Consider the following 244,097-nt stretch of genomic DNA (forward strand, 5'->3'; position numbering starts at 1 on the left):
CCATCAGTATGCACTCATCTGTAGAGGCTAACATCCTGTAAACAGAGACATGGAGAGAGAAGTTGAAGAGATGGACTGGGATCTGAGGGTTAGAGATATCCCGCCATCAGTATGCACTCATCTGTAGAGGCTAACATCCTGTAAACAGAGACATGGGGAGAGAAGTTGAAGAGATGGACTGGGATCTGTGGGATTAGAGATATCCCGCCATCAGTATGCACTCATCTGTAGAGCCTAACATCCTGTAAACAGAGACATGGAGAGAGAAGTTGAAGAGATGGACTGGGATCTGAGGGTTAGAGATATCCCGCCATCAGTATGCACTCATCTGTAGAGCCTAACATCCTGTAAACAGAGACATGAGGAGAGAAGTTGAAGAGATGGACTGGGATCTGAGGGTTAGAGATATCCCGCCATCAGTATGCACTCATCTGTAGAGCCTAACATCCTGTAAACAGAGACATGAGGAGAGAAGTTGAAGAGATGGACTGGGATCTGAGGGTTAGAGATATCCCGCCATCAGTATGCACTCATCTGTAGAGGCTAACATCCTGTAAACAGAGACATGGAGAGAGAAGTTGAAGAGATGGACTGGGATCTGAGGGTTAGAGATATCCCGCCATCAGTATGTACTCATCTGTAGAGCCTAACATCCTGTAAACAGAGACATGGAGAGAGAAGTTGAAGAGATGGACTGGGATCTGAGGGTTAGAGATATCCCGCCATCAGTATGCACTCATCTGTAGAGGCTAACATCCTGTAAACAGAGACATGGAGAGAGAAGTTGAAGAGATGGACTGGGATCTGAGGGTTAGAGATATCCCGCCATCAGTATGTACTCATCTGTAGAGGCTAACATCCTGTAAACAGAGACATGGAGAGAGAAGTTGAAGAGATGGACTGGGATCTGAGGGTTAGAGATATCCCGCCATCAGTATGCACTCATCTGTAGAGCCTAACATCCTGTAAACAGAGACATGGAGAGAGAAGTTGAAGAGATGGACTGGGATCTGAGGGTTAGAGATATCCCGCCATCAGTATGTACTCATCTGTAGAGGCTAACATCCTGTAAACAGAGACATGGAGAGAGAAGTTGAAGAGATGGACTGGGATCTGAGGGTTAGAGATATCCCGCCATCAGTATGTACTCATCTGTAGAGCCTAACATCCTGTAAACAGAGACATGGAGAGAGAAGTTGAAGAGATGGACTGGGATCTGAGGGTTAGAGATATCCCGCCATCAGTATGTACTCATCTGTAGAGGCTAACATCCTGTAAACAGAGACATGGAGAGAGAAGTTGAAGAGATGGACTGGGATCTGAGGGTTAGAGATATCCCGCCATCAGTATGCACTCATCTGTAGAGGCTAACATCCTGTAAACAGAGACATGGGGAGAGAAGTTGAAGAGATGGACTGGGATCTGAGGGTTAGAGATATCCCGCCATCAGTATGTACTCATCTGTAGAGCCTAACATCCTGTAAACAGAGACATGGAGAGAGAAGTTGAAGAGATGGACTGGGATCTGAGGGTTAGAGATATCCCGCCATCAGTATGTACTCATCTGTAGAGCCTAACATCCTGTAAACAGAGACATGGAGAGAGAAGTTGAAGAGATGGACTGGGATCTGAGGGTTAGAGATATCCCGCCATCAGTATGTACTCATCTGTAGAGGCTAACATCCTGTAAACAGAGACATGGGGAGAGAAGTTGAAGAGATGGACTGGGATCTGAGGGTTAGAAATATCCCGCCATCAGTATGCACTCATCTGTAGAGGCTAACATCCTGTAAACAGAGACATGGAGAGAGAAGTTGAAGAGATGGACTGGGATCTGAGGGTTAGAGATATCCCGCCATCAGTATGTACTCATCTGTAGAGCCTAACATCCTGTAAACAGAGACATGGAGAGAGAAGTTGAAGAGATGGACTGGGATCTGAGGGTTAGAGATATCCCGCCATCAGTATGTACTCATCTGTAGAGCCTAACATCCTGTAAACAGAGACATGGAGAGAGAAGTTGAAGAGATGGACTGGGATCTGAGGGTTAGAGATATCCCGCCATCAGTATGTACTCATCTGTAGAGGCTAACATCCTGTAAACAGAGACATGGAGAGAGAAGTTGAAGAGATGGACTGGGATCTGAGGGTTAGAGATATCCCTCCATCAGTATGTACTCATCTGTAGAGGCTAACATCCTGTAAACAGAGACATGGGAGAGAAGTTGAAGAGATGGACTGGGATCTGAGGGTTAGAGATATCCCGCCATCAGTATGTACTCATCTGTAGAGGCTAACATCCTGTAAACAGAGACATGGAGAGAGAAGTTGAAGAGATGGACTGGGATCTGAGGGTTAGAGATATCCCGCCATCAGTATGCACTCATCTGTAGAGCCTAACATCCTGTAAACAGAGACATGAGGAGAGAAGTTGAAGAGATGGACTGGGATCTGAGGGTTAGAGATATCCCGCCATCAGTATGCACTCATCTGTAGAGGCTAACATCCTGTAAACAGAGACATGGAGAGAGAAGTTGAAGAGATGGACTGGGATCTGAGGGTTAGAGATATCCCGCCATCAGTATGCACTCATATGTAGAGGCTAACATCCTGTAAACAGAGACATGGAGAGAGAAGTTGAAGAGATGGACTGGGATCTGAGGGTTAGAGATATCCCGCCATCAGTATGTACTCATCTGTAGAGGCTAACATCCTGTAAACAGCGACATGGGGAGAGAAGTTGAAGAGATGGACTGGGATCTGAGGGTTAGAGATATCCCGCCATCAGTATGCACTCATCTGTAGAGCCTAACATCCTGTAAACAGAGACATGGAGAGAGAAGTTGAAGAGATGGACTGGGATCTGAGGGTTAGAGATATCCCGCCATCAGTATGCACTCATCTGTAGAGCCTAACATCCTGTAAACAGAGACATGGAGAGAGAAGTTGACGAGATGGACTGGGATCTGAGGGTTAGAGATATCCCGCCATCAGTATGTACGCTATTTTTAGCGCAGGTACTAGTAACTTGTGACGTGAGGCACTCATTATCAATATTTATGGAACAAAGATTAAGACAGAGTAATGATACGCAATCCTCTTAGGACCCATCCACCCATAATAGTTGTCGTTACAGGCAACGAAGGAAAATACTGATGGACAAATAAAATGTAGGCGGGCACTTTACAAACTAAAACCTTAGTATGAGACGAGAGAATCCTGGATAGAGAGCCTACAGGTAGTTAGTTGATGATGCTGCAGGTGAAGAGTTGCTCACCCCCTGCAGAAACAGACTGGCCATAGGGCAGTTAGTGCAAATGCCATATGGTCTGGTCCATCTTTAGCAGTGGGCAGGTCTAAATAGGGGGGTTTGTACAGAATTATCATTACTTGGCTAATAATGAGCCTCGAGGGAAAAAAATGAGCCAGTGTGTTAGAAATCCCTGGGACGATTTCAGGTCCCAGTCCGTCCCTGACCCCATGAAGAATGCATAATGGTGGGACCTGTGAGTACTTCTCACAGGAGTAGGTCTAGTTTCTGTTCGTTGAGGATTCAGGAATTGGAAATGTATCCTATCAATGTGTTGACTCGTAACAAATTCTCATATGTTTGTTACAATGTATTTTGCTCATACTGAGTTTTTGTGCTGACTGAAACTGAGTTCCCTTTTGTGTGCATAGTGAACATGCTGTAATGAAACATAGCCTGGTCTGTTTTAATTGCTTTGGGACTTTTGTTTCAAGAATGCTAAATGTACGGTCCCTGCTGTTTACTGACCTGTTTTGCTTTAAAGATGAAGTTCTTGGTACATGGCCCCATTGTAGGAATCACTTCCTGGAATGGTCTTGGTGTTGATCAGTCTTGGATCTGTCCAATCACAGCTTGGAAAGATAAGAGAACATTCCTGTAGAGAACCAGTTCATCTACAACACTTAAAGTCATGTGCATGTTTTGTAGACAGGAGGTGACTGATATTGTTGGGGAGGACACATGGCATAGGGGAGAATGGCATGCCAACTAACATGCAGTCCAGCAATCAGGTGATCAATTGGTGACCTCGGAGTGAGCCATAAGATATTGTGGTGCAGAGTGCGGGGGAGGGCATGGATAGTGGAAAAGGGGCGAGCATGAGTCAGTGGAAGAGTGTGTGAAAGCTGTGGGAGCAGAAGAAGCGTTAACAACATAACAAGTAGATGTAAGTCAAGTTGCCATGTTATGAGGAGGACTAAGGAGGACAGAGTAGGATGACGGTAGAAGACAGAGGTGACGGGTGAAGTACATTCTAATGTACCACCTTCTAGAGAGCTATGCTATGTGCTTGTGGGAGGGCTACTACTAATCAAACTTAGTGATCTAATAATGTGTGGTTCATTCACAGTTTGCCTTAATTTAGCACGGAGTTGATCAGCGTCTAAAGTAAGTGAGAATTAAAAAGGAAAATGTAGTATCCATTGCCATGGAGGGAGACTTATTTTTGGGTGCTGTTATTTTTGCCAAACAAAAACAGTCTTAGGAAATAGCCTTGCTGTAGAACAGGTATGGAAACTACATCCACATTTAATTGATATGTGATGAGCTATGTAAAAAATACATTTTCTGTAAAAAGAATAGGCTATCTGATTGTGCACAAGTGATGTTTTTGAAGGTATCGAGTTGATTCCAGGGACTTCATGGTCTTGCATAGCCCTCTTGACTTCCATAACCCACCCCAAAAACACACACACACACACACACACACACACACACACACACTCACACACACACACACACACACACACACACACACACACACACACACACAGGTTGATGGAGTTTATGGATGTGTACCTGGGGAATGCTATCTCTCTTTACCATAGAAGTGGCCCCTTGGACTGAAAGTTAAAATAGACATACAGTATGTACAGAATTAGACTTAGGGGAGGGTTACCATGCATGCAAGTGTCAGTGACATCGTGTTTTCAGGTACAGCCATCTGATTGAGTAGTGTGTTACATTGTTAAACCTAGTTGTCTAATTAGTCCCGACAGTCCACGAAGCCTATTTGTTGTGTGTGTTCATGTGCTAGAGATTTAATGTAGCCATAGGCTACCATTCCTACAGTATTTGCCATGAGCGACGAATTATTAATACCATTCTGTTTCACTAACAATTCCCTAGATAGTTCGAATCCTGGTTCAAAGTTGGGCAAATATCTCCTATTACTCATGTTACTTACCAGTACATTTGTAGCGCATATACGAGTGTCACAGGTGTGACGAATACCCCAAGCATAGCGCTTCGTCACTGCATAACAATTAGATGGCTGAGTGTTCGCCGTGCAACTGACGGAATTTTACTGAAAACAGATATCGCGTTTGAACTTGGAATTAATGATTGTAAACTGAAACATTTAGGATTTAAACCATTGAGTTGTGGGCTACAGTAAAATACCTAAACATATCTAGAAGTTTAGGACATAGCCTAGGCTACTTGAAGACGTGGATTCACTTCTGATTTTTCTAGGCATTTGAAAACGAAGCAAATAACAGTATATTGCAAATGTAAGTATATGAGTCTGGCTCTGTTTCGTCCTCAACGCTAGTTTTATTTTTAGCAGCAACAAGTTCTCAAAGAACATAATCTCACAAGCGAGAGGGACGATAAACGGTTGAAAATTGTTTGTCTTATCGGATATCACCCCACCTCTGATTGTAAAAAATCGAAATCTTAAAAGTTGTGCCGGTTTTGCGTAATATTGTGGTAACAATAGATAGGCAGCAAAAGATATAACCTAGGCTACTTCGTGCATATGTCTTATATTGTACAACTGTTAGGGGGCTCAATATTATTGTGCAAACATAGCCTAATTTAAAGAACTGAGATTGTATTCATTGAGTGGTCATTTGGGGTCCCTCATAAACTTGACTGCCTTCGCTTATTTCAATCACGTAAGACCTCTAATGGCGTTGTCCGGGAGAGGGTATTGCGTATATCTGTCTTTCTATCTACACAGGCTTTTGTGAAAATCGCGGCTGGTTGTTGTTTGTCCTGACTGTAGAGCCACCAAGGTGTTACAGAGTTTAAACACGCGGAGATTGCAAAGGGTTATTAGATTGATAAATCACCGAAGTGGTGGGCGATCTACTGAGCACAGCAGAAGTTCTCATATGATGACTTCAAACAAGACACATTACCTACCAGCATCTGTTGGAGTGAGTGGATATTAAGACACTTCTATATCTCCAGGACAGCGTAGAGGAAAATGGTAAGTAAAACATGGAAATACAATCGAAACAGGAATGGTATCCAAGAAATAGCAATGCTTGCGATTTAATCCGGGAATTAATTTAGGCTAGCTATATAGCTGGATCATAGGATGGACTCTGTGGGCTACTTAAGAAACTCTCAACAGAAACCCATGAGTTTGTTAAGAAGGATGATATTGGCAAAGCTTCTGTAAAAAGATGGGAAGTCATTTCTAAACTCAAGAAATGCAGGTAAATGATGTATTGGGATATATTGTATCATCTGTGCGCGAAATGTGCGAGTGTGCTGTATTGTCTTTGACGGCTTTAATGTTGTGTATATTGCTAACCAGGGTTTTATGGTATGTATTGAATATCATTTTTTCAAGTGTGGTGCCAATGAAAGCAACATGTGTGTGTACCTGTCGTCCTGCCCTATACATGACTTGAAGAGTGCGACAAAAACCCAGCAGGATCAGCATTGTTAGGTGTACAGCTATTTGGAGATGCTATTTGATTGAGCCTTTGTGGTGACTAGAGGCTTTTGGTACAGGTGCTGCTTTTCTTAAGGTCCGGCCAACATGTGATCAAATATTAACAGGACGGGCTTGGGGAGAAAAACGTTCACGTGACGAGGCTTTGGGAAGCAGTAGAGTAAAGCAGTATCAAATGGTACTTAAGAAAACTATAGATTTTTTTGCCCCCTTAGTTACCCTCGCTGTGTTATGCTTTCAGCACGTTGGACAGAGGCACCGGAGTCGTTGCATGGACTAAAACACCAAGTGGACATCAACTCTCTTTTGCTGTTCCCTTACCAAAGCTGGGGAATTTTTTTCAACTTTTGGTAAGCGTATGCTGAGGGAGCCTTGTGATCTAAAACGGAAAACAGGAGAAAAGCGCGTGTCAATGAAGGTCTTGCGCTTTGAGATTTGTCTCGCCACTTAGAGCATGTGAAAGTTGAAATCTTAGAGCCGCTGTATAGGGCGTGCGTTCTTTTCAAGCTCCAGTCTTGGTATACAGCGTTAACTTTGGGAAATGCAAGTCTTGGTCTTGGAGATCTAACCACTGATAGTGGTTGTCAGCCCTTAAAAAGGTAAGAGTTCCCTCCATTGTGATTCATTGTTATTCATCCGCCATCCTTGTCATTATCGCTTATATTGTTTTGTGGTTTCAAATTGAAACTTGGATCCTATCAAATGCACCGTCATGGTATTGTGCATTGATTTGCGTGAAATTATATCCAGCTAATTATTTTCCAATTTACTATTTTGATTTGATTTGATTGACAACAGTCAGCGTTTATGGATTTATGCAAGGTGCTATTTCATCTCATGAAAGTTTCGTTTGAATGATGTATATTTTTATACAGATTACAATATTTCTCAGTACTATGAGTGCATGACGGAGCCTTAAATTAAACACGCAAAGCACACGTTTAGGTTTATGCTGTAGACATTTAGCAAACGCTCTTGTTCAGAGCGACTTACCAAGGCTATGCATGAAGGGAAGCTTGATACAACTCGTAAACAAAACCTTTAGAATCACTCAAATATATATTTTTACATTTACTGCAACACAATCTAGGCTACGGGATCCCGTCTCCCAATCGAAATGGAACTTTGGAATGCGCAATTCATGAATCATTCTACCCGACACTAAGCAGAATAATGGTGCATGTCCTAAATAAAATATTAGCCTCAACCCCGGCTACCTACCTCAGTCTCACTGATTCGCTTCATATCTATCTATCTATCTATCTATCTATCTATCTATCTATCTATCTATCTATCTATCTATCTATCTATCTATCTATTTTTGTTTGTCTCGCTTATCAAACTATTGTATTCCTCTCTCAGCCCTAAGCGACAAAAAATAGCCTACTCTTATCTGTTTAACATCTTACCATCCTCCGTCATCGCGATCAAATCACTTGTGTTTTTACTACAGCCGCTTCTCGGTTTCATTCATACTGCGCTTTCACTCTAGCACTAGCATCACCTGCTACCCCTCTTTGTCCGCGCGCAAGTCTGTGTAGCCCACGTTCGACCTGTCGGAGACAACTTCCACGTTTACAATAAATTGCAAAACCACAAATTACACAATGATTTAATGAAATATGAAGAACAAAAACATTACCGAGAAATCACCTAATAGAAATCAGAGGAATTTCAAAGATGCAATCAAAGATATGGAATTACAAGAAAGATAGGCGTGGTCAAACTGCCTATTGACAGATGTTAGGCTATGGCTGGCTAAAGGTGGTGCGAGATAAGATGGCTTGATAAGAAATTGCCCGAAAGCAGTGGGTTTTTAAGACAGTAGAAAACCAGGCATGCAAGATTGCGTTGATCCTCAAATTGATTAGTCCGCGACAATGTTTTTGCTGATTTAACAGCCAACGGACTTTAGAAATTCGTCTTGCGTGCCAGCGAAGAAACTGTGGATATTGTTGGTATTCAATCTATCTCTTTGTACGGCTTCAGTTCAAAGATTCTGATTTCAGGACGATGCTATTGAATGGCACACAGCTGCAAGAAAAACCCTAAGATATCAACGCCCACAAGCGCTCGCAGCCCTGTTTTAATCAAGAAGCTTCCAGTGGGGTTACATTTCAATGCATTATTGAGCCTATCCTCATTTATAGGCTACGTCTGAATTATTACAGCTTCATTGTGTTTTTAAATGACATGTTTAAGTTCAATTCTAGCTTGCCTTAGAAAACCAAATAAGGCTCTTTAAAACATAGTCCATGCGTGACTCATTATTTAATGAAATACTTTACTTTATAATTGAACGAAATGAGTATACTTATTAGGCTATTGCCTATAGGAAAGCAGGAGACCCGTTAGTTAGGATGACGCTGTGTGTTGTAACATATATCACAGCTGTAATAATAAGAACAAGAGAAATCATGTTAATACTATGAATAAAATGATTTATATAATAGGCCTTATAATAAGATGATACTTACTAGAGCTATGCTTAACGAATCGATCGCCTAAGCGTTTTCGTTTTATTTGTTGCAGTGGGTTTATGAATTAATAGACCAGCGACAATATGACAAATTGGCTGCATACAAAGCAACATGTATATTGTTATTTGTTAGATTTCTTAATTTGGTCAGGTTTTTATTTTAATAATTTTCTCAGGAATAACGTATTTTCTTCAGGAAAGTCGTAGCGAGAGGAGAAGTGGGTTTATGAGTAGGCGTGCGGAGGGAGGGAAGAGCGGAGGCGGGGTAGGGGGGGGTCTGCGGGGTGGCACGACACACTTTGTATGTATGAAGGTTTTTTTTAGAACTTTCTGCAATGTACGTCATCGGATCAGTCCATAAATGGGGTTGTGTTATCTTACTGAGAATCTCCCTCAACCCGCCCCCCCTCTCCGCACTCTTAGCGCTGCAGAGTTGGGGTGGGCGTCAGTAACAAATCTGAGGATGGTAGGTTTCATTCCAAATAACATTAAATGCTATTGTGGCATCATATTTGACAGAATATGCGTGTTTCATTCTTTATAGATGACTCACAGGGGCGATGAGAGATATTTCTGTTTGCGTTACTATAACGGTGTTTAGTTTTCCGAGTCAACCTTTCATGAACTTTAAATGGTGAGGTCTATGAACATGTATAGCTATAGCCTATAGCTCTCTGAAGTATTTTATTATTTTACATGGTAGAATCTGAAGTAGGCTAACAGTTGATAACACTCCACTTTTCGTGCGTAATTGATTAGGGGATAGTTTGACATTTACGTAACAGTAAAAAACAAAACCAACAAAAGGATAATGATTATCATAATATGAATAGGCTAATGAAAATAATATTAGAATAATCGGATTATAATCAGCGGCTGCCTCGTCATGATTTTCATCATCTGCACCTCCATCCATCTAGTTATCATGTCATCATAATGAGTTATGGCGGGTTGAAACGTTTGAACCCAGCTATTTATCTATTCAACGATGCCGAGACACATCTTGGTTAGTTTAAATCATGGGAATACATGATTACAAAAGCTGATCCAACACAATATGTCGAGGTTGTTGTTTCCAAAACCAATACCTTGCTGTGCCGCTTGTCTGGTAATTGTAACCAACGAGACAAGAGTCTGACTGGCTGCTGGCATGACGCCACTGCAGGACAATTGTGTGTGTGTGTGTGTGTGTGTGTGTGTGTGTGTGTCTTTGTGTGTGTGTGTGTGTGTGTGTGTGCGTCTGTTGAAAATGTATGTGTGTGTGTGTGTGTGTGTGTGTGTGTGTGTGTGTAACAATGAGGTCCGATGAATTGTGTCTGTACAGAAAACAGAAAAGAGGCGTAAGGGAATTGTCATATTTACAATAAACTCAATTCCGTTATTACATGTAATTGATTCAAGGGGAGTGCATTGTACTGAATGTGCTCAGAAAAATATATGTAATTGTAAAAGCATTTTGGTGTGCATGCATATTGCGCATATGTGTCTGCACAGTAGCCTAATTAATATCTTTGTTCAGCATAACTTTGAGATGTCTTACGCGGTAGAGTTGGACTCAGGATACCTGCCATGAGTGTTTGAATATGGAATGGGGTGCTGAGCTCTACCTCTGGTTGGCTTTTCACACTCTTTTGATATTGACATCAAGTTGCATGCCTGTGTTATGGACAGGGGTGAGCGACTCATTTACCTTACCTATTGACTCATTTACCTTACCTACCTATTTTTGTTCTGTTGTTGTGGAGCGAGAGAGAGAGAGCGAGAGAGAGAGAGCGAGAGAGAGAGAGAGAGAGAGAGAGAGAGAGAGAGTTCTTAATAACACTATAGTCGGATATTCATTATGTTTCATGGGAAGCAGAGAAAGGGTTAATTGTACCCTGAAGTGTGAATTTTGGTATAGAGTAGCTAATTCTCAGCAGATATGCTTATGATGCCCAATTTGATGCTGCTACAGAGCCTTGTTATTCTATTGTCTGATTACTTCCAAGAGGTATCTTCTGAAGGTGTCTTAATTGAATGTTCATGTCTCAATGTGGATCTTGGCATCGCTGACTTGTCAGAATTATGTCACAGTTGGCAAGAGAAGATGTGAAAAGATGTATACCTGTGTGTAGTGTCATCAGTGTTGTTTTGGGCATCTGGTCAGTGAAGAGCAGGTATAGGGTGCCACAGTGTGTGTGTGCTTCTTGTGTGAGAGAAGACTATCATGTTGTGTGAACCACACTTCAAAACGGTATTCAATATTTCGAAATGATTTGTTTATGGACTTCAGAGCCATCTGTTTAAAAGTTGATGTCTGTTTTAGTTTTTAAAGGTTTAGTTCACCCAAAATACAAAATTAAGTTAAATGTTTGCTTACATTGAAAATGGTGTAAAAGCTGGAGAGAGTGTATATTCCATGCTTCAGATTTCTGGTTACTGCCACCAACCCCTAAGAGAACCCATGGGAGTGAACAGGGCTCCATCACCATGCTCTAAATTGCATGCTCAAACCACCTCATAGTACCCTTCAAGTAGCGTAACTTTATGTGTTTATATGAAAAATCAAATTCATCAACCTGCCCTTTTCTGAGTAGAAAATGGTTCAATGGGTAAAATAAAGCATGGGGATGCCGCTTCTGTCAAAGGGTTGTAATGTTATGAAAGACGTGAAACAAGGAAATGTTGGTTTGCCACACCATTCATGGTAAAGCGCCCATCACTCTTGAGAACTCTTTTCGCATAGAAATGACACTTTTTGACAAAGATAATCGTAGTGGGAGATGTCCCACAGTTAACTTAAAGAATTATGTCTATTTTCTGAAAAAGGATTGGTGATTGTCTGAAATTAACTTTTATTCTGAGTGAGTGTGTCTGAGTTTCAGTTTAGGGGCAGTACGTTCTGATTAGGCACCCAATGTAACCTTCATCAGACACAGAGTGTACTGTAGGTGCAAGGGCTGATAATTAGCCCTTGACACGTATAGTATATTATAGGATAGCATTGCATAGCATAGCACAGCATGGTACTCGGTATTGGCTAGCTCTTTCTGACTTTGCTTAAGCTTGACCCAACTATGCATTTTAAATTCAGTTGCGATGCACTTTATTTCAGACACGCTAAACTTAATTTTGAAGTTCTACACAAAATGCTAAATAATCTCCTCAAACTCTTAGGTAACAAGTCTCCTGAACTTTCCACTACTTAGAACGCCACCTTGCATTGTGCTGTATTTGCAGATATGAGAGAGACCATGTTGTTGTTCTTCTAATGAGATGCCAAGTGATTTATTTATGAATTACCTTGTTGGAACAGCCCCCGTGCAAGCTTCTTTTTTGTTGGAGTCATGTCGCTCAGCGATTGCTGATGCAACCCTTTGTCATCCAGAGTTTGCCCTCGCGTACTGTGATCCTTCGGGGAGGGCTATATTCATCTTGGCATGTCCCCGGGTGTGTTGGAGGTGGAGTGAATCACAAAGCAGGTGTGAGCATTCAATCCCATCCTGCTATATGCCAAGTAAGAACCATCCACCTCATTAACTTGTACAGAGAAGAATCACGATGGCCATATAGCAAACAGATCACAGTAAATCTTTCATTGGAGGAGGTCCAAGCCACAAGGACAATGAGCTGTTTCCTTCATTTGACTTAGGTTGAGCCCAGAAACTTTTCTTTTCATAACTTGACTTCTCTAAACACCCACTGGATGGTTAAGTCAAAAGCTTTATTAATTTAAGTGAGACATTTTTTTTTCCTTTTCCAAGTTTATTGATTCAAGCCTTATTGAACACTGCTGGGATCTTCAGAATAACGTGTACATTTTATTGAGTATATATCTTTAATATTGAGAAGCCTTGTATTTAATGATAAGACTTTTGCTTTCTTATGATTAAGTTACGTTTTATGAGAAGTTTACCATTTTATGTTAGGGGAAAAGGGAATGGAGACAATTGGTATCATGGCAAAAAGTGTCTACCAGTAGGCTTTCCGCCTGCATAGATCCCAACAACTAGGGCATGGAATCTTCTCATTATATAGGTTGCCTGGAAGCGGCGCTGTTCCGTAGCTCTGGTTCTCAATCAGCGATCAGGCCCTCACCTCGCGCAAATCGTGGTGCTGTCTGCGGTTCTAAATGTTTAGTATGCGAAGTGTTAATAGAGGCGCTGTTCACGGTGCTGAATGTTTAGTTCGTGGGCGCGCTGACCACAACACTGACAATGGTGCTGTTTTTTTCTCGCGCTGATCGCGGCGCTGTGCATGTTGCTGACTATTTCTGCGCTGGTATAATAGTACAACGAGGGATTACCACATATAAATGATATGTGCACGCATGATTGCATATCACATTGGATAAAAGCGTCTGGTAAATGGCTATTTTTGTATTGAATCTGCGGCTTCTTCAATTTAAGTTACAACAATTTCAAGAGCTAGCCTATTCGAATGTCTCTTTGTCTTAACTTGGGACATTCCCTGAGATGGTTATATCTACTTGTAACCCATAGTTTTGGTTGGTATAACATACATGGCATAGCCTACCTATGGGATCTGACGATGAACCATTTCAAAGGCTTAGGAAAACGAGGTCTAGCTAGACAGGCTTACCTTTTGCATTTATAACACATCTTCTGGTTTATACAGGAACATTTCAATGTATCCACTGCTAGTCGTAAGTCTTCTGTAGACGTAATCAATCCGATACAGAATATACACTAAGTTATAACACGTTAATTACATAATTATGTAGCAGTGAATGTGTGTTTCTGTCCAATTCCACAATTGAAGTAACAGTGTTCTCTAAAGAAATGCCATATTTCTGGTCAAATGCATGGAATAAGAATATCTTTTTGGGTAGGGTATTGGTTTTCTTATTTCCATGATTTATTTGGGATTTTGTAAAACCAGGTTCTAAGTAGTAGTCATAATATATATATCAGATCTAATCACATCTTATCATTACACGCAATGTAGCCACATGGCACACAATCAAATGCGTTATTATTTTTTATGTACAGTACAGCTACAAAAATATCACATCTGATGTCAGTGAAACACGGAAGAAAGATCCATTGCCAATCCCTTCTTTATCCCACTCCCATCTGTTGACCAAAGGCGTATAAAAAGCATGATGAGAGCTAGGCCTGCTTTAGGACTCTGGTAACCGTGTGTGGTGGCAAGCAACCAGTCAGCCAGTGGCGAGTCACATGTTGCGACGTCATTATGTAGTAAGTTACTGTAGTTGCAAGGGATACAGGCGTCATTTCAAGCTCAAGAGGTCTCTCATCGCGTAGTGCCGTCGCGGTGCGGCGTATAGCATGCAACCCCTTCGGTTTTAAGCGATCTCCAAAGGAGCCGTGCAGCCATGGGAGTCCATTACCTCAACCATGCAATTTCCACCATCAATAATTTAATCTATTTGCTCCAAAGCTGAAGAGATATCCTGAAGCTATCGGACAGTACAGGGAAAATATATCTTAAGTAATTACACAGGGGGTTGTCCAAAACATCCCAGATGACACTGTCCTGTTGAATGGTCTCCTTTACGACTGGGCAGTAAAAGGTATGTTTTTCTTAACTTGTTTGATCATTTTCGCTCTGCTGTGTCGATGCTCGCTCGTTTTGTGACTGGGGAGATGTTTAAAAGTATTGTAATCAAGTTGGGGATCATGCATGCGCACCGACTCGGTCGCAGTTTGAGAGAGGATACGTGTAACTCTATCCTCTTGTTCATTAATTTTAAAAAACGGCGTTATTATGCTGATTGAATTTCTAATAGCGACCTCGAAAGGGGTCAGTGGAGGTAATCATTTCGTTTTCTGATGTATTTAGCTGATTAATTAATGCGACTAGTTGTACATTTAGCCGTGTTGGCTATTGCCACTGTAAGAAATAGGAGAGTAGACTACATTGCCTACCCACATAGGCTGTAGGCCTATTGTAGCCTATTCATTTTAACCCATAACCCATGAATAAAATGCATCTAAATGTTATGTTAAATAATATAGCATCGTAATTCAGATAATATTTTTTTTCAAATCTCTGTAAATGGACTTTCTTTTCTCAAAAACCAGAAAGGTTTGTAAGCAAATTATTTTTTAAAGTTTGATGCACCCCATTAAGACTTTATAGGAAACAGCTATACCCTGCAAGGTTGGTCTAGCGCTCTCTTAAACCGGATAACCTCACAAGGCGAGGATGAATATTACAGATTATTAAACGGATTCCTACATGGAGCAGTCGTGCAATTTATCAAGGAGCGCGCGGAAAATACGTTTTATGCGCTCTCGTTCGAGAACAACCCAGCGGTGCCGCGATACTGCTGTTTACCAAGTAAACCTTGTTAATGTTTGGTGTAGAGATTTTTTAAATGTAATTCAGTCTGAGATTATTGCTGTATTTTAGTGTAGGCTAGTTTGTCTCGGGACATTGCATCAAATAGCTCTGAAAATAGGATCCAATTTGGCACAGACTTGGAAAACTAGCTATAAATGCATTAATGACATTCCGTTAAACACGATTTTCTTTTTGTTCAGTAACCTTTTGCTTTTTCAGTCTACAAGTTTTCATGTTTTCGAATTTGACTTTGTGTGTGTATGTGTGCGTGCGTGTGCGTGTGTGTGCGTGTGTGTGTAGGCCTGTGTGTGTGTTCGTGAGAGAGAGCGAGAGAGGATTTGGGTTTTAAGAACATTTCGTGGTCTAATACGCCATCTAGCGCAACTATATGGAAACTGCTTGACACCCGTTTTAAATTAGGACTTGCTCTTGGTCTAATGTGCTGCTGTTGAGCCTTTATCTTATTATTGTTCGTATAGACCATTTGCAGTCAACTTGCAATCAACATCGTTTTAAGATACGATTGATTTATTCAGATATAAATATGTGCAGTAGACTAATAAGCTACCTTGAGCACTGTCGATGAAAGTCATTATCTTCAAGACATGCCTTTCATCACATTGCTAAATGTAATTATCCTAAGGGTTTATAAGGGCTATTTAAGGGTTGTAAAAATCCAAAAGAGAGCACAGAGTACTGGGCTTGTCGACCTATGTGGGGACACTGTCTGACAGTGTGAATAGATTAATTCACATGTAATGCAGACCTTATGTTTATTTATTAATTAAGATGGCTTACACTGGTATAGCAATTGGAAACTTGTAAGGCTAGCAATTGGAAACTTGTAAGGCTAGCAATTGGAAACTTGTAAGGCTAGCAATTGGAAACTTGTAATTTGAACAGCCAATTTACACATAAAAAAATATTGTTAGGCTGTAGTTTTGAAGTAGTTATCATTTTACCTGTGTTGCCTGGTTTGCAGTCACGTTGACAGGTTAACATGTTGCACCACTAATTAGTTGTAAGTGCAACTTGCGGATAGACATACAGGAAATGTTGCACTTATTAGAGTACTACGTTTATCAGGAGGTGGCTTAAGTATGAAGTGGGTAACCTTTAAATATTATGATATTGTTATATATAGGCTATTGGACCTGTCTTTTGCAAACTGGCACATTAATGACACTCACTGGTTCTTTCCAGAGGAGGTGGTGGAGGACAACGCCCACAGTGTCTGTCAATGGAAAATATGCAATTAGGGCCTTCAAGATCTACTGGAACATATTCCAACAGTCTTAACATGTCTTGTTTTAAGTGGTCATTACATTTATTTTATATCAGAGTTTGCCTGGAGGAAAAGCTACAGTAAAGGTTGCTTATCCATTTCAAGATGCTATTTGCGAGTGTCAGATGGGGAGCAGATCTCTCAAAACAGGCTTCCATGTTGTTTCTTGCTTGCATCTGTTAGCTATTACGGAAAAAAAGGGTAATGGCCTTACATTTGTATATTGTGACTGAGTCCTCTAGTATGTTTCCAAAATATATAGTTCATATAAATTAAGCATTATCTTTTAGGTAGATTTATTTGGAGCACATCCAAATGTCATATTTTAATAGTCTGGATAGGAAAAGTTGTTGATTGGTATAGCCATAGCACAAGCTGATGTACAGGGATCTTGGATCATGTGGAGAAAGGGTATTTCCCCCCTCGTAGTGACTTACTTGACAATGTGTTTTCAAAGTGAAAACATGTGCTAACCTTTCACTGGAAAAGAGAGGAGTGTTAAGACAAGAATGTTGAGAAAATGTGTCTTTGAAAAAGAAAGTTAGTATGTATTGCCACAGAAATGTTACCCACATACATGACTGTGTAAGTTAAGTGTAAGTGAAACATGAAGTCATAATGTGCTGAGTTGTGTACATGGTTGAAACACCATTGTGTTTGTGAATCCACTCCAGCATCTGTCAAAGGGAGATTTTTCATTATAATCCCCACCTGACACGAAGAGCAAACACTGCAAGGCACCATGCTTTCTCTAAACACAACCGTATAGCTGTGCCTGCCTCTCTCACAACAATTGAACAGGTGCTCATCTGAATGTGTCATCGCAAAGCCCTGCCACTATGTGGAAATCCATCAACTTTTATCTATGAACGTTCTGAATGCACCAAATGCAACTGTAAAGGACTGATTTTATTGATGCAAATCTTGATTTGACGGAATATATGTTATGGCTGGACAGAGTGTGGAAGTTTGCTTGTTCTATTCCACACCATACTGTACATATTCAGTACATGATCATTAAATAACAGTGTACTGATTACCTGGAGATTTTTTAAAAATTGGACCGTCAAATCCAATTCAGAGCTGAAGATATTGTCAAATCTAATATAGTAAATGAGAACATACCAGCCATGGTGAGAATCACTTTTACTTTGGTTTGAATTAGATAGGTCTCAGAGAGTACTGTTATTCTGAGCCAGTCCCACAGCAATGAAGTGATTCATCGCCTAGATTGCATTTTAACAGGATGTTGATTGAGAGCATAAGCCATATTGATTTTCCTGATGGAAACAGGAAATAGCTGAGTTAGAAATAAAATTATTTGTTGTTCCCGGTGTGAGGAGGCCCAGAGGACTGGCAGGCAATTGCACACTGATGAGTGGCACTGCCCCCAAAACACATCCCCTCTATCCTGTCCCCTACGGAGACCTGGGAGAGACGTCATCTGTGGTTGTTATGCCGCGAAATGACGCCTGCACTGACTCCCCACCCCCTGTTACTGCAACTTAGCCCCAGTGATCCATCAGGGAAGAAGGACTACTACATCTGCTGCAGCAGCTTCTACATGAAGATGGACCCCCAATCAGTTCATGTATCAGTAAGCAGTGTGATGGGATTTCAGTCCATGTATTTGTTTTCCTAGATCATTGGGGCAGCCTAATGACGGGATTTGACAGGTCACAGGAACACTTTATAGGATGATAAAGGATTACCTCTTATGAATAATTATTTTCACATTACAATATTGAGAAAATGTTGGAACGATTTCCTGCTCATCTATGTTTGCTTGGCTATGTTTTGTCTCCAAGGTTGTCTTGTCGGTAGGAGGAAAGATGTCCCCATCCCCCTGCAAACACGTACAAACCAAGCCCTCCTTTCCTCTCCTCCTCCATCCCCTCCCTTCCCTCTAACACACACTCACACTCTGGAGAAACACGTCACTGAGCTTGGGGACTCAGCGGCTCATTAAGGAGAAGGATGTGATATTCTCAATCGAGACTGTGAGACTCCCAGCACGCCTATTTATAGATGCAATATCTCTATGGCAGTCACCGTAGCGTTGGCTAATCGCAGCCGTGGCCCCAGACGCCAATTAAGAATGAAACAAATGCTTTTTAGGTGGGGTCTGCCCCTCCCTTCTGCTAAGGTCCTTCCGTCCGCCACACTGCCTGGTGGGGGAGCGGATCTGCTTGGAGCGTATTCCTGCATCAGGTCGGGATACAAGGAGGGCGGCATGCAGAGTGCAGTCAAAGCCCTGCCATGGCTATTTTTAAATGCCCCCCTCTGGAGAGCAAGAGCTAGGTTTCTTATATTGTGGTTGTTTTCATATGTTTGACTCTGGGTCTGGGATGTCCGTGGATATGTTGAATTGCTGTGACTCATAGGGCATAAAGGTAAGAGATGCTATTGTGAGCTAGGGGGGAGGATGAGGATGTGGGTGTGTGTGTATATTGATACATTTTGGCTCTGTTGGGCACTTGTGACATTCTTTCCCTTGCAATGTCTGTTCACCAAATTTATGCGAGCAGCTGTACAGAGAAAGCATCTGATGGAAGGGGTACGTGAGTGTGTCAGGATGCAAGCACATTACCTCTCTTCACTTCTCTAACCAGTACTTTACTGACTCTCTCTCAGTCTTTGCTAGCGCTACTGCTCACTCTCAGCATTCCTTTATTTAAACATCTCTATGTCCCTTAATAAATCCTGCTCCCAATTTGACCCTATCAAGTTTAGCATATTAATGGTAATATTACATCAAATATTGGTTGCCTTTTGCAAAATCACACAAAATAAACAGTCACTTATCTGAACCTAGTCAGAAACACTCATGTATTCTACCAATCAATCGATCAATAAGTCTCTATTAACCCTGTGGGAAATGTAGTGTGAAGTCAGGATAACACATGAAACGTGTTCAGCTACAATATATGGTATTAGATTGGAAACATGATATATTTTGCCTGTTCTATAGCTACACTGAAAAAAAGTATTCAGGCCCTTAGCGTTTATGATATTGTACATGCCAACCTTGGATAACAACATCAAATATAAGAAAGATAATGATGATGATAATGATGATGATTATGATGAAGACATACTGTAGTTTCATTATCAGTTTAACATAATTGTTTAAAAAGTTGTTGTTGTTTGTTGTTGTTGAAGAAGAGAAAATAATGATATATTGGGTTGCACTTTATAGTAGGATAGCCCATTAGGAGATAATTAGCAATATAATTCTTTGACATTTAAAGCATATGATGCCTAGCCACATCCACTCCCAGTCTGAAAAAACTCGGCCTCAGTTGAAAACGCTGGTGTCAGAGGCCCTTAATGTTGCTTCTGGGGCCTTTGTGGGAAATATTGTATGGGAAATATTGTATGGGAAATATTGTAATGTTGTATGAGGAAACAGAAAAAATGGAATTCACAAGAATGTATGGTAATTACTTATACTGTTATTTGCAAGTTGGCCAAGTAGTAGTCGGCACTCATGATGGTGTCAGACTGTTGGCTTTCTTTGCAGCTGGAGGAGAAATGTGATACTCTGGTAGTAATGGGTGGAGATGGTAGGCGTGCATCATCTAATGGTGCTTAGTAATAACTGAAAGGAACACAATTAGATTGTGATCCAACCTTGAGATATTATGGAATACTGTGATAATGAGTGTATTATGAACAGTATATTGTATAAGCAGACAACTCTGATAACTCAATGGAAGAAAACTGTTGATATATTATATAATACATAATATAGCTACATAAGATTATATACATATGAATTGCACTTAATTTCATCCTCTCTCCCCTCTCATCCTTCTCCCTGCTCTCTCTTTCTCTCTCTCTCTAGTTCCACCAGGTTAGAAGAGTGATGACCATCCTGTTCCTTACTATGGTTATTTCGTACTTCAGTTGCATGAGAGCTGCTCCCATGAGAGACGCCCCAGGTATGCGGGGCCACCGAACGGAAGGCTACTTGGGTGCTGCAGTGACAGCCGGCCGGGGCCACGGGACTCCACAGAGCAGGGGTGGGCCGGGCCAGCATGGGGGACTGCCCTCGCTCACAGACACGTTTGAGCAGGTGATTGAGGAGCTCTTGGAGGTGGAAGGAGAAGCATCTCAGCTGGGGCCTGGAGCTGACAAGGGCCAGGGAGGAGGGGGTCCTTCCTCTGTGGTCACCACGGAGACCAAGGATGTCGACCTGTATGCATCGCGGGTGATGATCAGCAACCAAGTGCCTTTAGAGCCACCGCTGCTTTTTCTCCTGGAGGAATACAAAAACTACCTGGACGCCGCTAACATGTCCATGAGGGTACGGCGGCATTCTGACCCGTCGCGGCGTGGCGAGCTGAGTGTGTGTGATAGTATTAGCCAGTGGGTGACAGCTGTGGACAAAAAGACAGCAATAGACATGTCTGGGCAGACCGTTACCGTCCTGGAAAAGGTCCCTGTCCCCAATGGCCAACTGAAGCAATACTTTTATGAGACCAAATGTAACCCTATGGGGTACACAAAGGAGGGCTGCCGTGGAATAGACAAGAGGCATTATAACTCCCAATGCAGGACAACCCAGTCCTACGTGCGAGCGCTCACCATGGATAGCAAAAAGAAGATTGGCTGGCGGTTTATAAGGATAGACACATCATGTGTATGCACATTGACCATTAAAAGAGGAAGATAGTGTATATAATGTATAGATTTTATTGAAAGTTTAAAAAAGAGAGTAAAGAGAAAATATCTATTTGTATATATACATAACAGGGTAAATTATTCCGTCAAATGAAAATTTTATGGACTGCATGTAAAAAAAGATGACGTTTATACAGTAAAAGTGATACTACAGTCTATTTATTGAACATATTCATGACCTTGTAAACAATTAAAAAAAGATCTGATCAGTCATTTGCGCCCAGTTTAAATTACTATATCACATTCCTCAAGACAGTGTGGTTTGTTTACGTTGCCAAGAATGTGAGAAAGAAGGAAAAGAGCGACGAGGATGAGGGACAGGGTGAGGACGAGTTCCATTAAAAAAACTTGCATGCTGCTTCAATTGTGAATTGAGAATTTGTCCACCTAAGAAAAAAGGATATGATACCGACCAAAACATTCCGTTTACATACTCAACAGTAAAAGGGTTTTCCTCCTCAGTACTTTATCTGTTTACTGTTCTAAACTTCTCAAGGTAATGTTGGAATTACATACTATGTCAAGGTGCTGTTGTCAAAGCTTTGCTGTTTATTTTTTTATCCCCACCAGAGGACAAAATATAAGAATATATATATATATATATAAAATTTATTCATTGACATATGTTTCTGGATTAATATAATTCATTTTGTATGTTGTGAAGTTGTTTGCAATATTAAATTGAAATATTTAAAGAAATAAAAATGACTATAGGCAACTGAAAAACAAAACCAATGTCAATAAAGTTTGAACCCTACATTTCTAGTTACACTGCATAAAGATTAGATGAAAACATGGACGGATGGACGGCCAGACAGATACATAAATACCTACCTTCCTACATGCATACCTACCATCCTACCTACCGACCTACCTGCCTGCCTGTCTGCCTGCATGCATGCAGTCCAGATGAGGCTGGTGGGAAGAGCTATAGGAGGACATGCACATTGTAATGGCTGGAATGGAATAAATGGAATGGTATCAAAACATATGGAAACCACATGTTTGACTTTGTTCCATTTATACCATTACAGCCATTACAATGAGCCCGTCCTCCTAAAGCAGGCAGACAGACAGACAGACAGACAGACAGACAGACAGACAGACAGACAGACAGACAGACAGACAGACAGATGTTATTTTCATCAGCATTGGCTTGGTTATAAAAGCCTCAATATATACTCAATCAACAACACAAAGAATCAGAACATATAGAAGGCCCATAAGTCTACGTCGTATAGCCTAGGCTACAAGCTGATCCTTGATGGCCTCTGAGAGCTTGATGAGGAGTACATTCAAAGTTTTTAACCCTGAAGACAGGATCCTTGACTGGTGAATTCCTTGGATGGGCCATCTCAACCCTATCCAATCGACACAGGTAGGTGTCCCATTCCTAGAAATGGATGGTCAACATTCTCTCACAAAGGATACCAAAATATGCCTAATTGTGATAATAAAATATAACAATAAAAGTGCATTCAAGGTATATTCCGTCAGATTTTCACACACAAATAGCACTCAAATTCTTGTATATATCTATAGTACTCAGGAAATTGTATTTTATGAGAGAGAAATCACTTTTCTACATTTACATTTAAGTCATTTAGCAGACGCTCTTATCCAGAGCGACTTACAAATTGGATTTGAGGGATCCTACCAACGTATAGGCCTACATAATGTGTTTACAAGTCTCCTATCACAACAAAAACATAAACATTGGGTCAGCAGTCTATGTCCTCAGTTTTGCCGTTATGATAAGGTAACACAGTTTAATGCATAGTAATGAGTAATAGGCCTATGTAGTATTTCAGCTCTCAGAAAGCAAATTCCCTATTTCTGTGAGAAGTGGAAATTAATCAATAGAAATGCATACATAATGCAAGAACTGACAGAGATCAAAATTATGGTTTTAAACATATTGAAGCAACATTGTAGGTTTACAAAGACATTTACAAACAATTCAATTTGGGTTATGAATAATGATCAGATAAAATATTTTAATAACTATACATTAATATCTATAATTTAAATAACCATTGAAAAGATGTAAATGTTGCAGGTTATACATTTAGGATACCACATTTTCTAAAATATCAAACAAAACTTTAGTGATATATGACTTCTCAGTTTTTCCCCCATCTTGGATTTGGCACATCGACCGTATATTGCGCCGATTGCGTGTCCTTGACGCAACAACATTCCCCGTCAATACAGCTCAAATCTGTTTATCGCCGAGTGGATATTTTGCTCGCCTGATAATTTCTCCCGAACAGTGCCGGATTTAGGCTATTATGGCGTCTTTGGGGGAACCTGTTCGACTGGAAAGAGGTAAAACGTCAAAACTACACAGATTGCTTGATCAATAATAATAGTTAAAATGATGAAAATACACACGAGTTTAACAGATGGCTAGCTGGTTAACGGTAGCTAATCTGGAATTTAATTTAGTTAGCTAACTAACGTTAGGGCAAGTCAATTAATTTTGAAATAACTAGCCCATGAACAATCATCTCTCAAAATTCGAAAGAAAAATAGATTATTCCAATATAATCCGCTTTAGTTTTCAGAAAGATAGATGGGCTGAGTTGCTAATGTAGCCAGCTAAGGTTAGCTAATTTAGCTAACAAGATAGCCATCCTCAAATCTGGTAACGTTACTAGGTTGTTTGCAGTGGTGTGTGGTACTTAAATACAAATACTTTAAAGTATTACTTTAAAGTCTTTTAAGTAGTTTTTGGGGCTATCTGCACTTTACTAATTATATTTATGCCAATTGTTTTACTTCACTACATTCCTAAAGAAAATGATGTACCTTTTACTCCATACATTTTCCCTGACACCCAAAAGTACTGGTTGCATTTTGACAGGAAAAGGTCAAATTCACACGCTTATCAAGAGAACATTGCCTGGTCATCCCTACTGCCTCTAATCTGGCGCACTCACTAAACACATGCTTTGTTTGTTTGTTTGTTTGTAAGTCAATGTGTTGTTGTGAGCCCCTGGCTATCCATAAATACACAAATTGTGTCATCTGGTTTGCGTAATGTAAGGCATTTGAAATTATAAATACTTTTACTTTTGATACGTATATTTTAGAAATTCCATTTACTTTTTATACTTAAGTATAGTTAAAACCAAATACTTTCAGACTTTTACTTTAGCACTATTTTACTGGGTGACTTTTACTTGTCGTTTTCTATTAAGGTATTTTTTTACTTTTACTCAAGTATGACAAATGGGTACTTTTTCCACCACTGGTAGTTTGTAGCTTCCTAGTAATGTTAGCAGTTGCACCCAAACAAAAGTTCAGCGTCTAGTATGTAGCTCAGTAGCTTGCTAGGTTCATTTGAAAATGTTGCGTTGAATTCTACCATGTGTTTACAAGCAGTGTGATGAAGATTTGGTAATGATCAGCTTTGCCTGTGCATGGACAGATTTACTTAATCAATCTACAAAATCAAAACCATCAGACTCCATTACTCTTGTGCTGTAATGTTAGATCCTCTGCCTCAAACAATTATTTCCCAAACCAAAGTCTTTAAATCAATGTAAATTATTGGTAAGATCTCTCTCTGATGGTGGGTGGTCTCCATGTTTTAAATATATATTTAAAACATGGAGACCACCCACCATCATAGATCTTACCAATAATTTACATTGATTTAAAGACTTTGGTTTGGGAAATAATTATAATACTATAAATAATAATGTTTTCTCCCCACAGACATTTCTCGAGCCATTGAATTGCTTGACAAGCTCCAGAGGACGGGGGAAGTGCCACCCCAGAAACTGCAGGCACTGCAAAGGGTCTTGCAGAGCGAGTTCTGTAATGCTGTGCGAGAGGTGAGCTGAGACTGTGCCATTAAATGCCCATCACACCCTTCAAAATTCAACTCAATTTATGTGGTCAAATCTGGACCTCAAGGCCAGAAGTACTGCGGATTTTCATTCTTCCCCTCCAATCAGGGTGATTGATTCAGACCTGGGGCACCAGGTGAGTGGAAAAAAAATAACCAGCAGTACTCTGGACCTCCAGGCTCTGATTTGTGAACTTGTATGAGATGGGGCTGACACAGACAGGCCTATAAAACATGAAATGTTTGATTTCTGCCTATGAACTACTTATTTGACTTCTGATGTAAGATTTGTCATTCCTTCAGTGTATCATTCCTTCAGTGTACATTCCTTCAGTGTATCATTCCTTCAGTGTATCATTCCTTCAGGGTATCAAGTGTTTTTTTTTTTTTTTAATTCAATGTCGTGTTGTGATTACAAAATGAGCTATCCAGTTTGAGGATTAGTTACTAGCTTGGAACCCTGGACAGCAAGAACTACCATTTTTGACATGCCAGACTTTTTGAAGGAAGTCATTTAGCTTAGCAGTTTGTATTTGACTAACCTTCTTTCTGTGTTTTCTAAACAACTCCTTAGGTGTATGAACATGTGTATGAGACAGTGGACATTAATAGTAGCCCTGAAGTCAGGGCCAATGCCACAGCCAAGGTATGTCACAACAACAACAACCCATATTAAACAACAACTCTGTATGCAACTCTGGGTTAACAACTTTCTCCTCTCTTGCCCTGTAGGCCACTGTTGCAGCGTTTGCGGCCAGTGAGGGGCACTCACACCCTCGCGTGGTGGAGCTGCCTAAGACTGAGGAAGGACTTGGCTTCAATATAATGGGAGGGAAGGAACAGAACTCTCCTATTTACATCTCACGCATCATTCCTGGGGGAATCGCCGACCGCCACGGGGGCCTCAAGAGAGGCGACCAGCTTCTTTCTGTCAATGGGGTGGTACGTGTTGTTTATGCAGTCTCTGGCTGTGTCCATATACCTGTACTTGCATTCTAAATAGTAGGCATTTTGGGAAGGCAGATGCTTTTTTTGTGGGGTTTTTTTTTTGTGGTATGTGAAATTTTGAAGATTGAGTATGCTTTAAAAATTCCAGGATGTCCTAGTCATTTTGGATTTTTATCTAGTAGAATTTGCTGCACCCTTGAGGAAGAGAATTGTATTTCGAGGCCCACGTGTGTCTGACAACAGCTGATAAACAGTTGAGACGAGCTGTACCTGAATGAATGTAGGGAATCAAAGCATTTGCGCATTAGATGATGTAGGATGAGCCTAGTATACTGTTATATTTTGCTTACTGCATTTGTTTTTACTAAACCCAACGTTCTAAGTAGTATGATTAGTACACAGTATGCACTTTAAGTAAATAGCAGGCAAACCAGATTTCGGACACGGCCACTAACAATATACATTTATCATATTCAGTCACCTAATTTTGTTTGTTATTTAAATTAATCCTCCATTTAACTCTTTCTTTCCAGAGTGTGGAGGGGGAGCACCATGAGAAAGCTGTGGAGCTTCTCAAAGCTGCCCAGGGCACTGTGAAGCTGGTGGTCAGGTACACTCCTAAAGTCCTTGAGGAAATGGAGTCCCGCTTTGAGAAGATGAGGTCTGCAAAGCGCCGGCAACAGAACAGCTATCCCCAATAGTGTTTTTCATCACTGGCATGCAATGCCCTCATCTTTCACCCTCTTCCAGCCATCTGTCCCAGTCACAATTTTAACCTTCATCTAAAACTTAGCTCACTACGTTTAGTTTGTATGCACATATATTATATTTCTACCTTTTCTACAACCTACCCCTTCAACTTCTGACACTATCCTCCACACCACGACTCAAGGCAAACACTAGATTTATCATATTTCTACAAGTAGTTGGTCATTCACGCTTTACATATGCATTACATTTTGGACTGACATATTGGATGCCGTTTGAGGACCTGTGAGACCCACCACAGAGGTTCATTGATTGAAGAGATGGTATTTTTTTATTTTAGTACAGCCTTTATAAAGTGCCTCAGGGCAATACAAATGTATTTGAACTTGTACTGTCATTCAAATTACAAAACTAAGCTCAGATGATTCAACACTTCAATGTCAGGTTTACCAAGCATTTGCAGGAATGCAAACGTCACACCTGCTATTTTTGAGAGCGAAAAGAAACTGGTACTAATAGAATATGTTTAGGATATAAGGGTTATAGAATAAATATTATTGAAGGAATTGGGTATTGTGTGTAAATTGATATAGACATTTTGTGTTTACTAGTATATGAAGGCTAAATGGAGACCGTTATGTTTTACCATTGTCTCTGTTTAGTTTTTTTCCTCCTGAAAATAACCGGTATGATCATTTTGGTAGATCTGTGTTTAGTATTCTTATCTAAATTCTAAATTGTTAAGGAATTAAATAATACATTCTCTGAATTTATTTTTAACCTCGTGCTGATGTTTTCACTGTCTTACAAACTTAAAAAAAAGATTTTGCTGACTCATAAATTATTCAACAACTTCTAGCTTTTGCATCCCATGAATGATTTAGAGCCTTCAAATGTGTAGGTTTTCAGTGGGCTGGGAGAAGGCTTTCTAAGATGCTGTGCTCTCTTTTAAAATTCAGATAACCTTTTCCCCTTATGACAGTAAGGGGGGACAGTATACAATTTTGAGACCTGAGGCAAACCTGACATTTTAAATATTTCAAAAGAGCAATAAGTCAGAACCTTTTGAAACCAGAGGGGTATTTCACAAACGGGGTCAGTGGATTTTGAGATTCCCCAAGAAAGCTGCTTGCCCATAGTCATTTTAGTTTTTAATTTCTTTGAGTTACTTTGCTCTATTCACACTTCAACGGTGTGGCCGACTCATTCAAGGTGGGTGTACAGTAAGTTGGCCAACTTGTCGCAGCGATGACAAACATGCCATTGTTGTCCAACATCAACTGATGTTTCCAAAAAGCATAAATGAGAAAAAGACAGTATTGCACTACCACTAGCATGGTTGTTTGAAATAGGGTGCTACCTGCTATCTTTCAATGTGAGTAAACTCATTATTGAATGGCATTCATTAAAAAATGCATGAAATCTACTGGTATATGAAACCCACCTTCATTAATACAGTTCATAATAAAGACCAATAATGTTGCTATGCTGTGGTTTAGTTAACAAAGCCATATTTTTGGTTGCTGACTTACAGGTTCAAATAATTACTTGTTGAGCTATAAAATTGGATACATGTCCCATTTGGGTGAACTATCCCTTGAAGATGTGAACATAATTTGGCATCACTGATTTCAATTCCAGATATTATGTTAATTTTCACCTGAATAGCATAGTTTGTATTTTATCTTATGATGGTCACTCGTGAATGTACTGTGTAATTCCAGTTATATTGATCAAATTAGATTTTAATGTTTTTTTTTGGCTGAATTGAATAAAATGTATTCTTCTAAATCATGAAACATTTTGTAATTCCTTCACTAAAGTTTTCTTAACTTCATAAAGAAATGATTCTATGTTCTATTCATTCTTTTAAAAATATGTGTAAAGTAAGCAAAGGCTTAACAGATTTGGCACCCCATAGCAAGTTGGTTACATGTCAGCTTGCCCCTTAGTATGATTACTGAAATGTCCTTGTGACTGACATGAATGGTTTCAACAGAATGTTCAGGACAGTTACCTTGCCAATTCCTAGAGCTTTGTGAAACACCCCTCAGGTTTCTACCCTCTTATATTTTGGAAGGGTCAATAGAATATTTTTCTAAGTGTTTTCTTTTGATATTTTTATTTTTTACAAGGGATTTTCATGAGAGAAAAAAAATCCTGAAATGATTTGTATTCCTTTTCTGACTGTTATATTCTTGTTTTGAGTACCAAGACCAAACTTGCAATATTTATGAGAACTATTTGATATCATATTGAATGTTTGCTTGTTTTGGACTGTTTAGGTCTACTTACAAAATGTGCTGCTCTCAGTTAATTCTGTCCATTTGTGTTGTATATTGTGTTACAAAAACTGCACAAAATAAATTATACCATGAAAGATGTTTTAATTTGCTTATTTTTATTCTAAACTTAAATAATATTACCATACATTTTATTGTGTAATTCCTTAACACATGTAGTTTTAACATCCTTTTTGTTTAGGAGCCCCACATTTTTTGTTAACTTTTGAAGATTCCATATGTCATATTGCCAGAGGCAAGAATGGTACTATAGTAAGGGTTATTGCACCATTTCATAGAGAATGGTACTAATGTAGTCCAAATTAGGTGTCTGTTCTAAGGTCACAGCACAGTCAGTCCCAGCTCCGTCTGTCCAGTTATTGACCACTGAGAGTCAATGGCACTTTGCTGGACTGAACAGTGGCCCAATCACTTACATGGGGCGTATCATTATCATTATGTTGTGATTCCAGTTTCCCTAAATTATTATTTTTTTCTGACATTTTTTCATTGTGTTGACGCCGCCTGGCCTCCGGACCATCTCCTCACTTCGTCCTGCAAATCAAGTCAGCAGCATACCACCCTGTATACCACTGCTGGCTTGCTTCTGAAGCTAAGCAGGGTTGGTCCTGGTCAGTTCCTGGATGGGAGACCAGATGCTGCTGGAAGTGGTGTTGGAGGGCCAGTAGGAGGCACTGGTCTAAAAAAATCCCAATTCCCCAGGGCAGTGATTGGGGACACTGCCCTGTGTAGGGTGCCGTCTTTCAGATGGGATGTTAAACGAGCATCCTGACTCTCTGAGGTCATTAAAGATCCCATGGCACTTATCCTAAGAGTAACCCCAGTGTCCTGGTTAAATTCCCATTCTGGCCCTCAAACCATCATGGTCACCTAATAATCCCCAGTTTACAATTGGCTCATTAATCCCCCTCCTCTCCCCTGTAACTATTCCCCATGTCGTTGCTGCAAATGAGAATTCTCAGTCAACTTACCTTGTAAAAGAACGGATAATTACAAATAAAAAGTCCACCCTGTTGTGAAATTTCTCCTCCAATCAAAATTCATTCGATTTCCCCGCCCATCATGCGTTTTTCCGTTTCCCCCCTGCCTTGGAACTTCCTTTCCGCCTGTGCAAATCTCGTCGTGAACACGCATCTGCCTTCTCTGTGTCAAGTGAGTGTCTTCTAAAGGAAATGTAGTGTATATACACTCTGTGAAAATTAGTCCAATACGGCACCATAACGTAGACATTCCCTTCAAATATTTGTCTTACCCCTAACCTAAACCTGGACAGCAAATAATGTATTGGAGAGGAGCATGCTAACCAGTTAGCTTGCTACCTAACAGCCATGACATGTCACCATGTGTACTCGCTCTCACGGTTGCCTCAAAGAAACAAGGCCCAAAACTGTAGCTCGTTGATGGGTAACATTATTTGCGAGGGAGTTTTTCAATGCCACATCTTCATATTCTGATTGAATAAATAACAGTTATCAGTGACAACCTCACCAACTGGAACTTTGTGGACATTGCGCTAGCAAGCTAATTTGCTGACCTCCGTTATCTAGCTAACGTTACCTAGTTAGCTAATCAATCAGATGTTTTGAGTAAGGCAGTGAGTCCTAGTGTTTGGTAAAGATACCCAACCAACATTTTTTTCTCTCACTTAGATTATGGAGAAGGTGTCTAAATATCACTCTTGAAACAAATGTATAATAGATGTTTGTAGGCCTAGCTACTTGATGCTCTGTGGGTATGACATGGAGAAGTTGTAATTGTTTCTATGTTATAGGGTTATACTGCGAAGTTCCCTTTGAGACGCATGTGTACTATTATTTGTTTTAAGTAACATAACTGTATTGGTTATTTTTTTTTTATGCCCCGTTTGTTTGTCATGATAACTGCATCGTGATCTGTATTGCAGAATGCGTTACGTTGCTGCATACCTGCTCTCTGCCCTTGGTGGTAATGCCAGCCCACAGGCTGCTGACATAAAGAAGATCCTGGAAAGTGTTGGCATTGAGGCTGACAACACACGCATGGAGAAAGTATGTTTAATATCACATGTGTATACCTTATCTCAGTGTTGAGTAAAATAAACGCAGATTTGTGTGTTCTGAAAGTTGCGCTCAATCAGAAAACATGCTTGCAATCTCTGGGCCACTAATTTCTGACCCCTTTTTCTCTTCCCCTTCAGGTTGTCACTGAACTTGGTGGCAAAAATGTGGAAGAGGTGATTGCCCAAGGTGAGTTGCAGAACTGTCAATGCATAATGAAAAGTCACTGAAGAGAACACATCTACTTAAAATTAGAACCTGAAATAGTCCGTCTGGACTAAGAACAATAGAGTTGTAATTAAATCGGTTAACTGTAATTTCTCACAGGCTATGGTAAACTGGCCAGTATGCCAGCAGGTGGTGCTGTGGCAGTGGCCAGCTCAGGTGGAGCTGCTGCTTCTGGGGCAGCTGCCCCCACTGCAGGTGAGCATACATCAGAGCCCACATGAGTGTTCGAGATCCTTGTCAATTTGACCTTTTGGAGGTCCATCATTCTTCATGCCAAACTGGGCGCAATGGGGTGTTAAATTTATAGATATTGATGTGCGGGTCAGCTCGATATCGATGGGGCACTTGGTCAGGCAAGCTAAAGCTTATTTGCCTTTGCTAAATACTTGGGAATTTAGACCAGAACAGTCTCAATGTAAACAGCATTAAAAGAGTTTCATTGCTAAATGCATGGATTATGTTACTTTCACTAGAGCTAGCTGTGTTTTCAGACAATGTATATGGTAAATAGTATATGGTTAATTGATTACTTATCTCTTTACAGCTGAGGAGAAGAAGGAAGAGAAGGAGGAGTCTGAAGAGGGATCTGATGACGACATGGGATTCGGCCTGTTCGACTAAACTTGTTCAAAATCTGAAATAAACTTTGTAAAAAAGGAAAAGGCTAAATATTCTGTATTTTCTTTTGGTATTTTGCTTAATAAAACCTTTTTTTTGTTTCAATCTGGACACAGCCACTGAAGCAGTTGGGTGCTGCATTGCCCTTGATGATGACTATTACATTACACAAGTCATTGGACGAGGGCGCCTTCTGTACTGGGGGATTTTGGTAAGAGCCATGGATGCTCAGTTTGATCATTAACACGCATTACTTGCGGTAGTGTTTTGGAAGCAAAAGGCCCTTTCAAATGAGATAAATGTAATAAAAAAGGGATGAAACGAGAGACCCAATGACCCTCAGGCAATAATCCAAGAGAAGAGGGTCTGCGTCAGTCTGAAAAGAAATGTTATGCTAGAAGTATAATAACTACATGGATGATTGCATGTTTTATGTGATCTAAATAGCTATTACTGTGTTCAGTAGTGTTCCCACACGAACATACAGTATCTCCGTGTTACAGCGTGTGTTTACGGAAAACAGATTGAAGTTGGTCTACTTACTACCTGTGCTAATTGGCCATCTGAGTCTCCTAACGTGTGTAAATGGGTGCTACAAACAGGTTGTCAATGGAAAAATACTATTTGCTGCAACTTAAATGTACAGCTAGTGTATTTTGCATGTGTGAAATTATTTTAGGATATGAAAGTAGGGATTTATGTTCAGAATTGTACCACAATTGAGAATCGGTTTAGGTGAAGTATTTGGCTGTTTAGGCTTTCAGAGCCTTGAAACAACATGTAAGGTCCTTGGACTATAAGGAGCAATGTTAGCCACCTTTAGTCAATGTTTGGACTTGGTGCTGCAGTGCAGCCATGTAGGGGTGTAAGTAGTAATTTGCTTGCTACTGTACATTTCCTTGAATCTAATTCTATTTGGGGAATTATAGTCAAGGTGTGTGACGGTGGTATTGATTGTCGACTAATTTGACTGCTACGACAATGTTTTCGGTAGTTACTAGTGCGGTAGTAGGAAAAAGGTTAAATTCATGGATAAAACAGCAGATAGCGCCATTTACCCTTCTGCTACTGGCCCTGTCCAGAAACAACCCCAGTCTCCCTAGACACGTCTGAACGTTTTGAATGGGTACTATAAGAAATGTTGAGCTCATGAGTCTGCAGCTCCTCTTCCTAAGGTCCACATAAAATGACAGGCTAATACATAACATTAATAGACCAGGACAGAACTATGTACACACATTTCAAATCCCATTATTTGTCACATCCCGAATACATGTGTAGACCTTACAGTGAAATGCTTACAAGCCCTTAACAATGCAGTTAAGGGAAAAAAAGAGAAGAATAACAAATTGAAGAGCAGCAGTAAATAACAATAGGAGGGCTATAGACTGGGTACCGGTGTCGAGGTAATAAGTACAGTCGTGGCCAAAAGTTGAGAATGACACTTAATTTTCAAAGTTTGCTGCCACAGTTTATATGATGGCAAGGATATTGCTGCCAGTAAGATTGCACCTAAATCAACCATTTATCGGATCATCAAGAAATTCAAGGAGAGCGGTTCAATTGTTGTGAAGAAGGCTTCAGGGCGCACAAGAAAGTCCAGCAAGCACCAGGACCGTATCCTGAAGTTGTTTCAGCTGCGGGATCGGGGCACCACCAGTACAGAGCTTGCTCAGGAATGGCAGCAGGCAGGTCTGAGTGCTTCTGCATGCACAGTGAAGCAAAGACTTTTGGAGGATGGCCTGGTGTCAAGAAGGGCAGCAAAGAAGCCACTTCTCTCTAGGAAAAACATCAGGGACAGACTGATATTCTGCAAAAGGTACAGCGATTGGACTGCTGAGGACTGGGGTAAAGTCATTTTCTCTGATGAATCCCCTTTCCAATTGTTTGGGGCATCCGGAAAAAAGCTTGTCTGGAGAAGACGAGGTGAGCGCTATCATCAGTCCTGTGTCATGCAAACAGTAAAGCATCCTGAGACCATTCATGTGTGGGGTTGCTTCTCAGCCAAGGGAGTGGGCTCACTCACAATTTTGCCTAAGAACACAGCCATGAATAAAGAATGATACCAACACATCCTCCGAGAGCAACTTCTCCCAACCATCCAGGAACAGTTTGGTGACGAACAATGCCTTTTCCAGCATAATGGAGCACCTTGCCATAAGGCAAAAGTGATAACTAAGTGGCTCGGGGAACAAAACATCAATATTTTGGGTCCATGGCCAGGAAACTCCCCAGACCTAAATCCCATTGATAACTTGTGGTCAATCCTCAAGAGGCGGGTGGACAAACAAAAACCCACAAATTCTGACAAACTCCAAGCATTGATTACGCAAGAATGGGTTGCCATCGGTCAGGATGTGGCCCAGAAGTTAATTGACAGCATGCCAGGGCGGATTGCAGATATATTTTGTCAGATGTTACTATGGAATAATGAAGTATAATTTTACAATTATGAAATGCTTGTAATTATACTTCAGTATTCCATAGTAACATCTGACACAAATATCTAAAGACAACGAAGCAGCAAACTTTGTGGAAATTAATATTTGTGTAATTCTCAAAACTTTTGGCCATGACTGTACATGTAGGTAGTGTTATTAAAGTGACTATGCATAGATACTAACAGAGAGTAGCAGCAGTGTAGAAGGGAGAGGGGGGCAATGCAAATAGTCTGGGTAGCCATTTGATTAGGTGTTCAGGAGTCTTATGACTTGAGGGTGGAAGCTGTTAAGAAGCCTCTTGGACCTAGACTTGGCAATCCAGTACCGCTTGCCATTCGGTAGCACAGAGAACAGTCCGACTAGGGTGGCTGAAGTCTGACAATTATTAGGGCCTTCCTCTGACATTGCCTGGTATAGAGGTCCTGGATGGCAGGAAGCTTGGCCCCGGTGATGTACTGGGCCGTATGCACTATCCACTGTAGTGCCTTGCAGTCAGAGGCCGAGCAATTGTCATACCAGGCACTGATGCAACCCGTCTGGATGCTCTCTGGTGCAGCTGCAAAACCTTTTGAGGATCTGAGGACCCATGCCAAATCTTTTCAGTCTCCCGAAGGAGAATAGGTTTTGTCGTGCCCTATTCACTACTGTCTTGGTGTGCTTGGACCATGTTAGTTTGTTGATGATGTGGACCCCAAGGAACTTGGAGCTCTCAACCTGCTCCACTGCAGCCCCGTCGATGAGAATGGGGGCGTGCTTGGTCCTCTTTTTCCTGTAGTCCACAATCATCTCATTTGTCTTGATCACGTTGAGGGAGAGGTTGTTGTCCTTGCACCACACGGTCAGGTCTCTGACCTCCCTATAGGCTGTCTCATTGTTGGTGATCAAGCCTACCGTTTTTGTCATCAGCAAACTTAATGATGGTGTTGGAGTCGTGCCTGGCTGTGTGGTCATGAGTGAACAGAGAGTACAGGAGGGGACTGAGTACGCACCCCTGAGGGGCCTCCGTGTTGAGGATCAGCGTGGCATATGTGTTGTTGGGGGTGGCCCGTCAGGAATTCCAGGATCCAGTTGCAGAGGGAGGTGTTTAGTCCCAGGGTCCTTAGCTTAGTGATGAGCGTTGAGGGCACTATGGTGTTGAACGCTGAGCTGTAGTCAATCAAATCAAATGTATTTCTATAGCCCTTCTTACATCAGCTGATATATCAAAGTGCTGTACAGAAACCCAGCCTAAAACCCTAAACAGCAAGCAATGCAGGTGTAGAAGCACGGTGGCTAGGAAAAACTCCCTAGAAAGGCTTAAACCTAGGAAGAAACCTAGAGAGGATCCAGGCTATGAGGGGTGGCCAGTCCTCTTCTGGCTGTGTCAGGTGGAGATTATAACAGAACATGGCCAAGATGTTCAAATGTACAAAAATGACCAGCATGGTCAAATAATAGTAATCACAGTGAACGGGTCAGGGTTCCATAGCCGCAGGCAGAACAGTTGAAACTGGAGCAGCAGCATGGCCAGGTGGACTGGGGACAGCAATGAGTTTGGTCCTAGGGGCATGGTCCTAGGGCTCAGGTCCTCCGAGAGAGAGAAAGAAAGAAAGAGAATTAGAGAGAACATACTTAAATTCACACAGGACACCGGATAAGACAGGAGAAATACTCCAGATATAAGAGACTGACCCTAGCCCCCTGACACATAAGAGATATCTTCAACCACCTACTTACCATCCTGAGACAAGGCCGAGTATAGCCCACAAAGATCCCCGCCACAGCACAGGGTGGGCGCCAACCTACGTCAGTGACTCAACCCACTCAAGTGACGCAACCCCTCCTAAGGACAGCATGGAAGAGCACCAGTAAGCCAGTGACTCAGCCTCTGTAATAGGGTTAGAGGCAGAGAATCCCAGTGGAGAGAGGGGAACTGGCCAGGCAGAGACAGCAAGGGCAGTTCATTGCTCCAGTGCCTTTCTGTTCACCTTCACACTCCTGGGCCAGACTACACTCAATCGTAAGACCTACTGAAAGAGATGAGTCTTCAATAAAGACTTAAAGGTTGAGACCGAGTCTGTGTCTCTCACATGGGTAGGCAAACCATTCCATAAAAATTTAGCTCTATAGGAGAAAGCCCTGCCTCCAGCTGTTTGCTTAGAAATTCTAGTTACAATTAGGAGGCCTGCGTGAATGAATAGTATTCTCACATAGGTGTTCCTTTTGTCCATTAAATGTAAGTATACACGCTTTCATACATTTATGCCTTCATAACCATGTGATTCATAGACTACTGAATGCAAGTGAAGTACACAAAAATCTAAATACAAAAACGAGATGTGTTGCAAATAGGCAGCTGGCACTGCTAAATTCCCCCGATGTAAATAATTCTACCATGTTCCTATAGTTACCGCCCTTAATGGGTATCCTGGGTATAGACTTTTTACAGTTACCACCCTCAAGTAGTTTCCTGAGGTAAGATGTAATCTCTTAAAGGTCCAATGCAGCCGTTATCTCAATATCAAATAAGTTCTGGCTAACAATGAAATACCTTACTGTGATTGTTTTCAATTGAAATGGTCCAAAAGAAACATATCTTAAGAGCAATTCCTCAAGCAATAATTTTGCTTGGACTGTCTGGGAGATGTCTGAGTGGGGAGGGGAAAACAGAAAGCTTGCTGTTATTGGCAGAGCGGTTTGGAACGCAAACTTATTGGTCTATTAACTAATTTGTCAACAGGCAAGCCAAAACTCCATCTCACCAAAACAGGCAGAAATTTCACGTGTATTTCAAACAACTCTTACACTTAAAGGGCATTATTATAATTTTCTACAATTTCACAGTATTATTCCTACCTCACAGTGTGGAAATATATTAAACACAGAAAACCACGTTTTTGACTGCACTGGGCCTTTACATTTGTAGGACTTTTGTTACCGCTACCACCCGCTATGGGTTTCATTAGGTCAAATACAACAGTGGCACCTCCTCCACACTGACGAAAGGCGTCTGTATGCTTCCCAGACGAAACAGTTCGTGCATATATTATGACGACATTTTGGTTCGTTTTGGACTTCGGCAAAGGTTTTTTCGGTTGTTCAGGCACACAAAAAAAATCTCCAGGCAAACCGAAGTCGGTAGCCGACTCGTCTGCAGTAGGGATTCTACAATGAAGTGCCTGTTGTCATTCAAAGGGAGACGACTCTTTCTCGTGCGAATTTTGTTCACTTGAGAAATACTGCACCAAACATTCTCCTCGGCAAAAAAATGGCAAAATTAATGTCTTATGTTATCTTAGATTAATTCGGACTATTTGAGGAAGTGTATACTGGCTACAGCGTTGACAAATAGTACGATTGCCGCTTTTTAAAAAGGGTTGGCTGAGGTGTAGTGTGTTACAGTCTAACACCCATGAAGGGTTAGCTGAGGTATAGTGTAGTGTGTTACAGTCTACCACCCATTAAGGGTTTGCTGAGGTATTGTGCTGGGCTTTGGACCTGCTCATAAAATGAACACGGTCCCTGTGAATCAGTTGTTGTTACGCTTCTGCTCATATAAAATTAACCAGAAGTAGATGGGAGTTTCACCTTAGGACCTTGGCTCCGCTGAGGCTTTCAACTCAGCCACCGTGATCAGACTTAAAGGACGTGAAAGCAGCAACCTTGAATCATGTGGAGTTTACTCCCTCTCAAGTTAACTTAATGATTTCCACCTTCATTCCCCTACACCACATTCACACCCAGCAGCATCCACCAGTCACACACATATCAGCACATACTTTAGTATCATGGACAGAACTAGATTTAAAATAAGAATACACACTTTATACACTTATGCTTAACATTCCATACATCAATAATACTTTTCTCTACTGCGACAGACCCTGATATCCTAAAGGCACCTCACCAATGTTCTTTAAATATCTTGAGAGATTCTCACAACAGCAGTTGTGGGCACAGACTTCAATTACATTTCTATTCAACATTGGTTCAACATAATTTAATCGAAATGACATGGAAACAACGTTTATTCAACTAGTGTGTGCCCAGTGAGTAGTCAGAGTGCTGAACAGAGTATCATATCATATGCAGCTGTCAGCATTGATGTACTTTGTCAGCAGCTACTGGTTGTTGGGCAGGTGGTAAATTGGCTGTGCCAAATAATCATTGAAGATGTTTGTGCTTGCACTAGCCCCTGTAAACACAATTTGCTGAGTCCGAACAATGCAATGTTTCTATCTAGGACACAGGAAGGAATGAAACATAAAATGGATTTTACACCCAATTACATTTTATAACCTATGTTGCAATGCCCCCATTTACTGTTAGCCTATGACATCAATATACCCTGAGTGTACAAAAAATGTGTGTGTTGACACATGGTCATGAGTGTGTGCTTCAATACCACCGGTGACAGTTGGGAGTGTCACCACATGACATTGTGGCCTCATTGAAAAGAATGTGTGCGTTAGTGGTGCACTTCACCCGCAATTGCTGATAACCCGACTGTATGTGATAAAGTGAAAACCTGAGGCCCGCCACCGACCCCTTATGCTTGATCCAAGTATGTGGTCATAGGCGTTGTATGGAGGGTGTGACGCAATTGCGGAGGCCAAATCAAAATCCATACCGCATTGTCGTGCGCCTCTCAAATTTTGTAACAATGCGTAGTGTTCCGTATAGCTCCGCATTGACATGATTGGTTGACCGTAGGTGGAGGTCCAGTATAAACACAAACTCACTTCCTTGACAACTTCCTTCACAATAGCTCTGCTCCGCTAAGCGCAAGAAGAATGAAAGTCCTGACGTCTGCGGCTGCTGCATCGCAGTAAATGCTGTACGGCCACTTCAGATGGCGAATTGACCATGCAGAACCTATAACCCGCAAATATACACAGAGTGTACAAAACAACACCTGCTTTTTCCATGACATAGACTGACCAGGTGAATCCAGGTGAAAGCTATGATCCCTTATTGATGTCACCTTTAAATGTAAAGTCCCTGGTTCTGGTACCGGTTCCGACCGACATTTTAGCAAAAAAATCGATCTGTGGACACTATAGATCGAAATGGCTTACATTGAGTGATATCCTACACTGTCCATGGGAACCAGGGCTATTTATTGAGCCTGTATGACATAGGATGTGAAATCTGAAACCACTTAAAACTCTGACAGTCCAGCAACTCCTGGCTGAACCCTACCTCAGCCACTGACAAAGCATATGTCTGCATCTTACAGGGCTTTACATGGTCCATCCAGTGTCTGCAGTGGCCATACTGCGTTTATACTTCTTTGCTGAGCAGACCAGAGCTGTTGTCAAGGAAGTTGTTTTAAACAAAAAACACTTTCTGTTTGTCATTAATGGACAAGATTTAACGAGTTCAGGAAGCCAAGCTAAATGAGACCAAACGTTTTGATCAAGAGAGACCTTTAGAAAATAGGCACATTTTCTCTAACACTAACAATACAAATCTGTATTTTACAATTATAAAGAAGGTGAAATCTTATAATTATCTGTTTTATTTGATTATGCAACGTGTAACGTCTGCTTCCAACTCGCACTCTCAAACACGGAGATCCCCTGAATGCAGCTCACTCTCCAGATCCCAATCACCTGAATTCTGATCACCTGGTTCACACACCTGTATGTCATTATAACACACTATTTAGTTCAGTTCTCTGCACCCCATCACTGTGAGTTATTGTTTGTTTTGTGACACGCTTCTTGTCAGAGGTCTGGTGGTGCTGTAATGTATGCCGCCCTGTGTATGATCGTGTTTGCCTACCTCACTAACGATGACTATTCCCTGCCTGTACCTTAGCCTATTGGATTTCCTGTTATCAACCTATTGCCTGATCTCCAGGACGACATTACTAGCCGTTGCCCTATTGGACCCCCTGTGTATGACCTTCTGCCTGCCCCTGGACCCAGCTACCTGCCTCCTCCTGTGGTCCCTTACAATAAACACCTGCTGCGCTCTCCGCTTCAAACCAACTGTCTCCCATCGTGTTCATTATACAAAGCATATAAGTCCAGCCTTATTCTTTTTTAAAAATAGGAAATATGTTAAATATTTTATATTTTTATCATATTTCTACTGTTTACTTGAGCTTGTGTCTTCAAAAGTGACTACACCTCAGCAATTTACAATTATTTTTTACCAGAAAGTTGAGATTTTAACCTTTCTTGGAGTATGTAGCATTACTAGTTATTGTTTATGGCCCTCTCATGATAAACAATTACTTTGGGGGATTACATAGATTACATTTTGATACCTTTAACTGGTTAAATCCGCTTGAACCAGTGTAGATGAAGGGAAGGAGACAGATTAAATGATTGTAAAGTCTTGAGACAATTGAGACATGGATTGTTTGGACAAGATTTGTGCCATTCATTGGGTGAATGGGCCAGACTAAAGATTTAAGTGCCTTTGAGCAGGGTATGGTAGTAGGTGCCAGGCATGCCGGTTTGAGTGTGTCAAGAACTGCAACGCTGCTGGGTTTTTCACACACAACAGTTTCTCGTGTATCAAGAATTGTCCACCACCCAAAGGACATCCAACCGACATCCCACAACTGTGGAAAGCATTGGAGTCAACATGGGCCAACATCCCTGTGGAATGTTTTTGACACCTTGTAGAGTGCAAAAGGGGGTGCAACTCAATATTAGGAAGGTGTCCCTAATGTTTTGAACACTCAGTGTATGGGGAGACATGCTGCTGCGCCATCAACTGTCATCCATATGCTGCACCAAAATATGCTTCACTTCTTTGTAACAATGTATATCAGATGTGGGTGACGCAGCAGATTGCCAGTTCCTCTAAATCTTCAAATAATTTTAATTGTATCTATGCCTTAATTCATCAATCCTGTATAAAAAAAACAAGTGGAGATGAAAGGCATATCTTAATTATTACTAATTAATTATTACTAATTAAGGTAACCAGACTCCAGACTAATATATAGCACATTATGTTTCCTAGCATTGGGAGGAAGTGTCTGATGAATGAGATTACTTGGAAGGTGGAAATGAGAGATTGTGATACCTAGTGGCAAAGGAAACGAGACAGTTTTATTCATGGGTTGGATTTTCAACCAGTGTCTATGGCATTATGTTGCAGCATTTTCTGGTGTGATTATATGATACACTGTATGACAATGACCCAGCAGTCCTCTGCTCTTGCTGGCTGACTCTGGTACACACAGTGGTTATTAACTGTGTGTAGCATACCAGACAGACAGAGAGAACTGTGGTGATGATAGTACTGTTTATCTGCTACAGCTGTTCAGTGTCATGTAGTGTCAGTATTTAGTCACATAGTGATGGTTCTTCCCATTATTTAAAATCAAGTCTAGCCTGAAACTTATAGCCACACAACTGTAATCAAATAATTCATAATGGTTTTGTATACTTGTCTGAATTTGCCCTATTTTTCCACCATGATAATGCCAATCAACTAAGTAGACTACGCCATAAATAAGTCATTTCACTGATGGTATCTCATTCATGTGGCCACAGTTAGACTCTCAGAACTTATTTTAATGCGTGGCACCCATTGTGCTTGGGATTTTGAGATATTTTGTGTCGATCAGACTATCACATCTGTTCTGCTGTTGTCACTTCTGGGAAATTCAATTCCCCCTTCAAAAATACCCGTTACGCAATATCATGAATTTTCAGCATCTCTGCTCAGAAAATGTGGTCTACGTGACTGTTTAGTGTATTGTTAAGTTCCTTATTCGATTCATCCTGTTTATTGTGTAAGGCCAGCAGTTTTTGAAGTGTGACCTGACCAGGGAAAAACTCTGGGTCCATCATTGGGAGCCTTAGCCTAGTATTTTTTTTGGTAATGACTGGTGGTCTGGAAAAACTCTAGACCAGGGATCATCAACTAGATTTAGCCGCGGGCCGATTTCTTCTTGAGCGGGGGCCGAAACATAGACTGCAAATTGACTGGAAGAAGCCCAAACATATATAATATTTGACTAATACAAAATAATTTCAAACTTTGCTTGAATATGATCTCTCAATTATGCTTGAAAATACATTTGACATTTTAGTCATTCAGCAGACACTCTCATCTAGAGCAACTTACAGGAGTAATTAGAGTTAAGTGCCTTGCTCAAGGGCACAGACAGAATTTTCACCTAGTTGGCTCAGGGATTCAAACCAGTAACCTTTCAGTTACTGACCCAGTGGTTAATGGCCCAGCACTATTAACTGCTAGGATACCCGCCACCCAGATTCCTCAAATAAAAATCACTAAGAGCTGATTTCCTGGTGTTTTTAGAGTTTTTTATGTCCAACAATGAAAACTCAACATAAAACCTGGGGGAACAAATAAACCACCATTTGCCCCTAGGGAACCCTGCTCTAGGCTCTACTCATGTGATACAATTTCCATCTGTTTGCTATGTCTCATTGAGTAAAAAGGGATTTCAAACAAGTGTCGTGCTTTACCATATAGTTTTCAAAAGATTGACCAAATAGAGTAGTAGTATTTTATATAAATGAAAAAACGATGTGCTTTTGACAGTCCCTCCTTGCGCCAGTCCCCTCCCCTTACTGCTTTTGACGACGTCATTCCCTATTTAAGCACTGCGCAACCCTCACCACTCACACATATCAGTTTGCAGACGAGAGTAAAGGTTACCTGCTTCAACAGTGCTTGAACGGCAACCTTCTACTCTTTTGAAGCAATTTCTTTTTGATTGAATTCATCCCTTTTGAAAACCAAATTAGATCAAGCTATCCATAACATCGTAGAAACGAACAATTCGAATCACTCACATCACCTCTTCGGACCAGAAAAAAACACAAGGTAAGACAAATAACATATCTAAGAATAAATAAGTTATTAAACTAGCTGGTTGGCATAATAGTTGGATGTAACTTAACGTAACTAGCTAGCCACTACCGCCCAAGGCCGTATTACTGAGGGTGGCTAGCTACCTACGTTATGTAACAAAACGCTACCTACTGTAGCCAGCTAGCTAACGTTAACAAGCTTGCGACGATGTCAAATGCGTTGCAACGTTAGCATTGTCAAATAACTCAGCGTTATTACGCTAGCTACTAATAACAATCGTTAATGTTATAATTGCAGTGTTTTTCGATATCGTGGTGGTTTACTAAATATGTCCTTGTTTTGCCAAATAATGGCGTCTGGCGTTCAGTGCTGGCAACATTTTTTTTTTCAGTGATCGGCTCCATGATTTTCAGTTACGTCGACGTCACAGCACCAATTTTACTTGCTGCGGTCCCAGACGTAGCCTTTTTTGTCCGCTCTCTTACGCACACCGCGCCCTTTGTTCTTATCTGCCTGTATGCGCGACGTTGCGACATTAAGTGGGGAAAGTCGTTAAACGCTATAAACTAAACACGTTTGGGGAGGAGTCAGAACTCTGTAAATATAAATTGGCAACACTGATGGCCTTGGTCGGTGAGGTGCGAGGATCTATTATTATATTGACAAGAGTCGATTAACAATGGAAGTACATGCCTACAAAGGCGGGATATATCTAGCCAATCAATCTATTGTAGAATAGAGCAATTCCCTTGTAACAAACATTGCGTTTGATCAAATAAACTTCACTTATCAAAGTAGCAATTAAGTTTTTTTTTTTACCCTTTTTTTAAGTCAGTTAAAAGGCAAAACCCGTCGATGCTGGGCCAATTGTTCACCACTCTAGAGGACTCCTGATCACTGGCAAAGAATGGACCTCTAACTAAATTGTAGAAATGTAAACTGTGTATTGAAAGCATTTCATGAACTAAAAGGTGTGAAATGAAAATATTCTCCCCACTTGAATTAATTTATTGACGGTCCTGAAGTAGCCCCAGAGGCTTATCTGAAAGCCAACCAGATTTGGTTTGGTCGAACACCAATTGGCAGTTGTGAATTCGCCTAATTATTTTGCCAACTCTTCCCACCTATATCAAACCATTTGTTTGAGTTCAGTCAAACCCGCTAGCATTTCTTAATGAACCATATCTAAAACAAGGCTATATCAAGAAGTGCAGTCGCCCTTAACACACCGTCTGTTTATCTGTGTAGACATGTTTTGGGCGGTGTCGACTCTTGCTACCTCTGGATGCGATGTACATGGATAAGGTTAGAGTATCTAGCTAAATAGAAGAATATCTAACTATTTGGTGGCAGCTGGATTTGCAATGACAACGTCCTGCCCATCGCGTTTAAATGCTTCACTGTGGTGTTTTGGGTCATATTTTGATGACACTGCGTGGAGATATGCACTTCATAAAGTCCAAATACTTTTGAGACTCATGCTCTACTAGCCAACTAAAGGGCTAAAGTGATTCATCTCTCATAACCAAACAAACCCATTATCTATAGAATGGAATGACTGGGTAGCACCAACCTTCTGTAAAGGTAGACTGAGTTATTGAAAAGTCAGAATCTTCCCTTTGGCATCGGGGCTCCATGCTGTTTTAAAAGTGCCTTAATTCATTGAACCAAAGTGTGCCCTTTCCTTTTGACAGTTAATACATTTCCATTTCAGAAACATGTCTCCTCCAGTGAGACAGAACTTCCATCAGGACTGTGAGGCTGCCATCAACCGGCAGATCAACCTGGAGCTGTACGCTTCCTATGTTTATCTGTCCATGGTAAGACTGGAAGGGGAAGGGTTTGGCAAGTGTAGTCTCGGATACTAGTATGACTGATTAGATTACAGGAACACTGAGTCATGAGGTGTAAGAAGGTTACACCCCATGACAGTGCAGATGAGTGTTTTCAACACTGGCCTCTTGGCATCCCATTTAATACTAGGGCTCGGCGGTATGGCCTAAATTGTCATTAAGTGCTTTTTTTTGCAGCATTTGCTGTTAACAGGAGGCTACCATGTTTATGCCTCAACTTTCTCACTAATTAACATTTCATTCAGCACTGTCTGTGATCATGGGAGCATCCACATTAATGTAGTGTTTAATTTAATTTCTTATTTAGTGACTCCCAAATTATGCATTTACCATTTCTATTGGATGGAAATTTATCCCAACAAATTTGGAGTCACAAGCTTGATGTAGTCATTGCGTGTTAGGCATATGGGACCACATATGTTTACTTTAATATACTGAAGTAAATTTGTCCCATTACTTTTATTCCCCTAAAATGGTTGGACTGTATAAAAGTGCTGTACTTTCTAAACGGTTGACCCGACATGGATGAAAATACACTCAAATTAAAGCTGTCTGTAATTGAACCTCATAGTCATTGTATCATTTCAAGTGCTGGATACAGATCCAAAACAACAATAAAATGTCACTGTCCCAACACTTGTGGAGCTCATTTTATCTGCATACTGATAGTAGTGATCATTGTAGATACACATTGATTCTACTGATCGCTACTTATGTCAAGATGGTAGAACTGGAACCCGCCAGGTATCTTTGAATTCACCTTTACCTTCTCTGTCTCAGGCGTATTACTTCGATCGTGATGACCAGGCCCTGCACAACTTTGCTAAGTTTTTCAAGAACCAGTCCCACGAAGAACGTGAGCACGCTGAGAAGCTGATGAAAGTTCAGAACCAGAGGGGAGGGAGAATCTTCCTGCAGGACGTCAAGGTGTGTGCTAAGTGCTTGTGTGCATGTCCATGTTTCGCCTGTGTGCAAATGCATGCTATCAGCGGCAGTTTATTGTGGGGATATAATAGTTCCCATCTAGGGAGGACTGACAGAGGGAGATTGAGGGTGTGGACCACTTATCTTTCAGACATTTAAACCGCTGCGTGTGTCATTGACACTCTCAGAGATAAATGTATTGTTGCAATGGGCATGGAGAGAATGTTAAACAGCAGCCATACTGAATCCTAGAGAAAGACTGACTTTGCTTACAGAGTAAAGCAATGGGGGGTTAAGAAAACAGGCAACAGGTGATATTTAAACTTGACTAAATGGTTATTAAGCAGCTAGGTAGCCAATGTGTGTTTCTGTTTGTCTGACATAAGCCAGTGGGGGGCAATAGTGGCTTGTGAAGAGGCACTACGGCTGCTCTTTCTAACACCATATGTATGGCTTGTTCCAGAAACCAGAGAAGGATGAGTGGGGTAGTGGTGTGGAAGCCCTTGAGAGTGCCCTGCAGCTGGAGAAGAGTGTAAACCAGTCCCTGCTGGACCTGCACAAGGTCTGCGCTGATCACAACGACCCACACGTGAGTATATGGAGTCATGAACTATACAAAGGCAAAACGCTATGTTATTTTAACTGCAAGATGTTTATAAGAATCTCTGAAGATTTAAGATCAGAATCTAATCCACCCATATTTATCATGTAATTCAGGAAATCATAAACAGGGTGCCAAATCTGAAGTTTGTCAGGTTTTTCATGCAGTGTACATTTTAATCAGTGCCAAGTCCAGAGGGTCACATGATGGGTTTTAAAAACCCTTTTCCTTCAGGGTCTAGAAGAACACTAGAGATGATTCATCCCTGTTCTGTTTGAGGCATCACTCCACTGAGTTTTGCTTACCTGTTGGTCCTTTCTCTCATTTGGTCCTTTTTGCTCAGATGTGTGACTTCATTGAGACGCACTACCTGGACGAGCAGGTGAAGTCCATTAAGGAGCTGGGTGACTGGGTGACCAACCTCCGCCGGATGGGTGCCCCCCAGAACGGCATGGCCGAGTACCTGTTTGACAAACACACTTTGGGCAAAGAGAGCACATAGACCCTCCATTTTCTTGCTATATCCTATAGCTGTGTTTCTTTCTTGCTTGATATATCTATAGGTTTGGCATCGATCAAGTTCATCCTTGAATCCTTAGTTTGTGCTATGCTATTCCCTCCCGTTCCTATAAGCCAGTAGCCCTTTCCCCTCCAATTGCCTGTCTCGCCCGCTTGTTTTGACTGCAGTTGTCAATAAATGAAACCCTCTGGATTCTGATGGGCCTCTTTGTTATAATTCTGCATAGGTGTGTGTATATAAAGATTAGTCTAAATTGTCTCATTCAGACATGGTTAAACACTGAACAAAACTGGTCTGATATAAAATGGATAGAATAAAGAGAATTCAACAAGTTAGAAGATATAGTGGAAGCTAGAGAAATGAGACTGACTATAAAATAGCGCACTTTCTTTTTTCACCTTAATTTAACCAGGTAGGCAAGTGTAGAATAAGTTATTTACAATTGCGACCTGGCCAAGAAAGCAAAGCAGTTCGACCCAATGGTTACAGATGGAGTAAAACAAATATACAGAAGTCTATATGCGATGTGAGCAAATGAGGTGAGATGGGAGGTAAAAGCAAAAAGGCCATGGTGAAGTAAATACAATCTAGCAAGTAAAAGAATAAACACTGGAATGGTAGATTTGCAGTGGAAGAATGTGCAAGTAGAGATAATTGGGTGCAAAGGAGAAATACAGTAGGGGAAGAGGTAGTTTGGGATAAATTATATATGGGCTATGTACAGTAATCTGTGAGCTGCTCTGACAGTTAATGCTTAAAAAGCTAGTGAGGGAGAAGTGTTTCAGAGATTATTGTAGTCTGTTCCAGTCATTGGCAGCAGAGAACTGGAAGGAGAGGCAGCCAAAGTAAGAATTGGTTTTGGGGGTGACCAGAGCTACCTGCTGGAGCGCGTGCTGCTATGGTGACCAGCGAGCTGAGCTAAGGGGTGACTTTACCTAGATGTTTGAAAGGCTTAAGTGACAGTATTGATTTAATAAATATATCGAAGTCATCTTTCAGTCACAAGATGACGTGTGGTCCTCCCCCCCTCCGATTTTGGAAAGTTTGTAGCCTGAACTGTATGCTAACTTCACAGCATGGTGAAATTGCGAAGTGATGAGCTTGATGCTCCTTTCCCAAAAATATCGAGGGTCTTATTCTGGTGACAAAATTAACACCCAATGTGTGGCTGCCATTTGACAATTAAAAATGCTCTCACAGTCATGAACTCATTCTGATTTGTTGTGGCCCCCACAATCATTTAAGTTGCCCATCCCTGATGTAGGCTATACCCACACTGCATCTACGAGCTGTTGGCTAGAGTGCGTGTGCCAATACCAGAGTGGGCACATCCGCTATATTAACTCCATTTTTTTTTTGTAACAAAACCATCAGTTGAAAGTGTAATGAAAACAAATTTAACATTTAACAGAGTTTTTTTTTAACGTGCACTACCTCGTACACAGAATTTTATCTGCAAAAAGTCTGATGGGAGTAGGCTCAGATATTAATGCGGATTTGAATATTTGGATAAATTACGTGCAAATTTGATGGAAACCTCGCTATGGATTCAGATTTGAGATGTATATTAAAAGGTTTTGTGGCAAAACGCTATATCCATTTAGCTGGAATGGAATGTTTTTATCCTGCAGTTTAGACATAGATACATTACTTTATATGTATTTTTTATATTGTCGTAGACATCACTAGACAGGAATTCAAATTATATCTAGTTTATGTAAGCTAGTGCGGACGACTCATTATTCGCTTTAATGGAGTAAATTGAACGGTACCCTTTTTGCCCTCAGAACAGGCTTAATTTGTTCGGGGCACGGGCTCTACAAGGTGTTACAGGGATGCTGGCCCATGTTGACACCAATGCTTCCCTCAGTTGTTTCAAGTTGGTTGGATGTCCTTTGGGTGGTGGAGCATTCTTGATACACATGGGAAAGGGTTAAGCTTGAAAAACCCAGCAGCGTTGTAGTTCTTGACACAACGGTGTGCCTGGCACCTTTCATACCCTGTTAAAATGCACTTAAATCTTTTCTTGTTTCAATTGTCTCAAGGCTTAAAAATACTTTAATTAACCGGTTTCCTCGTATTCATCTACACTGATTGAGGTGGATTTAACAAGTGATATCAATGAGGGTTCATGTATTTTACCTGGTCAGTCTATGTCACGGAAAGAGCAGGTATTCATTTAAGTGATAATGCCCTCGAAACGGGTGTGATAGATTACATGTAATCTGTTACTACCCAACCCTGCCCTTAGTGTAGTGGGTCTATGACATCATCCTATCTAGGGTTCTATATCTATGATCACCAATGTGTCATTTGTACAGTTCATATATATATATACACACACGACAGTTCAAAAGTTTGGGGTCACTTAGAAAAGTCCTTGTTTTTGAAAGAAAAGCAATTTTTTTGTCCGTTAAAATAACATCTTATTGATCAGAAATACAGTGTAGACATTGTTAATGTTGTAATTGACTATTGTAGCTGGAAACGGCTGATCTTTTTATGGAATATCTAGATAGGTGTACAGAGGCCTATTATCAGCAACCATCACTCCGGTGTTCCAATGGCATGTTGTGTTAACTAATCCAAGTTTATCAATTTAAAAGGCTAATTGATCATTAGAAAAACCTTTTGCAATTATGTTAGCACAGCAGAAAACTGTTGTTCTGATAAAAGTAGCAATAAAACTGGCCTTCTTTGGACTAGTTGAGTATCTGGAGCATCGGCATTTGTGAGTTTGATTACAGGCTCAAAATGGCCAGAAACAATTAACTTTCTTCTGAAACTCGTCAGTCTATTCTTGTTCTGAGAAATTAAGGCTTTCCATGCAAGAAATTGCCAAGAAACTGAAGATCTCATACAACGCTGTGTACTACCTTCACAGAACAGCGCAAACTGGTTCTAACCAGAATAGAACGAGTGGGAGGCCCCAGTGCAAAACTGAGCAAGAGGACAAGTACATTAGAGTGTCTAGTTTGAGAAACAGACACCTCACAAGTCCTCAACTGGCAGCTTCATTAAATAGTACCCGCAAAAACACCAGTCTCAACTTCAACAGTGAAGAGGCGACTCCGGGATGCTGGCCTTCTAGGCAGAGTACCTCCATCCAGTGGCTGTGTTCTTTTGCACATCTTAATCTTTTATTTTTATTGGCCAGTCTGAGAATATGGCTTTTTCTCTGCAGCTTTGCAAAAACTGCAAAATTGGAGTCATGAGAAGGGCAAACCTTGCCTATGACCTGACTCATCACCTTATATATTACTGCCCCCTAGTTATGACAAGTTCAGGGAGTGAGTGTTTTAATAAATCAAACAATGAACACTTAACACACCAACATGAAAACAGAGTCAATAACACCTGAGGAAAGAACCAAGGGGAGTGACAGACAGATACAGGGAAGATAATCAAGGAGGTGATGGAGTCCAGGTCAAATCAAATCAAATTGTATTTGTCACATACACATGGTTAGCAGATGTTAATGCGAGTGTAGCAAAATGCTTGTGCTTCTAGTTCCGACAATGCAGTAATGAGGCGCAGGTGCGCGAGACAGGTGTGCGGGACACTCAGCAGCCTGATGACCTAGAGGCCAGAGAGGGAGTATATGTGACACCAATGTAAAATTGGAGTCATGAGAAGGACTAACCTATGACCTGACCCATCACCTTATATATTACTGCCCCCCAGTTGTGGCATCCCAAAAAACACACAACTCTACAACCCATATTTCTTCTAGCCTCCCACAAATTCTTTATCTTCTTAACACTAAAACTGAACCTAAATAATATAAAAATGAAATGTATATATTTTATACAACTTAAACTAAATAGAAACTAATACGGATGTACAAAACAAACAGAAATAAAAACAAATATAAAAATACATAACCTTGCTGTGCTGTCTCCATACTGACATGTCATTATGCAACCGACATGACGTCATCATGATGGCACTGGCCATAACAGTTTAAAACTAGTTAAAAACATATTTTTTCTTTTTTTTGTCACCTTTAGAATTTCTAGTATTCGTTAGCACTTTACACTAAGGTACTATTTGAAGTGTGTTTTATGTACAGGTAACTGCCAAAATAAAGGAAACACTTGAGATTTGATTTGATTTGATTTAAGTAAAGGAGGGATACAAAGTATTTTTAAAGCAGGTGCTTCCAAACAGGTGTGGTTCCTGAGTTAATTAAGCAGTTAACATCCCATCATGCTTAGGGTCATGTATAAAAATGCTGGGCAGGTCATTATTTTGGCTATCATGGCTTTGGCCCGCAGGATGACAATGCCCCCGTCCACTGGGAAGGGGTGGTCACTGATCTGGTTGGCTGAGCATGAAAATGATGTTAACCATATGCCATGGCTGTTTCAGTGACGAGATCTCAACCCAATTGAACACCTATGGGAGATTCTGGAGCAGTGCCTGAGACAGTGTTTTACACCACATTACAATGATTTGCAATTGAGGACAAAAGCTAAATAGGTCAGTACAGTAAAAGCATTAAAAACTATCGTTTGTTTTCTGATGTGTTGTTGCTGACTAGAAGAGGCAGTGTCAGTCAGCCATTCTCAAGAGGCCAGACAGGGGTTATATCCAGAAACTGGTAGGCCTCACGAGATGCGAAGAGGCCTATGTACTTTAAACTGTCCATATACATTTTTGTTGTTGTTGCAGTATGCCCCATAAAAGCTCACTAGGTCTTTGTTATTAAATCTTTGCTATATGTAGTTTACTGTAGTCTAGTCAATGCCATCCATTTCAACTATTGCTGTATATATATGATTCTATCCCGTGGATTTTTTATTTGATTCATTTTATTTCACCTTTATTTAACCAGGTAGGCCAGTTGAGAACAAGTTCTCATTTACAACTGCGACCTGGCCAAGATAAAGCAAAGCAGTGTGACACAAACATCAACACAAATAAACAAACGTACAGTCAATAATAGAAAAGAAAAATCAATGTCCATTGTGTGCAAATGTAGAAAATTAGGGAGGTAAGGCAATAAATAGGCCACAGAGGCAAAAATAATTACAATTTAGCATTAACACTGGAGTGATAGATGTGCAGATGATGGTGTGCAAATAGAGATATTGGGGTTCAAAAGAGCAAAAAGATAAATAACAATATGGGGATGAGGTAGTTGGGTGTGCTATTTACAGATTGGCTGTATACAGGTACAGTGATCGGTAAGCTGATCTGACAGCTGATGTTTAAAGTTAGAGAGGGAGATATGTCTCCAGCTTCAGTGATTTTTGCAATTTGTTCCAGTCATTGGCAGCAGAGAACTGTAAGGAAAGGCGGCCAAAGGAAGTCTTAGCTTTGGGGATGAACAGTAAAATATACCTGCTTGAGCGCGTGCTACGGTTGGGGGTTGCTATGGTGACCAGTGAGCTAAGGCAGGGCTTTACCTAGCAAAGACTTATAGATGACCTGGAGCCAGTGGGTTTGGCGACAAATATGGAGCGAGGGCCAGCCAACGAGAGCATACAGGTCGCAGTGGTGGGTAGTATATGGGGCTTTGGTGACAAAACGGATGGTACTGTGATAGACTACATCCAATTTGCTGAGTAGAGTGTTGGAGGCTATTTTAGAAATTACATCGTGTAGTCAAGGATCGGTGTGATAGTCAGTTTTACAAGGGTATGTTTGCCAGCATGAATGAAGGAGGCTTTGTTGCGAAATAGTAAGCCAATTCTAGATTTAATATTGGATTGGAGATGTTTGATGTGACTCTGGAAGGAGAGTGAACCAGGCGAGGCAGTCATTTGAGAAACCAAGGCCATTGAATCTGCCGATAAGAATGCGGTGATTGACAGAGTCAAAAGTCTTGGCCAGGTCGATGAAGACGGCTGCACAGTACTGTCTTTTATCAATGGCGGTTATGATATTGTTTAGGACGTTGAGCGTGGCTGAGGTGCACCCATGACTAGCTCGGAAACCAGATTGCATAGTGGCAAAGGTACGGTGGGATTTGAAATGGTTGGTGATCTGTTTTGTTAATTTGGCTTTTGAAGATTTTAGAAAGGCAGGGTAGGATGGATATAGGTTTATAACAGTTTGGGTCTAGAGGGTCTCCCCCTTTGAAGAGGGGGATGACCGGGGCAGCTTTCCAATCTTTGGGGATCTCAGACGATACGAAAGAGAGGTTGAACATCCTAGTAATAGGGGTTGCAACATTTTCAGCTGATCATTTTAGAGGGAGAGTCCCATCACACACAGATATATATATTTACACTATGGACTCATTGCTTGTCGTATAATTTTTATATTTCTTAATTCCATTCTTTTACTTTTAGATCTGTGTGTATTGTTGTAAATTGTTAGATATTACTGCACTGCTGGAGCTATTAACACAAGCATTTCGCTACACCCGCAAAACATCTGCTAAATATGTGTATGCAACCAATAAAAATAGATTTTATTTGTAAACAAGAGTAATTGTGACCAGTAGCAGGATGAATAATGTTGAAGTCAAAAGTTTACATACACCTTAGTCAAATACATTTAAACTCAGTTTTTCACAATTCCTGACCTTTAATCCTAGTAAAAATGTCCTGTTTTAGGTCAGTTAGGATCACCACTTTATTTTAAGAATGTGAAATGTCAGAATAATAGTAGAATGATTTATTTACGATTTTATTTCTTTCATCACATTCCCAGTGGGTCAGAAGTTTACATACACTCAATTCGTTTTTGGTAGCATTGCCTTTAAATTGATTCACTTGGGTCAAACATTCCAGGTAGCCTTCCACAAGCTTCCCACAATAAGTTGGGTGAATTTTGGCCCATTCCTCCTGACAGAGCTGGTGTAACTGAGTCAGGTTTGCAGGCCTCCCTTGCTCGTGCACGCTTTTTCAGTTCTGCCCACACATTTTCTATGGGATTGAGGTTAGGGCTTTGTGACGGCCACTCCAATACCTTGACTTTGTTGTCCTTAAGCTATTTTGCCACAACTTTGGAAGTATGCTTGGGGTCATTTTCCATTTGGAAGAGCCATTTGCGACCAAGCTTTAACTTCCTGATTGATGTCTTGAGATCTTCAAAATACCCACATAATTTTCCATCCTCATGATGCCAACTATTTTGTGAAATGCACCGTCCCTCCTGCAACAAAGCATCCCCACAACATGATGCTGCCACCCCTGTGCTTCACGTTTGGGATGGTGTTCTTCGGGCTTGCAAACCTTCCCCTTTTACCTCCAAACATAACAATGGTCATTAAGGCCAACAGTTCTATTTTTGTTTCATCAGACCAGAGGACATTTCTTCAAAAAGTACGATCTTTGTCCCCATGTGCAGTTACAAACCGTAGTCTTGCTTTTTTATGGCGGTTTTGGAGCAGTGGCTTCTTCCTTGCTGAGCGGCCTTTCAGGTTATGTCGATATATATGACTTGTTTTACTGTGGATATAGATACTTTTGTACCTGTTTCCTCCAGCATCTTCACAAGGTCTTTTGCTGTTGTTCTGGGATTGATTTTCACTTTTCACAACAAAGTACGTTCATCTAGGAGACAGAATGCGTCTCCTTCCTGAGCGGTATGACGTCTGCGTGGTCCCATGGTGTGTATACTTGTGTACCATTGTTTGTACAGATGAATGTGGTACCTTCATTCGTTTGGACATTCCTCCCAAGGATGAACAAGACTTGTGGAGGTCTACAATTTGTTTTCTGAGGTCTTGGCTGATTTCTTTTGATTTTCCCACGATGTCAAGCAAAGAGGCACTGAGTTTGAAGGTAGGCCTTGAAATACATCCACAGGTACACCTCCAATTGACTAAAGCCATGATATCATTTTCTGGAATTTTCCAAGTTGTTTAAAAGACACAGTCAACTTAGTGTATAGAAACTTCTGACCCACTGGAATTGTGCTACAGTTAATTACAAGTGAAATAATCTGTCTGTAAACAATTGTTGGAAAATGATGTCCTAATCAACTTGTCAAAACTATAGTTTATTAACAAGAAATTTGTGGAGTGGTTGAAAAACTAATTTTAATGACTCCAACCTAAGTGTATGTAAACTTCCTTCTTCAACTGTAAATAGATACTAATGGTAATGGAAATCAATAATCAATGAACAGCAGCATAGGTGTGAGGGGGAGCAGTAATTGTGTAACCCTTAAGATAAAGGTGCCAACTGTAAGATGTGGACATGCAAATTGCCTTTCATGTCTATGTCTATTAAATACCTGTATTCTACCCTACTATAGTAGTCTATAATGAATCATACCATAAGGAATCATTCTCTCATATTAGGTGAGAGGCAAACTTTTGGAACCTCAACCATCATGACAATTACGACATTAAAAGCAGAAAAACAAACTGCTCCCCCATTAGTCTTATTAATACAGACGCATCACATTTTGATGCCTTGTTTTTCTAAGCTGTAGGCCTAGTTACACAATTGTGGAGTATCCTCCTTATTGCCCAAGACTTCAGAGCACGTCCTCTAATTCATCTTGTCATGACCTGGAAATTTCTCATCTTGTGTTCCCGGGCATACACTTCTGATCGTAATAGCTTGGGAGGACGAAGTTAGGGAATTCCAGCTTTTGGAAAAACAGAACTCCTCCCTGGTCTGAGTGGAATATAAGAACAAGCTGCAGACCACAAACCAACACAAAACACAAGGGAGTTCAAACTGCCTGACTGACTAACTAACTAAGGAGCTAGAAGGTAAGCGATAACTCTCTTATATGAGGCAGTCTGAGTTTAAGTTGAATAAATGATCTGTAAATATGTTAGCAATTCATATAGTGGCCTATGCTCTCTCTCACCCTCGTGTTTCCTTCAGTTTGTCGCATCTGCAAGTATGAAGCTGCTTCTAGCTGGACTTGTTCTGACCCTCGTTGTAGGAGCTCAAGCTCAGTGGTACCGCTTCCCTGGTGAAGCTGCTCGAGGTCCGTTTATACACTTTAGTCATTGTTTCTTCATTGTTGACAGAAATAGATACAGAAACCAGTAGCAACAAATCTATCAAGAGCAACATGTACTGTATTTGAGGACTCCTTTAAAGTCATTGTTATTTCTTGAGGCTAGTGGTTTGAAAAGTTGTTAAGTTCATTGTAAGTGTCAAACTCAACATCTGTGTCCTCCTGACCCTGCAGGTGCTAAAGACATGTGGCGTGCATATGGCGACATGAAGGACGCCAACTGGAAAAACTCAGACAAGTACTTTCACGCTCGGGGCAACTATGATGCTGCCAGGAGAGGACCAGGGGGCAGGTGGGCAGCAACAGTCATCAGGTGGGTGATTCTCAAATATCTGTGTGATGCTTATAATGTGGTTCAGTTGGTCATCAAATTATCTCATAAAAACATTCTCCTTTCTCTAATTAGATCTTTTTGCCACTTTTTGTAAAAAAAAATTAAAAAATGTCTGGTCAGAAAGACAATTTTACCATTATTGGTTTACTGTGGTTGGCGAGTTACTTATGTAATATTTCTCCTCTCTCAGTAATGGCCGGGAGATGGTTCAGGGTTCCAGTGGTCGAGGACACGAGGACTCAGCAGCTGACCAGGAGGCTAACCGCTGGGGACGTAATGGAGGGGACCCCAATCGATTCAGACCCCAAGGACTCCCCAAGAACTACTGAACCTACAAAAAGGAGGTTACTAGCCAAACTGAAGGACCAAATTCCAAACAAACATATTGCACTTAATTACTGCTTTTGGTAAAAATGTCATATTCTCAAAAAATATTTCTGCTAATAGACAGGTACATGGTACTGAAACTTAGTATACAATGTATTTCAAAAGTGTTGCGAAAATAAAGTGATTACACAACCAGAGACTGGGAAGGCTGGAAAGAAATGTTGAAATCATGAAATGTACACTCAAATGATCTGGTGTTGGCATTTTCCCAGCCTTCACCTGGCAACCGGTCAGCCCTTTACAACTAGAAAGAGGAACTTTTGGACAGTGGGGTAGCCGTACATAGTACATGTTTTTCATAGGGTAGACATAGAAGAAGCTGAGAAAAACATAGGAGACATAGAAGAAGCTGAGAAACACATAGGAGACATAGAAGAAGCTGAGAAACATAGGAGACATAGAAGAAGCTGAGAAAAACATAGGAGACATAGAAGAAGCTGAGAAACATAGGAGACAAGAGGCTAAGATTAATGCAGATGACGAGGTGATGTGAACTTTGAGGGTGCAACAACAATTCTTTGCCTCTGCACATCCCCATGCTCATCCCTAAGCTCCCTCTCTCCAACACAACACACACCGTGTCCTCCCCTTCTCACTAACCAATAGATGCTGGTTAAACTGACCACTGATGCACCAGGCCAATTTGTTGAGTGTAACAATATAACATCGAATCCAGTTATTAGTGGTGCAGGGGAAGGCAGGGTAGCCTAGTGGTTAGAGCGTTGGATTAGTAACTGAAAGGTTGCAAGTTCAAATCCCCGAGTTGACAAGGTACAAATCTGTCGTTCTACCCCTGAACAGACAGTTAACCCTCTGTTCCTAGGTCGTCATTTAAAATAAGAATTTGTTCTTAACTGACTTGCCTAGTTAAATAAAGGTACCATATAGGCTTGAACAGCTGGTCCAGGAGGATAAAAAGTGGTAGGTCAGTTCATGACAAATTATAATATTGGTATCTGTCACATCCATTTCAGTGTATTTGTTAATCATTGAGGGTCACTGATGAAATCTTTGTGAAAATAGAGACATGCTCTGGAACAAATCTGGTGCCAGGCTATCCTTGTTGTGACATCACAAGAGAAGCATACGACGAGTAGACTATGTATAAGTTAACACAGATAGATAATATGCATAAAATTAGCATACAGCTAGGCTTTTGAACATAACCACTCATTATTACAGAATGCAGAATTACAGGCGTACTGTAAAATATGCACAGACATACAATGTTTTGATGAGCCTGACCACACCTCCACACAAGCAACCAATGAGAGTATGGTTCAAAGTACTGTACCAGCTTCTTGGTACAGACTTTGAACAGAGTGAGTGAGAGAGAGAGAGGGGTCAATAGCAATAGATTTCCCTATATCATTATTAACTTTACCTGAGATGTGAAATGGGTAACAACAGGGTTCTGCTTCACCAAGTGGAAATAAGTAGCCTCAGCAGTTGCACTCAGCATCTATGTGATGAGCCCTGAAATGCAGCAAGGAAAACATAAGCATCATGTATTGAATACCCGATCTGTGTATACATTTATGTGGAAGATTCACCGGGTGAGCAATGATGTGTAGTTAACGGGGGTGAATTATGTTAAGTCAGGTTTACCTGACAATCATAACACTCAAATCTGAATGTGCAAGGCAGGTAGGTGGTGGAATGGGTATAGTGTTATGTGGAAGTATGGAGAGACACACACGCGCACACGCACGCGCACGCGCACACAGTAGATCCTTTTATAAAGACAACAAAGTGAAATATTCGGTCAAAGATATATTGTTACATGCCTGCAAAGAGAGAAGGAGTGCTATGAGCTGACAGACTAGACCTCAAACAGATATACACCCATATTTCTAATCACAGTATTGGATGTCCCATCTCTCTTTCTCTGCTTTCTCTTGCTCCATTCAAATACAATGCACACACACACACAAATCAGGAGAGATCTGGGAGGAGTAGGAGTAGGAGTAGAGGAAATAGAAGAGTTTGGGATAGAATTAGGGTTGAGAGAGGAGTGGAGAGGAAGGATTGATGTGATTGGTCCAGAAGGAGGGTGGCTGTACAGTCATATACTTCTGAAAGCATGGCTCAATGAATGAACACTCTTCATTTCAGGTAGCCAGCCAACATTGAGGTAAATGCTACTATGCCCAGGGATAAGCCAAGTACTTTCCACACACAGATGTTTCTCAAAGCTAATTCCTCCACCATTTTCCAGCTCTCTCATTCTTGTTTTTAACTTTTGTTATTGATTGGTCATTGTCACCTTTCGATCCCTTCTCACCCTTCTCTCTTTCTCTCCCTCTCAGTTTACCTGCCAAATTGATCAACGGGGGAATTGCTGGACTGATTGGTGTGACATGTGTATTTCCTATTGACCTAGCCAAGACCCGTCTCCAGAACCAGCAAAATGGTTCCCGTCTCTACACCAGCATGTATGTACAATGTTGTTCAACACACACATTTAACCATTCTCATTTAGAAATTATAAAACAAACTTGCAGTTTGCTTGTAGTATCTGCTTACCTCTGGTTGATTCTCTGAGGTCTTTGCACAGTAATCCTTTGTGTTCACAACACAGGTCAGATTGCCTTATCAAGACCATCCAATCAGAGGGGTACTTTGGCATGTACAGAGGTAGGACAAAATTGTGTGTGTGCGTGTGTGCGTGTGCGCGTGTGCGCGTGTGCGTGTGTGTGTGTGTGTGTGTGTGTGTGTGTGTGTGTGTGTGTGTGTGTGTGTGTGTGTGTGTGTGTGTGTGTGTGTGTGTGTGTGTGTGTGTGTGTGTGTGTGTGTGTGTGTGTGTGTGTGTGTGTGTGTGTGTGTGCGCTGTTGTGGAAATAATCAGAATTTGTTGGTAACATAGGTAAGATGTTTTATATTCATCATATGTTTGTAAGTTACTTCTCATCAGAATGGTATTTTTGTATAATACTGTGGCAGGGTTGCAGTATCTGTTCTATGTCAAGACTAAGTTGCAAGGGCCGCAGAGAGGGGAGAGGTCAAAGTGTCATCAAGCGTGTATCTCTTGGCTCCACAATGTCTGTGTGCCAGTCAGTGTGTCTCTGTGATCTTGTCAAGATAGGATGGATTTGATATATGCCTGTTGATATGGAGGATTGGTTTATGGTTCTGGGGTTTGAGTAAGGAGACAAAGCTGAACGATTTATTATGTCTATGCTGTCTGACTATGTGTGTTCTTTGCTATTAAAGGATCGCAGTCGCAATGCAGAAGGGGGCTCTCAGAGAATTCACTGAGAGACACTGAATTACCTGAGAGTCACAGGATTGTGATAGAGCTCATATAATTAAAGATGGACTTTGATAACTAACTCTGACTTGTGTGTGTGGTTTGCTCCCATGATTTGGTAAATAGAGGAAATTTCCACGACAGCGTGCGTGCGTGTGCGTGCATGCGTGTGTGTGTGTGTGTGTGCGTGTATGCATGCGTGTGTGCACACAGGTTTGAGCATGTTCTTTGTTTATGACTCTGTGTATCTCTATTTCTTTAACCATTAGGTGCTGCTGTGAACCTGACTCTGGTCACTCCAGAGAAGGCCATCAAACTAGCTGCCAATGACTTCTTTAGACAGCACCTGTCCAAGGATGGGTGAGTAGTGCTCAGAGGCGTCTTTCAAACACCTACCTGTCAAATACAATCCTACACCAGTCGTAACCGACTGGTAAACCAACCTCTTGCCCACTCTGATCTCTTTGAATAGATGTACTTGAAAGATGTATTATATACTATATCAGCTTTAACTAACTTCTTGTTTGGATTTGATATACACAACACAAATAGGATTGTAATAATATCTCACTATGTGCTGGGATCTAGTAGTAATACGTTAGAGGTATAAATATTTTGTAAACACACAGCATGGTTGATAGGACCAATCCCACAGGCCCCTGCAGCATTATCCGCATGACATACCTGGGCTATCTTTAGCATCCCTCAACATTTCCATGGGGACCAACAACATGGCTGATAAATTATTGAGTGACCTGTGCTAGTGAACTGGTGAATTATTAACATGTCTCTAAGACTGTGTGAGTGCTTGTGTGTGTGTGTTTGTGCTTGTATATGCATGTTTCTTTATGTGTATCACTAATGGTATGTGTATTGTTTTATGTGTGTTTATGGTCATGGCCTATGTGTATAGAAACAGATAGTTTTATGTTGTATGCCTTTTGTTTAATGTAGGGAAATCACTTAAGATAACACCAGAACATCCAGGGAAATGAGCAAAGTCATTGAACCAAAATAATTATGACATTTGTTCTCTCTCTAAGTCAGAAGCTTAGCCTGCTGAGGGAGATGCTGGCGGGTTGTGGTGCTGGTACATGTCAGGTAAGATCAGTTTGGGTATCAGCCTCAGACAGCTTTCTACTACCATCTTGTGGCTCAACAGTAATTATGCACAATAGTTTTGTGTCTGCCTGGGTATTTGAACTCTTCTGAAACACAGTCACACTGTCTCTCCATCTCTCTGTCTCTCCATCTCTTTGTCTCTCCATCTCTCTGTCTATCCATCTCTTTGTCTTTCCATGTCTCTGTCTCTCCATTTCTCTGTCTCTCCATCTCTTTGTCTCTCTATCTCTTTGTCTCTCCATCTCTCTGTCTCTCCATCTCTCTGTCTCTCCATCTCTTTGTCTCTCTATCTCTTTGTCTCTCCATCTCTTTGTCTCTCCATCTCTCTGTCTCTCCATCTCTCTGTCTCTCCATCTCTGTCTCTCCATCTCTCTGTGTCTCCATCTCTTTGTCTCTCCATCTCTCTGTGTCTCCATCTCTTTGTCTCTCCATCTCTTTGTCTCTCCATCTCTCTGTGTCTCCATCTCTTTGTCTCTCCATCTCTTTGTCTCTCCATCTCTCTGTGTCTCCATCTCTTTGTCTCTCCATCTCTCTGTGTCTCCATCTCTCTGTCTCCATCTCTCTGTCTCCATCTCTGTCTCTCCATCTCTCTGTGTCTCCATCTCTTTGTCTCTCCATCTCTCTGTGTCTCCATCTCTTTGTCTCTCCATCTCTCTGTCTCTCCATCTCTTTGTCTCTCCATCTCTCTGTCTCTCCATCTCTCTGTCTCCATCTCTCTGTCTCCATCTCTGTCTCTCCATCTCTCTGTGTCTCCACCTCTTTGTCTCTCCATCTCTCTGTGTCTCCATCTCTTTGTCTCTCCATCTCTCTGTGTCTCCATCTCTTTGTCTCTCCATCTCTCTCTGTCTCTCCATCTCTTTGTCTCTCCATCTCTCTCTCTCCATCTCTTTGTCTCTCCATCTCTTTGTCTCTCCATCTCTCTGTCTCTCCATCTCTTTGTCTCTCCATCTCTTTGTCTCTCCATCTCTTTGTCTCTCCATCTCTTTGTCTCTCCATCTCTCTGTGTCTCCATCTCTTTGTCTCTCCATCTCTTTGTCTCTCCATCTCTTTGTCTCTCCATCTCTTTGTCTCTCCATCTCTTTGTCTCTCCATCTCTTTGTCTCTCCATCTCTATGTCTCTCCATCTCTCCGTCTCCATCTCTTTGTCTCTCCATCTCTTTGTCTCTCCATCTCTTTGTCTCTCCATCTCTTTGTCTCTCCATCTCTATGTCTCTCCATCTCTCCGTCTCCATCTCTTTGTCTCTCCATCTCTCTGTCTCTCCATCTCTCTGTCTCTCCATCTCTTTGTCTCTCCATCTCAATTCAATTCAATTCAATTCAAGGGCTTTATTGGCATGGGAAACATGTGTTAACATTTGCAAAGCAAGTGAGGTTGATAATATATGAAGTAAATATATAAAGTGAAATAAACAATCAAAATTAACGGTAGACATTACACATACAGAAGTTTCAAAACAATAAAGACATTACAAATGTCATATTATATATATATACAGTGTTTTAACAATGTACAAATGGTAAAGAACACAAGATAAAATAAATAAGCATAAATATGGGTTGTATTTACAATGGTGTGTGTTCTTCACTGGTTGCCCTTTTCTCGTGGCAGCAGGTCACAAATCTTGCTGCTGTGATGGCACACTGTGGAATTTCACCCAGAAGATATGGGAGTTTTTCAAAATTGGATTTGTTTTCAAATTCTTTGTGGATCTCTGTAATCTGAGGGAAATATCTCTCTGTCTCTCCATCTCTGTCTCTCCATCTCTGTGTCGCCATCTCTCTGTGTCTCCATCTCTGTGTCTCCATCTCTCTGTGTCTCCATCTCTTTGTCTCTCCATCTCTTTGTCTCTCCATTTCTCTGTGTCTCCATCTCTTTGTCTCTCCATCTCTCTGTCTCTCCATCTCTTTGTCTCTCCATCTCTTTGTCTCTCCATCTCTCTGTGTCTCCATCTCTCTGTGTCTCCATCTCTCTGTGTCTCCATCTCTCTGTGTCTCCATCTCACTGTCTCTCCATCTCTCTGTGTCTCCATCTCTCTGTGTCTCCATCTCTCTGTGTCTCCATCTCTCTGTGTCTCCATCTCTCTGTGTCTCCATCTCTCTGTGTCTCCATCTCACTGTCTCTCCATCTCTCTGTGTCTCCATCTCTCTGTGTCTCCATCTCTCTGTGTCTCCATCTCTTTGTCTCTCCATCTCTTTGTCTCTCCATTTCTCTGTGTTTCCATCTCTTTGTCTCTCCATCTCTTTGTCTCTCCATCTCTTTGTCTCTCCATCTCTTTGTCTCTCCATCTCTCTGTGTCTCCATCTCTCTGTATCTCCATTTCTCTGTCCATCTCTTTGTCTCTCCATCTCTTTGTCTCTCCATCTCTTTTTCTCTCCATCTCTTTGTCTCTCCATCTCTTTGTCTCTCCATCTCTCTGTCTCTCCATCTCTTTGTCTCTCCATCTCTTTGTCTCTCCATCTCTTTGTCTCTCCATCTCTCTGTGTCTCCATCTCTTTGTCTCTCCATCTCTTTGTCTCTCCATCTCTTTGTCTCTCCATCTCTCTGTCTCTCCATCTCTTTGTCTCTCCATCTCTTTGTCTCTCCATCTCAATTCAATTCAATTCAATTCAAGGGCTTTATTGGCATGGGAAACATGTGTTAACATTTGCAAAGCAAGTGAGGTTGATAATATATGAAGTAAATATATAAAGTGAAATAAACAATCAAAATTAACGGTAGACATTACACATACAGAAGTTTCAAAACAATAAAGACATTACAAATGTCATATTATATATATATACAGTGTTTTAACAATGTACAAATGGTAAAGAACACAACACTCTCTGTCTCTCCATCTCTCTGTCTCTCCATCTCTCTGTCTCTCCATCTCTCTGTCTCTCCATCTCTCTGTCTCTCCATCTCTCTGTGTCTCCATCTCTCTGTCTCTCCATCTCTCTGTCTCTCCATCTCTCTGTCTCTCCATCTCTCTGTCTCTCCATCTCTCTGTGTCTCCATCTCTCTGTCTCTCCATCTCTCTGTCTATCCATCTCTTTGTCTCTCCATCTCTCTGTGTCTCCATCTCTCTGTCTCTCCATCTCTCTGTCTCTCCATCTCTCTGTGTCTCCATCTCTCTGTCTCTCCATCTCTCTGTCTATCCATCTCTTTGTCTCTCCATCTCTCTGTGTCTCCATCTCTCTCTCTCTCCATTTCTCTGTGTCTCCATCTCTCTGTCTCTCCATCTCTCTGTCTCTCCATCTCTCTGTCTCCATCGCTTTGTCTCTCCATTTCTCTGTGTCTCCATCTCTCTGTGTCTCCATCTCTCTGTGTCTCCATTTCTCTGTGTCTCCATCTCTCTGTGTCTCCATCTCTCTGTGTCTCCATCTCTTTGTCTCTCCATCTCTTGGTGCAGGTCATCATCACCACTCCCATGGAGATGCTAAAGATTCAGTTACAGGATGCAGGGCGGATAGGTGAGAGATGGTTAGAAGAAGGAGAGAGGAGGTTGTATGTTCCCCTGTTCCCAGTCAACGTTTCATGACTAACCAATATCTTGTCAGCCAAACAAACACAAACAGATCACAGAGATCTGATCAGTTAGAACCCATAACAACCAGCATTGTTATTGTATCAATGTAAAATAGTTATTCTCCCCACATACTCCCCACATTTAATTTTGTTTGCCAACTACTCCTGAGGCATTTCTGCTTCTCTGTCCCTGGTTAATGATGTCACATTGATGATATTGATGATGTTTTGTGTGTTATGACACATGTAGAGGATCAGAGGAAGCTGATGTCCCAGGCTGCAGTTGGGGACCCTGGGGGCCCAGTGGAGTTGAGGTCCCATACAGCAATGCAGCTCACCCGGGAGACGGTAAGAACATCTCTGTACAGCAATGCAGCTTACAGGTGCATGGTAAGGACAGTTGCAGTTGTGTGTGTATACATGTATGAGTGTGAATACAGTTGTGTGGTTTTTCCGTGCATCGGCAAAACAGAACAGCTGCCTCCGGTAAGACAAGGGGTGGAGGTCTGTGTCTATTTGTCAATAAAAGCAGGTGCGCAAATTCAAATATTAAGGAAGTCTCGAGGTTTTGCTTGCCTGAAGTACAGTATCTCATGATAAGCTGTAGAGTACACTATTTACCAAGAGTGTTCATCTATATTTTTCGCAACTGTCTATTTATACCACTACAAACCGATGCTGGCACTAAGACCGCACTCAACGAGCTCTATAAAGCTATAAGCAAACAAGAAAATGCTCATTCAGTGACGGTGCCCCTAGTGGCCAAGGACTTTAATACAGAGAAACTCAAATCTGTTTTACCTGTTACATGTGCAAGAAGAGAGGAAAGAAACTCTAGACTACCTTTACTCCAAACACAAAAATGTGTACAAAGCTCTCCCTCGCCCTCCATTTGGCAAATCTGACCATCATTTGCCCTCCTGATTCCTGCTTACAAACAAAAACTAAAGCAGGAAGTACCAGTGACTCACTCAATATGGAGGTAGTCAGATTACGCAGATTAGAGGTCGACCGATTGTGATTTATCAACTTCCTCTACTGTATTTATTTATTTTGCTCCTTTGCACCCAATTATTTATATTTCTACCGTGCCAATATTTCAAACCGTGCCAATATATCCTCTAACCAACAGCTTTGAGGGATTGTCAATTTTATTCAACGGGTTACCAACATATTCAACATATTTTAATAAAAATGTCATTTTGATGACATTTTTCTTACTATTAAATCCTTCACGAGATATATCCTGTCTTGTTTTGCACGCTTTGTACAAAATAATAAAATTCTGTACTACAGGATATTTCTTAACATAGCTCTTCATTAGCTAGCTACAACTTGCATGTTCACGTATCTCCAACCATGATCAACTGACCATGACCTAACCATCTGGGTGGTCTTAACCAATCATAGCACAGTATGATACGGCGGTAAAATGCATCCAATTATAATTCAGTATGTTTACACATATGATAATTACATATCCCAACACAAATCTAAAGTTGCTCCCCAAGCTGCCTGGTCGTTCGTTCTATGGGTTCGGTTGCCAGTGATACGACTCTGTCGTTGTCTTTTTTTTTGTATCTATGGATGGACCTAGTCGTTAGTATGGAAATGGAACATTTAGTATGAACTGGCAACATTCTTATCCCTTGCTTTCTAGCTAGCTAATTTCACAGTCACATCAAACAGTGCAGCCAGAATAAAAGCAAACTAGCTGCATTTGCGTTTGTTTAAGCTGTTTTCTAGTGACATTTATTTGGATACATCCATAACAACAAGCAAATGATGCGCAATTTCCCCTGGCATAGCTCTCTCATCAGGGCACTGGATATTCAGAGGAGCTAGCCAACAACACAGCTAACACAATCACTTCAAACTGTAGCCTAAAAAAGCCTATTTCTGCTCTTTTCCCACGATGCATCAAACACATTTGGTGTGTCGTCATAGTCAGACTTGCTCGTGTGGAACCACCTTAAATTTGCACCTTTTTTCAAGGCTGATTTTAATGTCACTGAGAAAACAGCGAAGTGTCAAAGATGTATTTTTCGCAAAACTCCTTTCTGAATTTAAAAGTAATCCTCGAAGTAATAATCTAGCTTTTCAAAAGTATCTGTAATCTGATTACAATATTTTTGCTGCTAACAAAATGGATTTACAGGTACCGTTTTTTTGTAATCCTTTACATGTAACGGGTTAGATGTAATCCGTTACTCCCCAACCCTGCCCTTAGTGTACAGGGGGGTGTCTATGACATCATCCCATCTAATGTTCTATATCTATGATCACCAATGTATCATTTGTACAGGTCAAATATATATATACTTGTCACATTTGACTGTAAAACCTTGCAGTGCTACTGTTTTCTCTGTGAGTGGGGTGGATATATGGCATTTTGCAACAACATGATAGTCTCTCTGAAATGAAACAATCTACTGATAGATTTCAAACAAATACATTTAATATCCATGTGTAGCCGATGTGAAATGGCTAGCTAGTTAGCGGTGGTGCGCGCTAGTGGCGTTTCAATCGGTGACGTCACTTGCTCTGAGACCTTGAAGTAGAGGTTCCCCTTGCAATTTTTGTGGAGCGATGGGTAACGATGCTTCGAGGGTGACTCTTGACGTGTGCAGAGCGTCCCTGGTTCGCACCCAGGTCGGGGCGAGGGGACGGACTTAAGTCTATACTGTTACACATGCCCTGATAAGATGGGGGAAAACACACCCATCTCTGTCGATATTTCATCATGTCAACTGCTCTATTTGGGGCTACTGTTTGTTTTGCACAGGACCATAGTAACACTGTCAAAAGCAGGATGTGATGCTGAGGAAATTCCGAAGTTTCATTTCCAGTCAGAACTGTTTCTATTAGTCAGGAACGGCATCTGGCATCTCAGCTCGCTTTCACCACCAACAAAACATTACTGGTAATGTGTCCATATTACTGGTAATAGTTTTTAGTGTTTTAGTGTTTTTTTTCCCCAAACTTTGGGCAAATGTCACATGTGGTTTTCAGGCTTTTGGGAGGGTTTCAAGCTGCTGAATCTGGCAGGTAAATGCATCCTGGAGATAAAAAAAGGTGTACTTTAAGTATCACTTTCACTAGCTAGGGGGGCTAGATAGCTTACTTGTACTACTAAATTTGAAAAGCATTGGATTGGTGTAAACATGGGTGAAAGAGTTTACTTCCACCATATTTTTTACACCAGTCTGGACACTATTCCTTTTAATTCCAAGTCAGATTGAGATTGACTTCATAATTTAAACCTAACCTAACTTTAGCTCTTGAGAACCCAAGGCCATTCAGCCATTGGTTCTCATTTGAACAATAACAGTGGGGTCAATGTTTTGTGTAACTGTTAATAATCACAATACAGTTTCGGAAACCTCAGGAATTCTATTTTCAGATCACCCCAAAATGATTTTACAAATACAAAAAAGACACAGATTTCCACTGAGGTGTTTTGCATTGCACTTCCTGAACTAATGGAAACTCAGGAGGGAACAAAAAAAACGTTGGCTTGAAGCTGTTACACAGAACACCTCAGTGGAGATCTGTGGTAAAATAGTACATTTATCTTTTGTATTTGTAAAGTTATTTATGGATAAGTTGAGTATTCAAGGTTTCCAAAACCATATTGCAATCAGGGATAAAATTATTTATAGATAGAGGGTTTCATACTAGACCAAATAACTTAATACCTAATAAAAAGGGACATGGAATGACTCCAATTGTTACGAGTGTGCTGAGAGTCATTAAGCAAGTTCAATGAAAGAGTGATTTAATAAATAAAAGGAACAATGATCACGCAACCCACAGACAAGAAAAAATAGTCAATAACACCTGGGGAAAGAACCAAGGGGAGTGACAGGTACAGGGAAGAATCAAGGAGGTGATGGAGTCCAGGTGAATGTCATGAGGCGCAGGTGCGCGAGACGATAGTGACAGGTGTGCGGGATACATTAGAGTGTCTAGTTTGAGAAACAGACACCTCACAAGTCCTCAACTGGCAGCTTCATTAAATAGTACCCGCAAAAACACCAGTCTCAACTTCAACAGTGAAGAGGCGACTCCGGGATGCTGGCCTTCTAGGCAGAGTACCTCCATCCAGTGGCTGTGTTCTTTTGCACATCTTAATCTTTTCTTTTTATTGGCCAGTCTGAGAATATGGCTTTTTCTCTGCAGCTTTGCAAAAACTGTAAAATTGGAGTCATGAGAAGGGCAAACCTTGCCTATGACCTGACTCATCACCTTATATATTAATGCCCCCTAGTTATGACAAGTTCAGGGAGTGAGTGTTTTAATAAATCAAACAATGAACACTTAACACACCAACATGAAAACAGAGTCAATAACACCTGAGGAAAGAACCAAGGGGAGTGACAGATACAGGGAAGATAATCAAGGAGGTGATGGAGTCCAGGTGAGTGTCATGAGGCGCAGGTGCGCGAGACGATGGTGACAGGTGTGCGGGACACTCAGCAGCCTAATGACCTAGAGGCCAGAGAGGGAGTATATGTGACACCAATGTAAAATTGGAGTCATGAGAAGGGCTAACCTATGACCTGACCCATCACCAAATCAAATCAAATTTATTTATATAGCCCTTCGTACATCAGCTGATATCTCAAAGTGCTGTACAGAAACCCAGCCTAAAACCCCAAACAGCAAGCAGTGCAGGTGTAGAAGCACGGTGGCTAGGAAAAACTCCCTAGAAAGGCCAAAACCTAGGAAGAAACCTAGAGAGGAACCAGGCTATGTGGGGTAGCCAGTCCTCTTCTGGCTGTGCCGGGTGGAGATTATAACAGAACATGGCCAAGATGTTCAAATGTTCATAAATGACCAGCATGGTCGTATAATAATAAGGCAGAACAGTTGAAACTGGAGCAGCAGCACGGTCAGGTGGACTGGGGACAGCAAGGAGTCATCATGTCAGGTAGTCCTGGGGCATGGTCCTAAGAGCATATGTGGGGTGGCCAGTCCTCTTCTGGCTGTGCTGGGTGGAGATTATAACAGGCTGGCCAAGAGGTCCTGACCAGCAGAGCAGAACAGAAAGAAAGACTGGGGAGAATTCAGGTAGTCCTGGGGCATGGAGGCATATGCATATGGGGTGGCCAGTCCTCTTCTGGCTGTGCTGGGTGGAGATTATAACAGAACATGGCCAAGATGTTAAAATGTTCATAAATGACCAGCATGGTCGAATAATAATAAGGCAGAACAGTTGAAACTGGAGCAGCAGCACGGCCAGGTGGACTGGGGACAGCAAGGAGTTATCATGTCAGGTAGTCCTGGGGCATGGTCCTAGGGCTCAGGTCCTCCGAGAGAGAGAAAGAAAGAGAGAAGGAGAGAATTAGAGAACGCACACTTAGATTCACACAGGACACCGAATAGGACAGTGAGAAGTACTCCAGATATAACAAACTGACCCTAGCCCCCCGACACATAAACTACTGCAGCATAAATACTGGAGGCTGAGACAGGAGGGGTCAGGAGACACTGTGGCCCCATCCGAGGACACCCCCTGACAGGGCCAAACAGGAAGGATATAACCCCACCCATTTTGCCAAAGCACAGCCCCCACACCACTAGAGAGATATCTTCAACCACCAACTTACCATCCTGAGACAAGGCTGAGTATAGCCCACAAAGATCTCCGCCATGGCACAACCCAAGGGGGGGCGCCAACCCAGACAGGATGACCACATCAGTGAATCAACCCACTCAGGTGACGCACCCCTTTCAGGGACGGCATGAGAGAGCCCCAGTAAGCCAGTGACTTAGCCCCTGTAATAGGGTTAGAGGCAGAGAATCCCAGTGGAAAGAGGGGAACCGGCCAGGCAGAGACAGCAAGGGTGGTTCGTTGCTCCAGAGCCTTTCCGTTCACCTTCCCACTCCTGGGCCAGACTACACTCAATCATATGACCCACTGAAGAGATGAGTCTTCAGTAAAGACTTAAAGGTTGAGACCGAGTTTGCGTCTCTGACATGGGTAGGCAGACCGTTCCATAAAAATTGAGCTCTATAGGAGAAAGCCCTGCCTCCAGCTGTTTGCTTAGAAATTCTAGGGACAATTAGGAGGCCTGCGTCTTGTGACCGTAGCGTACGTGTAGGTATGTACGGCAGGACCAAATCAGAGAGATAGGTAGGAGCAAGCCCATGTAATGCTTTGTAGGTTAGCAGTAAAACCTTGAAATCAGCCCTTGCTTTGACAGGAAGCCAGTGTAGAGAGGCTAGCACTGGAGTAATATGATATATATTACTGCCCCCCCAGTTGTGACATCCCAAAAAACACACAAAAACTCTAAAACCCATATTTCTTCTAGCCTCCCACAAATGCTTTATCTTCTTAACACTAAAACTGAACCTAAATAATATAAAAATTAAATATATTTTTTTTCATACAACTTAAACTAAATATAAACTAATACGGATGTACAAAACAAACAGAAATAAAAACAAATATAGAAACACATAACCTTGCTGTGCTGTCTCCATACTGACATGTCATTATGCAACCGACATGACGTCATCATGATGTCACTGGCCATAACAGTTTAAAACTAGTTAAAAACTTATTTTTTCTTTTTTTTGTTCCCTTTCAAAATTGGATAATTTGGTAACACTACACGAAGGTACTGTTTTAAGTACAGGTATTTGCCAAAATAAAGGAAACACTTGAGGGATACAAAGTATTTTTAAAGCAGGTGCTTCCACACAGGTGGGGTTCCTGAGTTAATTAAGCAGTTAACATCCCATCATACTTAGGGTCATGTATAAAAATGCTGGGCAGGTCATTATTTTGGCTATCATGGCTTTGGCCCGCAGGATGACAATGCCCCCGTCCACTGGGAAGGGGTGGTCACTGATCTGGTTGGCTGAGCATGAAAATGATGTAAACCATATGCCATGGCTGTTTCAGTGACTAGATCTCAACCCAATTGAACACCTATGGGAGATTCTGGAGCAGCGCCCGAGACAGTGTTTTACACCAAAATACAATTATTTGCAATTGAGGACTAAAGCTAAATAGGTCAGTACAGTAAAGCATTAAAATCTATCGTTTGTTTTCTGATGTGTTGTTGCTGACTAGAAGAGGCAGTGTTAGGGGCTTCCCGGGTGGCGCAGTGGTTAAGGGCGCTGTACTGCAGCGCCAGCTGTGCCACCAGAGACTCTGGGCGCCCAGGCTCTGTCGTAATCGGCCGCAACCGGGAGGTCCGTGGGGCGACGCACAATTGGCCTAGCGTCGTCCGGGTTAGGGAGGGGTTGGCCGGTAGTGATATCCTTGTCTCATCGCGCACCAGCGACTCCTGTGGCGGACCGGGCTCAGGGTTGCCAGGTGCACGGTGTTTCCTCTGACACATTGGTGCGGCTGGCTTCCGGGTTGGATACGCGCTGTGTTAAGAAGCAGTGGTTGGGTTGTGTATCGCAGGACGCATGACTTTCAGCCTTCGTCTCTCCCAAGCCTGTGCGGGAGTTGTAGCGATGAGACAAGATAGTAGCTACTAAACAATTACCACGAAATTGGGGATTGATACCAATCCCTAATTAATACCACGAAAATGGATACCACGAAATTTGGGAGAAAACAGGGTAAAAAAATAAAAAAAGAGGCAGTGTCAGTCAGCCATTCTCAAGACACCAGACAGGGGTTATATCCAGAAACTGGTAGGCCTCACGTGATGCTAAGAGGCCTATGTACTTTAAACTGTCCATGTAGTTTTTGTTGTTGTTGCAGTATGCCCCTAATGCCTTCTTTGTAAGGCATTGGAAAACCTCCCTGGTCTTTGTTAATCTTTGTTTGAAATTCACTGCTTGACTAAGAGACCTTACAGATAATTGTATGTGTATGGTCCAGAGATTAAGTAGTCAAAAATCATGTTAAACAGTACTATTGCACACAGAGTGAGTCCATGGAACTTATGTGACTTGTTAAGCACATTTTTACTCCTGAACACATTTAGGCTTGCCATAACAAATGGATGGAATACTTATTGACTCAAGATTTCTGATTTCTGATTTTCATTTTTATTAATTTGTAAAAGTTTCTAAAACCAAAATTCCACTTTGACATTATGGGGTAATGTGTCGAGGCCAGTGACACAACATCTCAATTAAAATATTTAAATTCAAGCTGTAACACAACAAAATGTGGAAAAAGTCAATGGATGTGGATACTTTCTGAAGGTGCTGTACATGTCGACAGCAGAGGGAACACACCCCAATCCACATCGACGGGGCCGCAGTGGAGAAGGTGAAAAGCTCCAAGTTCTCCGGCTTGGCCCCTAAGACCCACACAAACTTTTACAGATGCACCATTGAGAGCATCCTGTTGGGCTGTATCACTCCCTGGTACGGCAACTGCACCACCCGCAGAGCTCTCCAGAGGGTGCTATGGTCTGCCCAATGCATCACCCAATGCATCACCGGGGACACAATGCCTGCCCTCCAGGACACCTAGAGTACCCGATGTCAGGACACCTAGAGCACCCGATGTCAAGGTCATCAACCACCCGAGCCACAGCCTGTTCACCTTGCTATCATCCAGAAGGCAAGGTCAGTACAGGTGCATCAAAGCTGGGACCGAGAGACTGAAAAACAGCTTCTATCTCAAGGCCATCACACTGTTAAATAGCCATCACTTGCCAGTCTCCATGCAGTACCCTTCCCTGAAATTAGTCATTGTCACTTGCCGGGTACCACTCGGTTAGTCAACCCTACACCTTAGAGGCTGCTAACCTATGCACATAGACATGGAATCACTAATTACTTTAATAATGGAACACTGGTCACTTTAATAATGTTGAAATACTGTTTTACTAATTTCATATATACAGTATATATTGCATTCTTAATGCCATTTCATTCAACTATTGCTGTATATATACTATTCTATCCTACGTATTCTACAGATACCCTAAATATTCTATCCACATACCGTCCATAACGTCTATACATCCCATCACACATATATATATATATATATATATATATATATATATATATATATACTTCAGTCTCTGACATTGCTTGTAAAATGTATATATTTCTTAATTCCATTATTTTACTTTTAGATCTGTGTGTATTGTTGTAAATTGTTAGATATTACTGCACTGCTGGAGCTAAGAGCACAAGCATTTCTCTACACCCGCAAAACATTTGCTAAATAGGTGTATGCGACCAATACATTTAGATTTGATTTGTAAAAAAGAGCCATTGTGACCAGTAGTAGGATACTAATGGTAATGGAAATCAATAATCAATGAACAGCAGCATAGGTGTGAGGGGGAGCAGTAATTGTGTAACCTTTAAGATAAAGGTGCCAACTGTAAGATGTGGACATGCAAATTGCCTTTCATGTCTATGTCTATTAAATACCTGTATTCTACCCTACTATAGTAGTCTATAATGAATCATATCATAAGGAATCATTCTCTCATATTAGGTGAGAGGCAAACTTTTGGAACCTCAACCATCATGACAATTACGACATTAAAAGCAGAAAAACAAACTGCTCCCCCATTAGTCTTATTAATACAGACGCATCACATTTTGATGCCTTGTTTTTCTAAGCTGTAGGCCTAGTTACACAATTGTGGAGTATCCTCCTTATTGCCCAAGGCTTCAGAGCACGTCCTCTAATTCATCTTGTCATGACCTGGAAATTTCTCATCTTGTGTTCCCGGGCATACACTTCTGATCGTAATAGCTTGGGAGGACGAAGTTAGGGAATTCCAGCTTTTGGAAAAACAGAACTCCTCCCTGGTCTGAGTGGAATATAAGAACAAGCTGCAGACCACAAACCAACACAAAACACAAGGGAGTTCAAACTGCCTGACTGACTAACTAACTAAGGAGCTAGAAGGTAAGCGATAACTCTCTTATATGAGGCAGTCTGAGTTTAAGTTGAATAAATGATCTGTAAATATGTTAGCAATTCATATAGTGGCCTATGCTCTCTCTCACCCTCGTGTTTCCTTCAGTTTGTCGCATCTGCAAGTATGAAGCTGCTTCTAGCTGGACTTGTTCTGACCCTCGTTGTAGGAGCTCAAGCTCAGTGGTACCGCTTCCCTGGTGAAGCTGCTCGAGGTCCGTTTATACACTTTAGTCATTGTTTCTTCATTGTTGACAGAAATAGATACAGAAACCAGTAGCAACAAATCTATCAAGAGCAACATGTACTGTATTTGAGGACTCCTTTAAAGTCATTGTTATTTCTTGAGGCTAGTGGTTTGAAAAGTTGTTAAGTTCATTGTAAGTGTCAAACTCAACATCTGTGTCCTCCTGACCCTGCAGGTGCTAAAGACATGTGGCGTGCATATGGCGACATGAAGGACGCCAACTGGAAAAACTCAGACAAGTACTTTCACGCTCGGGGCAACTATGATGCTGCCAGGAGAGGACCAGGGGGCAGGTGGGCAGCAACAGTCATCAGGTGGGTGATTCTCAAATATCTGTGTGATGCTTATAATGTGGTTCAGTTGGTCATCAAATTATCTCGTAAAAACATTCTCTTTTTTCTAATTAGATCTTTATGCCACTTTTTGTAAAAAAAAAAAAAAGTCTGGTCAGAAAGACAATTTTACCATTATTGGTTTACTGTGGTTGGCGAGTTACTTATGTAATATTTCTCCTCTCTCAGTAATGGCCGGGAGATGGTTCAGGGTTCCAGTGGTCGAGGACACGAGGACTCAGCAGCTGACCAGGAGGCTAACCGCTGGGGACGTAATGGAGGGGACCCCAATCGATTCAGACCCCAAGGACTCCCCAAGAACTACTGAACCTACAAAAAGGAGGTTACTAGCCAAACTGAAGGACCAAATTCCAAACAAACATATTGCACTTAATTACTGCTTTTGGTAAAAATGTCATATTCTCAAAAATTATTTCTGCTAATAGACAGGTACATGGTACTGAAACTTAGTATTCAATGTATTTCAAAAGTGTTGCGAAAATAAAGTGATTACACAACCAGAGACCAAAAGTCTTTCTGTATTCAGTATGATATGACTGGGAAGGCTGGAAAGAAATGTTGAAATCATGAAATGTACACTCAAATGATCTGGTGTTGGCATTTTCCCAGCCTTCACCTGGCAACCGGTCAGCCCTTTACAACTAGAAAGAGGAACTTTTGGACAGTGGGGTAGCCGTACATAGTACATGTTTTTCATAGGGTAGACATAGAAGAAGCTGAGAAAAACATAGGAGACATAGAAGAAGCTGAGAAAAACATAGGAGACATAGAAGAAGCTGAGAAACACATAGGAGACATAGAAGAAGCTGAGAAACATAGGAGACAAGAGGCTAAGATTAATGCAGATGACGAGGTGATGTGAACTTTGAGGGTGCAACAACAATTCTTTGCCTCTGCACATCCCCATGCTCATCCCTAAGCTCCCTCTCTCCAACACAACACACACCGTGTCCTCCCCTTCTCACTTACATCCAATAGATGCTGGTTTAACTGAACACCGATCCACCAAGCCAATTTGTTGAGTGGAACGATATAGCAGGGAATCCACTTAGTGGTGCAGGGGAAGTAAGGAGGCCTGCAGGTACCTTATAGGCTTGAACAGCTGGCCCAGGAGGATAAAAAGTGGTAGGTCAGTTCATGATAAATTACAATTATAGTATTGGTATCTGCCATGTCCATTTCAGTGTATTTGTTAATCATTGAGGGTCACTGATGAAATCTTTGTGAAAATAGAGACATGCTCTGGAACAAATCTGGTGCCAGGCTATCCTTGTTGTGACATCACAAGAGAAGCATGGGGAGAGAGGCCAAAGAGGAGAGGATGGATGCCCCTGCTGTTAATCAATGGAACATGACAGTTTGAATGAGGATTCAATTCAACATACTATGCAACACTATTGAGACCGGAGGTGAGATGAGTAGGCTATGTATAAGTTAACACAGATAGATAATATGCATACAGCTAGGCTTTTGAACATAACCACTCATTATTACAGAATGCAGAATTACAGGCGTACTGTAAAATATGCACAGACATACAATGTTTTGATGAGCCTGACCACACCTCCACACAAGCAACCAATGAGAGTATGGTTCAAAGTACTGTACCAGCTTCTTGGTACAGACTTTGAACAGAGTGAGTGAGTGAGACAGACAGACAGACAGACAGACAGACAGACAGACAGACAGACAGACAGACAGACAGACAGACAGACAGACAGACAGACAGAGACAGACAGACAGAGACAGAGACAGAGACAGAGAGATGAGCTAAGAAATTGTAACACAGAGGAATTGTAACTCAGGTATTTGAGTGATTTTGCTTTCCTAGATTTTCTCTGTTTTGGCACTCTTAATTTGAAAATATGAACTTTAGGGCTCAAAGTGAGGTCAATAGCAATAGATTTTGCAATTTCAAATATAATAGATTTTGCTATATCATTATTAACTTTACCTGAGATGTGAAATGGGTAACAACAGGGTTCTGCTTCACCAAGTGGAAATAAGTAGCCTCAGCAGTTGCACTCAGCATCTATGTGATGAGCCCTGAAATGCAGCAAGGAAAACATAAGCATCATGTATTGAATACCCGATCTGTGTATACATTTATGTGGAAGATTCACCGGGTGAGCAATGATGTGTAGTTAACGGGGGTGAATTATGTTAAGTCAGGTTTACCTGACAATCATAACACTCAAATCTGAATGTGCAAGGCAGGTAGGTGGTGGAATGGGTATAGTGTTATGTGGAAGTATTTATTTGTGATGTATTAACAAACTAGATGTGGTAAGTCTCTCCATTACCACATGTAATCCATTCCTGGCAATGAAAAATACATGAGCTCATACTGTACATATAAATGAAAAGCAGACATTGAGTAGACAGACCACTCCTGTGCCTTCTCTTAGGTACTATTCTATGACCAAGCCCCCCCACACACACAGTAGATCCTTTTATAAAGACAACAAAGCGAAATATTCGGTCAAAGATATATTGTTACATGCCTGCAAAGAGAGAAGGAGTGCTGTGAGCTGACAGACTAGACCTCAAACAGATATACACCCATATTTCTAATCACAGTATTGGATGTCCCATCTCTCTTTCTCTGCTTTCTCTTGCTCCATTCAAATACAATGCACACACACACAAATCAGGAGAGATCTGGGAGGAGTAGGAGTAGGAGTAGAGGAAATAGAAGAGTTTGGGATAGAATTAGGGTTGAGAGAGGAGTGGAGAGGAAGGATTGATGTGATTGGTCCAGAATGAGGGTGGCTGTACAGTCATATTCTTCTGAAAGCATGGCTCAATGAATGAACACTCTTCATTTCAGGTAGCCAGGCAACACAACATTGAGGTAAATGCTACTATGCCCAGGGATAAGCCAAGTACTCTCCACACACAGATGTTTCTCAAAGCTTTAACTGATTGTCAGACTACTGTTCTGATGTGGATTTGTACTCTGTTCTTTTCCAGTTCTCCTCCACAGCTGACTGAAACTGACAGTTGAACATTGGCTGGTTGACTGAGGTATTCTCCATCCATCTTCCACTAATCCATTGTTTTCCTTGCAGATCACGCTTACAGATACACAGACAGAGAAACTGCTAAGATAACTGTGTCTCAGATAGATGGCTGACAAGCAGATCAGGTAAGTGCGGATAAGAATATTGATGGAAACAGATGAATCTGAGAAGATTTTATCAAATGTTTTAGTTGATGTTCCAGTTTGAGTCTTGAACTAATTCCTCCACCATTTTCCAGCTCTCTCATTCTTGTTTTTAACTTTTGTTATTGATTGGTCATTGTCACCTTTTGATCCCTTCTCACCCTTCTCTCTTTCTCTCCCTCTCAGTTTACCTGCCAAATTGATCAACGGGGGAATTGCTGGACTGATTGGTGTGACATGTGTATTTCCTATTGACCTAGCCAAGACCCGTCTCCAGAACCAGCAAAATGGTTCCCGTCTCTACACCAGCATGTATGTACAATGTTGTTCAACACACACATTTAACCATTCTCATTTAGAAATTATAAAACAAACTTGCAGTTTGCTTGTAGTATCTGCTTACCTCTGGTTGATTCTCTGAGGTCTTTGCACAGTAATCCTTTGTGTTCACAACACAGGTCAGATTGCCTTATCAAGACCATCCAATCAGAGGGGTACTTTGGCATGTACAGAGGTAGGACAAAATTGTGTGTGTGCATGCGTGTGTGTGTGTGTGTGTGTGTGTGTGTGTGTGTGTGTGTGTGTGTGTGTGTGTGTGTGTGTGTGTGTGTGTGTGTGTGTGTGTGTGTGTGTGTGTGTGTGTGTGTGTGTGTGTGTGTGTGTGCGTGTGTGCGCGTGTATGCATGTGTGTGTGCACACAGGTTTGATCATGTTCTTTGTTTATGACTCTGTGTATCTCTATTTCTTTAACCATTAGGTGCTGCTGTGAACCTGACTCTGGTCACTCCAGAGAAGGCGATCAAACTAGCTGCCAATGACTTCTTTAGACAGCACCTGTCCAAGGATGGGTGAGTAGTGCTCAGAGGCGTCTTTCAAACACCTACCTGTCAAATACAATCCTACACCAGTCGTAACCGACTGGTAAACCAACCTCTTGCCCACTCTGATCTCTTTGAATAGATGTACTTGAAAGATGTATTATATACTATATCAGCTTTAACTAACTTCTTGTTTGGATTTGATATACACAACACAAATAGGATTGTAATAATATCTCACTATGTGCTGGGATCTAGTAGTAATACGTTAGAGGTATAAATATTTTGTAAACACACAGCATGGTTGATAGGACCAATCCCACAGGCCCCTGCAGCATTATCCACATGACATACCTGGGCTATCTTTAGCATCCCTCAACATTTCCATGGGGACCAACAACATGGCTGATAAATTATTGAGTGACCTGTGCTAGTGAACTGGTGAATTATTAACATGTCTCTAAGACTGTGTGAGTGCTTGTGTGTGTGTGTTTGTGCTTGTATATGCATGTTTCTTTATGTGTATCACTAATGGTATGTGTATTGTTTTATGTGTGTTTATGGTCATGGCCTATGTGTATAGAAACAGAGAGTTTTATGTTGTATGCCTTTTGTTTAATGTAGGGAAATCACTTAAGATAACACCAGAACATCCAGGGAAATGAGCAAAGTCATTGAACCAAAATAATTATGACATTTGTTCTCTCTCTAAGTCAGAAGCTTAGCCTGCTGAGGGAGATGCTGGCGGGTTGTGGTGCTGGTACATGTCAGGTAAGATCAGTTTGGGTATCAGCCTCAGACAGCTTTCTACTACCATCTTGTGGCTCAACAGTAATTATGCACAATAGTTTTGTGTCTGCCTGGGTATTTGAACTCTTCTGAAACACAGTCACACTGTCTCTCCATCCATCTCTGTCTCTCCATCTCTCTGTCTCTCCATCTCTCTGTCTCCATCTCTTTGTCTCTCTATCTCTCTGTCTCTCCATCTCTCTGTCTCCATCTCTTTGTCTCTCTATCTCTTTGTCTCTCCATCTCTCTGTCTCTCCATCTCTCTGTCTCTCCATCTCTCCATCTCTTTGTCTCTCCATCTCTTTGTCTCTCCATCTCTCTGTCTCTCCATCGCTCTGTCTCTCCATCGCTCTGTGTCTCCATCTCTTTGTCTCTCCATTTCTCTGTGTCTCCATCTCTCTGTCTCCATCTCTTTGTCTCTCTATCTCTTTGTCTCTCTATCTCTTTGTCTCTCTGTCTCTCCATCTCTCTCTCTCCATCTCTCTGTCTCTCTATCTCTTTGTCTCTCCATCTCTCTGTCTCTCCATCGCTCTGTCTCTCCATCTCTCTGTCTCCATCGCTTTGTCTCTCCATTTCTCTGTCTCTCCATCTCTCTGTGTCTCCATCTCTTTGTCTCTCCATCTCTCTGTGTCGCCATCTCTCTGTCTCTCCATCTCTCCATCTCTCTGTGTCGCCATCTCTCTGTCTCTCCATCTCTCTGTCTCCATCTCTCTGTGTCTCCATCTCTCTGTCTCTCCATCTCTCTGTGTCTCCATCTCTTTGTCTCTCCATCTCTCTGTGTCGCCATCTCTCTGTCTCTCCATCTCTCCGTCTCTCCATCTCTCTGTGTCTCCATCTCTCTGTGTCTCCATCTCTCTGTCTCTCCATCTCTCTGTCTCTCCATCTCTCTGTGTCTCCATCTCTCTGTGTCTCCATCTCTCTGTGTCGCCATCTCTCTGTGTCTCCATCTCTCTGTGTCTCCATCTCTCTGTCTCCATCTCTCTGTGTCGCCATCTCTCTGTCTCTCCATCTCTCTGTGTCTCCATCTCTCTGTGTCTCCATCTCTCTGTCTCCATCTCTCTGTGTCTCCATCTCTCTGTCTCTCCATCTCTCTGTGTCTCCATCTCTCTGTCTCTCCATCTCTCTGTGTCTCCATCTCTTTGTCTCTCCATCTCTCTGTGTCGCCATCTCTCTGTCTCTCCATCTCTCCGTCTCTCCATCTCTCTGTGTCGCCATCTCTCTGTCTCTCCATCTCTCTGTGTCTCCATCTCTCTGTGTCTCCATCTCTCTGTCTCTCCATCTATCTGTGTCTCCATCTCTTTGTCTCTCCATCTCTCTGTGTCGCCATCTCTCTGTCTCTCCATCTCTCCGTCTCTCCATCTCTCTGTGTCGCCATCTCTCTGTCTCTCCATCTCTCTGTGTCGCCATCTCTCTGTCTCTCCATCTCTCTGTCTCTCCATCTCTCTGTGTCTCCATCTCTCTGTCTCTCCATCTCTCTGTCTCTCCATCTCTCTGTCTCTCCATCTCTCTGTGTCTCCATCTCTCTGTCTCTCCATCTCTTTGTCTCTCCATCTCTTGGTGCAGGTCATCATCACCACTCCCATGGAGATGCTAAAGATTCAGTTACAGGATGCAGGGCGGATAGGTGAGAGATGGTTAGAAGAAGGAGAGAGGAGGTTGTATGTTCCCCTGTTCCCAGTCAATGTTTCATGACTAACCAATATCTTGTCAGCCAAACAAACACAAACAGATCACAGAGATCTGATCAGTTAGAACCCGTAACAACCAGCATTGTTATTGTTATTGTATCAATGTAAAATAGTTATTTTATTACTTGACTGATGATGTCACACTGATGATCCTGACGATGTTGTGTGTGTTATGACACATGTAGAGGCTCAGAGGAAGCTGATGTCCCAGGCTGCAGTTAGGGCCCCTGGGGGCCCAGTGGAGTTGAGGTCCCATACAGCAATGCAGCTCACCCGGGAGCTGCTGAGGAGCCAGGGCATTGCAGGGCTCTACAAGGGCCTGGGGGCCACACTCCTGAGGTACATCTGCAAGAAGACACAATGGAAACCTTGCAAGAACACACACAAATAAAGATGATTCACATTTGATGGCCCATTCTTCTGTTCTCTTAGGGACGTGCCATTCTCCATAATCTACTTCCCCCTGTTTGCCAATCTGAACAGTCTTGGTGGCCGTGGGGCTGATGGCCCCGCTCCCTTTTATGTGTCCTTTGCATCAGGCTGCATCGCTGGCAGTACAGCTGCTGTGGCAGTTAATCCTGTGGATGGTAAGGACAGTCGTGTGTGTGTATACAGGTATGAGTGTGTATACAGTTGTGTGGTTTTTCCGTGCATCGGCAAGACAGAACAGCTGCCTCTAGTAAGACAAGGGGTGGAGGTCTGTGTCTATTTGTCAATAACAGCTGGTGCACAAAATCAAATATTAAGGAAGTCTCAAGGTTTTGCCCACCTGAGGTAGAGTATCTCATGATAAGCTGTAGACCCCACTATTTTCCAAGAGAGTTTTCATCTATATTTTTCGTAGCTGTCTATTTATACCACCACAAACCGATGCTGGCACTAAGACTGCACTCAATGAGCCGTATAAAGCCATTAGCAAACAAGAAAATGCTCATCCAGAGGCGGTGCTCCTAGTGACCGGGGACTTTAATGCAGAGAAACTCAAATCAGTTTTTCCTGTTACATGTGCAAAAAGAGGGGAGAAAACTCTAGACTACCTTTACTCCAAACACAAAGACGCATACAGAGCTCTCCCTCATCCTCCATTTGGCAAATCTGACTATAATTCTATCCCCCTGATTCCTGCTTACAAGCAAAAACTAAAGCAGGAAGTACCAGTGACTCTCTCAATACAGAGGTGGTCAGATGACACAGATGCTAAGCTACAGGACTATTTTGCTAGCAAAGACTGGAATATGTTCCGGGACTCATACAGTTTCATTGAGGAATATTACGTACCCCAACCAGAAGCCATGGATTGCAGGCAACATCCGCACTGAGCTAAAGGGTAGGGCAAGGAGCGAGACTCTAACCCGGACGCAAATAAGAAATCCTGCTATGCCCTCAGATGAACCATCAAACAGGCCATGTGTTAATACAGTACTAAGATTGAGTCCTATTACACCGGCTCCAACGCTCGTTGGATGTGGCAAGGCTTGCATACTATTACGGACTTCAAAGGGAAGTCCAGCCGTGAGCTGACCAGTGACACAAGCCTACCAGAAGAACAAAATGACTTCTATGCGTGCTTCAAGGCAAGCAACACTGAAGCATAGATGAGAGTACCAGCAGTCGATGTGACTAAGACCTTTAAAAAAAAAATGTTTACCCCCTTTTTGTCCCCCATTTCGATCTTGTCTCATCGGTGCAACTCCCCTACTGGCTCGGGAGGTGAAGGTCGAGTCATGCATCCTTTGAAACATGACCCACCAAACCGTGCTTCTTAACACCCACCCACTTAACCCGGAAGCCATCCGCACCAATGTGTTGGAGGAAACCTCGCCAATTGTGCGCCGCCCTTTGGGAAGAACATGGCCAGTTCTGATACAGCCCGGGATTGAACATGGGTCCATAATGATGACTCTAGCACTGCGATGCAGTGCCTTAGACCACTGTGCCACTCGGGAGGCCCATGAGTAGGATCTTTAAACAGGTAAACATTCACAAGGCCGCAGGGCCAGATGGTTACCAGGACGTGTACTCCGGGCATGCACTGACCAACTGGCAAGTGCCTTCACTGATATTTTCAAACTGTCCCTGGCCGAGTCTGTAATACCAACATGTTTCAAGCAGACCACCATAGTGCCTGTGCCAAAGAACACCAAGGTAACCTGCCTAAACGATTACCGACCCGTAGCATGTCTGTAGCCATGAAGTGCTTTGAAAGGCTGGTCATGGCTCACATCAACACCATCAGCTCAGAAACCCCAGATCCACTACAATTTGCATACCGCCCCAACATATCCACAGATGATGCCATTTCTACTGCACTCAACACTGCCCTTTCCATCCTGTACAAAATGAACAATTACGTGAGAATGCTGTTCATTGACTACAGCTCAGCGTTCAACACCATAGTGCCCTCAAAGCTCATTACTAAGCTAAGGCCCTTGGGACTAAACACCTCCCTCTGCAACTGGATCCTGGACTTCCTCACTAGCCGCCCCCAGGTGTTAAGGGTAGGCAACAACACATCTGCTACGCTGATCCTCAACACTGGGCATATACTTAGTCCCCTCCTGTACTCCCTGCTCACCCATGACTGTGTGGCCATGCACGACTCCAACACAATCATTAAGTTTTCAGACGACACGGCGGTGGTAGGCCTGATCACCGACAACGATGAGACAGCCTATAGGGAGGAGGTCAGAGACCTGAAAGTGTGGTGCCAGGGCAACAAGGAAAAGGAGGGTCGAGCAGGAAAAGGAGGGTCGAGCATTTCCCCATTCTCATCGACGGGGCTGTACTGGAGCAGACTGAGAGCTTCAAGTTCCATGGTGTCCACATCACCAACACACTATCATGGTCCAAACACACCAAGACAGCCGTGAAGAGGGCAGGACAATGCCTATTCCCCCAAAGATTTGGCATGGGTCCTCAGATCCTCAAAAAGTTCTACAGCTGCACCATCGAGAGCATCTTGACTGGTTACATCACCGCCTGGTATTGCAACGACTCGGCCTCCGATTGCAAAGTGCTACAGAGGCTAGTGCGTACGGCCCAGTACATCACTGGGGCCAAGCTTCCTGTCATTCAGGACCTATGTACCAGTCAGTGTCAGAGAAAGGCCCTAAGTCTTATTTTTCTTAAAACTGCATTGTTGGTTAAGGGCTAGTAAGTAAGCATTTCATGGTAAGGTCTACCTGTTGTATTCAGCGCATGTGACAAATAAAATGTGATTTGATTATGCCTGCCATGTGCCCTGTAAGCCTATTGATACAGTATGTGTGTCATAGTGATTAAGACCAGAATTCAGACCATGACACGGGGAAGTCAGGAGGACACCTACGGCGGAGTGACAGACTGCATCAGGTAACCTCTCCTTCTCACTCTAACTCTTCCACTGCTTCCCTCCTGGTTTTGACAGGCCTTTTCTGATCGATTATATCCATATTATCTGATGGTAGAACATTACAACATCTACTGGTACTATGAAATAAACGGAGAAGGCCTTTTAGGCTGGAATATACAGTACCAGTCAAAAGTTTGGATTCACCTACTCATTCAAGGTTTTTTCTTTATTTTTTTACTATTTTCTACATTATAGAATAATGGTGAAGACATCAACACTATGAAATAACACTGTTTCACCTGTCTTTGTGATTGTCTCCACCCCCTCCAGGTGTCACCCATCTTCCCCATTATCCCCTGTGAATTTATACCTGTGTTCTCTGTGTATTTGTTGCCAGTTCATTTTGTTTCGTCAAGCCTACCAGCGTTTTTCTTTCGGAGCCTGTCTCTCGATTGTTCCTGTTCCCTAATTTTCCCGGTGTTTCCTAGTTTTCCCGCTGCTCTGACCCTGAGCCTGCCTGCCGTTCTGTACCTTTGCCCCACCTATCTGGATTACTGACCTCTGCCTGCCCTTGACCTGCCTTTTGCCTGCCCCTGTTTGAATTAATAAACTGTTGTTGCTTCGACATTGTCTGCATCTGGGTCTTACCTGAAACGTGATACCTATGGAATCATGTAATAAACAAAAAAGTGTTAAACAAATTAAAATATGTTTTATATATTTGATTCTTCAAAGTAGCCACCCTTTGCTTGACCTCAACCCAATTGAGATGGTTTGGAATGAGTTGGACTGCAGAGTGAAGGAAAAGTAACCAACAGGTGCACAGTGTATGTGGGAACTCCTTCAAAAAAGCATTCCAGGTGAAGCTGGTTGAGAGAATGCCAAGCGTGTGCAAAGCTGTCATAAAGGCAAAGGGTGGCTACTTTTTTCAAATATAAAATATATTTTCATTTGTTTAACACTTTTCTGGATACTACATGATTACATGTGATATTTCATAGTTTTGATGTCTTCACTATTATTTTACAATTAAGAGTAAGAATAAAGAAAACCCTTGAATGAGTAGGTGTATCCAAACTTTTGACTGGTACTGTAGATACACCCCTATATCACGACCCTTTTGTTTAACAGGAAGATTCTGCGCCAAGAGGGTCCCTCTGCTTTCCTGAAGGGGGCGTACTGCCGTGCTCTGGTCATTGCTCCCCTCTTTGGCATCGCACAGGTGGTCTACTTCCTGGGAGTGGGAGAGTTCCTTCTCAGCTTCCTGCCTCAACAGAACAACTAGTATTGCACTCTCACACACAGCCCACATTGGAGCCAGGTAATCTGTCACTTTCCTTTCAGACACAGCCCACATTAGCCTAAGGAGCCCTAAGGAGTTAGTCAGAGAGAGACAGAACGGTGTGTGTGTTCTAGACCAAAGTTTGTTCTCTGCACCTGTTGAGGGTGTTCTGATAGGTCATCATTTATTATATCCCCTACCTGAGATGAATTACAGTAAATATTTACATTTAGGTCTTTTTTATAACTATATGATAATAATTCAATATCATTTCAAGTGTACTTTTAGTTGTGCTTTATCAAGGTTTTGTCATGGAATTCTCTTTATTGTTTTTACTAAGATGATGAAATCATGATATATAAATCTGTCAAACATGACTGTACTGTAATATCTTCTGTCTGTATTGATGCTATTTTTTGTTGTGGTTTTGTGGCTGTTTTGCACAGCTTCTGTACCTCTTTCCAAATGGTGTTTCCCTCTTCATCCATAAAGAAGCTTTAGAATTGCATTCTTCTTCCAAGAATGCATTGAGTATTTCATCACAGTGATACTAAGATCTGATCTGAGGTGTATTCACTATTCAGGATTACCAAAGATAACATAAGATGTTGGCAGATGTTGGAAACGATGTACTGAAGCTGTGGGCCTTGAAAGAGTCAACATTGCCTGCAGAAAACGTCACTGGTTGGTGACATTGGTGACTACACACCAAACACAATTAGTTCCCCAGCCACCATGTTGGCACCATTTTGTAACTAGATGTCAGTTCAGGGACCTGCCTGAATTTGTCCGATAGAGGACAAATGCACGTCCAAGCACCTCTTCCCTCCCCTGTAGATATGGTGGGTGTTGGGTTATCAGTTTGGAGTTGTGAATATGGATGTGCACTGAAGGTGTAAAACAGACTGACAGCTATTGTATTATTCATTTGAGGTAAAATAAGAACAGAAAAAAATGTATTCCTCTCGTATATATTGCTGTCTGAAAAAAATGAATGGGATTGTGCTACCTGTGTTGCCTTATGATTCTTTCTCTCTATTTGTGTGACAGCCTTTGGTGTGTGGTTGGTCCTCATTCTACCGTAACAAGTCTCAAGGAAATCTGAACATTTCCCCTACTGTGGTAACCAAGGAAACAATGGAGGGATTGTTTGATGCATTTGCTTCACCAAATTAATCTATCTCAGTATCTCGCTGTCTCTGTCGGCCTGTCTCATTCCTACGGAACCATGTGTCCATCTAATAGCCAGATTCTCTAGTTCACATGGGCATGGCTATCCTTGTGTCCTGTTGCTTTCTTGGCATTGTCTCCTTTGGAGGAGATCCATTTCCCACCTGCAGTGTTTGTCTTTCTCTACTCCCATGGATACCACTCAGATCCCATTTCAAAACAAGCAAGCAGAGACACTGTGTACAGAGGACACATTATTTACACCTTCCGTTGTTATGTGGTTATTACGGTGTTAGCATCTGTCCAGTAGATGGAGCAGCTGCAAGCCGGCATGCATTTAATGTATACTACATTTCATAGAATTTAATACAATTACAAGAAGGATATGTTATGTTTGTACTATGATTATTATTGATATGATTAATTATTATTATCTAATATGTTATTATTATGTACTTTGTATGCTGCACAGGAAAATATGGCTAATACAGGGTGGAGTCAAGGAACAGGGTAAACCGATAAGAAATCGGAAGAAGGGAAGGGAGGGGAAGAGGGAGAGATGAGAGATGGGGAGATCGAGGCACTCAACCAAATCAGGGCATTGATTACAAAAGAAGTGAGTGCCTGGAGGGTGAGAATCTACTGCCAAGGCCTGTCAAACACACACAGACCAGAGGGGATGTAGATGCCCCGCCATCATTTAGATCAATTTCATCATATCAATCTAGATCCAATTTATCGTAGGCCTACTGTTACAGGCAGTGCCATACATTTCACTTTCATAAGACTTAAATTGCCTTCCTAGTGATCAATTAGCTTATTTACTCTGACATTTCATGTGTTGAGAAATTACATTCTCAAGGGGCATTGCAATAGCTATATTATTCACTCTGTTCCAGGGGAATAGGAGAGTATGGTGTGTAAATGGCTCGTGAAATGACCTCTACCTTCTTTGATGGTGTATACCGAGCAGGAATTGTGTCTCAGGGCTATGAAAGTGGAAGAAATTTTACCAGCAAGTGTGGCTGAAATGTGTAGGAATATCTACTGTAAGCGATCTAAATCTGTTATGGTTCTGTAGTCATTATTTGCAATCTACAGTACAGTAAATGACACTGGTCACCAACAATTAATTTACTGTAAAATGTACATAACATTTTAGAAAACTGCACTTTATAGGTCTACATCAGCTTATTGCCCCATGCAGATTGGTACTGGGGCAAGCTGGCGGCTGCAAAATGACATAATGTCAATGAAAACCCTTGATGATCAAAGCATTGTTGAAGTTGCGTTGATGAAAGAGTTGCCTTGAGTTCAGAGGCGACAGTGTGACAGGTTAATTAATATTCATGCCAGAGATGATGATGATGGGAGAGAGAGGGGGGGGGGAGCAAGTGCTACGAGAGATGCAGTCAGGGGTATTGGAGTATTTGTTTGAGATCCAGTGTGTAGCTCTGAGTGGGCTGTAACCTACACTCCAAAAAATGCTGGGTTAAAAGCAACCCAATTTGGGTTATTTGGTAACCCTGCGCTGGGTAAATATTGGACAGACCACATGCTGGGTTATTTTGACCCAGCCAGTTGGGTTGCGTTAATAACCCAACATGTTGGGTTGTTTGGATTAGCAAATATGGGTTAATTCAACCATCAATAGTATTTTTATTCACTTTTATGCTGGGTCTTTTTTAATGTAATTCTAGGTTATGTTAAGGAGCCTTGGCCTATTATGGGTGTGGCTTTAATATAGTTATTTTTGGCCATCCATGAGAGTAAATATCACTCCTGTTCATCATTTTAAGTTTGTATATTGCAAAATAAAATGTTTCTTGAATATTGTTGCAAATTACACATTTTAATCTAAAATGAATAACATTATAATGGCAGCAGGTAGCCTAGAGGTTAAGAGCGATGGGCCAATAACCGAAAGGAGTTGGCGAGGTGGAAAAATGTGGTGTTCTGCCCTTGAGCAAGGCTGTTAATCCCCAACAACAATTGCTCCCTGGGCCCTGATGACATGGATGTAGATTAAGGCAGCCCCCTGCACCTCTCTGATTCACATTTCAGTTGAATGTATTCAGTTGTGCAACTGACTAGGTATCCCCTTTCCCTAAAGTGGTAACTATCCCAACATTGGGATATACATAGGCTCTTGAGGTACTCATACATATGTGTAAGCCTCATTAAAGCAACACACGTGCCGGTGTTCAACCTTAACATTTGCTCACAATACAACAGAGCAAATGAACCAGAATGACATATACTGGGTGGCTTAAAAACAAAATCTGAAAGCCAGTGTGTTCAGTGTCTCAAGAACTGCAACATTGCTGGCTTTTTCATGCTCAACAGTTTCTCGTGTGTCTCAAGAATGGTCCATCACCCAAAGGGCATCTGTCCCGACTTCCGCCGAAGTCGGCCCCTCTCCTTGTTCGGGTGGCATTCGGCGGTCGACGTCACCGGCTTTCTAGCCATCGCCGCTACATTTATCCATTTGTTTTGTCTTGTTCCCTGCACATCTGGTTTTCATTCCCCAATCACACTACATGTATTTATTCCTCTGTTCCCCCCCATGTCTTTGTGTGAGATTGTTTCGTGTTACGTGTCTATGTTGACACGCTTTACTGGTATGCGCTTATTCCGTGTTTTATTTCACGAGGTATGTCATTGTGTTTATACAATATTATTGTGACTGTTTGCGCATTTGCACTTTTGAATTGGCTGGAGGTTTCGACGCATTGGCTGTTGGTTTCTCCTGCCTTAATAAAGTGTGCGCCTGTTCACAACTCTCTGCTCTCCTGCACCTGACTCCGCTCCCAGTATGCACGCCATTGACAGCATCCAGTCAACTTGACACAACTGTGGAAAGCGTTGGAGTCAACATGGGCCAGCATCACAGTGGAACGATTTTGACACCTTGCAAAGTCAATGCCCCACGAATTGAGGCTGTTCTGAGGGCAGAAGTGTGCAACTCAATAATGTTAATGTTTTGTACACTCAGTGTCAGTGAGAGAGATGCCAGACAGACAACTGAGTTCTGGGACAGAGAAAGCATTATCTTGCAGCCAAAAGGCTCACAATGAGACAGGAAGAGGCACATGGCCAGCATCGCTCCAAGGGCCAGCATATCAACTCCAATCTCATGGAGGTGTCATTGGCCTCAGTTATTATTGAGCACTCAAGGTTAAGGAATGGAAGATGGGTGAGACAAAAGTAGATGCTTCTGCATAAACCATCTTGTATGCATACCACCCAGTCTCTTTCACACATTTTGTTTAAAACATTTAAAATGTAAAATTAGAGTAAAAATGTTTCTCAATTTTATATGGGCTAGCCTACTTATCAATATCAATTAAATGCGTAATTGATAGTCCACGTCATTAAATATTTGGCATGTGGTCAAATGAAGATGCGGAAATAAGATTAGGCTACACCAAGCTTTAATAGGCCTTCATAAAATAACAATTATTCGATGTTCTACAACACTAGGGCCCGCTGGTGAGCCATGTCAGTCATGTTGCTACGGGTGGACGTGAGCGGTGAGTAAATCAACTTTTCGTATTGGCTATAACAGTCCTATGGCGAATACAGATTGAGTGTTAAAATTAACAGGCTCAAATAATCGGGGATGAACCAACGTTAATCACACAAAAATGTGAAGGTGGTAGGCTACAGCATGTGCGCGCGAGAAAAGGTCAACGTTTCTCAATCACGACCCCCAATTAATTTTCCACATGCAGTTGGGAGTCACTGACAACCTGTCGCCCATAGACTACCAACCAGACCAGGCTGAGACTACACATCTACAGACACCTATTCGCACATTTCCAGTTTGGTTAATTATGGAGGCCACAAAGGCACACACATTTCCAGGTCTCTTTTTGTGGTGAATCAATCCCTCTCTCGACCCCTCTATATTAGCCATCTGAGACGGTTTCTGTAATTCTCAAAGGTCATGCTTATGAAATGAAGGGATAATAGTGATTGAGGTGAGGATAAGGATGGTGATTGTAGACTAACATCTAACTTGGTCGAACGAGGAACGTACAATTTGGTGACGATGAAATACCTTTAAAAAATTGGCAACATTAAAGTGTACGGTTCCATCAACTGGCGGGAACCATAGCCCGAACACGGATTTTGACTCCAGCTCGAGTACTTTGCACGGACTGCTGTCACGTCACCCCGCCCGTCTCCTCCCTGCAATCTTATTGCGACCATCCCTTTTGAGCGCATCTGAACTGGAGAGAGAGCGAGAGAAAAAAAGGAGAGAGCGAGAGAGATCCTAAATAGATTCAGTCACCAACATTACCTACCTGCTCGAGTGAAATACGGGGAGGACGCTCAAATACGCGCGCGTACACGCGCACTCGCTGAGTAGCAAGACAATATAAGGCAGAAATAAAAAGCACAATTGGAATTGGAGTTTTCAACACGAAGGCTATTCCTTAAAAATTCAAATAGAAGAATACAGCTTGACTGAAAAAAGCAACAGCCATGCATCTAAACAGAGAAGAAGGGAACAGCAAAGGTGAGATAATGACCTCAATTTATATATTCCATGCCAGACTGTCTGTCTCCCTTTTAGGCTAGTTTGAGGCTCTTGTGTTGGTTCAAAAACGCCCTTGAGTATGATTTGTTGGTCTCAAGTAATGATGCTGGGAGTCATCGCCATAACACAAGCAGCATGTTATTGCTGATTTGACTAGTGTCATCTCTATCAGCATGCATAGCCCATGATGTTGTTTACTCGTAACATTCCTTGTCATGTGCCTGGATGACATTCAACGGCTACATCATCGTTCATAGACCGCACCAAAGGCAATTGTGTAGATGGAATGCATAAATGCAATAATGCAATAAAGGCTGGCAGCATGGAGACTCGGGTGTAAGATAAAGATGCTTGTGCACTTGTTGTTCTCGCAGTATTGTTAACGTTAGCCTACATGCCGGAGTGTCACCGGTTTTCACGTCAGGTAAACTGAGCGGCAAAGCACACAAGGTCACCTCAACTCCTATCATGTCAACGGGTGTTTGTGCCCCTGTCTGAGAGAAAGAGGGAGAGAAGAGCATAGTGTGGGTGTGTGTGTGTGTGTGGGGGAGGGGGGCACCTATTTAAGAAATGTATCCCACGTGCATCGGGGGTGACATGGGGAAGTAGTGGCCCTCTTCCCGCCCCTAAGTGTCACCCCTGGTGGCCAGCAGTAGGCTGCACACCTTGACAGCAAACACCTGCTGCACAGGGAGAGAAATGTGTGAACTGAATGATCCTCTGTGAAGACTGTCAGTGAAACGAGAAATGGCTGAAAACAGCTTTATTCATTCATGGACTCATTATGGCAGTGAAAAATGCACTTCCAATAAATCACCCAGTTCCAATAAATATTACTGGCTGTATTCTGAATATATAAGAAGGCCTAGTTCTATAAACACTGTGTCCCTTTGAACATCCCTTTTGTGACAGATCACTTGCAAAATAGGCCTATATATTGAGGGTCATTTGTTGAGAGGATGGTGTCTGGAACAAGTGGGTTTCTGAACACTATACTCTATAAAATGACCTAAATTTGTTCATTTTCCATCATCCACTCTAGAATTACTGGCTTATTTACTTTTTCACCAAGTCTTCCAAAAAGTTCCTACACTACATGGTCAAAAATATGTGGACACCTGTTTGTCAAACATGTCATTCCAAAGTCGTGGGAATAAATCTGGATTTGGTCCCCCCTTTTTCTGCCCTAACAGCCTTCACTCTTCTGGGAAGGCTTTTCACTAGATGTTGGAACATTGCTGTAGGAACTTGCTTCCTTTCAGACACACGAGCATTAGTGTGGTCGGCACTGATGTTGGGCGATTAGGCCTGGCTCGCAGTCTGCGTTCCAATTCATCCCGAAGGTGTTCGATGGGGATGATTTCAGGGTACTGGGCAGGCCAGTCAAGTTCTTCCATACCGATCTCGACAAACCATTTCTGTATGGACCTCGCTTTGTGACGGGGGCATTTTCATTCTGAAACAGGAAAGGTCCTTCCCCAAACTGTTGCCACAAAGTTGGAAGCACAAAATCATCTAGAATGTCATTGTATGTTGTACCGTTAAGATTTCCCTTCACTGGAACTAAGGTGCCTAGCCCGATCCATGAAAAACAGTCCCAGACCATTATTCCTCCTCCACCAAACTTTACAGCTGGCACTATGCATTGGGGCAGAATTGGGGAGAATGCGTTTCCACTGCTCCAGAGTCCAATGGTGGAGAGCTTTACACCCCTCCAACTGACGCTTGACATTGCGCATGGTGATCTTAGACTTGTGTGCAGCTGCTCGGCCATGGAAACCCATTTCATGAAGCTCCCGATAAACAGCCTTGTGCTGACATTGCTTCCAGAGGCAGTTTGGAACTCAGTAGTGAGTGTTGTAACTGAGGACAGACAATTGTTATGCGCTACGCGCTTCAGCACTCGGCGGTCCTGTTCTGTGAGCTTGTGTGGCCTATTATTAGTGTATGAATTATGATGCCATGATATGTGCCTGTATTAGAGGTCGACCGATTAATCGGAATCGCCGATTAATTCGGGCCGATTTCAAGTTTTCATAACAATCGGAAATTCTGTATTTTTGGACGCCGATTTGGCCGATTTGTATTTTTTAGCACCTTTATTTAATCTTTATTTAACTAGGCAAGTCAGTTAAGAACACATTCTTATTGTTGTTCCAATGTGTACCTAACCATAAACATCAATGCCTTTCTTAAAATCAATACACAGAAGTATATATTTTTAAACCTGCATATTTAGCTAAAATAAATCCAGGTTAGCAGGCAATATTAACCAGGTGAAATTGTGTCACTCTCTTGCGTTCATTGCACGCAGAGTCAGGGTATATGCAACAGTTTAGGCCGCCTAATTTGCCAGAATTTTACGTAATTATGACATAACATTGAAGGTTGTGCAATGTAACAGCAATATTTAGACTTATGGATGCCACCCGTTAGATAAAATATGGAACGGTTCCGTATTTCACTGAAAGAATAAACGTCTTGTTTTCAAGATGATAATTTCCGGATTCAACCATATTAATGACCTAAGGCTCATATTTCTGTGTGTTATCATGTTATAACTAAGTCTATGATTTGATAGAGCAGTCTGACTGAGCGATGGTAGGCAGCAGCAGGCTCGTAAGCATTCATTCAAACAGCACTTCCGTGCCTATCAACTCCCGAGATTAGGCTGGTGTAACCGATGTGAAATGGCTAGCTAGTTAGCGGGGTGCACGCTAATAGCGTTTCAAACGTCACTCGCTCTGAGACTTGGAGTGGTTGTTCCCCTTGCTCTGCAAGGGCCGCGGCTTTTGTGGAGCGATGGGTAACGCTGCTTCGAGGGTGGCTGTTGTCGTTGTGTTCCTGGTTCAAGCCCAGGTAGGAGCGAGGAGAGGGACGGAAGCTATACTGTTACGCTGGCAATACTAAAGTGCCTATAAGAACATCCAATAGTCAAAGGTATATGAAATACAAATTGTATAGAGAGAAATAGTCCTATAATTCCTATAATAACTACAACCTAAAACTTCTTACCTGGGAATATTGAACACTCATGTTAAAAGGAACCACCAGCTTTCATATGTTCTCATGTTGTGAGAACGGAACTTAAACATTAGCTTTCTTACATGGCACATATTTCACTTTTACTTTCTTCTCCAACACTTTGTTTTTGCATTATTTAAACCAAATTGAACATGTTTCATTTTATTTGAGGCTGAATTGACATTTATTGATTGTATATTAAGTTAAAATAAGTGTTCATTCATTATTGTTGTAATTGTCATTATTACAACAAAAAAATTAAAAAATTGTCCGATTAATCGGCATCGGCCTTTTTGGCCCTCCAATAATCGGTATCGGTATCGGCGGTGAAAAAAAATCATAATCGGCCGACCTCTAGCCTGTATCCCGTGTACTGTGTTGTAAGTTTTATGTCCGAGGCATGTAAGTACAGTATATTGAGATGTGTGATTTACAACAGTAAAAATGACACCCTCAATTAAAATGACAATTGAACAGGTAAAGGGGTATGCTAGATAACCTATGCAGAAAAATATACATATTTTTTTATTTAGAAGTAGGCAAAATGATTAAGACTCAGATTGTGTGAAAAAGCTTTGTCAGGTATTTGAAATACTTTGTGCCCCTGGCAGCTTTGGGCAGAATCTAACTATTTCATTACAGGGATAAGTGTAGGCAGCTTTTCCTCTCCTCACAAGGCCACTGGCACTGCAGAGGATGTGTGAAAATACACATAGTCATGGAATGCTCTGTCTCCCTTTCCCTGTCTCGGGTGGGGCGAAAGGTCTATATTAGACAAGTGTTTTACTGGCAGGTTTCATGGATGGTTGTTGGCATAATTCATGTTTGCCTATAGATGTATCATAATATATTTTCTAATCGTATGATTCTATCTATAACAAGTGGGGAAAAGAACAACATGACACAGGTAGGCCTGAATATCATGAACAGTCAAATAATATTTTTTTAAGCTGATTAATTTTAGCACAATTATGTCAAATTGCACCACACACTGAATGGCCAATGTGACAGTTAGATGATGGTGTGTTTATTACACAGCAATCCTTTCCAATACAGATGTCTGTCCCTCCGTTTTTAGTACTACAAGGCTGTGGAATCCAGAATGTCCAGCATGTCTTAATTCCACTCTGGAATGGTTTCCACCAATCCATCTCCCAGCAGGGAATCTATTTCCCATCAGGAATGGTTCCCTGATAGGCAGCCTGTGCTGTGCTGTGGGGGGATCCCTGCAGTGGCAGGTCATCTGACATCGGCACACACTGGAGCTATTGACTCTGGTTAATCTCAGCCCTAGGTAAAGATTAGACAACATCTGAGCCCTAACTCGCTTATCAGACAACAGCAATAACTACATGTAGTCTTGAATTCTTCAACCGCCACTACCAATGGCCTTTCAGTGGAAAAGCAGTTTTAGGGGGTTGTAGGTTTTGGTCAGTGGGGTTAGGTGGAAGCTCAACACGGTGATAAATATTTTCTGATGAAATTCCTACCATTATTTATAGAGGTCACAAAGCCAAGGAAAAAAGTATAGAAGGTTTCTCAGTGATTTCAGAATCTTGAGCCTGCTTGCGGCCAAAATCTAAACATACCATTAACAATGCTATGATAAATGTCATATTAATGGTATACAGTTCAAGTCGGAAGTTTACATACACCTTAGCCAAATACATTTAAACTAAATTTTTCACAATTCCTGACATTTAATCCTAGTAACGAAATCCCTGGCTTAGGTCAGTTATAATTACCACTTCATTTTAAGAATGTGAAATGTCAGAATAATAATAGAAAGTGATTTATTTCAGCTTTTATTTCTTTCATCACATTCCCAGTAGGTCAGGAGTTTACATACATTCAATTAATATTTGGTAGCATTGCCTTTAAATTGTTTAACTTTGGTCAAATGTTTTGGGTAGCCTTCCACAAGCTTCCCACAATAAGTTGGGTGAATTTTAGCCCATTCCATCTGACAGAGCTGGTGTAACTGAGTCAGGTTTGTAGGCCTCAATGCTCGCACACACTTTTTCAGTTCTGCCCTGTCACGTTCGTTATAGCGATGAGACCAAGGCGCAGCATGATGAGAATACATCTTCTTTAATGGAACGAAGAAACTTAAACAAACTTACAAAAACAACAAAACGAACGTGAAGCTATAATAATAGTGCTGACACAGGCAACTAAACATAGACATACAAATCACCTAGACTAGTAAACAACCCCATAAACATACAAAAACCCTAGACAGGACAAAAACACAACAAACCACCCCTTGACACACCCTGACCTAACCAAAATAATAAAGAAAACAAAGATAACTAAGGTCAGGGTGTGACATGCCCACACATTTTCTATAGGATTGAGGTAAGTGCTTTGTGATGGCCACTCCAATAGCTTGAATTTGTCCTTAAGCCATTTTGCCACAACTTTGGAAGTATGCTTGGGGTCATTGTCCATTTGGAAGACCCATTTGTGACCAAGCTTTAACTTCCTGACAGATGTCTTGAGATGTTGCTTCAATATATACACATACTTTTCCTCCCTCATGATACCATCTATTTTGGGAAGAGCACCAGTCCCTCCTGCAGCAAAGCACCCCCACAATATGATGCTGCCACCCCATGCTTCACGGTTGGGATGTTGTTCTTCGGCTTGCAAGCATCCCCCTTTTTCCTCCAACATAGCGATGGTCATTAAGGCCAAACAGTTCTATTTTTGTTTCATTAGACCAGAGGATATTTCTCTAAAAAGTAAGATCTTTGTCCCCATGTGCAGTTGCAAACCATAGTCTGGCTTTTTTATGGCGGTTTTGGAGCAGTGGCTTCTTCCTTGCTGAGCGGCCTTTCAGGTTATGTCGATATAGGACTCGTTTTACTGTGGATATAGATATTTTTGTATCTGTTTCCTCCAGCATCTTCACAAGGTCCTTTACTGTTGTTCTGGTGTTGATTTGCACTTTTCGCACCAAAGTATATTAATCTCAAGGAGACAGAACGCGTCTCCTTCCTGAGCGGTATGACGGCTGCATGGTCCCATGCTGTTTCATACTATTGTTTGTACAGATGAACGTGGTACCTTCCGGCATTTGGAAATTGCTCCCAAGGGTGAACCAGACTTGTGGAGGTCTACAATTTATTTTCTGAGGTCTTGGCTGATTTCTTTTGATTTTCCCATGATATCAAACAAAGAGGCACTGAGTGCGAAGGTAGGCCTTGAAATACATCCACAGGTACACCTCCAATTGACTCAAATGATGTCAATTAGCTTATCAGAAGCTTCTAAAGCCATGCCATCATTTTCTGGAATTTTCCAAGCTGTGTAAAGGCACAGTCAACTTAGTGTATGTAAACTTCTGACCCACTGGAATTGTGATACAGTGAATTATAAGTGAAATAATCTGTCTGTAAACAATTGTTGGAAAAATTACTTGTGTCATGCACAAAGTAGATGTCCTAACCGACTTGCTAAAACTCTAGTTTGTTTATAAGACATGGAGTGGAGTGGATGAAAAAAAGGTTTTAATGACTCCAACATAAGTGTATGTAAACATCCGACTTCAACTGTATGTAAAATGTTATGTAATTGATGGAGGCTTTACCACCTTTATCCATCCTGTTTATTAGTATTCCTGCAGGGTGGCTCTGTCATAGCAGAGCAATAATCCAAACACTGGAAGAAGGTCAGAGGTATTGTGTTAGATGTCAGGACGTTTATCTAACGTGTTCAGGTCTCCCATGTTAGATAACTTAGATCAGGGTAATATTTCTTCACTGGAAAACAAACTGCCATTCCTTTCAAAGCATTGTGGTCATTATGCATATACAATACATTAATTATCAGCTTAGATCTAGCTACCTTCACAAAGTCTGTGTGTTTTTGGACATGGACTACTCACATAACCGCCTGTACTGCAGATACACTCCATGCCCTTTTTATGACCTTTACCTGATGTGTTCTAGTGTGGATGGAATCTGTGATAGCTTGGCTGCAGGGTGTCTGTAATGTCTGTCTCATGTGGGCTGGATCGTTGATAGTGGAGGACAGTGAAATGGTTTCACTCTACTGTGTCTTTAGTGATCTGGGAGTTTGCCATGGCATCGCTCTAGTTCTATCATCTGTTCTGTGGATAAGAGATGTTCTGGCAGATTGTAGCACCATGACTCTGTCAGGGCCAGACACAGAGGAGAGATGGTGAGGGAGGGAGACAGTAGGCATGGAGGGAGGGAGGGAGACAGTAGGCATGGAGGGAGGGAGGGAGACAGTAGGCATGGAGGGAGGGAGGGAGACAGTATGCATGGAGGGAGGGAGACAGTAGGGAAGGAGGGAGGGAGACAGTAGGCATGGAGGGAGGGAGACAGTAGGCATGGATGGAGGGAGACAGTAGGCATGGATGGAGGGAGGGAGGGAGACAGTAGGGAAGGAGGGAGGGAGACAGTAGGCATGGAGGGAGGGAGACAGTAGGCATGGATGGAGGGAGGGAGGGAGACAGTAGGGAAGGAGGGAGGGAGGGAGACAGTAGGCATGGAGGGAGGGAGACAGTAGGGAAGGAGGGAGGGAGGGAGGGGACAAACGGGGAGAAGGATGCACACACATTGGTCAGTCATGCTGAGGAGCTTTTTCCATCCCAGCAGTTTGTAAACGTCTGAGGTAATTGCCTATTAATACCAGTATCCAGATCCATTGTCAAATGTCTTGTTAATATTACATTTCTTAAAAGGAGAAATAATGAGCTCCAATCATCTGACTTATCAGTGTTTTATATGAGGAGAGGGAGGAGGAGCTGAAAAGAGGGAGAGTAGAGAGAGAGATGGAGGGAGGGAGGAAAAAGCAGCTATTAATCAGGTGCTGGCAATAATAGCCATCTGAAATGAATGTATTTTTATCCAGTGGTGGTATAACTCTGGTGTGTAATGGGGGAAGGCACAGAGATCAGTTCCTTTCACTATCATACAGACTCAGGAAGTACAGAGACTGGAAGGCAGGATTGGAGAAGATGTGGTTCTGTTTGTTTTTACACAAAAGGCGAAGATGAGACAGAAAGATGGGAAATCAGACTGGTAAATATATAAAGAAAGTGAGACTTGTGATACTAGGGCAATGTGATTTGAGAGAGACAGAAAGTGAGAAAAGCATGGATGGGAAGCAGGGCATGGAATGGTGTTTTGCCTGGGTCAGACATTGTCCCACACAGCCTCAGTAAACCATCACATTGATTAACCAAGACGGAGCCTGACTTGGATTGAAGGGAATTTAGATTAAAGAGGAAAGGAGAGAGGTATGCGTGTGTGTTCGTGCGCGCGTGTAAGTGGGTAAATTAGGATGGGCGTATGCTTACACATGTGTCTCTACTATTACATAACACTCTCTGGTTCACTAGAGACGGTGGTGTCTCTACTTTTACATAACACTCTGGTTCACTAGAGACCGTGATGTCTCTACTGTTACATAACACTCTGGTTCACTAGAGACTGTGGTGTCTCTACTGTTACATAACACTCTGGTTCACTAGAGACGGTGGTGTCTCTACTGTTACATAACACTCTGGTTCACTAGAGACGGTGGTGTCTCTACTGTTACATAACACTCTGGTTCACTAGAGACGGTGGTGTCTCTACTTTTACATAACACTCTGGTTCACTAGAGACCGTGATGTCTCTACTGTTGCATAACACTCTGGTTCACTAGAGACCGTGATGTCTCTACTTTTACATAACACTCTGGTTCACTAGAGACCGTGATGTCTCTACTGTTGCATAACACTTTCTGGTTCACTAGAGACGGTGGTGTCTCTACTGTTACATAACACTCTGGTTCACTAGAGACGGTGGTGTCTCTACTGTTACATAACACTCTGGTTCACTAGAGACGGTGGTGTCTCTACTGTTACATAACACTCTGGTTCACTAGAGACCGTGATGTCTCTACTGTTGCATAACACTCTGGTTCACTAGAGACTGTGATGTCTCTACTTTTACATAACACTCTGGTTCACTAGAGACCGTGATGTCTCTACTGTTGCATAACACTCTGGTTCACTAGAGACGGTGGTGTCTCTACTGTTACATAACACTCTGGTTCACTAGAGATGGTGTGTCTCTACTGTTACATAACACTCTGGTTCACGAGAGACGGTGGTGTCTCTACTGTTACATAACACTCTGGTTCACTAGAGACGGTGGTGTCTCTACTGTTGCATAACACTCTGGTTCACTAGAGACGGTGGTGTCTCTACTGTTACATAACACTCTGGTTCACGAGAGACGGTGGTGTCTCTACTGTTGCATAACACTCTGGTTCACTAGAGACGGTGGTGTCTCTACTGTTACATAACACTCTGGTTCACTCAAGACCGTGATGTCTCTACTGTTACATAACACTCTGGTTCACTAGAGATGGTGGTGTCTCTACTGTTACATAACACTCTGGTTCACTAGAGACTGTGATGTCTCTACTGTTACATAACACTCTGGTTCACTAGAGACTGTGATGTCTCTACTGTTACATAACACTCTGGTTCACTAGAGACTGTGATGTCTCTACTGTTACATAACACTCTGGTTCACTAGAGATGGTGTGTCTCTACTGTTACATAACACTCTGGTTCACGAGAGACGGTGGTGTCTCTACTTTTACATAACACTCTGGTTCACTAGAGACTGTGATGTCTCTACTTTTACATAACACTCTGGTTCACTAGAGACTGTGATGTCTCTACTGTTACATAACACTCTGGTTCACTAGAGACCGTGATGTCTCTACTGTTGCATAACACTCTGGTTCACTAGAGACTGTGATGTCTCTACTGTTACATAACACTCTGGTTCACTAGAGACCGTGATGTCTCTACTGTTGCATAACACTCTGGTTCACTAGAGACGGTGGTGTCTCTACTGTTACATAACACTCTGGTTCACTAGAGACGGTGGTGTCTCTACTGTTGCATAACACTCTGGTTCACTAGAGACGGTGGTGTCTCTACTGTTACATAACACTCTGGTTCACTAGAGACTGTGATGTCTCTACTGTTACATAACACTCTGGTTCACTAGAGACCGTGATGTCTCTACTGTTGCATAACACTCTGGTTCACTAGAGACGGTGGTGTCTCTACTGTTGCATAACACTCTGGTTCACTAGAGACGGTGGTGTCTCTACTGTTACATAACACTCTGGTTCACGAGAGACGGTGGTGTCTCTACTGTTGCATAACACTCTGGTTCACTAGAGACGGTGGTGTCTCTACTGTTACATAACACTCTGGTTCACTCAAGACCGTGATGTCTCTACTGTTACATAACACTCTGGTTCACTAGAGATGGTGGTGTCTCTACTGTTACATAACACTCTGGTTCACTAGAGACTGTGATGTCTCTACTGTTACATAACACTCTGGTTCACTAGAGACTGTGATGTCTCTACTGTTACATAACACTCTGGTTCACTAGAGACTGTGATGTCTCTACTGTTACATAACACTCTGGTTCACTAGAGATGGTGTGTCTCTACTGTTACATAACACTCTGGTTCACGAGAGACGGTGGTGTCTCTACTTTTACATAACACTCTGGTTCACTAGAGACTGTGATGTCTCTACTTTTACATAACACTCTGGTTCACTAGAGACTGTGATGTCTCTACTGTTACATAACACTCTGGTTCACTAGAGACCGTGATGTCTCTACTGTTGCATAACACTCTGGTTCACTAGAGACTGTGATGTCTCTACTGTTACATAACACTCTGGTTCACTAGAGACCGTGATGTCTCTACTGTTGCATAACACTCTGGTTCACTAGAGACGGTGGAGTCTCTACTGTTACATAACACTCTGGTTCACTAGAGACGGTGGTGTCTCTACTGTTGCATAACACTCTGGTTCACTAGAGACGGTGGTGTCTCTACTGTTACATAACACTCTGGTTCACTAGAGACTGTGATGTCTCTACTGTTACATAACACTCTGGTTCACTAGAGACGGTGGTGTCTCTACTGTTGCATAACACTCTGGTTCACTAGAGACTGTGATGTCTCTACTGTTACATATCACTCTGGTTCACTAGAGACGGTGGTGTCTCTACTGTTGCATAACACTCTGGTTCACTAGAGACGGTGGTGTCTCTACTGTTACATAACACTCTGGTTCACTAGAGACCGTGATGTCTCTACTGTTGCATAACACTCTGGTTCACTAGAGACCGTGATGTCTCTACTTTTACATAACACTCTGGTTCACTAGAGACTGTGATGTCTCTACTGTTACATAACACTCTGGTTCACTAGAGACCGTGATGTCTCTACTGTTGCATAACACTCTGGTTCACTAGAGACTGTGATGTCTCTACTGTTACATAACACTCTGGTTCACTAGAGACCGTGATGTCTCTACTGTTGCATAACACTCTGGTTCACTAGAGACGGTGGTGTCTCTACTGTTACATAACACTCTGGTTCACTAGAGACGGTGGTGTCTCTACTGTTGCATAACACTCTGGTTCACTAGAGACGGTGGTGTCTCTACTGTTACATAACACTCTGGTTCACTAGAGACTGTGATGTCTCTACTGTTACATAACACTCTGGTTCACTAGAGACCGTGATGTCTCTACTGTTGCATAACACTCTGGTTCACTAGAGACGGTGGTGTCTCTACTGTTGCATAACACTCTGGTTCACTAGAGACTGTGATGTCTCTACTGTTACATATCACTCTGGTTCACTAGAGACGGTGGTGTCTCTACTGTTGCATAACACTCTGGTTCACTAGAGACGGTGGTGTCTCTACTGTTACATAACACTCTGGTTCACTAGAGACGGTGGTGTCTCTACTGTTACATAACACTCTGGTTCACTAGAGATGGTGGTGTCTCTACTGTTGCATAACACTCTGGTTCACTAGAGACGGTGGTGTCTCTTATGTGCACGACTCAAGTCACCATCTCTCCTCTCTTCCCCCAGTGACCCTCTTGTCCTCAGCTCGGGCTCTCCTGCTTGCTCTTCCCCTTGCCACCACTGCCTCCCTGTCTTCTTGTCGAATGATTATCCACAAGTAGATGCATACATTCAGGCAGAGCACCAGGAAGGGAAAAGGTAATGATGGAATCTGGTGAGGCGCAGGCGAGAAACTCTCTCAGCAGCAAGTGTTTGTTGAGAATGATATAAGTGGAAAAAAAGGTTTATGGAGAAAGATGGAAAATGAGAATTGGAGATAGAGGGAGGGAGAGGGGGTCAGTACCTCTCAGAAGTGAGTGCTTTTAAAAAGGCAGAAAAGAGAGAGAATGTATGCCTTTTAATCAGTGAGCTCATTGAAGGCGTGTTGGTTCCCAGAGGCTCTACATGGACAGTAAAATAGAGAGAGAGGAAGGGAATGAGGGAGGGAAACGGGAGGGGTGATGCATTGTTTTGTTTCTATTCATAAAAGTTCTTAGCTCCATTTGTTTTGGATGTTGATAATGGTAATGGACTGCATTTATGTGTATTTTACTGTATCAGACCAAATCAAAATGTATTGGTTGAGTACACAGATTTTAAGTTGTTATTGCAGGTGCAGCGAAATGCTTATGTTTCTAGCTCCAACAGTACAGTAATATCTAGCAATACAATAATAAAGACATAATCCCCAAAGTAAAAAAAAAAAAATATGATTCAGAAATATCAGACAAGCAATGTTACTGTCCGGAATATACAGTTGAAGTTGGAAGTTTTCATACACCTTAGCCAAATACATTTAAACTCAGTTTTTCACAATTCCTGACATTTAATCCAAGAACAAAATACCCTGTTTTATGTCAGTTAGATCACCACTTTATTATAAGAATTTGAAATGTCAGAATAATAGTAGAGAGAATGATTTATTTACATTTTTCTTTCTTCACATTCCCAGTGGGTCAGAAGTTTACATACACTCAATTAGTATTGGTAGCATTGCCTTTAAATTGTTTAACTTAGGTCAAACATTTCAGGTAGCCTTCCACAAGCTTCCCGCAATAAGTTGGGTAAATTTTGGCCCATTCCTTCTGTCAGAGCTGGTGAAACTGAGTCAGGTTTGCAGGCCTCCTTGCTCACACACGCTTTTTTAGTCCTGCCCACACATTGTCTATGGGATTGAGGTCAGGGCTTTGTGATGGCCACTCCAATACCTTGACTTTGTTGTCCTTAAGCCATTTTGCCACAACTTTGGAAGTATGCTTGGGGTCATTGTCCATTTGGAAGACCCATTTGCGACCAAACTTTAACTTATTGACTGATGTTTTGAGATGTTGCTTCAATATATCCACCTAATTCACACCATTTTGTGAAGTGCATCTGTCCCTCCTGCAGCAAAGCACCCCACAACATGATGCTGCCATCCCTGTGCTTCACGTTTGGGATGGTGTTCTTCGGCTTGCAAGCCTCCCTTTTTTTCCTCCAAACATAGCGATTGTCATTATGGCCAAACAGCTCTATTTTTGTTTCATCAGACCAGAGGACATTTCTCCAAAAAGTACGATCTTTGTTCCCATGTGCAGTTGCAAACCGTAGTCTGGCTTTTTTTATGGCGGTTTTGGAGCAGTGACTTCTTCTATGCTGAGCAGCCTTTCAAGTTATGTCGATATAGGACTCGTTTTACTGTGGATATAGATCCTTTTGTACCTGTTTCCTCCAGCATCTTCACAAGGTTCTTTGCTGTTGTTTTGGGATTGATTTGCACTTTTTGCACCAAAGTACGTTAATCTCTAGGAGACAGAACGCGTCTCCTTCCTGAGTGGTATGACGGCTGCGTGGTCCGTTGTTTGTACAGATGAACGTAGTACCTTCAGGCGTTTGGAAATGAACCAGACTTGTGGAGGTCTACAATTTTTTTCTGAGGTCTTGGCTGATTTCTTTTGATTTCCCCATGCTGTCAAGCAAAGAGGCACTCAGTTTGAAGGTAGGCCTTGAAATACATCCACAGGTACACCTTCAATAGACTCAAATTATGTCAAATAGCCTTTCAGAAGCTTCTAAAGCCATGACATCATTTTCTGGAATTTTCCAAACTGCTAAAAAGGCACAGTCAACTTAGTGTATGTAAACTTCTGACCCAGTTGAATTGTGATACGGTGAAATAATCTGTCTGTAAACAATTGTTGGAAAAATGACTTGCACAAAGTAGATGTCCTAACCGACTTGTCAAAACGATAGTTTGTTAACAAGAATTTTGTGGAGTGCTTGAAAAATGAGTTTTAATGACTCCAACCTATGTAAACTTCCGAATAGATGGCATCATGAGGGAGGAAAATTATGTGGAGATATTGAAGCAACATCTCAAAGCATCAGTCAGGAAGTCAATGGAAAATGGGTCTTCCAAATGGACAATGACCCCAAACATACTTCCAAAGTTGTGGCAAAATATTTAAAGGACTCAAAGTCAAGGTATTAGAGTAGCCATCACAAAGCCCTGACCTCAATCCTATAGGAAATGTGTGGCCAGAACTGAAATAGTGTATACAAGCAAGGAGGCCAACAAACCTGACTCAGTTACACCAGCTCTGTCAGAAGGAATGGGCTAAAATTCACCCAACTTATTTTGGGAGGCTTATGGAAGCTACCTGAAATGTTTCACCCAAGTTAAACAATTTAAAGGCAATGCCACAATACTAATTGAGTGTCTGTAAACCTCTGACCCACTGGAAATGTGATGAAAGAAATAAAAGCTGAAATAAATCAGGCAGTCTCTATGGGGTACCACAGGGTTTAATTCTCGGGCCGACACTTTTCTCTGTATATATCATCGATGTCGCTCTTGCTGCGGGTGATTCCCTGATCCACCTCTATGCAGACGACACCATTCTGTATACATCTGGCCTTTCTTTGGACACTTTTAACTAACCTCCAAACGAGCTTCAATGCCATACAACACTCCTTCCGTGGCCTCCAACTGCTCTTAAACGCTAGTAAAACCAGATGCATGCTTTTCAACCGTTCGCTGCCCGCACCCACCCGCCCGCCTAGCATCACTACTCTGGACGGTTCTGACTTAGAATATGTGGACAACTGCAAATACCTAGGTGTCTGGCTAGACTGTAAACTCTCCTTCCAAACTCATATTAAACATATTCAATCAAAAATTAAATCTAGAATTGGCTTCCTATTTTGCAAAAAAGCCTCCTTCACTCACACTGCCAAACATACCCTCGTAAAACTGACTGTCCTATCTATCCTCGACTTCGGCGATGTCATTTACAAAATCACTTCCAATACTCTACTCAGCAAACTGGATGCAGTCTATCACAGTGCCATCCGTTTTGTCACCAAAGCCCCATATACCACTGCGACCTGTATGCTCTAGTTGGCTGACCCTCGCTACATATTTATTGCCAGAACCACTGGCTCCAGGTCATCTATAAGTCTTTGCTAGATAAAGCTCCAACCTTATCTCAGCTCACTGGTCACGATAACAACACGCACGTGCTCCAGCAGGTATATCTCACTGGTCATCCCCAAAGCCAACACCTGCTTTGGCCGCCTTTCCTTCCAGTTCTCTGCTGCCAATGACTGGAACGAATAGCAAAAATAGCTGAATCTGGAAACTTATATTTCCCTCACTTACTTTAAACATCAGCTATCTGAGCAACTAACCGATCGCTGCAGCTGTACATAGCCCATCTGTAAATAGCCCACCCAATCTACCTACCTCATCCCCATATTGTTTTTTTTTGGTACTATTCTGCTCTTTTGCACACCAGTATTTCTACTTGCACAACATCATCCGCTCATCTATCACTCCAGTGTTAATTTGCTAAACTGTAATTACTTCGCTACTATAGCCTATTGATTGCCATACCTCCTCAAGCCATTTGCACACACTGTATTTAGACTTTCTTTTTTTCTATTGTGTTATTGACTGACGGTCGCATCGCACTTCGGTCCGCAGGTTGTATAACTTTTTCATTACATTTCATTATAGTACAACGGTTGATTTGTCTAATCTTAGCAATTTCTTCTTAGCTAGCTACATAGCCGTCCTTGTATCAGAGATAATTGCATAATTATCGTATTTCGTCGCCCTAACGTAGCCTTACTGCTATTCGCCCAGGAGCTAGCAAACGCTAGCTAACACCCACAGATTAGCATCACTGTAGTATATAGTGCTATTCACTCAACTGAACGACTTGATTAGTTTAGTGTTAGCTAGCTACATAGCTGTCTTTGTTTCCAAGATAATTGTGTAGTTTAGAGTGTGTAGTCTTGGAGTGATTATCTTAATTCACTGAGGTTCGCTAGCCAGCTATTTGTCGTCCTTAACGTAGGAGACTCTGCTAGCTAGCCAACAGCTAACAGCTAGCCAATGTCACCACACACACGTCTACTGAATCGAATTCAACAACCCGGTCAGGTAGTATCACATTTTCATTTCATTTCATTACAGTACAACGGTTTGATTTGTTTGATCGTAGCTAGCTACATAGCTAGCTACATAGCCGTCTTTGTTTCAAAGATAATTGTGTAGTCTAGAGCGATTTCCTAGGTTAGCTAGCCAGCTATTGTCGTTCTTTTAACGCAACGTAACGTAAACAACACTGCTAGCTAGCCAGCTAGCCCCCGAATAGTAGCACTGTAGAAACTATTACACTCAACGGAACGACTTGATTAGTGTAGTGTCAACAACGCAGCTACTGCCAGCTAGCCTACTTCAGCAGTACTGTATCATTTTAATCATTTTTAGTCAATAAGATTCTTGCTACGTAAGCTTAACTTTCTGAACATTCGAGACGTGTAGTCCACTTGTCATTCCAATCCCCTTGCATTAGCGTAGCCTCCTCTGTAGCCTGTCAACTATGTGTCTGTCTATCCCTGTTCTCTCCTCTCTGCACAGACCATACAAACGCTCCACACCGCGTGGCCGCGGCCACCCTAATCTGGTGGTCCCAGCGCGTACGACCCACGTGGAGTTCCAGGTCTCCGGTAGCCTCTGGAACTGCCGATCTGCGGCCAACAAGGCAGAGTTCATCTCAGCCTATGCCTCCCTCCAGTCCCTCGACTTCTTGGCACTGACGGAAACATGGATCACCACAGATAACACTGCTACTCCTACTGCTCTCTCCTCGTCCGCCCACGTGTTCTCGCACACCCCGAGAGCTTCTGGTCAGCGGGGTGGTGGCACCGGGATCCTCATCTCTCCCAAGTGGTCTTTCTCTCTTTCTCCCCTTACCCATCTGTCTATCGCCTCCTTTGAATTCCATGCTGTCACAGTTACCAGCCCTTTCAAGCTTAACATCCTTATCATTTATCGCCCTCCAGGTTCCCTTGGAGAGTTCATCAATGAGCTTGATGCCTTGATAAGCTCCTTTCCTGAGGACGGCTCACCTCTCACAGTTCTGGGCGACTTTAACCTCCCCACGTCTACCTTTGACTCATTCCTCTCTGCCTCCTTCTTTCCACTCCTCTCCTCTTTTGACCTCATCCTCTCACCTTCCCCCCTACTCACAAGGCAGGCAATACGCTTGACCTCATCTTTACTAGATGCTGTTCTTCCACTAACCTCATTGCAACTCCCCTCCAAGTCTCCGACCACTACCTTGTATCCTTTTCCCTCTCGCTCTCATCCAACACTTCCCACACTGCCCCTACTCGGATGGTATCGCGCCGTCCCAACCTTCGCTCTCTCTCCCCCGCTACTCTCTCCTCTTCCATCCTATCATCTCTTCCCTCTGCTCAAACTTTCTCCAACCTATCTCCTGATTCTGCCTCCTCAACCCTCCTCTCCTCCCTTTCTGCATCCTTTGACTCTCTATGTCCCCTATCCTCCAGGCCGGCTCGGTCCTCCCCTCCCGCTCCGTGGCTCGACGACTCATTGCGAGCTCACAGAACAGGGCTCCGGGCAGCCGAGCGGAAATGGAGGAAAACTCGCCTCCCTGCGGACCTGGCATCCTTTCACTCCCTCCTCTCTACATTTTCCTCCTCTGTCTCTGCTGCTAAAGCCACTTTCTACCATTCTAAATTCCAAGCATCTGCCTCTAACCCTAGGAAGCTCTTTGCCACCTTCTCCTCCCTCCTGAATCCCCCCTCCTCCCTCTCTGCAGATGACTTCGTCAACCATTTTGAAAAGAAGGTCGACGACATCCGATCCTCGTTTGCTAAGTCAAACGACACCGCTGGTTCTGCTCACACTGCCCTACCCTATGCTCTGACCTCTTTCTCCCCTCTCTCTCCAGATGAAATCTTGCGTCTTGTGACGGCCGGCCGCCCAACAACCTGCCCGCTTGACCCTATCCCCTCCTCTCTTCTCCAGACCATTTCCGGAGACCTTCTCCCTTACCTCACCTTGCTCATCAACTCATCCCTGACCGCTGGCTACGTCCCTTCCGTCTTCAAGAGAGCGAGAGTTGCACCCCTTCTGAAAAAACCTACACTCGATCCCTCCGATGTCAACAACTACAGACCAGTATCCCTTCTCTCTTTTCTCTCCAAAACTCTTGAGCGTGCCGTCCTTGGCCAGCTCTACCGCTATCTCTCTCAGAATGACCTTCTTGATCCAAATCAGTCAGGTTTCAAGACTAGTCATTCAACTGAGACTGCTCTTCTCTGTATCACGGAGGCGCTCCGCACTGCTAAAGCTAACTCTCTCTCCTCTGCTCTCATCCTTCTAGACCTATCGGCTGCCTTCGATACTGTGAACCATCAGATCCTCCTCTCCACCCTCTCCGAGTTGGGCATCTCCGGCGCGGCCCACGCTTGGATTGCGTCCTACCTGACAGGTCGCTCCTACCAGGTGGCGTGGCGAGAATCTGTCTCCTCACCACGCGCTCTCACCACTGGTGTCCCCCAGGGCTCTGTTCTAGGCCCTCTCTTATTCTCGCTATACACCAAGTCACTTGGCTCTGTCATAACCTCACATGGTCTCTCCTATCATTGCTATGCAGACGACACACAATTAATCTTCTCCTTTCCCCCTTCTGATGACCAGGTGGCGAATCGCATCTCTGCATGTCTGGCAGACATATCAGTGTGGATGATGGATCACCACCTCAAGCTGAACCTCAGCAAGACGGAGCTCCTCTTCCTCCCGGGGAAGGACTGCCCGTTCCATGATCTCGCCATCACGGTTGACAACTCCATTGTGTCCTCCTCCCAGAGCGCTAAGAACCTTGGCGTGATCCTGGACAACACCCTGTCGTTCTCAACTAACATCAAGGCGGTGTCCCGTTCCTGTAGGTTCATGCTCTACAACATCCGCAGAGTACGACCCTGCCTCACACAGGAAGCGGCGCAGGTCCTAATCCAGGCACTTGTCATCTCCCCGTCTTGATTACTGCAACTCGCTGTTGGCTGGGCTCCCTGCCTGTGCCATTAAACCCCTACAACTCATCCAGAACGCCGCAGCCCGTCTGGTGTTCAACCTTCCCAAGTTCTCTCACGTCACCCCGCTCCTCCGCTCTCTCCACTGGCTTCCAGTTGAAGCTCGCATCCGCTACAAGACCATGGTGCTTGCCTACGGAGCTGTGAGGGGAACGGCACCTCAGTACCTCCAGGCTCTGATCAGGCCCTACACCCAAACAAGGACACTGCGTTCATCCACCTCTGGCCTGCTCGCCTCCCTACCACTGAGGAAGTACAGTTCCCGCTCAGCCCAGTCAAAACTGTTCGCTGCTCTGGCCCCCAATGGTGGAACAAACTCCCTCACGACGCCAGGACAGCGGAGTCAATCACCACCTTCCGGAGACACCTGAAACCCCACCTCTTCAAGGAATACCTAGGATAGGGTAAGTAATCCTTCTCACCCCCCTAAAAAGATTTAGATGCACTATTGTAAAGTGGCTGTTCCACTGGATGTCATAAGGTGTATGCACCAATTTGTAAGTCGCTCTGGATAAGAGCGTCTGCTAAATGACTTAAATGTAAATGTAAATGTATTCCATGTGTAACTCTGTTTTGTTGTTTGTGTCGCACTGCTTTGATTTATCTTGGCCAGGTCGCAGTTGTAAATGAGAACTTGTTCTTGTCACGAACCGACTCGAAGCCCGTAACAAAAAGTGAGACAACGTGGAGATAAGGAATAACAAAATATATTTATTAACTAAGGTAACCTATATACAAAGAAACAACAGTGTGTCTACATGGAGAGAGTCTCCCAATGAATGTGGAAGAGGTCTATTTCTCCTGGGACACCCCCGGGCCCAGGTGTTTCCCATGTCGCTGACGACCCTCCCAGCTCCGCCCACCGGCATCCTAATAAGGAAACAAGAGCAAAGAGAGAGAATACGGCAGACAGAGTGGGAGGGTCGTCACATTCTCAACTAGCTTACCTGGTTAAATAAAGGTGAAATATATATATTTTAAAAATTCTCTCTACTATTTTTCTGACATTTCACATTCTTAAAATAAAGTGGTGATCCTAAGTGACCTAAGACAGGGAATCTTTACTAGGATTAAATGTCAGGAATTGTGTTAAACTGAGTTTGTTGGCTAAAGTGTATGTAAACTTCTGACCTCAACTATATTTTGATTTGTTTAACACTTTTTTTGGTTACTACATGATGCCTTGTGTTATTTCATAGTTTTGATGTCTTCACTCTTATTCTACAATGTAGAACATTTTAAAAATAAAGAAAAACCCTTGAATGAGTAGGTGTGTCCAAACTTTTGACTGGTACTGTATATAAACTCCCAGTAATTTATTGGGATTAACACCAATGTTTCAGCATCCATGTGTCTTCTTAAGGGTAATGTCATGAATGCTTGAACCAGGTTATGTAGACAAACAGTGCAATTAGTGCAACCAATGAGGATAGTGAGGGGTGTGTCATTATTTGGTTGATTAGAATTAATTGAGTGAAACTGTTAAAAGACAAAAGTTTACAGCATATATAATATATTAGGCTAGTGTTATCATATGGAAACATAATTAGATATCATACATAATATTCACATCAAAATACATTATTGTTTCATTTAATATCACATATATATTTACTATATATGTTTTCTTTTTTAATGATTATTTTTTACATGTAATCTTATGGTTCAACCGTAATGCATAATAAGTATCTACAACAGAGGGAACATATTGGGTGTACGCAGATAAGCTGTAGAAAGAATATATTCATTTATAAGACGTGTTCATAAAGAAGAGTGAATAAAGAACATTTGTTCATAAGAAGGGCCTGAGATCAACGTCAATATTCAGACCACTAGGGGTCAATGTTTTTAGAAAGGAAATCCAGTAGGCCTCCCTCTGTAGTAGTAGGATCTCCACGTTACCTCCTCTCCTTGATAGAGCAACATGCTCAATGTCTGTGTATTGCACTGTGTGCATGAGCCACTTTTGTAGTTCCCATTTGGAATAGGTGTCAAGAGTGTCTGAGTGGGCTCAGGGGGCAGGTCAGATCTCACTAAGCTATCCCCAATATTGCAACCACGCTTATAGACCAGACTATGACACTCCAAAAACATCCTTCTTCAGACACCCACATACAGGTCGAAAGATTCCTGTTAGGGGTATCATCTCATCCATTACAAAGGAAGTAATCTATCTCAACCTGTTCATGCGGGAAAGCCTACGTAGGACAAAGGAAAAAACGATTAAAATAACACATAGCTGAACGCCGCAGCTCAATCAGGTGTAAGAATACTGACTATCCAGTAGCAGCTCACTTTGTTGAAGATAACCATCCTCCCTCAAATACACAGGCATTGAGCATGTTACTCTACCAAGTAGAGCATGGGACTATAGCATGCATGGGACTATAGCATGCATGGGACTATAGCATGCATGGGACTATAGCATGCATGGGACTATAGCATGCATGGGACTATAGCATGCATGGGACTATAGCATGCATGGGACTATAGCATGCATGGGACTATAGCATGCATGGGACTATAGCATGCATGGGACTATAGCATGCATGCTCCGTAATTCAGATTGGCATGTAACATGTATGACAACAGTGACTCTAGCTGTTAAGACTTTGAAGTGAGTTTGACACAGGTTAATCCAGTATTGAGTGGAGAAGATCGAGGAAGTCGTCCTCCCTAAAGCATCCTACTAGACTAGAGTTCCTGAGGAGCTCATTATCATTTGTAGAAGACATGAGACATTGTAGCATTTACCATAAGTTCATCATGAGAGAAAGTGAGATCGAGAGAGGGGGGGGGGGTTTATATGAAGGAATAATACAAGGATTTGTGGTTTTTGGTGTGACATTTCTGTCAATCCACAGAATACAGGTGTAACAGTGAGTCATGGTGGCACTCAGGATAGAGGACGAGGAAGGGGAGGACTGTGTGTGTCTCAGGAGAGCAGAATGGACATCAGAGAGAGATGAGGCAGTGGGGGAGTGAGGTCACCACAGACACATGCACCTTCTCACATTTCAAACTTCATCAGTTCTATTAGGCTTGTCCAGATCCCCATATTGTCATACTGTCCTTCTGTCATCCTGGGATTTACAGTATTAGAACTTACAGTATTAGAACTTAAAAAGCAGCTACAAATGTTCAAATTTATTGAAAAACTTCAAATTAATAAAAATCCTGTGGCTTTTTTCCAAATATCTCGGTAGACAGTATATACTGTATACCGCCCCAAGCCTAATTTCTATGTCACCTAACATACTCACACTACACACAGCATTATCACAATCTCCTCTGTGATACCATTGTAACCTTTTTGAGTAATGGAAATACCGGATGGATGGATGGATGGATGGATGGATGGATGGATGGATGGATGGATAGATGAATGTATAGATGGGTAGATGAATGGATAGATGGATAGATTAATGGAGGGATGGATAGATTGATGGATGGATGGATAGATAGATGAATGTATAAATGGATAGATTGATGGATGGATAGATAGATGAATGTATAAATGGGTAGATTAATGGATAGATGGATAGATTAATGGAGGGATGGATAGATTGATGGATGGATGGATAGATAGATGAATGTATAGATGGATAGATTAATGGAGGGATGGATAGATTGATGGATGGATAGATAGATGAATGTATAAATGGGTAGATTAATGGATAGATGGATAGATTAATGGAGGGATGGATAGATTGATGGATGGATGGATAGATAGATGAATGTATAGATGGGTAGATTAATGGATAGATGGATAGATTAATGGAGGGATGGATAGATTGATGGATGGATGGATAGATAGATGAATGTATAGATGGGTAGATTAATGGATAGATGGATAGATTAATGGAGGGATGGATAGATTGATGGATGGATGGATAGATAGATGAATGTATAGATGGGTAGATTAATGGATAGATGGATAGATTAATGGAGGGATGGATAGATTGATGGATGGATGGATAGATAGATGAATGTATAGATGGGTAGATTAATGGATAGATGGATAGATTAATGGAGGGATGGATAGATTGATGGATGGATGGATAGATGAATGTATAAATGGGTAGATTAATGGATAGATGGATAGATTAATGGAGGGATGGATAGATTAATGGATAGATGGATAGATTAATGTATAAATGGATAGATTAATGGATAGATGGATAGATTAATGGAGGGATGGGTAGATTAATGGATAGATGGATAGATTAATGGAGGGATGGATAGATTAATGGATAGATGGGTAGATTAATGGATAGATGGATAGATTAATGGATAGATGGATAGATTAATGGATAGATGGATAGATTAATGTATAAATGGGTAGATTAATGGATAGATGGATAGATTAATGGAGGGATGGATAGATTGATGGATGGATAGATAGATGAATGTATAAATGGGTAGATTAATGGATAGATGGATAGATTAATGGATAGATGGATAGATTAATGGATAGATGGATAGATTAATGGAGGGATGGATAGATTGATGGATGGATGGATAGATGAATGTATAAATGGGTAGATTAATGGATAGATGGATAGATAGATGGATAGATTAATGGAGGGATGGATAGATTGATGGATGGATGGATAGATGAATGTATAAATGGGTAGATTAATGGATAGATGGATAGATTAATGGATAGATGGATAGATTAATGGATAGATGGATAGATTAATGGAGGGATGGATAGATTGATGGATGGATGGATGGATTAATGGATAGATGGATAGATTAATGGATAGATGGATAGATTAATGGATGGATGGATAGATTAATGGATAGATGGATAGATTAATGGATAGATGGATAGATTAATGGATAGATGGATAGATTAATGGATAGATGGATAGATTAATGGAGGGATGGATAGATTGATGGATGGATGGATAGATGAATGTATAAATGGGTAGATTAATGGATAGATGGATAGATTAATGGATAGATGGATAGATTAATGGATAGATGGATAGATTAATGGAGGGATGGATAGATTGATGGATGGATGGATGGATTAATGGATAGATGGATAGATTAATGGATAGATGGATAGATTAATGGATAGATGGATAGATTAATGGATGGATGGATAGATTAATGGATAGATGGATAGATTAATGGATAGATGGATAGATTAATGGATAGATGGATAGATTAATGGATAGATGGATAGATTAATGGAGGGATGGATAGATTGATGGATGGATGGATAGATGAATGTATAAATGGGTAGATTAATGGATAGATGGATAGATTAATGGATAGATGGATAGATTAATGGATAGATGGATAGATTAATGGATAGATGGATAGATTAATGGATAGATGGATAGATTAATGGATAGATGGATAGATTAATGGAGGGATGGATAGATTGATGGATGGATAGATAGATGAATGTATAGATGGATAGATTAATGGATAGATGGATAGATTAATGGAGGGATGGATAGATTGATGGATGGATGGATGGATTTATGGACAGTAAATGGAAATAAAATATTTTTTAACAAAAGAGGTAAAGATGGGCGCATATTTTAAGACTTGGAATGGTAGAGGAGGGCATTTTAAAAACAGCCACAGACATTCATATTGCCAGGAACAGATGGTGGGACAGATCTTCCCACAGACAGACTCAGCCTGCCAATACCAGTCTGACAGAACAAACTCACACCATGCACACACTGTGCCCCCCACCCCTTCACACACACACACACACACACACACGCACGCACGCACGCACGCACACACACACACACACACACACACACACACACACACACACACACACACACACACACACACACACACACACACACACACACACACACACACACACACACACACACACACACACACACACACACACACAGCTATGTCTTACTATACTTGTGAGGACTTTTTGGGGACCAACAATTGATTCCCATTCAAAATCTTATTTTCCCTAACCCTAACCCCTAAACCTAAACCTAACCACTAACCACAATTCTAACCTTGCCCCTAAGCCTAAAATAGCCTTTTTATAAGTGCTGACCGGCAAAAATGTCCTAATTTCCCTGAATTTTAGTTGGTTTAATATTCTTGTGAGGACTTCTGGTACTCACAAGTATAGTAAAACACACACACACACACACACACACACACACACACACACACACACACACACACACACACACACACACACACACACACACACACACACACACACACACACACACACACACACACACACACACACACACACACACACACACACACACAGACTGTCAGTCAAACCCAAGAGTGTCTCAGTAAGTGCTATGCCTTCAAACACTTGGAGATGAAAGAGAATCCTAGACTTTGTCCACCCTCCACAACACCCTCTTTGTTTCTCTCTCTCTCTACCTCTCTCTACCTCTACCTCTACCTCTCTCTCTACCTCTCCCCTCCCCTCTTCTCTTCTCTTCTCTTCTATTTTATTTTCCACCCCCTTCATCAAATACTTCCCACATCTCTTTCCTGTCCATCAAGACTCTCCACCCTCCTCTACTTCTAGATCTTTTCTCTACCTTCCTCATTCCCTCTCTTCCTGTCCTCTTCCCCCCTTCCTGATTATCTCTTCCTCCTCTTCCCCATCTCCTTCCTTCCTGTAGCTCACTCTTCCCTTTGATCTCCTGTCCTACTTCCTCTGTTATCTGGCTGTGTTCTCCCTAGGTTTCTAGTAAACAAACACATTTGTATTTTCTGCTCCCCTCCTTCATCAGTAGTCTGCTCACTCTTGGATGACAACGCTTATCGTCTGTTGTTTGTTTTGCCAGTACTGTAAATTAGTGTGGTCTGGTGAGCTGGGAATCAGACAGCCGTGTGCGTGCATGTGCGTGCGTGTATCTGCCAAATCTGTAATCTGGTGGATGGGCCCAGCAGTCACCTGAGGCCCAGAGCTAGCTACTCTCCACACTCTATCCTACACCACATGTGACCTTTTAGTGGCGCAGATTTGATATATTATGGTCATAATTGCTATTCCATCATTATCAGTTATCCATATCCACTCTGTTGTCCCATGGGATGTGTACGGCTATGAGGAGACGTGACTTTGTTTTCTTGGTGTTTGTGCACGCTAGCCTAATGGATTATTATTTTTATTTTTTTTACATATCTGGTTGTGTGTGTGTGTTGTTATTATCTGTGTGTGTGTGTTGTTATCATCTGTGTGTGTGTGTTGTTATTATCTGTGTGTGTGTGAGGTAATACTCCTCGATGCCTGACAGAGGGTTTGCATGTATCAATGACTGGTTTGCCAGCTGTCATAACACCCTACCTTTTTCTCTTTCTGTCATTCTATTTATCTCCCTCTGTTCTTAAGGGACTGTGTTTGTACCTGTCTCTCAGGCCAATGCACACACAAACAGTCAACGTAATTACAGAGAACCAGAGAAAGGGGGAGGAAGAGGACAAAGAGCAGTGATGGATCTCACTTGAGTGTTTGAGGTTCAGAGGGGAGAGGAGAGAGGGAGAGAGGACCGGTGACTAGGAGGAGTTAGTGGGAGGGTGAGTCTGAGGAGGCTGATAGAGGAGGTACTGAGAGCTATGAGGGTGCAGCAGTTCAGAGAGAAGGGAGCAGCCTGTGTTTATTTATAAGTAAATGCTTTGAATAATTTAGTAGAACTTTTAAGTGGCCATGTGGACTCTGCCCAAGTTTTATGGACAGTCAGGGGATGGACCCAGACACACACTTTTCAGGGAACCACACACTGACACACAGTCAGAGAGACGGACCCAAATACCACAGCTCAGCAGGTGCTTCAAAGGAAACCCAGACAGAGATATGGGGCCTCGGCACAACACATATGCTCAGCAAACACAAACTGACAAAAACTATGAGGACATTCACACTGACACAACATCAGAACACAGTAGTAGAATCACCAAGCCCCTGTCAGTCTCCTCCATGCTGTCCTCACCTCTCCGTGGCCCATTAATCCACTCCAGGTGTTTTCTATTGACGTGTGAAAAGACCACATATCACGGTAAGAAACCCTAGTCCTTCATGCTGTCAGCTGTTCACTGGGTCTTTGTATATCTCTCTCTTCCTAAATCTCTCCTGCTCACACAGGCGCTCCTCATAATGGCCTCTCCGATCTCTTTGGCACCAAGGCCCACGACCATAAAACACTGCATGGATCAGAGGAGCACCAGTCAGAAAGATGGGAGGGAGAGAGATGAAAGAAAGTATAAAAAGAAAGAAAGAGAATGAGAGAAATTAAAAAGAGACAGATGGAGACTGAAGGACAGACTGAAAGTGAGTAAAAGTTGAAAGGGTGAGTGAGGGTGTGCTGTATTTGTTGTCTGTCTAGTTGTTTCAGTGCCATACATACTCATTACCCACTGAGAGTGATGTGGGGTCTTCTGCCAGGACTCTGCCAACTCAACTGCTTTGCTTTCAGGCTAGCTGTCTTTAAGTATTATTGGCTTTCCATGTTATTTATATGCTTAGAAGACATTTTATCCAAATGAGTCAAAGCTGTCCCAAAATGGATGGATACTAAATGGAAGTCAAGATAAAAATGTATTTTAAATCACTTTACAAAGACATACTACTTTGTGAATTTCTTCAAAATAACAAACATGTCAGATGCATTAAAAATAGATATTTTAGAAGCGCCCAAGAAGGAAACATGAGAAAGAGTGTCCTACATTCAAGCAAAGTGTAAAACCTGTTTATACTGGGGTTATATTCAACACGTTCAGATCAGAACTATGCACATCAGATCAGTGATAGTCTGCATTTTCTCTGTCCAGTCTGTACGTTAAGTTTCTGCTGGTTTCATCATCAAGTCTCATTAAAATGATTCACTAGCAACTTGTTCAGCCAAGTGTGTTGTCTTGTTGCGTCTGACTAGTGAACAGTACAAGATGATTGAGGACTACAAACTATGTGAACTGAAGAAGTGTCATAATTCTAGCTTTTGAGTAACAGCTAACTGTCTAGGAGAGGCCGGGGGGCTATTATGTCTCCGAAGTATCGATGGTGTCTCCGTATTACGATGTCTCTGTAGTATCCACGGTGTCTCCGTATTACGATGTCTCTGTAGTATCCACGGTCTTCCGTATTACGATGTCTCTGTAGTATCCATGGTGTCTCCGTATTACGATGTCTCTGTAGTATCCACGGTGTCTCCGTATTACGATGTCTCTGTAGTATCCATGGTGTCTCCGTATTACGATGTCTCTGTAGTATCCACGGTCTTCCGTATTACGATGTCTCTGTAGTATCCATGGTGTCTCCGTATTACGATGTCTCTGTAGTATCCACGGTGTCTCCGTATTACGATGTCTCTGTAGTATCCATGGTGTCTCCGTATTACGATGTCTCTGTAGTATCCACGGTGTCTCCGTATTACGATGTCTCTGTAGTATCCATGGTGTCTCTGTATTACGATGTCTCTGTAGTATCCACGGTGTCTCTGTATTACGATGTCTCTGTAGTATCCATGGTGTCTCTGTATTACGATGTCTCTGTAGTATCCATGGTGTCTCTGTATTACGATGTCTCTGTAGTATCCATGGTGTCTCTGTATTACGATGTCTCTGTAGTATCCATGGTGTCTCTGTATTACGATGTCTCTGTAGTATCCACGGTGTCTCTGTATTACGATGTCTCTGTAGTATCCACGGTCTTCCGTATTACGATGTCTCTGTAGTATCCACGGTGTCTCTGTATTACGATGTCTCTGTAGTATCCACGGTGTCTCCGTATTACGATGTCTCTGTAGTATCCATGGTGTCTCCGTATTACGATGTCTCTGTAGTATCCACGGTCTTCCGTATTACGATGTCTCTGTAGTATCCACGGTGTCTCTGTATTACGATGTCTCTGTAGTATCCATGGTGTCGCCGTATTACGATGTCTCTGTAGTATCCACGGTGTCTCCGTATTACGATGTCTCTGTAGTATCCATGGTGTCTCCGTATTACGATGTCTCTGTAGTATCCACGGTGTCTCCGTATTACGATGTCTCTGTAGTATCCACGGTGTCTCCGTATTACGATGTCTCTGTAGTATCCACGGTCTTCCGTATTACGATGTCTCTGTAGTATCCATGGTGTCGCCGTATTACGATGTCTCTGTAGTATCCACGGTGTCTCCGTATTACGATGTCTCTGTAGTATCCATGGTGTCTCCGTATTACGATGTCTCTGTAGTATCCACGGTCTTCCGTATTACGATGTCTCTGTAGTATCCACGGTGTCTCTGTATTCTCTGTAGTATCCACGGTGTCGCCGTATTACGATGTCTCTGTAGTATCCACGGTGTCTCCGTATTACAATGTCTCTGTAGTATCCACGGTGTCTCCGTATTACGATGTCTCTGTAGTATCCATGGTGTCGCCGTATTACGATGTCTCTGTAGTATCCACGGTGTCTCTGTATTACGATGTCTCTGTAGTATCCACGGTGTCTCCGTATTACGATGTCTCTGTAGTATCCACGGTGTCTCCGTATTACGATGTCTCTGTAGTATCCATGGTGTCTCCGTATTACGATGTCTCTGTAGTATCCACGGTCTTCCGTATTACGATGTCTCTGTAGTATCCACGGTCTTCCGTATTACGATGTCTCTGTAGTATCCACGGTGTCTCCGTATTACGATGTCTCTGTAGTATCCACGGTGTCTCCGTATTACGATGTCTCTGTAGTATCCACGGTCTTCCGTATTACGATGTCTCTGTAGTATCCATGGTGTCTCCGTATTACGATGTCTCTGTAGTATCCACGGTCTTCCGTATTACGATGTCTCTGTAGTATCCACGGTGTCTCCGTATTACGATGTCTCTGTAGTATCCATGGTGTCTCCGTATTACGATGTCTCTGTAGTATCCATGGTGTCTCCGTATTACGATGTCTCTGTAGTATCCACGGTCTTCCGTATTACGATGTCTCTGTAGTATCCACGGTCTTCCGTATTACGATGTCTCTGTAGTATCCATGGTGTCTCCGTATTACGATGTCTTTGTAGTATCCACGGTCTTCCGTATTACGATGTCTCTGTAGTATCCATGGTGTCTCCGTATTACGATGTCTCTGTAGTATCCACGGTGTCTCCGTATTACGATGTCTCTGTAGTATCCACGGTCTTCCGTATTACGATGTCTCTGTAGTATCCACAGTGTCTCTGTATTACGATGTCTCTGTAGTATCCATGGTGTCGCCGTATTACGATGTCTCTGTAGTATCCACGGTGTCTCCGTATTACGATGTCTCTGTAGTATCCACGGTGTCTCTGTATTACGATGTCTCTGTAGTATCCATGGTGTCGCCGTATTACGATGTCTCTGTAGTATCCACGGTGTCTCCGTATTACGATGTCTCTGTAGTATCCAAGGTGTCTCCGTATTACGATGTCTCTGTAGTATCCACGGTGTCTCCGTATTACGATGTCTCTGTAGTATCCATGGTGTCTCCGTATTACGATGTCTCTGTAGTATCCACGGTCTTCCGTATTACGATGTCTCTGTAGTATCCACGGTCTTCCGTATTACGATGTCTCTGTAGTATCCACGGTGTCTCCGTATTACGATGTCTCTGTAGTATCCACGGTGTCTCCGTATTACGATGTCTCTGTAGTATCCATGGTGTTTCCGTATTACGATGTCTCTTTAGTATCCATGGTGTCTCCGTATTACGATGTCTCTGTAGTATCCATGGTGTCTCCGTATTACGATGTCTCTGTCGTATCCATGGTGTTTCCGTATTACGATGTCTCTGTCGTATCCATGGTGTCTCCGTATTACGATGTCTCTGTCGTATCCATGGTGTCTCCGTATTACGATGTCTCTGTAGTATCCACGGTGTCTCCGTATTACGATGTCTCTGTAGTATCCATGGTGTCTCCGTATTACGATGTCTCTGTAGTATCCACGGTCTTCCGTATTACGATGTCTCTGTAGTATCCACGGTCTTCCGTATTACGATGTCTCTGTAGTATCCACGGTGTCTCCGTATTACGATGTCTCTGTAGTATCCACGGTGTCTCCGTATTACGATGTCTCTGTAGTATCCATGGTGTTTCCGTATTACGATGTCTCTTTAGTATCCATGGTGTCTCCGTATTACGATGTCTCTGTAGTATCCATGGTGTCTCCGTATTACGATGTCTCTGTCGTATCCATGGTGTTTCCGTATTACGATGTCTCTGTCGTATCCATGGTGTCTCCGTATTACGATGTCTCTGTCGTATCCATGGTGTCTCCGTATTACGATGTCTCTGTCGTATCCATGGTGTCTCCGTATTACGATGTCTCTGTAGTATCCATGGTGTCTCCGTATTACGATGTCTCTGTAGTATCCACGGTCTTCCGTATTACGATGTCCCTGTAGTATCCATGGTGTCTCCGTATTACGATGTCTCTGTAGTATCCACGGTCTTCCGTATTACGATGTCTCTGTAGTATCCATGGTGTCTCCGTATTACGATGTCTCTGTAGTATCCATGGTGTCTCCGTATTACGATGTCTCTGTAGTATCCACTGTCTTCCGTATTACGATGTCTCTGTAGTATCCATGGTGTCTCCGTATTACGATGTCTCTGTAGTATCCACGGTGTCTCCGTATTACGATGTCTCTGTAGTATCCACGGTGTCTCCGTATTACGATGTCTCTGTAGTATCCACGGTGTCTCTGTATTCTCTGTAGTATCCATGGTGTCTCCGTATTACGATGTCTCTGTAGTATCCATGGTGTCTCCGTATTACGATGTCTCTGTAGTATCCACGGTGTCTCCGTATTACGATGTCTCTGTAGTATCCACGGTCTTCCGTATTACGATGTCTCTGTAGTATCCACGGTGTCTCTGTATTACGATGTCTCTGTAGTATCCACGGTGTCGCCGTATTACGATGTCTCTGTAGTATCCACGGTGTCTCCGTATTACGATGTCTCTGTAGTATCCACGGTGTCTCTGTATTACGATGTCTCTGTAGTATCCATGGTGTCTCCGTATTACGATGTCTCTGTAGTATCCATGGTGTCTCCGTATTACGATGTCTCTGTAGTATCCATGGTGTCTCCGTATTACGATGTCTCTGTAGTATCCACGGTGTCTCCGTATTACGATGTCTCTGTAGTATCCACGGTGTCTCCGTATTACGATGTCTCTGTAGTATCCACGGTCTTCCGTATTACGATGTCTCTGTAGTATCCACGGTCTTCCGTATTACGATGTCTCTGTAGTATCCATGGTGTCTCCGTATTACGATGTCTCTGTAGTATCCACGGTGTCTCCGTATTACGATGTCTCTGTAGTATCCACGGTGTCTCCGTATTACGATGTCTCTGTAGTATCCATGGTGTCTCCGTATTACGATGTCTCTGTAGTATCCACGGTCTTCCGTATTACGATGTCTCTGTAGTATCCACGGTGTCTCCGTATTACGATGTCTCTGTAGTATCCATGGTGTCTCCGTATTACGATGTCTCTGTAGTATCCATGGTGTCTCCGTATTACGATGTCTCTGTAGTATCCACGGTCTTCCGTATTACGATGTCTCTGTAGTATCCACGGTCTTCCGTATTACGATGTCTCTGTAGTATCCATGGTGTCTCCGTATTACGATGTCTTTGTAGTATCCACGGTCTTCCGTATTACGATGTCTCTGTAGTATCCATGGTGTCTCCGTATTACGATGTCTCTGTAGTATCCACGGTGTCTCCGTATTACGATGTCTCTGTAGTATCCACGGTCTTCCGTATTACGATGTCTCTGTAGTATCCACAGTGTCTCTGTATTACGATGTCTCTGTAGTATCCATGGTGTCGCCGTATTACGATGTCTCTGTAGTATCCACGGTGTCTCCGTATTACGATGTCTCTGTAGTATCCATGGTGTCGCCGTATTACGATGTCTCTGTAGTATCCATGGTGTCTCCGTATTACGATGTCTCTGTAGTATCCACGGTGTCTCCGTATTACGATGTCTCTGTAGTATCCAAGGTGTCTCCGTATTACGATGTCTCTGTAGTATCCACGGTGTCTCCGTATTACGATGTCTCTGTAGTATCCATGGTGTCTCCGTATTACGATGTCTCTGTAGTATCCACGGTCTTCCGTATTACGATGTCTCTGTAGTATCCACGGTCTTCCGTATTACGATGTCTCTGTCGTATCCATGGTGTCTCCGTATTACGATGTCTCTGTCGTATCCATGGTGTCTCCGTATTACGATGTCTCTGTAGTATCCATGGTGTCTCCGTATTACGATGTCTCTGTAGTATCCACGGTCTTCCGTATTACGATGTCCCTGTAGTATCCATGGTGTCTCCGTATTACGATGTCTCTGTAGTATCCACGGTCTTCCGTATTACGATGTCTCTGTAGTATCCATGGTGTCTCCGTATTACGATGTCTCTGTAGTATCCATGGTGTCTCCGTATTACGATGTCTCTGTAGTATCCACGGTCTTCCGTATTACGATGTCTCTGTAGTATCCATGGTGTCTCCGTATTACGATGTCTCTGTAGTATCCACGGTGTCTCCGTATTACGATGTCTCTGTAGTATCCACGGTGTCTCCGTATTACGATGTCTCTGTAGTATCCACGGTCTTCCGTATTACGATGTCTCTGTAGTATCCATGGTGTCGCCGTATTACGATGTCTCTGTAGTATCCACGGTGTCTCCGTATTACGATGTCTCTGTAGTATCCATGGTGTCTCCGTATTACGATGTCTCTGTAGTATCCACGGTCTTCCGTATTACGATGTCTCTGTAGTATCCACGGTGTCTCTGTATTACGATGTCTCTGTAGTATCCACGGTGTCTCCGTATTACGATGTCTCTGTAGTATCCACGGTGTCTCCGTATTACGATGTCTCTGTAGTATCCACGGTGTCTCCGTATTACGATGTCTCTGTAGTATCCATGGTGTCGCCGTATTACGATGTCTCTGTAGTATCCACGGTGTCTCCGTATTACGATGTCTCTGTAGTATCCATGGTGTCTCCGTATTACGATGTCTCTGTAGTATCCACGGTGTCTCCGTATTACGATGTCTCTGTAGTATCCATGGTGTCTCCGTATTACGATGTCTCTGTAGTATCCACGGTCTTCCGTATTACGATGTCTCTGTAGTATCCACGGTCTTCCGTATTACGATGTCTCTGTAGTATCCACGGTGTCTCCGTATTACGATGTCTCTGTAGTATCCACGGTGTCTCCGTATTACGATGTCTCTGTAGTATCCACGGTCTTCCGTATTACGATGTCTCTGTAGTATCCATGGTGTCTCCGTATTACGATGTCTCTGTAGTATCCACGGTCTTCCGTATTACGATGTCTCTGTAGTATCCACGGTGTCTCCGTATTACGATGTCTCTGTAGTATCCATGGTGTCTCCGTATTACGATGTCTCTGTAGTATCCATGGTGTCTCCGTATTACGATGTCTCTGTAGTATCCACGGTCTTCCGTATTACGATGTCTCTGTAGTATCCACGGTCTTCCGTATTACGATGTCTCTGTAGTATCCATGGTGTCTCCGTATTACGATGTCTTTGTAGTATCCACGGTCTTCCGTATTACGATGTCTCTGTAGTATCCATGGTGTCTCCGTATTACGATGTCTCTGTAGTATCCACGGTGTCTCCGTATTACGATGTCTCTGTAGTATCCACGGTCTTCCGTATTACGATGTCTCTGTAGTATCCACAGTGTCTCTGTATTACGATGTCTCTGTAGTATCCATGGTGTCTCCGTATTACGATGTCTCTGTAGTATCCACGGTGTCTCCGTATTACGATGTCTCTGTAGTATCCACGGTGTCTCCGTATTACGATGTCTCTGTAGTATCCATGGTGTCGCCGTATTACGATGTCTCTGTAGTATCCACGGTGTCTCCGTATTACGATGTCTCTGTAGTATCCAAGGTGTCTCCGTATTACGATGTCTCTGTAGTATCCACGGTGTCTCCGTATTACGATGTCTCTGTAGTATCCATGGTGTCTCCGTATTACGATGTCTCTGTAGTATCCACGGTCTTCCGTATTACGATGTCTCTGTAGTATCCACGGTCTTCCGTATTACGATGTCTCTGTAGTATCCACGGTGTCTCCGTATTACGATGTCTCTGTAGTATCCACGGTGTCTCCGTATTACGATGTCTCTGTAGTATCCATGGTGTTTCCGTATTACGATGTCTCTTTAGTATCCATGGTGTCTCCGTATTACGATGTCTCTGTAGTATCCATGGTGTCTCCGTATTACGATGTCTCTGTCGTATCCATGGTGTCTCCGTATTACGATGTCTCTGTCGTATCCACGGTGTCTCCGTATTACGATGTCTCTGTAGTATCCATGGTGTCTCCGTATTACGATGTCTCTGTAGTATCCATGGTGTCTCCGTATTACGATGTCTCTGTAGTATCCATGGTGTCTCCGTATTACGATGTCTCTGTAGTATCCACGGTCTTCCGTATTACGATGTCCCTGTAGTATCCATGGTGTCTCCGTATTACGATGTCTCTGTAGTATCCACGGTCTTCCGTATTACGATGTCTCTGTAGTATCCATGGTGTCTCCGTATTACGATGTCTCTGTAGTATCCATGGTGTCTCCGTATTACGATGTCTCTGTAGTATCCACGGTCTTCCGTATTACGATGTCTCTGTCGTATCCATGGTGTCTCCGTATTACGATGTCTCTGTAGTATCCACGGTCTTCCGTATTACGATGTCTCTGTAGTATCCATGGTGTCGCCGTATTACGATGTCTCTGTAGTATCCATGGTGTCTCCGTATTACGATGTCTCTGTAGTATCCACGGTCTTCCGTATTACGATGTCTCTGTCGTATCCATGGTGTCTCCGTATTACGATGTCTCTGTAGTATCCACGGTCTTCCGTATTACGATGTCTCCGTAGTATCCACGGGTCTTCCGTATTACGATGTCTCTGTAGTATCCATGGTGTCTCCGTATTACGATGTCTCTGTAGTATCCATGGTGTCTCCGTATTACGATGTCTCTGTAGTATCCATGGTGTCTCCGTATTACGATGTCTCTGTAGTATCCATGGTGTCTCCGTATTACAATGTCTCTGTAGTATCCATGGTGTCTCCGTATTACGATGTCTCTGTAGTATCCATGGTGTCTCCGTATTACGATGTCTCTGTAGTATCCACGGTGTCTCCGTATTACGATGTCTCTGTAGTATCCATGGTGTCGCCGTATTACGATGTCTCTGTAGTATCCATGGTGTCTCCGTATTACGATGTCTCTGTAGTATCCACGGTCTTCCGTATTACGATGTCTCTGTAGTATCCACGGTGTCTCCGTATTACGATGTCTCTGTAGTATCCACGGTCTTCCGTATTACGATGTCTCTGTAGTATCCACGGTGTCTCCGTATTACGATGTCTCTGTAGTATCCACGGTCTTCCGTATTACGATGTCTCTGTAGTATCCATGGTGTCTCCGTATTACGATGTCTCTGTAGTATCCACGGTCTTCCGTATTACGATGTCTCTGTAGTATCCATGGTGTCTCCGTATTACGATGTCTCTGTAGTATCCACGGTGTCTCCGTATTACGATGTCTCTGTAGTATCCACGGTCTTCCGTATTACGATGTCTCTGTAGTATCCACGGTCTTCCGTATTACGATGTCTCTGTAGTATCCATGGTGTCTCCGTATTACGATGTCTCTGTAGTATCCACGGTCTTCCGTATTACGATGTCTCTGTAGTATCCACGGTGTCTCCGTATTACGATGTCTCTGTAGTATCCACGGTGTCTCCGTATTACGATGTCTCTGTAGTATCCACGGTGTCTCCGTATTACGATGTCTCTGTAGTATCCACGGTCTTCCGTATTACGATGTCTCTGTAGTATCCATGGTGTCTCCGTATTACGATGTCTCTGTAGTATCCACGGTGTCTCCGTATTACGATGTCTCTGTAGTATCCACGGTGTCTCCGTATTACGATGTCTCTGTAGTATCCATGGTGTCTCCGTATTACGATGTCTCTGTAGTATCCACGGTCTTCCGTATTACGATGTCTCCGTAGTATCCATGGTGTCTCCGTATTACGATGTCTCTGTAGTATCCATGGTGTCTCCGTATTACGATGTCTCTGTAGTATCCATGGTGTCTCCGTATTACGATGTCTCTGTAGTATCCATGGTGTCTCCGTATTACGATGTCTCTGTAGTATCCATGGTGTCTCCGTATTACGATGTCTCTGTAGTATCCATGGTGTCTCCGTATTACGATGTCTCTGTAGTATCCACGGTGTCTCCGTATTACGATGTCTCTGTAGTATCCATGGTGTCTCCGTATTACGATGTCTCTGTAGTATCCATGGTGTCTCCGTATTACGATGTCTCTGTAGTATCCACGGTGTCTCCGTATTACGATGTCTCTGTAGTATCCACGGTGTCTCCGTATTACGATGTCTCTGTAGTATCCATGGTGTCTCCGTATTACGATGTCTCTGTAGTATCCACGGTGTCTCCGTATTACGATGTCTCTGTAGTATCCACGGTCTTCCGTATTACGATGTCTCTGTAGTATCCATGGTGTCTCCGTATTACGATGTCTCTGTAGTATCCACGGTCTTCCGTATTACGATGTCTCTGTAGTATCCACGGTCTTCCGTATTACGATGTCTCTGTAGTATCCATGGTGTCTCCGTATTACGATGTCTCTGTAGTATCCACGGTCTTCCGTATTACGATGTCTCTGTCGTATCCATGGTGTCTCCGTATTACGATGTCTCTGTAGTATCCACGGTCTTCCGTATTACGATGTCTCTGTAGTATCCATGGTTTCTCCGTATTACGATGTCTCTGTAGTATCCACGGTGTCTCCGTATTACGATGTCTCTGTAGTATCCATGGTGTCTCCGTATTACGATGTCTCTGTAGTATCCATGGTGTCTCCGTATTACGATGTCTCTGTAGTATCCATGGTGTCTCCGTATTACGATGTCTCTGTAGTATCCACGGTGTCTCCGTATTACGATGTCTCTGTAGTATCCACGGTGTCTCCGTATTACGATGTCTCTGTAGTATCCACGGTGTCTCTGTATTACGATGTCTCTGTAGTATCCATGGTGTCTCCGTATTACGATGTCTCCGTAGTATCCATGGTGTCTCCGTATTACGATGTCTCTGTAGTATCCACGGTCTTCCGTATTACGATGTCTCCGTAGTATCCACGGTGTCTCCGTATTACGATGTCTCTGTAGTATCCACGGTGTCTCCGTATTACGATGTCTCTGTAGTATCCACGGTCTTCCGTATTACGATGTCTCCGTAGTATCCACGGTCTTCCGTATTACGATGTCTCTGTAGTATCCACGGTCTTCCGTATTACGATGTCTCTGTAGTATCCATGGTGTCTCCGTATTACGATGTCTCTGTAGTATCCACGGTCTTCCGTATTACGATGTCTCTGTAGTATCCACGGTGTCTCCGTATTACGATGTCTCTGTAGTATCCACGGTGTCTCCGTATTACGATGTCTCTGTAGTATCCATGGTGTCTCCGTATTACGATGTCTCTGTAGTATCCATGGTGTCTCCGTATTACGATGTCTCTGTAGTATCCACGGTGTCTCCGTATTACGATGTCTCTGTAGTATCCACGGTGTCTCCGTATTACGATGTCTCTGTAGTATCCACGGTGTCTCCGTATTACGATGTCTCTGTAGTATCCATGGTGTCTCCGTATTACGATGTCTCTGTAGTATACACGGTGTCTCCGTATTACGATGTCTCTGTAGTATCCACGGTGTCTCCGTATTACGATGTCTCTGTAGTATCCACGGTCTTCCGTATTACGATGTCTCTGTAGTATCCACGGTGTCTCCGTATTACGATGTCTCTGTAGTATCCACGGTGTCTCCGTATTACGATGTCTCTGTAGTATCCACGGTCTTCCGTATTACGATGTCTCCGTAGTATCCATGGTGTCTCTGTATTACGATGTCTCTGTAGTATCCACGGTGTCTCTGTATTACGATGTCTCTGTAGTATCCATGGTGTCTCCGTATTACGATGTCTCTGTAGTATCCACGGTGTCTCTGTATTACGATGTCTCTGTAGTATCCACGGTCTTCCGTATTACGATGTCTCCGTAGTATCCACGGTGTCTCCGTATTACGATGTCTCTGTAGTATCCACGGTGTCTCCGTATTACGATGTCTCTGTAGTATCCACGGTGTCTCCGTATTACGATGTCTCTGTAGTATCCACGGTGTCTCCGTATTACGATGTCTCTGTAGTATCCACGGTCTTCCGTATTACGATGTCTCTGTAGTATCCACGGTGTCTCCGTATTACGATGTCTCTGTAGTATCCACGGTGTCTCCGTATTACGATGTCTCTGTAGTATCCACGGTCTTCCGTATTACGATGTCTCCGTAGTATCCATGGTGTCTCTGTATTACGATGTCTCTGTAGTATCCACGGTGTCTCTGTATTACGATGTCTGTAGTATCCATGGTGTCTCCGTATTACGATGTCTCTGTAGTATCCACGGTGTCTCTGTAGTATCCACGATGTCTCTGTAGTATCCACGGTGTCTCTGTATTACGATGTCTCCGTAGTATCCACGGTGTCTCCGTATTACGATGTCTCTGTAGTATCCATTTTGTTTACATATCCGCTGACATCTCTAATTTCTCATTCATTTCAAAACGGTCGTTGGCAGACACAAATATAATCACTGTCTGGACAAACAGAATGGAACCTGGCATGTAAGAAATTGTTTTTGGACAGCCAGTCAGAAATGGCAGATCTCAAATCAAATGTGATTCCTTACCCACATCCGCCCTGCACATGTAGCATGTATACCATCAATGTTTGGGACGCTTGTTGAGCAAATAATGGCGACTGACACTACAGTGCTTTCGGAAAGTATTCAGGTCCCTTGACTTTTTCCACATTTTGTTATGTTACACCTTATTATATAGTGGATTTAATCGTTTTTTGGGGGGCAAATTTACAGTACTAGTCAAAAGTTTGGACACCTACTCATTCCAGGGTTTTTCATAATTTTTTAACTATTTTCTACATTGTAGATTAATAACGAAATAACACGTATGGAATCATGTAGTAAGCAAAAAAGTGTTAAACAAATCAAAATATATTTGAGATTTGAGATTCTTCAAAGTAGCCACCCTTTGCCTTGATGACAGCTTTGCACACTTGGCATTCTCTCAACCAGCTTCATGAGGTAGTCACCTGGGATGCATTTCAATTAACAGGTGTGCCTTGTTAAAAGTTAATTTGTGGAATTTCTTTCCTTCTTAATGTGTTTCAGCCAATCAGTTGTGTTGCGACATGGTAAGGGTGGTTACTACTTCCGGCGCCGACAGAGATGGCCGACTCGATTCGTTACTAGGAAACTATGCAAAGATTAGGAGAATTAACAACAAAGGTTAGGAGAATTTACATTGCAGTTTAGGAGAACTAACAACAAAGGTTAGGAGAATTAGGTTAAGGTTAGGGGAAGGGTTAGCTAACATACTACAGTTGTCCCCAACAAGACTCAAGCATGAATCCTTTAGATTGCTATACCCACCCATCATCCCCAACCAACCTCCCTACTTTAGTTTATGTCGTAAGTAACCAGACCATTATTACATTTGTAACATATCGTAACATATACTAAATGGAGGTACACAAATTAATGTTCTAAAGCCGACATCTGTTTAAATGTGGTCAGGCTGAGTCAAAGTATTCAGCTCTCACATTTTGTTGCATAAAATGTTGTGAAAGTGGCATAAAAAAACATTTATAAAATGAATCTGTATTGTTTATCCCCTTGCTATCTTTCCTTACTATGTTCTGTCACCTAGCTATTTGACCATAGCATCAATTCCTTCTATAATCATCACCCCATTCTCCTCATTATTTTGCTCTCCCCCTCTCTTTGCCTCTTGGCCTATGCTGGAATCTTCCAGAACAGCCTGGTCAGTCACTTTCCATTCTCCGAGTAATTATACACACCCAGAGGTGCCAACACACACACACACACACACACACACACACACACACACACACACACACACACACACACACACACACACACACACACACACACACACACACACACACACACACACACACACACACACACACACACACACACACACACACACATACAGAGAGAGAGAAATAAACAAATGCATACATTTAGAATTCACACATGACATATACAGTCAGGTCCATAATTACTGGCACCCTTGATAAAGATGAGAAAAAAAGACTAAAAAAGAGACACAATGAACAGGGTTCACAGGATGACAGAGAGGACACAAGATCAGTTGGATAACAAAGCAAGCACTCTATTATGTAGAGCACTCTATCATATCTTCCTTTATGTGAAATCATGAGTCCAAATACAACATCTGGAGTGAATCTGAGTTATGATTCATGATTTTGAACAGTAGCGTTACATATGCAAAGAGTTAGTTGTTAATACATTGATTTCTGATATGTCAATACCAAACTCAGTGAGGTTCATCTTAGGGATGTCCATGACAGCGGTGACAAGTCTAAGTTGATACGCCACTGTGCAGTGGATTTATGGTGGTTGAAATTGACATGTAAAATCTGATTTTGGATTTACCAGTAACTCAGCCGTCTTTTGAAGAAATCCCTTTGCTTTTCTTCCAAATTTGGTGTCATTTGGTTCACAAGAAGAAGATTTGTGTATGTGCTAATATGCATCTACTGGTATAGTGTGTCCATCTTTGAATGCGTCAACGGTATTTTCTCAAACTCTTTTGGGACTTTTGTGATGAGTCCACAGACCAAATTTGGACTCAATCTGACTTTGATGACCCTACAAAGTTTCAAGCTGATAGGTCATAGTGAACTGGATTTATAAAGGATTTTAATGTACACGTATAATCTCATTTCCTGATTTGTCAATAACAGACATCTCTAAGGATCCAACCCTTTTTTTCAATTTCGCCTAAAATGACATACCCAAATCTGACTACCTGTAGCTCAGGAACTGAAGCAATGATATGCATATTCTTGATATCATTTGAAATGAAACACTTTGAAGTTTGTGGAAATGTAAAATGAATGTAGGAGAATATAACACATTAGATCTGGTAAAAGATAATAGAAAGAAAAAAACGTGTTATTTTTTCATCATCTTTGAAATGCAAGAGAAAGGCCATAATAATTCCAGCCCAGGCACAATTTAGATTTTGGCCACTAGATGGCAGCGGTGTATGTGCAAAGTTTTAGACTGATCCAATGAACCATTGCATATCTGTTCAAAATGGTGTATCAAGACTGCCAAAATGTGCCTAATTGGTTTATTACTACATTTTCAAGTTCATTATTGCGCACTCTCCTCAAACAATAGTATGGTATTATTTCACTGTAATAGCTACTGTAAATTGGACAGTGCAGTTATATGAACAAGAAATGAAGCTTTCTGTCCATATGACCCAAGTCATAGACGGCTCTCCTTGCTACACACGGCAAGCGGTACCTGAGCGCCAAGTCTAGCTCCAAAAGCTTCTACCCCCAAGCCATAAGACTGCTTAATAATTAATCAAATAGCCACATTGCTGCTACTCACTGTTTATTATCTACGCTTAGTCACTTTACCCCTACCTACATGTACAAATTACCTTGATCCCCTGTATATAGCCTCCATTATTGTTATTTTATTGTGTTACGTAAAAAAAATAGTTTAAATTATTTAGTAAATATTTTCTGAACTCTATTTTCTTAAAACTGCGTTGTTGGTTAAGGGCTTGTAAGTAAGCATTTCATGGTAAGGTCTACCTACACCTGTTGTATTCGGTGCATGAAGTATGTGGACACCTGCTCGTCGAACATCTCATTCCAAAATTTCTGCTATAAAAGCCTCCACTCTTCTGGGAAGGCTTTACACTAGATGTTGGAACATTACTGTGGGGACTAATGCAAAAGCATTAGTGAGGTCAGGCACTAATGTTGGGCGATTAGGCCTGGCTCGCAGTCGGCGTTCCAATTCATCCCAAAGGTGTTCGATGGAGTTGAGGTCAGGGCTCTGTGCAGGCCAGTCAAGTGCTTCCACACCGATTTCGACAAAACATTTCTGTATGAACCTCGCTTTGTGCAGGGATGCATTGTCATGCCCAAACTGTTGCCACAAAGTCGGAAACACAGAATCGTCTAGAATGTCATTGCATGCTGTAGCTTTAAGATTTCCCTTCACTGCAACTAAGGTGCCCAGCACAAACAATGAAAAACAACCCAGAACATTATTCCTCCTCCACCAAACTTTACAGTTGACACTATGGATTCAGTTAGATAGCGTTCTCCTGGCATTCACCAAACCCAGATTCATCCATCGGACTGCCAGATGGTGAAGCGTGATTCATCACTCCAGTGAACGCTTTTCCACTGCTCCAGAATCCAATGGTTGCGAGCTTTACACCACATCAGCCGACGCTTGGCACTGCGCATGGTGATCTTAGACTTAGAACAATTCTTGTTCTGACGTTGCTTCCAGAGGCAGTTTGGAACTTGGTATTGAGTGTTGCAACTGAGGACAAACGATTAGCACTCGGCAGTCCCATTCTGTGAGCGTGTGTGGCCTATCACTTCGTTGTTGCTCTTAGACATTTCTACTTCACAGTAACAGCTCTAGCAGGGCAGACGGTGCCACGTTGAAGGTCACTGAGCTCTTCAGTAAGACCATTCTACTGCCAATGTTTGTCTTAAATGTCTGTGTGCTCAATTTTATACACCTGTCAGCAACATGTGTGGCTGAAATAGCTGAATCCACTCATTTGAAGTGGTGTCCACATACGTTTGTATATATAGTGTACCTCATCCCTACTGTATAATACGTTGGAGGATCTTTAATGTTATGGGGCTATTTTTGCTTCCAATGGTCCTAGGGCTCTTGTTAAGGTCAACGGAATCATGAACTTTACCAAATAGCAGGACATTTTATCCTGGATGCCTCTGCCAGGAGGCTGCAACTTGGCCGCAAGGGAATCTTCCAGCAAGACAATAACCCCAAGCAAACATCAAAATCCACATATAAATTGTTAATTGACCACAAAATCAACATTTTGTAATGACCATCTCAGTCTCCGGTCTTGAATCCCAATGAAAAGGTGTGGTTTGAATTGAAGAGGGCAGTCCATACGAAGGCTGTAAAGGATCTGGAAAGAATCTGTATTGAGGAATAGTCCAATAAGTCCTTTGTTCTTATTGGCAGTTTGAAGTGACTCAAAGCCAATTTTCCATATCCGATTTGAATCTGTTGTTTTTCCTGCGGTCTGAACATCTAAAAACCACATTGAATCTGATATTTCAAGCCACATTTCAAACCACCTTCGTAGGTGGTGTGAAGTCGGATACAAATCGGATTCCTGGCCATGTGACTTGTCTGAACGGTCAAATCTGATTGATTTGCTCTTAAGTGGTTTTTAGACTGTTATTTGGAATATCTTGTTGCTTGCTAGCTACTCTGTTGAGTTTGACAAGAACATGTGGTAGCTATGTAAAAAGCTTGTTAAGTCTTTACAAACACATTTGTGAATGTGCTAAAAAGGCAAACACCTACCTAGTTGACTACTGTGGCCAAAAAGGACTTGTTTTGAAAGTTGGATCATCTTATCCTTTGAGGCTTTAGAAGTGTTCTTACACTATGATTTTGACCATTCAAAGCAACTGTGAAACGTACATGGCAGGCATTGTTGTCATCTTAGCTTGCTACATAACTTCACCACCAATCAGCCTACATGACTGCACACACCCGTCGTTACTATGACAAGTAGCATAGCCATGTCAGCAAATGACTGCTGTCTGAACACACACACCCGTCGTTACTATGACAAGTAGCATAGCCATGTCAGCAAATGACTGCTGTCTGAACACACACACCCGTCGTTACTATGTCAAGTAGCATAGCCATGTCAGCAAATGACTGCTGTCTGAACACACACACCCGTCGTTACTATGTCAAGTAGCATAGCCATGTCAGCAAATGACTGCTGTCTGAACACACACACCCGTCGTTACTATGTCAATTAGCATAGCCATGTCAGCAAATGACTGCTGTCTGAACACACACACACGTCATTACTATGTCAAGTAGCATAGCCATGTCAGCAAATGACTGCTGTCTGAACACACACACCCGTCGTTACTATGACAAGTAGCATAGCCATGTCAGCAAATGACTGCTGTCTGAACACACACACCCGTCGCTACTATGTCAAGTAGCATAGCCATGTCAGAAAATGACTGCTGTCTGAACACAGACACCCGTCGCTACTATGTCAAGTAGCATAGCCATGTCAGAAAATGACTGCTGTCTGAACACAGACACCCGTCGCTACTATGTCAAGTAGAATAGCCATGTCAGCAAATGACTGCTGTCTGAACACACACACGTCCGTGTGTGCATCATGCATGTGTGTGTGTGTGTGTGTGTGTGTGTGTGTGTGTGTGTGTGTGTGTGTGTGTGTGTGTGTGTGTGTGTGTGTGTGTGTGTGTGTGTGTGTGTGTGTGTGTGTGTGTGTGTGTGTGTGTGTGTGTGTGTGTGACAGCCCTGACCACGAGTTCAAAAGGTCAGACACTCTGGTTGTGTTAGCAGAACAAGTCATTTTATTAGCATGGCCTATTGTTGAGCTCTTTCTCAGCCGGTGGTGAACTGAGGATTCTGTAAGCTGCTTAGCTGTTCATTGAGGGACCCAATCATTTTTTAACTTGGGTTTTATTTATGGTGGTGGTCAACAGTGCTTTGCATTTGCCCTTAGAGTTTATTTAATGTTTTTGCACATGTTGCAGCTGACTTTGGAAAATGCAAGGTGCTATTCGACATGCTACTAATGGTCTAATTTGGCTCCCTCCATTAGGCTCCACCGCTGTGACAGAAAGTGTGTGTTACAGTAGGACACAGAATTAAACTCTCCGTCTGTTTTGATAAATATATCTCATGTGTACTGTTAGTCACACTGCTTTAATGTGCTGTCAGATGTTTTACATCACTTGGTCACTGTGCCAAGGTATTTTAATAGCAAGTGGAGGGTAGAAAATAATTACAGTAATATAATTCTGGTAATAGAAGAAGTGTTATCTAATTTACCGTTATTCAGAAACATTTGCTGTGTTACAGGAAGAGGGAAAAGCCACCACCCCCAACACAACAGGAGCAGCCAGACTGTAGACTGGACAAATTGGATACACCTGGATAATTAAAGTCATGCACATAAATTAATGACCTCTTTACCTATTTATTGGGTCTCCACACAGTCGAGACTCAGGAGTGCAAAGAGAGGTCCCTCGGCAAGGTGGAATATGAGTATTCTTATTGTTTAAACCCAGAGCTATAGGCCTAGAGGAAATGGTCTTGCCATTAGGCTGGTATTAGGATTCGGATTTTGAAAAGGGGTGAAGGTAAGGGCTATAGGCTTAGGCTTGGATTTGTAAGATTTATGATAAAGCTGGGAATAATTATAATTTCTACACTAGGAATGGGCATGAGTAATCGAGTACTCGAGTACTCAAATGGACGTCAAAGCTCAATCTTTAAACAGAGATAAAAATAAAAGATAAAATACTGTGAAACTATTTGGTGGAATGTGCTTTGTGGCTGCTGGAACAAGCAAGTGAAATCTTGTCTTGAAGATGTTAATTTGTTTGACTCTAGTGTTCCATTTGGTCATGGGCATTTGCTGGGCGCAACAAAAAAGAAGCCAAGCCAAGCATCACACAGTTCTTCTCCCTGTATCCCCTTTCCCCTCCTTGTCTCACTCAATTGCGTTCTGACCGCTCCCTCCACACACACAGGCTGAGTTAGTTCTGACCGCTCCCTCCACACACACAGGCTGAGTTAGTTCTGACCGCTCCCTCCACACACACAGGCTGAGTTAGTTCTGACCGCTCCCTCCACACACACAGGCTGAGTTAGTTCTGACCGCTCCCTCCACACACACAGGCTGAGTTAGTTCTGACCGCTCCCTCCACACACACAGGCTGAGTTAGTTCTGACCGCTCCCTCCACACACACAGGCTGAGTTAGTTCTGACCGCTCCCTCCACACACAGGCTGAGTTAGTTCTGACCGCTCCCTCCCCACACACGGGCTGAGTTAGTTCTGACCGCTCCCTCCCCACACACAGGCTGAGTTAGTTCTGACCGCTCCCTCCACACACAGGCAGAGTTAGTTCTGACCGCTCCCTCCACACACACAGGCTGAGTTAGTTCTGACCGTTCCCTCCACACACATGGGCTGAGTTAGTTCTGACCGCTCCCTCCACACACACAGGCTGAGTTAGTTCTGACCGCTCCCTCCACACACGGGGGCTGAGTTAGTTCTGACCGCTCCCTCTACACACACAGGCTGAGTTAGTTCTGACCGCTCCCTCCACACACAGGCAGAGTTAGTTCTGACCGCTCCCTCCACCCACACAGGCTGAGTTAGTTCTGACCGCTCCCTCCACACACACAGGCTGAGTTAGTTCTGACCACTCCGTCCACACACACAGGCTGAGTTAGTTCTGACCGCTCCCTCCACACACACAGGCTGAGTTAGTTCTGACCGCTCCCTCCACACACACAGGCTGAGTCAGTTCTGACCGCTCCCTCCACACACAGGCTGAGTTAGTTCTGACCGCTCCCTCCCCACACACGGGCTGAGTTGGTTCTGACCGCTCCCTCCCCACACACAGGCTGAGTTAGTTCTGACCGCTCCCTCCACACACAGGCAGAGTTAGTTCTGACCGCTCCCTCCACACACACAGGCTGAGTTAGTTCTGACCGCTCCCTCCACACACACAGGCTGAGTTAGTTCTGACCGCTCCCTCCCCACACACGGGCTGAGTTAGTTCTGACCGCTCCCTCCACACACGGGGGCTGAGTTAGTTCTGACCGCTCCCTCCACACACACAGGCTGAGTTAGTTCTGACCGCTCCCTCCCCACACACGGGCTGAGTTAGTTCTGACCGCTCCCTCCACACACGGGGGCTGAGTTAGTTCTGACCGCTCCCTCCACACACACAGGCTGAGTTAGTTCTGACCGCTCCCTCCACACACACAGGCTGAGTTAGTTCTGACCGCTCCCTCCACACACGGGCTGAGTTAGTTCTGACCGCTCCCTCCCCACACACGGGCTGAGTTAGTTCTGACCGCTCCCTCCACACACGGGGGCTGAGTTAGTTCTGACCGCTCCCTCCCCACACACGGGCTGAGTTAGTTCTGACCGCTCCCTCCCCACACACAGGCTGAGTTAGTTCTGACCGCTCCCTCCCCACACAGGCAGAGTTAGTTCTGACCGCTCCCTCCCCACACACAGGCTGAGTTAGTTCTGACCGCTCCCTCCCCACACAGGCAGAGTTAGTTCTGACCGCTCCCTCCCCACACACAGGCTGAGTTAGTTCTGACCGCTCCCTCCACACACAGGCAGAGTTAGTTCTGACCGATCCCTCCACACACACAGGCTGAGTTAGTTCTGACCGCTCCCTCCACACACACAGGCTGAGTTAGTTCTGACCGCTCCCTCCCCACACACGGGCTGAGTTAGTTCTGACCGCTCCCTCCCCACACACAGGCTGAGTTAGTTCTGACCGCTCCCTCCACACACAGGCAGAGTTAGTTCTGACCGATCCCTCCACACACACAGGCTGAGTTAGTTCTGACCGCTCCCTCCACACACGGGGGCTGAGTTAGTTCTGACCGCTCCCTCCCCACACACGGGCTGAGTTAGTTCTGACCGCTCCCTCCACACACACAGGCTGAGTTAGTTCTGACCGCTCCCTCCACACACACAGGCTGAGTTAGTTCTGACCGCTCCCTCCACACACACGGGGGCTGAGTTAGTTCTGACCGCTCCCTCCACACACACAGGCTGAGTTAGTTCTGACCGCTCCCTCCACACACACGGGGGCTGAGTTAGTTCTGACCGCTCCCTCCACACACACAGGCTGAGTTAGTTCTGACCGCTCCCTCCACACACACAGGCTGAGTTAGTTCTGACCGCTCCCTCCACACACGGGGGCTGAGTTAGTTCTGACCGCTCCCTCTACACACACAGGCTGAGTTAGTTCTGACCGCTCCCTCCACACACACGGGGGCTGAGTTAGTTCTGACCGCTCCCTCCACACACGGGGGCTGAGTTAGTTCTGACCGCTCCCTCCACACAAGGGGGCTGTTAGTTCTGACCGCTCCCTCCACACAAGGGGGCTGTTAGTTCTGACCGCTCCCTCCACACAAGGGGGCTGTTAGTTCTGACCGCTCCCTCCACACAAGGGGGCTGTTAGTTCTGACCGCTCCCTCCACACACGGGGGCTGAGTTAGTTGTGACCACTCCCTCTACACACACAGGCTGAGTTAGTTCTGACCGCTCCCTCCACACACGGGGCTGAGTTAGTTCTGACCGCTCCCTCTACACACACAGGCTGAGTTAGTTCTGACCGCTCCCTCCACACAAGGGGGCTGTTAGTTCTGACCGCTCCCTCCACACAAGGGGGCTGTTAGTTCTGACCGCTCCCTCCACACACGGGGGCTGAGTTAGTTGTGACCACTCCCTCCACACAAGGGGGCTGAGTTAGTTGTGACCACTCCCTCCACACACGGGGGCTGAGTTAGTTGTGACCGCTCCCTCCACACACGGGGGCTGAGTTAGTTCTGACCGCTCCCTCCACACACGGGGGCTGAGTTAGTTGTGACCACTCCCTCTACACACGGGGGCTGAGTTAGTTGTGACCACTCCCTCTACACACGGGGGCTGAGTTAGTTGTGACCACTCCCTCTACACACGGGGGCTGAGTTAGTTGTGACCACTCCCTCCACACACGGGGGCTGAGTTAGTTGTGACCACTCCCTCCACACACGGGGGCTGAGTTAGTTGTGACCACTCCCTCTACACACGGGGGCTGAGTTAGTTGTGACCACTCCCTCCACACACGGGGGCTGAGTGCGCAGTTGTGAACACAAGGTCCTGTTAAGACTACAGAAATAGTGCCTGTAAAAATGGATCTATCTGACGGGATACACAAGCTACATTCCATGCCAAATTATGACAGTTTTATCACAAATTCAAAATTGACTGGTTGATTGAAGTAGGAAGAATGTGTTACAACAATGAGCTGCAGTTTTGGAATAATTGCATCCTGTCTATTTTCTGCTTAGGCTACTTTGCGAACTGCTAGTGCCATTTAGAATTAGCTAGCCGAGGCTACACAGGTTCCACGCTGAAAATATGCAAAAACATTAGTTTGATTAATACAGAGCGTATTTTCATTAGAATCATTGAGCATAAGGCTACTTACCAAACAGATGTCCTGGTCATAATTCATCACCATGCAGTGTTCAATGTGGAATTATTTATCCATTTAGATACTTCCAAAGAACAGGCAGAATAAACAAATTTGAACTTCTGTACAGTATATCGAAAAGAATACCCTGAAAAAAATTGTCTTTCAACTCACCAAATTGAGCGCCGTTTCAAATGATCACTTTTTGAGAATAACTATTCCAGAAGTGAGATGTGCATCACTTCACGCTTGAAACTTTTTTCGTTTGGAAAAAGATTCTGTTATATTTTATTCTGTTATATTACATCATGATTTTACTATAAAATATGTGTGTCTTCACAGTTTTTTTTACCTTTATTTAACCAGGCAAGTCAGTTAAGAACACATTCTTATTTTCAATGACGGCCTGGGAACAGTGGGTTAACTGCCTGTTCAGGGGCAGAACAACAGATGGGTTTGAACTCGCAACTTTCCGGTTACTAGTCCAACACTCTAGCCACTAGGCTACCCTGCCGCCCCAGATGAGGGCTTTGGAAATAAGAGCTTCGTGTCTTCTATATTAACAAAACAATGCTATGCCATATGCTTCTACTAGTAAGCTCCACTGCTGAGGTTACTTCCTTTTTAAAGATTGTGTTCCATGATATAGTATAACCAGTTGATATTACGGTTTCAATAAATTATTATTAAATGGCACTTGCTTTTTTAACCTTTATTTAACTAGGCAAGTCAGTTAAGAATACATTCTTATTCACAATGACAGCCTACTGGGGAACAGTGCCTTGTTCAGGGGCAGAATGACAGATTTTCGCCTTGTCAGCTCAGGTATTCGATCCAGGCCCAACGCGCTAACCACTAAACTACCTGCCACCCCATTGACTACATATTTATATATATGGGGCAATTTAGCTGTTATGATTTGTTATCTGTAGTGGTTATGATAAATGTACATGTATGTTTTTCATGCGAGTACTCAAACAGTAAAAGAATGTCTAATGCCTAAATTAATCTTGTACTATTTTTGTCCCAGACATGAGACTTCCGAGCATGGTGTGGGTCTTGAGGTCTGTAGATTTGTGCAGTGAAGTTCATAATGCCCACGTTAACAAAAGGTTCACATCTCTCCCCCTCGCTGTTTCTGAACATGACCTTGGGAGGCCGAACTCATTCCAGAAATGTTGCCTCTAATAAAGTACTCTTTAAAAGTGCTAGTGCATGTTAATGGGTGGTAACGCTTGTTCAGTATGGAATCCGTTCCCTGTCTGTGATACGACTCTCTCTCTTCCTCTGCCACACAGACACACAGAGTGATGATCTGATGATCCCCAGGCTGTTTCTGTTCTCTCTTTCTGCCTTTCTATCTCTTGTCTCGGTTCGCCCCCTTCTTCTCTCCCCTCCATCTCCCTTGTTCACATCTGTCTCTCTCCACAGAGACACAGAGACGAACCTATTGCCACGCTGATAAGAGGGAGAGAGATGGATATGCAAGATGTTGGCAGAAGGGTTATGTGATGGGCAGGCAGACAGATGGTTGGAGAGATAGTCGACCAGACAGACGAACTGACCAGATGTGAAAGAACAGACAACGAGCAGACACCCGACAGCAGACACCTAAATAGACAGACTCCTGAAAACAGAGAGAGAGAGAGAGAGAGAGAGAGTCAAAGAGAGAGAGAGTGACATATCGCTCCACATACAGGCCCCCAGCCCAACGGCCAGACAGGCTGTGGAAGCAAAAGCAGGGGCCAGAGGAGGTGTGTCCATTTGGGGTTATGTTTAATGGACTCCCCTGTCAAAAGCACTCAGCACTCCAGTCCATCACAGTGTTGTGGGGCAGGGTTAACACTGTTCGCGGGTCTAACTGCCAGTAATGAAGTCATAAAGCACTCCACACAGGGACCTTAAAGTGATGGAGCCAGACGGAGGCACCACCACTGTCTAATTATCTTTGCACTGTGGTTATCAGACCCAGGTGTTTGCATCTGACCACAAAAGACTGGCTTTTCCACATGGCTCCAAAGGCCAGGGTGTCTGTGTGTGTCTGGCTGAGGGACTGAAAAACCGAGTGAGAGATGTGTGTAGGGCCCTATAAAATCCACTATGCGGAGAACACGGACAGAATCACAGAATCCAACAATATTTAAAAAATGATTGAACTTAGTAGGGAATCAAATAAATATATTGGAAATTAATTAATTAGCTCAAGTTGAAATCAATGTTATTGGTCACATATACATACATGGTTAGCAGATGTTATTGCGAGTGTAGCGAGATGCTTGTAAATGCTTGTTTATCATGAGACATTAACAGAATGTATCAGTGATTGTATTTCCTGCCACCAGGCAACGAGAATTCCCCCTGTCTGTGTATGTATGGTGCATGCAGCTACCACTTTGTGTCGCCGTTAGTGATGATGCTAATGAAAATTCTTCTGGTAGATGGAAAATCTTTCCCAAAAACCTTCTCAATTAAATGTTAACTACAAAGTAGCCTATGCTTACCTGGCAGAATGATATAATGAGTATTTGCATCAATCCAGTGGGTATTTGTTTAGCAAACTCTACCATCACGTGTGCTACAAAATTCCTAGGTGTGCACTGGAATTAAATGGTAACTACACCCCAAAATCTAAATGTCCCCAGATATTTCCCAGACTCAAAGGTGGTCTCTTGTTGTAGTTTAAGCACTGTTGTTGTTGACTTAGAACATCCAATTGAGTTGTTTTTCTATTAAAAAAAGTGTGATTTTGAGTTCAAAAATCTGGAAAAAATGGGGAAAGCGGAAACCTGGAAAAATAAAATAAAACGAAATCAGACGAAAAATAAAACACACGTGTGTGTTTCTCTGTAACAGTCATTGCAAGAGAAAATGAGTCCTGTGTCTAGGTATAGTTGAACAGTGCTGCGGTGCTGGAAAGACTCAAACCCCGTAGTAGAAGATGTGTTCACTCACATCAGGTGCACAGATTACGTGATCTGTGTGTGCGAGTGTGACTGATTCACCATGAGACTGGCTGGCACCCTTCGCACAGCCCTGTCACAGAGTCCTGCCTAATGCACCCAGACACCTCTGCCCCCTCTGGGGACCCTCCTATTGAGCAGTAGCAGGACTCTATTCCCATAATCCCTCTCTCGTCTCCAATCATCTCCTCTCTTCTCCTCCCTATGCTCTCATCTCCTCTCCTTTGATGTGCATGTGATGTGGTTCAGAGGGTGTGCATAATGTGCATAATGTATGTGTGAGCATGCTCCTCCATAATGGGTCTGGGGGAAGTTGGGATGCACAGAGCATGTATGTGTCATGTAATGGGTCTGTGTATGTGTAGGTCTGTGTTCTGTTCTGGTGTAAACAGGATTGTCAGTAGTTTATTAAGGGTTAAGGGATTAATGTTTATCCCTATCTCCCTCTCCAACTCCGCTTCACCATCCCTACTCGCCCCATCTGTGTTAGAGAGAGAGACAGCAGCTAGATTAGACAGGAGAAGGAAAGGGAAGGGAAGAGCTGATGGGAGGATGGTAATATCGCAGTAATGGTGTCACATGCAGAACATTGAAATAATATTTTTTGGGTTTCTTTTGGCATTGACTGTAAGGGGACCACGGTTACTATGATGGTTACTGATTGTGTAGATATAGTAAGCGAGATCTAAGTGAATTTATGTGTTGAAGATACTTTTGTATATATACTGTATGTGGACACCCCTTCAAATCAGTGGATTTGGCTATTTCAGCCACACCTGTTGCCGACAGGTGTATAAAATTTAGCACACAGCCATGCAATTTCCATAGACAATCTTTGGCAGTAGAATGGCCTTACTGAAGAGCTCAGTAACTTTCAGCATGGCAACGTCATAGGGTGCCACCTTTCCAGCAAGTCAGTTCGTCAAATTTTTACCATGCTAGAGTTGTCTCGGTCAACTGTAAGTGCTGTTATTGTGAAGTGGAAACGTCTAGGAGCAACAACGGCTCAGCTACGCAGTGGTAGGCCACACAAGCTCACAGAATGGGAGCGCCGAGTTCTGAAGCGCGTAGCACATTAAAATCATCTGTCCTCGGTTGTACCACTCACTACTGAGTTCCAAACTGCCTCTGGAAGCAACGTCCGCACAATAACTGTTCATCGGGAGCTTCATGAAATGGGTTTCTATGGCCAAGCAGCCACACACAAGCCTAAGATCACCATGCGAAATGTCAAGTGTCGGCTGGAGTGGTGTAAAGCTCTCCACCATTGGACTCTGGAGCAGTGGAAATGCGTTCTCTGGAGTGATGAATCATGCTTCACCATCTGGCAGTCCAACGGACAAATCTGGGTTTGGCGGATGCCAGGAGAAAGCTACCTGCCCCAATGTATAGTGCCAATTGTAATGTTTGGTGGAGGAGGAATAATGATCTGGGGCTGATTTTCATGGTCCAGGCTAGGCCCCTTAGTTCCAGTGAATTGAAATCTTAACGCTACAGCATACATTGACATTCTAGATTATTCTGTCCTTCCAATTTTGTGGCAACAGTTTGGGGAAGGCCCTTTCCTGTTTCAGCATGACAATGTCTCCGTGCACAAAGCGAGGTCCATACAGAAATGTTTTGTCGAGATTGGTGTGGATAAACATGACTGGCCTGCCCAGAGCCCTGACCTCAACCCTATGGAACACCTTTGGAATTAATTGGAACGCCGACTCCAAGCCAGGCCCAATCTCCTAACATCAGTGCCCGACTTCACTAATACTCTTGTGGCTGATTGGAAGCAAGTCCCTGCAGCAATGTTCCAACAAGCCTTCCCAGAAGAGTGGATGCTGTTATAGCAGCAAAGGGGGGACCTACTCCATATTAATGCCCATGACTTTGGAATGATATGTTCGAAGAGCAGGTGTCTATATAATTTTGGTCATGTAGTGTAGCTCTGTATAGCTCACTCAGCTGTACATTCTGTTGGTAGTAGGATACTCTCCTGGAGGTGTTGTGGATGTTCTGTGTGGATTTTTATGCGCATTTCTCTTTGTTGCAACTTGCAATCCGCGTGTCATTATACCCTAATAAAGACAGCTTGTCTGTCGAAACATTGGTTATTACATTTTTGCATCTGTGCTCCTAGAGTGAGGCCTCTCCTTTTATTTTTCAAGTGTTCTACTCTGCTAGCCAGCACCTCGCCTCAACAGGTGTGTGCTTCTTTCGCCTCCACAACTTGCAATCCAACTGTTCCTTGGCTCTACCTGCACTTTAGACAGCAGCACCTCTGAGATCTTTAGCAGTGGACTTTCAGAAATGTTTTTGTTTTATTTGGGGGGAAACTCAACTTTACATTCAGAATGTATAAGCCCTCTCCCCCTTCTCAACCCAACCTCTACCCCTCTCTCTCTCTCTCTCTCTCTCTCCTCACCACCCCTAAATATTTTCTTCCTCCTTACTTAGGTGTTATTTTCTTTCTTCCTGATTTAGCATTGTTTTTTGGCTTGGTCATTAAGAAATGCATTGGCCATGACTGAAGCTAAACGAGAGTTGTGTTGGGGTGGAGGGGTGGTTTAATGTGGGTGTCTCTTGTGTGTTCGCACATGGCAAGCGTTTGCACATTGTTTCTGTCAAAACAGTTAGTCATTTACCCTTCTAGATAACTTAACACTCTAACCAGGTCTTGTATCTTGAAGTAACCAATGTCAAACCAACGTTGCTATCTTTGGGGATAGTTAGGGACCGTCAATGAATTACCCAATATTTTCATGTTGCACATCTTTTAGTTGTCTCATTAAATGCTTTCAATATTTGTACATGAATTTCCACAATTTATAGTTGGTTTGAGGTTTTTAAGTCTATTGATATTTGAAGTTATTGATGTTTTTTAAATATTGCCCCATGTAAATTGTGTGATTGACTGATGGTCCCTAACTAGTCTCATAGGGATATCAAATGTCAAACAAAATTGACCATGGTCATTACGATTCGGTCACTGTGCTCCAAATTGATGATTACTTGGTGCTGCCAGCTGCCAGCTGTGGGTATGTGGACAGGATTGAAATAAACCCAACCGAAGGAAAACTGTTACAGTACTCTTCTTTCTGTAACATAACATTTTTTCCTGTCATCTCACAAATCTCAGTTTTGGACAAGACTGACTTTATGACCAGATGTATCCTATTGACACTTTGTAGTACATTTTGACACTAGAATACATCTTTCTGACTCATATCGATGTCACATAGGCTGTTTTTAAAACAAGAAGTTGCTTTTTAGGGGCAGTCGCTCTTTAAAGCAATTCAACACTCATGATCCTTTCTTGTCTTTGACCTTCCACTCCTCTCCCTCAGTTGACCCGTGACACCTGTAACCCTACAGAAAGCTCATGTTTTAATGCAGCTGCTCCTTCTCTCCTCCTCTCAGAATCCCTCTGTCTCTTACCCTGGCTTCTCTGACCTCCACTCCCCCTCTCTCACCTGCAGTCTCTTCACCTCTGTCCCTGAGTTATGATGACTCAACTGCACACACTCATAGATGGCCTTGTCGCTCAAAACAAACCTTTGGATCCTCCTCAGTGAAGGCATGGCTATGAGAAATGGCCTTTGATGGGTCCTGCCTGTGAACTGCTTGGATGTTTTGGCTGGATAAACACACCTGCCAATCAAATAAATTAGGTTTAAGAGTTTTTTGTTGGGACTGCCAGGGCTCCGGATGATAGGCAATGTTGCCTCGTCGTTGAGGGATAGTTTTTCACCTGCTCGGGGGCTACTGAGTAAATAGATGAACGCATTGGTGTAGGGTGACTGTGTAGAAAGCAGCATAGTTCCAGTGATGCTGGCTCACCCTGTAACCCATCTAACATGAGATCTAGTGGCAATATACTGTTACAGGAATGGATCTCAGGTGCTGGTCCTGTATAACGAGAACAGCCAAGGTGTCAGCTATTTTTTTTGTCTGCTGATGGTTGGTCCTAGTGGCGGGTGGCAGGGTCAAGGGTTCCGCTCCCCAGGTGAGGCTCCACTCTGCTCTGCCTTCCCCGATCCCCCGCCCCCTGGGCCAGATAGACATGCTCCTCTGCTGGTCCCCTGTGACTAATAGCCCTGATTCTGTGTCAGCTTGGGCACAAACACCAGGGGCTGAGTGAGCAGAACACAAGCAGATTAGCACAGCAGGTGAAGGAGAGGAGAGAGAGAGAGGGATGACAGGAGGGAGGTAGAGAGGGAAGAAGGGAGGGGGCTCTTCTGACAGCGCACAGGAATCTCACTTAAAGCAGCTATAAATAACTCTGGGTCCTCTCCGCGGTGTACTGAAACAGGTCATCTAGTGAATCATACTGAGTCATTTGTAAATATGAATTTTATCCCTCCAATCGATGCTCTCACAATTGACATGGAGGATAAAATACATTGGTAGTTACTATGTACTGCGATTCTCACGATTCTACAGTATACAATGTAGTTATTGCTATTCGATACTGTGATTGTATTGCTATTTGATGTTCCAAACATATTGCTCACTATATGTTTGCTGCAGAGAGGCAAGAGAGAGCAGGAGAAAACAAGTGTTGCTTTTGATCAGTCAGGGAAATAAAAGAGCTGAAAAAATGTTGGCTCACTGTTTAAAACAAAGATGGAGAACCAACTATAAGATGAAAAATACCAGCGTTTTTGCGCCGGTACAGCTGACTAGCACTAGCTAACACTACCCCCAAAAATGTAAGTTTATATCAATATGACATTGTCCAAAAAGGATATTGCCATATGTAACTGGATCGATTCCCCCCCATCACTCGTAGTTACAGCAGATGACTTAGTGATTATGCTGATGAAATGATGATGCCGTTATGTGTGTGTGTTTTAGAAGTGGGTCAGTGACCTCATTATGATGGATCCTCTTCATCTGTCTGGCGAGGTGGAGAGAGAGGTGCCTGGGGAAGACAGACAGCAGCAACCTTTAGTTCAGAGTGAGAAGGATGAGAGTAGCCAGGTGTAGATGCAGGTATACCTGGGACTTTCAGGTAGAGACTGTTATTGACTGGTTGGCCATTTTGCTTGTGTTTTTATTGATGAGCTTGAACCACTGGCAGTATTTATTAAATGTGTGTTTAACAGTATGAGACATTCCCTATATTTATAATACTGGTAATCTGGATCTGTTGGCAGTCTGACTGAGGAAAACAATAGTTTTGAGCATTGCAGAGAGAAATCAGTGTGTAGACAGTCTAACAGTGCTCTCAGTATTCCTCAGCGATTATTTGAGTCTTATTCATTGCTTAATGACATTTTGAATATGCATGCATGTGGTACACTACCCGTCACAAAGCAGACGTGAATTGCAGTGTAATTTGGTCATCTTTTTATCTATCCGTACAATCCTTAGATACTAGTAAACCAGTGGAGAGGATGGCTGCATGTGGGGGTTAATAGGGTGTTAAAACCCAGAGAGAGTGGGATGGATTGTTATGGAGGCTATTCTTTCTGATGAGTAGTTTTAGTCATGTCAGTAGAAAATCATGTAATTACTTGATGAGGGAAAATAGTGGTGCACCGACAGGGGCTCAGAGTGGGAAGATGAGAGAGAAATATCACAACCGAGAGGAACACTCGCTTTATTGTTTGTAATTTTGTAGTTTGTAGTTTTATGGAAACGCCAAAGCTCATCCAGTATGTGTGCAATAAAAATGAACTTTCAAGAGGGCAGTGATGACATGAGACAATAAGAGCTTGTGCTGTGTGTGTGCTGTGTGTGTGTGTGTGTGTGTGTGTGTGTGTGTGTTGCGTGTGTGTGCTGTGTGTGTGCTGTGTGTGTGTGCTGCGTGTGCGTGCTTGCATGTGCGTGCTTGCATGTGCTGTGAATGTCTGGCGCTGGAATTAGCCACAGGAGGCTCTCTGTGTGACACCCAGCACAGCGCTGCATGGGGCCACTCCTGGGGAGAGAGTCAGTGAGAAGGGCCATCCGTGTGACCATATTGTTTTTGCCAGAGCTGTCTTTGTGTTGTTCTCTGTAATAAATCACCTTACTGGGGCAGAACTCATTAGTCTTTATTGATTCATAGTCTCCATGTAAACTATTTGGACCATACAAATATTAGGGGAGCTGTCCCAGTCCTCTTGAAAACATCCCTACCTGCCGCACCCATCCCTGCCCAACAACCATACACACCACAGCTGTAATACAACAGTCTGATTCAACCCCTTGTTTACACTACCACCACCTTCTGTTAGGCTCGTTGCTATTTTCCACCCTGTTTCCTCAGCTCCATGCAGCCCAGCTGTATCCATCTATCTGTATCCCAGGTTCTTTTACAGCAGCATGGCTGGGCTGGTAGACATATTAAAGCTGCTGTTTAATCATTAAAGGAACTCACCGAGCTAATGACCAGGATGCAATTCTCTGCCCTATCAGAAGCATCTAATGGATGTGCCTCTGGGAGATCAAGATGAGTTTCAATATTAGGGTGGGCCAGCCCACGGTAGTAATTGTGCTGTGTAGCAACCTTACAGCAACCTTACAGAGTCAGGAAGCTAGCTACCTCGGCTTATTTCTCCTCCTGGTTATTATGTATGCTGTACTTAACAGCTCCCCTGTGCCAGGCCAGGTCATTAACCATTTACTGTTAAATCATGTTAGTGTGTTATTTCTTCCTGGTCTAAGCCTATAGGCTATTCCCCATTTACCTTCAGGGATGGTCATAATGGGGGCTGGTGGCTCCGCTACAACTGTGAAAAACGGTGCCCGGGTGAATTCCGATTCTGTTGCTGTCCACACTGTTCGGGTGAATTCCGATTCTGTTGCTGTCCACACTGTTCGGGTGAATTCCGATTCTGTTGCTGTCCACACTGTTCGGGTGAATTCCGATTCTGTCACTGTCCACACTATTCGGGTGAATTCCGATTCTGTTGCTGTCCACACTATTCGGGTGAATTCCGATTCTGTCACTGTCCACACTATTCGGGTGAATTCCGATTCTGTTGCTGTCCACACTATTCGGGTGAATTCCGATTCTGTTGCTGTCCACACTATTCGGGTGAATTCCGATTCTGTCGCTGTCCAGTGGGCTGAATCACTGCTGTTTTTTTAACCTCCATTGGCTGTTCGGTGCTAATAGATTGTTTGTTTATTCAGTCACACCAACTGGCAACATTGGTCTTCCTTCATAAGTTAGCCTACTTTAAACCAAACAATGACCCTTCAGCCATTATGTAGCTTAACAGTGGACTAAATAGGCTAGGAACTGTTTTTCACTGAAACGTATACACTGTAGTCTAATCCACAGCTATGACGAAGGTAAGAGAAGAGGAAAAAAACTCTCTGCAATTAAAAATGCCTTCTATACACAGATCCTATAGCTGTTTTTACTTTTTTTTTTTTTACATTACAGCAGCATACTGTATATGGTAGGCCTCAGGGTCATCCATTTCATCCCTTTAAAAAATACTGAAAAGATGAAAGAGCTCCATGAAACACCTGCCATTATGGCCACTTATCAGCAGCATTATGACATGTTGAATTGCTTTCTGAGTGAGATGACCAGTAATGGATAGTTACAGTATTATTGTCATTGCTCAGGTTCTGTTGAAAACATAATGTCAACTGATTGCTTCCTTTGATGGATGTGTTCTACAAAGGCTACTCGCTGTATTATTTTCCTCACAATAGATAGTAGGAAAATAATTTGAACAACATACTGAGCAAAAGGAGAGCAAGAAAGAATGGAGAAAGGTAGGAGGCCTCGTGGAAATAGAGGAAGGATGACAGGAAATGAAAGTGTGAGGGAAGAGTGATATGTGGATGTTTTTACCAAGCTACTCCTTCTGTTCTCTGCCATGAACAACTTACAAGACCTGGAGTTTTATAGGGAGGGATGGAGAGAGGAATGGAGCGAGAGATGGAGAGAGGAAGGGATGTGAAATTGAGGAATTGTGTAGGCAGAGGGGAGAATGTAACAGAAAGAATGGGAGGATGAGGTGGAATTGAAGTCCATTGTTTATGCACAATGTTGTTTGCCAACACGTCTTTGCCTTTTGAATTGTCTTGGCAGAGGAGGTGGGCTAGATGAATAGCATTCAAGAGGCAGTGATGTAGTGATTTTTATCAGAAATGTGTGAGCGAAAGAGCTTTTATCTGTCAAGCTTGGTCTTGACTTCTTGAAAGATGAACAAAAGACAAGAGGAAAAGCTGCAGTACTGATCATGTACAATGAGACACCAAAGAGGAAGGAAGCTGCAGATTACAAGACTTGTAATTGAACCCTCTTAATGACCATTGTTTTTCTTTTCCTTTGTTTCACCGACTCTGTATTCATTCACCAGCTGTAGATACTGACACAGATGGGGAAAGTAGACATGATATTTATGCCGGTACACTTGCCCTCTTTCCCTGTCTCTTTCCCTTTTTCTCTTGATAGATTGCTCTGTCTGCAGGTTTGTGATGATGGAGTGGGAGAGAGCATATTAAATAAGCTCATTACAGGCTCACACTTCCCTCTCCTCCCACACTTCCCTCTCCTCCCACACTTCCCTCTCCTCCCACACTTCCCTCTCCTCCCACACTTCCCTCTCCTCCCACACTTCCCTCTCCTCCCACACTTCCCTCTCCTCCCACACTTCCCTCTCCTCCCACACTTCCCTCTCCTCCCACACTTCCCTCTCCTCTCACACTTCCCTCTCCTCTCACACTTCCCTCTCCTCCCACACTTCCCTCTCCTCCCACACTTCCCTCTCCTCCCACACTTCCCTCTCCTCTCACACTTCCCTCTCCTCCCACACTTCCCTCTCCTCCCACACTTCCCTCTCCTCCCACACTTCCCTCTCCTCCCACACTTCCCTCTCCTCCCATCATGATCTGCCTCATTTGTGTATTTTTCCTGTATTTGTTTATTAGATTTTACCAACACATTGCCAAAGGGATATGTAGAGATATTCTTTCAACAACATTTTCTCTCGGTCTTGCCCTTTGTCTCCTTCTCCTTCCCCTCTCATGATTGGCATGCATTTTAACAGTAACCTCTATTGCTCTTCCTAATCTCTATCTCTCTCTGTCTCTCTCTTCCTCTCCCGATCTCTCTCCCCTCTCCCCCTCTCTCTCCCCTCCCCCTCTCCATCCCCTCTCCCCCCTCTGTCTCTCTGCAGGGTCTCTATCTATCAGTGTGTTCCTAGTATCTCTGGGGCTGACAGTGTGTGCCGTGTGGCTAGTAGCTCTGTGTGGAGTCTGCACCTGGTGTCAACGCAAACTGGTGAGTGGACTACTAACATTTACCTATAACATTATATCCTATTATTTGGTTTTTAGGACACACTGGCCTTCCCAGAACAACACAGTACAGCAGGCTTCCATCCACTCTTCCATGACTCTAATTTATTTGTATAACTTTAATTCGACTAGCTTGGTCAGTTATCATCGGCAATTATGACCTGTCTGAGAGGTCATTACACGCATGTTCAGGTCATTATACACACCCCAGGATTGACCCACAATATTCCCCAGAGCTAGTAGGGATTTATCCTGAGTTAGGTTAGCTGCCTGGTATGGTTAGCTACCTGGTAAGGTTAGCTTCCTGGTAAGGTTAGCTTCCTGGTAAGGCTAGCTGCCTGGTAAGGTCAGCTGCCTGGTAAGCTTAGCTATCTGTTAATGTTAGCTGCCTGGTAGGGTTAGCTGCCTGGTAAGCTTAGCTATCTGTTAAGGTTAGCTGCCTGGTAAGGTTAGCTGCCTGATAAGGTTAGCTGCCTGGTAAGCTTAGCTATCTGTTAAGGTTAGCAGCCTGGTAGGGTTAGCTGCCTGGTAAGGTTAGCTGCCTGGTAAGGTTAGCTGCCTGGTAGGGTTAGCTGCCTGGTAAGGTTAGCTACCTGGTAGGGTTAGCTGCCTGGTAAGGTTAGCTGCCTGGTAAGGTTAGCTGCCTGGTAAGTTTAGCTACCTGGTAGGGTTAGCTGCCTGGTAAGCTTAGCTATCTGTTAAGGTTAGCAGCCTGGTAGGGTTAGCTGCCTGGTAAGGTTAGCTTCCTGGTAAGGCTAGCTGCCTGGTAAGGTCAGCTGCCTGATAAGGTTAGCTGCCTGGTAAGGTTAGCTGCCTGGTAAGGTTAGCTACCTGGTAGGGTTAGCTGCCTGGTAAGCTTAGCTATCTGTTAAGGTTAGCAGCCTGGTAGGGTTAGCTGCCTGGTAAGGTTAGCTGCCTGGTAAGGTTAGCTTCCTGGTAAGGTTAGCTTCCTGGTAAGGCTAGCTGCCTGGTAAGGTCAGCTGCCTGATAAGGTTAGCTGCCTGGTAAGCTTAGCTATCTGTTAAGGTTAGCTGCCTGGTAAGGTTAGCTACCTGGTAGGGTTAGCTGCCTGGTAAGCTTAGCTATCTGTTAAGGTTAGCAGCCTGGTAGGGTTAGCTGCCTGGTAAGGTTAGCTGCCTGGTAAGGTTAGCTTCCTGGTAAGGTTAGCTTCCTGGTAAGGCTAGCTGCCTGGTAAGGTCAGCTGCCTGATAAGGTTAGCTGCCTGGTAAGGTTAGCTGCCTGGTAGGGTTAGCTGCCTGGTAAGCTTAGCTATCTGTTAATGTTAGCTGCCTGGTAGGGTTAGCTGCCTGGTAAGCTTAGCTATCTGTTAAGGTTAGCTGCCTGGTAGGGTTAGCTGCCTGGTAAGGTTAGCTGCCTGATAAGGTTAGCTGCCTGGTAAGGTTAGCTGCCTGGTAAGGTTAGCTATCTGTTAAGGTTAGCAGCCTGGTAGGGTTAGCTGCCTGGTAAGGTTAGCTGCCTGGTAAGGTTAGCTGCCTGGTAAGGTTAGCTGCCTGGTAGGGTTAGCTGCCTGCTCGGGTTGCACCCCAGAACTGTATACCCACACATTTGCACAGATATGCCCCACATCCTCATAATAGAAGTGCAGGATAGTGAGAGAGAGAGGTGTTAGGCTGTAGGTGTTACATATTGCACAGGAGGAAGACTGTGAGAGACCGAGACATGTGAGAGACCAAGACATGCAAAGACATGCTTTGAGGTTCTGTCTGTAATGAAAAGCGCTATAAAAGTTTTAATCTATTCTCTCCATCTTTTGCTCTCCATATCTCCCTCTCTCTCTCCATGACAATGCACTGTGTCCGTGCCCCTCTCCGTACCCCATGCCATTAAAATGGTACAGTTGGACACCCAGGTAATTAGCTGCGATTAATAATTAGCTATTGGCTGCCTGTTCCGGCCTTTTGGCTATTAGAAGAAAGCAGAAAGATTGTTCATGGATCAGACATTTAGAATGAAAAGATAGTCTCTTTGATTAAATCCTTTCACCATTCTATATCATTGAGTATATCATATTCTATATCATTGAGTATATCATATTCTATTAAGTAAAGAATGATTTCCCCTCCTCTCATTCTTTCATTCTCTCACCTCCCCCACCCGTACATCTGGTCTCAGTGTATGGCAACAAATATGTGTGCATAAACTCTAGGCTACATTCACTACATTAACATAAGCAAAACAGTAATACACACATTCCAGGACACTAAAAGGCAGGCACTGAGGATAGAACATGAGCACATTGCATTATGTATCTAGCAGTTAGTCAATGGCAAAATCACACTTTTGAGTTCATATTTCGGGCTCCCGAGATGGGCAGCGATCTAAGGCACTACATCTCAGTGCAAGAGGTGTCACTACAGTCCCTGGTACGAATCCAGGCTGTGTCAGTGCCCCTCTCCGTACCCCGTACCATTAAAATGGTACAGTTGCACACCCAGATAATTAGCTATGATTAATAATGAGCTATTTGCTGCCTGTAAATAAAACATAAAATACATTTTCAGTCTCTTGCCAACTTTAGTTTCTATGCTGGACGGCACAACTCCAAATTACTATTTTCTGCTATAAAAAACTCCTTGGATAAAAGTTGCAGTGCTTTCTGGTTGTGTTCTATTTTCTGGAGTTTCCTTCTGATTCCATAACTTTGTGTGTGGACTCTTGGTTGTGTGCAAGGGGAATGGTATGGGGAGATGTTGTGTGGCCATGATGGTGAACATGAACAGAATTCTCCATTAGGTTATGTAAACATGGCTTTGTGCCTAGAGCAGTGCGTGTGCCTGCTTGTCGCCGGCTCCTGGTCCCATGCTAATGATTCATATGCTAATGTACACATCACTCTGAGCTATTGGCTGCTGCCTGAGCAACTGTGATTCTGCCCATACGTTTCATCTGGAAATACTCTCCCCTGCTTATGCTCCCTCCCTCTCTACATCGTTCTCCCCCTCTGTCTGTCCTCTCTTGGCTTTTCTCTCTCCGCCTCTTTCAGTTCTCTCTCTGTCCCTATCTTGGCCTTTCTCTCTCTCTTTCTCTCTCTCTCTTTGTCTCTCTCTGTCTCTTTCTCTCCCTCTTTCCCTCTCTCTCTCTTTCTGTCTCTCTCTCTCTGTCTAGGAGCATTTGTGGAGTGAGGACAGCACATAGGTGGGTAAAATATGCCGAGGACTTAATTCAGCTGAGTGATAGAACGGTTCTGAAGTGAAATGGAGATTGTAGAAGCATGCATAAAGCATGAAAATAAGATGTAATATTAGTAACTGGTATTACGCATATTTGTATTGCTGCACATCTATGATATATTACCAGTCTGTCACACCCTGTGTAGATAGAAGACTTTCAGTCTGGTCTTCAAAGATTAATCATATCATACCCTGTCAAATACACAGACACACACACAGTAAAACTACTCAACCCTCACTGTCCATTTCTCTTGTCCTCGCCCTTTCTATTTCTCTATTGACCCTCACACTCTTTATGTCTGTCTTTGCAATAACCATGTCTCCCTCTTTACCAGTGTTTCATAACCGTAATTCAGAGTCCACAGATGCTGAGAGACAGGATAGTCCAGCATCCCATTGTGACATAGCTATGCAGCTCTGAGACCACCGTCCACGGGAGAAGCACAGCCCAACCGCACACCTCCCCCAAATTCCCAACCAACGCGGCTCCGTGTACATGTCCTTTACTCATTTGAATGTGGTGACAGTTGGAGAAATTGCTAGTATGAAAACCAGTGGTTGCTAGTATGAAAACCAGTGGTTGCTAGTATGAAAACCATTGGTTGCTTGTTTGAAAACCAATGGTTGCTAGTATGAAAGCCAACGGTCCAATATTCTAGAAAGGACGCTTACACGTTTGGACTCTGATAAGGGCTTTTATGCGTTTGTCCCTTTGCCACTTTATCGCAATGTCCTTGTCAGTACATCGCTGTCCTTTTTGTTTTTCTATTTATACCTCTACTGTTTCCCCTTCCTAGTCCTTGTCTCTGTGTTATCTTCAGCATCATCTTCCTTCTCTCTCTCTCTATGCTGTCCTTTTTCTCTCTCTCTGTCTGAGTCTATTTATACATAGCAGGGTCATTCCACGGAAAGAGTGCTTTTTGCGTATCTTTGATACAGTATTTTAAGTAGACATTGTGCACCAATATTACATCTTAAAAGCTGGTTATATTGAATTATGTAGAATTCAATAAATCTTATATAATTTTATGTATTTTTATTTTGACATGTCTCTTCGTCATTTGTTGGAAGATTTTAACTCACTTAATCCCAAAATGTCTCCAATTTTAACGATCATTGTAAAGCCTTAGTTACAGTTCATTCGTAAAGCATTCAGATCGCTTGACGTTTTCCACATTTTGTTACGTTACAGCCTTGTTCTAAAACTGAACTAAATAAAACATTTTCCTCATCAATCTACACACAATACCCCATAATGGAAAAGCAAAACAGTTTTATTTTTATTTTTGCAAATGTGTAAAAAAAAAATTAAATACCTCGTTTATATAAGTATTCAGACCCTTTGCTATGAGACTTGAAATTGAGCTCAGGTGCATCTGGTTTCCATTGATCATCCTTGAGACGTTTCTACAACTTGATTGTAGTCCACCTGTGATAAATTGGACATGATTTGGAAAGGCACACACCTGTCTATATAAGGTCCCATAGTTGACAGTGCATGTCAGAGCAAAAACCAAGCCATGAGGTCTCCGAGACAGGATTGTGTCGAGGCACAGATCTGGGAAAGGGTACCACAACAGCATTGAAGGTCCCCAAGAACACAGTGGCCTCCATCATTATTAAAAGGTATAAGTTTGGAACCATCAAGATTCTTCCTAGAGCTGGCCGCCTGGCCAAACTGAGCAATCAGGGGAGAAGGGCCTTGGTCAGGGAGGTGACCAAGAAGCCGATAGTCACTCTGACAGAGGTCCAGAGTTCCTCTTTGGAGATGGGAGAACCTTCCAGAAGGACAACCATCTCTGCAGCACTCCACCAATCAGGCCTTTATGGTAGAGTGGCCAGACGGAAGCCACTCCTCAGGAAAAGGCACATGACACCCCACTTGGAGTTTGCCAAAAGGCACCTAAAGGACCATGACAAACAAGATTCTCTGGTTTGATGAAACCAAGATTGAACTCTTTGGCCTGAATGCCAACCATCACATCTGGAGGAAACCTGGCACCATCCCTACAATGAAGCATGGTGGTGGCAGCATCATGCTGTTGGGATGTTTTTCAGCTGGAGAGTCTGGGAGGCTAGTCAGGATCAAGGAAATGATGAACGGAGCAATGTACAGAGATCCTTGATGAAAACCTGCTCCAGAGCGCTCGTGACCTCAAACTGGGGTCGAAAGGTTCACCTTCCAACAGGACAACAACCCTAAGCACACAGCCAAGACAACGCAGGAGTGGCTTCGGGACAAGTCTCTGAATATCCATTAGTGGCCAAGGCAGAGTCCAGACCCGATCAAACATCTCTGGGGAGACCTGAATAATGCTGTGCAGCAATGCTCCCCATCCAACCTGACAGAGATTGAGAGAATCTGCAGAGAAGAATGAGAGAGCGTTGGACTACTAACCGAAAGGTTGCAAGATCAACTCCCCGAGCTGACAAGGTCAAAATCTGTTGTTCTGCCCCTGAACAAGGCAGTTAACCCACTGTTCCTAGGTGTCATTGAAAATAAGAATTTGTTCTCAACTGACATGCCTAGTTAAATAAAGGTTAAAAAATCTATAATAAATAAATAAAATACACAAGAAGATTCAAGGTGCTTCAACAAAGTACTGAGTAAAGGGTCTGAATACTTATTTTGTCATTATGGGGTATTGTGTGTAGATTGATGAGGGGGATTTGTTTTAAATCCATTTTAGAATAAGGCTGTAATGTAACAAAATGTGAAAAAAGTCAAGGGGTCTGAATACTTTCTGAATGCACTGTATTTCTTTGCCTTGACAGTCATTTCTGAAGAAGATTATTTATTTAATGTGATTAGTGATTCATTTACGTCTGTCCCTCATTTTAAGGTCAACCCTGTTACGTGAACTGAACTCTTGTTTTAATATGGTGAAACTATTCCGGTTTTAAATATTGTTTTCAATAGAGACATTGAACATCTAAAAGTCAAATCATAGAGGCGGGTGAGCAGGTTCTACTCTTTTTGGTCATTTTCTGGTGTTTTTTGGTGGAATACTGAGCCAGTCGAGCATAACACGTCAGCCGTGTTACCCATAGATAGACAGTTTGCATTTCATTGCCCCTCCCTGCTCCTCACAACGAACTTCCATTCCCCCTGTCACAAGGGGATTTATTGCTGATTTAAGAAAAAATCGTGAACCCTGTTACTTGATTTGGCACCTAATAGGCACTTACTAGTAGTCATTCTTTTATTTCATCCCTCTTGAGATGGGAAAACGTGTTTTTATTAAGTTGAACATGTTCTCATTTTGACAATGTTAAAATAAGGTGAAATCAAATGTTGTTGTTTTTAACCAAGTTACACTTCTCAAAAGGCACCGAGTTTGTGGAACGACCCAGCACATTTCCTTAAACTCATAGGACATGAATGACTGGATAAAATTCAACCTTGCATGCTACAATGTGCATAAAACGGGCAACTTACAGTAGTGACATCACCTCTGTATGAAGATAAAACCCCGAATCAGTTACCTGACATGGGAGCTGTGTCACTTCGGTACGCAGTTGATGGCAAATAAAAATAACAATTAAGTAAATACATTGGACAGCTACAGAATTGTGTTTATGAGGAAGTACACAGAGGTAGACACAATTAGATACATACAGTGATATTTAGCTCATGGTAGTTGATAGATGCAGCCCTGTGTAGAGGTGCAGTATATCAGCCCAGCATATGGGTGAGGGAAGATGAAGACGTCAGAAACAGGTCTCATGGGTCGATTATGGCAGGAAGGAGGAGGGACGGAGGAGAGGGTGGAGGGGAGGAGCAGAGAAGGGGAGAGGGAGGAAGCAGGAGGATGGGAGGGAGGAGGGGAAAAAAGAGTTGGATAGAGGATGGGAAGGGGATTAGAAGGGAGATAGGAGTGGTGTTGGCGGCCATTGTGTGTGTTGGACTGTGACAGACATAACGACAGTGGGACTGAGGGCGGAGGACAGATCCTTCACAAGGCTGCAGCATTACGCCGTTCCTAGCGGGGAGACATCCATGATACACTCCACCTCTTCTACCCCACCCTCTCCCCATTCTCCCCACTCTCTCCCACATCCTCTGATGTCTCCTCTCATGTCTCCTCTCTCCATCTCACTTGATTCTGTTTCAACCCCGCTCATCCTCTCTCTCTCTCTCTCTCTCTCTCTCTCTCTCTCTCTCTCTCTCTCTCTCTCTCTCTCTCTCTCTCTCTCTCTCTCTCTCTCTCTCTCTCTCTCTCTCTCTCTCTCTCTCTCTCTCTCTCTCTCTCTCTCTCTCTCTTTCTCTCTCTCTCTCTCTCTCTCTCTCTCTCTCTCTCTCTCTCTCTCTCTCTCTCTCTCTCTCTCTCTCTCTGTGTTGCGTACCCTTCCCACTCAATCCTACATTGCATCTGCCTTTCTCCATTGTCTTTCCCCTTCTCTTCCCTCTCCCTCTCTCTCTCTCTCTCTCTCTCTCTCTCTCTCTCTCTCTCTCTCTCTCTCTCTCTCTCTCTCTCTCTCTCTCTCTCTCTCTCTCTCTCTCTCTCTCTCTCTCTCTCTCTCTCTCTCTCTCTCTCTCTCTCTCTCTCTCTCTCTCTCTCTCTCTCTCTCTCTCTCTCTCTCTCTCTCTCTCTCTCTGTGTTGCGTACCCTTCCCACTCAATCCTACATTGCATCTGCCTTTCTCCATTGTCTTTCCCCTTCTCTTCCCTCTCCCTCTCTCTTGTCCCACTCCCTGTCTTCAGTGTTATCTTCTCTCTCCTTCCCCTACTCTCTAGCCTCCTGAAGATTTGATGATAGTGTTAAATGATAGATGAGCTCCACTTGATAGCATATTCTTGACAGTTTGAAATCGAGACTTTTCGGAGTCCCTAAAACAACTGTGTGAGTGAATGACTGTGTGTTGGTGGATGGGTGGGCAGTGGGGTTAGGTCATTTCCAGAGATCTGCCCTCTATTGATAAGTGTTTATAACAAACAGGCCATGTAATTTGAGACAGAGAATGTGACAGTAAGTCTATAGTAAAACCCTTTCCTGCTCCAAACTGCCTTTTGAAAACCTTTCTTTATAGGGTAAAGGTTTCCTCTACTACATGTGATGTATATGTTTGCAATGGAACCAAAATGAAAGGAAAATCCATCATTATTTGATTTTACAAGAATCACATTGTAAATATTAGGTTTGGTGAGTAACACCTATTAATCAAGTTAGTTTAGAAACTCTTTAGTATTACTTTGATATGAAACTATAAAAGTATGAGTCAAACCATATCAAATGTATGATCAGAAACACAAGTCATTATAAGATGATGTATTTAAGGCCTATTACCCATCACTCATAGTGCGGGGTTGATGTGTCCACTCACTGTGCTCTTACACATTTCAAATGGAATAGCTTTAGCTGAAAATGTAATGAGCATTGAAATGAAAAACAAGATTATGTAGCTGTACTTTGTGACAGTGTGTGTTTAGTGTTTACTGAGTGTTTGGCTTCAGTGTACAAATTGTCACACACCCTGCATTCATTTGATACACAAGGCCAGGCCAATCATGTAGCTGCAGTTCCAAGGTTTATCATATATTTGCAGTCATCAGATTCATCTCAAAATGTTTCATTATAATTCCACTGACTGTTGTGAATTGTGGAAACAGCATCTATTTTAACACCTCTGTTTTATGTATGTTTGGGCATGTACTGTTTCTGAGTGTGTAGTGTTGTTTGTGTGTTGGGAGTGTTGTATGTGTGTGGACGTGTCTAATCCCCACTGTGTCTGATGCTTGATGCTCCCATCCGTTCATTCTGTATGGTTAACAGATGTATGGATTATTGCTGTGGAGAGGGTTTGGATTCACATGTAGATCCTGAGAGCTGGCTGTATGTAGCAACGGTCATCAAAATTGTTAAAAGGTTTAAAATCAATTCTAATAACTGCAACAGTTGGACAATAGATGAAGATACTCCAAAAAAATGTAATGTTTAAAATATTTCAGATATTTACTGAATTATAGCACATAAAACATATTACTGGCACAGACAACTAATGAATGGAGTTCAGGGATTCTGGTGGGAATTCAGGCATTCAATTTATTGTACAATTTCCCTTTTTTATGCACTCATACAGTGCATTCAGAAAGTATTCAGACACCTTGCCCTTTTCTATATTTTGTTACGTTGCAGCCTTATTCTAAAATTGATTAAATCGTTTTTTCCCCTCATCAATCTACACACAATACCCAATAATGACAAAGCAAAATAGCACATTTACATAAGTACCTTTGGCAGCGATTACTGCCTCAAGTTTTCTTGGGTATGACGCTACAAGCTTGGCACACCTGTATTTGGGGAGTTTCTCCCATTCTCCTCTGCTGATCCTGTCAAGTGCTGTCGTGTTGGATGGGGAGCGTCGCTGCACAGCTATTTTCAGGTCTCTCTAGAGATGTTAGATCAGGTTCAAGTCTGGGCTCAAGGACATTCAGAGACTTGTTCCAAAGCCACTACTGCGTTGTCTGGGCTGTATGTTTAGGGTCATTGTCCTATTGGAAGGTGAAACTTCACCCCAGTCTGAGGTCCTGAGCGCTCTGGAACAAGTTTTCATCAAGAATCTCTCTGTACTTTTCTCCTTTCATATCTCCTTCGATCCCGACTAGACTCCCAGTCCTTGCCACTGAAAAACATCCACACAGCATGTTGCTGCCACCACCATGCTTCACCAAAGGGATGCTACCAGGTTTCCTCCAGACATGACGCTTGGCATTCAGGCCAAAGAGTTCAATCTTGGTTTCATTGGAACAAAGAATCTTGTTTCTCATGGTCTGAATGCTTTAGGTGCCTTTTGGCAAACTCAAAGTGGGGTGTCATGTGTCTTTTCCTGAGGAGTGGCTTCCGTCTGGCCACTCTACCATAAAGGCCTGATTGGTGGAGTGCTGCAGAGATGGTTGTCCTTCTGGAAGGTTCTCCCATCTACACAGAGGAACTCTGGAGCTCTGTCAGAGTGACCATCGGGTTGTTGGTCACCAGTTTGGCCAGGCGTCCAGCTCTAGGAAGAGTCTCGATGGTTCCAAACTTCTTCCATTTAAGAATGATGGAGGCCACTGTGTTCTTGGGGACCTATAGTGCTGCAGAACGTTTTTGGTACCCTTTCCCAGATCTGTGACTCAACACAAGTCTGTCTTGGAGCTCTACGGACAATTAATTAGACCTCACAACTTACTTTTTGCTCTGACATGTACTGTCAAATGTGTGACCTTATATAGACTGGTGTGTGCCTTTCCAAATCTTGTTCAATCAATTGAATTTATCACGGGTGGATTATAATCAAGTTGTAGAAACAGCTCAAGGATGATCAATGATCAACCACCAAAAATGTGTCCTGTATATGCCTACCTGCACTCACCTGCGCTGTCTAGACTGGCTCATTAATTACTTGTTGCGTTCTTGTCACGTTCAGTTGCATAATTCATCAAGTATTTTTTTATTTGATTTAACCTTTGTCTAACTAGGCAAGTCAGTTCAGAACTAATTCTTATTTACAATGACGTCCTACCGGGGAACAGTGGGTTAACTTGTTCAAGGGGAGAAGGACAGATTTTTACCTTGTCAGTTCAGGGATTCATTCCAGCATCCTTTCAGTTAATGGCCCTACACTAACCACTAGGTTACCTGTCACCCCAAGTATGTCAATAACAGGATACCCTCAGATTAAAAATCAACACGCTTGGCTCCAGAGTACATACTTTACATTGTTTACAACATCAAACGTAATATCACTATAATCAGTGTTCATTTTCAGAAGAGGCTTTTATTTCATTTGTAAACATTTCAACTGTATTAAATTCAAACTTTTTTCAATTCCTCAAAAAAGGAACACCCATCAAAATAGAGGTCTCTTTGTTCTCTTGTGATGTAAGTGTCTAGACGATGCGTTAAATCCCCGACTAAGCAAGCGTTCTTTTAGATGCACTGGATCGACTGTGTATTCCATTGAGCCCATTTCTGTGGTGTGTTTGACAGGTCATTACAAACATTTCCACGGTCGTAACATTAACGGGGGAAAAACGACAGGCACAAGCAAGAGTATGAAAGAGTCACCGGAGTAAAATGAAAGCAATCAATCCAGCAAAATGGTGGATTTTTCACCCCTCAAACACAGGAAATAGATCCTCAGGTGGGCGGGGCATGCACGTGCTACTGTATGTGCTGGCTCGCATCCAATGTGTTGCTCTTCTGTCTCTGCCTGGGGTCATTTAGCATATTTTTGGCACCTGATGGTATTCTAAAGGCTCTGTAATGAAGGCTCCGCTGGTAAAGAGTTTTCAGATGTTAACGGCAATCAAGACAGCGCACAGAGAGACACAGAGAGACACAAGGCAATGGACACGAAGGAAATGATTTATCTCCTTTATCTCATTCGCTCTCTCATTCTTTCTCTCCCTCTGTCTCTCTATCTCTCTCTCTCCAGGGGAAGAGGAACAAGCCTGGTGTGGAAGCAGCCAGCACCCCAGATTCAGTTCAGATTCGTGGCCGAGGGGAAAACAAAGCCATCAAGTAGGTGATGGGGGGCTACACACTACAGCACAGCTAACTGGGACTGTCAAGAGGCTCAGAGGCAAATACCTGGGTGCGCTCAAATAAAAGGCTAAAACACTGAATCCTGCTGAGATATGGAGGGGAAGGAACATATTTAGCAAAGTAAAAGGCAGTTGTGGTTGTTAAATAAGAGTTTCTTGATAACTCTTCATTTTGAAAACAAAAGGCACAAATTATAGCATATTTCATTTGACAGGCTTCAGATAAAGACCATGTTAAAGTCCAGTAAAATGAGGAACTACATGATGTGTCCCTGAACACTCAATGGAACGGTAATAATGTCTTACTGACAAAGGAAAAAAGGGGACCTAGTCAGTTGTCCAACTGAATGTAATTCTACTGAAATGTGTCTTCCACATTTAACCCTGATAAGCCACTAGTTTACTGTCCAACTGAATGTAATTCTACTGAAATGTGTCTTCCACATTTAACCCTGATAAGCCACTAGTTTACTGTCCAACTGAATGTAATTCTGACGAAATGTGTCTTCCACATTTAACCCCGATAAGCCACTAGTTTACTGTCCAACTGAATGTAATTCTACTGAAATGTGTCTTCCACATTTAACCCCGATAAGCCACTAGTTTACTGTCCAACTGAATGTATTCTACTGAAATGTGTCTTCCACATTTAACCCTGATAAGCCACTAGTTTACTGTCCAACTGAATGTAATTCTACTGAAATGTGTCTTCCACATTTAACCCTGATAAGCCACTAGTTTACTGTCCAACTGAATGTAATTCTACTGAAATGTGTCTTCCACATTTAACCCTGATAAGCCACTAGTTTACTGTCCAACTGAATGTAATTCTACTGAAATGTGTCTTCCACATTTAACCCTGATAAGCCACTAGTTTACTGTCCAACTGAATGTAATTCTACTGAAATGTGTCTTCCACATTTAACCCTGATAAGCCACTAGTTTACTGTCCAACTGAATGTATTCTACTGAAATGTGTCTTCCACATTTAACCCTGATAAGCCACTAGTTTACTGTCCAACTGAATGTAATTCTACTGAAATGTGTCTTCCACATTTAACCTTGATAAGCCACTAGTTTACTGTCCAACTGAATGTAATTCTACTGAAATGTGTCTTCCACATTTAACCCTGATAAGCCACTAGTTTACTGTCCAACTGAATGTAATTCTACTGAAATGTGTCTTCCACATTTAACCCTGATAAGCCACTAGTTTACTGTCCAACTGAATGTAATTCTACTGAAATGTGTCTTCCACATTTAACCCTGATAAGCCACTAGTTTACTGTCCAACAGAATGTATTCTACTGAAATGTGTCTTCCACATTTAACCCTGATAAGCCACTAGTTTACTGTCCAACTGAATGTATTCTACTGAAATGTGTCTTCCACATTTAACCCTGATAAGCCACTAGTTTACTGTCCAACTGAATGTATTCTACTGAAATGTGTCTTCCACATTTAACCCTGATAAGCCACTAGTTTACTGTCCAACTGAATGTAATTCTACTGAAATGTGTCTTCCACATTTAACCCTGATAAGTCACTAGTTTACTGTCCAACTGAATGTAATTCTACTGAAATGTGTCTTCCACATTTAACCCTGATAAGCCACTAGTTTACTGTCCAACTGAATGTATTCTACTGAAATGTGTCTTCCACATTTAACCCTGATAAGCCACTAGTTTACTGTCCAACTGAATGTATTCTACTGAAATGTGTCTTCCACATTTAACCCTGATAAGCCACTAGTTTACTGTCCAACTGAATGTAATTCTACTGAAATGTGTCTTCCACATTTAACCCTGATAAGCCACTAGTTTACTGTCCAACTGAATGTATTCTACTGAAATGTGTCTTCCACATTTAACCCTGATAAGCCACTAGTTTACTGTCCAACTGAATGTATTCTACTGAAATGTGTCTTCCACATTTAACCCTGATAAGCCACTAGTTTACTGTCCAACTGAATGTATTCTACTGAAATGTGTCTTCCACATTTAACCCTGATAAGCCACTAGTTTACTGTCCAACTGAATGTATTCTACTGAAATGTGTCTTCCACATTTAACCTTGATAAGCCACTAGTTTACTGTCCAACTGAATGTAATTCTACTGAAATGTGTCTTCCACATTTAACCCTGATAAGCCACTAGTTTACTGTCCAACTGAATGTATTCTACTGAAATGTGTCTTCCACATTTAACCCTGATAAGCCACTAGTTTACTGTCCAACTGAATGTATTCTACTGAAATGTGTCTTCCACATTTAACCCTGATAAGCCACTAGTTTACTGTCCAACTGAATGTATTCTACTGAAATGTGTCTTCCACATTTAACCCTGATAAGCCACTAGTTTACTGTCCAACTGAATGTATTCCACTGAAATGTGTCTTCCACATTTAACCCTGATAAGCCACTAGTTTACTGTCCAACAGAATGTATTCTACTGAAATGTGTCTTCCACATTTAACCCTGATAAGCCACTAGTTTACTGTCCAACTAAATGTATTCTACTGAAATGTGTCTTCCACATTTAACCCTGATAAGCCACTAGTTTACTGTCCAACTGAATGTAATTCTACTGAAATGTGTCTTCCACATTTAACCCTGATAAGCCACTAGTTTACTGTCCAACTGAATGTAATTCTACTGAAATGTGTCTTCCACATTTAACCCTGATAAGCCACTAGTTTACTGTCCAACTGAATGTATTCTACTGAAATGTGTCTTCCACATTTAACCCTGATAAGCCACTAGTTTACTGTCCAACTGAATGTATTCTACTGAAATGTGTCTTCCACATTTAACCCTGATAAGCCACTAGTTTACTGTCCAACTGAATGTAATTCTACTGAAATGTGTCTTCCACATTTAACCCTGATAAGCCACTAGTTTACTGTCCAACTGAATGTATTCTACTGAAATGTGTCTTCCACATTTAACCCTGATAAGCCACTAGTTTACTGTCCAACTGAATGTATTCTACTGAAATGTGTCTTCCACATTTAACCCTGATAAGCCACTAGTTTACTGTCCAACTGAATGTATTCTACTGAAATGTGTCTTCCACATTTAACCCTGATAAGCCACTAGTTTACTGTCCAACTGAATGTATTCTACTGAAATGTGTCTTCCACATTTAACCCTGATAAGCCACTAGTTTACTGTCCAACTGAATGTAATTCTACTGAAATGTGTCTTCCACATTTAACCCTGATAAGCCACTAGTTTACTGTCCAACTGAATGTATTCTACTGAAATGTGTCTTCCACATTTAACCCTGATAAGCCACTAGTTTACTGTCCAACTGAATGTATTCTACTGAAATGTGTCTTCCACATTTAACCCTGATAAGCCACTAGTTTACTGTCCAACTGAATGTATTCTACTGAAATGTGTCTTCCACATTTAACCCTGATAAGCCACTAGTTTACTGTCCAACTGAATGTATTCTACTGAAATGTGTCTTCCACATTTAACCCTGATAAGCCACTAGTTTACTGTCCAACTGAATGTATTCTACTGAAATGTGTCTTCCACATTTAACCCTGATAAGCCACTAGTTTACTGTCCAACTGAATGTATTCTACTGAAATGTGTCTTCCACATTTAACCCTGATAAGCCACTAGTTTACTGTCCAACTGAATGTATTCTACTGAAATGTGTCTTCCACATTTAACCCTGATAAGCCACTAGTTTACTGTCCAACTGAATGTATTCTACTGAAATGTGTCTTCCACATTTAACCCTGATAAGCCACTAGTTTACTGTCCAACTGAATGTATTCTACTGAAATGTGTCTTCCACATTTAACCCTGATAAGCCACTAGTTTACTGTCCAACAGAATGTAATTCTACTGAAATGTGTCTTCCACATTTAACCCTGATAAGCCACTAGTTTACTGTCCAACAGAATGTAATTCTACTGAAATGTGTCTTCCACATTTAACCCTGATAGGCCACTAGTTTACTGTCCAACAGAATGTATTCTACTGAAATGTGTCTTCCACATTTAACCCTGATAAGCCACTAGTTTACTGTCCAACAGAATGTATTCTACTGAAATGTGTCTTCCACATTTAACCCTGATAAGCCACTAGTTTACTGTCCAACTGAATGTATTCTACTGAAATGTGTCTTCCACATTTAACCCTGATAAGCCACTAGTTTACTGTCCAACTGAATGTATTCTACTGAAATGTGTCTTCCACATTTAACCTTGATAAGCCACTAGTTTACTGTCCAACTGAATGTATTCTACTGAAATGTGTCTTCCACATTTAACCCTGATAAGCCACTAGTTTACTGTCCAACTGAATGTATTCTACTGAAATGTGTCTTCCACATTTAACCCTGATAAGCCACTAGTTTACTGTCCAACTGAATGTATTCTACTGAAATGTGTCTTCCACATTTAACCTTGATAAGCCACTAGTTTACTGTCCAACTGAATGTATTCTACTGAAATGTGTCTTCCACATTTAACCCTGATAAGCCACTAGTTTACTGTCCAACTGAATGTATTCTACTGAAATGTGTCTTCCACATTTAACCCTGATAAGCCACTAGTTTACTGTCCAACTGAATGTATTCTACTGAAATGTGTCTTCCACATTTAACCCTGATAAGCCACTAGTTTACTGTCCAACAGCAGTGTTACTTTATTTTACAGCCTGAAGGTTATTACCTTCGCTGAGTTTCAGTTGAAATTTCCACTACATCCAGAGTTGAAACCTAAAACCAATGTTCTATTTGGATTTCACTAAGGTACCCTTTATCTCAATGCCTTGTAAAGTATAATAGTCAGAATCATTTAAACAAGCACGATACCTAATATTAAGCGTATCATAGTAATAATAATAATAATAATAATATATGCCATTTAGCTGACGCTTTTATAGTACATTTATAACTGTAGCCCAATCCCAATAAAAAATAGTATTTGATGTCCACTTTAACTGCAGCAATGTTTTGATGATATATTCTACTGTATGACTGTTTGTTGTTAACATTGCAGTCCTGACTGACGGTGGTCTCTGTCTCCAGCTAACCCAGCAGTCCTCTCCCTCCTCTGTCACCATACCACCTGTTCTCCCATTCCCCCTTTCATCACTCTCCTCCCTGTTTCATTTCTCTCTTCTCTCTTTCATCACTCTCCTCCCTGTTTCATTTCTCCCATTCTCTCTTTCATCACTCTCCTCCCTGTTTTATTTCTCCCATTCCCCCTTTCATCACTCTCCTCCCTGTTTTCATTTCTCCCATTCCCTGTTTCATTTTCATTCACTTTCTCCTCCCTCCCCTTTTCATTTCTCTTCTCTCTTTCATCACTCTCCTCCCTGTTTCATTTCTCCCTTCTCCCTTTCATCACTCTCCTCCCTGTTTCATTTCTCCCTTCTCCCTTTCATCACTCTCCTCCCTGTTTTATTTCTCCCATTCCCCCTTTCATCACTCTTCTCCCTGTTTCATTTCTCCCATTCCCCCTTTCATCACTCTTCTCCCTGTTTCATTTCTCCCATTCCCCCTTTCATCACTCTTCTCCCTGTTTCATTTCTCCCATTCCCCCTTTCATCACTCTCCTCCCTGTTTTTTCTCCCATTCCCCCTTTCATCACTCTCCTCCCTGTTTCATTTCTCCCATTCCCCTTTCATCACTCTCCTCCCTGTTTTATTTCTCCCATTCCCCCTTTCATCACTCTCCTCCCTGTTTTATTTCTCCCATTCCCCCTTTCATCACTCTCCTCCCTGTTTCATTTCTCCCTTCTCTCTTTCATCACTCTTCTCCCTGTTTCATTTCTCCCATTCCCCCTTTCATCACTCTTCTCCCTGTTTCATTTCTCCCATTCCCCCTTTCATCACTCTTCTCCCTGTTTCATTTCTCCCATTCCCCCTTTCATCACTCTCCTCCCTGTTTTTTCTCCCATTCCCCCTTTCATCACTCTCCTCCCTGTTTCATTTCTCCCATTCCCCCTTTCATCACTCTCCTCCCTGTTTTATTTCTCCCATTCCCCCTTTCATCACTCTCCTCCCTGTTTCATTTCTCCCTTCTCTCTTTCATCACTCTCCTCCCTGTTTCATTTCTCCCTTCTCTCTTTCATCACTCTCCTCCCTGTTTCATGTCTCCCTTCTCTCTTTCATCACTCTCCTCCCTGTTTTATTTCTCCCATTCCCCCTTTCATCACTCTCCTCCCTGTTTTATTTCTCCCTTCTCTCTTTCTTTGTCTCTCCCTTTTTCCAAAACATGTTTTACCTGTGTAACCAACCTTTGTTGTTTCACTTTGACTTATAACATACTGTATATTACTCTGTGATTGACATTGAATATATTTTTAACTCTTTCACTGTTTTCTAATCCCTTGTACAGAGGAAGGTATAATCTATTAATTTGTCCATGAGTCTGGATGCTGTGTAAGCTCACAGAATAGATGACATGCTTTTCCCATAGCCCATCCCCTTTAGACCTATAGACTTTTTACCTTCCTTAATTCACTTGTTTTCCTACTTTCTTTTCAAAGACAAATGTTTTCCTCTGAAACTCTATTAGGAACATTATAATGGAATTACTTTTATAAATGCAGGGCCAGGGCCGATTACCGAACGGGCATGTGCCCCTAGGCCCCTGACCTCCAGGGGGCCCCTAACCCATTTTTTTGTGTTAAATTGGGGGGGCCGCAGATAGCATACGATATCAAAATGTGTGGAATTGCAGGAAATTTGGTTTAAAATTGCAACGTTTTTCTCCGCCTCATGGCAAACTGTATAGAATAACAGGAAATTACCTTGAAAACAGGTAAACCTTCCCTCAGCCTCATGGCAAAATGTGAACAAAAGCATGAGATGAGCTATAAAACAGTACATTCTTCTCTCTGCCTCATGGAAAAAAGTGTAGAATTGCAGGAAATTAGCACACAAAAAATTTGGCAGCTCATTGCATTATTTAATAATCATGATTTTAATGCAGTTTGGGAGTACAAGCTAGACAGATCTGGGCAGACAGGGGGCAGAGACCAGCATCTTACCTCTGTGACACTGCAGAAAAATGGGCAAATGAGATGGCAGTTGACGATTTAATGTAGAATTATGAATCCCTCCAATGGAAATGTTACATTTTTCTCTTGTCGACTTTATATTCACTTTAAAGGACCTGTTCAACAAGGTTCTTGATATAGATGTATTACCCATAGCCCTCGCCGACCACCAAGCCATGCTTTGCAGACCCGCTATCAGAAATGACAAAAACCTTTTAATTAACAGGGCAAATCCTTCTTCTTTTATTTGCAACTTCGCTCTGCCATGCGAGCATATGATGTCCCCTGGGGCAAAACACTACCAACACACCCCCTCCGCAACATTTTGAGAACCGGCCTCAACCCAGGGGACTGTTTTCTGATCTATACTTGCATTTCTTAAAAGCATTTTAGAAGCCCCTGCCAATTGACCTACTATAGAAGAGAGACCTCTTACCTTCATTCACTGAAATTAACTGGTCTGTAATTCTCTGTTCTAGAAATCCTAATTATCAGAATATCCATTTTAATTTTGTCCACAGATCTTATCTTACCCTGCGCAGACTATTCCAAAGGAAAATTAATCCAACCCCGAAATGCTCTCTATGCCTTCAAGGTGCTCCTGGTACCTGTGGGTCGGTGCAACTGTCCTGTGGTGGGAGGTGTGGGTGGGCACATTGGTCCTGTGGGAGAAGGTAAAGGTTTTCTCTCTGCATCATGGAAAAATGTGTTGAAATGTAGTGAGTTAGCTGATTTCAGAAATTGGGGCCCACGGAGGTCGATGCCCCAGGGCCCCTACCCCTAATGTGGTAGTCCGGCCCTGTGCAGGACCCCCTACCCCTAATGTATTTCCCAATTATTTTCTACAAATATTAGAGGTGTATCTCTATTGCCTGGATTGACATTTCTCTCATTCATCTATTAAACTAAGGTTGTTTCCCTATCCTGTCTCTCCAAGAAACATCCTTCACTTTGCTCCACTGTGATTGGCTCTGCTGCTCTGACCTATCTTTCTTTCTGTCCCTGAAACTCCTCCCTCCTACTCCACTGTGATTGGCTGTACTGCTCTTACCTGTCTCTCTCTCTGGCCGCAGTGATCTAGACAGGGACTTTTGGAATAACAATGACAGCAGCAACGTGCAGCAGAGATGGAGCTCCTACCCGCCCAAGGAGTTCCTCTTAAACATGTCCCCCTATGCCCCGTATGGAGACCCTCGCCTCACGCCCAAGTGAGTCTCGGTCGCGGCTGGTAAGGGACCCCTCTCTCTGTGCAGGGCTGTAATGAAGCGGGGGAGCCAAGCCTCTCACAATGAGTTCTATGCCTCCGTACCCCCAACCCTCCACAACCCCCTCAGACTGACTCACTAGAACAACACTACATTCTAGAAACAGACAAACATTGCAGACAAAATATGCATCCAAAGACACAGTACATTGTCTACATAGGAACATGCCACCCTAGTCCACTTACATGCATTTCTCTCTGCTGGACATAGACTAAGAGCTACATGATGCACAAAGTATGTGCTTTATATTCTACACAAGTAGCTCATTTGTCAAACAGTAGCTGAAACTGCACATACTGAAACTTTTACCTAAATGCCAACATTTACCTATATACCAACCAACCAACATTTGAAAAGCCCCCTATTCCTTACAGCCCTGCCAGCCTCACTAACCCTTAACCTCTAACCCTTCACCTCCAGCCCATGGAGTGCTACCATGGAGACGGACAACCCTCAGACCATCTGAGCAGAAACCCTTTATAGATCCCACTCACACAGCCTAATATCCACCTTTCCACTGAAACCAACCAACTAACCAACCATCCCCTAATCTTAAGGGCATTAACCGTAAACCCATTTCCCTCGGTTTAAACCGTCCCCTCAGCTCTGTCATCGAGGGTTGACCGTTGTTTTGGGCTTTTGCTCCTAGTTTTTGCTGTTGTCGTTTTTTTGTCACATTCTATAGGAGTCCTGTGTTGTTCCCTAATCACCTCTCCTCACTCTCATTGTGCCTTGTGGTTTTGTGCCACCACCACCTCCACCAACAGGTGCTATAAGGCTGCCTCTCCTTAGTCAGACCGCCTGAGCCCTCTGGACACACCAGTTACTCTATAGCTGTGCAGTACGGTACATTAATCACTAAAGGCTCTAATGTCATTGATGTTTTTCCTGCGCTGAGAAAGTAGTTTTTTATCTTATTTTATAGCTTACCAGAGAAATGATAAAGAGAGGGTTTATTCTCAATGGGTGTATTGTCTTTAGAGTTCATGAGCTGTGATAAAGTGAACCTGCTAAGATCCATTGATCCCTTTTTGAGATCCAGTCAAATGTTTGCCCTTTTCACCGTCATGTTAGGAGGTCTTGAGCAAAAGGGGTGGGAAGCCCTGTGCATAAGCTACATATAACTTACCTTATATCTCCCTAAATGGTCAACTCCATCCCTACCCCTACCCCATGCTCACTGTAGAACTGTTGCAGGCTGGACGCACATATCCTCTGTCTAAAGTGTTTTCCCTCTCGGCCAGCAGCTGTGTTCTGACTGTGTCTGTGTGTCTCCACTGAGTGTAGTGACCCTGTAGTGAAACTGTGTCTCGTCTGTCTGCTGTTGTCTCTGTGACGTTGTCTAGGTTACGGCTGCTTGTGCTGCTCTGGGTTACGCGGGAGAGGAATGAAGTGTGTACTCAACAGATTCACTGTGCTGATTAACTACTATACACTACAATGTATTACTAGAGGCTTTCGAGCCACTCACTCCAACAATGTCATTACATTACACACCATAATCTTTCAATCAAGCCTATCTGTTTCATTTAACGTTGTAGTTCCTACTGTACATAACAAAGTAGATCAACTGTTTCTTTTAAAATGTAAAGAGGCCATAGATAGCCTACATAATTCAATGATCATGACCCCCTCAGTTTTATTGCAAACACCATGAAGCCCTTGATAGAATAATCCATTTGGTCATGTATATTTAATGTGCAGTATAAAGTACAGCTGCAGAATGGCCAGTCAGTCTAACTGACAGGTACTCAAAACACAGCCAGCATCTGTCTGTCTCAGTCCCACTGCACCCAAACACACACCACTCTGTCACTCTTCCCATCTGGTTCAGACAGACAGACAGACAGATATATACAGTGAATCTCAGCCCACCTCCCTCCTGCTAACCCAGCAGCAGCACAGCATACTGACTTGCTGGATCCTCGCGGCTGGCTGCTACTCCTCTATATTGGAAACCTGTAGCTGGATTGATAACACTACCCCCATCCTAATGCTATTCTGCTGTGTGGTTCACTTTCCGGGTTGTTCTTCCTCACTGATTCTACTGTTACTATCCACCTCTCTCTCTCCTCCTTCTGTCTCTCTCTCTCCTTTATGTCTGTCTGTCTGTCTATCTGGTGCCCCCTGTCTCTCAGTGGGGTGGAGAAGGGGGATGGGGGCGGGGCTGGGTGTGGGAGCGGGGCAGGTCCCAGTCGCAGTGACAGCGTGAGAAGCATAGTGACGGGGCTGGGCCCTGGCAGCAAGGCTGGGCGCTGGCAGACGGTCCAGAGCCACATGCACTCCGGAGGCCTGAGGCCCAGAAAGTGAGTGGCATGAGTGACATGGGTTGGCTGGGCATGAGGTCACGCATGGGGGTTATTGCTGAGCAGCGCAGAGGCATGGAATGGATGGTTTGGGGGACTGCAGTCAGAAGCAGCAAGGCTTATATGTGATATATGCTGCATTCGGAAGTGCAGAGATTTATGAAAGGAAGAATGGATGGAAAGAGGGAAGAAAGTACTGAAGGAAATAATGAGCTGAAAATGTGAGTGCTTGTACTGACATTTTCTGATGCATGGGAATATGTTGTCATGGTAAGGCTCTGTTGACTAAAGAGAACATCCTCTCTCACAAACAAATACCAAAAGTTACACAACGTCTGCCACTGCTTCATCACTGTATTGGACCACAACATATCTACTTTTTGATTGGAATCTTATAGCAGGGCCATTCTTAAGACGCCTGAAACCCCCCTCATGTACACTCTTAGAAAAAATGTGCTATCTAGAACCTAAAACGGTTCTTTGGCTGTCCCCATAGGAGAACCCCTTTGAAGAACCCTTTTGGTTCCAGGTAGAATCCTTTTGGGTTCCATATGCAGTAGAACCCTTTCCGAAGAGGGTTCTACATGGAACTCTAAATGATTCTACGTGGAACCAAAAAGGTTTCTACTTGGAACTAAATGTGTTCTCCTATGGGGACAGCCAAATAACCCTTTTTCTCTAAGAATGTATTACCATTTTAACACTTTCAGTCAAAATCCAATTCCCTTTTTACCTGCCTTCTTCACTCCTCTACTTTTTACCTCCCCCCTCCTCCTAATCAAATCTAACTTTTCCCCCATTTGTGGTCTGTAATTGGTTTCTAATTTAAGGTAGCCATGTGTGTCTATGTTTCTGCTGTAAGAAATGTCTCACTCTCCCCTCTCACTACCTCTGCCCCTCAAGGCTCTTTAATTACAAATCTCTCAAGATTTTTAGTTAGTTTAATTGACTTTTTGGGTAGGGGTTAATCTGAGAAGCCCTCCTTAAGTTAGCAGGGGGAGGTTACAGGCAGCAGATAGAAGGACAAATAGCCTGCTTGTCCATTTGAATGACAGGGTAGGTAAGTCATTCACTATACATGCAGAGAGACAAATGAAATATCTATTTGCAGTTGAATGTATTCAACCTTGGACAATAGAGATATTGAAATAGTAGAGAAATGTACAGTGAAAGAATTAGGTGTTGAGCTGGCTTCGTACGGTATGTGGGTAGGAGCTGTAAAAAGCCTAAGACAACTTTATGACACAGGAGAAATGTATTTCTGTGTGAATTGGACTCCCAGATGTCTGGCTGGCCCTATGCCACGTATTCCATACAGATTTGTTGATTAATCATTCTGTCAGTTATGACAAAAAATATTTGTTGGACTGTAAAATGTAGCGCATACTGCAGCTGATGTGGAGCATACTGCAGCTGATGTGGAGCATACTGCAGCAGATGTGGCACATACTGCAGCTGATGTGGAGCATACTGCAGCAGATGTGGAGCATACTGCCGCTGATGTGGAGCACACTGCAGCTGATGTGGTGCATACTGCAGCTGATGTGGAGCATACTGCCGCTGATGTGGAGCACACTGCAGCTGATGTGGTGCATACTGCAGCTGATGTGGAGCATACTGCAGCTGATGTGGAGCATACTGCAGCAGATGTGGAGCATACTGCAGCTGATGTGGCGCATACTGCAGCTGATGTGGCGCATACTGCAGCTGATGTGGCGCATACTGCAGCTGATGTGGTGCATACTGCAGCTGATGTGGCGCATACTGCAGCTGATGTGGTGCATACTGCAGCTGATGTGGAGCACACTGCAGCTGATGTGGTGCATACTGCAGCTGATGTGGAGCATACTGCAGCTGATGTGGAGCATACTGCAGCAGATGTGGAGCATACTGCAGCTGATGTGGCGCATACTGCAGCTGATGTGGCGCATACTGCAGCTGATGTGGTGCATACTGCAGCTGATGTGGCGCATACTGCAGCTGATGTGGCGCATACTGCAGCTGATGTGGCGCATACTGCAGCTGATGTGGAGCATACTGCAGCTGATGTGGCGCATACTGCAGCTGATGTGGCGCATACTGCAGCTGATGTGGCGCATACTGCAGCTGATGTGGAGCATACTGCAGCTGATGTGGTGCATACTGCAGCTGATGTGGCGCATACTGCAGCTGATGTGGCGCATACTGCAGCTGATGTGGAGCATACTGCAGCTGATGTGGTGCATACTGCAGCTGATGTGGCGCATACTGCAGCTGATGTGGTGCATACTGCAGCTGATGTGGTGCATACTGCAGCTGATGTGGCGCATACTGCAGCTGATGTGGCGCATACTGCAGCTTGGCACTGAATGCATTATTGTTAAAGTTGCAGAGAGGAATTATTTTATTGAAAGACTTTTATGTGATGTTGCTATCTATGACCTGCTGCTTTCGTAGATACATTTCTATCTCTGAATCACATGTATTCTTTATATTGTTCTATGTTTCTCTTGTCACTGATAGCTTGGAAGCTTATACCTGGCTTTCATACTTAATGCATCCATCCATATTATTTCTTCCCTACCTCATTCTTTAGATTCTTTATGCCATATAAAAGGTCCAATGATAATACTTTGGATGAGATGAGTGAGAGGAAGGATTTAGGCAGTGGTGATACAGAGAGAGTGGGAAAGCATGATACTGATGAACTTCAATCAAACCAACCTAATGTCTTATATTATATACAATCCAATCAAATCTGATGGCACTTGTAGATTTTCTGGAATGTTTAAAGCAACGTCCGTACACTCATCAAATTTGCTGTAACCGCTATTAGCACATACCATAAGCCCATCCCAAGACACTTCCATACCCACTGACCATTCATATAATGACTGTAACACTCATTCTCACTAACCACAGCCCATCTTCAGTCAACACATTGTCCTGAGCTGTATGTGAGCTATCTGAAAGGCCGTGGGGTGGGGGGGGCAAAATGCTGAAGTATGACTGGTATTAATCTGGTCCACAAATCCCTCCCCTTGGGGGCCAGCCTCTGGTGCTTTCCAGTAGAATTACTACAGCGCTGTGGAGCTAGCCCAGGGCCCACTGAAGAGCACAGTCAACACAGCCAAAGGCTGTAAATCCTCCAGCGCTGCACTAGCCTAAGACAGAGGCTGTTTAGCCAGAGCTTACAGTACTCATGAAGTGCAGACATCGAAGGGGGAGAGTAGGGAAGCACTATTAAACTAGTGTAAAAGCAGATGGATGATTAGAAAGACAAGAGAGGTTTGAGGGAAGGGAGAGGGTTGTTTGGTCAAATTAATGGGTTGAACTGATGGGTAAGGCAGGCAAGATGAATAGAGCTGACAAATACCAGTTGACCTAAGAGAAGCAGCATAGTGTGAGACGTAGCTAGGAGGCTAGTGTAAAGTCATCATGGGTTAGAGGAGGACAGATGAATGGGATGAAAAAAAATATGGATAAAAGGAGGAGGAAGAGGTCAAGGTAAATCAGGGAGAAAAGTGACATGAAAAGGATAAGAGCAGTGGATGAAGGAAAATAGAGATAAAGGCTGTTAGCTCCTGTTTGGTGTTGGGCTGAGCACTGTCAAAAACACAAGCCTACCCACAGACTGTCAGACACTCACATACAAGCATCTTCTACAACTGTATAACTGCTGCTGAACTGATTTAACCTGACAATGCTCTATTTCCTGTTTTTCATCTCTCCATACCCTCCTTTCTCTATGTTGAACTCTCTGGGCCCGTCCTAATTTTTGTTCCCTCTGGTACTTGTATTGTACTCACACCATCACTCTCCCTCTGTATCTCCTGTTTTCCAATTATGTATCTCTTCTGTCTATCTCTCTGGTTACCACTATCCTTCTCATCTGTCCCTCTCCTTCCCTCGTCTCTCACGTGCAACTCCTGCAAAACCCTTGTTACCCTCTCTTCCCTTGCTGCTCTGTCTGGTCAGTTTTGGGGACCCCTCCCTCTCAGCCGCCTCTACTCTGGAGCACATTCCATCCTCAGCAGCAGCCCGTCCTCGTCCCCTGGTGCGACAGCAGAGTCTCCAGCAGCCTCTCAGCCACCAGCCCCCTCCGGGCCCCAATGACCCCCCAGCCACCTCCCAGAGCCTGGGCCAGCTGCACACAGGGCCCGGGGGCGGGGGGCACCGGGGAGGCCCGCGGGGGGTGCGGGGGAGTCCGGCGGGGACAGGTGCTTCCCGGTACAGAGGAGCAGGAGGAGGACGCTCCAGGTCCAACCCAGGCAGCTGGGACCACATGATGGGACAGATCCGCAACAGAGGACTGGATGTCAAGTCTTTCCTGTGAGTCTGCTGATCTAGGAATGTTCTAGATTCTGCTCTTGGTTGTATTCTGAACCTGTCTGCACTGTCCTCTGTCTATCTCTTTGGGCTTTCTCAACCTCACTGTGTTGTCCTTATTATATAAATTCTCCCCCTTCTCCTCGGGTAATTGTCTTAAAGAGTTTAATATACTGTAAGATTCACTCCCAAAATGCCAAGCCTAAGCCATGTACTGTAGCTGTAATGACATATTTTAACTTCTTGTCTTTTGGCATTACTTTAATATGTTGTGTAATTGATGCATTGTTCTTGGTTATCTGTCTGTATGCCCTTTAGTGTCTGTCATTATCTTTGCATAGGTCACACTTGTCTACCTGAGGGTAGGGGACAAACTATTTGAGCTAATAAGTATGCTGCAGCTGCATTCCATACTCTGAAGTGTGTGTGTGTGTGTGTGTGTGTGTGTGTGTGTGTGTGTGTGTGTGTGTGTGTGTGTGTGTGTGTGTGTGTGTGTGTGTGTGTGTGTGTGTGTGTGTGTGTGTGTGTGTGTGTGTCACATGTATAGCCTGTGTGCATCAACATAGGTGCAGGGGTTAAGCAGCAGCATGTAGAAACTACACTGCATTGATCTTCTTCAGCATCATTACTCCCATGATGGACTGTCACTATTAGATACAGAGAGAGATAAAGCTAGAGAGTAGTGTGTGAAAGACGGAAAGAGAGGGGGTATAGGATGGAGGTGAAACCCAAGGAGACGAGGAGGAGTTGTTGAGGTGGAGAGAGAGTTCAATTCACTGTGTGGATATGGATGAAAAACAACCACTTTCTAATTCAATTTACCTATAACTTTAACAATATTCTATGATAAAGCTAAATGTGCCTAATGTACCACTAAATGTACTTTTCACCATACACTTTATGGTTCCCAGAATAATTAATCAACCACTGTACAAAACAGTAAAATTATTTTTTTTATTACCCTGCAGTTAGCAGTACTTCAGTACTGACCCCTCACAGCATATTGGGGAGAGTAGATCTACTGTAGGTAGGTGGAGGCCAGAATCTCCTGACACATTTGATGCTGTCACCGATTTTCCAATGAATCGGGTATTGAAATGATCGGCTGGGGATGAACCATTTGTTTGGTAAACAAAACATTGATTCCTTCTTCTGTGTGTGTGGATGATGATGGATGTCTGAGGCTGTGTAGGGCAGCCTGCGGACACCCCCGACCCCTCTGCCCTCCACTTGAGTCTCTCTGGCCCATTAACACAGGCCCCAGACAAGTGACTGCCTCACTGAATCATCGCTCAATAAAAGCAGGGCAAATATGTGGAACATGGAGGGAGAGGTGGCCTTGCCCACAGTCCCTGTAAACATGAATCTTTCTGGACTGGGACCAGGCTCTGGGGGATGGTAGGATGGGAAAAGTTGTAAGTCGCTCTGGATAAGAGCTCTGGATAAGAGCGTCTGCTAAATTACTTAAATGTAAATGTAAAAGTTGGAAAGATCTAGGCAATGCTGTAAGGGCTTTCCTGTGGTGAAGGAGAAGCGGACCAAAATGCAGCGTGGTGGTTATTCATGTTCTTTAATAAAGGAACTAGACATGAAATAACTAACAAAACAATAAATGTGCAAAAACCTAAACAGGCCTATCTGGTGCAAACCCAGAGACGGGAACAATCACCCACAAACACACAGTGAAACCCAGGCTACCTAAGTATGATTCTCAATCAGAGACAACTAATGACACCTGCCTCTGATTGAGAACCATACTAGGCCGAAACATAGAAATACCCAAAACCTAGAAAAACAAACATAGACTGCCCACCCAACTCACGCCCTGACCATACTAAATAAATACAAAACAAAGGAAATAAAGGTCAGAACGTGACAAATGCGGACTGTCTAATTATTATGATTTTCTTTATATTGCGGATATGCAGAGATGCAGAGAATGAAGTTGGGTTACTTTTTTCTCCAACATTGTGACCTTCCATTATAGAGCTTTGCTTTTGGTACCAATGAATGAATCCTGCACAAAATGTGCTTTTTTTTCATGAGGAATGATATTTGATTTAATGTGAATGAAATGGTTTGGTGAACTACCACCTTGGATAGTACTTTATTTTGATCATCATGATTTAGTGACTGTAAAGAATGTGTATTGATCTACTTGGATTTTAAAACACAGACAACATTTCTGTTTGTATAAGTATGGTTGCGTTAATCTTTTTGCAGGCGGTCGTGTTCTTTTGATAAAATGAGAGACTGTAGAATGGCAGAAATGGAAATATTTGGGTCAAAGAGAAACTGCTATAAGAGGGAGGAAAAGAACAAGCAGGATGAATGCCAATACATTTTTACATCGTGATGAATAGCTGTATGATGCACAGACTCCATGTGTCATTTAGGTAGCTGGACATGGAGCAAAACATCCTTAGCCTCCTCACAGACTGCACTAAAAGATGATAACTACTACTATTAACTACACACTACGAGTTTGTCCCCCAAAGACAATATGTTGTGATATTGTTGTGCAAGAAGACCGAAGATGATTAGAGAACAATTAAGGTCAGAGTGGGTTTTGTTGAACAGGGGTCAGGAATGTGTTTTGTAAAGGCCCTGTGAGGCAAGGAAGAGAATGATGGAGAGAGTTAGACAGGACAGGATTCAAAGAAACAGTGACTCACAGCTTTACACAAACCGGGGAAGAGGATCCCTTAGGGGAAGCTAAGGGTGTGTGTGTGTGTGTGTGTGTGTGTGTGTGTGTGTGTGTGTGTGTGTGTGTGTGTGTGTGTGTGTGTGTGTGTGCGTGCGTGCGTGCGTGCGTGCGTGCGTGCGTGCGTGCGTGTGAGCAGAGTGTGTGAATGTTTGCTTGTTAAGAGCACTGTGTGCCTGGCCCCTTTCAGATTTCAGCATACGACTAAAACCTGTAACACGGTACGCTTCAAAGCTCACAGAAAATAAACCATCTGTGTCTACAACAGCTTGGGTTCAATTAAATGTTTTAAGGGTGAGGTTTTGTATCAATCCAAGTGATAATATGTAAATGTTTCACCAATCAATATCACATTGACCTTTCTTTCCTCTTTACAGTTTTTTTTAAACTACCTGTCTCTACTCTGTCTCTGTACTCGTTGTGTGTGTGGGTTGTTGTGTGGAGCAGCGAGGGGAAGATGGTTGTTCTGTCTCTAGCCATCGGGCTGGCTGAACAAGATGACTTCGCCAACCTCCCAGATCTACAGGAAGCACCAGCGTGCCAAGAAAACTCAACTCCACCGGACAAATCAAGGTACCAGCCAGGTTACGAACAAAAGAGTGAAAGGAGGAGAAAGAGAGAGAGTGTGAAAGAAAGAAAGAAAGAAAGAAAGAAAGAAAGAAAGAAAGAAAGAAAGAAAGAGAAAAAGAGGAAGAAAGAGTGAGTTGAGAGATAAAGCCCTGGTGAAATGAAATAAGAGAGATTGAGGGAAAATAGTTGGTGTAGACTTCTCAGCAGTGTGTGTGATGTTCAGAGCAGATCCTCGTGGTCCAGTTTTGAAGCTGCTGTGTGATCGGCATGATACACAGTGAGAGGGAGCCAATAACGACCCAATGGGGACGCTGTAATTGGATGTCTGACAGAAGCATCTGATTGGTTGGTTTCAGTGTCTTGCTGCTGTGAGAGTCCGGAGTTAGTACATTAGTATCAGGATTAGATATAGTCACCCTGAGAAGGTAGCAGGAAGTAATGAGCTTTATTACATATTCAACAAGTTTCTGCTCACCTTGTCTCTGATCCCAGGCAATCAACCATTGCCCAATTCCCAGGCAATCAACCATTGCCCAATTCCCAGGCAATCAACCATTGCCCAATTCCCTCTCATGATTGAAATAGGAATTAGCAGGTAATAACACTAGAATGTCCTTTCATCAGGTGTTAACTATGTGTCTATATCCTGTCCCACTTCATTGGTCCTATCCTTACCGCAACATGTTTGTTTACTTTTGCCAGTCTAAGTCAGCTTTGGCTTTGTTTCCTCAGTTTTTCCATCTTTCCTTTTTCATGCTCCCTAGTTCTTTTCATGCTCCCTGGTTCTTTTCATGCTCCCTCTCATCCTGCCTCCCCCTTGTTAGCCTGTTTGCCTCCCGCTCTTCCTCACCAGCTCGAAGAGGGTTTGATCTGCGTGTCTCCGTTCCTCCGCAGGGAGCATGGTGGGGGCGGACTCATTATTCTGGAGTGTGGTCCCCCCGTGTGAAATGCCTGTCTAACCCTTCTTCTGCCACCGACTCCATATGCATTCCCCAACAGCTGTCAGAGACAAACACGTTAACAGGAAATAGGAACCAGAGCAACTCTTGTGGAGAGCTAACAGCTAGATAGGCTGCCGTGTTATCACCTAAAACGTTCTCAGGACTTGAGTGCTCTGCTTGCCTCCTGTCCCTCATGGGTAGTGGACTGTACATAAATCCCTATTATTGGGTAAGGAGTCCTACTGTGTAAGGTGGTGTAGTAGTGAGTGCTTTTTCTTGGTAGCGTTCAGTACATTTCTGTCCCAGATGAGCTCTTACATTCATCAGACGATAGTTCGTTTTCACAGAATTTTTCTGATGTAGACTATTTTGTACTGCATCTTATGATTTCAATACCATTTGTAATGCCTCCTGGAATTTCCACATTTCCTTTCTACTCAGTTCAAAAAGGAACAAAATATGAACGATGGTAGATGGAGTTCTGTGCAGCGGTCAGAATACATACGAATCTTGTTCTGAAGGAACGCTATTGTGCTGTATTGGCCTGTGGGTTTGTCCTGTCGTGGTCATACTAATCGTATTTCACGGTCATGCCACGGTTATGACCTGTTCAACCTTGAAATGCCTACATTGCAGTCACGGTGTGGAGGCACGCCTGCATGCTCATCTTCTCCCTCTTCCTGGCCGGATGCCTGTCCAACACCCGTCTTTAATCAAAGCGATCTGGTGCGAGGCACAGTCGCGTGGGCCAACTTGTCTAGTGTCCTTCCACAATGAATAACCACTTTCAATCATCATCTCTGTCCATCTCCCAGTCTCTCTAGTTACCCCTGTGTGGGTCCCAGTGCCCCTGCCTTGATGGATCCCAGCAGACTGAAGATGATGGAAATGGATGATCCCTGTGTGTGTGTGTGTGTGTGTGTGTGTGTGTGTGTGTGTGTGTGTGTGTGTGTGTGTGTGTGTGTGTGTGTGTGTGTGTGTGTGTGTGTGTGTGTGTGTGTGTGTGTGTGTGTGTGTGTGTGTGTGTGTGTGTGTGTGTGTGTGTGTGTGTGTGTGTGTGTGTGTGTGTGAGAGAGAGCACACATATGCTGTCAGGCAAAAAGAGAAACCTTTGCTCTCAGGTTGCTAGAGAAATGTACACTCACTGCCAAAAAGATAGAAGTATTCACTCAAAGGGAAATGGAACCATTCAGATGCCTAGAAACGTACAGTTCAATGAGATTAATAAATACACATACAGGATCAGATGAAAGGGTGTAAACTGACATTGACAGACAAAGCATATACCCGCTGTCCATACACACACCTTACTGTGTATTAGAATAGGATGTCCTTGCATAGACAGAGAAAGGGTCATTGGCAGAGAGGGAAGGTCAATCATTCTCTCAAATGGAGAATATGTTCTGCTGCATCCGTGAGACTTGTCTTGTTTATCCCTGTAGAACCGAGTACAACGGAATATTATCTATTTCGGGCAGAGAGGGAATCTTTATTCAGATGGATGGAGAATGATATTCCTTGGCTCATTCTCAGGAGACAGGAGTGTGCACTCAGATGCTTAGAAGCAGGTAATCAAAGCTTCGTGAGAAGCATAAACTAGAGGCAGCGTAATCTCTGTTTCTTTTGCTATGGCAGCTCAATTAGAAACGAATCACAGTGTTACAGCACAACTCTAAAGCCATTGATAACCAAGCTCTATCCACAAGGAGATGAGGGAGGAAAACAATGGAATTATCCTGGAAGTCATTTGTATTTATTAGTAGTCTGGAAAAATTTGTGCTGAGAGATTAGTGATGCTCCACAAAGTAGTCTAACCCCAATGTTGTCTGACTCTAAAGCATGCTACTGCAGCTGCTTCTATTGACCATTGTTCTGTTCTCTGACGATATCATTCTTACAGATATGATATCTGATCCAGAAAGTGTTTGTGTTGTAAAAACTCGGTCCAAAGGGTGAGTACAGTATTCTGTAGGCTATACCTTAAAGCTGGTTATTGAAGTTGCGGTCATCGAGTCATGCACTGGTGGCTGAGGTCCATTGTGTCAGAGGCCTTAAGCCTCACGGCTGGTTGGAGTCACTGGACTAACCCTCCCACCAACATGCAGTAGCTACGGAGTTTTATCATGGCAGCTCGATATCATTACCATCTCCGAAATAAACTCTGCTGTAGCATGACAGTGCTAGCCCCCAGACACGCAGACACACAGAGAACACGTAAATAAGGAGCTCAACGCTCCATGCTCTTTGAGCCTGGACCACCAACTCCTTGGAGCCAGAGTTTCTTCATCTGGCCTGTAATCAAACTGAGTCAAGCCTTATAATTACTCTTCTGGCTTGGCAACGGTCTCCATGGCCGCCTCTGGAGCTAGCTCAGGGTAACTTGATTGGCTGGGAACAGCAATATAGGTCAGCACAAAAGAAACATTTTGATAAAATGTCAGCTCTGTCTCAGGAAGTCATTCACCAAGCCTTGCTGAGGCGTTTGAGTCGGAACACAAAGTTGATTAAAGGAAAGCACAGTTATATAATCTGATGGAAAACAGTGAGAAATCCGCTTCGGAAGTCCTGTGTGGAAAAAAGTGCAGCATAAATTCACCTTAATCAATATCTAAGTGAGAAATGACATCACTACCATCTCTTTACTTTATTAGTGTTTGTGCAATAAGAGGGAGTTTAAAGATCAGTTGAAACATCTACCATTCACAGAGGTATCAACCAATCAGGAAAACTCAGAAGTATTCAAACAGCAGTTAGCTGGACAACATATGCTAACATTGAAAGTCAATATATATAAAAAAATATTTTTAAAAATAAAAAGAGTTATTAACAGGGCATGTTTTTTTTTTTACCCTGTAGATGGCTCCATTAGTTGTATTAAGCTGGAGCGGAGGGAAGTGGCCTGCTGATTTGCCCTGAGTGGGCTGACACCAGAGCTCCGGCCTCATCCTTCACAGCTTGGGGACCTGTGCTTGTGTTGCACTGCTCTCCTGGGGTGTTGTATGATCAGCATGCCCATATACTGTATGTTTATGGATACAACTCATCTCTCGTGTTTTCATCACTCCACCCCCTCTCCCATCATTAGAACCCACCCCTCACTCCCACTCCACCTCACCTCTATCTCCTCCCTCCATCATGCTGCCCTCTACAACACCAACCCCACTCCTCTCAATCCATCTCTCCATCTCTCATTCTTTCTCACTGACTCTCTGCCTCTCATGCAGTCTCTCTTCCTCCCTTGATCTGATTGATCTATTAACCCTTTACTTACCTTCCCTCCCTTTGTCAGCCCTTTCTTTCCCTCCCTCTACCTCTCTATCTCTTTATTCATCTAATCGTGCTTCCCCTGGGGGTGTTGACTGGGGCTCTGATGGGATGATGTCAGAGCTCTGGTCCTGTGTCAGGGTGGATGACTGTCTGCCCAGGCAGCCTGGCTGGGATACATCTGCATCACTGCTGAATATCACAACAGGGGAATGAGATTCCCCTGTGGGCAGCAAACACACACACACACACACACACTCTCACACACAGATATGGAGATGTCGAAAAAGGAGCAGGGACACATAGACACTCCAGAGATTCACATACACTGTATGTAATCAAAATGCAAAACGTGTCTTGGGCTCAGCCTGTTTGGGGACCTGTATTTGATACTTAAGCAAGTCAATTGTTTTTGCAGTGAAGCACCACCGTTTCTCTCCAATAATAGTATGAATAGTATGCTCATATCATGCATATCTCATGGAGGCGTGCCTGCTATGAATGGTATTATCAAGAGAACACAGAAAGGTGTTCTGCTCTACCAAACTCATAATTTCCACCTCCATATAACACCATTAACTCTATTTAACTCCATTAACTATCTAACTCCATCTATATCAAGGCACAAGGCGAGACCCAAATGCAGACACATGGGGCGGATGGCAAGAGTATGGTCGTGGACTGGCAAAAAGGTCAAAACCAGATCACAGTCCAGGAGGTACAGAGTGGCAGACAGGCTCGTGGTCAAGGCAGACAGAATGGTCAGGCAGGTGGGTACAGAGTCCAGGAGGTACAGAGTGGCAGACAGGCTCGTGGTCAAGGCAGACAGAATGGTCAGGCAGGTGGGTACAGAGTCCAGGAGGTACAGAGTGGCAGACAGGCTCGTGGTCAAGGCAGACAGAATGGTCATGCAGGGGAGTACAGAGTCCAGGAGGTACAGAGTGGCAGACAGGCTCGTGGTCAAGGCAGACAGAATGGTCAGGCAGGTGGGTACAGAGTCCAGGAGGTACAGAGTGGCAGACAGGCTCGTGGTCAAGGCAGACAGAATGGTCAGGCAGGTGGGTACAGAGTCCAGGAGGTACAGAGTGGCAGACAGGCTCGTGGTCAAGGCAGACAGAATGGTCAGGCAGGTGGGTACAGAGTCCAGAAACAGGCAAGGGTCAAAACGGGGAGGACTAGAAAAAGGAGAATGCAAAAAGCAGGAGAACGGGAAAACCGCTGGTTGACTTGGAAACATACAAGACTAACAGGAAACACAGGGATAAATGAGCGACACCTGGAGGGGGTGGAGACAATAACGAGGACAGGTGAAACAGATCAGGGTGTGACAATCTAACTCCATTACCTCTATCTAACTCCACAAACTCTATTAACTCTATCTCACGCCATTAACTCTATCTAACTCCATCTAACTCCATGAACTGTATCTAATGCCATCTAACTTCATGAACTCTATCTAATGCCATCTAACTTCATTAACTCTATCTAATGCCATCTAACTTCATTAACTCCATCTAACTCCATTAACTGTATCTAATGCCATCTAACTTCATTAACTGTATCTAACTTCATGAACTCTATCTAATGCCATCTAAATCCATTAACTATATCTAACTCCATTAACTCTATCTAACTCCATTAACTCTGTCTAACTCCATTAACTCTGTCTAACTCCATTAACTCCATCTAACTCATCTAACTCCATCTAACTCTATATATCGCCATCTAACTCCATGAACTCTATCTAACTCCATGAACTCTATCTAATTCCATCTAACTCCATTAACTCCATTTAACTCCATTAACTATCTAATTCCATCTAACTTCATTAACTCTATCTAATGCCATCTAACTTCATTAACTCTATCTAATGCCATCTAACTTCATTAACTCCATCTAACTCCATTAACTGTATCTAATGCCATCTAACTTCATTAACTCTATCTAATGCCATCTAACTTCATTAACTCCATCTAGTACCATTAACTATATCTAATGCCATCTAACTCCATTAACTGTATCTAATGCCATCTAACTTAATTAACTGTATCTAATGCCATCTAACTTCATTAACTCCATTAACTGTATCTAATGCCATCTAACTTCATTAACTCTATATAATGCCATCTAACTTCATTAACTCCATTAACTGTATCTAATGCCATCTAACTTCATTAACTCTATCTAATGCCATCTAACTTCATTAACTCCATCTAACTCCATTAACTGTATCTAATGCCATCTAACTTCATTAACTCTATCTAATGCCATCTAACTTCATTAACTCCATCTAACACCATTAACTATATCTAATGCCATCTAACTCCATTAACTGTATCTAATGCCATCTAACTTAATTAACTGTATCTAATGCCATCTAACTTCATTAACTCCATTAACTGTATCTAATGCCATCTAACTTCATTAACTGTATCTAATGCCATCTAACTTCATTAACTCCATCTAACTCCATTAACTGTATCTAATGCCATCTAACTTCATTAACTCTATCTAATGCCATCTAACTCCATTAACTGTATCTAATGCCATCTAACTTCATTAACTGTATCTAATGCCATCTAACTTCATTAACTCCATTAACTGTATCTAATGCCATCTAACTTCATTAACTGTATCTAATGCCATCTAACTTCATGAACTCTATCTAATGCCACCTAACTTCATTAACTCCATCTAACTCCATTAACTGTATCTAATGCCATTTAACTTCATGAACTCTATCTAATGCCATCTAGCTTCATTAACTGTATCTAATGCCATCTAACTTCATTAACTCCATCTAACTCCATTAACTGTATTTAATGCCATCTAACTTCATTAACTGTATCTAATGCCATCTAACTCCATTAACTGTATCTAATGCCATCTAACTTCATTAACTGTATCTAATGCCATCTAACTTCATTAACTCTATCTAATGCCATCTAACTTCATTAACTCCATCTAACTCCATTAACTGTATCTAATGCCATCTAACTTCATTAACTGTATCTAATGCCATCTAACTTCATGAACTCTATGTAATGCCATCTAACTTCATTAACTCCATCTAACTTCATTAACTGTATCTAATGCCATCTAACTTCATGAACTCTATATAATGCCATCTAACTCCATTAACTGTATCTAATGCCATCTAACTTCATGAACTCTATATAATGCCATCTAACTTCATGAACTCTATCTAATGCCATCTAACTTCATTAACTCCATCTAACTTCATTAACTGTATCTAATGCCATCTAACTTCATGAACTCTATCTAATGCCATCTAACTTCATTAACTCCATCTAACTTCATTAACTGTATCTAATGCCATCTAACTTCATGAACTCTATATAATGCCATCTAACTTCATTAACTCCATCTAACTCCATTAACTGTATCTAATGCCATCTAACTTCATTAACTCCATCTAACTCCACTAACTGTATCTAATGCCATCTAACTTCATTAACTCCATCTAACTCCATTAACTGTATCTAATGCCATCTAACTTGATGAACTCTATCTAATGCCATCTAATTTCATTAACTCCATCTAACTCCATTAACTGTATCTAATGCCATTTAACTTCATTAACTGTATCTAATGCCATCTAACTTCATGAACTCTATGTAATGCCATCTAACTTCATTAACTCCATCTAACTTCATTAACTGTATCTAATGCCATCTAACTTCATGAACTCTATATAATGCCATCTAACTCCATTAACTGTATCTAATGCCATCTAACTTCATGAACTCTATATAATGCCATCTAACTTCATGAACTCTATCTAATGCCATCTAACTTCATTAACTCCATCTAACTTCATTAACTGTATCTAATGCCATCTAACTTCATGAACTATATCTAATGCCATCTAACTTCATTAACTCCATCTAACTCCATTAACTGTATCTAATGCCATTTAACTTCATGAACTCTATCTAATGCCATCTAACTTCATTAACTCCATCTAACTCCATTAACTGTATCTAATGCCATCTAACTTCATTAACTCCATCTAACTCCATTAACTGTATCTAATGCCATCTAACTTCATGAACTCTATCTAACTCCATTAACTGTATCTAATGCCATCTAACTTCATGAACTCTATCTAATGCCATCTAACTTCATTAACTCCATCTAACTCCATTAACTGTATCTAATGCCATCTAACTTCATGAACTCTATCTAATGCCATCTAACTTCATTAACTCCATCTAACTCCATTAACTGTATCTAATGCCATTTAACTTCATGAACTCTATCTAATGCCATCTAGCTTCATTAACTGTATCTAATGCCATCTAACTTCATTAACTCCATCTAACTCCATTAACTGTATCTAATGCCATTTAACTTCATGAACTCTATCTAATGCCATCTAACTCCATTAACTGTATCTAATGCCATCTAACTTCATTAACTGTATCTAATGCCATCTAACTTCATTAACTGTATCTAATGCCATCTAACTTCATGAACTATATCTAATGCCACCTAACTTCATTAACTCCATCTAACTCCATTAACTGTATCTAATGCCATTTAACTTCATGAACTCTATCTAATGCCATCTAACTTCATTAACTCCATCTAACTCCATTAACTGTATCTAATGCCATCTAACTTCATGAACTCTATCTAATGCCATCTAACTTCATTAACTCCATCTAACTCCATTAACTGTATCTAATGCCATTTAACTTCATGAACTCTATCTAATGCCATCTAGCTTCATTAACTGTATCTAATGCCATCTAACTTCATTAACTCCATCTAACTCCATTAACTGTATCTAATGCCATCTAACTTCATGAACTCTATATAATGCCATCTAACTCCATTAACTGTATCTAATGCCATCTAACTTCATGAACTCTATATAATGCCATCTAACTTCATGAACTCTATCTAATGCCATCTAACTTCATTAACTCCATCTAACTTCATTAACTGTATCTAATGCCATCTAACTTCATGAACTCTATATAATGCCATCTAACTTCATTAACTCCATCTAACTCCATTAACTGTATCTAATGCCATCTAACTTCATTAACTCCATCTAACTCCATTAACTGTATCTAATGCCATCTAACTTCATGAACTGTATCTAATGCCATCTAACTTCATGAACTCTATCTAACTCCATTAACTGTATCTAATGCCATCTAACTTCATGAACTGTATCTAATGCCATCTAACTTCATGAACTGTATCTAATGCCATCTAACTTCATGAACTCTATCTAATGCCATCTAACTTCATAATGCCATCTAACTTCATTAACTCCATCTAACTCCATTAACTGTATCTAATGCCATCTAACTCCATCAACTGTATCTAACTCCATTAACTGTATCTAACTCCATCAACTCTATCTAACTCCATTGTATTAAAGTAGAGAACACAATGAAATATTTCAGAAAATGTCAGTTTTCCACATAAGGCTACGCAGTCATTTGTTTATAACTTCTATTTAACTTCCATATAATGGAAGATTTAAAAAAAAAATGTTAGAGATGAGGGACACTTCATCATTTCCATTTCAAACTTCTTTAATCTACCTTTGTTAAATTATCTTTCCCCACAACACTCTCCTTCAATCCGGTTGGTTACACTTCAAGAAGTCTCAGTGCATCCTTTGATTTGTTAGTATTGCTGCCCCTTTCATAAAATCAGGAAGCATCTAAAGGCATTTATCTAGTAGATGACATAACATTGTATGCTCCCCAGCAACACAATATACAGAGATATGCACATCAGAATGTGTTTGTTTCACAGTATGTCATCAGGTCCAGGTTCTCTTTAGCACCTTTAGAACAGAGTTAACACTACTCGCTTTTCTTGTTTGTGGAGCAGGGAATTACCGCACCAAAATCAACATTGTAGAAATAATATGAATAACTCCAGCGTACACGATTTTACCTCTGCATATTTATTGTCAACAAGACCTTGGAAAAGGTTGTACACCAAAACGTTGACAGTAAGTATGCACAGAGGAGTTATCTATGTATTCTCTCTACGTCTCTTTCTCAGCTTGTCATGGTGTCCCTGAGCAAGTGAGAAAAAGTCCCCTCTCTGTCCCCTGGGATGGGACCTGCTGCTTGGTCTAATTAATGGGAGGATAGGTTAGGCTCTCTGACCTGGGGTTAAGGTCATATGTTCAGGGTTTTGGTGTCAGGATCTGGCTAGGGATTACAGCATCGATCCCCAGGGAATGTATTTAATCTAAAGTATTGAGTGTGTATTTGCGTTTCGGTATTTGTCTTGTGATGTCATGTGTGTGACAGTGCATATCATTTGTCATTGCTGTATTAAGACCTAAAATTTGGAATAGTAATATCAAAATGTACAGTATCTCTTGGGGGAAAGTCATTGTTCTATAACAGTCTGAGGTGTTGCGACGGGATTGGGCAGAGGAGTTAGAACAGGAGAAGGTTAATGTTCTGTCAGAGCCTGTTGTACGAGGGCAGGGTACAGCTGGGGGTGATTCTACAGTTTTCCTATAGACTTTTCCAGTGAATCAGCTGTTTGCTTCATGACATCTTCACCCCCCTAGGGGCACGGCGGTATTTGGGTATGGAGAGAGGATGAGTAGGCACGACTGAGGTCAAGGGGCCTGATGACAATGTGGCCTACTGTCCCTGCCCCTGCTCCACGGGAGGTTTAGATTGCCTTGGATTCTATTATCTCCTTATGGGAGGTAATGGTTACCCGGCCGTATCCCTAGAAATATAATCACGGTACCATACAACCTTCGGTGGGTGTGTACAGTTTGGTAACCATGGTTACTCCAGCCCCAAAAGGATGAATTATATAACCATTGAATTTGTGAGGGAAGGAGAGCAATGGACTAGTCTTTACTTTACAGTAGCTCATATCAATGGACTAGTCTGTACTTTACAGTAGCTCATATCAATGGACTAGTCTTTACTTTACAGTAGCTCATATCAATTGACTAGTCTTTACTTTACAGTAGCTCATATCAATGGACTAGTCTTTACTTTACAGTAGCTCATATCAATGGACTAGTCTTTACTTTACAGTAGCTCATATCAATGGACTAGTCTTTACTTTACAGTAGCTCATATCAATGGACTAGTCTTTACTTTACAGTAGCTCATATCAATGGACTAGTCTTTACTTTACAGTAGCTCATATCAATGGACTAGTCTTTACTTTACAGTAGCTCATATCAATGGACTAGTCTTTACTTTACAGTAGCTCATATCAATGGACTAGTCTTTACTTTACAGTAGCTCATATCAATGGACTAGTCTTTACTTTACAGTAGGTCATATCAATTGGCTAGTCTTTACTTTACATTAGCTCATATCAACGGTCTAGTCATTACTGTACATTAGCTGGTATTTCGCTGGCTTCCCATCAGTACTCAGAGCCCATCAGAGCTCTCCTATGATGTTTATAGCAGTCCACTACACACATAACCTCCCTCAATATTAGCCCACTACAGTGGTGTAGTGCTGTTGTTTAGGTGTGTGAGTGCAACAATCTGTTAAAAATGATGTCATAACTTCTCAGTCAAAGTTTGTACCAACAGATATAGCGTATTGAATATTATTATAGAATATGCATAAAATACATCTTCCAATTGCAACGTCTGCACTATGCCCACACATATTGTCTCAAGAAAATGGTATAGTTTATATGTTTATTCGTCACATGCTTTGTATACAACAGGCGTAGACTAACAGTGAAATGTTTACTTACGGGCCCTACCCAAATATGCAGAGAGATCACCAAGTTAGGCATATGTAATTTCAAAATAGGCCATCATCACTGTCAATCGTTAATAATAATTGTTCACGTTTTACTGGTGAAATGCCCAAACTGCGTGAAAAGGAGTGCGTAGCTGGCTGCAGGGAAGTCAGGCGCAGGAGAGCAGAAATGGGTAGCAAACAGAGCCCTTTATTGAGGCGAACAGAACATGGTACATAGAAACTAAACACAAACGGGTTACAATAACCCGGCGCAAACCAGCCTGGAGTACACATACATTTACATATAACAATTCCACACACAGACATGGGGGGAAACAGAGGGTTATATGCACGGCGAGTAATGAGGGAATGCAAACCAGGTGTGTGGGAAAACAAGACAAAACAAATGGAAAATGAAAGGTGGTGATAGCTAGAAGACCGGTGACATCCATCGCCTAACGCCGCCCGAACAAGGAGAGGGACCGACCTTGGCGGAAGTCGTGACACTGCGTCTGCATGCAGATCATTTGATCTCAATCAGTTTCATGGGAATATGCATGTAGAGCTTCTTCAATGACTGTTTTGTGAGAGAATTAGAGCAGATGATTTTAACAAACTATTAGCCTTTCTTGTATTTTGTTTCAATCAAAGCATACAGTATAACCTTCTTAGTGGCGCGCGCTGTGACTATTCAACTTCAGCTAACCATCCTAAAATGTCATTAGAAATGAGGAAGTGTTTTTGGTGTAACAGTATGGTTACAGTGGGGCAAAAAAGTATTTAGTCAGCCACCAATTGTGCAAGTTCTCCCACTTAAAAAGATGAGAGAGGCCTGTAATTTTCATCAGAGGTACACTTCAACTATGACAGACAAAATGAGAAAAAAAAAATCCAGAAAATCACATTGTAGGATTTTTAATGAATTGATTTGCAAATTATGGTAGAAAATAAGTATTTGGTCAATAACAAAAGTTTATCTCAATACTTTGTTATATACCCTTTGTTGGCAATGACAGAGGTCAAACGTTTTCTGTAAGTCTTTCACAAGGTTTTCACACACTGTTGCTGGTATTTTGGCCCATTCCTCCATGCAGATCTCCTCTAGAGCAGTGATGTTTTGGGGCTGTTGCTGGGCAACACGGACTTTCAACTCCTTCCAAAGATTTTCTATGGGTTGAGATCTGGAGATTGGCTAGGCCACTTCAGGACCTTGAAATGCTTCTTACGAAGCCACTCCTTCGTTGCCCGGGCGGTGTGTTTGGGATCATTGTCATGCTGAAAGACCCAGCCACGTTTTCACAGCCCCAAAGCATGATGTTTCCGCCCCCATGCTTCACAGTAGGTATGGTGTTCTTTGGATGCAACTCAGCATTCTTTGTCCTCCAAACACGACGAGTTGAGTTTTTACCAAAAAGTTATATTTTGGTTTCATCTGACCATATGACATTCGCCCAATCTTCTTCTGGATCATCCAAATGCTCTCTAGCAAACTTCAGACGGGCCTGGACATGTACTGGCTTAAGCAGGGGGACACGTCTGGCACTGCAGGATTTGAGTTCCTGGCGGCGTAGTGTGTTACTGATGGTAGGCTTTGTTACTTTGGTCCCAGCTCTCTGCAGGTCATTCACTAGGTCCCCCCGTGTGTGGTTCTGGGATTTTTGCTCACCGCTCTTGTGATCATTTTGACCGCACGGGGTGAGATCTTGCGTGGAGCCCCAGATCGATGGAGATTATCAGTGGTCTTGTATGTCTTCCATTTCCTAATAATTGCTCCCACAGTTGATTTATTCAAACCAAGCTGCTTACCAATTGCAGATTCAGTCTTCCCAGCCTGGTGCAGGTCTACAATTTTGTTTCTGGTGTCCTTTGACAGCTCTTTGGTCTTGGCCATAGTGGAGTTTGGAGTGTGACTGTTTGAGGTTGTGGACAGGTGTCTTTTATACTGATAACAAGTTCAAACAGGTGCCATTAATACAGGTAACGAGTGGAGGACAGAGGAGCCTCTTAAAGAAGAAATTACAGGTCTGTGAGAGCCAGAAATCTTGCTTGTTTGTAGGTGACCAAATACTTATTTTCCACCATAATTTGCAATTAAATTCATAAAAAATCCTACAATGTGATTTTCTGGATTTTTTTCTCATTTTGTCTGTCATAGTTGAAGTATACCTATGATGAGAATTACAGGCCTCTCTCATCTTTTTAAGTGGGAGAACTTGCACAATTGGTGGCTGACTAAATATTTTTTTGCCCCATTGTATAGGCTTACTATGCTATGCTATTATATTTGGTTTTGTTATGTAAAATGCAAATGAATTATTATGTGATCTTGCGGGACATTGATTCATCTTCAGATTTTTTTCCCCCACAAATATTAATGGAGTTAGATAGAGTTAATGGAGTCATGTATTCTCAACTGTAAAAAGTGAGGGAGCTCCCTCGGTCTCCAGCAGCACTACATCACTGGCCTACTAGTAGGTCTCACTTCAGAGCAGTGAGGGTCTGTCTGTTTATTTCAAAGGATCTTTGACCTTCAGAAGTTATTACACTCAAGGGTGTGTCTGTGACCTTCACACCTAACTACAGTATGATACTAGGGTATAACTACCAATATTATTTGGTTACTATTACACTATTCTCTATTGACACTAGGGTATTATGCTATGCTGACTCAGGTTTTTGTGTAGGGCAGTGGATCCAGGGTTGTGTGTATCTGTCTGTCTGTCTGTCTGTCTGTCTGTCTGTCTGTCTGTCTGTCTGTCTGTCTGTCTGTCTGTCGTGTGTGTCTTTGTCTCTTGTATTGGTCTTTAAGTGAATAATGGGGATGGTGTCATGGGTAAGTGGGTAGGGGATGGTACTGGGAACAGGCGGGCAGGAGGGGGTTTTCTTCTTGTGCTCTCTCTAGCCTTGCAGCGGAGTGTCCCCACCTTTTCCCTTTGGTCTCAGGCTCTGGGCACAGGTAACAATCCATAAGGATATTATCACAGGTCATGGTGAGAAGTAGAGGCCTCGCCTGCCTCCACATGCCCCCGCTAGTGTGTGTGTGCGAGTGTGAGTGTGAGTGTGTGTGTTTGTTTTCCTGGCGGCACTCACCTGCACCTGTCATATGTCCTCCAATCCCGTTGTGTCTTGCTGTTGATGTGGCTGCCTTTTTGCTGCCCTCTGTGACCCCCTGCCAAGCCCCCATGCTGCACGCCTACCCTCCTTTCACTCCCTCCATCCCAGGTGCTTGCTGTCTCTCCAGCCGTTGCCGTGCCAACAGAGCAGCCCATATTCTTTAGCTGGTGATCTGGGAAGGGAAGCAGCAGGGTTTGGTCCAGGCTCCATCAGCCACCTCTGGCAGCTGCATGCCATTACAAGTTGACTGACATGACCCTCACTGTGCCCACACACAACCATGCCACATGTTAGCATCACGTTAGCCCCACATTAGCCTCATCAGTTAGCCTTAACAGTAACATATGGAAGAAGAGAGAAGATGACCTTACTTAAGTGCTTTGTATGGAGTCCCTCCTGTTAGCCTATTCGTAGTCATATGTTTTGATGGAAGGAAGTTGATTGAATCAGACTGAGACAGTCATTCCCTGTGGGTGGGACACGAGTCTCTAGACATCGACAGCAGGCTTTGGGTTAGATCCAACCTTTAATGAATCAGCATACAGGGAGATCATAGACTAAGGAAGGAAAGAGAAATGGAAAAGATAGATTAGGACTGAGGGCGTAAAGAGGAAGGACAGCAGGAGATGTTGGATCTGAGAAAATTGTCGTGATTCAGTAAAGACGGAAGACGAGGCAAGATGTATCAGTTGTTGCGATGTTTGTCACTTTGACCTCTCCACCTTCCATCATCTTATGTCTCCCCTCAGTCAACCCCCTCCCCTGCAGTCTACGGTGTGAATCCTCCTGACAGCTTTCCCCTCCAATCACAGCCAATCAAGAGATCCCCCTGGAACCAGGCTCATCCACATTACCGGTTTTACATGCACTTACCTGTCTGTCTGTATGTCTGTCAACATTCATTGTATGTGTCTTTCTCTGTCTGATGCCCCACTCCTTACTCTATACGTGCTCCATTATCTGCCTGTGTCCCTGTCTGTGACTGGGTGTCAACCCGTGTCTGTCTCGTTCTGTCTCTTTGTCTGTCTGATCTGGATAACTCAGTCTTATCCTCGCCAAGTGGATAAACTCTGTTATTTATTTGTTGCTCATCCAACTTCACTGATCACCTACACCTAGGGTTCAGTGATCCATTTGTTTGTTCTATAAGGCACTAAATGGATGTTAGACAGGAAGGGGAATGACTAAAGAAATGGGGGTAAGTGGTGTACGTAGAGTTGCAAAATTCTGGTAACCTTTCCAGAATTCCAAAGTTTTCCAGATATCCTGGTTAAAAGATACCAGATTTCCTGCTTATTCCCTCTTTATTACAGGAATCTTCCAACAGGGATTTCTAGAAAACCGGAAAATTATGGAAAAGTAACAAGAGTTTTGCAACTCTACCTACACCACTTACCCCCATTCCTTTAGTCATTCTCCTTCCTGTCTAACATTCATTTAGTGCCTTATAGCGAAAACAAATGGATCACTGGACAGACAGACAGACAGACAGACAGACAGACAGACAGACAGACAGACAGACAGACAGACAGACAGACAGACAGACATGATATGGGACGTAGTCATCCCTAGATTCTCAGATACAGGCAGCAAAAACTAGCTGAGAGATTGTTTTGTATGTGCATGTTGTTGCTTGCGCTATGCTAAACTGTAGTATAATTGCACAGTGAAACTCTGCATGCCTCTGTTGTACTGTATATACGTAAGTGACATCCAGCCAGCCCGCCAGTGTTCATGGAAGGACACAGTGCACTAGAGTTACAGTCTCTCTCTTGTGTTAGGCAGCCCAACCCAACCACAGATACTGGATTTGCATTTGTGGACTGACCCTTCACACAGAGAGAGCCCGACCAGACAGAGACATGTCTGCGGTCCTACAACAGTGACTGACCCCTCAATCGACCAGGAACACAGACATCTGTAGCCTCAACCACAAAATTACTGATACTTCAGGAACCACAATTACCATCCTCCCTCCTCCTTGATAACCCATATGGCTAACATGCCCACATGCATCCTCTAACATCCCTCTGGATTGGGATTAACCTCACTCAGCCAAACGATTAGTTCCTTGTATCTATTTGGCGGTTAACATGTTGTGTTTGTGTTATGTTTATACCCTCCCACATTACATCTTATCCCCCCTTTTCTCTTTTTCTCTCGCTCGCCTACTTCTTTTTCCTGCCAGCCTTTCTGATGTACTGCCTCCAGCCATCCCTCTCCCTCTCTGACTCGTCCTCTTATTTTGCATGCCCATATCTAGTCCGTTTCTCGTCTCTATTCTTTAGTCCTTATTGTGCTCTCTTACGAAAAGTTAGTCTTGTTTTTTTTGTTTCCAGGCCTCTTATCCTCTCCTATCTCCTCTATTTCTCTTCCAGCTTCAACTGAACTATGTTGTGGTGTCTGTCTCTGTCTCACGTTCATTTGAGTCAGTAACCTCACTTTGTTCATTCTGTTAATCCTCCTAGTCTTAACAAAGACAAATCCCCCTTTTCTCTGCAGAGATAAATCTTCAAATCTACTTCTTCTTCTGCACTCATCTTTCCCACAGCACCCATTCCTAATCCCACTTCCTCTCCCTCCATTTCTACAGTGCACCTGCACTCTGTTTTTCCTCTTTCTTCCTCTTGTCATTTTCCAGTGTGTAACCTGTAATTATTGTTGTCTGTCTGTGTTTTGACTTGTGTCACCTGCTATAGCTCAGCATGAGTTCTGCTCACCAGACTGTTACAACATATTGGCTAGGAACACCCAGTCCTCCCCCACCCTTTCCTTCCTCTTTTACTCTTTTGTTCATTAATTGTGTCGGTTTTTGTGGCTGTTTCGCAAATATCACACTGCTACATAATTGTAGTGACTATGGTTTGTAGTGACTAAGTGTGCATGTATGTGTGTGAAGGTGTGAGTGAGAGTGTAAGTCACTAACATTCCCGTGTTACTCCCAAGTCTGGGGACATTATCAGTCACATTCAGATCTGGACTCTGTATAGTTCAGCCCTGACACAAGACCTTGCAGCCTCACCTGTGGTGGGAAGCCATTTGATGAGCTGCAGGTTGCAGCACAGACCTGAGGCTGGCTCTTTGTCTTCAGAAGCAGGATTCTCCTAGTGCTCCGTCGGCCTCTCTCTCAGTGTCCGTCCTGACTGTGTCTCTGACCCCCCCCACCAGCAGGAGCCTGGGTAAGCCTGGGAGCCAGACCCCAGATGAGGCAGGCCGCCTCGGGAACTCCTCTGTCACAGACCTGACCAACTCTGTCACCACCAGCGACATTCACATGGTGAGAAAACCTGCTTCCTTCCCCCCTGTCTGTGTAAATGATTGTTCATCTGTACTCCTCTCTGCGTGTCTATGGGTTTGTCCACATCCACCCACTTGTGGCAGCATTTAGATGTCTTAAATGACAAAACATGCTAATTACATGACATTTCCCAACCCAGCTTGGCTATCACAAAGGAGAAACTCAGTAGAATATGCTTTATTCAGCAAAAGCTGGTAATTACGCTGCGAACACAGTGCTGTGAGTGCTGGGTTTGACAGAGCGCGGGTGGGGGATGGGCCTGGGTTATTATGTGGGTTGCACGTCTGCGTTATGGAGGTCCCGATGATGCTTAATGATGATGCTTTCACTTTGAGGGGGAGCCAACAGGGCCTGTCAGTTGGATCAGACATGCAGTTGGCCACGGTCTCTTTCCATCTCTGGTCTCTCACAATGTGAGTCGAAGACTTTCACTAGGCCTAGTTAATATCTATAACTTTTTTTTAATCACTGAGGCACAGTTTCTTGTTTTGGGGGGGTCATTGTGATACTACCTATGCAGGATTTTAGAAGTTTTATATGCGTTTATAGAAGTGAGTTAGTTTGAATAATCCCGGTACCCAGAATCAATTATTGCGTGCGCTGGCCAGCTACGTCAGTCTGTCAAAATGGATTTTCTTTACATGTATTTTTATTTCACCTTTATTTAACCAGGTAGGCCAGTTGAGAACAAGTTCTCATTTACAACTGCGACCTGGCCAAGATAAAGCAAAGCAGTGTGACAAAAACAACAACACAGTTACACATGGGATAAACAAACGTACAGTCAATAACACAATAGAAAAGTCACAGTATGTGCAAATGTAGTAAGATTAGGGAGGTAATGCAATAAATAGGCCAAAATAATTTAAATTTAGCATTAACACTGGAGTGATAGATGTGCAGATGATGATGTGCAAGTAGAGATACTGGGATGCAAAAGAGCAAAAAAAAAAAAAAAAAAAAATAACAATATGGGGATGAGGTTGTTGGGTGTGCTATTTACAGATGGGCTGTGTACAGGTACAGTGATCGTTAAGCTGATCTGACAGCTAATGCTTAAAGTTAGAGAGGGAGATATGTTTCCAGCTTCAGTGATTTTTGCAATTCGTTCCAGTCATTGGCAGTAGAGAACTGGAAGGAATTGCGGCCAAAGGAGGTGTTGGCTTTGGGGATGACCAGTGAAATATACCTGCTGGAGCGCGTGCTATGTGTGGGTGTTGCTATGGTGACCAGTGAGCTGAGATAAGGCAGGGCTTTACCTAGCAAAGACTTATAGATGACCTGGAGCCAGTGGGTCTGGAGACAAATATGTAGCGAGGGCCAGCCAACGAGAGCATATAGGTCGCAGTGGTGGGTAGTATATGGGGCTTTGGTGACAAAACGGATGGCACTGTGATAGACTTCATCCAATTTGCTGAAAAGAGTGTTAGAGGCTATTTTGTAAATGACATCGCCGAAGTCAAGGATCGGTAGGATAGTCAGTTTTACGAGGGTATGTTTGGCAGCATGAGTTAAGGAGGCTTTGTTGCGAAGTAGGAAGCAGATTCTAGATTTAATTTTGGGTTAGAGATGCTTAATGTGAGTCTGGAAGGAGAGTTTACAGTCTAACCAAACACCTAAGTACTGTATTTGTAGTTGTCCACATATTCTAAGTCAGAACCGTCCAGAGTGGAGGTTCGATTAACCTCTCTGGTACACGCTAGCGTCCCACCTCGACAACAGCCAGTGAAATTGCAGGGCGCCAAATTCAAAACAACAGAAATCCCATAATTAAAATTCCTCAAACATACAAGTATTATACACCATTTTAAAGATAAACTTCTTGTAAATCCAACCACAACGACGCTAGGCCAATTGTGCGTCGCCCCCACGGACCTCCCGGTCACGGCCGGTTACGGCAGAGCCTGGGCGCAAACCCAGGGACTCTGATGGCACAGCTGGCACTGCAGTACAGCGCCCTTAACCACTGCGCCACCCGGGAGGCCTACTTTAGAGTGTTTTCTATCCAAATATGCATATCCTATCTTCTGGGCCTGAATAGCAGGCAGTTTATATTGGCGCGCTTTTCATCCAAAATTCCGAATGCTGCCCCTTACACTAGGGACGTTAATCGGCATGTCTGATTAATTAGGGCCGATTTCAAATTTACATAACAATCGGTAATCGGCCTTTTTGGATGCCAATTATGGCCGATTACATTGCAATCCACGAGGAGACTGCGTGGCAGGCTGACCACCTGTTACGCAAGTGCAGCAAGGAGCCAAGGTAAGTTGTTAGCTAAAACTTATCTTATTAAAAAAAATCTATCTTCACATAATCACTAGTTAACTGCACATGGTTGATAATATTACTAGGTTAACTAGCTTGTTCTGCATTGAATATAATCAATGCGGTGCCTGTTAATTTGTCATCGAATCACAGCCTACTTCAACTTGATGATTTAACAAAAGCGCATTAGTGGAAAAAGCACAATCGTTGCAATAATGTACCTAACCATAAACATCAATGCCTTTCTTAAAATCAATACACAAGTATACATTTTTAAACCTGCATATGTAATAAAAATAAATTAATATTAGCAGGCAATATTAACTAGGGATATTGTGTCACTTCTCTTGCGTTCAGTGCAAGCTGAGTCGGGGTATATGCAGCAGTTTGGGCCGCCTGTCTCGTTGCAAACTGTTGAAAGGCCATTTATTCCTAACAAAGACCATAATTAATTTGCCAGAATTGTACGTAATTATGACATAACATTGAAGGTTGTGCAATGTAACTGTAATATTTAGACTTAGGGTTGCCACAATACGGTTCCGTATTTCACTGAAAGAATAAATGTTTCGTTTTCGAAATGAGTGTTTACGGATTTGACCATATTAATGACCAAAGGCTCTTATTTCTGTGTGTTTATTATATTATAATTAAGTATATGATTTTATATTTGATAGAGTAGTCTGACTGAGAGGTGGTAGGCAGCAGCAGGCTTGTAAGCATTCATTCAAACGGCAGCTCTCAGCAATGCTGGGATGCACAGCGCTGTTTATGACTTCAAGCCTATCAACTCCCGAGATTAGGCTGGCAATACTAAAGTGCCGATAAGAACATCCAATAGTCAAAGGTATATGAAATACAAATGGTATAGAGAGAAATAGTCCTATAATTCCAATAATAACTACAACCTAAAACCTCTTAACTGGGAATACTGAAGACTCATGTTAAAAGGAACCACCAGCTTTCATATGTTCTCATGTTCTGAGCAAGGAACTTAAACGTTAGCTTTTTTACATGGCACATATTGCACTTTTACTTTCTCTCCAAACACTGTGTTTTTGCATTATTTAAACCAAATTGAACATGTTTCATTATTTATTTGAGACTAAATTAATTTTATTTAAGTATTATATTTCAAGTTCAAATAAGTGTTCATTGTTCATTCAGTATTGTTGTAATTGTCATTTATTACAAATATATATTCAAATCGGCCGATTAATTGGTATCGGCTTTTTTCGGTCCTCTAATCATAGTTATCGGCATTGAAAAATCATAATCGGTCGACCTCTAGTCCAGAGTAGTGATGCTAGTCGGACGGGAGGGTGCGGGCAGCAATCGGTTGAAGGGCATGCATTTAGCTTTACTAGCATTTAAAAGCAGTTGGAGGTCACGGAAGTAGTGTTGTATGGCATTGAAGCTCATTTGGAGGTTTGTTAACACAGTGTCCAAAGAAGGGCCAGAGGTATACAGAATGGTGTTGTCTGCGTAGAGGTGGATCAGAGAATCACCAGCAGCAAGGGTGACATCATTGATATATACAGAGAAAAGAGTCTGCCCGAGAATTGAACCCTGTGGCACCACCATAGAGACTGCCAGAGGTCCGGACAACAGGCCCTCCGATTTAACACACTGAACTCTATCTGAGAAGTAGTTGGCAAAGGTCCAGATTGTCTAGCCCAGCTGATTTGTAGCGATCCAGATTTTGCAGCTCTTTCAGAACATCAACTGTCTGGATTTGGGTGAAGGAGAAGCGGGGGGGACTTGGGCAAGTTTCTGCAGGGGGTGCAGACCTGTTGGCCGGGGTAGGGGTAGCCAGGTGGAAAGCATTGCTAACCTTAGAAAAATGCTTATTGAAATGATTGATTATCGTATATTTATCGGTGGTGACAGTGTTTCCTAGCCTTTGTGCAGTGGGCAGCTGGGAGGACGTGCTCTTATTCTCCATGGACTTTACAGTGTCCCAAACCTTTTTGGAATTAGTGCTACAGGATGCAAATTTCTGTTTGAAAAAGCTAGCCTTTGCTTTCCTAACTGACTGTGTATATTGGTCCCTGACTTACCTGAAAAGTTGCATATCACCGGGGCTATTCGATGCTAATGCAGTCCGCCAGAGGATGTTTTTGTGCTGGTTGGTGTGGTGTGTGTACATATTATGTTAATAATATGATTAACCTTGTGTTCTGACCCTCACATGGTCTGGGGGTGGAGAGATGTGTATAGTGTAGGTGGGCTCAGTATGTGGTTGTATTTTGTGGAGTTGTAGGTTCTGTATCTATGTAGGTTATGTGGGTTTCAGGCAAAGCGATTGGGCAACAAGTAAAAGAGAATAAAAAACAGATTGACCCAGAAAAATGTTGAAAACTAGGTGGGGCAAATTACAGGAGCGCTGTCTCAAAGACGATGTGTGCATGCATGCGTCCATGTAAGTATGTCTGTGTGTGCATGTGTGTGTTCATGTAAGTATGTCTGTGTGTGCATGTGTGTGTTCATGAAAGACAGACAGACATCAGACACCAAGAGAGTGAAGGAGGAGAGATGATCAGATTTAGATCGAGGAGGCAGAGCAACAGCGAGATGTGTGGGAGAGAATACAGAATGTGAGATTAAATTCCAGGAACTGCACCTTGGGCCAAGCCTCTGGTCCCTCTCTATCAGATAGCAAGCAGCCTTTTAACTGCATTTCCTTCCCTCCCTTGGGGCCAAGCTCCAGTTAGGCAGGGGGTCTCTCTACTCACAGAATATCTCCTGCCTCTCCGCTCAAGATATGCCTTCTCCCCCATCGCTCCCTCCCTTATCGCCCAGACATATGACATAACATTATCTGAACGTTAGGCTAGCATGATGGCAGCATTGCACGTGAGTTCCAGTGCTGTTTGACTGCCCCCTTGTGGATGAGAAACAAAGCTCCTTGTTCACCTTGGGTGTCCATGTCCCTGAGTGTTTCATCTGTGTGTTCCATGCTGGGAAAGGGTGGGGGTATTGGGATGAGGGTTGTTGAGTGTACAAAGGGAGAATCTCAATTGCATACTCCTCGCGTCCTCTCTCCTTTCTCCTCGCCTCCTTCTCAAAACCCATTGGATGAGAGTGCCAGAGGTCCCTCCCCTCTGACCTTCTCCAATGTGTTTTGAGAAGGAGTCAAGGAGAGAGGACGCGAGGAGTATGCAATTGCGATTCTACCATCGTATAGACTGGATAAATATTAGAGTTCTCTGCTGCTGTTCTCTCCCAGCTCTCTCCAGGCTCAGAAGAGGACACAGAAGGGCCTGTGGTTGAGAAGCTGGGCCGGATTCAGTTCAGTGTGGGCTACAGCTTCCAGGACTCCACCCTGACCGTCAAGATCCTCACGGGCCAGGAGCTCCCCGCCAAGGACTTCTCTGGCACCTCAGACCCCTTTGTCAAACTCTACCTGCTGCCTGACAAGAAGCACAAGCTGGAGACCAAGGTCAAGAGGAAGAACCTCAACCCTCGCTGGAACGAGACCTTCCTGTTTGAAGGTCAGACTGTGAAATCACCCTGCATACGAGGCTGCGTACCTAATGGCGCCCTATTCTGCACTACTTTTGTTCACAGCCCTATGGGCCCCTGTAGTGCACTACATAGGGAATATGATGCCATTTGGGACCCAATGGCAACTACTGCACATTATAAAAAACACACATCTGGTCTTAGAACTATACACATAACTAAACGTATGGCTATTGGTTATCCTGTATAAAGTCTGAAAGAGTACTCCCTAAATCTCTGTCCAGCACATATCAGCCTCTTATCTGTCTGTTTATGTATCTGTCTGTTCCCCCCAGGGTTCCCCTATGAGAAGGTGATCCAGAGGACCCTCTATATGCAGGTGCTGGACTACGATCGTTTCAGCAGGAACGACCCCATCGGGGAGGTGTCCATTCCCCTTAACAAGGTGGACCTGGGCAACCAGCAGACCTACTGGAAGGAGCTGAAGCCCTGCAGCGACGGCAGCGTGAGTAAAGTACACACACAGACTAGGACCGTTGCAGAGGGACAGGGGATGAGGGGGAAGGGTAGGAGAGAGGGAACAAGGAGAAGGAGGGATGACTGGGAGACAGAAGAGGGTAGAGGGGATGGAGGGAGAGAGGGAACAAGGAGAAGGAGGGATGACAGGGAGACAGAAGGGGGTAGAGGGGATGGAGGGAGAGAGGGAACAAGGAGAAGGAGGGATGACTGGGAGACAGAAGGGGGTAGAGGGGATGGAGGGAGAGAGAGTTGGTGAGAGTGGGAACAAGGAGAAGGAGGGATGACTGGGAGACAGAAGAGGGTAGAGGGGATGAAGGGAGTGAGAGGGTTGGTGAGAGGAACGAGGAGAAGGAGGGATGACTGGGAGACAGAAGAGGGTAGAGGAGATGGAGGAGAGAGGGTTGGTGAGTGGGAACGAGGAGAAGGAGGGATGACTGGGAGACAGAAGAGGGTAGAGGGGATGGAGGAGAGAGGGAACAAGGAGAAGGAGGGATGACTGGGAGACAGAAGGGGTAGAGGGGATGGAGGGAGAGAGGGAACAAGGAGAAGGAGGGATGACTGGGAGACAGAAGGGGGTAGAGGGGATGGAGGGAGAGAGGGAACAAGGAGAAGGAGGGATGACTGGGAGACAGAAGGGGTAGAGGAGATGGAGGGAGAGAGTTGGTGAGTGGGAACAAGGAGAAGGAGGGATGACTGGGAGACAGAAGGGGTAGAGGGGATGGAGGGGAGGGAACAAGGAGAAGGAGGGATGACTGGGAGACAGAAGGGGGTAGAGGGGATGGAGGGAGAGAGGGAACAAGGAGAAGGAGGGATGACTGGGAGACAGAAGGGGGTAGAGGAGATGGAGGGAGGAGGGAACAAGGAGAAGGAGGGATGACTGGGAGACAGAAGGGGTAGAGGGGATGGAGGGAGAGAGGGAACAAGGAGAAGGAGGGATGACTGGGAGACAGAAGGGGGTAGAGGGGATGGAGGGAGAGAGGGAACAAGGAGAAGGAGGGATGACTGGGAGACAGAAGGGGGTAGAGGGGATGGAGGGAGAGAGGGAACAAGGAGAAGGAGGGATGACTGGGAGACAGAAGGGGGTAGAGGGGATGGAGGGAGAGAGGGTTGGTGAGAGGGAACAAGGAGAAGGAGGGATGACTGGGAGACAGAAGGGGGTAGAGGGGATGGAGGGAGAGAGGGAACAAGGAGAAGGAGGGATGACTGGGAGACAGAAGGGGGTAGAGGGGATGGAGGGAGAGAGGGTTGGTGAGTGGGAACAAGGAGAAGGAGGGATGACTGGCAGACAGAAGGGGGTAGAGGGGATGGAGGGAGAGAGGGTAGGAGAGAGGGAACAAGGAGAAGGAGGGATGACTGGGAGACAGAAGGGGGTAGAGGGGATGGAGGGAGAGGGTTGGTGAGTGGGAACAAGGAGAAGGAGGGATGACTGGGAGACAGAAGGGGGTAGAGGGGATGGAGGGAGAGAGAGGGTTGGTGAGAGGGAACAAGGAGAAGGAGGGATGACTGGGAGACAGAAGGGGGTAGAGGGGATGGAGGGAGAGAGGGAACAAGGAGAAGGAGGGATGACTGGGAGACAGAAGGGGGTAGAGGAGATGGAGGGAGAGAGGGAACAAGGAGAAGGAGGGATGACTGGGAGACAGAAGGGGTAGAGGGGATGGAGGGAGAGAGGGAACAAGGAGAAGGAGGGATGACTGGGAGACAGAAGGGGGTAGAGGGGATGGAGGGAGAGAGGGAACAAGGAGAAGGAGGGATGACTGGGAGACAGAAGGGGTAGAGGGGATGGAGGGAGAGAGGGTTGGTGAGTGGGAACGAGGAGAAGGAGGGATGACTGGGAGACAGAAGAGGGTAGAGGGGATGGAGGAGAGAGGGAACAAGGAGAAGGAGGGATGACTGGGAGACAGAAGGGGTAGAGGGGATGGAGGGAGAGAGGGAACAAGGAGAAGGAGGGATGACTGGGAGACAGAAGGGGGTAGAGGAGATGGAGGGAGAGAAAGGGTTGGTGAGAGGGAACAAGGAGAAGGAGGGATGACTGGGAGACAGAAGGGGGTAGAGGGGATGGAGGGAGTGAGAGGGTAGGTGAGTGGTGATGTCATTGTGTTTTTCAGGGGAGTCGAGGAGACCTGCTGGTGTCACTGTGCTACAACCCTCAAGCCAACACCATCACTGTGACCATCATCAAAGCCCGCAACCTCAAAGCCATGGACATTGGAGGCACCTCTGGTACAGTACATACAATACTCTGTCATCACCTGTTTCCTGTGCTACAGTCTGTCTACCTTAACATGTGTCAATGTGGTTTCAGTATCTCTCCATCCATACGGCATCCAAAATGACACCCTATTCCCTATATGGTGCACTACATTCTATGAGCCCTGGTCAAAATAAGTGTACTGTATAGGGATTAGGGTGCCACTTGGGATGGAACCTCTGTGTTTAAGTGATGTAACCTCTGTGTTTAAGTGATGGAACCTCTGTGTTTAAGTGATGGAACCTCTGTGTTTAAGTGATGGAACCTCTGTGTTTAAGTGATGGAACCTCTGTGTTTAAGTGATGGAACCTCTGTGTTTAAGTGATGGAACCTCTGTGTTTAAGTGATGGAACCTCTGTGTTTAAGTGATGGAACCTCTGTGTTTAAGTGATGGAACCTCTGTGTTTAAGTGATGGAACCTCTGTGTTTAAGTGATGGAACCTCTGTGTTTAAGTGATGGAACCTCTGTGTTTAAGTGATGGAACCTCTGTGTTTGAGTGATGGAACCTCTGTGTTTGAGTGATGGAACCTCTGTGTTTAAGTGATGGAACCTCTGTGTTTGAGTGATGGAACCTCTGTGTTTGAGTGATGGAACCTCTGTGTTTGAGTGATGTAACCTCTGTGTTTAAGTGATGGAACCTCTGTGTTTAAGTGATGGAACCTCTGTGTTTAAGTGATGGAACCTCTGTGTTTAAGTGATGGAACCTCTGTGTTTAAGTGATGGAACCTCTGTGTTTAAGTGATGGAACCTCTGTGTTTAAGTGATGGAACCTCTGTGTTTAAGTGATGGAACCTCTGTGTTTAAGTGATGGAACCTCTGTGTTTAAGTGATGGAACCTCTGTGTTTGAGTGATGGAACCTCTGTGTTTGAGTGATGGAACCTCTGTGTTTAAGTGATGGAACCTCTGTGTTTGAGTGATGGAACCTCTGTGTTTGAGTGATGGAACCTCTGTGTTTAAGTGATGGAACCTCTGTGTTTAAGTGATGGAACCTCTGTGTTTAAGTGATGTAACCTCTGTGTTTGAGTGATGTAACCTCTGTGTTTAAGTGATGGAACCTCTGTGTTTAAGTGATGGAACCTCTGTGTTTAAGTGATGGAACCTCTGTGTTTGAGTGATGGAACCTCTGTGTTTGAGTGATGTAACCTCTGTGTTTAAGTGATGGAACCTCTGTGTTTAAGTGATGGAACCTCTGTGTTTAAGTGATGGAACCTCTGTGTTTAAGTGATGGAACCTCTGTGTTTAAGTGATGGAACCTCTGTGTTTAAGTGATGGAACCTCTGTGTTTAAGTGATGGAACCTCTGTGTTTAAGTGATGGAACCTCTGTGTTTAAGTGATGGAACCTCTGTGTTTAAGTGATGGAACCTCTGTGTTTAAGTGATGGAACCTCTGTGTTTAAGTGATGGAACCTCTGTGTTTAAGTGATGGAACCTCTGTGTTTAAGTGATGGAACCTCTGTGTTTAAGTGATGGAACCTCTGTGTTTGAGTGATGGAACCTCTGTGTTTGAGTGATGGAACCTCTGTGTTTAAGTGATGGAACCTCTGTGTTTAAGTGATGGAACCTCTGTGTTTAAGTGATGGAACCTCTGTGTTTAAGTGATGGAACCTCTGTGTTTAAGTGATGTGTCTCCCCCATCAGATCCCTATGTGAAGCTGTGGCTGATGCACAAGGACAAGCGTGTGGAGAAGAAGAAGACGGTGACAATGAAGTGCTGTCTGAACCCCGTGTTCAACGAGTCCTTCCCCTTCGACGTCCCCGCCCACGTGCTCCGAGAGACCACCATCATCATCACCGTCATGGACAAGGACAAGCTCAGTCGCAACGACGTCATCGGCAAGGTACCGCCCCCTCGTAACGCCCAGACCACCAGCCACTTACATCACCAGTCCACACTGACCCCTGCTGGCACATACTGAGACACACACATGCACACGCACACATACATAAACTCATAACACACACACAAATTATCCTGCTCTCACACACACTAACACAACGACACATTAACAGTCACTGTCTCAAGATTGCTCTTACATACTGGCACAGTGAGATTGATATCCATTGATTGTGTGGTTTGTTTGTGGCACACAGAGGTAATATCCCATTGATTTTCTGACACACTGTAACCCTCATACATGCTTCCTTACTATGGATCCAGTGTCTGATAGTGACCCCTCAGTAAACCAAACACGCCTCATCACAGGCGCTGGCCCTTTCACCCACAGTCTAATCGCCAGCAGTAAAACACAGCTGCGGCTTGCTTGGGAGCCTCCATCTCTCTGTCTAAACATGTCTCATTCTCACACAAATCTTTCCCCCTGTTTCCCCTGCTCTGAAAATTGCTGAGAGTAAAACAGCTGTTTCATCATAATGACTCTCCTCATCTCCCGATATGAATTAAGTTCAGATTAGGGTGATTGGCAAGCTTTATGGTAACAGCAGGGACACTCCAGACTTCAGAGAGTTTAGTTTACCTCTCTCTGTTTGAGTATGAGTAATATCGATCTCTGTGACGTCAGATATCCTGCTTATCCATCTCACCCCCCTCGCTCTCTTTCACTCCATCTCTCTCTCCTCCTCCCTTCCTCCCCTTCTCTTCCTCTCTTTCTTCCCACCCTCCCTCTTGCTCTCCCTCAGATCTATCTCTCATGGAAGAGTGGTCCGGCGGAGGTGAAGCACTGGAAGGACATGATGGGTAAACCTCGTAATGCCGTGCAGCAGTGGCATGCCCTCAAGGCCTGATACTGTAGGTCCAGTCACATCCACCCAGACCACCCCAGCCCCCTGCCCTGCCCTCCCACCCTATCGTTATGCACAAGGCTGACTCGCTGCAGAACATGGGTACAAATAGCCATCCAACGCATCCACCCTACGCATCCACCCTCTCCTCCTGCCTGTCCTCTCTCAGATCCCTAATGAACTTCTCCTTCCTCTACTCCCCTCTGTTTAGCCGGATCCTTTCTGAGTCTTGTTGCTTTTAAGTCATACCTTCCTCTCAACCATTGTTTTTTCTCCTTGGTCCACCTTTACTCTGTTTTACTTTGGAGCGGTACACTCTGCCAGCCCTAGGGCCTCAGCCACCAACAAAAACAGGTTCAAATAGACCATATAAGAACCCTGCGTAAGGAGCTGGTGAAGGGCCTGTCTTTCAGGAAACATTATATCTGTGACTGTGTGACAGACTGACCGACAAGGAATCCAGTTCCACCATTGATCCTGTGTCTCTCCATCGTTCTCCTGTGGCAGTGAGGGGAGGCTTCTTCTCTCCCTAATCACTCCTCTCTCTGTCGTCAGAAGCGATCTGGTTGGCTGTTCATTTTTTTTTGTTGCTTCCCACGTTGACCCTTTGGTCTGTTCCCTTCTGCAAACACACAGAGAATATAACAGAAAGGATTGATAGAGAGAGAGAGGCAAACCAATGGAATAGAAGAGGGCTGGACTGTCTGGATGATAATGGAATTAGACGTGACACTGTCACTCCACCCCGTTCATCATCTCTGATCTCTTTCTCTCCCACCACTGTAGTGATTCTTCCCCGGCTGGACCCCCTTGTTGTCTGTGCGTGCTGTGGGTGATGTGCTGTAACTCCAAATGAAGTTCTAGATGAAAAAAGGGGGAAATGTAAAAAGACGTTCCTATTTTCTGGAGAGAAAAAAAAAGAATAATGACAGAAAAAGAGTAGTCATCAATGTTGTGTTTTGTTTTTAAAAAGCCTAAAGAGACCAATCAAAATGTTCTTCCAGAGACAGTAAATAGAAGCAAAAAGACAGCTATTATTCTGTCGTATTCTCTCTCTCTGTGTGTGTGTGTGTGTGTGTGTGTGTGTGTGTGTGTGTGTGTGTGTGTGTGTGTGTGTGTGTGTGTGTGTGTGTGTGTGTGTGTGTGTGTGTGTGTGTGTGTGTGTGTGTGTGTGTGTGTGTGTGTGTGCGTGTCAGCGAAAGTTAGAGTGTGAATGCGAGTGCAAGTGTGTGAAATATTGGGCTTGCACTGCTATCAAATGAATAACAACAATATTACTGATAATAATGATGACAATAATAATCATCAGTATTCTACTGGATATGTTTGAAGACTTGGAGAGGTCACAGCAGCTAAGCAGTGACAGAGAGAGAGGGGTACAGTCTGTCGGGTAGTGCCTGCTACCTGGTGTGGAACAGTAAGCAGAGGAGGAACTTGACATGAACCACCAGTCTTCATCTGAGCTGCTTTCTCTCAATTGCATCATCCACTGCAGATAACCATAAATAAATTCCCCTCTCCCAACCGAGTCAGTTTTGTGTCTAATGGAGCACTAAGCCAATTGATCTTGTCCCCATCAAGGTTGGTAACGTCACCTGTTTGTCTCTTTCAGTAATTTTGTGTAATTCTGTCTGTCTGTTGGAATGTGTGTCTGTAAGTCATTTAGTCAACATCTTATTCATTAGTGTGCATGTTACAGAAGACATTTTTATAGGAATATTAGTAGATAAATGTTTAGGGTCTTAGTGGAAGGCTGTTGCATTACGGACCAAACCCCCTCTGTTCTGTCCTGCTTCAGGACCAGGCTGTTCCATTACTGGCCAGACCCCCTCTGCTCTGTCCTGTTCCTGATGTTAGATAGTTGGGTGTTAGTGGGTCTTCAGGACCAGGGCTGTTTCATTACAGACCAACCCCCCTCTGCTCTGTCCTGTTCCTGATGTTAGATAGTTGGGTGTTAGTGGGTCTTCAGGACCAGGGCTGTTTCATTACAGACCAACCCCCCTCTGCTCTGTCCTGTTCCTGATGTTAGATAGTTGGGTGTTAGTGGGTCTTCAGGACCAGGGCTGTTTCATTACAGACCAACCCCCCTCTGCTCTGTCCTGATGTTAGATAGTTGGGTGTTAGTGGGTCTTCAGGACCAGGGCTGTTTCATTACAGACCAACCCCCCTCTGCTCTGTCCTGTTCCTGATGTTAGATAGTTGGGTGTTAGTGGGTCTTCAGGACCAGGGCTGTTTCATTACAGACCAACCCCCCTCTGCTCTGTCCTGTTCCTGATGTTAGATAGTTGGGTCTTCAGGACCAGGGCTGTACAGACCAACCCCTCTGCTCTGTCCTGTTCCTGATGTTAGATAGTTGGGTGTTAGTGGGTCTTCAGGACCAGGGCTGTTTCATTACAGACCAACCCCCCTCTGCTCTGTCCTGTTCCTGATGTTAGATAGTTGGGTGTTAGTGGGTCTTCAGGACCAGGGCTGTTTCATTACAGACCAACCCCCTCTGCTCTGTCCTGTTCCTGATGTTAGATAGTTGGGTGTTAGTGGGTCTTCAGGACCAGGGCTGTTTCATTACAGACCAACCCCCCTCTGCTCTGTCCTGCTCCAGATGTTAGATTAGTTGGGTGTTAGTGGGTCTTCAGGACCAGGGCTGTTTCATTACAGACCAACCCCCCTCTGCTCTGTCCTGCTCCTGATGTTAGATAGTTGGGTGTTAGTGGGTCTTCAGGACCAGGGCTGTTTCATTACAGACCAACCCCCCTCTGCTCTGTCCTGTTCCTGATGTTAGATAGTTGGGTGTGGGTCTTCAGGACCAGGGCTGTTTCATTACAGACCAACCCCCCTCTGCTCTGTCCTGTTCCTGATGTTAGATAGTTGGGTGTTAGTGGGTCTTCAGGACCAGGGCTGTTTCATTACAGACCAACCCCCCTCTGCTCTGTCCTGTTCCTGATGTTAGATAGTTGGGTGTTAGTGGGTCTTTAGGACCTGGGCTGTTTCATTACAGACCAACCCCCTCTGCTCTGTCCTGTTCCTGATGTGAGATAGTTGGGTGTTAGTGGGTCTTCAGGACCACTGCTGTTACGGACCAAACCCCCTCTGTTCTGTCCTGCTTCAGGACCAGGGCTGTTTCATTACAGACCAACCCCCCTCTGTTCTGTCCTGCTCCTGATGTTAGATAGTTGGGTGTAAGTGGGTCTTCAGGACCAGGGCTGTTTCATTACAGACCAACCCCCCTCTGTTCTGTCCTGCTCCTGATGTTAGATAGTTGGGTGTTAGTGGGTCTTCAGGACCAGGGCTGTTTCATTACAGACCAACCCCCTCTGCTCTGTCCTGTTCCTGTCTTCCTGATGTTAGATAGTTGGGTGTTAGTGGGTCTTCAGGACCAGGGCTGTTTCATTACAGACCAACCCCCCTCTGCTCTGTCCTGATGTTAGATAGTTGGGTGTTAGTGGGTCTTCAGGACCAGGGCTGTTTCATTACAGACCAACCCCCTCTGCTCTGTCCTGTTCTGATGTTAGATAGTTGGGTGTTAGTGGGTCTGATGTTAGATGATGTTAGATAGTTGGGTGTTAGTGGGTCTTCAGGACCAGGGCTGTTTCATTACAGACCAACCCCCTCTGCTCTGTCCTGTTCCTGATGTTAGATGAGTTGGGTGTTAGTGGGTCTTCAGGACCAGGGCTGTTTCATTACAGACCAACCCCCTCTGCTCTGTCCTGTTCCTGATGTTAGATAGTTGGGTGTTAGTGGGTCTTCAGGACCAGGGCTGTTTCATTACAGACCAACCCCCTCTGCTCTGCTCTGTGTTAGATAGTTGGGTGTTAGTGGGTCCAGGATGTCATTACAGACCAACCCCCTCTGCTCTGTCCTGATGTTGGGTGTTAGTGGGTCTTCAGGACCAGGGCTGTTTCATTACAGACCAACCCCCTCTGCTCTGTCCTGTTCCTGATGTTCAGGACCAGATACCCCCTCTGTCTGTCCTGTTCCTGATGTTAGATAGTTGGGTGTTAGTGGGTCTTCAGGACCAGGGCTGTTTCATTACAGACCAACCCCCCTCTGCTCTGTCCTGTTCCTGATGTTAGATAGTTGGGTGTTAGTGGGTCTTCAGGACCAGGGCTGTTTCATTACAGACCAACCCCCTCTGCTCTGTCCTGTTCCTGATGTTAGATAGTTGGGTGTTAGTGGGTCTTCAGGACCACTGCTGTTACGGACCAAACCCCCTCTGTTCTGTCCTGCTCCTGATGTTAGATAGTTGGGTGTTAGTGGGTCTTCAGGACCAGGGCTGTTTCATTACAGACCAACCCCCTCTGCTCTGTCCTGTTCCTGATGTTAGATAGTTGGGTGTTAGTGGGTCTTCAGGACCAGGGCTGTTTCATTACAGACCAACCCCCTCTGCTCTGTCCTGCTCCTGATGTTAGATAGTTGGGTGTTAGTGGGTCTTCAGGACCAGGGCTATTTCATTACAGACCAACCCCCCTCTGCTCTGTCCTGTTCCTGATGTTAGATATTTGGGTGTTAGTGGGTCTTCAGGACCACTGCTGTTACGGACCAAACCCCCTCTGTTCTGTCCTGCTTCAGGACCAGGCTGTTCCATTACTGGCCAGACCCCCTCTGCTCTGTGCTGCTCCTGATGTCATCCTGGTGTGACCTGTTCCAAGATTAAGTTTCTCTCTCATCACACAATGGGCTGAATGATAGCTACACGAGTAATAATATCAACTAAACCTATTTTCTGTTTTACATTTGACTGTTTATTTGTGTCTACTGAATGTGTGTGTGTGTTTGCAATGTGTGTATGAGTGTGTCAACATCTGACTGTTTGTGTTTACCGTGTATGTATGTGTGCTTGGTGTTCACTTTTGCCATTTTCATTTTCTTAATATGGAATCTGTTTTTTGGCTGTTTTTATTCTGTATAAAGTCATTTAGATGTTCAGTTAATTATTTATGTTGTCGCTGACCGCTAAGGAGGAGACGCTAATGATTACTGGGATGTTGGAACGTGACAAAGGGCATGTGTCTACTTTCTATTTGTTGGGGTTTTATGGGTTGGTTGGGGAGGGGGCCATAGACATTCGAGAATCTGAGTGAAGAGAGAAACAAAGAGAAGAGGGAGAGCTCATTACATCTGACAATACCACATACAGCATATTCTATTCTAGCCCTCTTCTGTTGGGCAGAGGGACTGTTCACTCAGGCCTGTGTGCATCAGGGGCCTTGTGTTCTGGTTTATCATTTAATAGGTGGCTTACAGAACCACGACACGCTGTCCTTCCGCTCTAGGTATGGCCCAACACGCTGTCCCTCCGCTCTAGGTCTGGCCCAACACGCTGTCCCTCCGCTCTAGGTCTGGCCCAACACACTGTCCCTCCGCTCTAGGTCTGGCCCAACACGCTGTCCCTCCCCTCTAGGTCTGGCCCAACACGCTGTCCCTCCGCTCTAGGTCTGGCCCAACACGCTGTCCCTCCGCTCTAGGTCTGGCCCAAAACGTTTTCCCTCCGCTCTAGGTCTGGCCCAACACGCTGTCCATCCCCTCTAGGTCTGGCCCAAAACGTTTTCCCTCCGCTCTAGGTCTGGCCCAACACGCTGTCCCTCCGCTCTAGGTCTGGCCCAACACACTGTCCCTCCGCTCTAGGTCTGGCCCAACACACTGTCCCTCCGCTCTAGGTCTGGCCCAACACACTGTCCCTCCCCTCTAGGTCTGGCCCAACACACTGTCCCTCCCCTCTAGGTCTGGCCCAACACACTGTCCCTCCGCTCTAGGTCTGGCCCAACACACTGTCCCTCCGCTCTAGGTCTGGCCCAACACACTGTCCCTCCCCTCTAGGTCTGGCCCAACACACTGTCCCTCCCCTCTAGGTCTGGCCCAACACGCTGTCCCTCCCCTCTAGGTCTGGCCCAACACACTGTCCCTCCCCTCTAGGTCTGGCCCAACACGCTGTCCCTCCGCTCTAGGTCTGGCCCAACACGCTGTCCCTCCGCTCTAGGTCTGGCCCAACACGCTGTCCCTCCGCTCTAGGTCTGGTAACACCTCCCTCCGCTCTAGGTCTGGCCCAACACACTGTCCCTCCCTCTAGGTCTGGCCCAACACGCTGTCCCTCCGCTCTAGGTCTGGCCCAACACAGGTCTGGCCCAACACACTGTCCCTCCCCTCTAGGTCTGGCCCAAGACGCTGTCCCTCCCCTCTAGGTCTGGCCCAACACGCTGTCCCTCCGCTCTAGGTCCCACGCTGTCCCTCCGCTCTAGGTCTGGCCCACACGCTGTCCCTCCGCTCTAGGTCTGGCCCAACACGCTGTCCCTCCGCTCTAGGTCTGGCCCAACACACTGTGGCCCAACACCCTCCCCTCTAGGTCTGGCCCAACACACTGTCCCTCCGCTCTAGGTCTGGCCCAACACGCTGTCCCCCTCTAGGTCTGGCCCAACACGCTGTCCCTCCGCTCTAGGTCTGGCCCAACACGCTGTCCCTCCGCTCTAGGTCTGGCCCAACACACTGTCCCTCCCCTCTAGGTCTGGCCCAACACGCTGTCCCTCCGCTCTAGGTCTGGCCCAACACACTGTCCCTCCCCTCTAGGTCTGGCCCAACACGCTGTCCCTCCGCTCTAGGTCTGGCCCAACACACTGTCCCTCCCCTCTAGGTCTGGCCCAACACACGCTGTCCCTCCGCTCTAGGTCTGGCCCAACACACTGTCCCTCCCCTCTAGGTCTGGCCCAACACACTGTCCCTCCCCCCTGGCCCAACACACTGTCCCTCCCCTCTAGGTCTGGCCCAACACGCTGTCCCTCCGCTCTACTTCTGGCCCAACATGCTGTCCCTCCGCTCTAGGTCTGGCCCAACACGCTGTCCCTCCGCTCTAGGTCTGGCCCAACACGCTGTCCCTCCGCTCTAGGTCTGGCCCAACACACTGTCCCTCCGCTCTAGGTCTGGCCCAACACACTGTCCCTCCCCTCTAGGTCTGGCCCAACACACTGTCCCTCCCCTAGGTCTGGCCCAACACGCTGTCCCTCCCCTCTAGGTCTGGCCCAACACGCTGTCCCTCCGCTCTAGGTCTGGCCCAACACGCTGTCCCTCCGCTCTAGGTCTGGCCCAACACGCTGTCCCTCCGCTCTAGGTCTGGCCCAACACGCTGTCCCTCTAGGTCTCCTTTCCCTCCCCTCTAGGTCTGGCCCAACACACTGCCCAACAACACGATGTCCCTCCGCTCTAGGTCTGGTCCCTGTCCCTCCGCTCTAGGTCTGGCCCAACACGCTGTCCCTCCGCTCTAGGTCTGGCCCAACACGTTGTCCCTCCGCTCTAGGTCTGGCCCAACACACTGTCCCTCCGCTCTAGGTCTGGCCCAACACACTGTCCCTCCCCTCTAGGTCTGGCACAACACGCTCTCCAGGTCTGGCCCAACACACTGTCCCTCCCCTCTAGGTCCCTCCCTCCGCTCTAGGTCTGGCCCAACACACTGTCCCTCCCCTCTAGGTCTGGCCCAACACACTGTCCCTCCCCTCTAGGTCTGGCACAACACGCTGTCCCTCCGCTCTAGGTCTGGCCCAACACACTGTCCCTCCCCTCTAGGTCTGGCCCAACACACTGTCCCTCCCCCTAGGTCTCACTGTCCCTCCCCTCTAGGTCTGGCCAACAACTTCTGGCCCAACATGCTGTCCCTCCTAGGTCTCACGCTGTCCCTCCGCTCTAGGTCTGGCCCAACACGCTGTCCCTCCCCTCTAGGTCTGGCCCAACACGCTGTCCCTCCGCTCTACACACACTGTCCCTCCCCTCTAGGTCTGGCCCAACACGCTGTCCCTCCGCTCTAGGTCTGGCCCAACACACTGTCCCTCCCCTCTAGGTCTGGCCCAACACGCTGTCCCTCCCCTCTAGGTCTGGCCCAACACGCTGTCCCTCTAGGTCTGGTCCAACACATTGACCCTCCGCTCTAGGTCTGGCCCAACACACTGTCCCTCCCCTCTAGGTCTGGCCCAACACGCTGTCCCTCCCCTCTAGGTCTGGCCCAACACACTGTCCCTCCCCTAGGTCTGGCCCAACACGCTGTCTAGGTCTGGCCCAACACTGTCCCTCCGTCTAGGTCCTGTTCCTCCGCTCTAGGTCTGGCCCAACACACTGTCCCTCCGTCTGGTCTGGCCCAACACACTGTCCCTCCGCTCTAGGTCTGGTCCCTCCCCTCTAGGTCTGGCACAACACGCTGTCCCTCCGCTCTAGGTCTGGCCCAACACTGGCCCAACACACTGTCCCCTCCGCTCTAGGTCTGGCCCAACACACGCTCTAGGTCTGGCCCAACACACTGTCCCTCCCCTCTAGGTCTGGCCCAACACACTGTCCCTCCCCTCTAGGTCTGGCCCAACACGCTGTCCCTCCGCTCTAGGTCTGGCCCAACACGCTGTCCCTCCGCTCTAGGTCTGGCCCAACACGCTGTCCCTCCGCTCTAGGTCTGGCCCAACACACTGTCCCTCCACTCTAGGTCTGGCCCAACACACTGTCCCTCCCCTCTAGGTCTGGCCCAACACGCTGTCCCTCCGCTCTAGGTCTGGCCCAACACACTGTCCCTCCCCTCTAGGTCTGGCACAACACGCTGTCCCTCCGCTCTAGGTCTGGCCCAACACACTGTCCCTCCCCTCTCGGTCTGGCCCAACACACTGTCCCTCCCCTCTACGTCTGGCCCAACACGCTGTCCCTCCGCTCTCGGTCTGGCCCAACACACTGTCCCTCCCCTCAAGGTCTGGCCCAACACACTGTCCCTCCCCTCAAGGTCTGGCCCAACACGCTGTCCCTCCGCTCTACGTCTGGCCCAACACGCTGTCCCTCCGCTCTAGGTCTGGCCCAACACACTGTCCCTCCCCTCTAGGTCTGGCCCAACACGCTGTCCCTCCGCTCTAGGTCTGGCCCAACACGCTGTCCCTCCCCTCTACGTCTGGCCCAACACGCTGTCCCTCCGCTCTAGGTCTAGCCCAACACACTGTCCCTCCCCTCTAGGTCTGGCCCAACACGCTGTCCCTCCCCTCTAGGTCTGGCCCAACACGCTGTCCCTCCCCTCTACGTCTGACCCAACACGCTGTCCCTCCACTCTAGGTCTGGCCCAACACGCTGTCCCTCCACTCTAGGTCTGGCCCAACACGCTGTCCCTCCACTCTAGGTCTGGCCCAACACGCTGTCCCTCCGCTCTAGGTCTGGCCCAACACGCTGTCCCTCCACTCTAGGTCTGGCCCAACACGCTGTCCCTCCACTCTAGGTCTGGCCCAACACGCTGTCCCTCCCCTCTACGTCTGACCCAACACGCTGTCCCTCCGCTCTAGGTCTGGCCCAACACGCTGTCCCTCCCCTCTAGGTCTGGCCCAACACGCTGTCCCTCCCCTCTACGTCTGACCCAACACGCTGTCCCTCCGCTCTAGGTCTGGCCCAACACGCTGTCCCTCCCCTCTACATCTGGCCCAACACGCTGTCCCTCCCCTCTACGTCTGACCCAACACGCTGTCCCTCCCCTCTAGGTCTGGCCCAACACGCTGTCCCTCCCCTCTAGGTCTGGCCCAACACGCTGTCCCTCCCCTCTACGTCTGACCCAACACGCTGTCCCTCCACTCTAGGTCTGGGGATGTTGTGTAAATAAAATTATAGTAAATAAAATTGGTAGCTAATCTAATGAGTAGCAACATGATAGAGCTAGCTCAGTTTGGACTCCGACCAAAGTAAAGGGACTATACAGGAGTATGTTTTGACAGGCTGTAAAAGGGGTTTCGACGTGCTGGTTTACACACAGTTGTATTATTTTGTCATTTTCTCAAGTGTTTAAAACACACCACAACCCACACACATTGCTTCCCACACAGTTCATTCCTTATGCTCACACAGTGTAGTTTAAACCAGAACGAACACAAGAACAGAATAGATCTTCAGTCTTTTACAAATCCACTTCCTACATACATCTGCCCTACTCCCTCCTTTGGGCTTCTTTTTAATACATTTTATTTTCAATAGTTCATTGCAACTATTGATCTTTGACATGTGGTTATTTTTGAGTCAACTACAGAAACCCTGTTAACTCTGAGCATGAACGAGAGGGGATGTGTGCATGTTCGTGTTAAGTATTCTAAACCGGTGCACAACAGAAGTTTTTCCTGACCACATGACCTTGCAGGAAAATTAGCCCTGAATACAGGTTATTAGTAGTAGAATAGTGAAACTACTACAGTATTTTCTCTCTGTTGTACAGCTCCCTTCCTGCAGGCTTCTCTCAAGTACAGAGAGAATGAGAAGACATGTTGAGGAGAGGGAGAGAGACGGTGAAGAAAGAGAGAGGGGTACAATGTTAATTCCAGGGGAGCAGAGATTGGCGGTAGTGTAGAGCGGAGGATAAAACTGAGAGCTGTCACGACACAGAGACACAGCGCTAGAAGAAGACAGGAACACGTCGGCCTGGAGATGGGGAGAGTGGGCGGCTGTGGGCGACACAGATCCACACTCCAAACAAGCTTAACGGGAATGGAAAAACATGAACTGTGCAGCACATGAAAGCCTGATATGTAGAATTCACAGGTGCAGCATATCATTTAATAGTGAGAGAACAGGGATAAATTATATTACAGTAATTTAGTAGATTCTCATATCCAGAGCGACTTACAGTAGTGAGTAAGTACATTTTGGTAATGGTCCCCCATGGGAATAGAACCCAAACCCTGACGTTGAAAGCGCCATGCTCTAACAACTGAGCCACACGGGACCATTGCCATGTGAGGAAAAGGAAACGGGACCATGTGAACAAAGGAAAGTGCACAATGAGTTTGTGTTTGATTAAAGTCACACCCACATGATCTAAGTTTACCTCATGCAGTACAGGAAACGATATGTTCAGATACACGTGTACAGACGCTCCTACAGAATGTGCGCTCTGAACATCCACATCAGACAACTGTTTCTCAGCAGGTTTCTAATTCTTTCCAATTAAAACCTAATCAAGACAAACAATTAGGAAGTAAGTCGATAAAGAAATCAATTGAAGAAATATGAAGATACAAACTTGACACAGGCCAATACATCTTTGACACTAGTGGTGTTGGAAATAATGACACCCAGATGAGTGGCCGAACACAAAGTTATACAGACAGACTGACCGTCAGTCAGGTAAATAGCCGAACACCGGCAGAGACAGATATAAAAAAAAGGACAGACAGAGGTCAGAAGATGTGTCCAGTCCAAGTCTCTGAAGTGGGACAGACAGCAGCTGACATCACAAACACACACCCAGCATGTCCACCTCACCCTGTCCATGCAGGAGCTGTACGTAAAATGATTTTGTGTGGCAATTTAATCTATGATCAATTGTGTGCAGATCACCACTTTAACGCAGAAGATTTATGCCAAGTGGTTTTATTATTTTATTGCCAAATGAGGAAATAGCCTGGGTACAGACTATTGAAGACTACTGAAGTGTGAAGTGTTGGTGAGCTGAGACTGTTCCCTCAGGTGCTGGACATCATCTTTTAAATCATAAATGTCTTCTGTAATCGCCTGAGTGTCCAGCACAATGTTTCTGGTGACTTGCGGGTAAAACCAGGCAGAGGGAAGGCTTGTCTCATTTCTGTTCTAATTCTCTGCACACCCCCTAGCCAAAGGGCACCTTATTTCCGTACCCCCTTATTGTTCTTATTTGCCTGACCTTCGGCATAGCAAGGTGCCTGAGAGCTAGGACTGTGCCAAGGGCTAACATATTGTGTGTTGTCTCTTCATGTGCAGGGCAAATAAAAATAATTCAACTAGCAGACCTCCAGTTGTGGCAGCGTCCTAATTAAAAGTACACAACGCAGAACGAACAACGCTACATGTGCTTCAGGGAAAATACAATCTGCAATTTAAGTACTGATACTACACTGCTCAAAAAAATAAAGGGAACACTTAAACAACACAATGTAACTCCAAGTCAATCACACTTCTGTGAAATCAAACTGTCCACTTAGGAAGCAACACTGATTGACAATAAATTCCACATGTTGTTGTGCAAATGGGAATAGACAACAGGTGGAAATTATAGGCATTTAGCAAGACACCCCCAATAAAGGAGTGGTTCTGCAGGTGGTAACCACAGACCACTTCTCAGTTCCTATGCTTCCTGGCTGATGTTTTGGTCACTTTTGAATGCTGGCGGTGCTTTCACTCTAGTGGTAGCATGAGACGGAGTCTACAACCCACACAAGTGGCTCAGGTAGTGCAGCTCATCCAGGATGACACATCAATGCGAGCTGTGGCAAGAAGGTTTGCTGTGTCTGTCAGCATAGTGTCCAGAGCATGGAGACGCTACCAGGAGACAGGCCAGTACATCAGGAGACGTGGAGGAGGCCGTAGGAGGGCAACAACCCAGCAGCAGGACCGCTACCTCCGCCTTTCTGCAAGGAGGAGCAGGAGCAGCACTGCCAGAGCCCTGCAAAATGACCTCCAGCAGGCCACAAATGTGCATGTGTCTGCTCAAACGGTCAGAAACAGCCTCCATGAGGGTGGTATGAGGGCCCGACATCCACAGGTGGGTGTTGTGCTTACAGCCCAACACCGTGCAGGACGTTTGGCATTTGCCAGAGAACACCAAGATTGGCAAATTCGCCACTGGCGCCCTGTGCTCTTCACAGATGAAAGCAGGTTCACACTGAGCACATGTGACAGACGTGACAGAGTCTAGAGACGCCATGGAGAACGTTCTGCTGCCTGCAACATCCTCCAGCATGACCGGTTTGGCGGTGGGTCAGTCATGGTGTGGGGTGGCATTTCTTTGGGGGGCCGCACAGCCTTCCATGTCAGAGGTAGCCTGACTGCCATTAGGTACCGAGATGAGATCCTCAGACCCCTTGTGAGACCATATGCTGGTGCGGTTGGCCCTGGGTTCCTCCTAATGCAAGACAATGCTCGACCTCATGTGGCTGGAGTGTGTCAGCAGTTCCTGCAAGAGGAAGGCGTTGATGCTATGGACTGGCCCGCCCGTTCCCCAGACCTAAATCCAATTGAGCACATCTGGGACATCATGTCTCGCTCCATCCACCAACGCCACGTTGCACCACAGACTGTCCAGGAGTTGGTGGATGCTTTAGTTCAGGTCTGGGAGGAGATCCCTCAGGAGACCATCCGCCACCTCATCAGGAGCATGCCCAGGCGTTGTAGGGAGGCCACACTCTACTGAGCCTCATTTTGACTTGTTTTAAGGGCATTACATCAAAGTTGGATGAGCCTGTCGTGTGGGTTTCCACTTTAATTTTGAGTGTCACTCCAAATCCAGACCTCCATGGGTTGATTTTTTTTTATTTTTAGAATTTGTGTGATTTTGTTGTCAGCACATTCAACTATGTAAAGAAAAAAGTATTTAAGAATATTTCATTCATTCAGATCTAGGATGTGTTATTTGTGTTCCCTTTATTTTTTGAGCAGTGTATTTGACACTCTGACACTCAAACTCCCACTCACCAGCATGCAGCCCTACAAACACACACAGAGCAAACATACACACACACTCGCACAAACATTATGCACAGCAGGTGCACCCATTCACACCTGATACACTTTTCATTATAGCCAGGACTTCATACGTTTACTCATTCATGGTGAAAGGAGAACCTTGCCTATTAATTTCATGCAGATATCCAGCTACATTATGAATAATCTTAGCCTGAGTAACTGAGCTGAAAGCTAATTACAGACATCAAGGACACAGGGCAACCCACAATAAGCTTAGCTATATTAATTGTTTTGGTGCCTGCATCTCTGCACTTAAGAGTGAGTATTGAGCTTCATGTTTTTGAATCTGCATTCCCAGTACGTTTCGTTAAACCTGTGATTAGCAGTGTGCAGTTGAGGTGCAAAAAGGGAATGAAACCGTAGTTTTGCTTCCCCCTGGTGTCCATGCATCGACACTGTAACCCAAATTTGTGCACATTTCAGAGAAATTAGCTTTTTTTGTGCGTAAGGAACATTTCTGGGATCTTTTATTTCAGCTCATGAAACCAACACTTTACATGTTGTGTTTATATTTTTGTTCAGTATAGTTAACTCACACATCCGTGTACTGCAATCATTATTTTCATTTTGTGTTGAAGGTCTTATGAATAAGGCCGGTGATGCATGTAGCTGTAGGAATTATCCTTGTCAAGGAGGTACATTTCTCTGGTAATTTGTGAGATCCTTAGCATTCTCTGAGGGTGTTTTCACACTTGGTCCTTTTCAGAAAAAAATGTGTCGCTTACTTTTTAGTGCAGTCTGATTGTCTGAAACCCCCAAAGGAACTCAGACCACTCATAGAGCCCCCGAAGCGAACTTAGACCATTTCCAGAGGTAGTCCGAGTTCGGTTCGCATGAATTCCACGGTCCGGCTCCCTTTTTTAAGGCTGTGTGAACATAAAGCTCCCCAGATTCGCTTGTCATTATTCCCGCACCACACACTAGACTGCAGCAACACCGTTTCCCCTGCAATTGCCCCTCGCACTGGTGCCACAAATTAGATAAATTAGGGGGGGGGCGTGTGCTATTTAAGGATATTGATTAGCGATTGTCAAGGGTGCACAGAAATGCCATAATATGCGTTTAGTTTTTAGTTCAGATTTTTTTTTTGCAATATGTAATCTATAGGCTAAGAGCTTCTTACGCTGTTTATTCGACTGTGGGGTTTGAATAGTGTGAGGAGACGATAGCATAATTTGGTAAAAATCACAACATAGGGTACAAAATCGATTCTAGCTCTTAAAGGGGCAGTGGCCTACAATGGGTGTAAAATGTTCTACAGCATTATCTTATCGGCAGTAATTATTCTGCAATTTATTCTGTTACCAATAATATTTACATGTTAATAGTATCTTCTAATTATTCTCTAATTTTTAACAAAATACAATCTATTAGCTTCCAAAATGTAAGTAGGTATATGGTATATCTAGCTGTCTGATAGCATATTCTGATGGAATGGCTTGTCCTGCACTTTGTAAAAACCCACAGTGCATTGAATGAATGTTGGAAAAAGATATTGGTTCCTTTCTAAACTTAGCAATGTGAATGCAAAGAGGACTCAGACAACAAAATAGGTGAAGTGAACTGGCACAGGAATTAAGTCCTCATTCAAAGGTAAGGGCAGTGTGAATACAAAGACAACAGATCTTTTGCTTCTTTTTTTACCCTCAGAGTTCACTTTAAAGAGGACTGAGATCAGTTATTTTAAAGAAGACTATAATGTGAAAACACCCTGAGAGGGATGTGTCAGCCAGACTTCACTGGCTCCCCTTGTCCAGGTATTCCAGGTTGGGTGCGTCCAGCCTCTGTTCCTGATCTTTGTTCTTTGTGAACTCCTTCAGTAGGTCCATGATTTCACCTGCGTACACATCAGGTACAGGCTGGGCCTCTGTTGAGAGGAGGGAAAGACAACACATATTCAGTTAAATTCAACTGACATTTCATATCTCATATAGAATGGGCAAGTCAGCAGATCAGCTTGAAAATAAGAACTATTTCTAAACAACAGTATAACTAACTATTATATGGCTTTGCTTGCCCTGGTGTAGATCAGAGTGGATAATCACAGATGAGATAATATCATTATCTCCTCACCTGTTGCCCAGTAGTAGATGTCCCAGTCTTAACTGGGGCTCGTTCATTGTATTAAGATACTGTTTGGCAAACAGGCTGAAAGGGGAAAGACTATTTGATTGGCATGTGCAAGTGTATGGTTTTGAAATGTGTCCAAGACTCAGATACACATATTGTAAGTTGCACACTATAATTAAATCATGCCTCTGCCACTGACCACACATGCTGCCTGACCTTAAACCTGATGGTTTATACATTTTTTATCTATCGTGGGCTCTATCATAGTATGAGCTTTGCTCAGGATTAAAAAGAAGACTAAAATCAATACTAAAATATATACAGTATGATTAGTGGTCCACTCACCTGAGCAATATGCAATTCTCCAGCATGCCCCTCTTTCGGCTTTGGAAGAGCAGGCGCCGTCTCTTGATGTCCATGGTCTCACCATCCTTCTCTGTCCAGGGGGGCAGGGGGATCTCAATTATGTCACCCCTAGAGTCATCAGGTGCCTCTCCTTTGTAACCCCGTGTAGTTACTATTTCTGCCACAGCTGGTCTCAATGACGCCTGGCATACCCCACTTACCAGCTGGACAAGATAAACAACATCATTACCAACAACTGGACTGACTGTACACAACATGGAGATGGTTATAATTATACACATGGTTAGTAGATGTTATTGCGAGTGTAGCATAAGCATTTCGCTACACTCGCAATAACATCTGCTAACTATGTGTATGTGACCAATAAAATGTGATTTCATAGTTTAATTGCTAGAAAATTAGCTTACAATGACTGTCCTGTAGGGTACTCACAAGTCTGACAGGCAAATATCATAGCGCCCCTAGGCTAATTCAGATGACAGTACGAGTGAAGAGTACCTTTGTCCTTGTGCATCATTTTACCTAGCTACTAGCTACCACTATGTATGAAATGGACTGCTGTTCTTGCCAGACAGCCTACTTCCTTTAGCTGTAAAACATGAGATTGGTTGCACAACATTATCTGCTGCCCTCCCATTTGGTATGGTTGCACAAGTGTACCTTCATATCCTACACAACTTTACCGTTCAGTTTGAAAAGAGAGAACAGAAAATTACTTTCAAACTCAGTAGTATACTACAGTAGGTTTATGGGCAAACTTGATTTAGCTTCAGTCAGAATAGACAGTATTTCTAGCCAGCCTTGACATTAGTTATCTAGATAGCAAACCGACAGTAAAAAATAAAATAAAAAGTCAATGAGGATACAAGGTTAACTCAGATAGTCCGTGTAGCCTCACGTTTGTATTCAAAATACGACTCACTCTTTTAGCAATGAGAACAGACAGCATTGTGTCTTTCTTCCTTGTAACTGCTGAATCCTGATGTGACTGTTCTTGTTGACTCGAGAGTAACCAGTGTCCTAAAATTATACAAGTCCCTGCTAGCCAAAGACAGTCACATAATTACAAGGGGAGCACAGCAAGAAATGTCCGCTCTAGCTTAGGGAAATAATTGGCGCCATATTGGTAAGGACAATTATTAATTATTCCAAATTATTCTTGAAATGCATGTTAAACAATATGAATTGTATCAACATGTCACACATTTACATTATATATTCACGTATGTAACAACATATATTATTTAGCTGATAGCTAAACATTTTTTTCGGAACGTCGTAATATCATGCCTGATTCACACCGGAGATATTTGAAAGATGCACTCCTCGATTCCGCTTCTGTTCTGATGTAGCAGCAACAAGCTTGCTGAGTGCTTACCTGAGTTATCAGTTTTTGCATGCAGACTTACATTACAATTATATCACATTTTGAAAGTATAATATTTGTTGACATTTTAATCTGGGTTGGTAATTTCTGTTTGCCTTTGGTATTCCGTCCACGCCAGTTTCCCTGCAAGGGGAGGGAATGCTAGCTAGCCATTTAGCGAACGTTCGCTACCTAGCTATTTAGTTCAATATTGCGGTGTTAACTGGGTAACGTTGGCCAGCTGGACTAGCAACATCAATAAAACATAGATGCCCGGAAAGGTGCAAAACATGCACTTTTAGTTATTTCCTTGCGTTTATTGCCAAGTGTCGATTGCTGAGAGAAAACGTTGCCAGAGGCTGCACTGCCAACCCAGGACTCGGGATGGCGGCTAAAGCGGCGGATGGTGGTGGTGCAACTGACCTCATAGACATCTACGACGAGAAGTTCAGTCAAAACAACGGGGAGGTGAGACAGGCCGAGAGCGATTATGATAAGTGCTGTAGACATGAATAGTTGTGAGAAGCTAAAAGTGAATGCAGAATATTATTGAATTGGGAACTAAAATAACTTGTTGGATGGGGTTGTTTGATTTTTAGCATGATCAACATGTCAACATCTTAAATTAATGAATGTAAATAGTTACATTTAGAATATATGATAAAAAGTCATACTATTCAATTTCTTAACCTTGATATCAACAATACAATTGTAGTTTGTCTGATTCTTCAGGGATGGTCATTGTGAGTGATAAGCTAGGCATTGAGGGATGGTGTATATCTTCTTTCCATCTTCTCTCAATATAGGATGGAGATTTTGCAACAACGGCAGAGGCAAGTGATCTTTATGATGACGTGCTCACTGGCTCTGTGAGCCGGGAAAGGAAATTCTCAGAGAACGCTATGCCTCTCAGCAAGGACCAGCCGACAAAAGAGGAGAGCAAACCAGCAATACTGTACACTTACAGTGGAGTGTGGAACAAGAGACTGGCTGTATATGTGGGCAACTTCTCCTGGGTGAGTCTCCCACCACCACCATTATCTTCAATCCAGTCTGCTAATCTATTAGCCTATGTTCGGTAATGAGATACAACCACCTAGGCCTATTACCTTTCTGTCCCTATCCTTAATTGTTACCCATCTTCTCCCTCTTTCTCGCCTTTGTCTTCCTTTACCCCTCTCCTCAGTGGACCTCCGACAAAGACCTTATTAACGTGGCGCGCACCTTGGGTGTGAAGGACATTGTGAAGATCAAATTTGCTGAGAACAGAGCTAATGGCCAGTCCAGGGGGTGAGAGTTAGGCCTATCCACTGGGCATCATTCTAATCTAATGTGATCTATTTCTTCACTGTTTATTAACTGGGTGTTTTGTCATTTCATGACTGGGTCTGGCCATGGTGTTCTAGGGAGACCTGGAGACAGACACCTATTGAGTCAAATTAGTCTTCAAATAAATATGATGCTCCAGTAGCTAAGCTAAATACAGATCTTACAGATAACTACCAATGTTTTAATTATTATCTGTGCATGATCCAGAGCCAAAGTGTTGTCTCCAGACCCTGAAGAACTGGACAGGGCTGCTCTGGTGGTCTACTGATGGCTAGTTGATTATGTTGTGATGGCCTTTCAAAGCTCTGAAATAGCCTTTCTTTCCAGCTGGTAACATTAAGTATACTAGCTGATATTTGTATTTTACTCTCTATAGATACGCTGAGGTAGTGGTGGCCACAGAAGAGTCATTGCAGAGGTTGCTGGAGACATTGCCAAATTGTCATGTTAATGGGGAAAAGGTGGACTGCCGCTTTGCCACACGCCAGAATCTTGCCGTGTTTGAAGCCCAGGCTAATAAACGTAAGCACACATCTACTTACAGCAAATAAATAGGTGGTCAAGTCTTTCTCGGAAGCGATATCCAATACTGCCATAGAAACAAAATCAAACTGTCCCTCCTTTTCCATAGGTGTCCCCCAGCGCTCTAACTCAAAGGAGTCGTCAGATACTGGGGATAAAAACACCTCCGTCTCCCCTCCTGTGCTCAACCAGAACCACTCCACTGTCCCTCACACTATCCACCCCCAACACATTCACAACAAACCTCCCCCTCTGTCAGTCCCATACTTTAGGCTGCCTCCTCCTCTTTTCCCTCACCTTCCCCCACACATCCCTCCTCCCCCCATGCCCCACCTTTTCCCTCCACGTCTCCCCAGCCATCCTCCACCCTCCCTGCATCTCAACCCCGCCTTCTTTCCTCCAGCACAACATGACAACTACAGTCAACAACACAACACACCGTACAACCGGCACAGGTGAGCTCATCCACTGTACTTTATATTATGGAATGTTTACCAATTTATACAAAAACATGTCTATCACAAGTTGTATGGATATGTATGATGATGATCAGTAAGGGAGTGTTTCTTTCTCTAGCAGCAGGGACAGTGAAGCGCCCACACCCCAAATGCCAGAGGGAGAGTTTGATGAGCTGATGAACAGAAACAGAGCAATCGCCAGCAGCGCCATCACCAAGGCTGTGTCTGGAGCTACTGCTGGTTAGACTCTCACTGAAAAATGCCTACAGTAGACACTCTAATACAGATTCATGATGATAAATCTAGACTAGAGACCCAAAGACATTTACATGTGCAGTACACAATGCAGATCATGGTCATCTTAAATCCTGCTATTGTAATAAATTCTGTAACCTCGCCTCGTGTAGGAGACATGCCCCTGGCCATTGAGACGCTTTTGACTGCCATTGCTGTCATCAAGCAGTCAAGAGTGTATGGGGACGAGCGCTGTCGAGCGCTGGTCACCTCTCTGAAAGACTGCCTCTTTTCCATCGAGAGCAAGTCTTACGGCTCCAGGTCAGTGCTGGAAAAATTGTTCGTACCTCTCATGGACTGTTCTTTCATCACAAATGGAAATTGTAATGTGGCCTCACTCCTAACTTGTTCTCTCTTTGTAGGAAAAGACACCGTTCCCGTGACAGAGAACATCGTTCCCGAGATAGAGAGCGGGACAGGGAAAGAGAGCGGGACAGAGGCAGGGAAAGGGAAGAGTCCTACAGCCAGGAATGGGAGGCTGCAGGAATGTCCCGCCGGCACCGAGAACGCTCCCTAAGTGGGGAGAGAGATGGGAGAGACCGGGAGCGTGTTCGGGAACGAGATAGACATAGGGAGCATCGCGAGCGGCACCGCTAGGTAAGCTCTCTGGGCCTGTCGTATCTCCAACACATCTCCCCTCTAATTCTGTAATCTACGGACTACCACCACTTACTCATATCCTGAAATACACCACCATTTCTAATTGCCAAGCACCAGTTTTTTTCCCAGTCTCAACCTTTTGTATTTATGCACTCCTGACAGAACTTTTGTCTGTGATCTTTTCAGGTCATTCTAGGTTGTCTTTGTCCCTATCAGGCTGAGTAGGAGGGGAGGCAGGACTTTATTTCTGCACCAAGCTGCTTAAAAGTCTGGGTTAATGGATGAACTGATGGTGAGACAAAATGAATGTCCATAGCCCCCCCCAAACCTACTGCCCCCATCTCCACGTTTCCCTGGTATTCAGCAGCCACCAAGCATTTTACCTTCTAATCTTGGCAATCACCAACCCCCTCTTTCACAGTGATACTGTCTTTGTAATTTTATTTTTGATTATGAATTGACCGTTTCAGGGTTGTGGCTACAACTTTTGTTGTTTGACACACCTGCATGCACAAAGCAGAAGTACATGTTTTTTATATGTTGAACTGTGTAGTGTTCTTTTTCCCCTCTTCCCCCTTCTTTTGTATCAAATTTGAACTGATTAAAAAAGGCTGTTAAAATGAGTTGGAACAAGTGTTTATTGCAAAAAGAGATTGTAACAAGTGGACGAGGTAGTTTTCATTGCCTGACCCGTGCTGCTTAAAGGGGTTGACCTACTGTCTTGTTTATTTACCCAATGTAAATTACATGACTGCAATCAATAAGGCTACAGCCACTTGCCATGTTTGTCAGAAAGCAGCAGGAATTCAAAGACACCTAGTGAAATGAGCCTTGCCTACCAGGGTTCATTGTTCTCTCAGGATACAGAGTGCATGCGAGAAAGTGAAACTAGGTCACTGAGCCAACACAAAGAATCCATATTAAAGAACTGACTCCGCTTTACAAAGCACTTATAAGTGAGTAGTATTTATTGCTTTATTCAACAAAAACAGTTACGATTCAAACCAGGTGTGAAAATAGTCTCTTGGATGTCAATCCATCAGGGTGCACTGCCTCACTGGCAGGCAACCAGGGCTTGTCCATAAATAAGCCATATGATTCTTGTATGTGGTTGTTGTATCCATCATTTCTCCAGGGGTGCATAATTCAGCAACTTCTCAATGAGGTCTACATGAGCCAGCAGCATCCTCCGACAGCAATACCTCTTCAGACCAAGAGCATCAAGGGCATCACTGCCAACCAAACAAATGGGAGACACTGGAGTTTGTAATAGGTTTTTCAGGAGTAGCCTATGTAGCTACTAATGAAATAAGTGAACATATAATATTTGGAGAAAGGGATTAATTTTAGGGAAATACAATGTAAACAGCAGACATGAGTCTCTCACCCTTCAGTGTATTCAGCTTGAAGGAGGCCAAGGTACGCCTCCCATTTATTCCCAACGATTTTCCCACAGGTGAAGCACCGGACTGGGATAATCATTTTGATCCGATCCGACTGGGGCCCTGAAAACAAATTACGAAAAAATGTATGCACTCTACTGTAAATTGCTCGGAATAAGAGCATCTGCTAAATGACGTGTTAAAATAATGTAGTTAATGTTAACAACCTAGCCAGCCAACGGCAGACGGGTGACTTGAAGAAAAAGGTAGATATCGAAAAATGCATAACTACACGAAACCGTATAGCCTATCAATTTTGTAGATAACTTTGTTTTACTGACGCTCAGTCTTAGCGCGAACATGTCAACACGCGTGCTATCTAGCTACACAGTACAAGCTAGCGCACACGTTTTCAAAACCGTTGCATAGAGCTAGCTAATTAACCAAAAAGTGTTAGTACACAACACAGTCAGTCATGCTTTATATCATGGCGAAATAGAGACTCGAACAATAAAGTAGTTATTGACTCACTGTAAAGTAAAATATGTTCCGCAGTAACCCTTGCAAACAGACAAGAAAGCACACAGGAAGAACATGTAGCTAGCTAGGCTAACACGCGTCGCTCCTCCCTCAATACCGGGCCAGTGTTGCCAACTCCTCAGTAAGGAAAGTAGCTATTGGCTGTCCTAGAAGTCGCAAAATTACGTCACCTAATTTGCACAATTGGCAATATGCATGTAATTGTGATGGATGCTGTAGGAGAGAGGGAAAAACGTCGCGGGAGAGACAAAAAGTGAGTAAAAAAACACCCTAAATATGTTTAGAACTACAAATGAACTTACTCTGTTGGTTCTTGGTTTTTTTAAATGTCACAATTCCAACCCTCCTCCTTTATTTTATTTTTTAGTTTGGTTTGTAAACCTTATGGTCTACTTAGCAGCCTACAACAAGTCACACACACAAAAAAAAACAGTCTGGACGCAGAGGGGTGAACATCTCCTGCTCTGACTGCAGCTGGGAAGGACTGCTGTGCTACACTGGGTGAGTGCTTTGGGACGGGGTGGAGCCCACGGAAGCACCCGCTGCTGTGCGGTGAAAGCGCGTATCGTTCTTAGTCTCCAATAACACCAGAAAAAGTCGCTAGATTTGTCGTTTGTTGCTTTTTTGAAAATGTTTTGCTAGAGGAGTCTGAATACACACAAGTTGGCAACTGACTCGGGCATGTTCAGGGGCTGAAACTTTACAGGGGGTTCTAGAAATGTTGTAATTGAATGAGCTGCACCTCATTCATAGCTCAATTTACCTTTAGCATATTGTTGTTTTCATGGTACACATGAGCTTTTCCAAATATATTAGGGGTCTGTTTAGAATACGACTCCCCCTCAGTTTTCTATTTTGGACTAGTCCAATACTATATTCAAATCATGAAATCCAATTTTATTGGTCACATACACATGGTTACTAGAATACTAGATTCACATCTGGAACTGGCTAATGTATCTCTTTGAGAATTCAGATTTTTTAAAACAGCACAATGTTTAGAAACCCTATTGGCCAGCATGATAACATTTAAAAAGTCTCCTTTTCATGACCGCTAACATGTGAATGGTGGACATAATACAGCCTATAGCCAGCCAGTCAGTCCTATTCATATCAGTGATGATGGAGGAAAGGAAACAATGAGAGGAGTGCTTCAATCTCAACACAATGAACCCTAGCTATTTCTATTCACAGCTATCAAAGAGACCCTTTAGTCTATGCAAGAGCGTCCATTGCCTTAATAAAGGTCAGGTCAAGTCACAAGACAACCATTTGGATTTACACAAGGAGCTTTGGGGGCAGGGGGAGGGAGTGTGCAATAGTGAAAATATGTTATATAGGGAGCTGGGATATCAAGAAAATATGGGTTTAATCCCCATCATAATCACCAATATCACATCATCATCATCATCTGGTTCTCATTCTCCATTTACAATAGTATTACCCATAAACATTTCACCATCATTGCCATTTATTTTAATATCATACAGAATGTGCTAAAATGTGAAGTCCTTCTGGAATTATTGCATTTATACGCTCTTTGAGACCAAGGAAAATAACTGCTAGATTTGATTTAGTACTCTGTGACGTGATGACTAGGCTATTTGAACATGTGTTTGCAGAATATGTGTCTGTTCTGTTGCTGTGCTGGAGGTATTGATATTGCATCATGGTACGCTACATGCTAGTGTTCAAATAAGATGTTTGATTGGGTGTTAAAAATCTCGTAGGCCTCTTATAAATTAAAAAAACCTGTTTGTATGTTATCAAAAATAGGAGAGCTTCTCTGTAATTAATAGGGAAACAAACGAGGAAACAGTCTCAGTTGATCTACTAAATAAATCCATCTATTTCTCTACTCCCATCAATAATGCATGCTTTCAACTTGAATTCTAGGTTCATCAAACTATCAAAAAATATTACAAAATACACCGTAATGCATGTATTATCATTTCATCATACTTTCAATGCTTTCCTGGAGGTTGGAGATGGATGTACTATATTTGTGTATTTGAGCATGACTGGCCAAGCTACCACATACATTGGTACACTACATATTGCATGTAGAATATTTTCATTCTGAATCAAAATTCATACAATGTACAGTACTATTACAGTAGCTGCACAGTCTCTCGCACTAACACTCTCTAACATGTATGGTCTTCAAATAAATAGAGGCTACACTATTGCTCCAGAGAAATTGTAGTAAGAAAGCTGTTAATAAGTGGACACACCAAGGGATTTCAGTGTTAACACACAGGGTTAAAATATAATATATATAATATTTTTGGCAATAGGTTTGGCAATTTAGTATATATGCTTTTGGTTTATACTCCATTTGTGTCACCAGGGCAGTAAACACAGGCAGCCAGGCATAACTTTGACTATAATCTTAATGTACATATTGATTTGGGATATAGGGGCAATTTGACTATGAAATGTTATTACCTCAGCATCAGTAGAGACTGAAATGGAAGTGTATTACATACAATTATTTAAGTTCATCTGTCACACTATTATCTGACATCACACACAGCCTTCCCTAAAACATGCAACTTCCCCTGAATTGATATAACGATATCTCCTGGTCGAAAACCGTTATTCAAAAGGGTTCACATCTAATCTGCAGGGACCAGGTATTTACAGCAAAATCAATACGAGCATAGAAATAGCACATACTAGGCACCAGGGTTGGATTAAATTCCATTTAAATTGCACTCAGAAATTAAACAAAATTCAAATTCCAAATGTTCTATATTGAAAATGATTCAAGAGAATTGGAATTTCAGTGTACTTCCTGATTTGACTGGAATTTAAATGAAATTGACCCCAAACCTGCTCACAATAGTTTGTTTAATATACCTCATACTTCACTTCATATGACCTTTTTCAAATCGAACAATATAAAGTTACTGCATTTCTACTTCTAATTTATGTATTAGTAGACCCAGAAACATCAAAATGTTTATCAGTGCATACTGGATAAATAGGGTGTTCAAGTACTGTATATATGTGTGTCCAGTGTAACTGTTGGAGTGCATTTGTATGGTGATTAAAAGCGTGTAGCCTTATAATAAGTAGGTGCAGTTAGAGAGGTGGAGCGTATTCATGCGTGAGTATACTAGCAGGGGCCCAAAAATATATTACTTGAATGTTCACTGATGTTTTTATTCACTACAAGCCAGGTCAGACTGAAATAAACTTAAGAAGCAAAGTGGCTCCCCATCCCCCATCTCTACCAGCTGCATGATAGTCTATGAACCAATCAGCAAGTGACTTGTTAACCCATCAACCAATAGGTTTTTATGATGAGTGGTAGTGATTAATTTCTTCTTGCCAACAACAGTGCCCCCAACAGGATGGCACCAGCAGTGATGATGGCACCACCAATGAGGAAGGGCTTCAGGCTTTCCAGGGAGTCTGTGCTGGCCTCTGCTGCCTGTGCCCCCTCTGGTTCAGCTGAGCCATCGTCCACTGGAGGCTCTTCCACAGGGGCCGCTGGGGGTGGAGGCTCTACTGGAGTGGGGTCGACCTTTTTAGGGGGAGCTGTCTCCTTCTTCTCCGTCTTCTCTGCTTTAGAGGATGCTTTGGGCGCTGGTGCCCCGCTCTTAGCCTTAGCTTCCATAGGATCCAGAAACAGGTGGGGTTGGTCAGAAGTGTCTTTCAGGTCAGCACTGCTTTACTGATGGAAAACAGCAAACAGAGGCAGGCAGATAATCACACAGATTAGACTCTATCTGCTCTACTGTCCCTTGGTGTTATTATGCAGACAGGGAGCATCAACATACACAGGAAGTATTTTACACCTCCTTATTCACTGCAGAATGAAGCATCATGTCATCATGTTGCTTCATGTCAGTAGAGACAGGGCCATCATGTGACCTTGACAGACAAGATGACATAAACAGAACCATATTATCCCTGCTATATACATTATCTGGTTTGTTTATTACATCTGTAGAGCAAACTTCAAGTGGAAGCAACACTTTAAATCCATCATCCTGTCAAGAGCAATCTCATGGGAAAGTTAACTGCACGTTTTGTAACAGACGGAGTAATCACGCTGCTGCAGCTGCTAAAAAAGAGCCCAGTTGAGAGGTGCATGCATGTCTTCTGCACTCACCACACTGTTTGAGCACTGTCTCAGCAATAAATATTCTCTGTATATTTATTTCTCTCTCCCTGTCTATCTCTAAAATGGCATGAGTCATACAGTATGTACTGTTAATGGAGGTCAAGATGGAGGAAAGCAGACAGGAATAAGGAGAGGAGAGAGTAATAACATAGTGGAGATACAGAATGATCCAAAGGCAGGAAAATAAGAAAGAGAGAGAGAGGAATTAAAGAAAAAACAGAGAGATGCTAAAACGGATGCATCTGAGGATGCCCGATGCTGGCACAGGATATGAAGATAGGAGCTGCACAGGCTGTGATAATCCCATTGACCAAAATACTGAAATAGCATGAAGGGTGAGGAGGTAGAAATCTGAGAGTACATACCCTCAGGCTATTCTGTTCTTCTCTCCAACAGCTCTGTAACAATGGCCGGAAGGATGGAGGGATGGAATTGCTGCTCAAAAGCTATCAACCGGAACTCAGTAATGTCCTCAAGACAGAGAGTGAGAGTAAGTAGAGAGATGGAGGGCACAGTGAAAACAGGGAGGGAAAGGAGAAGGACTGGGATGTACCATCTGGGCTGCAAACAGTGGGGGTGTCTATCTTTAGACTGCATTGTGTCTTGGTTCAATTTACTGTATCTCTCTCTGCCTAGCCCTAGAGCTTAGGGTGTCTTTTTTAAAGTAAATTCTTGTAGAAGCCTACTATAATAATTACTACAATAGTAATTCAATTGTATATACTGTACAAATATATATAATATAAATATTTGCATACCCAATGCGTGGCATCATGCTGCCTCAAAATGTGTGTATTTGTGAGTCACATTTGTAAAGGGGAAAATGTGCTTGTTTGTGTGTTTCAAATTTGATCTCAAATGTGTTCCGTAACTGTATTTAGTTGAGTACTTTCTTGCATCACTGTCTCTGACTTTATCTAAATAAAATATCTCCCTGTGATGCTAAGGGGATGACATTATTCAAATAATACAGCCCTAGTTCAGTCAAATACTACTGTATGCCTACATTGTCATTTTTGTCATTTAGCAGACACTCTTATCCAGAGTGACTTAAAGGAGCAATTAGGGTTAAGTGCTCTGCTCAAGGGCACATCAACATATATTTCATCCAGTCTGCTCTGGGATTCAAACCAGAAAACATTTGGTTAGTTGCTTAACCGCTAGGATACCTGCCAACCATTGTATTCTACCGACACTGTGATTATTGAGCTGTCGGTAGACCATTCCATTCTTGTGGGCCGGCTAAGGAGTATTGGTGTCTCTGAGGGGTCTTTGGGCTGATTTGCTAGCTACCTCTCTCAAAGAGTGCAGTGTATAAAGTCAAGTCTGCTGTCTCAGCCACTGGCTGTCACCAAGGGAGTACCCCAAGGCTCGATCCTAGGCCCACACTCTTCTCAATATACATCAACAACACAGCTCAGGCAACAGGAAGCGCTCTCATCCATTTAAATGCAGATGATAGTATTTTACTCAGCGGGCCCCTCCCTGGATTTTGTGTTAAATGCTCTACAATAAAGCTTTCTGAGTGTCCAACAAGCTTTCTCTACCCTTAACCTTGTTCTGAACACCTCCAAAACAAAGGTCAAGTGGTTTGGTAAGAAGAATGAATGCCCCGCTTCACAGGTGTGATTACTACCTCTGAGGGTTTAGAGCTTGAGGTAGTCATCTCATACAAGCACTTGGGAGTATGGCTAGACGGTGCACTGTCCTTCTCTCAGCACATATCAAAGCTGCAGGCTAAAATTAAATCTAGACTTTGTTTTGCCTATTGTAATCGCTCCTATTTCACCCCAGCTGCCAAAGGAACCCTGATTCAGGTGACCATGCTACCCATGCTAGCTTATGGAGACATAATTTATAGATCTGCAGGTAAGGGTGCTCTCAAGCATCTAGATGTTCTTTACCATTAGGCCATCAGATTTACCACCACTGCACTCTATACTCCTCTGTAAACTGGTCATCTCTGTATACCCATGGCAAGACCCACTGGTTGATGCTTAGTTATAAAACCCTCTTCGGCCTCGCTGCAACCCTCATCCTCCACATACAACACCTGTTCTGACAGTTCTGACAACACCTGTTAGCGACTGGACGAGCTGCAACAAACACTCAAACTGGACAGTTTTTTTTTATCTCAATCTCCTCATTCAAAGACTCAATCATGGACGCTCTTACTGACAGTTGTGGCTGCATTGTGTGATTTATTGTTGTCTCTACCTTCTTGCAATTTGTGCTGTTGTCTGTGCCCAATAATGTTTACCATGTTTTGTGTTACTACCATGCTGTGTTGTCATGTTGCTGCCTTGCTGTGTTGTCATGTTACTACCATGCTGTGTTGTCATGTTACTACCATGCTGTGTTGTCATGTTACTACCATGCTGTGTTGTCATGTTACTACCATGCTGTGTTGTCATGTTACTACCATGCTGTGTTGTCATGTTACTACCATGCTGTGTTGTCATGTTGCTGCCTTGCTGTGTTGTCATGTTACTACCATGCTGTGTTGTCATGTTACTACCATGCTGTGTTGTCATGTTACTACCATGCTGTGTTGTCATGTTACTACCATGCTGTGTTGTCATGTTACTACCATGCTGTGTTGTGTTGTCTTATAGGTCTCTCTTTATGTAGTGTTGTCTATCTTGTTGTGATGTGTGTTTTGTGCTATATTTATATTGTTTTTATTTTTAATCCCAGGCCCCTGTCTCCGCAGGAGGCCTTTTGATAGGCTGTCATTGTAAATAAGAATTTGTTCTTAACTGACTTGCCTCGTTAAATCAAATAACAAATGAACATGTTTTCTGGGCCTGGATGCTTTTGTCTTGTTTTTGACAATTAAATTATACAATTTTAAACCATTTCTCACCACTGTAGTATTGCATTAAGGTGGTTACCTCCATGTACTAATAATACTAATATATGGGAAGAAACAGGATATAGTAGGGTGACTTAGAGTAGGTGGAACATCATGGCAGATGCCTATAACAACATTCCTGCATTCCTAAAACACACAGCAGTAATGTACGACATTAACAAGCATGGCCAGCAGGGCTCAGTCAATACTCAAATAAATGCCAATGCCAACAGTCAGGTTTTGTGCCTATGTGCCTTGTAGCCTATACTGTAAGTTGGGCTTATGCGTTATA

The 244,097-nt window shown here is 43.4% G+C and overlaps 11 protein-coding genes, 1 long non-coding RNA gene and 1 pseudogene across 24 annotated transcripts; 11 read left to right on the forward strand and 2 right to left on the reverse strand.

Moving 5' to 3' along the window:
* The first annotated feature begins 6,956 nt into the window (after positions 1-6,956).
* Positions 6,957-21,691, forward strand: LOC118393975 (brain-derived neurotrophic factor). Of its 3 annotated transcripts, none has more exons than XM_035787239.2 (2): positions 6,957-7,318; positions 20,640-21,691. In XM_035787239.2, exon 2 carries the CDS (start codon positions 20,661-20,663, stop codon positions 21,468-21,470), a length of 810 nt encoding a protein of 269 aa, XP_035643132.1. In that variant the 5' UTR covers positions 6,957-7,318; positions 20,640-20,660; the 3' UTR covers positions 21,471-21,691. The 3 variants fall into 3 exon arrangements, with proteins under 3 accessions (XP_035643132.1, XP_035643131.1, XP_035643133.1); XM_035787238.2 differs by lacking the exon at positions 6,957-7,318 and adding an exon at positions 14,424-14,734; XM_035787240.2 differs by lacking the exon at positions 6,957-7,318 and adding an exon at positions 17,965-19,185.
* A 1,948-nt stretch (positions 21,692-23,639) lies between these two features.
* On the forward strand, positions 23,640-29,374 carry LOC118393976 (protein lin-7 homolog C). Its single transcript, XM_035787241.2, has 5 exons — positions 23,640-23,806; positions 25,202-25,320; positions 25,909-25,980; positions 26,067-26,276; positions 26,816-29,374. The coding sequence occupies exons 1-5, from the start codon at positions 23,770-23,772 to the stop codon at positions 26,981-26,983; spliced, it is 606 nt and encodes a 201-aa protein (XP_035643134.1). The 5' UTR covers positions 23,640-23,769; the 3' UTR covers positions 26,984-29,374.
* Positions 29,375-30,308: 934 nt separating this feature from the next.
* Positions 30,309-32,286, forward strand: LOC118393977 (60S acidic ribosomal protein P2-like). The gene is made up of 5 exons (XM_035787242.2): positions 30,309-30,445; positions 31,197-31,320; positions 31,470-31,518; positions 31,657-31,752; positions 32,102-32,286. Exons 2-5 carry the CDS (start codon positions 31,198-31,200, stop codon positions 32,176-32,178), a joined length of 345 nt encoding a protein of 114 aa, XP_035643135.1. The 5' UTR covers positions 30,309-30,445; position 31,197; the 3' UTR covers positions 32,179-32,286.
* Positions 32,287-43,182: 10,896 nt separating this feature from the next.
* LOC118393978 (ferritin, heavy subunit) lies at positions 43,183-47,502 on the forward strand. Its single transcript, XM_035787243.1, has 5 exons — positions 43,183-43,418; positions 45,121-45,226; positions 46,040-46,186; positions 46,647-46,772; positions 47,128-47,502. The coding sequence occupies exons 2-5, from the start codon at positions 45,125-45,127 to the stop codon at positions 47,284-47,286; spliced, it is 534 nt and encodes a 177-aa protein (XP_035643136.1). The 5' UTR covers positions 43,183-43,418; positions 45,121-45,124; the 3' UTR covers positions 47,287-47,502.
* Positions 47,503-55,820: 8,318 nt separating this feature from the next.
* Positions 55,821-57,099, forward strand: LOC118393981 (serum amyloid A-5 protein-like). The gene is made up of 4 exons (XM_035787245.2): positions 55,821-55,984; positions 56,103-56,208; positions 56,416-56,554; positions 56,766-57,099. The coding sequence occupies exons 2-4, from the start codon at positions 56,121-56,123 to the stop codon at positions 56,902-56,904; spliced, it is 366 nt and encodes a 121-aa protein (XP_035643138.2). The 5' UTR covers positions 55,821-55,984; positions 56,103-56,120; the 3' UTR covers positions 56,905-57,099.
* A 339-nt stretch (positions 57,100-57,438) lies between these two features.
* Positions 57,439-74,666, forward strand: LOC127907085 (mitochondrial glutamate carrier 1-like). Its single transcript, XM_052460778.1, has 9 exons — positions 57,439-57,446; positions 59,272-59,397; positions 59,544-59,599; positions 60,482-60,572; positions 61,256-61,313; positions 64,727-64,787; positions 65,093-65,190; positions 73,043-73,392; positions 74,546-74,666. The coding sequence occupies exons 1-8, from the start codon at positions 57,439-57,441 to the stop codon at positions 73,295-73,297; spliced, it is 753 nt and encodes a 250-aa protein (XP_052316738.1). The 3' UTR covers positions 73,298-73,392; positions 74,546-74,666.
* On the forward strand, positions 74,553-75,812 carry LOC118393980 (serum amyloid A-5 protein-like). Its single transcript, XM_035787244.2, has 4 exons — positions 74,553-74,701; positions 74,820-74,925; positions 75,133-75,271; positions 75,479-75,812. The coding sequence occupies exons 2-4, from the start codon at positions 74,838-74,840 to the stop codon at positions 75,615-75,617; spliced, it is 366 nt and encodes a 121-aa protein (XP_035643137.1). The 5' UTR covers positions 74,553-74,701; positions 74,820-74,837; the 3' UTR covers positions 75,618-75,812.
* Positions 75,813-78,031: 2,219 nt separating this feature from the next.
* On the forward strand, positions 78,032-89,467 carry LOC118394189 (mitochondrial glutamate carrier 1-like). Of its 2 annotated transcripts, XM_052462539.1 has the most exons (11): positions 78,032-78,164; positions 78,382-78,458; positions 78,663-78,788; positions 78,935-78,990; positions 79,234-79,324; positions 80,008-80,065; positions 81,647-81,707; positions 81,957-82,110; positions 82,204-82,358; positions 85,047-85,122; positions 86,234-89,467. In XM_052462539.1, the coding sequence occupies exons 2-11, from the start codon at positions 78,439-78,441 to the stop codon at positions 86,385-86,387; spliced, it is 951 nt and encodes a 316-aa protein (XP_052318499.1). In that variant the 5' UTR covers positions 78,032-78,164; positions 78,382-78,438; the 3' UTR covers positions 86,388-89,467. The 2 variants fall into 2 exon arrangements, with proteins under 2 accessions (XP_052318499.1, XP_052318498.1); XM_052462538.1 differs by lacking the exon at positions 78,032-78,164 and having other exon boundaries at positions 78,195-78,458.
* A 2,177-nt stretch (positions 89,468-91,644) lies between these two features.
* On the forward strand, positions 91,645-215,290 carry LOC118394190 (synaptotagmin-7-like). Of its 4 annotated transcripts, none has more exons than XM_052462542.1 (12): positions 91,645-92,079; positions 154,793-154,896; positions 166,523-166,608; positions 174,734-174,868; positions 181,189-181,542; positions 184,691-184,816; positions 203,043-203,151; positions 208,670-208,934; positions 209,241-209,410; positions 211,530-211,644; positions 213,313-213,512; positions 214,312-215,290. In XM_052462542.1, exons 1-12 carry the CDS (start codon positions 92,046-92,048, stop codon positions 214,414-214,416), a joined length of 1,803 nt encoding a protein of 600 aa, XP_052318502.1. In that variant the 5' UTR covers positions 91,645-92,045; the 3' UTR covers positions 214,417-215,290. The 4 variants fall into 4 exon arrangements, with proteins under 4 accessions (XP_052318502.1, XP_052318501.1, XP_052318500.1 ...); XM_052462541.1 differs by lacking the exon at positions 91,645-92,079 and adding an exon at positions 119,639-119,740 and having other exon boundaries at positions 203,046-203,151; XM_052462540.1 differs by lacking the exon at positions 91,645-92,079 and adding an exon at positions 119,640-119,740.
* A 4,621-nt stretch (positions 215,291-219,911) lies between these two features.
* On the forward strand, positions 219,912-227,545 carry LOC127907365 (uncharacterized). Of its 3 annotated transcripts, none has more exons than XR_008064261.1 (4): positions 219,912-220,227; positions 220,526-220,621; positions 222,959-223,406; positions 223,887-227,545. It is a non-coding gene; the product is annotated as an uncharacterized LOC127907365 (long non-coding RNA). The 3 variants fall into 3 exon arrangements; XR_008064259.1 differs by lacking the exon at positions 223,887-227,545 and adding an exon at positions 223,695-223,839 and having other exon boundaries at positions 222,959-223,214; XR_008064260.1 differs by lacking the exon at positions 223,887-227,545 and having other exon boundaries at positions 222,959-223,487.
* A 1,970-nt stretch (positions 227,546-229,515) lies between these two features.
* LOC118393983 (succinate dehydrogenase assembly factor 2, mitochondrial-like) lies at positions 229,516-231,429 on the reverse strand (annotated as a pseudogene). Its single transcript, XR_004827668.2, has 4 exons — positions 231,248-231,429; positions 230,305-230,528; positions 229,963-230,037; positions 229,516-229,756 (listed from the first exon to the last, which is right to left on the reverse strand). The product of XR_004827668.2 is annotated as a succinate dehydrogenase assembly factor 2, mitochondrial-like (transcript).
* Positions 231,430-231,432: 3 nt separating this feature from the next.
* LOC118393982 (cleavage and polyadenylation specificity factor subunit 7-like) lies at positions 231,433-235,517 on the forward strand. Of its 3 annotated transcripts, XM_035787247.2 has the most exons (10): positions 231,433-231,451; positions 232,019-232,159; positions 232,498-232,707; positions 232,878-232,981; positions 233,397-233,542; positions 233,652-233,997; positions 234,119-234,240; positions 234,408-234,555; positions 234,657-234,891; positions 235,081-235,517. In XM_035787247.2, exons 2-9 carry the CDS (start codon positions 232,076-232,078, stop codon positions 234,889-234,891), a joined length of 1,395 nt encoding a protein of 464 aa, XP_035643140.1. In that variant the 5' UTR covers positions 231,433-231,451; positions 232,019-232,075; the 3' UTR covers positions 235,081-235,517. The 3 variants fall into 3 exon arrangements, with proteins under 3 accessions (XP_035643140.1, XP_035643139.1, XP_035643141.1); XM_035787246.2 differs by lacking the exon at positions 231,433-231,451 and having other exon boundaries at positions 231,586-232,159; XM_035787248.2 differs by lacking the exon at positions 231,433-231,451 and having other exon boundaries at positions 231,590-232,159; positions 234,122-234,240.
* Positions 235,518-235,844: 327 nt separating this feature from the next.
* Positions 235,845-236,957, reverse strand: LOC118393984 (DNA-directed RNA polymerases I, II, and III subunit RPABC5). Of its 2 annotated transcripts, none has more exons than XM_035787249.2 (3): positions 236,808-236,957; positions 236,282-236,399; positions 235,845-236,126 (listed from the first exon to the last, which is right to left on the reverse strand). In XM_035787249.2, exons 2-3 carry the CDS (start codon positions 236,374-236,376, stop codon positions 236,018-236,020), a joined length of 204 nt encoding a protein of 67 aa, XP_035643142.1. In that variant the 5' UTR covers positions 236,377-236,399; positions 236,808-236,957; the 3' UTR covers positions 235,845-236,017. The 2 variants fall into 2 exon arrangements, with proteins under 2 accessions (XP_035643142.1, XP_035643143.1); XM_035787250.2 differs by lacking the exon at positions 236,808-236,957 and adding an exon at positions 236,504-236,744.
* Positions 236,958-244,097: the final 7,140 nt, after the last annotated feature.

The sequence above is a fragment of the Oncorhynchus keta genome, chromosome 14 (assembly GCF_023373465.1).
Source record: "Oncorhynchus keta strain PuntledgeMale-10-30-2019 chromosome 14, Oket_V2, whole genome shotgun sequence".
NCBI classification, from domain to species: domain Eukaryota; kingdom Metazoa; phylum Chordata; class Actinopteri; order Salmoniformes; family Salmonidae; genus Oncorhynchus; species Oncorhynchus keta.

Excerpts from the sequence above, each read along its gene's own strand:
- LOC118393975 (XM_035787239.2), top strand. The coding sequence starts at position 20,661 with ATGACCATCCTGTTCCTTACTATGGTTATTTCGTACTTCAGTTGCATG.
- LOC118393976 (XM_035787241.2), top strand. The coding sequence starts at position 23,770 with ATGGCGTCTTTGGGGGAACCTGTTCGACTGGAAAGAG. Across the intron at positions 25,321-25,908 it reads TCTGTAATGCTGTGCGAGAG|GTGTATGAACATGTGTATGA; the intron begins GTGAGCTGAGAC and ends ACAACTCCTTAG. Across the intron at positions 25,981-26,066 it reads GGGCCAATGCCACAGCCAAG|GCCACTGTTGCAGCGTTTGC; the intron begins GTATGTCACAAC and ends CTTGCCCTGTAG.
- LOC118393977 (XM_035787242.2), top strand. The coding sequence starts at position 31,198 with ATGCGTTACGTTGCTGCATACCTGCTCTCTGCCCTTGGTGGTAATGCC. Across the intron at positions 31,519-31,656 it reads GGAAGAGGTGATTGCCCAAG|GCTATGGTAAACTGGCCAGT; the intron begins GTGAGTTGCAGA and ends AATTTCTCACAG. Across the intron at positions 31,753-32,101 it reads GGCAGCTGCCCCCACTGCAG|CTGAGGAGAAGAAGGAAGAG; the intron begins GTGAGCATACAT and ends ATCTCTTTACAG.
- LOC118393978 (XM_035787243.1), top strand. The coding sequence starts at position 45,125 with ATGTCTCCTCCAGTGAGACAGAACTTCCATCAGGACTGTGAGGCTGCC. Across the intron at positions 45,227-46,039 it reads CCTATGTTTATCTGTCCATG|GCGTATTACTTCGATCGTGA; the intron begins GTAAGACTGGAA and ends TCTCTGTCTCAG. Across the intron at positions 46,187-46,646 it reads TCTTCCTGCAGGACGTCAAG|AAACCAGAGAAGGATGAGTG; the intron begins GTGTGTGCTAAG and ends GGCTTGTTCCAG.
- LOC118393981 (XM_035787245.2), top strand. The coding sequence starts at position 56,121 with ATGAAGCTGCTTCTAGCTGGACTTGTTCTGACCCTCGTTGTAGGAGCT. Across the intron at positions 56,209-56,415 it reads CCCTGGTGAAGCTGCTCGAG|GTGCTAAAGACATGTGGCGT; the intron begins GTCCGTTTATAC and ends CTGACCCTGCAG. Across the intron at positions 56,555-56,765 it reads TGGGCAGCAACAGTCATCAG|TAATGGCCGGGAGATGGTTC; the intron begins GTGGGTGATTCT and ends CTCCTCTCTCAG.
- LOC127907085 (XM_052460778.1), top strand. Across the intron at positions 59,398-59,543 it reads TCCCGTCTCTACACCAGCAT|GTCAGATTGCCTTATCAAGA; the intron begins GTATGTACAATG and ends TTCACAACACAG. Across the intron at positions 64,788-65,092 it reads ACAGGATGCAGGGCGGATAG|AGGATCAGAGGAAGCTGATG; the intron begins GTGAGAGATGGT and ends TGACACATGTAG.
- LOC118393980 (XM_035787244.2), top strand. The coding sequence starts at position 74,838 with ATGAAGCTGCTTCTAGCTGGACTTGTTCTGACCCTCGTTGTAGGAGCT. Across the intron at positions 74,926-75,132 it reads CCCTGGTGAAGCTGCTCGAG|GTGCTAAAGACATGTGGCGT; the intron begins GTCCGTTTATAC and ends CTGACCCTGCAG. Across the intron at positions 75,272-75,478 it reads TGGGCAGCAACAGTCATCAG|TAATGGCCGGGAGATGGTTC; the intron begins GTGGGTGATTCT and ends CTCCTCTCTCAG.
- LOC118394189 (XM_052462539.1), top strand. The coding sequence starts at position 78,439 with ATGGCTGACAAGCAGATCAG. Across the intron at positions 81,708-81,956 it reads ACAGGATGCAGGGCGGATAG|AGGCTCAGAGGAAGCTGATG; the intron begins GTGAGAGATGGT and ends TGACACATGTAG. Across the intron at positions 82,111-82,203 it reads CTGGGGGCCACACTCCTGAG|GGACGTGCCATTCTCCATAA; the intron begins GTACATCTGCAA and ends CTGTTCTCTTAG.
- LOC118394190 (XM_052462540.1), top strand. The coding sequence starts at position 119,692 with ATGAGAGAAATTAAAAAGAGACAGATGGAGACTGAAGGACAGACTGAA. Across the intron at positions 209,411-211,529 it reads AGCCCTGCAGCGACGGCAGC|GGGAGTCGAGGAGACCTGCT; the intron begins GTGAGTAAAGTA and ends TGTGTTTTTCAG. Across the intron at positions 211,645-213,312 it reads GGACATTGGAGGCACCTCTG|ATCCCTATGTGAAGCTGTGG; the intron begins GTACAGTACATA and ends CTCCCCCATCAG.
- LOC118393982 (XM_035787247.2), top strand. The coding sequence starts at position 232,076 with ATGGCGGCTAAAGCGGCGGATGGTGGTGGTGCAACTGACCTCATAGAC. Across the intron at positions 234,241-234,407 it reads TGTGTCTGGAGCTACTGCTG|GAGACATGCCCCTGGCCATT; the intron begins GTTAGACTCTCA and ends CGCCTCGTGTAG. Across the intron at positions 234,556-234,656 it reads AGCAAGTCTTACGGCTCCAG|GAAAAGACACCGTTCCCGTG; the intron begins GTCAGTGCTGGA and ends CTCTCTTTGTAG.
- LOC118393984 (XM_035787249.2), bottom strand. The coding sequence starts at position 236,376 with ATGATTATCCCAGTCCGGTGCTTCACCTGTGGGAAAATCGTTGGGAAT. Across the intron at positions 236,127-236,281 it reads CAAGCTGAATACACTGAAGG|TGATGCCCTTGATGCTCTTG; the intron begins GTGAGAGACTCA and ends TTTGGTTGGCAG.